At 40.6% G+C, this 288,358-nt stretch overlaps 4 protein-coding genes across 7 annotated transcripts in view; all 4 read left to right on the top strand.

Moving 5' to 3' along the window:
* Positions 1-40,313, top strand: part of NCKIPSD (NCK interacting protein with SH3 domain) — a 129,336-nt gene extending 89,023 nt beyond the window's left edge. The window contains exons 6-13 of one of the 2 annotated variants that reach the window (XM_070738413.1): positions 11,996-12,166; positions 12,836-12,922; positions 14,796-14,934; positions 24,596-24,676; positions 26,878-27,006; positions 31,985-32,077; positions 35,970-36,142; positions 38,587-40,313. In XM_070738413.1, the coding sequence (XP_070594514.1) occupies positions 11,996-12,166; positions 12,836-12,922; positions 14,796-14,934; positions 24,596-24,676; positions 26,878-27,006; positions 31,985-32,077; positions 35,970-36,142; positions 38,587-38,790 (1,077 nt within the window). In that variant the 3' untranslated portion in view covers positions 38,791-40,313. Of the gene's footprint in view, positions 1-11,995; positions 12,167-12,835; positions 12,923-14,795; positions 14,935-24,595; positions 24,677-26,877; positions 27,007-31,984; positions 32,078-33,195; positions 33,685-35,969; positions 36,143-38,586 lie in introns of those variants that run through there. The other variant, XM_070738415.1, reaches the window with a different exon arrangement.
* A 29,031-nt stretch (positions 40,314-69,344) lies between these two features.
* Positions 69,345-191,211, top strand: CELSR3 (cadherin EGF LAG seven-pass G-type receptor 3). The gene is made up of 36 exons (XM_070738412.1): positions 69,345-73,374; positions 104,208-104,840; positions 125,819-126,041; positions 126,593-126,708; positions 129,530-129,618; positions 132,135-132,292; positions 133,751-133,914; positions 135,586-135,711; positions 137,403-137,572; positions 137,926-138,111; positions 138,910-139,020; positions 139,483-139,651; positions 140,798-140,939; positions 144,159-144,279; positions 145,013-145,196; positions 147,850-147,951; positions 149,706-149,720; positions 154,650-154,744; positions 156,945-157,154; positions 159,234-159,417; positions 162,685-162,834; positions 163,800-163,980; positions 164,186-164,353; positions 165,951-166,077; positions 167,764-167,970; positions 168,970-169,144; positions 170,205-170,317; positions 170,859-170,938; positions 171,381-171,507; positions 172,734-172,841; positions 173,889-174,025; positions 175,800-175,906; positions 177,398-177,571; positions 180,467-180,667; positions 184,670-185,753; positions 190,711-191,211. Exons 1-36 carry the CDS (start codon positions 69,375-69,377, stop codon positions 190,736-190,738), a joined length of 10,365 nt encoding a protein of 3,454 aa, XP_070594513.1. The 5' UTR covers positions 69,345-69,374; the 3' UTR covers positions 190,739-191,211.
* Positions 191,212-199,207: 7,996 nt separating this feature from the next.
* On the top strand, positions 199,208-253,433 carry SLC26A6 (solute carrier family 26 member 6). 3 transcript variants are annotated; one of them, XM_070738410.1, is made up of 21 exons: positions 199,208-199,329; positions 210,538-210,718; positions 213,105-213,244; positions 213,425-213,535; positions 214,802-214,977; positions 217,334-217,498; positions 217,594-217,746; positions 220,096-220,178; positions 220,413-220,560; positions 221,874-221,987; positions 225,088-225,165; positions 225,418-225,513; positions 233,851-233,957; positions 235,412-235,481; positions 237,956-238,048; positions 240,227-240,310; positions 241,522-241,596; positions 243,322-243,519; positions 248,167-248,221; positions 249,619-249,755; positions 251,098-253,433. In XM_070738410.1, exons 2-21 carry the CDS (start codon positions 210,582-210,584, stop codon positions 251,104-251,106), a joined length of 2,229 nt encoding a protein of 742 aa, XP_070594511.1. In that variant the 5' UTR covers positions 199,208-199,329; positions 210,538-210,581; the 3' UTR covers positions 251,107-253,433. The 3 variants fall into 3 exon arrangements, with proteins under 3 accessions (XP_070594511.1, XP_070594510.1, XP_070594512.1); XM_070738409.1 differs by having other exon boundaries at positions 199,208-199,339; XM_070738411.1 differs by lacking the exon at positions 199,208-199,329 and adding an exon at positions 201,141-201,261.
* Positions 253,434-258,760: 5,327 nt separating this feature from the next.
* UQCRC1 (ubiquinol-cytochrome c reductase core protein 1) lies at positions 258,761-279,072 on the top strand. Its single transcript, XM_070738408.1, has 13 exons — positions 258,761-259,149; positions 261,023-261,163; positions 261,855-261,941; positions 267,182-267,311; positions 267,703-267,901; positions 268,519-268,598; positions 269,941-270,056; positions 271,756-271,899; positions 272,623-272,783; positions 273,474-273,559; positions 276,408-276,496; positions 278,068-278,143; positions 278,844-279,072. The coding sequence occupies exons 1-13, from the start codon at positions 259,075-259,077 to the stop codon at positions 278,906-278,908; spliced, it is 1,449 nt and encodes a 482-aa protein (XP_070594509.1). The 5' UTR covers positions 258,761-259,074; the 3' UTR covers positions 278,909-279,072.
* Positions 279,073-288,358: the final 9,286 nt, after the last annotated feature.

Here is a 288,358-nt window from a genome sequence, read left to right as displayed (position 1 = left end):
TGAAGTCACTTTTTCTTACTTTAATCATACACATTGGTGATGTGGGTGTCAGCAGAGAGGGAGAAAGATGGACATCCTATGCTGCCCATTCTTAATTCTTCTTGTTGGAAGTGACTCCAGTTATTTATTTATTTATTTATTTGATTTGATTTGATTTGATTTGATTTGATTTGATTTGATTTGATTTGATTTGATTTGATTTGATTTGATTTGTATGCCGCCCCTCTCCGTACACTCGGAGCGGCTCACAACAATAACAAGAACAATGTAAGAACAAATCTAATAATTTAAAAAACACTAAAATCCCCATTATTAAAAGCAAACACACACACAAACATTCCATGTATAAACTGTATAGGCCCGGGGGAGATGTGTCAGTTCCCCCATGCCTGACGGCAGAGATGGGTCTTAAGAACTTTACGAAAGGCAAGGAGGGTGGGGGCAGTTCTAATCTCCGGGGGGAGCTGGTTCCAGAGGGTCGGGGCCGCCACAGAGAAGGCTCTTCTCCTGGGTCCCACCAAATGACATTGTTTAGTCGACGGGACCCGGAGAAGGCCAACTCTATGGGACCTAACCGGTCACTGGGATTCGTGCGGGAGAAGGCGGTCCCGGAGGTATTCTGGTCCGATGCCATGAAGGGCTTTATAGGTCATAACCAACACTTTGAATTGTGCCCGGAAATTGGTCGGCAACCAATGCAGACTGCGGAGTGTTGGTGTGACATGGGCATATCTTGGAAAGCCCATGATTGCTCTCGCAGCTGCATTCTGCACGATCTGAAGTTTCCCAACACTTTTCAAAGGTAGCCCCATGTAGAGAGCATTACAGTAGTCGAACCTCGAGGTGATGAGGGCATGAGTGACTGTGAGCAGTGAGTCTCGATCCAGTTAGGGCCGCAACTGGTGCACCAGGCGAACCTGGGCAAACGCCCCCCTCGCCACAGCTGAAAGATGTTTCTCTAATGTGAGCTGTAGATCAAGGAGGACGCCCAAGTTGCGGACCCTCTCTGAGGGGGTCAATAATTCCCCCCCAAGGGTTATGGACGGACAGATGGAATTGTCCCTGGGAGGCAGGACCCACAGCCACTCCGTCTTATCCGGGTTGAGTTTGAGTCTGTTGACACCCATCCAGACCCCAACAGCCTCCAGGCACCGGCACATCACTTCCACTGCTTCATTGACTGGACATGGGGTGGAGACGTACAACTGGGTATCATCCGCATACTGATGATACCTCACCCCATGCCCTTGGATGATCTCACCCAGCGGTTTCATGTAGATATTAAATAGCAGGATGGAGAGGACCGACCCCTGAGGCACCCCACAAGGGAGAGACCTAGAGGTCGACCTCTGACCCCCCCACTAACACCGACTGCGACCGACCAGAGAGGTAGGAGAAGAACCACTGGAGAACAGTGCCTCCCACTCCCAACCCCTCCAGCTGGCGCAGAAGGATACCATGGTCAATGGTATCGAAAGCCCCTGAGAGGTCAAGAAGCACCAGGACAGAGTCCCGGGCCCGCCAGAGATCATCTGTAGCCGGGCCTGAAACCAGACTGCTGGGGACCTAAATAATCGGCTTCTTCCAAGTTGTTATATGCTGCTCAAAAAAATAAAGGGAGCATTCAAATAACACATCCTAAATCTGAATGAATGAAATACAGTGATCCCTCAAGTATCGCGAGGGTTACGTTCCAAGACCCCTCGCGATACTCGATTTTTCACGATATAGTGGTGCGGAAGTAAAAACACCATCTGCGCATGCGCGCCCTTTTTCCATGGCCGCGCATGCGCAGATGGTGGAGTTTGCGTGGGCGGCGAGGAAGACCCAGGGAAGGTTTCTTCGGGCGCCCAGCAGCTGATCTGCTCGGCAGCGCCGCAGCAGCGAGGAGCCGAAGATCGGGGTTTCCCCTTTGCGGGGGGCGGCGGGGAAGACCCAGGGAAGGTTTCTTCGGCCGCCCAGCAGCTGATCTGCTCGGCAGTGCCGCAGCAGCGAGGAGCCGAAGATCAGGGTTTCCCCGCCGCCCACGCAAAGGGGAAACCCCGATCTTCAGCTCCTCGCTGCTGCTCGCCCGCTGCCCGCCGCTCGAGAGCAAGAGGGGGAGAGATAGAGAAAGAGAGAGAAGGAAAGAAAGAGATGAGAGAGGGAGGAAGAGAGTGTGAGAGAGGAAGAAGCAAGATAGAGAAAGAGAGAGAGAAAGAAAGATGAGAAAGGAAGAGAGTGACGTCATCGGGTGGGAAAAATCGCGATATAGCGTTTCACGAAGATCGAGATCGCGAAAATCGAGGGATCACTGTATTCTCATTGAATACTTTGTTCTATACAAAGTTGAATATGCACAACAGCATGTGAAATTGATTGTCAATCAGTGTTGCTTCCTAAGTGGAGAGTTTGATTTCACAGAAGTTTGACTGACTTGGAGTTATATTGTGTTGTTTAAGTGTTCCCTTTATTATTATTTTTTGTGCAGTGTATGTACCTTCCTAAAGAGTTGTAAAAGGATGTTCATGTTTAAAATGGTCCTTAACCTTATGAGAAAAAAGATCAAGAATAACACGCAGAACAACTTCTGCAGGAATATAGCCAACTTGGCACAATGGAAGAAGCATTCCATCTGTTAGTACTGAAAATGAAAAGAGGGAACGTTCCCTAAATAATCATATTTTCAAGTGTGGGGGGATAAGATGGATGGTTTCCAGCATATTGTTTTCCATTCCAAATGAAAAATGTCATACCCAAAATTGCAAAAGACAGATCTTGGTTTTACCTGTTATTATGTTTTCACACAGCCAGATGTTCACACTGTGCATTTTGTCCACCTATTGAGACCTTCCCAAGCAGGTTAGGAGACATGATTTTTTTCAGCTCCGTAGAATAAATGTTAAGGCGGATGTGAATGTTTGATGGTGTTAGAGGTATTTTCACAGACAGGGTGGAAAAAATTGATGATTTATAAATAAATACATCAGATTTTTAAATTTTAAATTTGATTTTTTTTAAAATTTAAATTTGATTTTTTTTAAATCAAATTTATTTGAATAAAATGCTTTTGGAGTAAAAAATTATCTAAATATAGTTTTCCATTTAAGATACACTAATAATTTAGTTTATTCAGCATGAAATGGAGCTTACTTATGTAGTGTGAGGCTGTATATTCTGCAATTTTGACAGCAGCTCAGAGAAAGAGCCGCTGAGACAATTGGTCTTTAAAAGTTATGTTAAAGTTGAATCCATTTTACTAGTAATTTAAATCATGATTTAAATCAAATCCACCCTGGTCACAGAATGTAAACTGTTTTCAGTTAAGCTGCCTTTTTAAAATAGACTGATAGTGAATTTGTCAATGCCAATGGTGCTCAAGTTGTTTTGAGATTACACCCACAGTAATCTACCTATTACTATTGGTCCTACCTTCACTTTCATTTGCCACAAGTTGTTCTATTTTTATTTGCAGGTTGTTGTATTTTGTTATCTTCTCCAACCCACTATCCAGACTTGTCTTTCTTTTAGACAGTTGTTAAGTCTTGTGTGGCAAGTGTGTGTCTGTTGGAAGTCTAAAGTTGCAGAGCAATTTAGCTTTTCAGTTTCTGTTTTATCTGTTGTGTGGTCCCACCAGTTCTTGTTTGCATGCAAATGGTGTTTCTTGCAGATCTTCAAATGTACTACATTTCTTACTTTTCCCTGCTGTTGATTGTAGGTAAATCTGTGTAATCTTGCCATCAGTTATTGGCTTCTCAATTCTGGTTTGTATGCAGAATTTTGTATTCTAGTTCTTATGGCTAGGACTCAGAATTATCCCTTCTGTCTCTTTCGTCAATCTTCCTGCTATTGGCCATATAATGGTTTGTCTTCCCGTGCTTTCTGGTCTTTGTTGTAGTCATATTCTCCATTATTATTATTCTTCCAATGCCCTTTTTTCTTCTTCACCCATCTGATATACTTGGAACTTTCCATGTACACCCATTTTCCATGGTAAGTAGAGTCTGTCAACATTGTTACAAGGGCATGATTCATTGTCATTATTTTTCTGGTCTTCCTACCTATGGCCTTTAGTTCAGCTTGAATCTAGCCTGCTATTCCAGCTGTGTATTGAATGACTGGAATTACCCAGGTATTGATTCTGACTCCATATCTACTTACTCCTGTTATTTCTAGGAACTTGATTATACAATCGTGTCAGAGGGTCAAATGCCTTCCTGTAATCAATCCATGCTACATTCAAGTTGTTGTTAAAATATTTTCTCTAAGTAACTCTTTTTTACAAAAGAATCCAAATCACATCTTTCAGATGTTGTGGAGTCTATTTTAATTTGCTTGTTTGTTTGCTTGAATCCTTTATTATTTTTACAAATAACTCAAGGAGGCAAACATATGCAGTGTACCTCCCTCCTTCTTAACAACAATCGCAGGCCCAAAGCCATCCAGCTGACTTGCATAGCTAAGGTGGGACTTGAATTCACACCTCCTCCTTTCTAGCCCGGTGCTAGATACCTTAAATATACAGTGGTACATGGAATCTAGGAAGTGATCAGCTTGGCGTCCTTAGCAACCTGCCGGTATACGTGACGTCAAAGCTCCGCCCCCGGAATCTTTTCGTGGGATTCCCCAGCTCCTTCAAAGGGAGGACTTTTCATGTAATTTTTTATTTTTATTTTTACGAAAAAGGACGCTGCAGCAACACCGCAAGCAAAGGGAGGTCTTTTCACGTAAAAATAAAAATGTTTATTTTTACCTGAAAGGACCTCCCTTTGCTTGCGGCGCCACTGTAGCGTCCTTTATCGTAAAAATAAAAAATCTGTTAAAATAAAAAACGATGGGATTCTGGGGGTGGAGCTTTGGCGCCATGGGGCATTCGGGTCCGGGTTCAGTCGAACTTTGTGTGAAGTTCATCTGAACTTTATGAACCCGAACACCGTTGGGTTCGCCCATCACTATTCTTAAGTAGAGGTATTCTTAGGTAGAGGTACCACTGTACTTCCAAAGCCATATTATGATTCCTGGGATCCTCCATATCAGGTGGTTCTCCAACTGCAAATAGCTGCCAGCTGCTTGATCTGACCCCAACTACTTAGGAAATTCTGAGAGTCAAAGTCCAGAGATCTTAAAGTTTCCAGCAAACCTCTAACAAGCAAAGCCCTAAGGAAAGCCCTTTCCTTCACTATGGACTCCTTTAAATATATTTATGGCCATGGAGCATAGCCACAAACTCCCAAGTCTTAAATCATAACATTTTTTCAAGCCTTCACAGCCCCCCTGTGATGACATCATGCCCCCCCAGGGGTCCACAGTCCGCAGATTGAGAACAACTGCTCTAAGGCATAATATGCCAGCAGTTAAACAGAAAATAAAGCATACTAATACAATAGTCATCCCAAAACTAGCAAAGCAATAAACCTTACTTATAATGTTATTCCAGGTTTTGTTTTATTTTATTAATTAATTAATTATAAATGCAGTTATTATTACATTCAAATTCATCTTTAATTCTCTCTAAATAATCATCATCAGAACCGTACACTAACTAATTTGTTTCTGAATGTTTAATGACCACTTAAGGGTCATACATATTAATAAAAGATTTAAGGTTCATTTTAAAAGCCCAACATATTTCTTTTAAAATATCCTAGTTTTCCTACATTTTAAACATTGCTGCTGACAGGCAGTTTTCAAATATCCTTTCTTAGATTCCTAAAATTATTTGCAGGGATGTGTAAGATTGTCCTTTCTGCCATACTCCTGGAGAATATTGGCTTTTGCAATCCCTTGGGCTTCATATAGATATGAAGCATTTTCAGTGCATCATTAAACCATATTTTATGTTTTTCCTGTTCTGAGATATGTATTCTGTTACCCAGGAATTCCAGCAATGTAGAAGTGGCACAGAAAGATACTATAATTTTTTGCCCTAGAGAGGTCATCAAAGGAAACTAAGAAATTAGTGAGAAATTTAAACATTCCAATTACATAATCTACCATGTGAGTCCACAACTGACTCTTTTCATTTTTATTATTAGGGTTTAAAAGTGGTAGATATTTGCTTAATTTAAAATTAGAGTAATATCTGCAAACACAACACAAAGTTCTTATATTAAATACCATAGGATGTCTTGAAAAGCTAAAAGGTATGTGAAAAATAATGGTTGTGCCCCTTTTGGGAGAGGTCCAGGGGTCGAAGCTCGGAAATATTGTTTCTCTTTGGTCAGGCAGACTCTCTGCAATTGCCCCCTCTGGGAAGCACTTTGGGCTCCAATTTTAATCTCCTTACGGAGGGAGATAAAATTGGATCTTTTCTGGAGGACATTTTGGGATCTGATGCTAAATGCTACCTGAGGTGGGTTCCTCCGGTTTGGACAGGTTCTATAGAACTGTTAGTAACTTGGCGGGTGGGGCGCTGGAACCAGCAGTGACCTATGCCTGCCACGCCCCAAGCCGGTTCTCTCAGCAGCACCATAGGCACCGCTATCTTGGGGGGGGGGGGGGGGTTTCAGTATTGCGCATGTGCAGGGGGTCATTTCCCGGAAGTGATACATGTGCAAAACATGCACTTCTATCACGATGCAAACCGGTGGGGAAGGTAAGTAGAACCCACCCCTGCCTAGGATATCAGATTTTGTGTTTGATTGGAAGTTTCTGTACTTTTGATTGTTGCTATTTTATCACATGATTAGATCACTGGGAATCTGCTTACCTTGTAGCAGGATATAAGTTAAATTAAAGATTTGTATGGATGACCCATTATATAAAATAACCTAAGCATAAACTCATAATACCAACAGACAAAAATGCTCCCCAAAAACCAACCAATCTATTGCAAGGCTCCTACTCCTAATACAGGTGGGCATGTCTCAATTCTCATCCTGACCCAATGTCTGAGGGAAGAGCCCTCCAGATCTTGTGGGAAGCTATTAATGTATAAAGCCAAAGAACCCCTTTGGTAATATATAAAACTCTTCTATAAAGAGAACTCCTGAAAATCTTTTTTTAAAAACACCAAAACAACTCTGGGACGATGATTTGGAATTGAATCAGATATGTTTCATGTGGCACGCAATTATTTTGAAAACTTGTCACAGCAAATAATCAGAAATTGGCCATGAAGATAATTCTGAGCACTCTTCCACAAAACCTCCCTTATATGAAATCAAAACTTTTTGTGACAGTGCTAGTGGGGTTATAAGCAAATTGGCATGTTGTTATTATTTGGTGGCAGCACCCAAATAATCATGCTTTTTGGAACAAACATTTGAACAAATTGAGAAGCAGACTCATCTAGCAATCCTTCACAATGAATCCTGCGGTTAGCTTATCATTCATTTTTTCAAATACATATAAATTGATGGAGCTGCTGGAGAAATAAATTCAATTCCTGTAGCAAATATGTCAGCGATCGGCTGTTATTTAAAAGTATGGTAAATTGCTTTGACTGAAAAATTGCTACATGGCAATTTGTAAAACTAACATCTGGCCATCATCCCTTAACTATATGTAAGTGTTTTATATAGATGAATGTATAAATAAAGCATTCATCCTAGGTTAAAAAAATAAACATGGATACTTTAAATGCTATCAGATTGAATCTTCATGTTGTAAAATTCTATTTGTGTCTTTCAGCAAGCCATGAAGGTTGATTGTAAAAACCAAGGTTTGACAAAGTATTTGGCATATGCTTTTATTTATAAATCAGGCTTAATTTAATATACTTGGAATAATTGCAAATGAGGAAGGCGATGTTAAAGGAAATAGGCCAATGTGATTATTAAGACTGAAAGCATCTAGTAAATCAAAAGTAGATTGATTTTAAGTTTGCAGGATATCTTGTATTTTGGAATCTGTTATTCAAAATACAGTGCCACAATTGGCAGAAAATTCTGATTTTTAGAAAAGAGTTATTCGGGCACAATTATTTGAGGATCGGAATCAAACGGAACTCACTGCCCTTCTATGCAAAAACATCCCTAAATTGGTTATATGCTGAATACCAAGGGTTGTTTTTTTTTTTTCATTTCAGCAATATAATTTAGGATAATGGGCTGGCTCCTTCCATCGCTGCTGTCTGAATACTGTAATATTAACAGATGCTTGAAAACTAACCAGGCTTGAACTTAATAGGATGGCAAAACTAACAGGAAATTGCAGAACAACAGCAAATCCCAGATCTGTGTGCTAGATTGGAAAACCCTTCAGAAGGTGACAACCTCCGTGTTATTTTCAAGAAAGTTACCAGAATACTTCATGAAATCACCAGAGGTCAAACTCACCTTTATTATTCTGATTCTCAAAAAAAGAGAAGCAATAAGGCCAGCTGGATTGACTACAAGTCTGCCCATGGTAAACAGAGCCATTAAGAACCATAACCTATGACTTGTTCCTTATTAGAGTACAGGGTTCATTCTTCGGGTGATGGTTTCCAAGACATTTATGGAAAACAACGAGAATGTGTTGCTCTTTCTATTAAAAGATCTTATTTTTATTAGGACAGGGTTAAAACGTGTAGTAGATAGCTGTTTATCTGTTGTTATCCCAGATTTTTATTAGGAACTCAAGATGGCATGCACAGTGATTCCTTCCCCCTGTCCCCCCCCCCCTAAAACAGGAGGCATTATTTGTCATCAAGAAGCAAAACTATTATCTTCTCTTAAGTAATTCCAGTGCTGTTCCAGTTCAGCATATCAAGTGTAATGTCTCTTTCCTAACAAATGGAGGAGGTAGGAAGAAATATAGAGATAACAGTATCTTGTTTATTTTGCATATTAAAATGTGCAGAATGCAGCTGCGAGAGCAATCATGGGCTTCCCTAGGTATGCCCATGTTACACAAACACTCCGCAGTCTGCATTAGTTGCCAATCAGTTTCCGGTCACAATTCAAAGTGTTGGTTATGACCTATAAAGCCCTTCATGGCATCGGGCCAGAATACCATCTTCTGCCGGACGAATCCCAGCGACCGGTTAGGTCCCACAGAGTCAGCCTTCTCCGGGTCCCATCGACTAAACAATGTCGTCTGGCGGGACCCAGGGGAAGAGCCTTCTCTGTGGCGGCCCCAACCCTCTGGAACCAGCTCCCCCCAGAGATTAGAATTGCCCCCACCCTCCTTGCCTTTCACAAGCTCCTTAAAACCCACCTCTGTCGTCAGGCATGGGGGAATTGCGATACTCCTTTCCCCCCAGGCCTATACAAGTTATGCATGGTATGTTTGTGTGTATGTTTTGTTTTTTTAATAAGGTTTTTTTTAATGATTTTTAATTATTGGATTTGTAATATATTGTTTCTATTGTTGCTGTGAGCTGCCCCGAGTCTGCGGAGAGGGGCGGCATACAAATCTAATTAATAATAATAATAATAATAATAATAATAATAATAATAATAATATGACTAAAATGATAGGAGGAAAAGGTTCTTATTATCTTTAAACCTAAAAAAAAACCCCACCCAGCATAATGTTTGCACCTTTTTCTAGTTAGATTTTCAGGCACTTTGATGTCACATTGTGCAAGCTGAGAAAAACTAGTCTGGTGTTTCAAGCTTTATGGGAAAACAGGGAGTACCCAAACTTGGGAAAAAGCTACTCCAGGTTAACCTCATCACAAGAATTTAATAATGGGCTCACAATTCTTTTGTTATTGTGAATTCATTCCATCAGTCATGTTATAAATATAGCTGTTAGTGCAAAACCCTACCAGTTTTAAGGTTTTTGAATTACTCTCTTTCTCACTGTGGAATTACTGTGCAAAAAGGTATTTTATGCTGATATTTTCACTACCTTGGGTAGCTTTTGTATATGTTGTTGTTATTATTATTATTATTATTATTATTATTATTATTATTATTTATTGGATTTGTATGCCGCCCCTCTCCATAGACTCGGGGCGGCTAACAACAATGATAAAAACAGCATGTGACAATCCAATAATAAGACAACTAAAAACCCTTATTATAAAACCAAACATAGACACAAACATACCATGCATAACTTGTAATGGCCTAGGGGGAAGGAATATCTCAACTCCCCCATGCCTGGCAGTATAAATGAGTCTTGAGTAGTTTACAAAAGACAGGGAGGGTGGAGGCAATTCTAATCTCCGGGGGGAGTTGATTCCAGAGGGCCGGGGCCGCCACAGAGAAGGCTCTTCCCCTGGGGCCCGCCAAACGACATTGTTTAGTCGACGGGACCCGGAAAAGGCCAACTCTGTGAGACCTTATCGGTCGCTGGGATTCGTGCGGTAGCAGGTGGTTCCGGAGGTCATCTGGTCCAATGCCATATAATAACTCATGGGTGTCAAATTAAATTTCATTGAGGGCTGCACTAGGATTGTGTTTGACCTTGGTGGGAGGAGGGTGTGTGTGGCAAGGGTAGGCGTGGCCAGCTTGACCTCACTCGTATCGGGGGCGCCTGTGGTGCCCCGAGCGCTTTACAGTGAAAACGGGGCCTCAAGCTCCGATTTTGACTGAGACATTGTCCTGCAACCCTCTCCCAGTGAAAACAGAGCTCAAGAAAGCTGCGGGCGGCCCTCACAAGCTCTGTTTTTTCTGGCAGCGGCACTGCGGGCTGGTCCTTTGCTATTTCTAGAGCAGCCCTTCAGGCTGGATCTGGTCTCAGGGTCTTGAGTTTGACACCCCTGCCCTAAACATTTAATCAGAAATCTTGTCTATGTTAGTCTGCTTCAGTCTTTTTCTCTCAGAGGCAATGTGTATGGCAAAAGCTTTTCAGTGGAACAATTGATGCTAACAAATGTGATATAGAATTGTCTTCCCCCCACCCACCCTCCGACTCTAGGAATCACATGCAGTTCAGAAGGAATTTATAATCTGTTGAATTCCTAATTGTTGCTTTGTTGAATTTCTAGGGAATAATAAATCAGATGATTCTGGTTATCTTTTTAAAAAATATATCTTCCTTTGTTTAAGGAGCTAGCAAACTTCTGTTGGATGAAAGGTCTCATTGGTGATTAGGACCATAAGAAAAAAAAGCAGTGCCTTGCTACATTGAACCCCTGGCCCTTTAGGTCCCGCAGTTTCTTCTCACAATTTTCATAGATTATCCTATATTCTAACAAATGTCATTTAGAAGCATGTGAACAGGAAGGCTGGGGAAAGAATGCAGGGTGCACGAATACAAGCTTGGGGAGGCCAGGGAAAGAGAATGAGTCTGGGAAAGAGGGCATGGTATGGCCAAGAAAAGAAGGTGTGGGGTGTGTACATATGATCACACAGAGGCCCTGTTGGTTGAGAGTGAGCAAAGGGTGGTGGTGGGGAGGTGCTGTAAAGGCCAGAACTTCAAAGACCAGTCTTAAGTCCATTCAATACCATTATAACTTTAAATAGTTACTGAACAAATAGTCATAACTCAAAGACTACCTGTATTGAAGTGATAGAAGTTCATAAACTGTTGTTTCTCCTAGCAACCGTAGCTAGCAATGGGTCATATTTCAAAGAGGCAAATTTAGGGTTTTCCATATAAAGTTATTCACCTAAGTGTTTTAGAAAACCTGCAAGTCTAGAAATCTACACATTGTTTGAAAGAAATTTCCTTCCATAAAGAAAGAAAATGATGCACCTTACTGCTAAATAGTATAGTTTGACGGGGTGGTGAAACCAGAGGTGGGCTACTGCCGGGATGGGGGAGAACGCAGTGGGATAGCAAAAATGAAGCTTCACCCCAGAGCACCCAATTTGCACTGAAAGATGGTGAAAGAAAATGCAGGGCGTCCTGCATCAGCCACACCCACAGTATGGTAGTAAACATTTTGGTAGCCCTTCACTGTGTGAAACCCACGTTGTCACAGTAGTGTCATGTGACATATCGGGACTCTTTTCTCCTTCCCTATACTGGGTGTGGCCAGCACATGATGCATCTGGCCTGCGGGCCAGGAATTTGACAACCCTGGTATAGAAAGTATGTCAGATATTAGCAACTATTTGAAAAGGATTTGAAAACTGGAGCGTCTGCAGCAGTACTTCCTGTTAACATGGGTTAAGATTATTTCCTTTCCTTGCAGGATCTCTGTTCAGGTTTGCCTTCTGGCCATATTTGCCATGATGAAGAAAGACTGAAGGTGATATTTACAGATCTGGCTCGGCACAAAGATGATGCCCAACAGCGCAGTTGGGCCCTCTATGAAGATGAAAATGTCATTTGCTGTTATTTGGAAGAACTACTTCAGATTCTGGTAATTCGTTGCCTTGGCAGAGACAGGCTCTTTATAAAGTTTACTGCTCAGCACTTTGATTATTACAAATGGAAAGTGAATGATAAGATAATACCTGGATGGGCGGTTCACAAAACAAAGGTCTTGGAATCGAGAGAAGCTCAATTTTTTTGGTGCCAACCAAGTGATTAAAATTCTCAAATGGAACAATAAATGTTACCTTCTCTCTAAAATAATAATAACATTCCTAATACTATAGTCAAGTTAGATGACATCCTAAATATTATGTTGTTGCTTCTTGAGCTAACTCATCTCAGGTGTAGTCAGAATAAATGTTCCAGTAATTGTCAAGCTCATTAAACAATATGTAATCCTCTCCAAGTGAATAAATAACATTCATCTTTCATCTAGGTTTGGCTCTTTTTCAAGTAAGATATTTATGAGTTTGTTCCAAAGGCTCTTAGATATTTCTTCCTATAAGAATGTGTATAACATAGAACGTACAAGTGTTACCCAAGAGACAGAGGCAGGAAGAGAAAGAAACATTCTTGTGAGCAAAATCTGTTTAAATGTACAGTACATACAGTTTTAGTACTATCAACATTGGAAATAGACTAGAATTTGGAGTAACTCTTCCTTTGGGTCTCTATTCTGAACACTGATCCCCCCCCCCCCAATTCATTTTTACAGACAGATGCAGATCCAGAAGTATGCAAGAAGATGTGCAGGTGGAATGATTTTGAATCAGTATTATCTCTTGTGACATATTACCAAATGGTATGACATTGCACTTAAGACATATAAGTTTGACCGAATCTTGAATAGTTTAATTCTTCCTTGCATATTCATAAATTTGAACATAGAAGTAAGTAAGATCAGTGGCTAAATTAGAATGTCTGCTGTCAGCACACTAAAACAATAGACTATTCCCAAAAGTTTGCTTTGGATTTTCTATATTGGGGGGAAAGTAGATAGAAATAACAATAGCATTTGGGGTAATATGCATTTTGTAGGCTGAGCCTGAGGGAGGGGTCAAACACATCATCAGACTTAAGTCCCTTCATGCCCACAAGAGATCTAAATCTTGAATTCCTTTGATTCTTATCTACCAATTTGCTTTGACCAGATTCTTGTAGAGACCATGAGCTTGCAATAAACAACTAGCAGTTAGATGAAGTAGCCTAACCACTGAGCCACCCCAGCCTTAGAGCAATACTAGAAAATGTATGAAAACCAGTGTAAGGCAGGTTAACTGTGACATGATTCTTGGAAGCACTTCATCTTTAACTAGGGCAGGGGTGTCAAACTGGATTTCTTCGAGGGCCAGATCAGCATTGTAGTTCTCCGTGGGCCGGGGGGGGGGAGGAGGGGAGGAGGGGAGACAGGATGGATGCCTTCTGCAGCATTTACCGGCCAAAATGGGGTATGGGAGGGCCACACACGTCCACCCTGCACCTTGCTTCCACCCTCCATGGCCTCCTGCAGCACTGTCAGCCAAAAACAGGCCACCCAAGGCCCCCGCATAGCCCATTTTCGACTGGAAGAATGCTGCTGGAGACAGTGGAGACCGAAAACAGTTAATCTGCCTTACACTCGTTTTAGGCCCATTTTCAGTGGTAGAGGCACCGCAGGCCAATCCTTTGATATTCCCAGGCTGGCCCTACAAGCCGGATTTAAGCACTCTACAGGTTGCATCCGGCCTGCGGGCCTTGAGTTTCACACCTATGATCTGGAGAGCAATAAATAAATAAAAAAATAGGATAAAACATGTAGTGATAAAATATTAGCATCTTTACAATTTCTGATGTTCTGAATAGCCATTCTATGTGGATTTATTATTTGTTTGTTTGTTAGATTTGTATGCCGCCCTTCTCCGAAAACTCGGGGCGACTCACAGAAAAAATATAAAAACAAAGCGTACAAGACAAATCTAATACATTAGATTTGTGCATATTTGTCTGGTTTGCCAATTGCACCCTTTCCTGGACTGGGAGACCTGACTCAGGGTCACTCGTGGCTTGATCATCTCCCATTTGGATTACTGCAGAGGGTTCTATTTGGGGCTGCCTTTGAAGACCACCCAGAATCTTCATCCGGTCCAGAATATGGCAAACAGGCCTTTTCTGGTGGCAGCCTACAGAACATTATTCCTGGCAGGCTTCTCTCTTTCTGGACTTCTGGAAAGTACTGAAGATCTGACTTTACTCCCCCAAAGCACTGGGATAGCATCAGGGGACTGCATGTCAAGAGCCTGACTTAATGCCAGATGTTATTTTAATGTTTGCTGTTTTAACCATCCGAGTCTGCGGAGAGGGGCTGCATACAAATCCAATTTAAAATAATAATAATAATAATAATAATAATAATAATAATAATAATAATAATAATAATAATAATAATAATATGATTTTTATGTTTTTTAATTGTTGTTTGGGAGTCATTTGGAGTTTGGTATAAGATGAGCAGCCATACTGTATGAATGTTTTAAATAAATAAAATAATTTGCTTACTGAAATGATTGCGGTCAGCATGGAATAATTATTTTCTGAGCTGCACCTGGAATATTTCACTTCCTGAATAGCAATAGCAAAGGAACATGCATTATTTATAGTTGGGTGTTTTGTTAATTAAAAATAATTTTCTTCTTAAGGAGCACAGAGTTCCATTACGCCTGATGCTTCTGAAATGTTTTGGAGCAATGTGCAATTTGGATGCTGCTATTATTTCTGCTCTGGTTAATTCTGTCCTGCCAATGGAGCTAGCCCGAGACATGCAAACCCATACCCAAGGTGAGGCATATTTTATACAGTAAATCTTCCTATGGCTCAGATCAAATACAATTTTTTCTTCTCCTGATGATACATCACTACATTGCTGTATTGAAGTAATTGAAGTGATGATCTGTGCTGTGGAAAATCTGGATATAGATTTAAGTAATACGTAGTCACAAAGTTACAGATAATAACCTCTTCCTTTTCATTGAGAGTTCCTGATACAGGTAGTAGGGAAGGAAAATTACATTTAAAGACTATAACGGTACTTATTTAATAGAATATAGAAATGCCGTAGACAATATATATCTTGTAGTATTTGACAATGTACCCCATAACAATTTATTCAATGATTTTTCATCAGTTTGGAGAGAAGTATTGACTGGGCAGTCCTAAGGGTCAGTTCTGAGTCTTCTTTCTTCAAGGTTTTGTTTTTGAATTGGTAAAGAAGTGGGTGGAATACATATGGGAATTGTTGATTACATTTAGAATTTAGAATTTTTTAGATTTTATATTATTATTGGCCAACTGTGATTGGACACACAAGAAATTTGTCTTGGTGCAAATGCTCTCAGTTTTTGGAATAATAAACTGAATACCAGCCATTGGTTTAATATGGCTGCAAAAATGAAAATGCTAATTTTGACTGCACCAACACAAGTACAATTATAAGAAGTAATGTTTTAAATTTATTCTGCTTTGGTCAGATCCTGCCTTGAAGAACATGTCTCATTTTGGGTACCATGATACAGAAATATTTGCATAGATTTGGGAAAAAAGCAAACAAAGACTGTTTATATTTCATATTTCTAAGCTGCCTGTCTCCCTCAAAAAGAAGCTCTGCTGGTGATATGTTTAATATTTAAAAGATTGGGGGGGGGGTGTTCTGTCTGGGTCCTTCCAGAAGCAAACACCAACCCAAAAAGAGAATCCAGACACACTGGTAAAAAGCAAAGGCAGTTTATAGAATTCAAAGCAAACACAGGTAACAGAAAATGTCCTTACAAACAGGAACACCCTGAAACTTCAAAGATGTTTCATGAAGGCCATGAAGTAAAACAGGATTCTTTCTGTCAAAAACAACATTGGAGATAACAAACATATGCCTCCCCCAAGTCTTCCAGTCTTCTAGGCCACAAGCCAAGATCAGAGACGCCAAGAAGCAAAGCAGGGTCACAGAACATCCAGTTGATAACGCTCCACATGGCTGAAAGGGCTTGCCTGCCTTTTAAACCCTGCTGAGGAGAACCACACCCAAACCCAGCTGTTGCCAATTCAGTGATGCCAATACCTTTCTAATTGGTCCCGTCTCTGAGCTGCACGTCGCTGTCTCATGTCAATTATAGCCTGTGCTTCCTCATCCAATGAGGCCAGGCTACTGGCTGGGGAGAGAGCCCCCCCCCCCCCAGGGCTCTCAGGCTGCTCCCCCTCATCCTCTTCCTAACTTTCCTCTCCCCCGTCTGCCTGGTCCTACCCCTCCTGTTCACTGTCCTCCTCCTCCGGGCCTGGATCCAGCAGAGACGCAGCCGGTCCCTGAGGAGCCTCAGGCTGAATCACAACAGGGGGGAGGAAATGAAACCATTGTCCAAATATCTGGAAAGATACCTCATAGAAGATCAAGATCTATTATCTAACATTTGTGAGTGCAGGAGACTGAATTAAGTTATGTTAAAAGAAGATAGATTCTGGTAAAATGTTAGGCGGGGGGGGGAACCTTAAGAGACCTTGACAATGAAACCAGTTACCCAGAGTTGTTGAATTGATTGGAAATGCTTTGCTTTGGATTCCATAACTGGACAGCAGGTTTGACTTCATGCCCTCAGTGGCCTTTTCCAACTCTATGCTTTTTTGAATTTTTAAAATTGTAATCAGTTTTAGCAGCAAATTTCAAAGGGATTTTTTATTTTTGTCGTGGTGCCTGACAGTTATGTACCATGTTATATAGAAGTGAAGATGGAGGCATGGATCTGGCTAGAACATAACCTTTTTCTCTCTCTCATGAGGGGAGAGGGTTTAAAAAGAATCATGGATTGGCAAAGCTGTCTGTCCAGCTCCCAAAGCTCTAAAACAAGCTGGAGATTGCTGTTTTGCAGTCCTTCATGGCAACATCTGTAAGGACAATGTGGGTGGTCCCAAGTCCTCTCCTTCTTAGAGAGAGAGGAATTCAGGGAGCCAGTTCCTTCATCATCTTCATTTTCCACTATGTTCCATTAAAAGTCTAATCATCTTAGTCTGCCATTGTTTCTCTGGAAATCTGTCATAAAAGTTGTTTTAAGATGGGATTCTGATACTCTTGAATAACTTTTATGTTGGACTTCAGCTTTGAAAGCAAGAACCATCATTGGCACTTGATAGAAAGATCATAGCTGTTGACCATCACTTGGAGAAACATTCATATAATATTGCTGAACATTTATTGGCTGTTAACAAAAAACATGGAAAATGTGCCGTAATTGTTTTGTTAATCCATTGGCTCCAGCATCAGCAGGTAGCAGCAGAAATTAAGCATGCTCGGTTCTGCATAGTACTTAAATAGGAAAGCCCTTGGAACTCAAGGCTTGGTGGATAAATGCAGAGGTTGGAAGAAAACAGGGACAAGCCACTTCATAGCATTGCCAAGAAAACTTTATGCATGGAGTTGCCAACATTGCCTTATTGGCAGGACAAAGCATTCAATCTTATAATTAGATATATTAACTTTATTTTAAATGACGTATCACTAAAAATAATCTGATTTGTTGGGAATTACACTTTTATCTAGGATTTAAATAGACCACATTAATAAACATGATCAACTGCTTTGGTATATTTTTCTTTTAAGAAAAAGTTTTAAGATGAAAAACTTCTAAGAGAATATGTTGGAGTGCATTTGCCCTAAATATCAATGACAGCTGATAAGACACTAGAATGGTCGTTCTTCATTGCGAATAGACAAAATATGATAGAAGCAGAGGCTGAGCTAGGAAACAATTTTTCATTTGATCAAAGCCTTGCTCCATCTGGGTCTGAATCTGCCCATCAAGACTCTTCTTCTTCCCTGCAACTGGTGGGCAACTTTACCAAAATGAAACAGGAAATCCTGAATAAGTCATGTTGGAAATTATTAGTAGGGATATGCAGGGCTTTCTTTTCAAAGACACACAGGTGCTTTGGGGTGCAGGTATGAATGAAGCGCCTATGCACAATTGTTTGAAATAGCCATACCTTTCTCTGTGAGTAGATTTGTTGGATTGTAGAATTCTCAGCCATCATGAAGCATCCTTTGAATATGCAGCTGTAATAACCACCTTTACACATAACTATGCAATTGCTCTAGGAAAGATTCTGATCCAAGTACTGGATTATGATTTTTTTTTTTTATGCTTGTCCTTTTGAGATTTGGCTGTGTACACATACTCGCTCACTAGTTTTCTTTTTATCACAGGAGTTTATTGGTTGCCTGCCATATCAGAAGGCCAAATATTTCTACTTTTGTTTGCAGAAATTTGGGGGTGTTATTTCTCTCTGCAGCTTGATAGTGGAGATTAAAAATGATGCCGACACATTATGTTAGCAGGGTGTTTGCCTCTGCTTCAAGAGGGGTGCTGGCTTGTCACCATCTAAACAGCTGGATTCAGTTCTGTCCATCACTAATGCCAGTCTGTTACATGCTGCTATATTCAGTCATTTCCTCTTAAGAAATTCCTGCTATCATTCATTCAATGTTTATATTCTTTTACCATTGTGTTAGTTGGCAGCCAGATGATTAGGGAGTCTTATTGTGTCTTTATCTTCATCCTTTTTTCTCTTTTTCCAAGTCCTCCTGCATATCCTGTTAAACTCACACAAAATATGCATGTTGTGTTAGGTTTTTTGCCTTTGTGTTGTCTCTTGATACTTTCTTGTAAGTAGGACATTCCATCTATTTGGTGTTAGACTCTGGCTTTGTGGTTGGGTTTTGTTTTTTTCTAAATGGCATAAAATTAGCAGCAGCACTAAAAGCACCTCCACCTTCTTATTATTGCTACTACTCTTACATTTAATTCCACTTTTCTATGTCCAATAAGTTGAGTCTACCAGCAGAGGAGCATGTGAGGTTAGAATAGGAACCCCAAACATGTCCAGCTACTGGGGTATCAGTTTCAGTCCTATCTGTTTGCTCCTTGCCATGTTTTCTAGCCCAAGCTTGTGTTTTTCATGGCTATGATTTACATCTATATTTCGTGCATGTCACTGCTAATGTATAAGTGACTCTTCATTGATTGACATGTACTCTTCGTTGGCAAAAACTATCATGCCTTTTTCACTGATGATCAAATGGTGGTTTATTTAAAATAACAATTGGCAAAGGGGAATGCTATAGTAACGAATAAGCGGCAAAAGATGCCGAGCACTTTGCATTGCTTTCATTCCTTTCTGAGAGCTCTTTTGTAGCTCGCTGCTTGGATGGTATTTTTTCCCCTGTTGCTATCAAAGAACTGTAAACAGGATTCCTCATGAAAAATGACTTTGTATGGTATAGTGATGGAAGCTTATTTTGGTGCTAGAAACTTGGGAATTGAGGCTGATCCATCTTCTGATAGATTGCAGAGTGTCTAATACTTTTTTTGTGGCTGGCAGAGATCAGGGTAATCCTTGCTGACTCTCAAGCAACTCAGATTGGTGCCAAGCCTGCAGTAGCTTTGCCATAGCGGCCCAATTTTAGCTCCCCAGTTTTAAAGAGAAACATGGGATGCTAAAAACATTAGATTCTAAACGAGTTTGATGGAACCATACCACACCTCCTCTGACACTAGCGTTATGGCTGCTGCCCGGTTTTCCTTTGTGAGTTAGTTTGCACCACAATGTTTCTTTGCTGTCACACATCTGGCTGTAGTGTTTTAAAGCAGCAGTCACCAACTGGTGGTCCTTGGACCACTGGTGGTCTGCGAGAAAATTTTGGTGATCTGCAGAAAAATTATTTGCATTTTTTATATTGCACTAAATCAGGGGTGCTCAAACTAGGGCCCTGGGCCAGATATGTGCAATGAACTGTTGTGTTGCTGCAGAAAGTCCCTTTAGAGTCTTTTTGTGCGGGGCAGATGGGGGCAAAAATTCCAACTTGGGGTCTGCTTCAGCCTCCTGGTTTTGGGCAAAGGCTGGAGGAAAACACTACTGGTGGCAAAGAGCCGGAGAGCCTTGTTCCAATGGGACTGCATCATGGCCTGAAACTGGATGACCATCTCAGCCCGCTGACCCTCCAGGCACTTGTACCTTGCCTTGCACTCCTGCAAGTCTTCCCTCTGCTTGGAAAGTCTATCTCCATAATCCTTAGTGAGGTGTTCCTGTTGAGCCTCCTTCTCGGTCAGATCCAATTTGAACTGGGCCAGCTGTTTTGCCAACTCTTTCTCATAGTGGCTGCTTAGCTCCAACAACTGCTTCCTGTTGGGGCCCTAAGGAGCCCAGGTGGGCAGGCGAAGAGTGGCTGTGAGGGGAGGGGTGAGTAGAGGCCAGCGAGTTGCCCCTTGAGTGTCATAAAGTTGGCCACACCCAGTGAAGGGCTACCAAACCTTTTACTACCACACTGTGGGCGTGGCTTATACAGGATGCCCTGCATTTTCTTTCAACTTCTTTTAGTGCAAATTGGGTGCTCTGGGGTGGAGCTCCATTTTCGCTACCCCACTGCGTTCCACCAACCCAGTCACATGACCACATAGCCACACCCACCCATCCGGTCATTAGGCAAATCATATTAGTGGTCCGTGGGATTTAAAATTATGAATTTAGTGATCCCTGAGGTTTGAAAGGTTGGGGACCCCTGCTTTAAAGTATCCTTCTGGAAAGTTTTCTCTAGGATACAGTAAGGCCCAATGAACTAGAACAGTTGTAAGGTGGTCTCTACATCAACAGGCCCAAGTTACACGCACAGCTTTAATGTTAATCCTGCTTTGTTGAGCATCACCTCCCTCCTCCTTGCTGCTTTCTTTTGCAGCATTTAAAGAAAAATAAAATGTACTTTAATGTCAAGTTCAGAAAATGCTGATGTAGATCCGAAATTGTAAGAGAAGCATTTTTTTCAGGCACATCTCAAAACTGGCTTACTATGTGTGTGTTGCCATTGGCTGCAGAGTGTCCTGGTGATTTGCAGTATTATATCTTCAGAAGGGAATACAGTTGATTGTTGCTTTCTCCATAAAATTGTTTGTTATATGCTGTTTTTATCACTGTTGTTAGCCGCCCTGAGTCCACAGAGAGGGGCAGCATACAAATCAAATCAAAATAAATAAATACATACATACATACATACATACATACATACATACATACATACATACATACATACATAAATAAATAAATCCACTCTTTTTTAAAAAGAAACACAATACACCTGTGGTACAACAATGGCCTTTTTTGTAGAATGGTTTGTTTGGGACACTATTTCAGGGGAGTCAAACTCATGTTGTCATAGAAGCGGTCACGTGACTTTTTGGGACTTTTTCACCTTTGCTAAACCAGGCATGGGCTTGGCCAGCGCATGATACAATCCGGCCTGCAGGCTGCAAGTTTGACAGCCCTGTTCTGTTTCCTTTAGTTGAAGTAACTAAAACAAGTCTTGCAATTTCATGTCTGTTTGATGTATCAGCTGTCTTTATCTTTTGAGGTTCTAGTGATTTGATGTAATTCTTGCAGATCTTTAATTATTCCTGTTCTTTCCCTCTTTAGCAAGTAACAGCTACTCACCTTTGTGCCATAGTAGCAAAATATAATGATATATTTTATACTAGAGTTGCCTTATGCTGGAAGCAGTAAGCTTGAAGCTCTACATTGGAGAAGATTAGCTTTTTTGCAGCATGAAATATTTTGTTCATAGAGGCCTGGCTTGTTGCAAACAAAGCATGAACTCCATAGGTTAAAATTTCTGGCAATGTTTTGTTAACTGCCCAAAGGCACTCTACATTCATTCCTCTGCCAGGAGAGTAAATGAGAGGAATTCAAAGTTACTCCTGGTTTTTCATCTCTACGTGTAATTTGCCTGTAGAGATGAACATAAGGTAAAGGACTCAGAGAAGATGTCAAGGAGAACCAGATGTGGTCTGTCAGCTGCCAGTTGCCATCCATTCCCATTTGAAAAACAGTTACAGCTGCTACAGTGATACATCTGTAGGTCTAAAGCTGGAAAACAAATTCAGCACAAACAGAGGGGGGAGAGTGATGCAGTCTTCCAGAAAGATAGTAACCACTTTGGTCTCATGGTTAAGGCACCAGGCTAGAAACCAAGAGGCAGTGACTTTTAGTGGGTGACTTTTTGCTGATGTGGAGGGTAGAGCATTTGTTGGTTGAATTTGCTGGTTGGGGGAAAGATCAGAAGCAATGTGAGAAAATATTATTTTACTGAAAGAGTAGTAGATGCTTGGAACAAACTTCCAGCAGACGTGGTTGGTCAATCCACAGTAATTGAATTTAAACATGCCTGCGATGAACACATATCCATCCTAAGATAAAATACAGGAAATAGTATTAAGGGCAGGCTAGATGGACCATGAGGTCTTTTTCTGCCCTCAACCTTCTTGTTTCTATGTTTCTAGTCATCTTGCAAGATGGATAACCTAAGCATCAGTCCTTATTTAAACACCTTTCATTGGATTATTCATTATTGCATGTAATACCACAACTTCATACATTTCTGCATGATCTATTATAAATAGGACAAAGTGTGTTTCGTGGTAGCCATGTGCCTCTTAGGCAGCATTTCTCACGTAAACCCCTGTTGGAACATGCCAACTAATTAAGATTCAGGAAAGACAGCGGCTGTGATTCTGTGGAGCATTCATGTATAGACGCTGCAAGTGAAAATTATGCTGCAGTAGGAGACTCTGGGACAGGTTGATGCATGAGGTCTGTATGTGTTTTGGAAGGGAAGCAAAACTGCACACCTGGAATGTTACTGAGTCTCCTAAGGTTTCCACTCACATTTGCTTAGACTGATCTTTTCTAGAGAAAATATTTCTCTTGTTTTAGGGAAGGTGCTTAAGTTATAGCTAGAGAATATATTATATTAAATGTACCTTATATGGAGATCTATTTTAAACTTTTATTTATTTTTAAATATTGTGCTTCTCTTCCTCTTGGAGGTTAAATTTGAAAATAGGCAACAATCGTCAACTCCGGGTCCCGTCAACTAAACAATGTCGTTTGGCGGGACCCAGGGGAAGAGCCTTCTCTGTGGCGGCCCCGGCCTTCTGGAACCAACTCCCCCCAGAGATTAGAATAGCCCCCACCCTTCTTGCCTTTCCTACGCTTCTTAAAACCCACCTCTGTCGTCAGGCATGGGGAAACTGAGATATTCTTTCCCCCTAGGCTTCTACAATTTATGTATGGTATGTTTGTATGTATGATTGGTTTTAAAATAAGGGTTTTTAGCTGTTTTAGTATTGGATTGTCGCATGTTGTTTTTACCACTGTTGTTAGCCTCCCCGAGTCTACGGAGAGGGGCGGCATACAAATCCAATAAATAAATAAATAAACTGCTGCAACAATAGTCCATGTTAGTGGACACTAACGGCCAGCAGCAAGGAATGTGGTTCTTGTCAGCAGGAGTGAAATAAAACCCCAGAATCTATGCCCAGAATCGCCTCTCAAATAGCAATAGCATTTAGACTTATATACCGCTTCACAGTGCTTTTACAGCCCTCTCTAAGCAGTTTACGGAGAGTCAGCATATTTGGGTCCTCATTTTACCAACCTTGGAAGGATGGAAGGCTGAGTCAACCTTGAGCTAACTGAGATTTGATCTGCCAAACTGCTGGCAGCTGGCGATCAGCAGAAGTAGCCTGCAGTACTCCATTCTAACCACCGCACCACCGGGGACTTTAGGACCAAGCCTTCAACTAGTGCCATAAAATATATTGTCCCTAGGAATGCAGTCCAGAGCATTAACTTCCACCAACTTTCCTACCTTATTTTATAAAGGGATTGTGCAGAAATTTACAAGGGTTTAAGCTTTAAGATACATCTGGAAACAAGCAACCTTCCAACTGGCATAATTTCTGCTCAGCGAACAAGTCGCTAAGAAGTTAATTATTCTGTATTTGCAGAATATGACCTAGTTGCTTAGCCATGGCATAAATATGTCTACTTATCCTACAGATTAGCCAGCCTTGTCAGTTTTGGGGTTTCAGATTTTCTGAAGGGCAGTTCAAAACAGAAATATGCCATTGAATGCTTAAGGAAAGAGTGTCAGAAAAAGGCACACAATAACTGGTTTTATTATCGCATAAGCTAGTGTCAACCACTCTGAGACATTGTTAGTTCCTAGAATGAGTTTCCTAATATATCAGAAGGGAGCTACCCCTGTGGTTCAACCAGCAGAGTAAATGTAAATGAAGCTGTAACCAAATTAGGAGAAGATGATGATGAACACCAATTTTAAAATGATACTTATTGTAGAACATTGACACTCAAGGCTTCTTTGTGGTTGTTGTGGGCTAGTATACACTATCTCCTCATACTGAGATATGTACTAATTTAAAGTGTCCATATGTGGTTTGGTTGGTTTTTTTTAATGCATTTGTTACATATACTTTTCAGTTGTGGATATATAGATGTCCAGCAGGGAAAATATATTCTGTACTGAATAATATGGTAAATTCTGAGAACGTGAATGCATGATACTCTGCCATGGTGATATTGTTAGAGCTAATTATTTGTTTTCCCCCCCTAGATCATCAGAAGATGTGTTACTCTGCATTGGTGCTGGCAATGATATTTTGTATGGGAGAACCTCTGCCATACCATCACTATGGTAAGAATGATTTACAACATAGGGAGAAATATTTGGCAAATAGCCATTTAATAGGACTCATGTACTTCTAGATCTCTCTTAACTCTTTTGCATTTCCAGATCTCTTACTAAATGGGAAAGTGCCTGAAGTATAATAAAAATATTTAAGTCCTAAACAGAAACTATGCAAAGTTGTGACAGCAATTGGTTAATCAGTAGGCTTCAGGAATTCTAGAACAAGCCATAGACTAGATCCCAATGTTCTTTACACTTTTTGCATTGTATGTCAAATATATGTGTAATTTTTAATATATCAATGTTATATATCAATTCTGATACATAACATCAAGAGAATCTAGGCTATCAACCAGTGCAGAAGAACTTTAAATAAAATAAATGTCTAATGTTGTATTAGAATTAAAAGTTATTTTTACTGCATTGAAGGGTTATAATTAGACCCTGGTAGATTTGGGGAATACTTTAGAAAGAATAAAGGGTGGCTTATAGTGTATTTCTTGCTAAACAGAAATAAGAGGAGTGAGGAGTTTAAGACCGAACTACAAACTGATGCAGTATCTGGAGTACATTTTTTTTCATCACCAACAAGTAGAAAGCAATAAATCACCAATTTATCTTCCAAGGATGATCCAGATAACCCTGCTTCTTCAAACTATTGTTTGTCTAACAGAATAGATAGCAGCTTTAGGGCAGCAGGAAAGCATTAAAGAAGATGTCAGTTCCCTTGGAATTTTGGGAGCAATATGTGCCAAGTTGGACAACATAAGAGAACAAGCAAAGACCTCTACTGGCTTTGCTGCTTCATCTTGGTTTTCTAAGATCAGCTTATTCTCCCATAAGCTGTAGAGCTTTCATAATAAATGCACCAAACAAAGATGGATGGCTAATGTTTAAGCCTAATTCTAACTAGACAAATTGTTGTGGAACAGGTAATTAAGTCCATATGTGTTTTGTGATGCTGTTGGTAAAGAGAGTTATCTCTGGCATAGAGAGAGCTTTCAAGAAGTCTGTTCCTTGGTGGTGAAGGGTTCAATTTTGAAGTGGGAGTCTTTGCGGAACCTTCAGTAACGAGGTTAGAATGTAACCTTTAGGCAGGCAGTGGGAAAACTCACTTAGCCTTCAATCTCCCCAAACCCTTTTCCTCTCCAATTGAAAAACAATCTTTGTTAATATTTTATTTCTGTAAGCCGCCCTGAGTCCGCTAGGAGAAGGGCAGCCTATAAATTCAATAAATAAAAACAAATCCTGGGAGGACCCGGATTGTGGGGGCAATAGGCTGGCTCTGTTAAAAAGTGCTATTGCTAACATGTTGTAAGCAGCCCTGAATCTAAGGAGAAGGGCGGCATAAAAATTGAATGAATGAATGAATGAATGAATACAACGGTGCATGGAGATTAGTGAACACGATGTTTATTTAGACTTCCCTCTAGAGCAGAGTTTCTAGGGGTGGGCTACTGCCCCGACAGGGGGGGTGGAAACGCAGTGAGGGTAGCGAAAATGGAGCTCCACCCCAGAGCACCCAATTTATTTATTTATTAGATTTGTGTGCCGCCCCTCTCCGTAGACTCTTTTGCACTGAAAGATGTTGAAAGAAAATACATAAGCCACGCCCACAGTGTGATAGTAAAATTTTTGGTAGCCCTTCACTGAGCATTCCCCAATCTTTCTGGGTTGGTGACCTGGTGATGGGGGGGGGGGAGAGGGGATGGTTTTGTGCGAGGGACAGGCACATGCATGCACAGCTTCATTTGCATGAGCAGTGGGACACCCGCTGCTTGTGCAAGTGGGTCTGCAATTGCCAGCGCTTGCCACTGGTGTGACTCTGCGCGCATGTTAGCCTACTGCTCATACGAGTAGGATTGTGCCCACAAGTCAGCCTGCCAGCTACTTGGCCCAGTTGCAAATAAGCTACGGCCTGCCAGTAGCCGTGGCCCACAGGTTGGAGATCCCTGCTCTAGGCCATATCATTCTCCCCTCCAAACTATGCTCTCCCCACCCGCTACTTTAGAAATCTTCCACGGGAGGTCTGAGTTTATCATCTAGGTCTACAAGTAAACTGGAATCTCTCTCCTACGTATCTCACCAACTTAACCAAGTGCCAACTAGCTAAGGTTGGCTTCAGTAAGGCTAATACCCATCTCATATTAGAGTTATTCCTTTCCATGTAAAAATTCAATGTCTCTGTCCTTTATTTCCTTCCACAGAGCATCTCAATTCCCAATTTATTCAGTTCCTGCTGCATGTGATTGAAGATGGATTGCCTTCAGATAGCACAGACCAGCTGCCTGATCTGTTCGTTAATGTTCTTCTGGCTTTTAATATTCACATTCCAGGTCAGTGGCAGAAAGTTTTTTTTCCCAACTGAGATTATATTGGGGTTTCAATTCATGGGGAACTTTTTTTTATTGTCATATGCTAACTTGAAAACAGCCTCAATTTGCACCCATGTTGGAGAACAGGGGTGTCAAGCTCGCATCATCATGGCAGCGTCACCTGACATATTGGGACTTTTCCTCTCTCCCCCCCCCCCTTCGCTAAACCTTGTGTGTGGCCAGTATGTGACCCATCCAGCCCATGGCCAGGAGTTTGACAGCACTATTGTAGAATAAGATATACTCAAACTTCAAACAAACAAACTTCCAGCAGGCGTGGTAGATAAATCCACAGTAACTGAATTTAAACATGTCTGGGATAAACATATATCCATCCTAAGATAAAATACAGAAAATAGTATAAGGGCAGACTAGATGGACCATGAGGTCTTTTTCTGCCGTCAGTCTTCTATGTTTCTATGTTTCTATGTTATTCTGTGATTCAGAATTCTGAAAATAAGAGGGCAGATATTCTTAAGGAATGCTAAACTTGTTCCTGAACTTACCAGTTAATCCTTAAGCAGCTAACCTTGGTATGGCAGCACAGTGCCCCAGAACATGTGATAAATTGTCCCAATGTTGAGCAAGGTTTTGATTTGTTTCCCAAAAGACCATCTCCCATGTAATCCTATTTCTACAAAGGTAAAACTGCACCTTTGTAATGCTACTGAAGCAATAGTGATGACTTCAGGAAGACCTTCAAGTTGCATGCTAGTCCCCATCCAAGACAAAAACTGAAAAAATCCCAGATCCAAGGGGTCCAAACAACCAGTGCACTCAGTCTTGACAGGATTGATCCTGAGTCTGTTTCTCGCCACTCAGACCTGAACAAAGTCCAGGCACTGTATTGTTGCCATCTTCTCCTAGTCCTAAATATCTCTTTTCTCCCAAAGATAAAATCTTTTTATCCACAGATATAAAATTGCTTCTTAAGGGAATTTCTCATTAAAACTTTCTCCTCGTGCAAAGGATACACATGGATAGCTACCTCAGGCTTCAATGTATCGAGTAAAAGGAAGCCAAGAAGCCCACTGCCTTTAATCCTGGCATTTGATTAACTATCAAAACTAGGTAGCTGCATTCTTCATGACTTCACCTGCATCCCTTAAAGTCTATGGCGGCCACCACATTTTACAGTTAACTGTATTGTAAATTAAGAACGATATCTTCAGTCTGAATCTCTCCAACACTCAGGAAATAAATTTATATTCTAATATTTTGAGGGCAGGGTGAAGAAGCATTTTCTATTTTAATTGCACACATGATTATTTATAAGCCTCATGTCGCCTCTTAATTAGCCTTTTGACAGGCTATCTTGTACTATTGTAGCTTCATTAATGTATTACAGTGCATTCATTTCATTCCCAAACTCCTAGGAGTGATTCATCCTGAATCAGATATCTCCTTGCTTCTGCTGCTTTCCCCTGTGACTAAAGTGTGGGTCCCATAATCCTTCATTTTGCAACTAGGAATTCAAGAGTTGCAACAGTGGGATAAGATTTCTGCTTTGCTTATAGCGGGACCGCCTTCCATTTTGCAATACCACTTCACAGTCCTGCTGGTGTGTAAAAAGCCTGGGTTGCATGGGTTAAAACTTCAGTAACCCTCCGCTTTAAAGGAGAGAGCACTTCACAGGACTCTTATCAGTGTAATTCTGCAGTTAACCAGGCATCTTCCTCCTTTTAGTGAGTGGCAGATTTTCTGCTTATCCCTTGCTGTGCCCTGTGAATCTCATTAACTGTAGAAGCATTGGCGTCTCTTTTACAAAGATACTCTATTGGGTACTTTCTTCTGGAATGCCTGCTCTTTCATATTCTGGCCAAGCTGAAAACCTTTTGGGAGGCAGCTTAACTTATTCTGGCTGGTAGTGATTGCAAGCTTTAAAAAATAAAAAATAAAGCAAGATACACAATACGCTGTGATGTGCTCTTGCCTCTTAATCCCAAGAAAATTGGCAAATTCTTAACACTGTCACGTGGTAACTGTCACATCTTAATTGCTTAATGCGTTTGTAAATGATGCCATCCCACATTGCATCATTTTGATGGAGGAAGAAATTTAAAAAACTCCACTTATTATAATCAGCAGCTTGTTATGTAGATAAGGAAAAACATCATTAGTATTTGGGTGGGGATGTAGGATTTTTTTTTTCTTGAGACACAGAATTAATCATGAGACCTGATCAAGTTTGCTTTCTTTGCTTTTTTATTCATTGTTTTCCTTCCTTCATTATGTGGCTTAATTAGAAATTAGCCAAAAACATCTGCAGGACTATCCAGCTTTGGGAAATATTCTTTTTTGTTTGGGATACAGTGGAAAACCACGGAGAGGGGCGGCATACAAATCCAATAAATAAATGTATGACATAATAACATAGATTCCAAAGGGAGAAGCAATACCAATGGGTCACCACTATGGGGCATTGGTTGAGCTCTTACTAGATATTTCTTACCAGCTGCAAAGAGTAGGTGAGCTCAGTTTTTTTAAATTTGTGGGAATAACTTTGACTCTAATTAATTAGATGCTTGCTGATTGGAAAGTCAGCTTGTTTGTCATAACGTAAGTCTTCAAGTACAATTCCATAACATAAGCCAATCTCTGCCAAAATAGCATTTATTAGGATATAATAGGATATATTAGTGCAGAATTAACATAATTTCCAAATAGTCTGGCTGGAGCATATTCAGATTGCAGAAGTCTGGGGTAAGTTCTGACGAACATTGTACAACCACCCTATTCTGAAATTAAAGTAAAGAAACCCAAGTATTTTACATTAATTTATCAAAGTTTCTGTAGTTTCTATTCAATTTCCATTCAATTTCCATTTTCTCTGACTCTTAAAATGAGACCTAGGGTTGGTTGGTTGTTTATTTGTTTGTTTGTTTATTTATAAATGTATTTTATAATATTTTATTTCATCTCATTTCCAACTTACAATAACCTACTGTTTTTTGAGGATGAATAATACTCAGGTTCTGTATATCAATTAAATCCTTCAATAGACAAAATCAATATGGAATAAAGGCAAAATGCACCTTTTAAAAATAGTGCTGTTGATTGTAGAGTTGTACAAATATAGACTAGGTGCAGTTATGTGTTCCAGGCTCATAAAAGATTCAGGAGGTAGTTCCATAAAGAGATATCTACTAACATAGTCATAATTATATTGGTTGGTTTTTAAAGAATCATATACAGTAAATATGCACTTGGGAGGTAACAAACGCATGAACAACCCAACTGACACAAGAATGAGTACACAACACAAAGGACCCCTGGCCATGGCTGCCATTTGCTCTTCAAACACAAATCAAGAAGGATCTCCAAATTGTATAGCAGTTCTGTTTGGAGTAATGCGACCTCACCCAGAACTAAAGATGCAAAATCATTGATCCAGAAGACCCTAACCCTCAAAGCACTTCTTCCAGCTAGGGTTGGACCCCCCCAACTTCTAGGCACTTCTAGGCATTCAGACCCCCCCCCCCCCAACTTCTAGGCACTGAGAAAGAAACTCAGCAGCATATCTTGGCTGGTCAGGGATGGACATACATACATAGCTGAGTATTATTGGCCTATTGGTGATCTCACTCTGTGTTGTTGAATGACCTCACTTGGTGACTTCATGTAGATAGAGCCGGGATGGCGCAGCAGGTAGAGTGCTGTACTGCAGGCCACTAAAGCTGACTGTAGATCTGCAGGTCAGCGGTTCAAATCTCATTACTGGCTCAAGGTTGACTCAGCCTTCCATCCTTCCCAGGTGGGTAAAATGAGGACCCGGATTGTGGGGGCAATATGCTGGCTTTGTTAAAAAGTGCCATTGCTAACGTGTTGTAAGCCGCCCTGAGTCTAAAAGGGCGGCATAAAAATCGAATAAATAAATAAATATTAAATAAGAATGAGGAGAACATCAAGCCATGAAGCATTCCAGAAAAGATGAATCATGGGGCAAATTTTGGAGGAAAGAGGAGAACTAGCATAATTCCGTGTTCCCAACTCCTACCCCACACCTACCCTGAGTCAGTCCACAATTATACCATGGTTCATGATGGGAAATCATGATAGGAGATCAAAGAGAGCAAGAATGAATGTGTCAGCCCTGAAGCTAACCTGACTGAGGCCACTACTCCCATTCTATTCCCTTCAGATGTCCTCTACAAGTCCAAATAATGCACTTTCAGTTCTACCTTCCTGGAAAGGGTCTGGATAATTTGAACAAGAGCCTTCTGAAGCTACAAGGCAATCACTTTTTTCTAAAAAGTAATGGCTATAAACAGGGTGAAAATTGTCCAAAATGATTGACTGTAGCTATAGCTTCTTGAGGACAGAGCAGACTGCTGACTCCTTAAGGCAGTGGTTTTCAACCTGGGGGTCGGGACCCCTCTGGGGGTCGAACGACCATTTCACAGGGGTTGCCTAATACCACGGGAAAAGACAAAATTCCCACAGTGTTAAAAACTAAAAGCTTCTATTCTGGCGCCTCAGAACCTATTTTTACAATCTGACCAATCAGGTTTTACAGTGGGGGGGCCCCTCCGACCTTCCTGCCAATCAGCTTCAAGCTCCGTTGGGAGAATTGGCGCTAGACTTATCATTGGAGGGGGGTCACCACCACATTAGGAACTGTATTAAGGGGACGCGGCATTAGAAAGGTTGAGAACCCCTGCCTTAAGGGATAGCAAAACTGATCCTTCTCAAAGATCAGAGGGCAGACCACAAAGACTGCCAACTAGACCAAATTGCCGGTCTCACCAAGCACCAGACAACCTTGACTAGCCTGGAATGATAAGGCTCTGACAGTGACATGGCCAAAGAAACCTGCCCATTTCTTGAGAATAACAACCTCAGCATCAAACTCAGGTCAGAATGGGCTTCAGTCAACTGACGGGATCAGAAGCAATGAAGCAGGCAGAGATCTCTAATAAACCCTCTTCTTGTTTCTTAGTTCCGGAGCATAATGTGATCATGGCTACTGTGAAGAAGCACTCGAACATCAAAATATTTACAGAGAAGCTGCTGCTGCTTCTGAATCGTGGAGGTGAGGTCTCTTGATGTTGAATTACTTATCCAGTTTGAGTCAGAACTAATGGGAGAGTGGATCTAGGAAACTATAGGCAGAGAAAGATTGGTAAACAGCCTTTCAATTCCAGGAGGCTTCTGCTTTTTAAAAGGTCTGGGTTAGGAAAACGTGTCTAGCATCTGCATTCAAGGCACTGGCCTGCTGGAATTCTGGCTTGGTTACCATTCAAATGGCATGCTATTAAATGGCTTCCTAAATTGTTTGTCTGTATAGAGTTCAACCCAGCAACACTGGGATCATGGTTCCTAATACAGTGATACCTTGTCTTACAAACTTAATTGGTTCCGGGACGAGGTTCTTAAGGTGAAAAGTTTGTAAGACGAAACAATGTTTCCCATAGGAATCAATGGAAAAACGATTAATGCGTGCAAGGCCAAAATTCACCCCTTTTGCCAGCTGAAGCGCCCATTTTTGCGCTGCTGGGATTCCCCTGAGGCTCACCTCCATGGGAAACCCCACCTCCGGACTTCTGTGCTTTTGCTATGCTGCAGGGGAATCCCAGCATCGCAAAAACGAGCACTTCGCTGGCAACGGAAGTCCGGAGGTGGGGTTTCCCAACGAAGGGAGCATCAGTGAAATTGCAGCATCGTAAAAACACCGAAGTCCTCGAAACCCCACCCCCAGACCTCTGTGTTTTTGTGATGCTGCGATTTCATTGAGGCTCCCCTTGCTGGGAAACCCCACCTCCGGACTTCCATTGCCAGCGAAGCGCTCGTTTTTGCAATGCTGGGATTCCCCTGCAGCATCACAAAAACACGGAAGTCCAGAGGTGGAGTTTCCCATGGAGAGGAGCCTCAGGCGAATCCCAGCAGCACAAAAACGGACGCTTCGCTGGCAACGGAAGTCTGGAGGTGAGGCATCCCAGTGGTGGCGGTGGGTTTGTAAGGTGAAAATAGTTTGTAAGAAGAGGTAAAAAAATCTTAAACCCCGGGTTTGTATCTCGAAAAGTTTGTATGACGAGGCGTTTGTAAGACGAGGTATCACTGTATAACCAAAAAGAGGATGATCTTGTCTTCATTAACGTCCACCCCTAATTGTTGTGAAAATCACCTGCATTCTGCTTTGTTCCTTCATAGGTTTTGTCAGGGACATTTGGTCATTGACTTTCAATGAAGATAATGCTCCACCCCTAGAGAAACCTTCCAGTCCAGGATATAAGCAACATGATAGCTTAATTTATTTCCCTACATATGTGTTGTGTATCACAAGAAAGCAACATCTGGCTTCTTAGGGTATCCCCCCCCCCTCACCGCTAGCCACCAAAAAAATCCTCTCCTTCCATCTTTGAATTAATTTAGCCACGGATTACTTTTTTCCAGCAGTGAGCCCTGTGTTAAATCTCCTGAATCTACAGAGCCTATAGAAAAGCACTTCATTTAAAATCTGGAAAGCCTTATTTCTAGACAGCCTAATACCATTGTATCCATGCTTTCCTCACAAAGCTTTGTGCAGTTTAATGCCTTTAGGAGCAGAAAAGCTATATTTGTTTGTGTGTGAAGAGATAAGTGTGTGTTCATTTTTGAAACAAAGGAAAAAAATTAAATCAAATTATTTTGTTTGAAGATTAATAGGTTCTTTTATTCCTGGTTTAAGGGTTTTTTTCCATATGAAAATAGTGTTCTTTTCATATTGCCAGCCAAGAGCTGGTTTTAGTTTTATATTACTCAACAGAGCTTTAACTTATCCCATTGCCAAAATGTCCATTCTTTGAAGAAGTCACTGAATATTGAGTAGCAAATTAAAAATTTCTATAGAAGCCTCTTTAGAGATATGTTCTGCTTCCCCAGTAGAAACAAATTTGTGTTTTTTAACATCATGGAATATATATACTGGTTTCATATTTCTTCATATAGAAAGAAAAAAACCCCTATTTTTGAAAAACAATTATTGGTCAAATAAAATGTTATAGCTTTTCATATATTAAAACATGCAATGGTTTACTGCAGTGAAGGGCTGGGTGACCACTTTTTGCCCATTTACACATTTAGTAGCCTACTTGCACCAATATTGTTCAATAAAAAAGAGAATTTTGACATTAGATTTCAATGGCCCGAATTACATCAACCAGTACTGTGAATTCCCATCATTTTAGGCAGGAAAAAGAAAGATATCACAGTTCTAAAATAGGTTCTGTGAAATATCCAAGCACCCTAACTGATGTTGAAAACTCAGGGCATCTTCAGTTTATACTTCAAATAGAAAAGGAACCTGAGGAAAAAAGTGTTTCAGAAGTCTGAATTGAAGGACAGGTTTGAGGGGAAACTCAGGGCTCTGGCTGTAGAAAATTATATATCAGAGAGAGAGATTAATGAATATAGTCTTATTAAGAGGAAAAGCAAAGATTGACAGCCTATAAATACATTGTATGACTATAAATTTGAATTAAGGGATCCTATGACCTGTTTAAAATTATTTAAAAGAAATTATTTCAAGGTGTATAGTTTAGAATCAGGGTTGATTACTGGTGAATGTTATTTCAAGGTGTATAGTTTAGAATCAGGGTTGATTACTGGTGAATCCCTGGCCAAAGCCTTGGCAAGATTTCAAAGTTGATTTGCCATTGCCATCTTCTTAGGGCTGAGAGAGTGTGACTGGTCCAAGATCACACAGCTGACTTTATGCCCATCATGGGTCTATAACTCACAGTCTCCCAGTTTTCTAGCCTGATGCCTTAAGCACTACACCAAACTGGCTCTTCAATTCTTTGCCTAAGTGTATAGAAAGCAATCGTGCTGTTCTGTACCTTCTCCACATTTCACCAAAGTGAAATGTTACCAAAGACCTATATAAAGAAACAGGGAAGAAAGCCAAATAATTTTCAAATCAAGAAGGATTTTGGTAGTGTTAAGAAGCCAGTTCCTTTAGAGAGAATTTTAAATTAATTGTATTATGGTTTAATTTGGAAGAAAAAGAAAATGCAAATTATAAAGGTACCTTGTGAGCCGCCCTGAGTCTTCATAGAAGAGCGGCATACAAATCTAATTAATAATAACAATAATAATAATCATCATCATCATCTCCATGTCTGCAAGGGAACACAAAAGCCTATGAAAACAAAATCAGGAAAAACGAAAACTCTGTGCTTGCCTGTAACTCTTGTATTCTCACTGCACTTGTATACTGCATGTGCTAGAAAGAATGGGAAGCAAAGGCAGGTTTCACAGCCCAAAGTTTGACTCTCCAACCACATAAATGATAGTTTATTTATTTTATTTATTAAATATGTATTACATTTATTTATTGTTCACATCGTAGCTTAATACAAGCAGCAAAGACAACACCAAATACATTTTCTCGGGCTGCTCCAAAACTTAGCCCTACAAACAACAAAATCCTCCCATTTCATCCCAGCATCTGGCTATCAGTAAAGACTCTAGAAATTGTCAAAGATCTTAAGGAGATTCTGATTGAAAAAGGAGATGTTGCAGAAGAAGAAACTTGAGTAAACGTAACTTCTTCCACCAGAATATTTTAATATCCAAAGAGTTTCATGAGCCGAAATATTTTCTCTTTCAGGCAATTAACCTGGATAATTAAAAAGCACACAAAATTTTATGCTTTATTGATACATCTGCTGTCATTGTAGCTGGAGTCAGTTCACTCTATCTAATGTTTCCTCTCTGGGATAATTTTCTTTAATAAAGGAATGTAAGCTGTGGCTTGGAAGTATTCGATCTTCCTGCGTTGCTCATTCATGCACACACTTCCTTCCCAAACCCTGGCTGGATTGGTCTGAACAAAAGCTACCGTAATGCCTGCACCGTGTTATAGGGAGTAAATGACTGCCTCTTACCCAAATGAGAAATGGCCTTGCACGACAGAATATCCCACTTTCTGTCTTTTTCACCAGATGATCCTGTGTGCATCTTTAAACACCAGCCCCAGCCTCCCCATTCTGTGTTGAAATTTCTTCAAGACATCTTTGCTTCCAATGACACTGCAAGCATCTTTTACCACACAGACATGATGGTAATGATTGACATAATTGTGCGACAGATTTCGGATCTCTCCCCTGGAGAAAAGGTAAAGCCTACAAGAGGAAACGTAGCCCTAGATTTTTCTCCCCAAGAGCAAAAACATTACGAGATGAATATTTGGGGCATGTGTGAACTAGAATGGTAGAAGGAGTGCTTCTCTTTCTCTTCTCTGGTCTTATTGCTATAGAAGCATGGTGGTGACCCTATGGCATTTGTGCCACAGGTAGCATACGGAGCTATATCTGTGGGCACACGAGCCATTGCCCTAGCTCACCTCCAGTGCTCATAACCCGTTGGCCAACTGGTTTTAGGCTGGCCCCTCCCAGGAGTCTCCACACAACCTGTTTTGGATGACACATAAGTACAGGGCTCGCACAGAGGCTCTGGGAGGACATTTTCGGCCTTCAAAGGGCCTCCAGGAGACCAGGGGGAGCATTTTTGCCCTCCCCAGACTTCAAGAAAGCCTCTGGAGCCTGGGGAAGGCAAAAAAATGGGCCTACCGGGCCCACTGGAAGTCAGGAAATGGGCCATTTCTAGCCTCCAGTTGTGTTCTGGGTGGGCGGGGAGGCCATTTTCGCCTTTCCCAGGCTGGGGAGGGTGAAAATTGGCCCACTGGAAGTCTGGAAAGGGCTGTTTTCAGTATCCAGAGGCTTCAGGACAGTCTGCTAGGCTCAAAACGAGGCGCAGGGGGTTGCACACACCTATGAGAGAGTGGAGCAGCATGTGGGGATCTTGCGCACATGCACTGGGGACATTGAATTATGGGTGTGGGCACGCACTATTGTGCACACATGCTTTCAGCACCCAAGGAAAAAAAGGTTCGCCATCATTGCTATAGAATGAAGAAAGGAATCAATGTTCTGCCTTATCACTAAACAACAACTCCAGCTGCCCTAGTCAACACAATCAGTGATGAAGGGGAGGGGGGTAGAATTGTGGGTTAGGAACATCTGGAGAGCCAGAGGCTCTTCTAAAGTATGTACAGTAGTCTCATATCTACAGAGTTGAATAGATTAATAAGATCTCATTTAGATTTAAATTAAATTAGATGTCTATGGTTGGTAATAGTCAAGCTACAAATTGCATTAATTATGTGCCTAATTACCTAAAGTGACATGCACAGGATTCTGATTCAAATTAAGACCACTTTGCACATGGAGAGGAAGTTTAAAATTGCTTGCTTCCGTTCTTGAACTTTTCCCGGGCAGCCGAGATAGAGGAATTAAAAAGAACAAGGAGAGAAGACTCTCCCTTCAGTGCCAATAGAAGATTTTCCTTTTCTCAATGGAGGCATTGTTGGCATACAAGTCGTAACATTTCTTGCTGAATTTATAAGGAAACTGTTCTTCCTTATTTTCTTCCCTTTTCAAAATACTGTATTATTTAAAGAAAATGCAAATTCATGTAATAAAGCAACTTTAAGGGCCTTTAACCAATGCTTATACATTGTACTCTGTTCTCACTTCAGAGTAAAAATCAAGGGCGGTTGCAATGACATGTTATTACATGAAATTACGTGAAATAGCCAGTAACATTTTTTAAAATTTGTATCATGGAATTGCTGCCTGCAAACAATTTTACTCTAAGGTGATACTTTCTGGGTATCAGAGATACCTTTTCTAGTAGTAATGGCCTGTAGAAGCACATTATGTTAATGCTATAGATTCTGCATTGCCTCCAAAAGCCAATTCAAGATGTCACCACTGAAATATGAAGTCATAACGGATTTGAAGATTTAAAGTGGATTAAAGCTCAGCATTTGAAATCACCTAAATTTTTCATAGCACATGCAAAACAAATCTTGAATGGGTTCAGAACTCTTTCAAGACAATTCTAATGGCTTCTGAGGGAATTCCTGCACTTCACAAGGATTAACTTTTTCCAAAGTACAATGGTACTTCTACTTACGAACTTAATTCATTCCGTGACCAGATTCTTAAGTAGAAAAGTTTGTAAGAAGAAGCAATTTTCCCATAGGAATCAATGTAAAAGCAAATAATGTGTGCAATTGGGGAAACCACAGGGAGGGTGGAGGCCCTGTTTCCTCCTAGGAGATTCCTAGACAGGCCCCACAGAGGCTTCTCTCCTCCTTTTCCGGCCCTATTTCCTCCCAGGAGATTCTAGAGAGGCCCCACAGAGGCTTCTCTCCGCCTTTTCCGGCCCTGTTTCCTCCTAGGAGATTCCTAAAGAGGCCCTACAGAGGCTTCTCCCTGCCTTTTCCAGCCCTGTTTCCTCCCAGGAGATTCCTAAAGAGGCCCCATGGAGGCTTCTCCCTGCCTTTTCCGGTTACAGTTTCGGAGGCTCGGGGTTGTAAGTGGAAAATGGTTCTTGAGAAGGGGCAAAAAAGTCTTGAACACCCGGTTCTTATCTTGAAAAGTTCGTAAGTAGAGGCATTTGTAGGTAGAGGTGCCACTGCATTTCCAGAAGGCTGCCCCCACCTTGATTTCTCCTCTTTCTCATTTTTCCCCCCACTGTCTTCTGCTCTTACAGCTGCGGATGGAGTACCTGTCTCTGATGCACGCCATCATGCGCACTACCCCATACCTACAACATAAACACCGTATAACTGACCTGCAGGGGACCTTGCAACGCATCATGGCGGAAGCAGAGGACAGTCAGCAGTGCCAGATGGACAAAATGATAATCCAAGAGATTTATAAAGAGTTTCCAGAGATAGCGCCCGGAGCCAGCTAATTGATCAAAGGGAAAGAAATAGCGTGGAATAAAAAAATACCTCTTGTGGCTATGTCTTTCCCATCCTTCCCATTAGAGCTCCTGCCTTATTAGACCTGCAGGTGAGCCCCGGAGTTTCAAGGGAGTATTGAAAGGCCCAACAAAGGAAGTTTCCGCATAGATGCCCACCAGTGTGAAGTGCATTTTTTTAAAAAATAGCCTTTCTGGGTCTGCGGCTGGGGCTGGGGGTGACCTTACAGATTAGAGGGGGATTTGGCTTTTTAGCGCCATCGGCATGATTTGACTGAAGGCAGGAGAATATTATTATTAGTATCTCCTTGGTGATCTTTGCACTAAAAAAATTAAAAGGACAAGGGTGATCTAAATAACTTTATGCTGTCCTTAGGATCGCAAAGCAAGAAGCCTCCGTCATAATTATCTGTCTCTCCGCACATTTGTTGTCTTGCCGCTAGCTACGAAATGGAGCAGGCCAATAATCTGAGCGACATGCTTTGGTAATTTTGTGTCCGCAACATCTAGTGCAAAGTTGCTACAGTGCTAGTGAGGAAGAATCGACTTGCTTCTCCTAACAAAGCCCAGTGAGTTTTCTGATCCATGTATACCTATGTGGGCTCAACATGCCGAGCGCTATCCGTGACTCTGATCGGAGAAAGCGCCCGCTTGTCTTAAATGCTTAATGCAGTAGTGTTTACGTTTCAGTCTCTTGCACGCCAAACAAGGACGAGAATACTGATTGTCCAGGCACTGCAGCAAGAGATCCTCCAAACAGCCTGCTACTTAGACTCACCGTTAAGGCGTACCCGCTTTGAAAATCATTGCTTCTTTCCTGGTATGTGCTAGTATTTTTGCCTCTGGCATTGCACGTATGAGCACTGTGTGTCTGTAAGTGGAAACGCACAGTGCGCGATCTGCCTGCGGGGTGTCTTTTGCCTTGCCTAGCAATTGGTTCTGCCTAGCTTTACCGTTTTTTATGTTCAAAAAGCTACCTGAGCCTGATGCGTGCTACTGCTGCTCCTTAATATGCACAAGTTGGGAGAAGTCCTCTTTATCTAATTCCTCCAGATCTTCTGCAGAGTGGAGTTGCCCCCTTTCCTACTGAGAGCCTTTGATGGACTGAGGCTGTAATATCTCAATAAACATGCATGCTGCCATAGCTCTTCGCAGTGGGTAAATAAGAGCTTTACAACCGTTGCTGTAGCAGTAGCCTGAATTTAAACTGGAAACATTTGGATAACCTCTATGAATCTAATTGGATGCAGAAATAATTGGAAACAGTTCCTTAGGCTAGAGCATCTATTTGACAACAATGTCCATCTAGGGAGCTTCTGCCATCTTCTGTCTTTCAAGTAGAGAATCAATACATGTGCCATCCAAAATAAACAAACAGCCTATATATATATATATGTATATCCCTTGTGAATGTTGAAAGGGACTTGTATTTTCATAGAATCAAATTCCTTGTGAATGTTGACAGGGAATTGTATTTTCATAGAATCAAATAAATGTAGTCCATAGAGAAAAAACATTTTCTCCTTCTTGTCTCATTCGAGAGTGTTTCTGTGTTGCAGAGTCTTGTGGGTTTGCATTATAAATGGCTACATTCCACTACAGTACTGCCCTCTGGCCAGCCTAATGCATCACCATTGTGGATTTAGGCTTTTATTGGACCTTTCAGGTAGCAAGAAGAAAACAGAAGTGCTCCTTATTTAGATGCATGCCATCCCCTTAGCCTCCCTTCCATGTCCATCCTATTTAAAAGTATGTTAGGCCATATAGTTTTATTAAGCCTCCTGAAACCACAGAATGGGAATTCATGGTGTTCCTTTTTTAAACAGCAATGTGGGATGGCAAAATTTAGGAGCAGCCAGCCTTGTAACAAGTGTCACACAAGCACTGTTTATTTGGGGGGTCAGCTCTCTTTGTGAACTGAGACTGAAGCTTTATTTCATCTTAGGAAAAGAAAAACTCTGTGTTAATTCCCCTCTTTGTTCTCTTCTCCCCATCCCTAGCAATGTTTGTACAAGGAGGAGCAAAATAGTGAAGGGCCAGTTTGTCATTCAGTTAGAATTCTTGTTCAAGAATAACAATATGAAGATTCATTCAGCATAGCCTGGGCAAAAATGGGAATCCAGACAATCCAACCTGATTAGAAAACTGAATGCAAAAACTCATGGAAATGTTGTGGGGTTTTTTTTTAAAAAAAAACATTGCATATCCAGGCAAAAATGTGATGTGTTTTGAACTTGTACTTCAAAACATATTATCAGTGCAGAAGGTGAAATAGATTTGCCCCATGTTGTGTGGCTATGTAATTGGCGATAGCAAAGCAATAATTTTTGAGTCTGGAAGATAAGGCTGATTTCCATGTGGTTTTCCATCTTTCTAAATTTACTCTTGAAAACACCGATCAGTTTGGCAAGTATAAAATGTGTGAATGCAGCAAGAAAACCACCCACTCTTCGAAATGGATGAGTTCTATTCCATGTGTCATATATAGCTAAAGCTTATTTATTTATATAATGGATTTCTTGTGCCATCCAGCACAAACTGATTTTGGATAGTGTATAATAATCAACTCAGAAAAGATGTGGGTTTGTGTGTCATTGAGTCAGTTGTTGACTCCTGGCAACAGTCCTTGCAATTTCATAGCAATATTTTTGTAAGTGGTTTACCATTGCTTGCTTCCTTGAGCTGAAAGAGAGTAACTGACCTAAAGCCACCCAGATGGCTTTGTGCAATTTCCTAGTGTCTATCCTAATGCCTTCTTAAGTGGTTGTTCAAGTGAACAAGTGAGCAAATTTGTTCACTTTTACATTTTTAGGACAGTATAATACCAATACTGTATGACTAGCATAATGTATCTTGAATACTGTTTTGTTCCAGTCCAAATAATTCCTCATTTCCTTTACACAGATTCGATTTGTGCAAGGAAGAAGTGGCAATGAATCAAACTAATGACCTATCCAGTGTTTTGCCTGGCAGAAATTATAATATCTAATAATAATAACAGAGTTGGAAGGGACCTTGGAGGTCTTCTAGTCCAACCCCCTGCTTGGGCAGGAGACTCTACACTGGTTATCCAACATCTTCTTTAAAACTTCCAGTGTTGGAGGGGGGCATTTGCCCAGGTTCGCCTGGTGCACCAGTTGCGGCCCTATTTGGACCGGGGGTCACTGCTCACAGTCACTCATGCCCTCATCACCTTGAGACTCAACTACTGTAATGCTCTCTACATGGGGCTACCTTTGAAAAGTGTTCGGAAACTTCAGATCATGCAGAATGCAGCTGCGAGAGCAATCATGGGCTTTCCCCAAAATGCCCATGTAACACCAACACTCCGCTGTCTGCATTGGTTGCCGATCAGTTTCCGGTCACAATTCAAAGTGTTAGTCATCACCTATAAAGGCCTTCATGGCACCGGGCCAGGTTATCTACGAGACCGCCTTCTGCCGCACGAATCCCAGCGACCGGTTAGGTCCCACAGAGTGGGCCTTCTCTGGGTCCCGTCAACAAAACAATGTCGTTTGGCGGGCCCCAGGGGAAGAGCCTTCTCTGTGGCGGCCCCGGCCCTCTGGAACCAACTCCCCCCAGAGATTAGAATTGCCTCCACCCTCCTCACCTTTCGTAAGCTCCTTAAAACTCACCTCTGCTGTCAGGCATGGGAGAACTGAGATATTCTTTCCCCCTAGGCCTTTACAATTTATGCATGGTATGTTTGTTTGTATGTATGTTTGGTTTCACAAATAAGGTTTTTTTTAATTGTTTTAGTATTAGTTTTAGTATTGGATTTACATGATGTTTTATATTATTGTTGTTGGCCGCCCCGAGTCTACGGAGAGGGGCGGCATACAAATACAATAAATAAATAAATAAATTCACAATTTTTGGAAGCAAGCTTTTCCACTGATCAATTGTTCTGTCAGGAATTTTCTCTTTAGTTCTAAGTTGCTTCTCTCCTTGTTTAGTTTCCACCCATTGCTTCTTGTTCTTCCCCAGGTGCTTGGAGAATAGCTTCCCTCCCTCTTCTTTGTGGCAACCCCTGAGATATTAGAACACTGCTATCAAATCTCCCCTGGTTCTTCTTTTCATTAAACTAGCCATGCCCAGTTCCTGCAGCCATTCCTCTTCATATGTTTTAGCCTCTAAGTCCCCTAATCATTTTTGTTGCTCTTCTCTAGAACCTTGTGGAGCTGCTTAGATCTGCAAGAGGTAACTGTGCTAATGAAGTACCCCATTCCTTGCCTTTCTTCCCAAACTTATTTAGACAGACGGCAATCAATCTCAACATGCTGAAATAAAGTTATCAGTACCCCTGTTGCCTTTGAATTTTGGTTGCTCAAAATATAGTACAGTATTTCAATCCTTTGCCTTCCAGGCCAATTATTCCAAGGCTCTTGTGCCAATTCTTCCCTTTAAGAAATTGGTTCACAATATCAACAGCTACTACTGCTACCATGCTACTATGATGGTCTCTGGTGGGAGTTAGATGGGGGCAGTGCATCCATCCTTGGTCTATTTGACTTCTCACCGGCTTTTGATACTGTCAACCATGGTATTTTTCTGGAACAGCTTCCACTTCAGAGCACAGTCTTGTCCCAGTTTAGTTCCTTCCTCCAAGGTTGTTTCCAGTGGTTGTTGATCAAAAGCAAAAGACTCACAGGATCAGCGTTTCCTCTACTCCTGCATGAAGCCGCTGGTTGAGATCATCCATCATCCTGGAGTGAGACATATCATTTGTACAAGGACAACACTCAGTTGTACATCTCTATCCATGGTGAGTTAAGTGATACTACAGTCGCCCTTTCTCTGTGCCTGAAGGCTGTTCAGGTATGGATGGGGCACAAAGGCTAAAACTGAACCTAGCAATGTCAGAGGGTCTTTGGCTCATCAGGAATTACCATCTTCAGTCTTGGATGGGTTTGCACTGCTTCAGGCAGATGTGGTGCATAATCTGGGTGTTCTTCCTGGACTCCAACTCTTGTTCAAGGAGCTTGTGGCATTCATGGCCAAGAGGGCTTTTGCCATGGTAGTTAGCACATTCCTTCTCACCCACACTGTGGCTACATGGGGCTGTCTTTGAAGAGTATCCAGATGGCTAAAATGTTGTGTTCAAATGCAGTGACTCGCAAAGTATTGCCAAAGCCCAAATTTGTACATGCGTTGCCTCTTGCAGGCACTGCACTGATTGCCTTTCTGCTTCTGGGTGCAATTCAAGCTGCTGGTTATCATATTTAAAGCCCTGCATGTCTTGGAGCTGGATTATTTGAAGGACAGCCTTTCCCCAGCTGCATCTGCCCGGCCCATCAGAGTACAGTGGTATCTCTACCTAAGAATGCCTCTACCTATGAACTTTTCTAGATAAGAACCAGGTGTTCGAGATTTTTTTTGCCTCTTCTCAAGAACCATTTTCCACTTACAAACCTGAGCCTCTGCAACTGTAACTGGTAAAGGCAGGGAGAAGCCTCCAGAGGGCCTCTCTAGGAATCTCCTGGGAGGAAACAGGGCCAGATAAGGCGGGGAGAAGCCTCTGTGGGGCCACTAGGAATCTCCTGGGAGGAAACAGGGCCAGATAAGGCGGGGAGAAGTCTCTGTGGGGCCACTAGGAATCTCCTGGGAGGAAACAGGGCTGGAAAAGGTGGGGAGAAGCCTCCGTGGGGCCTCTCTAGGAATCTTCTGGGAGGAAAGAGGGGTGGATAAGGCAGGGAGAAGCCTCCGTGGGGTCTGGCCAATCCGGTCTGAACTGACAGAAACCTACTACTGCTCAGAATGCTATGTTTCAGGGCAGCCTTGGCTAAAACTGACATGGGGCAACTGAAATGGGGCTTTGCACCACACTGCTGGGTCAGGCCTGCTGTCTTTGGCGCCACTGATGCGCCCTCCGAGGCCATTGCAAGCACGCATGCACCCGTCAGCATGAAATTTGGCTTCTGCGCATGCACAGCAAGTGAAATCTTGTTTGAAGACACTTGTGCGAGTGAGATTTCAGAGATTTTTGGTGTTATTTTTGCTTCCACGCAGAAGCAAAAAAATCAGTGAAAATTGCTGAAATCTCGCTCGTGTGAGAATCTTCACACAAGATTTCAGTTGCTGTGCATGTGCAGAAGCCAAATCTCACATGTGGCACAGCTGCGCATGCCTCCCGAAAATCACTGCCGGAACGTAGCACCTTACCATTCCGGTAGCAGGCCATCCCTGGTCAGGCTGCATTTTTGCACTGCAAAGGGCTTTGTGCTGCAACTTGGTTGCCCAGAGCCATGGTGTTTCCAATGTTTTTAACATAGTGTGTTTACATTTCCAACTTTGTAGCGGCTTATCTTTTTTAAAAGGCGAAAGACTTATACGATCTGAGGAGAAACCAGCAGCTTATCTTTTTAATGTAATATATCAAATCTGATTTTTTTAAAATAAAAACACTTGTTTTCAAGAACTATTTCTGCTAGAAGATCTTCTACTATAGATCCACCTTCCCTTTGTACAATGTTTCTGGGCCAGCTGAGGCTTCTAAAAGGGCATCCATCGATTTGTGCTGTGGTTTAGGAGCTACTTCTCCTGGAGATTCGCACTGTGCCCACCCTACTTGCCTTCCGAAAGAGTCTAAAAACACATCTTTGCCATCAGGCTTGGGGACATTAGACCTTCCCCTGTCCAACAAATGTCGTTAGCGTGATTATTGTGTGAATGTGAATGAATGTTTTAACATTAGAATTTTAAGAATCCTTTTTTAGCATATTAATTGGACAAACTATTGTTATGTATTTTGGTATAAGTTGTGAGCCACCCCAAGTCCATGAAGAGGGGCGGCATACAAGTCCAATTAAATAGATAGATAGATTAGATAGATAGATGGATGGATGGATGGATGGATGGATGGATGGATGGATGGATGGATGGATGGATGATGGATGATGGATGATGGATAGACGGACAGATAAATAAATATTTATAGCATTGAGCTGGGGTGCACCAAATACCTTGTGAGCTATAAAGCCCTTCATGGCATCGGACCAGAATATTTCCGAGACCGCCTTCTGCCGCACGAATCCCAGCAATCAGTTAGGTCCCACAGAGTTGGCCTTCTTCGTGTCCCATTGATGAAACAATGTCGTCTGGTGGGACCCAGGGGAAGAGCCTTCTCTGTGGTGGCCCCAACCCTCTGGAATCAACTTCCCCCGGAGATTAGGACTGCCCCCACCCTCCTTGCCTTTCGCAAACTCCTTAAAACCCACCTCTGTCGTCAGGCATGGGGGAAATTGATTTCCCCTGGACCGTTTTTGTTTTTTGCATGGTTTGTGTGAGATGTATGATTGATTTTTATATCAAGGGCTTTAAATTCTTTTAAATATTGGATTTGTACTGTTTTTATTGTTCTGAGCCACCCCGAGTCTTCAGAGAGAGGCAGCATACAAATCTAATAAATAACAATAATAACAATAATAACAATAATAGTAATAATAATAATAATAATAATAATAATAATAATAATAATATGGCAAGCAGCCACAGAGCTCCCCCACTTCCCAAGTGTGAAACTACTTGCCCTCCCACAAGTCATGGTCCTGGGTGGCCAAAAGGGCAGAGGTGGGGGAGGAAAAATAGGAAGTTGCAAAGAATTGAAGGGGGGTAGTTCCTTACCTTGGAGGAATTGAAGCTCAGGGCTTGGGAGGAAACAAGTAGAGAGTGGCCTGGATAGAGCTACATCAGTGATGGCAAACCTTTTTCAGTTTGCATGTCAGAAGGGTGCGTCTGGGTGTGCTAGCATGTGTGCAAGTGCCCACACCCCTTCCCTCCCCATACATGTGCACCCTCTTGTTCTGCCCCTGCGCATGTGCACAATCACCCCACATCCCTGCGCATGCACACAGCCCACACTGAAGCCTGGAATGGTGAAAAACAGCCAAACTGGCAGTGAAGGGCTGCAGAAACATTTACTTATTGTGTGGGTGGGGCTTGATGGTCATGTGACCAGCTAGGAGTGGTTTGCCAGCCATGTGACCAGGTGGGAGTGGTGTGACAATCATGTGACCAGGAGGTGTCTTAAGGATCATGTGTCTGGGTGGGAGTGGCTTACCGACCAAGATAAATTTTTAAATAGGTGCTTGGACTCTTTTTCAGTTGATTAAGTCACGTTATTTGAATAGCCACAAAAGGGATAAATGATAGACAGCACAGTAATATTTTATGGTTTTATGGTTTTGTACTGAACCCACAAGGTTCAGTATGATAACAGATTAGGCAAGTAGCTCAATTTAATTGCTATAAAATTGCTCCTGGGGGGAGAAACATTGACCCCCTCAGAGAGGGTTCGCAACTTGGGCGTCCTCCTCGATCCACAGCTCACATTAGAGAAACATCTTTCAGCTGTGGCGAGGGGGGCGTTTGCCCAGGTTCGCCTGGTGCATCAGTTGCGACCCTATTTGGACCGGGAGTCACTGCTCACAGTCACTCATGCCCTTATCACCTCGAGGCTCGACTACTGTAACGCTCTCTACATGGGGCTACCTTTGAAAAGTGTTCGGAAACTTCAGATCGTGCAGAATGCAGCTGCGAGAGCAATCATGGGCTTTCCCAAATATGCCCATGTTACACCAACACTCCGCAGTCTGCATTGGTTGCCGATCAGTTTCCGGTCAGAATTCAAAGTGTTGGTTATGACCTATAAAGCCCTTCATGGCACCGGACCAGATTATCTCAGGAACCGCCTTCTGCCGCACGAATCCCAGCGGCCAGTTAGGTCCCACAGAGTGGGTCTTCTCCGGGTCCCGTCAACGAAACAATGCCACTTGGCGGGACCCAGGAGAAGAGCCTTCTCTGTGGCGGCCCCGGCCCTCTGGAACCAACTCCCCCCAGAGATTAGAATTGCCCCTACCCTCCTTGCCTTTCGTAAGCTACTCAAAACCCACCTCTGCCGCCAGGCATGGGGGAATTAAGACCTCTTCTCCCCCTAGGCTGATACAACTGTATGTATGGTATGTTTGTACGTATGTTGGTTTTATACATTAGGGGGTTTTAAGTTAGTTTTTAGTATTGGATTTTTACTGTATATTGTTTATGACTGTTGTTAGCCGCCCCGAGTTTTCGGAGAGGGGCGGCATATAAATCCAATAAATGAAATGAAATGAAATGAAATGATTAAAATGCTTCAAGCGTTTATGGGTAAAAACATACTATTTAATTATTTCCTATTTTAAAAGTAACTAGGGATCATGCTAAAGTACTAGAGAAGGAAGGACAATTTAAAAAGACTATTAAGTATTCAATAAATAGTGCATAAACTTACTACCTCCACTGAGTCTGTTCGCAGCAGCCCATTACTGCAAACTGGAAGTTCGGAAAAACAGACTTCCAGTTTGCCCATTGTGGTGTTTTTTGCACTCCGGGGCTTCAGGGAGGTGAAACAGCCTTTCCCAAGGCCGAAAATTAGCTGGCCAGTGTGCCTATGTGTGCTGGAGCTGACATTACGGCAACATCTTGCCCTCCGATATGGCTCCGCATGACACCTGTGGCACGCATGCCAGAAGTTCGTCATCATGAGGCTAGGTCCTTGGGTAACAACTGTATCACTTAATGACGGGAATTCTGATCTCAATTGCTGAAATACCATCACCTGTGGTCCTGGTTCCAGTGTAAATCATTGGTTTGTATTTTCCCTCCCCAAATTGTATAGTGGCCTTTAAAAAAAAAAAAAAGCAATTATCAGAATCCAAATTGCTTCTGAGGTAGAATTAGTAACTAAACGCTGCATTTTCTCCGTTACATTTGTAAAACCTCTTCGTTGCTGAACTGTGCTCAGATTCATTAATATTCTTTCATGAAGGGGCTTTGATTTCTACGAAGATACATGACAGAATTTTAAATAATTGTTCCTAACGTATTTACATTTTCATCTTTTCTAGCAACTTATCTTTTTAGTGTACTATATCAAATCTGATTTTTTTTAAAGGCCCTTGTTTTCAAGAACTAGTATTTCTGCTAGAAGATCTTCTCCTATATATCCATCTACCCTCTGAGTCTGAAAATCGTTAAACTAATTAATAGACCATAAGATACAATCAGCCTCTGGAAGGAAAAAAAAAAGTTGGTCACAATCCCTTGGTTCTTCTTCTTTTCCCCCCCTTCCCCTCACTGAAATTGCTGCCTATTTTGGAGGTAGTGGGGTGTTTTTGCTGAGACTCACCCATCACCCAGCATTTCAGACAAAGGCAAAGCTTGCCTGTTATTAGGAAAAGGCGAGTGCTGAATGTAAAAAGATGGGAATAGAAGGGGCAATCAGAGCTATCGCTATTATCCCAGCTGGCAGTTCCAAATGTCCTGCCTGCCTTTTAGAAAGGAAAGCAAGAAGCAACCACGAACTTAGACTCCCATCCACTTACAAGCCTCACACCAGCTTGGTTACTTTCCTCTAAAATGCCTTTGTTTCACACTGCCACAACGACAAAATGCTTTCTTTTGTAATACCTTCCCGTTCCTACACAGTTAGCTTTCCTCCATGTTTCTCACCTCATAGCTTTTCCTAGATTTTCTAACAATATTCTCTCTCCCTTGGCTCTACATATTAGCCAATTGTCCTGTTGTGGACTATTTTACTTTGTTTTTTTTTTATTATTAAGGACTTTGACAGCATACTGTCTTCTGATACCTAATACTGAATCTTAATAAGGCTCCTGTTTTTCTTAACCCTATTATAGAAAGATACTAGCTTTAAGTCGTGAGAACATTGTCATTCACTTCAGCTACTGAAAAATATCACTGTATCCTTTCCAACCCCCAAATCAAGAATTGGAAACATTTGTGCAATTTCACTCTTCCAGAACAGAATACAATAGAATAGAATAGAATAGAATAGAATAGAATAGAATAGAATAGGAATGGAATGGAGTAGAGTAGGGTAGGGTAGAGTAGAGTATAATAGAATAGAATAGGAATGGAATGGAGTAGGATAGGGTAGGGTAGAGTAGAATAGAATAGAATAGGAATAGAATGGAGTAGGGTAGGGTAGGGTATGGTAGGGTAGAATAGAATAGAATAGGAATGGAATGGAATGGAGTAGGATAGGGTAGAATAGAATAGGAATAGAATAGAATGGAATGGAGTGGAATGGAATAGAATTCTTTATTGGCCAAGTGTGATTGGGCACACAAGGAATTTCTCTTGGTGCATATGCTCCGAGTCCAAGACAAAGAGGATAGTTGGAAGATACTGTTGTAATATACAGTATGTGTTTTATTTTCCCTGGAGAGGATAAATAAAAATCAAAATCAAGGCTCTGCATTCATATAAGCCAAACCATGCATGGCAAGGACCCCAAGAGTTTGTATTAACATTCCTCTTCTTCAGTTAATCTAGTTTTGGATTTATCACAGAAGAACTTTTATAGCCGCGTTTCTTCACGTGGAAATATTCTGAATGCTCCTGGGTGTAGAGGTGAAAGCCTAAGGGCCAATGTATCCTTTTAAAAAAAGAAGTACTGTATTCTCCCAAGACTCGGCTGCTAAACTTCCACTTCACGACAAGTGGAAGAAGAGAGATTGCACAGTTTCTGCCCAGCCCCAGCTCCTGATGGCAATAAACATCAGCTTCAAGGTAGCAGATATGATGTATAGACTCTGAGCTGCTGGAAGTAAACACTCCTGCTTCTTTCTAGGACATATCCATCTTAATCCTAAAATAGAATTAACCTGCAACAACAATAGTGGAAAGTTATTGATCTGTCCAGAACTTGGGGGGAGGTGGAGGGAAATACAGAGAAGAAGAAGTAAATTGGAATAGGCCAGTAGAGAGTATTGCCAAACATGTTGGTTTCAATTAAAAAAAAAAGTTTTACCCACGCTTGTCCCTAAGGATGCAACACAACCAAACACATAATCATTTTCCATCCCTCTTCCTGTATGTATACTGTATTCATAATCTATGAGTTTCTGTATCTGGTCCCAACAGCTTAAAGGCTTGTAGAAGCCATGCATTTGCCTTTCAAAACTACAGCCAGGAGACGGGTTTATAGAAAATATCCCCAAATCCATAGTTTTATAGAATCTATACACCTTTCAAACAGAGTAGATCTGCGATTTCTCCCTAGTCTCTCAGCCAACATGCCCTGACACTGCAGGGACCCCAATGCAGAGATGGACATTGATCTGAATCCAAGTGGAGAGTTTTCTTGAGGGTCATATGAATGTAAGGGAAACGTAAAGATTTTGCACTAGCGCCCCATTCAACTTCAGTGAGGCTGAATACAGCTGTAACCTCCCCCTTAGAATAGAAATTTGGACCCAGTGTGCTAACCCGAGTGTTTTACCTTGACGAAATGCTGTCTGTTTACATGAACAGCAAGGCCCCCTTTCCCATTTTCACTGGGTAATGTTGAAGTGGTCAAGGATATAGATCAGCCCCCCCCCCAGCTTTTGGGGCATCGGGGACCATTTCCATGGAGAGAGTTTTTTCTGTGGACCAGAGGGAGCATGGTTTCATGTGCTGCCTGCATCCTGTGAATGGGGCTTTGCTTGTTTGTGCAGACCGGTTTCTGACCTACTATGGGCCCCTGCCAGTCCACTGACCAAAGGTTGGGACCTCAGGTAGAGATGAACGAGATTTTTTTGCTTCTTCTTTAAGAACCATTTTCTACTTAAGAACCTGAGCCCAAAAAAATTTCCCAGGAAATGTGAAAACGGCACGAAGGCCTGGCCAGTTTCCTGCCATTCCCCTTGAGTTTCTCTCTCTGGCACAGTGTGTGGGAGGCAGCCTCGCGCCAGGTGTATGGGAGGCGCGTGCTCCTCCTCGCCGCCTCAGAGTCCCTCTTTTTTTTTTAAGCCTTTTTGCATTTTTTTAAATTCACCTCACCTCACCTTCTTCCTTCAGCAGCAACTCTCCTCCTCCTCTTCTTCTTCCTCCTCCTCCTCCCACCCAAATTCCGAGCTTTTATTTCTTTCCTAATGGGTTTGCACGCATTATTTGCTTTTACATTGATTCCTATGAGAAAAATTGCTTCTGCTTAAGAACTTTTCTTCTTAAGAAGCTGGTCACAAAACAAATTAAGTTCTTAAGTAGAGGTACCACTGTATTACATTAATTCAATTATTGCTATTTTTGTTTGTTTGGGCCCATCACATCTAAGTAAGCAGGTGATTTACAATAGCAACATTTTGTCATTGATAAGACTAGTGAGGGTACTGATTGGGATGGGGAAGCTGTAAACTTCTGCTATTGGATTACAATCTGCATGTTTTTGTAAGTGCCCAATATTTCTCACTGTTGCGTGCATGGACTAAAAGTAATGAAAGTTGAAGTTCTGGAAAGTCACATCCTCTCACCCCTCTTGTCCACTCCACAAACCCATCACAGATGATTTTGATCTTCATTTCCTACATTCATCAATTATGATTATGATTTACTAGATTTGTATACCGCCCTTCTCCAAAGACTCAGGGTGGCTCACAGGATACAATGTAAACAATACAGCAACAAGTCTAATCAATTAAAATTACAAACTAAAAACCCAATACAGTAAAATCAATCAGCCAATTCATTCACAACCACACTTTTCATTTATTAAAGGGGGGGCTTGATCTAATTGCCCCATGCCTGGTGACATAAATGAGTCTTAAGATTCTTGCTAAAGGCAAAGAGGGTGGGGGCAGTGCAAATCTCTGGAGGGAGCTGATTCCAGAGGGCCGGGGCCAGCACAGAGAAGGCTCTTCCCCAAGGCCCCGCCAGATGACATTGTCTGACCGACAGGACCCGAAGAAGGCCAACTCTGTGGGACCTAACTAGTCGCTGGGATTCATGCCGCAGAAGGCAGTCTCCTTGTCTTTCGTAAATTACTCAAGACTCACTTATACCACCAGGCATGGGGGAGTTGAGATACCTTTCCCCCAGGCTTTTTAATACTTTGTTTATGTTTGGTATGAATGTGCTGTTTGGTTTTTTAAAATAATGATAGGGTTTTATATGTTTTTTAATATTAGATTTCTTCCACTACTATATTGTTTTTATTACTGTTGTGAGCCGCCCCAAGTCTTCGGAGAGGGGTGGCATACAAATCTAATAAATAATAATAATAATAATAATAATAATAATAATAATAATAATAATAATAATATATGAGCACCAGTCTGCCTTCTCTTTTTAGCAGCAGCCTATGGTATTATTTCCGAATTCCCATTTCAGGTTTTTCTTAGATAATTCTTCCCAACTCCTAATTATCTATTCTGTCCTGCTTTTCTGATCATCACTTAGCAGTAAGGTCTGTTCTTTGTCTGTCGTCAGGTAATTGCTTCACTTCTGCGAGCAGCTAGCCGTAAGCAAGGCACAAGGCACTGCAAGCTAAATAAACTCTAGTTAACATTTTTTTTATTATCAGCTGCTGAGGTTGGGGGGTAATTTTTGGACGTCTTTAACCTTATTTCCATTCAGTCAGACTGTGCCAAAACTTATTTCCATCACATTCTACTTGGGAAGTTGCTTCTGCGGATTAGTGTTTTTTTTTCTCTCCTCTTGTTTGAAATAATGAAAGCAGCTCCTGTCCCTCATTTGAAAAGTTCCAGTAGACTTCTGCTCTCCTGAATGACCTGCTGTTTAAACAGGTGCTAAACTTTGTGTGGCGTTAATTGGCTGGCCTTTGGCAGAACAATCTCTATCGGGGTCCTATAATTGGATTTTTGTTAAGTTGGCAAGATCACCCCATTATTCAAACATGGAAATCTAAATGCAAAGTAATAGTGACAACTAGGATTAAATAGGCTCGAGACCTGTTAAATATTATCTCACTTGAGCAAATAATTAGATTTTACTGCCACTGCGGCAAAGTTGAAAGCTTGCCTGATTTTGTAGGATTCACATGCCACTCAGAAAAAAGACTTGTTTTCTCCCACGTCTGTGACCATGATAGAGAATTAACTTGCAAGCCTTTTTTTACATGATTGGGTGTCTGCAATAATAGCCAGCCTTAAAGTGAACAATCCCGGTTTTTCAGACAATGAGCATCTGAGAGTAGCCCTTCCACAGTCGTAATGGGGACAATAAACCTTTGCTTGGAATTCTCTTATAAGCTCAGCTTCTATTAAATCATTGTAGCAGCATCTGATTAGCCAGCTGAGCACTGGCTCATGCCATCCACATGCCATAACCAGGGGTGGTCACAGGGCTGTACCACTGGAAGCCATCATTGGGACTGGCAATGGGATATTAACCCTCTCGTGCACAGCAGAATCCAATTTCATCAGCTGCCTTAGCCAGGGAGAGGCAGGAATGCGGAGCTTATGAAAAGATCTAGGAATCAGCGGCTAAGACTTAGCTCGTCTGAACTCTCGTCTGGTTTTCTGTTATTCAGCTGCAGGTGTAATGTTTCTCATTCTGGTGCCCTTTAAATAGTTGTAGCTTCCATCATCGTCAACAGGAAAAAGGAACAGATTTGTAATTTAGCACATCCAAAGGGGCCAAACAGGAAAGGAAAATGTTGGCTAGTTTTGTTCAAACGACGGAGACTTCATAGCCAGAAGGAAGAAATCACCTTTTGCTCTACAGTTTGACGTTCTTCTAAGCCTTAGATTCCTTACTGTATATAAGATGGTGATTCTGTGACCATCTACACCAGCTTCCATTGAATAATGATGTTCGACCATCATGTTCGAAGAGGACCTTGATATCTAATGGGTTGTGGGCAGTGAAGGGCTACCAAAAATTTTATTATCATACTGTGGGCGTGGCTTATGCAGGACACCCTGCATTTTCTTTTAATATCTTTCCGTGCAAATTGGGTGCTCTGGGGTGGAGCTTCATTTTTGCTACCCCACTGTATTGCCCCCCCTCGTCCAGGCAGTAACCACCCCCCCCCCCCCCGTTGTGGATGGTACGCAATTTGTCTGTAGGTGGTTGGTAAGGCCTATACAGGGATGAAATGTTCTGCCACGTGTTGGGCACACCTGTGTCCATTGACTACAGACTTGGAGGAGTTCAGTGTTTGAAACCTATAGGCAAATACAGTATGTTTAAAATATACAGTAGTCCCTCGCTATACCGCGCTTCACCTACTGCGGCTTCACTTCATCGCGGGTTTTCAAAAAATATTAATGAGAAAAATCATTCGCGAATCTTCGCTGGTTCGCGGGTTTCTGAGGAAGTCGATCGGCAGATTTAAACAGCCCGCGGAACTCGATCGACAGGTTTTTTTTTAAAAATATATCTAAAATTTTGTAAGAGTGTGGGAAGGGTTTATAAACACTTAAAACAATGAAAACTTACCAAATAATTACAATATAAATACTTAAATAAGTACTATCAGTCGATAAATCCCCCATCACGGATTTCACCTATCGCGGCCGGGTCTGGAACGTAACACCAGCGATAGGTGAGGGACTACTGTACAGTGAATTATTTAAGGAAAACTAGTGTGGCCTGGTGTTTAAGGCACTGGACTAGAAACTAGGAAAGTGTAAGTTTTAGTCCCTCCTTAGACATGAAAGCTGATTGGGTGACTTTGGGCCAATTAATTTTTCTCTCTCTCAGCCCACAACATTCACCAACAAGCTGGTCAATCAATTCCTACTTCAACCAATGGATCAACACTCTGAACACCTATTCCTAATATATTTTGAAATAGTCTAATTGAATGATTGAAAATTTGTTCTGCTAAGCCAGAAGTGAAAAAGTCTCTTGACTTCTATGATCACTTTTTTCCTCTTAATTAAATTGATTAAAATTCCAAGTTATGTAATTCTGCAATTCAACTGCAGGTTGTAGGCATTTAAAGCACTACTATACATTGTTTCTATCCATTGGTTTTGTCATTCCCCACACCACCAGGAATGTTTTTGAAGAGGTATCTTCAAAACCTGTTTTATGTTCAGTAGATATTTGAGGATTCCTGAGTAAGTCCCACTGTGACCTGCCCTTAAATTTGAAGTACCCAACTATCTTCAAACAGAATCCCCACTGGTAATTTTAAAATGCTGCACAGGTCCCATAAAACCAGAATCACTGTTCAGAAGTGAAACATTTCATAAACGAAAGAGATTTCCCAAACACTTGATTCATTTAACAATGGCTCAGGAAATATAGTGTCTTTCATTCAATTGATTTTTTTTTCAATGCTTTTTTTGGTTGTAGTTTTATTGCTGGCGCCTAGCAAATGAGGTGTTAGCGCTGTTGCAAAAGAGCAGTGAAATTCGGTGTTAGGAAAAAGAATGAAAGAAAAGAGGCGTGTTCATACTGCAATTTGTCTGACAGGCCTTTTCCAAGAAATATCTGATGTCACTGAATCCTGAGCTCAGAATAATACATAAATTAGCCCCCTTGTACAGGAGTCAGCAGATGTGGTGATTAACCAAGTTCAGCTCCAGCTCAGAGCAAGGGGACAAGATGGGTGAAAATAAATGAAACTGGTTCTGCTGACCTTGAGGGAGTTGGCAATTCTTCCCGAACAAGCTCCTGTATTTTTAAAGTTGAAATTTAATTCTTGTAAAAAGCAAATATTGCTCCTTGACAATTAAAAGGAAGAAGACTCTTCATAATGCCATGAAAGAACCTTGGTTCGTGTGGCAACTGATAAGATATAGGTATGATTCCAGCTTTTATTTATTTGTTTGTCTCTTTATTAAACTTGCATGTCACCCATCTCCCCTAGATCTTCAAATTAAAAAAATTAAAACAACATTTTCTAACCAATGCATGCATTTATGGCTGAATTTTGTATGCCTAACAAAAACGCACATGAGAATGAGAGCAATGCTATCGTGGCTGTACAAGAACTTTATCTGAATTAAACAGCAGTTACCAGAGATGTTCATAGTCTGTGTGTGTCTGTGAGTGTGTGTGTATGTGAGAGAGAGAAAGACAAAGAGAGAAAAAGAAAGAAAGAGAGAGAGAGAGAGAGAGAGAGATGGATTTGACCATTTCACTTAACAACCAAGTCATTGGAATAGAACTTAGTTGCCTAAATGAAGAGAAGGTGTACTGGTTCCAAGTATATTCTACAGAGAGAGAGAGAGAGAGAGAGAGAGAGAGAGATGGATGGATTTGACCATTTCACTTAACAACCAAGTCATTGGAATAGAACTTAGTTGCCTAAATGAAGAGAAGGTGTACTGGTTCCAAGTATATTCTACAGAGAGAGAGAGAGAGAGAGAGAGAGAGAGAGAGAGAGAGAGAGAGAGAGAGAGAGAGATGGATGGATTTGACCATTTCACTTAACAACCAAGTCATTGGAATAGAACTTAGTTGCCTAAATGAAGAGAAGGTGTACTGGTTCCAAGTATATTCTACACAGAGAGAGAGAGAGAGAGTCAAAAGTAGCTAGAGATTTATTTGTACTGATATTCCAAACAGTTGACTTCACTACGTCTTCACGGAAATGGTGGTCCCCCATAATTGTTATAGACATTTTAAAAGAATTATCCTATGTTTTAGCCAGGGAGGTATCAGATGCAGTGAAACAGAAAGAGGTGATCTTTGCTAAGGACAAAAAAGAAGTTCCAAAATTCATCTATTTTTTCAAGAAACATCTATTTTCCCTCTTGTTTCTTTGGTTATCTGATGCATAGCAAAGTAATGAAGGAAGAGTCAGTATGAGTAGGAGGGATCCTAGACCAATATAATTCCTTTCCTGTTTAGCTGATTGGGTCAGGCAGTTTAGGTTGTGTGCTCCAGCCATGCTGAGGAGTCTCCTTGCTCTTGTTTCAATATGAAAAATGCCATAGGGAGTCCAGTTCTCAAACAAAAAAAGAAGGAAGCATTTGTCTTTTGAAATGACCCCATTAAAAAAAAGAGTATACAGTGGTACCTCGGTACTCGAACGCTTTGGTTCTCGTACATTTCGGATACCGAACAAAATTGCTTCGGTATCTGAACAAAAATTTGGATACCGAACAGCCACAGAAAATTTTGTTTATTATCCGAAATGCTACAAGATCTGAGGGGACGGGGTGAGACAGAATGGGAGTTGGAATCCGACACGCCCATCCTGGCCGCCCACTAAACAGCCTCCCAGTCTCTAGTCTAAGCTCTCCAAGCTGTAGGAAGGGTGGGGGCGGCTGCAATACCGGCAGTTTCGGGGGCCTTCTTTCCTCAGTGGTTTGTCTTGTTCCCTTTAAGCAGCTACACCAACTTTCTCCTTCCCGATGGCGGCAGAGGCTTTCCTTCGAGCAGCAGCAGCGCCGGGAATGTCAGCGGCTTCCCTTTCTCATGTGACGTTCCAGGCGCTGCTGCTGCTTGAAGGAAAGCCGCTGCCGCCGTCGCCGGGAAGGAGAATGTTGGTGTAGCTGCTTAAAGGGAAGAAGACGAACCACTGAGGAAAGGAGCCCCCCCCCGAAACTGCCGCTTTGCAGCTGCCCCCACCCTTACTACAGCTTGGAGTGCTTAGACCTCAGATCTTTATCCCATAGGAAATAAAGGAAATAGGGGCTGGAAACCAATTAAACCCATTTCCATTATTTACTATGGGATAAATTAGTTCGGTACTCGACCAAATCGGTTCTCGACCACACTTCTGGAACGAATTGTGGTTGAGAACCGAGGTACCACTGTATGTCCAAATATGTTGGGTAAGCTAAATAAAAGATGCCTTTGAAAATAGCTTGAGGATGGAATATTAAATATGCAGAAAAAACAGGATAACTTCTACCATCATCCATATCACCATGGTCGAAGATGCTAACCAATACATCTGGAAAGCACAAAACTGTCTGATGTCATTCTAGATCTAGATCTTTACTGAGCAACGTTTATTAATGATGTGCAAAAAGAATTTACATGCAACAAAAATTTATGTAAAGCCCCTTTATTATATTTTACCTCCAGCATCCATGGGTTCACTTCATATATCCTGCTACACAACCACAATCATACATCCAAACTATAGGTTGGGCATTTTAAGATAGGTCTGTGTTCCCACAGCATGTTAAACCAAAAAATGATCAACTATTTTAACCAAGAGTGCTATTTAAAATCAGAGCCTGTGCTTAATATCTGATTTGGTCTATGTTGTGTAAACTCAGGGAATTGGTTAATCGAGCAAACTTTGGTTCAGTAAACCGTGACTAATCACAGCATGTGAACACAGCCTTGGTGAGCATCACAGGAGGTGACGGAGTTGAATCTGAGTTTTGTTGTGATTCACAATCTCATTCTGGCTGAGACAGCTAACCTGGTGTCTATAACCAAGACCTGGTGGAACCAGAAGAAGGACTTCCCTCTCTATGAAATATGCCCACTAAAGTTTTAAGCATGGTATCAGCTGCAACCATAAGGAAGGGAGGATAGGGCAGCAGTTGTTGACCAGGAAGTTTTAGCATCTTTCAGTGGCACAGAGTTGTCCCCAAAATAACTAGATGTGAATCTCTGTGATTGAAGTTCAGTTTTAAAGAGCAGATGGGGTTGTTGTTGTTGTTAAACCAATCTCCCTGCTGTGAGGAAATGTTTCTGCCTGTCCTGCTAATAATCCATCATGCGGCTAATTCTGGAAGACTTCCATTTGCCCTCATGTGATGGTCTAGAGTTCGAAGCCACTATGGTCAGTTAAAGTTTGTTGCAAAAATCAAAACCAGAAGCACACACAGATGACTGATTCAGCTGGATTCATAAACTTCTTTATAAACATAGTAATAAAATTATTTTCAATGCCACAAATAGAAGTCTTATTCAATCAATTACAGGCAGCAGAGAACAGTTAGTTTCATTTCAGCAAAGAGTGCAGACTGTGGACCTGAAGTTATGCCCAGCCTTAAGCTTAAGTAGTCAGCTTTGATTATCTGCACAGACTCAGAAGAAGTTAGCTCCTATTGGCTGACTCAGTTGCTATGCCTATTCATTGCCTGACCTTGTTACCATTGGCTCTCCCAGTTCATGAATATCTCAACATGGTCCTGTCACAGATTATTGGTGGCTGATTCCTACAAATCATCGGAATTTTATATTGAGTCATCTATGTGGAAATTGAATGGCCATATACTGTACATTTATGTAATACATAAAATACAATAAAATAACTTTGACATGATCTGAAAGTGAAGAACACAATCCTCAGTCCTATATCACAATCACATTATGCTCTGATTGCTTGTTATCTCATCAGTACTACAACCCCATCCACTACAGCAAACTTGGCAACTTTAAGACTTGTGGACTTCAACTCCAAGAATTCCTCAGAAGAATTCTGGGAGTTGAAGTCCACAAGTCTTAAGATTGCCAAGTTTGGGGACGCCTGCTCTAGAAGGAGAAAGAGGAGAGAAAGGTTTCTCTCCAAAGAATTCTCCAAAGCTGGCTGGAGGATTCTGTGAGTTGAAGTCAACAAGTCTTAAAATTGCCAAGGTTGGGGACCTCTGCTCTATAGAAAGATGAGACTTGTTATATCATCTGCTACAGGTGACTAAATGGACTCAGAAGGTTTTCAGTGGGATTTTGTGTCCAACTCCCAAGAGAATCCATTGGAGAGTTTAATTGAGGTCTTAACGAATGGTTACACATACCTTAGATCACAATTCTTTTCTGTAACCTTACTCCGAGTCTGCGGAGAGGGGCGGCATACAAATCTAAATAATAGATAAATAAATAAAAATAAATTATATATAGATCCTAGGTAGCTTCTTGGTTTTCTGAGGTGTTTCAGCAGATGAAAATAGAATAGAATAGAATGAAATGGAACGGAATGGAACGGAACGGAACAGAACAAGTGTGATTGGACACACAAGGAATTTGTCTTTGGTATATATGTTGTCAGTGTACATAAAAGAAAAGATGCATTTGTCAAGAATCATGAGGTACAATACTTAATGATTCTCACAGGATATAAATAAGCAACAAGGAAACAATCAATATTAATATAAACCAATATTAATATATATAAGAAAGATTGTTTGAAATGAGACAAAGACTTGTTCATTGGAAGTAAGTTTATCTTCAACTCTGAAAAAAAGAAAAAATAATTACAAGCTTAAGAACTTGTATGCTAGAAGAGACTAAAGATTTTAAACAGAAGAAGAAAACACAATGTTGATATCAGTTAATACTTAAAATGACACAAAATGTTATATTAAAATATTTAAAAAGCATTTGAAGAATGGAGCCAGAGATTGTTCTGCAATATCAGTCAGTACTCCGGAATCAGTTATTATTGTCAGTAGTGATAGCTACTTCTGTGAATAGATTATGTTTAAAAGATGTTAAAAGAAGGAATGATAGATGTGAAACAAATTTTATATGACAAGATAGAGAAACTACGGAATATGGAACTATAAATGATAAGACAAGAGAATGATTTGGAAAAGGACAATTCACTGGATATACAAAAGAAACTTATTGATGATTTAAAAATTAAAAGGGAAATACCTATGATAAACCAAGAGAATAGAAAATATTTTCTTATTGGATTTACAACAGAGTCTTGAAAAGTATGCAGTGGGTTGAAGAAACATTGAGGAGAAATCAACCACATATCAATATTTGATTGAATTAAAGATTAAAACTTTAGAAGTAAAAGGGGTACATTTTTGCAACTTTTTGGCAACCCTTTATGGACCTTTTGCTGACACTGGGATTAAAAAAATAATGTTTTATGGATTTGCTTATAGATAAGCTATGGAATATGGGATGAAGAGTATCTATTTGTAACTTTACAGGGGATTAAGTTATTACATTTATTTATATTTCTGGAAATTACTTCTTTATATATTTCTTTTCTTTTTTAATTATATTTTTTCTTTCTATTTTTTCCTGAACTTTTATTCTTTCTTTCCATTCTATTTTCTCTGAGGTTAGTTTGTATTAGTTTTTACTACTATAATTAAATTTTTTAGCATTTGTTAACCAAGGTCAGCAATTATCAATGTGCTGATGATGCTCTCTTGGATATTTGGATCAGAAGTGGGTTCCTCCCAGTTCGGACAAGTTCTATGGAACTGGTAATAACTTGGCGGCCTGGATCGCTAGAACCGACAGCGACCCAGGATTGCCACACTCCCAAACCATCTCTCTCTCTGTGGCTGCATAGGTGCTGCCATCTTGTTTTTTCCTTCTGCATATGGACAGAAGTTGGATTTTTAGCACCCATGCAGGACATAAAGGAGCGAACCGGCAGCAAAGAAAACCAGAACCCACCCCTGATCTGGATTCTTGGTCAACCAAGCAATGTTGCCAAAGTCTTCTCCCAGTATCTAGAAACTGTGAAGTTCTAGATGAAGAAAAAGTGCCTTTAGGTAATGACTTCCTGCTTCTGGGGATCCTCCAAACGCCCTGGGGGGGGGGGGGCTTTGCCCAGGTTCACCTGGTGCACCAGTTGCAGCCCTACCTGGACCGGGACTCACTGCTCACAGTCACTCATGCCCTCATCACCTCGAGGCTTGACTACTGTAACACTCTTTACATGGGGCTACCTTTGAAGAGTGTTAGGAAACTTCAGATTATGCAGAATGCAGCTGTGAGAGCAATCATGGGCTTCCCCAGGTATGCCCATGTCTCACCAACACTCTGCAGTCTGCATTGGTTACCGATCAGTTTCCAGTCACAATTAAAAGTACAGTATTGGATATGACCTATAAAGCCCTTGATGGCATCAGACCAGAATATCTCCAAGACCGCCTTCTGCTGCACCAATCCCAGTGACCGGTTAGGTCCCACAGAGTTGACCTTCTCCGGGTCCCGTTGACTAAACAATGTCGTCTGGGGGGACCCAGGGGAAGAGCCTTCTCTGTGGTGGCCCCAAACCTCTGGAACCAGCTCCCCCCCCCCCCGGAGATTAGAACTGCCCCCACCTTCCTTGCCTTTCGCAAACTTCTTAAAACCCACCTCTGCCATCAGGCATGGGGGAATTGAGACATCTCCCCCAGGCTTATATAGTTTTATGTATGGTATGCTTGTGTTGTATGTTTTTAAAATAATGGGTTTTTAGATATTTTTTAAATATTAAATTTGTCCATTGCACACTGTTTTATTGTTGTTGTTCTGATCCGTCCCGAGTCTGTGGAGGGGGGCGGCAAACAAATCTAATAAATAAATAAAAATAAATAAATAAAAATTTACGGAATTGCACTTTTCCAGACAGAATTGATGCACAATTTGGAGACCATCCCAAACTCATAGCAACTCTTAAGGAGCGTGTGGAGGCTGTGTGGCCAGGAAGGTTTTTACAGAAATCTGCGTGATTTATCATCCGTTTGTCTGCTGTCTGCTCTCTCTCCCCCTCCCCCTATCTCCCTCTCTCTACTACATAGTGATGACCCTGAAGACGACTTGGAAGCTTTATCTCATTGAGAATACAATGGCACAAGCAGTTTTAGGCATGTTGTGGTATGCCCGTAGAATACCTGTGCTGTGTGAGTTACAGTATGGTATGAGGCCATGATGGTGAACCTGTGGCATGTGTGCCATAGGTGGCACATGGAGCCATATCTGCCGGCACTCAAGCCATTGCCCTAGCTCATGTTCAGCACATGTGTGCACCAGCCACCTCTTTTTCAGCTGACATGGAGGCTCTGGGAGGGTGTTTTTGGTCTCCAGAGGGCCTCTGGGGGCAGGGGAGGATGTTTTACATAGAAACATAGAAACATAGAAGACTGATGGCAGAAAAAGACCTCATGGCCCATCTAGTCTGCCCTTATACTATTTCCTGTATTTTTATTTATTTATTATTTAGATTTGTATGCCGCCCCTCTCCGAAGACTCGGGGATGGATATATGTTTATCCCTTAGGATGGATATATGTTTATCCCAGGCATGTTTAAATTCAGTTACTCTGGATTTACCAACCACGTCTGCTGGAAGTTTGTTCCAAGGATCTACTACTCTTTCAGTAAAATAATATTTTCTCATGTTGCTTTTGATCTTTCCCCCAACTAACTTCAGATTGTGTCCCCTTGTTCTTGTGTTCACTTTCTTATTAAAAACACTTCCCTCCTGAACCTTATTTAACCCTTTGACATATTTAAATGTTTCGATCATGTCCCCCCCCCTTCCCTTCTGTCCTCCAGACTATACAGATCGAGTTCATTAAGTCTGTCCTGATGAACTCAATCTGTATCGTCTGGAGGACAGAAGGAAAAGGGGGGACATGATCGAAACGTTTAAATATGTCAAAGGGTTTTCACTCACTCCAGACTCCAGGGAAGCCTCTGGAGCTTGGGGAGGGCGAAAAACGGATCTACTGGGCACAACAGAAGTTAGGAAACAAGGGGGGAGTTGTGCGTGAATGCGAGGGGGTGGGGCAGCATGGGGTGATCACATGCGCATGTGAGAGGGTGGGGCATGAGGGCATTGAATTATGGGTGTGAACATGCACACATGCATGATAGGGCACTTCCACTTTAGGCCCCTGAGAAAAAAAAGGTTCACCATCACTGGTATAGAGCCATTGTGGGTTGATTTTGCAGTTTGTGGCTATTATTGTTTGATTGTATCTGTAGTCTTTTTCTATGAGCATCTTTTCCTTTTTGCGGTTTTAGTTTGCGGACTGATTATTTATGATTTTAATATGACTGCTGCCCAGAGTCATTCTGAGTGGTCTACAAATGTGATAGATTGATTTTAATTAGTCTGCTTTAAATCTGGCGAAATTATGCTCATATCTGCAGGACTATTTCCATATAGAACAGGCATCATTTTATACTTCAAAAAAAATTATATAAACTCCTTCCTCCTCATTGTTCCTTTTCCTAATTTTCAGCTCCTGATGCAAAAACGATTTAAAGAGGAATTGTACTTTAATTCTTTAACATTATTTGCCACTTTAACCCAAAATATTGGTACACCCATAGCCTCTAGCTCATGACCACGAAGCATCCATTTTCAGTTTGCTCTACTGAACATTTCCTTGGAGGTTTATTCTCTACCATTATCTTATGTCCATCTTTCTACACACTTCTTCCTCTGCCTTAACATCACCCTTGTTATCTGCTCTAGGCTAATTTGAATACCCTAGACATCTTTCAGATGTCTCTTAATACTAGATTCCTCCCCTCCCAACACACACAAAAAGCCTTGACAAATAAAAACTTCCATGTTTAGGATCCCCTTTATCTCTGAATTTACAGGGGTGAGATTCTTTTCATTCTCCTTGATGAATAGGGGATGCAGTTACAAATGGACCAGACATGGGAGGAATTTCTACATGTGCTGGACCTTTAATATTTTCCACAGTTCCTGTCTTTTTCCCAGCCTCAGGAAAAAAAAATAATTAAAGGAATATTACTTGGAAAAGTAATATTTGCAAAAATGCAGACAATTCGGAAGAAATATAAAACTTTATTTTATTTTATTTATTTTATTTATTCATTTGTCCAATACACAAATACATAGGAAGAAAAATAGACATATATATAAGGGTAAAGTGAACTTAGAGGAGAGGATATATGAAAGGAAGAGAATATATATGATAAGCGAGAGAAAGGAAAGACAATTGGACAGGGGACGAAAGGCACACCAGTGCACTTATGTACGCCCCTTACTGGCCTCTTAGGAACTTGGAGAGGTCAATCGTGGAGAGTCTAAGGATGAAATGCTGGGGATTAGGGGTTGACACAATTGAGTCCGGCAATAAGTTCCATGCTTCGATAACTCAATTGTTGAAATCATATTTTTCTTTCCTATCTTGTGGTAGTCATAAGACTTTTTCAACCTGCAACAGGTATTGAAAACAAACAAGAAAGGAGGAAAAAACCCAATTCAACTAAAACTCAAAGCAGAAGCAAAGGCATTCATGTCGGCCTTCTATGTGTTGCTTGCACGCTTGCTATTGCTTATTATACATATACTGTACAATCATAAAGAAGTTAAATGTATTTTGCAGGGACAAACCTAATTTTGTTAGAAGAGTTGAAGCCTGACTCTGTCTTCCTTTGAAGCAGGTGTCACAATATTTCCAAGGATGTTAAGTGGTAGCAGCTCCTGCAGAATGCTGGTAGCAAATTGTGAATGAACTTAGTATCTAGCGTTCTGGGGAAAAACGTTAAGAGTGTTTTGCAGAAGAGAGACAGCTTAACAACTACAGAACTTGTCAAAGAGACTTCTCTGCTGTTTGAGGTTTCTAACCATCAAAGTCATATTAAGTTGCCCATAAGAACATAAGAAGAGCCATGCTGAATCAGGCCAAAGCCCATTGAGTCCAGCATTCTGGGTCACACAGTGGCCCACCAATTGTCCATGGGGATCTTGAGCAGAAAGAGAAGGCAAGACCCTCCCTTTCCCTTGACCCCCAACAAATGGTACCCAAGGGAATCCTGCCTGCCTCAACCAACATAGAGGCGGCACATGGATACTTGCCCATTCTGTTCTTTCCACGGTTTATACTATCTTAATGATTTTGGTTCATTTAATCAACATAATTAATAATGAATCATATCAATTGCACTTTGCTTCCAAGATGCTGATTCCCTGATCAAATCCTGGAATCTGTCTTAACTATTGCAAGTAGAATGCACAATAAAACAGATTAATTTAGAAATTAGTGGAAATAAGGGATTATAGCTTAGCTGTCAATATAGGTAGCATTTGTGTTTTTTCATATGTGTGATGTTAGTTGTATTGTTTATAAAGTTGGTGTTTTATTTTCTTTTTCTATGTTGTTTTTAAATGTAAATGAATCTAATAAAATTTTATTTAAAAAGCAAAACAAAACAGGACAAAATGAAGTACTTGCTGTCTTTGCAAGATTTACCATTCAAAAGTATGGTTGTTGAAGTGCTTTGTCTCTCGTCAGGATATTAGCACCTTTAGAACATGGGTGTCAAACTTGCCACATCATGTTGCCATCACATGATGTTTCACAAAGGTTTTCCCATTCACAGAGCTGGGGTGGGCATGGCCTAGTGTGATGCATTTGGCCCATGGGCCACCAGTTTGACACCCCTGCCTTGGAACATATTAGATTACACAAAGCATTGAAAGTTATTTAGACTCTGCCCAAATGTGGATGTTGCACCTTTCCTCTCACATTAGCCTGTCATTTTTCAGACTTTTGTGTAAAGCAGAGAGAAAATATTTGTTTTTATGAAACAAAAAATTTAAACTTCAGTGCAACCTCTAAAATCATCATCTTCTTCTACATGGTCCCTTTTTTAAGGCTCATGTGGAAACTGAAAAAAGATGTAGGTATTTGAATAAATAATAAACATATTATTGTTTTCTAACAAGTAATTAGCACTATACCACCTACAGAAGGTAAAGATTGTATGTTCTACTACAGGAATAAGAACTTCTCAGTTGAAGCCTTACAGGAGCATTGATGTTACCTAGTTGGGTAATAAAAACATCTGCAAGAAAACAACCAAGCTCAGAGAGCACCAAGGACCTCATAATTCAACTCTTGTCTTGTAAAAATCCTTACACTTACTAATTTAATTTACTACATAATGTTCGGTTCCTTTGCCCATATGTAAAGGAAAGGGGACTCTCTTTAATCTGGCAAGATGTGCAAAATAGGTGTGCTTTTCAAGGGTAGCCATGGCGCTATCCTTGAAAAGCGTTTGGAGGCTTCAGCAGGTTCAAAATGCAGCTGCACGAGCTATAATGGGGGTACCGAGGTACAATCACATTACTCCAGCTCTCAGAGAGCTGCATTGGCTACCAGTTGGTTTCCGGATGCAATTCAAGGTGTTGGTTATTACCTTTAAAGCTCTACATGGCTTAAGAGCAGATTACTTACAGGATCGCCTTCTACCGCATACCACCCAGCGGCCAATAAGGACTCACAGAGTTGGCCTTCTCCAGGTCCCATCCACCAAACAATGTCAGCGGGGAAGGGCCTTCTCTGTGGTGGCTCCGATGCTTTGGATTGAACTGCCTCCGGAGATCCACACTATCCCCACCCTACCGGTCTTCCGGAAAGCTGTTAAGACCTTGCTTTCCCGGTGGGCCTGGGACCATGAATGATTGAAAGTATGTATGGTTTTTAAGGGTTATTAATGCATTTTATAGTGGTTTTTTTGTTGTTGTTATTGTCGTCAATCTTTTACACTGTCTCTTTTATTGTTATCACTGTGAGCCACCCAGAGTCCAATTGGAGTTGGGCAGCATATCAATTGCACAAATAAAATAAAATAAAATAAGATAAGATAAGATTGAAACATTTAAATATGTTAAAGGGTTAAATAGGGTTCAGGAGGGAAGTGTTTTTAATAGGAAAGTGAACACAAGAACAAGGGGACACAATCTGAAGTTAGTTGGGGGAAAGATCAAAGGCAACATGAGAAAATATTATTTTACTGAAAGAGTAGTAGATCCTTGGAACAAACTTCCAGCAGACGTGGTTGGTAAATCCACAGTAAACGGATTTAAACATGCCTGGGATAAACATATATCCATTGTAAGATAAAATACAGGAAATAGTATAAGGGCAGACTAGATGGCCCATGGGGTCTTTTTCTGCCAACAGTCTTCTATGTTTCTATGTTTCTATAAGATATGATATGATATGATATGATATGATATGAAATGAAATAAAATAAAATAAAATAAAATAAAATAAAATAAAATAAAATAAGGAATAAATAGCCCTAAAGCAGCTATTCTCCATTAGGTTTCCTCCAGAGGAGTAAATATTCTACTGAAAGAGTAGTAGATGCTTGGAACAAACTTCCAGCAGACGTTTGGTAAATCTACAGTAATTGAATTTAAACATGCCTGGGATAAACATATATCCACTAAAAGATAAAACACAGGAAATAGTATAAGGGCAGACTAGATTGACTAGGAGGTCTTTTCCTGCCGTCAATCTTCTGTTTCTATGTCAACCATGATTAGCTCGGATTCTGGTACCTGTGCTACCACCACAGCTGGAAGGGGGCGTGCCCAGGGTGCCTGGGCAGAAGAGGCTCCCTAGGACACGCCCATGCGACCAAAAAACCCTCCTGGATGATTGCAGAGCCTTCTTTTTACCGGTTCGCCCCTCAACCCCTTTGGCATCCCATTAATTCTAAATCAACACGTTGGACAGCTCCGTCCACGGTCGAACTCCCCTATTGCAGTGTTTCCCAACCATGGCAACTTGAAGATATCTGCACTTCAACTCCCAGAATTCCCCAGCCAGCTTTCGCTGGCTGGGGAATTCTGGGAGTTGAAGTCCAAATATATTCACGATACCAAGGTTGGGAAACACTGCCCTATTGAATCCAGGCACAAGACCCTCTCGTCATCTCCTCCGGATCTCGGAGAGGCTTCCCCACCCACATCCCTTCGCCGATCTTTAGCGAGACGATCGCGACCCTTCTCCCTCCCAGCCTCTTCCCCCGCCCGCCTCCCTGCTGCCCACAGTGAAGATGGCGGAGAGGCTGGCTTCACCCGTCTACGCTATACGGGCGGGCGCTACCACGGCCGGGCGAAGAGGGGGGGGCAGGTTTAGCAGGGAGGGCGGAACGGATCATCGGGGCAGCCGGGAGCCATGTTGAGGCTGCGGGAGGAGGCGACGCCGTTGCCTCCGCCGTCGCCACGGAGCGGTGAGAAGAGCCCCGGGAGAAGCAGCGCCGCCGCTTCCAGATAGATGGTGGTGGTGGTGGTGGCGGCGGCGGCAGCCGAACCTGGCAAGGCGGCCGAGCCTGGAGCGAGGCGGGGCCGGCGGGGGAGCGGCGCCAGGCCGAGGCAGCCGGGCAAGGAGGCGGGGAAAGGGCCGAGGGACCATGGCTGAACCGCCGCCGCCTCCTCAACCTCCGCGACCGAACCAGCGCCGTCCTCGCCCGGATCGCCTCCCGGAGCTGCTACTGCTGCTGCTACTACTTCTCCCTTTGTTTCGCTTCGGCTTGGGAAAGCCGGCGGGCAGAGGGGGCTTGGGCTGCATCCACCACCGGGCGCAACCGGAGAAGCCGGGCTGCGCTCTCTTCGGGAAACTCAAAGCAACCTCGCCGTCAGCCAGGCTCCGGGTGGCCGAGCGGGGTTGCGCGGACTCCCTCCCGCAAGGGAAGAAGAAGCTGAAGCACAGCAGCGTCGCTCGGGGTGGATCTCACCCGACCCCGCCTTGGGGAAAGAGGACCATCCGCTGCCCGGTTGGCACCCTGGTAGAGCCGGTGGAGAACGCTTCCTCTCGCTTGTGGATTACAAACGCCTCCTCGCTTCTTCCGGATCGCCCGAGCCCGGCGAGGCTGGGAGAGAGCCGTGCGCGGACTACCCGGGGATGCCTCGCCAGGATCGCCGGGCTCGGGGTGGATTCCGCGCAGATGGGCGTCTACTCGATCCCTTCCGATCCACGCCCTAGACAGCCGGACAATGCGGGGCCCGATGGGATGAAGGCTCCCTCTCCAACCTGGATCCCCCTGCGTGCGAAGCCCCCTCGGAACTGCACCGGCCGCTCCTCGCTGGAGAGCCCCGAGCGCTTGGCCACCCGAGCTAGCAGGAACCAAAGCGGCGGGCCTCCGTGGGTCCCTATGCTGCGCCTGGCTTCCTTTGCCCGCCCGGCAGCCCGCTCGCCTTTCCGCAGGTGGTTCACCCTGTTGACCTGCCTTCAGCTCTGCCTGGGGCAACCGGGGCCCCGGGGGATTCCCCGTGCCGGCGAGCGCTGTGGGAGCAGCCCGGAGCGATGCTGCTTTTGTACGTGGGCTCTGGCGGCAGTTTCAGCACCTCGGACAGCTCCCTGTGCTTTCCCGGGAGCCAATCCGAGCGGCAGCTGGAGAAGGCGCGAGCTCCCCTTGGCTTTCCCGCCCTTCGACTCTACTACCAAAGGCTGTTTACAAACTCTTTGTTTTGAGGTGAATTTTAGGAGCCCCTCCGTCCCGGGTTTTTCCCCGTCTCGGCCGTTAAAAGCCCCTCATCCGGCTCTGCGGAGCGCAAGGACCTATTCCACGTGTGCCAAGAAAAGGAGGCGAAGAAGGGAGCCTCTGCCCTTGCTGAGGGCTCGGAGGGCAGCCAACCGTCACCCGCTTTTCCCTCAGTATAATTACCAAGTCCAGGTGGCTGAAAACCAGCCTTCAGGCACACCGGTGATAACGGTGGCTGCTCAAGACTCCGATTCCGGGGAAGCTGGGCGGCTGGTTTATTCCATGGATGCTCTGATGAACAGGAGATCTCTGGAACTCTTCAGCATCGATTCCCAAAATGGCCTCATCAGCACCATTGAAGTTCTGGATAGGGAAAATATGGACCTGCACTACTTCCGAGTGACTGCTATCGATCACGGGGTTCCCCGTCTCTCTGCCACCACCATGGTTGCGATTACGGTGGCCGACAGAAACGACCATAATCCGGTCTTTGAGCAGAGCGAGTACAGAGAGACGATCCGGGAGAATGTGGAAGAAGGCTATCCCATTTTGCAGCTGAGGGCCACTGACGGGGACTCTCCACCCAATGCCCATATCCGATATCGATTTGTCAATGAACAGGCTGCTCACTCGGTCTTTGAGATAGATTCACGGTCAGGGTTGATCACTACCAGTGGGCAAGTAGATAGGGAGAAAATGGAGAAGTATTCTTTGGTGGTGGAGTCAAACGATCAAGGTAAGGAGCCTGGCCCTCTATCTTCCACAGTTAGAGTCTATATAACAGTGCTTGATGAAAATGACAATGTCCCACAATTTAGTGAGAAGCGGTATATAGTCCAGGTAAGAGAAGATATAAGGCCCCATTCAGAAATTTTAAGAGTCACCGCCACTGATTTAGACAAAGACAACAATGCTTTAGTTCATTATAACATCATCAGTGGTAATAGTAGGGGGCAGTTTTCAATTGACAGTGTGACTGGGGAAATACAAGTGGTAGCTTCTTTGGATTTTGAAGTTGAGCGAGAATACGCCTTGAGGATCCGTGCCCAGGATGCAGGACGTCCTCCTTTGTCCAATAACACTGGCATGGTTAGCATCCAAGTAGTGGACATTAATGATCATGCTCCTATCTTTGTCAGCACCCCTTTTCAAATCTCTGTCTTGGAAAATGCTCCTTTGGGCCATTCAGTGATCCACATCCAAGCTGTGGATGCAGATTATGGAGAGAACTCGCGCATTGAGTACAAGCTCACTGGCATTGCTTCTGATACCCCCTTTGTAGTGAACAGTGCCACGGGCTGGATTACTGTGAGTGGCCCTTTGGATCGAGAGACTGTCCAGCACTACTTTTTTGGGGTAGAAGCCCGGGATCATGGCTCTCCCTCTCTATCTGCTTCTGCTAGTGTCACCATTACTGTCATGGATGTAAATGATAACCGGCCTGAATTTACTCAGAAAGAATACCTCATTCGCCTCAATGAAGATGCTACAGTGGGGACTAGTGTCCTTAGTGTGACAGCAATTGACCGGGATGTGAATAGTGCCATTAGCTATCAGATAACAGGTGGCAACACGCGGAACCGTTTTGCTATCAGTACTCAAGGAGGGGTGGGATTAATTACTCTCTCTTTGCCCCTGGATTACAAACAAGAGAGGCGGTTTGTGCTAACCGTGACAGCCTCTGACCGGACCCTGCATGACAACTGCCACGTTCACATCAACATTACAGATGCCAACACTCACAGGCCGGTGTTCCAGAGTGCCCATTATTCAGTAAGCGTTAACGAGGACCGTCCAATTGGTAGCACGGTGGTAGTGATCAGTGCCACAGATGATGATGTTGGAGAAAATGCCAGGATCACCTACTACTTGGAAGACAATATCCCACAGTTTCGGATTGATGCACACACAGGTGCCATCACCCTGCAGGCAGAGCTGGATTATGAGGACCAGGTCACCTACACCCTGGCCATTACGGCGAAAGATAATGGGATCCCCCAGAAAGCAGACACCACCTACGTGGAAATCATGGTGAATGATGTCAACGATAATGCCCCTCAGTTTGTGAGTGCTCACTACCAAGGTGTCATCTCCGAGGACAGCCCTCCCTTCACAAGTGTGCTTCAGATCTCTGCCACTGACAGGGATGCCCACGCCAATGGACGGGTGCAGTACACGTTCCAGAACGGAGAGGATGGGGATGGGGATTTCATTATCGAGCCCACCTCTGGGATCATTCGAACCATCCGCAGATTGGACCGGGAAGGCATTCCTGTTTATGAACTTACTGCCTATGCTGTGGACAGGGGAATGCCTCCCCAAAGAACCCCTGTCCATATTCAAGTGTCGGTGCAAGATGTTAATGACAACGCTCCGGTCTTTCCGGCTGAGGAGTTTGAAATCTTTGTGAAGGAAAATAGCATTGTGGGTTCTGTTGTGGCTCAGATCACAGCCCTGGATCCAGATGAAGGGCCCAACGCCCAGATTATGTACCAGATTGTAGAAGGCAATATCCCTGAAATCTTCCAGATGGACATATTTTCGGGTGAGCTCACTGCCCTCATTGATTTGGATTATGAGACCAAGCCTGAGTATGTCATTGTGGTTCAAGCCACTTCTGCCCCCCTTGTCAGCAGAGCTACTGTCCACATCAAACTCATCGACCAGAATGATAACAGTCCCATCCTCAAAAATTTCCAAATCCTCTTTAACAATTATATCTCCAACAAATCCAACACTTTCCCTTCCGGTGTGATAGGAAAGATCCCTGCCTATGACCCAGATGTGTCTGACAGACTGTTTTACACCTTTGAACGGGGAAATGAACTACACTTGTTAATTGTCAACCAGACTAGCGGGGAACTCAGACTCAGCCGTAAACTGGACAACAACCGTCCCTTAGTGGCCTCCATGTTGGTGACTGTCACAGGTAAGGATGATTTTCATTTATTTTTCAATATATTGCATCAAAGTTGGGTTTCCTTGAATTGTTAAAAAAATATTAAACAGCTTGTTTGCTTTTGCTAAATCTACGGAAGCCAGCAATAGGAGAAAGCAAGCGAGTAAAGAGACTTCGATATTTAATTATATTAGCAGATCTTTTATTTATTTTTTTCCTAGTTTCCATTAGGGTGTAATAGCTTAGTGGGCACCAAAAAGCAAGATTTGATTGCTTCCTGTTATCTCATGGCAGACTCATTTCATAATATATTAGATGGAGCCAAGTTCCTGCCCTGAAGAGTTTACAGTCTAAATTAGATTAAAGTGCACACAAAGGAAGGGAGAAAGGATGTAAATTGATAAACCTGCCTGCTGCACAGAAATGGAGATGCTGCCTGCTTCGTTTCTCTGTTTCTTTTCTTGCTATAGCATTAGGACAGTCTAACCAAATATGGAACCTTGAAAATCCTCTGTGGCTTTTCAGTTAGAGGAAGCATAAGTTAGCAACAAGTGATGAAACTGGGGATTTGTCTGACTGCAGCTTTCTCTGCCTACCAGTTAATTGGGACTCAGGAAAAGGCAAAAATAATTAATGGGGGAAGGGGAATATCAACAAGTACAGTGTTGCCATTAAAAAAATGCTATTTTGGATGTTTCCCTATTTTGCCTCTGGACTAGCCAATAACATGAAAGTGATAAGAGTTTTCATATGGATAGCAGGCAGATTGATGTACTTTGCCTGGAAATTAAACATTCTTTGTCTGGATGGGAAGAAGCCTTGATAGATTTGAAAACTTGCAATATATTTTTAGACATGTTATATTCCCCCACCCTCTCTCTCTCTCTCTCTCTCTCTCTCTCACACACACACACACAGAGAGAGAGAGAGAGAGAGAGAGAGAGAGAGAGAGAGAGAGAGAGAGAGAGCTTGGAGTATTTTGGTGGCATGAAAAGATTTATCAATTTAAAACCATTTACAACTCTTGCCTTTTCTCTTCAAGGAAATTAATGCAATGTATTCCCAAGATCATATTCTACACATTTATTGCTTCTTATTCAATGTGGGGGGGAGGGTTGGGGGGGTGCCTCAACAGTTTTGAGGGTCTTAGGTTCAGATGAACCCCTAAACACATTGCTTAAGTGACAATAAATGTGCAGGACATCATTAGGAGAATGAATTACATTGAATTCCTTAAAGAGAAAGGCTCAGCCCCAAAACATAAATTCATAATGAAGATAACGTCTCATCTTAGACAGCTTCTTTCTCCTAATAAACAGCAGGAGTCATAGATCTGACTTAAGGAGCAAAGATTCTTGGGACATAGGACATAACTTCTAGGCACATTTATAGCTCCAGTGCATTTCCTTTTAAGAATGAAGTGCTGGATATATCTGCTAAAGGCATCTAAAGCTTCTTTATCAGGTGCGTTTTTTCAAAAGCCATTGTCTTTCATTTTATTTATCTCATCTTCCAAAAAAGCAAGATAATTTGATTCCCCCCCCCTTTCCCCCCCCCCATGACTGATTGGATATTGCTTTGGCTATCTCATGGATTCAGCTAGTGAGCCAAATGCTTCAATGATCACTCTTCTACACTGCAAGAAGGAAACCATTTCCACCATTAAGTATCTTAGCACAGTGTTTCCCAATCTTAGCAACTTGAAGATATTTGGACTTCAACTCCCAGAATTCCCCAGCCAGCGAATGCTGGCTGGGGAATTCTGGGAGTTGAAGTCCAGATATCTTCAAGTTGCCAAGGTTGGGAAACACTGTCTTAGCAGATTTAGCCCAGGCTTCAGCTATCTCATAAGCAAGGTTTGGCTTCTTGCTTGAATTTAATTAAAGTAGCCCCTTTTCATTAAATAATGTCATTGATCTGATTACTATGTTATGTCAATATTTATGTCTTGGCCATAATCATTTTTTGACCTCTCTGCTCAGTCTCACTATTCATCTGTTTCTATTTCACATTACGTGCAAAATAATCTTTTTTTTGTTGGTAGTTTGTCTTGTCTGATCCCCCCCCCCAAAAAAAATCTATTTAGCAAATAGATTTACATACCACTCCTTATGAATATCAACAAATTATTGGGTTTTGTGGGGATATATGCTGATAGAAACTCGTATTATCTTTACAATACATGAGCTCTGCATTTATGCAAATATGTACATCTCTGTAACATCCCCCTACCTAGGAAATAGCTTTTACAATCATTTCTTACATTAAAGCAGAAGTGTTTACCCCAGTAGACAAATACAGTCAAGCAAAATGTATACAAGGCCAAGAATAGGATTCTAAATAGCCTGAAATCTTCCAGTTCTAGGCTCTTCCCATAAAGACCACCGCTCCATTACAGGCATAGGCAGAAGTGGGATTCAGCTGGTTTGGACCAGCTCAGATGAACCAGTAGTGGCCACTCACCTGGGCACAACGCCATCCTATATCGCTGTGATTTCGACGCTGCACAGATGTGCGGACAGTGAGAGCGAGCGAATTGTCATATTGTTTGACATCGCATGTGCGCACTCACATTTCTGGTGCTGGGCAAACTGGTTGTTACAGTATGTGAAGACCACCTCTTGATGTACGGAACTTCTATTTGTCTTCTGGAAGGCTATTAAAACCCAGCCTTCTCTTTAAGCATTGGGCTGGGATGGAGGACTAGCCCAGCCTTTGCGTTCTTCAGGTAGTGCTGTGGTGCCTCGTGGTATGTAAAAGTTTAAATGTTGTTGGATTTTTAATTTGCACAGCTGATTGTTAGCCACTTAGAAATGTTTTATAAAATGTGGGTGGAGATGTCACTTTAGCAGTAAATAAGTGGCATGTTTTGCAATTGATCCCTAACGATGTTTTTTTTTAGAAAAAACAAGATCCTTGGGTGATTTGTAGAAAGCATGTATATGAATTCCTCTGAGGAATTCTGGGAGTTGAAGTCCACAAGTCTTAAAGTTGCCCAGGTTGGAGGGAGACCCCTGCTCTGGAGGGGGAAAGAGAAGCTTGCATCTGTATCTCACAGCCTTAGTTACTCAGCTGTATCTAGGGAGGCTTGCATTATTCATGGCCTTCTCCACATCCTAGTTAACCACCTTCTTTTTCTTGCTGAGATTAATTGGGAGAAAAAATTGGTTGGGGAAAGGCAACCCCTGCTTCCTTGCGAAGATAGGGACAGGACAGGCAAACATGTTCAGGGCAGTCAACTCAGGCTCAATGCTCGACTGGGGTTCCTCAGGGGTTAATTGTAACTGCAGGGTAGTGCAATATTATATTCATGTCCCCAGAGGGAGGGGGAGGAGGGAGAGGCAGGCAGGCTGATGATTGGAGAGTCACGTTGACCTTTCCAGGAGCCTGCCAGGGTGCACTCAAGTAAACTCAACCTCTGGATGCACTTAAGCCTTGCACACAAAGGCGGGAAGAAATCACATTTTCAGGCTTTGCATTAAATTCACTCAGAACAACACAGCTCTTGGAAGGCGGACGTTATCATTTTTCCAGTGTGAAAATGAGGAAAGAAAAGCTTGGGGACAGTGTTTGTGTGTGATGGAAAGAGAATTAGGCAACCCCTCAGGCTATGAAGAAGGGAAGGGCAGGGAGGGGAGGGGCAGCCCCATGCCTCTGATTGGATTTGGTAGTTATTGGGGGTGTTTTGGTTCTTCCGTTGGAGAACAACTGATTTCTTGCAGATTTTATATCTTATTATTGCTAGGTTTTCAATTCAGCTTCTGCTCCAATGTGATACAGTGGAGACGAGGATCAACCTGATGGTTGAAATCAATGAACAATTAGTCGGGTCTTAGAGAGAAAGGAAAGGGATAGTTTGTGCGATGGATCTTAATGGATAGAAATCCTAGCTTTGCTGTATGACTCAATTCCGCACGACAAGTCTTAGACTGTAACAGAAATACATTCCTTTGCTTGCAAAACAGGATGCAGTCAATTTTTTTTTGTTTTAAAAGGCAATACTGTACTGATATTAGAATATGAGTAGGTTTCATTCCAGTGAAGGTGTTTTTTTTTTTTTTTTAATGCCTTCATTAATTCTAGCCTCTGGGCAGGCTTTGGACATGTAGCATCAATTTCACCCTGGTGCCCAGCTAGAATTATCGTGGTTAGCAACTAATGTGGATATTGATCTATTTTGCAAGAGTGGTATCAATTAAGCTCCATTCTGCTACTGATGTCACCTATCTAGCTGGGTCAAGTAAAGCTGGAAGGCTAGTTCCGATTCTCGGGCCAAATCTGGTTCCTGTTTACGGTAACTGTTACAGCTACTATGGCAGATGTGAAGAAACTCTGTTTTCTTTGCATCCACCTGGCTTTGGCAGATAACTCCAGTGATTTAAAAAATTGCTGGAGGAGCCTATGGCCTAAGGCTCAAACTTGTAGTCCCAGATAAATCCTCCCAGCAGGGATTTTTGGTATCTTAAAAACTATTGAATATTCTGCTATACAAAATTTATGTTCACATATATGAATATAATTCATAATTCAATTCAAAGTGTTGGTAATGACCTTTAAAGCCCTACATGGCATTGGACCAGAATACCTCCGGAACTGTCTTCTGCCACACGAATCCCAGCAGCCGATAAGGTCCCACAGGGTTGGCCTTCTCCGGGTCCTGTCGACTAAACAATGTCGTTTGGTGGGCGACATGGGAAGAGCCTTCTCTGTGGTGGCCCCGGCCGTCTGTAATCAACTCCCCCCACCCTCCTTGTCTTTTGAAAATTACTTAAGACCCACCTGTATCGCCAGGCATAGGGGAATTGAGACATCTCCCCCAGGCTTTTATATTTTTATGTATGGTATGCATGTGTTGCATGGTTTTTAAATGATGGGTTTTTTAGATGTTTTTTAATATTAGATTTGTTTACATTGTAACACTGTTATTATTATTGTTGTGAGCCGCCCCGAGTCTTCAGAGGGGGGACAGGTTACAAATCTAATAAATTATTATTATTATTATTATTATTATTATTATTATTATTATTATTATATATACATAGAATACAAATTCCCTTCTATGTAAAGGGAAGATGCATGTAAGGGTTAAAAGTGAAGAGAAACAACTATAATGGAGAAAACATAAAGAAAAATAAAAGTAAATATACGTTTTAAATCATGTTGATCATTCAACACTAATAAATTTCCAGGCACTGCTAATTAATATATGTGATGGAATTAAAAATAATTTTTATTCTATGGAAATGATGGAATGGAACCTTTTAGTAAGTATAAATTCAGGAGGCTTTTGCTAGATTTGCCTTCAAAATTCCTTTGAAAGGGATAGACACTTTAAGTTCATTGATCGAATGCCCTAAATGATGTGATTTCTGATGTCAGAATTGTGTACAATTATTGTTTTCTATTGAGAATGCTATTCTCAAGAGAGATCCAAGTTCAAATTTACTCTCAGCCAAGGAAATTATCAAGTGATTTTGGGGCTGTTTCTCTCTCTCTCTCAGCCCAATCTATTCCCAAGGGAAAAAAATGAAAGAGGGAATGTTGTGTGTACCTACCTTGATCTGAATCTACTTTGTTTCAATTCTGAGCAGCATCTTCAGATTAGGGAGCTGCCTAAAAGATAGAACAGGCAGCCCAACCAAGGCTCGTGACAGGAAAACAACTCTTACTAAGATCATGGATGACATGTAGGAATGTATTATTTCCCCTGGGGATTTTAGATGACAAGAAGTGGTGTTTTGTCCCTTTTTCCTATAATCGTTCTATAAAACATTACTCATGTTTTACATCTTGTTGCTCCATCCTTGGACACTGTAGATCTTGGATGTGAAATCCTTCATTTTTAGGTCTCTGATGAGTCAAAAGAAATGCAATTGTATCACAGGCTCTAACTAAGCAGACAGTGATATATTATGGTATACATGTATTCTGAATAGAAACCAGAAGTGAAAAGTTGTAGGCTTCTGGTTACTGGTGGTACTTATACTGGTTCCTGATAGCACAACAGTTACAATGCTTACCAGCTAGATAACTGGTCTAAAGTGGCTAGAAATATATGTCTCAACAATACTTATAATCCAAAAATAAAAATACCTAAACTGCATGCCAAATATAGCATATATATTTGGGCAAAGTTAATATATGTTAATATGAATGCATATTTTCCTTGTTCAGATATTGCGTCCAGCAGGCAAATCATTTATATAGTCCTTCATGCAAAGGCTAGAAACTAGATGATCAACTCTAAGTGGCTGTGTGCACTGAACATGTCTGGTGGATCCCTTGAATAATTGCGAGCAATTCCAGCATGCCCTCAGCATTCTTTTGCACCTAGAATTCTCCATTATAGTAGAAAAATATCTCAGAGAGGGGCGATAATTTGTCATTTGAATTTCCATTTATTACAAAGCAGCTGACGTTCTCTAAACATCATTAGGTATTTAGATGTACCAGCATGTGTTTGCTGTCGTGCCATCAAAAACCCCATATGCATTATTCCATTGAAATCAATCAAAATATTTTAGGTCTGAATTCAACTTCTGCCAGGTATTTTTATAAAGAGGTCTCATCTTTCAGATTTGATGATCATAGCTCCAGGATGGTTATTTTCAAGGAGCTCTAAAAATTAAATTTATTTAGGCTAACTGTTTGTTTGTTTATTTATATCTCACCTTCAATATTTTTACAAATAAGGCAGCAAACATATCCAACATACCTTCCTCCTCCTATTTTCTCCAAAACAACAACAACCCTTGTTAATAGAGTTGGCGTTTGGTCCTGTTCCCAGATTGAATGTTTTAATCTCTGCATTTAAGGTTTCAAGGGAGGAAGCACTTTAATTAATTAAATGAATACAACACATTGTGAATGTATCTATCCTCTCGAGTGCTTCCATTCTAGAAGGTCCATATTAGGAGACAATTAGGTGTTTGAGTTTGCTAAAAATTCATGGTAATAGCACTGCTTTATCAAGAATTGAGTCTTGGGATGAATGAAGTCCTGGGGGAACTATAATTTACCAGATTCAATATATGGAAATTTTGGTGGCCCAAAACCAGAATCTCCCAAAATGGCTTTTGCAAAATCCATGGGGGCACAGTTGTTAGAATGCAGCATTGAATGCAACATTGCCAGCAGTTCCCGTCTCACCAGGTTCAAGGTTGACTCAGCCTTCCATTTATTTGCTTGCTTGCTTGCTTGCTTATTTATTTGGTTTGGTTTGGTTTGGTTTGATGATTTGATTTGATTTGATTTGATTTGATTTCCGCCCTTCTCCATGGACTCGGGGTGGCTAACAACAGTGATAAAAACAGCATGTAACAATCCAATACTAAAACAACTAAAAAACCCTTATTTATAAAACCAAACATACAAACATACCATGCATAAATTGTAGAGGTCTAGGGTGAAAGAATATCTCAGTTCCCCCATGCCTGATGGCAGAGGTGGGTTTTAAGGAGCTTACAAAAGGCAAGGAGGGTGGGGGCAATTCTAATCTCTGGGGGGAGTTGGTTCCAGAGGGCCGGAGCCGCCACAGAGAAGGCTCTTCCCCTGAGTCCCGCCAAACGACATTGTTTAGTCAACGGGACCCGGAGAAGGCCAACTCTGTGGGACCTAACTGGTCACTGGGATTCGTGCGGCAGAAGGCAGTCCCGGAGATAATCTGGTCCGGTGCCATGAAGGGCTTTATAGGTCATAACCAACACTTTGAATTGTGACCAGAAACTGATCGGCAACCAAGTTCTGAAGTGGGTAAAATGAGGATCCAGATTGTTGGGGGCAATATGCTGACTCTGTAGACTGCTTAGAGAGGACTGTAAAAGCACAATGAAGTGGTATATAAGTCTAAGTGCTATTGCTATTGAATGTGAACTACAGAGACAGGAACTCTTTAGTACAAATATTTGTACAGGATTAAATCCAGTCAACTTTTCCCTGTAACCATTTCTGAATGGGTTAGGAAAGTTTGACACGTGACTGAACTTGTGCTGCATATCTACAATACAGGTATAAATGTAACCAGGTTTCATCAGTAGTGGAGGACATATTAGTGGAGAGAGAAATGAAATGACAACATCAGCATCTTTGTAACTAGTCTCGATTGTAAGTGCCAGTGGACTCAGGTCTAGTTAAGGAGTGGGGATTGGAAAAGAAGGTGGGGGGTGTGTGAAAGTAGCAGATACCAGAGCACAAAGACAAACCTGTAGAGAAAACACTGGAAATTCCCTTATCACGCCCTGTATAAACATATTCCCCGCTTGTCTATGCTAGCTGGTTGGGACCCAGCTCATTTGACATGCATTAACTACTGCACAATATTGTAAATTAAACTTGTACTAGCAGACTAGATGGACCATGAGGTCTTTTTCTGCCGTCAGACTTCTATGTTTCTATGATTCCTTATGTGAGGAAAGACATTGGCCAGAGTTTCAACAAGAAGGCAAGAGAGAAACAGCCCCCAAATCGCTTGATAATTTCCTTGGCTGAGAGTAAATTTGACCCCTATGACAATCATTAAGTGTTGTACCACATGATTCTTGACAAATGTATCTTTTTCTTTTATGTACACTGAGAGCATCTGCACCAAGACAAATTCCTTGTGTGTCCAATCACACTTGGCCATTAAAAATTCTATTCTATTCTATTCTATTCTTGGTTTTGCTGAGGCTGGGATGACGATTCAACCTAGAATGATAAGACTAGAGCAGAAGTGGGTTCCTCCTGGTTGAGACCAGTTTGCCCGAACCAGTAGCAAAACGCTGCTGATGTCATAAAGATGTCATGGAACCAGTTCAGTCAGTGCTGGTCCATAAACGGCATCATTTTTTAAAAAAATCAGATTTTCCCCCCCCCCCAATTTGCAGGTGGTGGTGTGTTTCTGATTTTCCCCCCCTTCTGCGCATGAACAGAAGTTGACTTTCCATCATTGTGCATGCATCACCATCTTGTTTTTGGCTTTAAAAAAAATAGGTTTTTTTTTTTTGCCCTGCGCAGGCACATCCACACCCACGAGGCATGGTCACGCAGTGTAGGAGGAAGCGAACCGACAGCTAGTTAAATTAGAACCCAGCCCTGGGCTGGAAAGAATCTCTGAGGTCTTCTAGTCCAGCCCTGTGCTCAAGGCAGGATACGTTATACCATCCTGATCAAATCTTTGTCTATTTTTGAAAACGCCCAGTGATGAAGCACACATAATTCCACAGTAGGCAAGCTATTCCATTCATCAATTGTTCTGTCAGAATTGAACTGAGTCTACTGGTGTGAAGAAGGATATCAAGCCTCAAATTACACTGCCTGTTCTATTTTAGGTTTAAAACTTGGCTTGGATTACTGGCACCGTTTTGTTTTTAACCTCTGACACTGAGTCTTAAGCATATGGGAAGAATAAACTTCAGCTGCTTTTGTATATCTTTAGTGTCAGGTATGTTTGTGTTATTCATGAGTTAGCTCCTCTCCTCTCTGACTACAAGGGATTGTGCAACAGAGGGGTGAGATCACTGTACAATACTAACATCTACTCAGAAGCATGCGTTATATGCAGTCTTGCTCCCATCCTGATAAGTAACATCCTGAGCCGAGGTGGCGCAGTGGGTAGAGTGCTGTACTGCAGGCCACTAAAGCTGACTGTAGATCTATAGGTCAGCAGTTCAAATCTCATCACCAGCTCAAGGTTGAGTCAGCCTTCCATGCTTTGGAGGTGGATAAAATGAGGACCCGGATTGTGGGGGCAATATGCTGGTTCTGCAAAAAAAGTGCTATTGCTAACATGTTGTAAACCACCCTGAGTCTAAGGAGAAGGGTGGCATTAAAAAAAATCAAATAAATAAATGAATGGATGAATGGATGGATGAATGAATGAATGAATGAATGAATAAATAAATAAATAAATAAATAAATAAACAAACTATGTTTCTTATTTTTTAATGTGTGCATATTTTGAGAAAGAAACTAGATGAGCCTTCCAGAAATATGCCTATCCCAAGCGTTTCTTTCTAAGACTGTTGGTCAAGATGTTGAACAGCAATCAATTTCCAACTTGAGCATCATTCTTTGCTAAAGCAAAATGAAAAAAGCACCCAAAAGACCTCTGTAGATTTGCATTAAAGAAGTAGGTGCCAGGTGGCCCATTCTAATCAATGACCAGAGGTTCATCTCGATGATTGGATTGGAGTTTTTTTAAATAAGCAACTGTACAGAGACACCATAAAAATAACTAAAATATTATTGGATACACACCTGATCCTACCCAGTTAATGAAATTGTTTTTTCAACCCGTACTGCAAGAGTTGATTAGAGATATCAGAGTGGAGAATAAGCTAGTTATATGCGCTATATGAATTATGTGATAAAAATGTTAGAGACTCCTTCCTGGGAGAAATACAGTCAAAGAGCAACAAAATAGACATTCCCCCAGCTCTCTAAACCCAATAGTCCAGAAGCCTCAGAATCAAGGCTGAAATCCAGCAGGTTCTGACACATTCTGGAGAACCAATAGCGGAAATTTTGAGTACTTCAGAGAACTAGCAAATACCACTTCTGGCTGGCCCCAGAGTGGGGTGGGAATGGGGATTTTGCAGTATCCTTCCCCCAGGAATGAGGAGGGAATGGGGATTTTGCAGTATCCTTCCCCCAGGAATGAGGAGGGAATGGGGATTTTGCAGTATTCTTCCCCTGTAGTAGGGTGGGAATGGAGATTTTGCAATATCCTTCCCCTGCCACACACACCAAGCCACACAATGCCCACCAAGCCTTGCCCCATAGAACCAGTAGTTAAAAAATGGATTTCACCACTGATCAGAATTCTTGTCACTCTAATATTCAAGAATGGAAGACTGATAAGCTATTTGCATACTGAGCATTGTGTGCCAAACCAACTGCTGCTATCACTTGAAAGCTACATATGACGAAATCTCCAGACTACCAGAAAGTGTGAATATTCACCAGCTCTACCTCTTCATCAATTGCCAGGCACTGTACTTATTCAGAGTAGCTGATTAAAATTACTGGGGGAGAAGGTTTTTTATGTTTCTATACAACTTTGGGCTTTTGCATGTAGGTTGAAAGGTGGGGAGGGAGAAAGGGTCATTCCCGTAACCATCTGCTGCCCTTTAACAAAACAGATTGAGAGTTACTTAAAAGGCTTGAGCTATTACTAGGATTGCATTGCAAGTATTTAGAAGATAGCATACATATTAAGACATCTTCAAAGAAAGGCTCGCTCCCCCCCCCCACTCTCTCTCCCTCTCTCCCTCTCTCTTTTTCATAGGTCTGTTATACAAAACAATTATTCAGGTGGTAGAGCTGTAGTTCATGGCATATTAGTTTTCAGACTTAAGGAAGATGTTCCAGTCCCCGAATTCCAAATAAATGTGTTCAAGTATAAAAGTATGGCAAATTTATCCTCATTTCATAAAGAGTATTTACAGCCAAGGTCAAATAGGTGGTTTCACATTAGTCCTTTCCCCCTTATTGGATATCATTTGTTCACTTCATGAATTTATTGTCATTTCTTCACTTTGTTTATATATTGCCTTAGGGAAGAAATGGGGGTTTACTCTAGGTGGAGAAAAGGTAACTGTGAATATAGTAGCCAATACTAAATGAAAGAGAGATTTTGCTAAATAAAACACTTCTAGATAAAGATTAACTTTTGTGTTGCGATACTGTTTAGAATAATAGGATAGGATAGGATGGAATGGAATGGAATGGAATGGAATAGAATAGAATAGAATTCTTTATTGGCCAAGTGTGATTGGACACACAAGGAATTTGTCTTTGGTGCATATGCTCTCAGTGTACATAAAAGAAAATATAGATTTGTCAAGAATCATGTGGTACAACGAGGATACAAGTTCTTAAAGTAAAAATATACGAATAAAGCCATGCTAATTCAACATAAAAATGTAACTTCACTAGGCTTCTTTGGACAATGAATGTTAATTTCCCCTGTTGATGGGCCCTTGTCACAGGAAGGAATAGTCCATTGGTGGTACAATCTGAGGCTTCTCTTACTCTAACCTATTCTTCCCTTTACCATTTTAATTCTTCATTAAATTTAGAAAGAACTATAGCACTATAGCATTGCAACTCCAGCACATAATGACTCTTGAACACAACTGGTGTATTTCAGTGGGAGATCTTTTTGATGGATTGCACCCCATGAACCAAATCTTTTTCTCATTTTACTAACCCTAGTTGCAGCCAAATATCACTGTTAGTCACTTGATATTTTTAATAGGATAGTTTATTTGACATGATTGTTATTACGAACGTCTAAGAGAAAATGCATTTTGCATGGCGATCAACTTAAGGAACCACAGCTGCTGCAGCATTCTTTCCAATGTTCTTCAGTCAATAATAACAACAAGGTCCATAAACCTTGCTTTAAAAAGAACCTCTACTATATGTAGGTCTCAGCAAGGCCAATGCTGATTGGTAGACGCCCAAAATATTCAGAACTATACACCACATTGTAATACTTTAAAATATTACCTCCAAACAAATCATCTGCTGTAAAGTTCTTCCATCTGAACCAGCGGTGAAATGCACCCAGTTCGCTTGTGCCTGTTGGTCGTTGGAGAGCTGGTCATGAAGGCAGCATGAAGCTCTGCCCATATGCCTAGACGCCGCCCTTTGAGTTCTTTTACCATCTGCACATGTTCTCACTGTTGCTGACATGTCTCAGTCTCTCTCTCTCCATCTCTCCCTTAGACACACACATCCTGACCTCTTCAACACATAAATGCTTCTAGTATACCATGACTTTCAACAGTCTCTGCACTGAGTTTAAGACTTTCTAGGTTTCTTCTCTACCTTTTCTGTTTAATACAGTGTTCAGGCTGGCCCACACAATAATAAAAATACACATTACAAACTGGACCAAATGTAACACAGATTAAAATAAAGCCAAAGTCTATTGTTAAAATTAAAAAAATAAATTTAAAACATTGCTGAAGGATAAGTACTTTTTTACCATATTGTTAGAAGAGCCAACATATTTCTTAGGGAGTGCATTTTATAGCCTGGGAGCCACACAAGAGAAGACCATGTTGTTCTGTATAAAAGAGATTTGAGCTTCTGGCAATAGAAGCATTGCTTCGACTGACAGGTAGGTAACTAACAAGTTTATAGCACGAAGCATGATCCTAGAGATAATCAAGCCAAAGGTCAACAATACTTGAAATTGAGGCCAGAAATCAACTGGTAATCAATATAGACCATCTGTGATACCATAATATCCACAGTCAGCAGCCTGGCCATCTTATTTAGCGACTGCTATTATTTCCAGACATATTTCAAGCCCCATATAATGCATGCTATAGTAGTTTGGATGTGTGTTGTAGCCAACACATAGATAACCAATCTAACTCATACAGGAAGGCTCACAGTTCTTGCAGTAGCTACAAATAAGTTGTTTGCCATATCAGCCACATGCAGTATGGCTAGCTCTGGACCAGGAAACACCCCAAATCTGGACAGATGTTCTTTCTGAGGAAGTACAGGCTACACTGTGAGCTTTAACCACACTTCCAAAATCCAGCTTTTCTTTCAGCTCCATCTTGCCTGAATTTAATTTCATCTTGCTCTTTCTCATCTAGCACATTATTAAGTTAGGCAATATCCAAGAGTACTGATTGCTTCCTTGGAGTTAGAAGATAGAGAGTAATAGAAACAACTGTCATCAGCATACTGATAGGGCACCATTCAGAAATTCCAAATGACTATACTCAACAGTTTCATTTAGATGCTAAGCAGCAAAGAGGATGACAAGGCAGATGCCATAAGTAGGTCAACAACCTAAATGTAGAACAGTAGATGGCTTGGACACCTTTTGAGCACATCCAAACAGGAAGTAGCAATTTTATTTCTTAATTTACTTATATAGCCACCCATCTGAATTTATTTTGGTTCAGCAGAATGCTTTTTCAGTAGCTACCTTTTAACTAACTTTAGATATGCAGGGACACATCCTGCATTGAAGAAGTGATCAATCACCTTCCTTAATGTAGCAGAAATTAGCTCGGGTGCGTAAAGCCTGAGCAAGCAAACGATGGCCCCTCATTCTCTCCCTGTACCCCGTCTCCATCTGTAAGATCTACGAGCTGAAAAGAATTAAGATGAACCTGACAGGCAGCTGCCAAGGTTATTTTCCTGTGACCTGACCCAATGCTGGAGTCTAGATTAAACTGAATCTGATTGATTGATATAAATTGTTCACAGTGAGCTTCCAACTGTTCTGGCTCCCTCCTCCAGTATCTTGATGGAAGAGATACTGCACACTAATAGAAAAGTATTAGCAGCCCGTCCTGTGCTGACACAGTGAAGGCAGAGAAGTATCCCTTACCTCCACAGCCACCATGACAGTATAGGATGCCAAGAGGAGCCTATCCAGGGGTGGGCTATTCCCGGGACGGTGGGGGGAGGCAGTGGGGTAGCGAAAATGGAGCTCCATCACAGAGCACCCAATTTGCAATGAAAAATGTTGAAAGAAAATGCAGGGCGTCCTGCATAAGCCAGGCCCACAGTACGGTAGTAAAAATTTCTGTAGCCCTTCACTGGGCCTATTCCATGTTCAACCCATCACAAGAGCCTCCTCCCTTTCTCTACGCTTGCCCTTGGCTTTATCTCTCATAGCTCCTTGATAAACCAGTGTGCAATTGAGGAAGGAGGAAAGGAGGCACTGAGGACCAATAATGTCAACTGCTCAGGCCTTCTCCACAGATCAGCCAGTAGTAATATTGTCAGGTGATAAGATAGACAATTCCCCAAGTGCATTTAGAAAACTGGATACATTAGACACCATTGGATCATTGAGATGGATCCTTTTAACCATTCCTTTACCCCTGCAGGGGTTTATAGCAGTCTACAACAGACTAGGACAATGATGGCAAACATTTTTGGGTGCCAAAAGTGTACACTATCATGCACAAAACTTGCCCACATGCATAATTCAATGCCCTCACACAGAATAGAATAGAATTTTATTGGACAAGTGTGATTGGACACACAAGGAATTTGTCTTGGTGCAGATGCTCTCAGCGTACATAAAAGAAAAAAGATACATTTGTCAAGAATCATGTGGTACAACACTTAATGATTGTCATAGGGGTCAAATAAGCAATGAAGATACAATCAATATTAATAAAAATCTTAGGATTACAAGCAACAAGTTATAATCACACAGTCCTAAGTGGGGGGGACAGGGTGATAGGAATAATGAGAAAAACTAGTAGAAATAGAAGTGCAGATTTAGTAAAATGTCTGACAGTGTTGAGGGAAATATTTGTTTAGTAGAGTGATGGCCTTTTGTGAAAAAACTGTTCTTGCGTCTAGTTGTCTTGGTGTGCAGTGCTCTGTAGCGACGTTTTGAGGGTAGGAGTTGAAACAGTTTGTGTCCAGGATGCGAGAGATTAGTAAATATTTTCCCCGCCCTCTTTTTGACTCATGCAATATACAGGTCCTCCATGGAAGGCAGGTTGGCAGCAATTGTTTTTTCTGCAGTTCTGATTATCCTCTGAAGTCTGTGTCGGTCCTGTTGGGTTGCAGCACCAAACCAGACAGTTATAGAGGTGCAGATGACAGACTCAATGATTCCTCTGTAGAACTGTATCAGCAGCTCCTTGGGCAGTTTGAGCTTCCTGAGCTGGCGCAGAAAGAACATTCTTTGTTGTGCTTTTTTGATGATTTTTTGATGTTAGGTGACCATTTTAGGTCTTGAGATATGATAGAACCTAGAAATTTGAAGGTCTCTACTGTTCATACTGTGTTGTCTGGTATTGTGAGAGGTGAAAGGGTGGAAGGGTTTCTCCTAAAGACTGCCACCATTTCTACGGTTTTAAGTGTGTTCAGTCCTAGATTGTTCCAGTCCATACCACAAGGATAGTTGTTCAACCTCCCGTCTGTATGCAGTTTCATCATTGTCTCGAATGAGTCCGATCACTGTTGTATCGTCTGCAGACTTCAGTAGTTTAACAGATGGATCGTTTGAGATGCAGTCATTAGTGTATAGAGAGAAGTGGTGAGAGTACACAGCCTTGGGGGGCACCTGTGCTAATAGTACATGTATCTGATGTGATTTTTCCTAGCTTCACCTGCTGCTTCCTGTCTGTTAGGAAGCTTGTGATTGGCAGATGGCGGATACCCCCCTTTGTGTATGCATGCATGCTGCCCGCACCCCACATATGTGTGCAAAAGAACCCTGCTCTGGTGGGCCTGGCTGGCCCATTTTTTGCCCTCCCCAGACTCCAAAGTCTTCCCTGGAACCTGGGGAGAGCAAAAATACCCTCCCCTGCCCCACCAGAGGCCCCATGAAGGCTGAAAGTTCATCTCAGATCCTCCACATGGCCCCCAAATCAGCTGGCTGGTGTGCACATACACACTGGAGCTAAGCTATGGCAATATGAGCCAAGGTGGTGCAGTGGGTAGAGTGCGGTACTGCAGACCACTAAAGCTGACTGCTAGATCTGCAGGTCAGCGGTTCAAATCTCATAACCGTCTCAAGGTTGATTCAGCCTTCCATCCTTTGGAGGTGGGTAAAACGAGGACCTGGATTGTGTGTGGGGGGCAATAGGCTGGCTCTTTTAAAAAGTGCTATTGCTAACATGTTGTAAGTCGCCCTGAGTCTAAGGGGAAGGGCGGCATTAAAAAAATCAAATCAATAAATAATAAATAAAATAAATGGCTCACATGCCGGCATATATGGTTCAGCGTACCACCTGTAATACGTGTACCAGAGATTTGCCATCACAGAACTAGGAACAACAGACTTACCGAATTCCTCCAATTTCAGCTCATGGCTAGCAGATCAGTGGTAGGATTCAGAAATTTTTACTACCAGTTCTGTGGGCGTGCCTTGGTGGGCATGGCTTGGTGGGTGTAGCAGGAGAAGGATACTTTAAAATCCCCATTTTCTCCTGATCAGCTGGGACTCGGGAGGCAGAGAATAGATGGGGGCGGGGCCAGTCAGAGGTGGTATTTACCGGTTCTCCGAACTACTCAAAATTTCCGCTACCAGTCTTCCAATACAGATGAACAGGGAATTGCAATTCTATACTGCCAACAATGATCTACCAGATTTTAAAATATACTAGAGTTAATATCAATTGAAACAACTCTCTTAAAAAGGAAAATGCACTCCATGTATGCTCAAAATTTCTTCAATCTGTTTTTCAAATGCTCTGCCATAGGGCCTTTGGTTGGACATTGTTCTTTTTGGAATCAAATTCCGGCAAATCGCAGCAACAGAACAGGGAAGAATAATGGCTGACTCCATTTCTGTACTCAAACATATACGTACTCCCTACATGGCCAGATTACCTCCGAGACCGCCTTCTGCCGCATGAATCCCAGTGCCCAGTCAGGTCCCACAGAGTCGGCCTCCTCAGAGTCCCGTCAACCAGAAAATGTCATTTGGCGGGGCCTAGGGGAAGAGCCTTCTCTGTGGGGGCCCCGGCACTCTGGAATCAGCTCCCCCCAGAGATTCACACTGCCTCCTCCCTCCTTGCCTTCCATAAAAGTTTAAAGACCTATTTATGCCTCCACTAGCTCCTAGCCCCCTGACCAATGAGTGTTTTAGTATGTTTTGTTGAACGAATGATGATGAATGCTTTTAAACTATATTGGAGTTTTTAAAGTCTTTTTAATAATATTAATTGGATTTTTAGATGTATTTGCTATGTTGTGAGCTGCTCCGAGTCCTCAGAGAGGGACGGCATACAAATCAAACAAACAATCAATGAATCAAATAAACAAACAAACACACACACACACACACACAAATAAACAAACAAACAAACAAACAAACAAACAAACAAACACTCCAGCTTTGTCCCCACACCCAATCTTTTGCATGAAACTAAAAGAGAAGGATGGAAAAGAGCAAAGCACACCAGCTTACAGAAGAGAATATCTGTAGCTCAAGGTTGAAAGATGGAGTCCTTGATGCTTTCTGAGTTTCCGCACATCAACCCAGCCTGCTACTAAAGAGATTAGCTCTTGTTTCATTGCATTGATGCCTCCGATTTCTCTCTGATTCTCCTCCCTCCCCAGCCTTATCTCTTGAGTTCCAGGGTCCCTGGTGTCAGCACCGGAGAATTCTTTTGGATATTTGCAGGGTTGAAATATCAGACTTTAAAGGACAAACAAAAATCAAACAGCAACAGCAGGGGGCAAAAAACCCAAACAAAACACAACCCCAACCCACCAACAGCGATCATTAAATCTGTGTGTTCTGTAACCTGCAAACTCACTAGAGAAATTCAAAGAGCTGGTGTCTGGCCCAACAGTTGCAAAGAGAAAAGGAGACAATCAGATATAAAATCAGACACAGAAGGAAGTTCTGTAGCAAGACTTGGTTGCTATTGGGTCAGGGTTTCTTTTCTTTCCTCTCTCTCTCCCTCTTTCCCTGAGAATGAGCTTTCTTTTACTTAAGAGACCATTTCCAGTCAGAGCTTGAAAGGGAAGCAATCTTGTTTATTAGGCTTGCCTTGCCCCAAATAATCATTAAGGGCTGTTTCTGTCTGCACTAGATATCCTCAAATATAGTAGAGAGTAGTTTATAGTGTATCTTGTACCTAATTTGTTACAGCAGTTCTCACAACTTCCATTGATTGGAAGGCCATCCCGGACTACATCAGAACCGCAGAATCTTGATCTTGAAAGCCGTCTTCTTTCATGGGAGAGTCTTTGGAGAGTCCCTATTGCCACCCGTAATCTTCAGACGGTATAGCTACCATGTTAACTGAGGGATTGTGAGAACTAATGTAACCCATCTCCAGTTCAAAGAAAGTGCTTTAAAAACACAATCAGAACATAGCTAAGACACATTACACTATTATGATTTCCTAAACAAATATTACTTTACAGAGAGAGAGAGACAGGGAGAGGGAGAGAGAGAGACAGGGAGAGAGAGAGAGAGAGAAGGAGAGAGAGAGAGAGAGAGAGAGAGAGAGAGAGAGAGAGAGAGAGAGAGAGAGAGAGAGAGAGGAGTTGAGATTAAAAGTCCTAAACTAGAAGCAGAGAGACCATAATTTCTAGTGCCACCTTCAGCATGAAGCCATCTGGGTGATTCTCTTTGAGCCTTAAGAAGAAAATATTCTGAAATTATCCCACTTTATTACAATCCACAATCAGGATGTCTGGTGTGATGCTTCAGAATTCGGTCAGTCAGAAGTCGGAAGTCCCACAGTAGTTTTGCTTGCTCATTTTCAACCATTATTAATTTATTATTATTATTATTATTATTATTATTATTATTATTATTATTGATTTTTCAATTCTGGCTTTGACAGCATTTGTTCTAATGGCCTGTTCTTGTATATTCTTGTATTTTATCTTGTATGTTGTTGTTGTTGTTGTTGTTATTATTATTATTATTATTATTATTATTATTATTATTATTATGTCAATACAACACAGCAAACGAGATCACTATGCTGGATTTCGTATTTCATCACCAGTCGGGCGCTTCCCAAGCACCTAGGACTGCGTGATGTAGCGGAGAATTATGTTTGCTGATCCCAGTAAAGTGGCCTTTTGCAATTGACAGATGGAGATTTTGTCAATTCCATTGGTTTTCAAATGTCCGCTGAGATCCTTTGGTATTGCGCCCAGCATGCCAAGTACCACTGGGACCACTTTCACTGGCTTATGCCAGAGTCGTTGCAGCTCGATTTTTAGATCTTCGTATTTCACTAATTTCTCTAGCTGCTTCTCCTCAATTCTGCTGTCCCCGGGATTGCGATGTCAATGATCCATACTTTCTTTTTCTCCATGATCACAATGTCTGGTGTGTTATGCTTCAGAATTCGGTCAGTCTGAAGTCAGAAGTCCCACAGTAGTTTTGCTTGCTACTACTACTACTACTACTACTACTATTATTATTATTATTAATTAGATTTGTATGCCGCCCTTCTCCGAAATCTCGGGCCGGCTCACAGAATAAATATAGAAACAAAGCGTACAAAACAATTAAATCTACATCTATATAAATTTCTAAATACTATTTTATTTTTGAATTTTCTGATATCATCCAGTTGGGGACCGCTGCTTTTAGAAGGATTGAGATGTTTTTTTAAATTCACTCTTAGATACGCTAATTTCTGCATAAATGTTTATTAAACTTACAAATTTCCTTTGGGCCTTTTCCAGCTGTGTAGTGCAGAGAATGTTCTGCTTGATATTCAGAGACTGCTAGAATAGAGAGAAGAGGGCCAGATGCAAAACTTTTAGATTCTGTTGTTCCTGTCCATTCATTTGTTCAAATGATTTTCTCAGATGGCCATATATTCTTCACCAAAACATAGGAAACCCATTACTAAACAATGAAACAATGTCCATATGATTGTTAGTTATGCCTTGCTCAGAATAAGAACCAGGATTATGCTGACTTGTGCAATTGAGATTTTTCAGGAATTAGAGAAATGCTTTAAAATGTCGTGCTGCTTTTTTGCAGTTTATCAATCACAGTTTAAGGAGATGCAAGTTTGTTTGTTATTCTGATTCTTCATTTGCTACAATTATTGAGAACCTCATTTGATTCAGGAATGTGTGCATAAAAATTACATTTGTCTTGTAGGTAATTTTCCCCAGTTGCCTGCCTTGAATTTATTTTCATCGTTGCCTTAATTCCTTACTTTTATGAAATTCTAACGATGTGCTTTATTTTCAGTCTACCCTTATTGCGAGAGATTAGGATTCACAATTTGGACAGACTCTATAAAATACTTGGCTTTATATCTTTCCTGAAATATATATCACAATATGTTGAATTAAATGGGTTAAGTGTGTAGATGCAATTTCAGTAGAAATAACTCGATGATTGAAAATTCTATTAAGTCTCTGGGGTAAGATTAATGTTATTAAAATGAATATTACAGGAAGATTAATGTATATTTTAAGAGGGATTCCACTGTTAATCCCCATTAGATATTTTACTCAGATAGATAAGTTAATGAGAATTTTTTTATGGCTGCCTAACACCCCTTAAATATCATTAGCTAAACTGAGATTACCTTATACTGCAGGTGGTGTACACCTACCCAGGTGATTCTTGACCAGTAGTGTCTTCTAAACCAGTTGGTTCCAGCAGGTTCTGAACCAGTAGTGTGTTCTAAACCATTGAAATCCAGTAAGTTCTGACAGGTTCTGGAGAACCAGTAGCAGAAATTTTGAGTAGTTCAGAGAACTGGCAAATACCACCTCTGGCTGGTCCCAGAGTGAAGTAGGAATGGAGACTTTGCAATATCCTTCCCCTGCCATGCCTACAAAGCCACACCTACAGAACCAGTAGTAAGAAAACTGGATTTCACCACTGGTTCTAAATGATTTTGCTACTGGTTCACATGTGTGCTCATTTGCACAACACTTCTTAATGAACTCAATCTGTATAGTCTGGAGGACAGAAGGGAAAGGGGGGGGGGGACATGATTGAAACATTTAAATATGTTAAAGGGTTAAATAAAGTTCAGGAGGGAAGTGATTTTAATAGGAAAGTGAACACAAGAACAAGGGGACACAATCTGAAGTTAGTTGGGGGAAAGATCAAAGGCAACATGAGAAGATATTATTTTACTGAAAGAGTAGTAGATGCTTAGAATAAACTTCCAGCAGACGTGGTTGGTAAATCCACAGTAACTGAATTTAAACATGCCTGGGAGAAAGATATATCCATCCTAAGATAAAATACAGGAAACAGTATAAGGGCAGACTAGATGGACCATGAGGCCTTTTTTCTGCCTCTCAATCTTCTATGTTTCTGCACATGCACAGAAGCATCCTGGGCGGGTGGGCAGAGTCTCCCTCTGCCAGCACCAGTTCTAAGAACTGGTACAAACTGGGAGCAACGCACCACTGTCCTTGACCTAGGACCAGTCACTTAGCGAACATTCGAAGTTACAACCAAGATCTAATACTGTAGATTAGATCTTCAATGAACTTCTCTGTCTGCTTTTAGACTTCCTTCCTTCCTTCCTTCCTTCCTTCCTTCCTTCCTCCCTTCCCTCCCTCCATCCCTCCCTCCTTCCTTCCTCCTTTCTTCGCTCCCTCTTCTTTCCCTTCCTCCCTTTTGTATTCTCTTAATCCTGTAGAAGTCTCCCTCTTGTGAATGTGCACCAGCATTTTACTACATTAAGATCACAACTCAAGAAATTCGCCAGACCCATCCTAGAATACAGCTCATCTGTTTGGAACGCATACCACGTTTCTGACATTAACACCCTCAAAAATGTCCAAAGATACTTCACCAGAAGAGCCCTTCACTCCTCTACCTGTAACAGAATGCCCTACGAAACTAGACTTACAATCCAATTAGAACTACAACACCTTAAACATGATCTAAGTATTGCCCACAAGATCATATGCTGCAATGTCCTGCCTGTCAAAGACTACTTCAGCTTCAACCACAACAACACAAGAGCAGACAACAGATTCAAGCTTAATATTAATCGCTCCAAACTTGACTGTAAAAAATACGACTTTAGTAATCGATTTGTCGAAGCGTGGAACTCATTACCGGACTCTATACTATCATCCCCTAACCCCCAACATTTTACCCTTAGACTATCCACAGTTGACCTCTCCAGATTCCTAAGAGGTCAATAAGGGGCGTACATAAGCGTACTAGAGTGCCTTCTGTCCCCTGTCCTATAGTCTCTCCTATATCTTCTCTACTATATCTCTATAAACTTCATTGTATATTATTGTGTATTGGACAAAATAAATAAATAAATAAATAAAAATGTTTGTTGTTAGTATATAGGATTGCAGAGCCCTGATAGTACAGTGCTTGAGCCCAGTTAAGTACTCCATATTGTTGAAAGGAACCCATATTTCTATTATAAATAGCTAAAAGTCTATCCTTCTATTTCTCAGCTGGAGGGGGAAAACAAAGAACTATTTCTAAATAACAGTATAAAGAAGGTAAATATATGTGGCCTAGAGCACTGGACACTTTCTCTTGCGAGACCTCTCTTCCAAAGAGGAACTGTTCTCTCACAAGCATGTCATCCTGGGGCTGGGTTCCTATCCCCAACCTATTTCCCCCCCACAATGATTGATGTCAAGTATTGTTATGGGCATAAAGAGAAAATTATCAGAGAAGGGCCCAGCAAAGGAAGAGTCCCGCGCTCTCAAAGGAACAGGATGCTACTGTGCACATAGCCACTCAAAAAGCAGAACATCAGAATGGCATTTCAGACAAAGTAAAACCAATGTTCTGGTTATACTTGTACTACTAGCCTTCCGTCTGGTCTAAGGCTGCCTCAGGAACTAGCCTTATCTTTTCCCCCAAGGTGTTTTTTCAAGAGGCAACTGGACTTTCTGGTTTTTCTTTGAAGACATTTCGCTTCTCATCCAATAAGCTTCTTCAGCTCAGAGCTACCTAATTCTTCAGAACTGAAGAGGTTTCTTGAATGAGAAGTGAGGAAGGGAGGGAGGGAGGGAGGGAGGAAGGAAGGAAGGAAGTCTAAAAGCAGACAGAGAAGTTCATTGAAGACCTAATCTATTAGATCTTGGTGAAATGTCTTCAAAGAAAGGCCAGTTGCCTCTTGAAAAAGCACCTTTGGGACAACCAAGACCTGGATGACTAAAAATCTCTCTAGCAGTGATGGCAAACCTTTTTCGGTTTGTGCATGCTCACATACATGCCCATGCGCACAGTCCTGGTGCTGCCCTCTGTACATGCATACAACCCCCCTGCGCTGCCCTCAGTGCATGTTCATAGGGCTCACTGAAGCCTGTGGACTCCTGAAGCCTGGAGATGGCGAAATATGGCCAAATGGGCTAACCAGATGTTTGTTTCTGAACTTCCTGTTGGCCCGTTGGGCCATTTTTGCTGTCCCCAGGGAGAGTGAAAATGGATGAAAGGAGGCTGAAAATCAGGTGGCCAGCATGCACATGTGCACCGGAGCTGGCATAGGGCAACGTCTCACGTGCCCTCAGATATGGCTCCATGTGCCACCTGTGGAACGCGTGCAGCGGTGGGCTATGAGCCAGAACACTAAATTGCAATCGCTGCCGCGGATCTTAAGTTCTTGCACGACCAGCGTGATTTTGCTGCTGCACCTGTGGAGGTAGCAAAATCGCGCAGGGAGCCACAGGTAAAACCTCGCTGAAACACGGGCGCAATTTTGCTAACTCCACAGGTGCAGCAGCAAAATCCCGCTGGTCCCGCAAGAACTTACGACCCATGGCAGAGAGCACAATTTAGCGTTCCAGCTTGTAGCCCACCGCTGAACGCGTGCCATAGGTTCGTCATCACTGCTGTATAGACATTAACCTTATATTTATACTCGCCGTACTTCAGCAGTAGATGCAGGTAGAGAGAAGCAAGGTATGCATGAAGACAGCTGAGAATTCCATCTGACCTGATTAGCATTGTTTACCTAGCCCAGGTGTAGGCAAAGTTGGCTCTTCTATGACATGTTCCGACAGCCGCTCAGAGTCCTCGGAGAGGGGCAGCATGCAAATCTAATAAATTATTATTATTATTATTATTATTGTTGTTGTTGTTGTTGTTGTTGTTGTTGTTATGACTTCAATTCCCAGAATTCCTGAGTTAGCATGATTGGCTCAGGAATTCTGGGAGCTGAAGTCCACAAGTCATAGAAGAGCCAACTTTGCCTACCCCTGACCTAGCCTATCAGAGAAGTGAAAGCTGTGGTCCCATCACCAGCATTGAAAAAAGTGCCTCCATTGTCAAAAGTTAAGGGAGGGATCCAGCATGTTTCTTCATCTCAAGCAATGACGTGTTTGGAGGCCAGCACTAAGCTCTGCAGACATTTTAAGAAGGGAGGTTTTTCCTGCTCTATCCAATGGCACTCCCCAGAAAGTGGTCCAGGACTCACACCTTAGGAGAGCTCCTAAATAATTTTGTTGATAGCCCTGTTGTATATATTGCTGCACAGGCTAGTTGGCAGAGCTTTGGAAAGACTTGGTCCATAGTCTTCCTTGCACAAAGTAGCCCTGGAGATGCAGAGCTAAGTTAAGGCCTCAGAAGGGCAAAGAAGCAATCTACAGTGCACACATTCGCTACGCATTCACAGCTTGCTATTCTTATTCCTTTTCATTTGTTTATTTGCTGAACAAACAAAATTTGACGTGAAGCTTATGTACAACAATATATTCATTTCAAAATAAATACCAATATGAATATGTGTGTGTATGTGCACCTGCACACCCAGATGCCTACACACAGGTGTATGTTTGTTGAAAACCTGTATATGTTTTGAACACCTTTATTAAATATTTCTATCCAAAGTTAATCTGGCAGAAAATATATTTAGATAAACATATTGAGATATTTAGAAAACATATTTAAATAAAACAATATTTAATTAAACGTTTAAGCTCTTGCTGTTTTGTTTATTTTTTGGCCAAAGCAATTTTCTACATCTTTAAGTACTTTTGATTCAAAAGAATAACATACTTTAGTTTTTCCATTTTTTATTTTGACAACAAACCTAGTGGTTAACAATGAGAATCAATTTACATCAATGTACATTTAGAAAAATAATAAAACTAAAGACAAATTGTCAAAAACGGTTGGGTTAGATTCATGAATTTTTCAAAACATACATCTCAAAGGAATGACTAATTGGGCATGGTTAATTACCTACCATGACTGATTAATCAGAGATAATATTATCTACTGGTTATGGAAAATGCATTCCTTTGATCCTAATTTAATACATTAGCTATCTTTGCTACTATATCGCATTGGCTCTTAATTTGGAGATTGCTGAACTAAACCATCTGGCTGATTATTTCCATTTTATATTAGTCTGAAATGTAGTCAATATATGACTTTTAAATTAGTTTATCCAAAGTTCATATTAATTTACAAATCTAGGAATGTCTAAATAGTGTGACTTTCTATGCTTCTCCTATCCTGGCACATTCTATGTCCCCTCTCTAAATTTAATTTCCAACCAGCAATCCTTAGGCAAGAAAATGTGATTAGGAGAAGAACCATTCTCTATACAAGACAAGTGACAAACTGCATAGAAATTACTATGTCTGAAGATGGAGCACTCAGTTCAGTAGCGAATGGCAAATTCTTGTAGGGGGTTGCTGTAAAACACGTCTGTAGTGCTGTAAATTTCCCCAGCCCTTTGCTGAGAATCAATAAAATATACCCTGGCCATGAAAAATGTACAGTTGAAAAATGTCTTTTGATTTAAATTACTTGAAGAATCAAAAACTTTCATAACTGAACTTTTGTAGAATTTGCCCTTAGTTACTGATCAGCAAGCCAGGGTCAGTTTATTTTGAGTTGACAGTTTGGGTAACCACAAAATTAATTGCTAATATTTTACACTCATTTCTCTTGTGTATCCTCCATTCCAATAGTCTTTGCTTCTATATGAGAGAAGAACCTTCAGTCTATGTCTGGGAATTTCTGTTCTATTCTCGTATATGCTAGATTGTCATTGAGTTGTATTTTGGAAGAAAAGTAGACCCTTGGAACCAATGTTCCTGTCCATAGGTGGGCAGGAAAAATCAATGGAAATAGCGTATCTTACATAAAGTGAACAATTCATTGGTTTCGTAATTGTAGATTTCGATGTCAGGGGCACGTCCTAAGAAACAGCTCCCCATTTGATGATAGGGTTGCAAAGTCAGCACCATAAAAGGGTTATAACACTAACATAGAAACATAGAAACATAGAAGTCTGACGGCAGAAAAAGACCTCATGGTCCATCTAGTCTGCCCTTATACTATTTTCTGTATTTTATCTTAGGATGGATATATGTTTATCCCAGGCATGTTTAAATTCAGTTACTGTGGATTTATCTACCACATCTGCTGGAAGTTTGTTCCAAGGATCTACTACTCTTTCAGTAAAATAATATTTTCTCATGTTGCTTTTGATCTTTCCCCCAACTAACTTCAGATTGTGTCCCCTTGTTCTTGTGTTCACTTTCCTATTAAAAACACTTCCCTCCTGGACCTTATTTAACCCTTTAATATATTTAAATGTTTCGATCATGTCCCCCCTTTTCCTTCTGTCCTCCAGACTATACAGATTGAGTTCATTAAGTCTTTCCTGATAGGTTTTATGCTTAAGACCTTCCACCATTCTTGTAGCCCGTCTTTGGACCCGTTCAATTTTGTCAATATCTTTTTGTAGGTGAGGTCTCCAGAACTGAACACAGTATTCCAAATGTGGTCTCACCAGCATTCTATATAGTGGGATCATAATCTCCCTCTTCCTGCTTGTTATACCTCTAGCTATGCAGCCAAGCATCCTACTTGCTTTCCCTACCGCCTGACTGCACTGTTCACCCATTTTGAGACTGTCAGAAATCACTACCCCTAAATCCTTTTCTTTTGAAGTATTTGCCAACACTGAACTGCCAATACAATACTCAGATTGAGGATTCCTTTTCCCCAAGTGCATTATTTTACATTTGGAAACATTAAACTGCAGTTTCCATTGCTTAGACCATTTATCTAGTAAAGCTAAATCATTTACCATATTACAGACGCCTCCAGGAATATCAACCCTATTGCACACTTTAGAGTCATCGGCAAATAGGCAAACCTTCCCTACCAAACCTTCCCCTATGTCACTCACAAATATATTAAAAAGAATAGGACCCAGAACAGATCCTTGTGGCACACCGCTTGTAACCTGACTCTGCTCAGAATACTCGCCATTAACAATAACTCTCTGATGTCTACGCTTCAGCCAGCTGCAAATCCATTGAACTATCCAGGGATTAAGTCCAATCTTCACTAATTTATCTATCAGCTCTTTATGTGGAACCGTATCAAAGGCTTTGCTGAAGTCCAGGTAGGCAATATCCACGGCACCACCTTCATCCAACACCTTTGTGACATAGTCAAAGAAATCAATGAGATTAGTCTGACATGATTTGCCTTCAGTAAAGCCATGCTGATTTGGGTCTAATAAGTTATTGTTTTTTAGGTGCTGATTTATCCTCTTTTTGAGTAGAGTCTCCATCATTTTAACTAACAATTTATAGTGGACATAATACTGGGCTCTGAAAGTTACAAGAGCCAATCCACACAAAATGTCATGTAGAAAAATGCATTCTTTTTTTGTCCTTTGAGCAGATGAAGCATTTTATCTGATTTATTTCCTCTGTGATCCTTCTAATCAGAGAACTTAAGATATAATGATATTTTACAGATACGCAAAAAATCAGCGAGATCTCATGCACACAAGTGTCTCCTTATGAGATTTTGCTTCTGCGCATGCAGAGGAAGCAAAAATTACCAAAAATTAAAGAGAAAAGATGGTAGCGCCCAAAGGACTGGCACCAGAGCAAATTGCGCAATCTGGCAGCCACTACTGGTGTGCAGTTGCCTACAGCAGTGTTTCCCAACCTTGGCCACTTGAAGATATTTGGACTTCAACTCCCAGAATTCCCCAGCCAGCGAAAGCTGGCTGGGGAATTCTGGGAGTTGAAGTCCAGATATCTTCAAGTGGCCAAGGTTGGAAAACCCTGGCCTACAGCACCAGTAGCAACCCATCACTGATACATATAAATATAAATAATTCTTTTTCTCTTGAGTCACATGGTATACCCAAATACGAGAGGGAGTAAAAGCACTGCCTAACAAGGCAAGCAGCCAAACTTCAAATCCTAGAAGGGAATGGTTAGCTGATGAGAGCTAAATAGCTTGAAATAGGTCTGTACTAGTCTCCCTTGATTTCTTTATCAGTTCTGGGTAAGTTTGAATATACTGTATATTTATATAGTTATTTATTTTAGCTGTTTGTTTTCTCCCACCCGTGTCTCTTTCACCAGTTTTTCTATACATAGGCCATTTCTCCATTAGTTTTTTTTTTTTTTTTTTAAATCACCCAACCATTATTGTGATATAAAACCCATCTTCATTATTGCTGTATTAGCACAATGGCTAATGACTTTAGAAGGTCATTAATGGGGATCATATTTTTTTAAAAAATGTATATAACAATTTCAGCTCAGTTTGATGTGGACAATTCAACCTATACATATCTCTCTCTCTCTCCATAGTCTGCCAGTCTTTAAAGCAGTGTTTGTTCAAAGACTTTGAAATAGTGTAGTGTGGTAATCATAATCCTAGGGCACATTTAAAGAGAATTCAATTCAATTCAATTTATTAGATTTGTATGCCGCCCCTCTCCAAAGACTCGGGGCGGCTCACAACAATAATAAAAACAATATTCCAGCGAAAACAAATCTAATATTAAAAAGCACGTAAAACCCTATCATATTTAAAAAAGCAAACAACATACAGTATACATACCCAAACATAAATATAAAAAAAAGCCTGGGGGAAAGGTGTCTCAACTCCCCCATGCCTGGCGGTGTAGATGGATCTTGAGTAATTTACGAAAGACAAGGAGTGTGGGGGCAGTTTTAATCTCCGGGGGGAGTTGATTCCAGAGGGCTGGGGCTGCCACAGAGAAGGCTCTTCCCCTGGGGCCCGCCAAACAACATTGTTTGGTCGACAGGACCCGGAGAAGGCGAATTATCATAGGGCTGCAACTTTGCAAACACTATAAAGCCTGACCATTTTATCCATGAAATCCATGTCATCACATGCATTAGCTGGACTTGTCTAGGCAAACACATGTCAAGGATTAGCTCAATCCTAGGTGATATTCCATTACAGTATGTTACCATATATAAGATAAAAGAAGGATGTAAGCATGTTAAACAGTAATGAATGCTGAGTTATAGGGTGTAAACTGCAACCTGATTGGGCCAGAAAATTATAAAATGCAAAGCAACTTTGCAATGATTGTTAGCTGTTGGCTGTGGCTGTTGTTGGTAGTAATATTTTTAGTTGGCTGGCTGGAGCAGTTTTGAGCGTGAGTTAATTACTGAGTTAGATCTGTAGTGTTGATAGGGAGAAACCTGGATTGGTTTAGTATCTACATGTAAGTAAGCTTTACTGCATATAGTTAAAGCAAAGTTTGTTCCTGTAAATAGAAGACTAAGACAGAAGATATTTTGATTAAAACTGTTTACTACTGTTTTCTACAAAAGTGTCTCTGTTATTTCTCTGCACTGATTCCTAAATTGCCACACTATAAATTCTGATGTGAAGTCCTGCCGCATAGCTCTGTATATCCAGACAGCACATGCCAGCCTTCTCCAACCTGGTAGATGCCCTGATGAGTCATCTACAATTCCAATAATCAGAAAACTACCAAAAATTGAACTGGTTGAGTTTGAATAACATTCCACTCTTGGCAGGGTGCTAGCTTGGGGCTAACGTAATATATTTTCCCATCATGTGATTGGTCTCACCATATGAAAAATTAATACAAAAGTTTCAGTTGGTTGTACGACAAATGACAGCTTCATGTTTTTGTGTACTAAATTGTACTACAGGTAAGTCCTCAACTTACAACCACAACTGAGTCCCACATTAGTTGCTAAGTGAGAAGTTTGTTAAGTGAGCTTTACCCCATTCTACGACTTTTCTTGCCACATGTGTTAAGTGAATCCCTGCAGTTGTTAAGGGAATTTGGTTTCCCCATTGACTTTGCTTGTCAGAAGGTTGTAAAACCTGATTACATGGCCCCAGGACATGGTTGTTATAATGGTCGTAATTGTGGGAAAATAGTCATTTCAATGCCATTGTCAGTGGATGGTATACAAGAAAGAGAAAGATGGGGGATGAACAGGATAGCCATGTTTTATATTCACATTTTGCTTTTTCCATTGCATTGTGGGGTTTTTTTGGGGGGGCTGTTGTTCTAAGTAAAAAGTCAAGTTGGATTCCTTAAAAAAAGAAAAGAAATTTCAAGTAGTCGCTAAGTGAACTGTTGTAAGTTGAGGACTGCCTGTATAGGAACATTTTTGGGAACACTATTTTTAATCCCCTCTCCATTTTGCAGATGGGATCCACAGCGTGACGGCCCAGTGTGTCCTGCGTGTCATTGTCATCACCGAAGACATGTTGGCCAACAGTATCACAGTGCGCCTAGAGAACATGTGGGAGGAGCGATTCTTGTCACCTCTTCTCGCCAGCTTTCTGGAGGGCGTGGCTACTGTGCTGGCCACACCCAAGGAGGATGTCTTCATCTTCAACATCCAGAATGACACAGACGTCGGAGGACAAGTGCTGAACGTCAGTTTCTCAGCAATGTCGCCCCGGAGTGGCCACTTTTTCAGTTCAGAAGAGCTTCAGGAACAGCTGTACATGAAACGCATGACCCTCACCTCGGTCTCCATGCTGGAAGTCTTGCCCTTCGATGACAACGTTTGCCTCCGTGAGCCCTGCCAAAACTACATGAAGTGCATCTCGGTGCTCAGATTCGACAGCTCGTCTCCTTTCATCGCCTCCCTGTCCACCCTCTTCCGGCCCATCCACCCTATCACAGGCTTGCGCTGCCGCTGCCCTCAAGGCTTCACTGGCGACTACTGTGAAATGGAGATTAACCTCTGCTATTCCAACCCCTGCCTCAACAGTGGAATCTGCACCCGCAAGGAAGGAGGCTACACCTGCATCTGTCGCCAGCACTTCACAGGTTAGGCCTTAATTTGGAGGGGGATTTGGAGTTGGGGCTATTGGTTACAAGTTTTCAAAAATGCTTCCCTGTTTAGTGGCTCTATTTGTGTGTGAGAGGCTTCGCACCCACCGTTAAGGAGAGCCTCTGCTCACTTTGGGTAGTTCCCCCAGCAATGCTAGTTCTACAGCAACTAGTTTAAAAATTAGCTAGTTCTACCACTCTTTGGTAGAAAGAGAGGATCAGAAATCAATTAGCAAGTGAAGGTTTTTGATGTGTATCTGATACCTATAAGTCAGAGGTGGGTTCGTCTTACCTTCATACCAGTGCACTGCCTGCGCATCGCAGTGTTTCGTGAGTGCTCACATTGGCTACACTTGTGCGCATACATTCCCTCACATGATTTTCCACAGAAGCAAAACGTCACCAGAAATCATGCGTAGGTGAGTGGCCCCTCCTGCGATTTTGCTTCCATGCATGCACAGAAGCAAAAAATCCCAAAAATTGTGGGGGGGGGGGATTGGCAGCCCAGTAAAAACAGCACTAGAGTGGTCGTGCGTAAATTGCGCGATCGGTGGGCCATTACTGGACCACTGCACCAGGGTGCACCAGTAGGAACCCACCTCTGCTATAAGCAGAAGCTAATTAAGTTATGTATTAATGAAGAGGAAGATGCAGCCATGGTAAGAAGCACAGTTGTCTTTCTTCATGTTCAAGAATTTGTTCAACATTCATGATAGAATTGTAACTGAATTTTTTGTTACACGATTTTTCAGGTACTGGTTGTTGTAGGGAGGACTGTTTTGTTTTTCTTTGATGGTTTGTTTCTGTGTACAGAAAGTCTTATTGAGTATTTCTAGCTGAGTAAACTCTGCATCCTTTTCATGTGACTTCCTAGCCAGTCTGGCTACAGGGGAACACCGTTATACCAAATTGTGCCAGATAACATTGCTCTTATTGTAAAATCAGGAGCTATGGTGACCACTGGAGATTTCTGCTTTTTAAAAAAAAATGAATATAAGGGCTTCTATAATTGGTTCAGGCAATTTGATGGTTTTTATGCCATGTTGATAAACAAAGGGATCAATGTACTGGGCTGGGCTGGCTTCTGCTGGGTATTTTGGGGTGGAGAAGTGAGTGATTGAAATGTCTTTAAGGACACTTCTAAAACCATCAAGTTACAGAACCATAATATACTCTATTGTATTGTGGATGGAGTTATCGCAAGCCATCCCAACCAATCCTTGTTCCCCATTGGAGTCTCTTATAGACCTAATCATTGTGCAAATCATGGTTCCAACACAACTGTTTGTTTGTTTGTTTGTTCGTTCGTCCGTCCATTCATGCAATTTTTATGCCACCCTTCTCCTTAGACTCAGGGCAGCTTGCAACATGTTAGCAATAACACTTCTTAACAGAGCCAGCATATTTGCACTATGCAAAGCAAATCTTGCACCCTGATTAAAGCAATCCCACAAAAGCCAAGGGTTGTAATATGACTTTCTGCAGATTTAAACATTGGAACAGAAAGATATAAGTAAAATATTTCTTTTTGTTAATTTTTATTTTGGTTTAACTTGTGCTCCTTACCCAGCCAACAATAAAGAAGCAATAATATCTGCCCTCATAAGTTAATTTCATCTCCAATCATTACAGTGAGCAGGACGGGTTGGCTGGTACTTAAGTTACACAAGGACTTAATTGTGAACTGGAAAAGTAACAAGCTTTACTCTTGGGGGGGGGAGGACAAAATTGTCTTTACTCAAAATCTTAGCAAAAATGTTTTTCTTGGGTAATTCATTATTATAAGGGTGAAGGTAAAGTACTAGGGGAATAGAAACACTCATGCTATCGTTAGCAGGATAAGATTCATACTTCTAAGTCTCCCTTGAAAGCGTCTTCAGCAGTTTGCAATCTGTCTCATGTTTCACAGCAAAAGTACCTGCCAGTTGCCAATTTTAAATTCCAACTGCCACCCATAATTAGTTTCTGTTTGCTGAGTTAATCCTTTACATGGTATTGCCTGGGGGCAGGGGAGGGAGAATCCTCGGTTGAGTGATTTTTTTTTCAGGAGTACAACTAGAAATAAGGAATGAAAAGAACAAGAAGTTTCAGTATCAGCAAAACTGAAGCAAGTTGATATAAGATTATTATTATTATTATTATTATTACTTAGATTTGTATGCCGCACCTCTCCGAAGACTCGGGGCGGCTCACAACATGTAAAAACAAATCATAAGCAATCAGGCAAATTTAAAATATTTAAATATTTAAAAAACCCCATATGCTAACAGTCACACACACAGACATACCATGCATAAATTAAACGTGCCCAGGGGGAGATGTTTCAGTTCCCCCATGCCTGATGGCAAAGGTGGGTTTTAAGGAGTTTACGGAAGGCAGGAAGAGTAGGGGCAGTTCTAATCTCCGGGGGGAGTTGGTTCCAGAGGGCCGGGGCCGCCACAGAGAAGGCTCTTCCCCTGGGGCCCGCCAACCGACATTGTTTAGTTGACGGGACCCGGAGAAGGCCCACTCTGTGGGACCTAATCGGTCGCTGGGATTCGTGCGGCAGGAGGCGGTCTCGGAGATATTCTGGTCCGATGCCATGAAGGGCTTTAAAGGTCATAACCAACACTTTGAATTGTGACCGGAAATTGATCGGCAACCAATGCAGACTGCGGAGTGATGGTGAAACATGGGCATACCTAGGTAGGCCCATGACTGCTCTCGCAGCTGCATTTTGCACGATCTGAAGTTTCCGAACAGACCTTAAATAACATATTTTTCGGAGTATAAAACGCTCCGGAGTATAAGATACACCTTAGTTTGGGGGCAGGAAAATAACGAAAAAATCTACCTACCAGGTATTCATCTGGCTAGCGTCCTTAGTCTGGCCAGATTCAGCACATCATTTTATCCCCTGGTTAGGACTGGGAAAAAAACTTTTTCAGAGGGAATAACAATGAAAACAAGCCTGAAAAGACTTAGGGCTGGAAAAAAACCTTCAGAATAGCAATGAAAAAATCCTACAAACTGGGAAGATCTTTAACACTTTGTTAGGGCTGGGGAAAAAAGCTTCAGAAAAGCTACATTCAGAGTATAAGACACGCCCAATTTTCAGCCTGTTTGTGGGGAGGGGATGTGTGTCTTATACTCTGAAAAATATGGTATCAGCTGCTGGGGAGGAAGATAGCCACCTTCCTCCCTCTGCCTGGGACTTCCCAGGTGTACCAGGTTGGTCACTACTAGGTCAATGAACATTGATTATCAGTTGATTATAGTTCTGGAGACCTCATCTACAAAAAGGTATAGATAAAATTGAATGGGTCCAAAGACGGGCTACAAGAATGGTGGAAGGTCTTAAGCATAAAACGTATCAGGAAAGACTTAATGAACTCAATCTGTATAGTCTGGAGGACAGAAGGAAAAGGGGGGACATGATCGAAACATTTAAATATATTAAAGGGTTAAATAAGGTTCAGGAGAGAAGTGTTTTTAATAGGAAAGTGAACACAAGAACAAGGGGGCACAATCTGAGGTTAGTTGGGGGAAAGATCAGAAGCAACATGAGAAAATATTATTTTACTGAAAGAGTAGTAGATGCTTGGAACAAACTTCCAGCAGATGTGGTAGATAAATCCACAGTAACTGAATTTAAACATGCCTGGGATAAACATATATCCATCCTAAGATAAAATACAGAAAATAGTATAAGGGCAGACTAGATGGACCATGAGGTCTTTTTCTGCCGTCAATCTTCTATGTTTCTATGGTAGTCCTTGACTTACATCCATTCATTTAATGAACATTCCAATTTATGAGCATGCTTTTTAAAAAAGTGACTCATGGCCATTTCTAATACTTATAACCAATCATGTCACTGCAGCATTCCTGTAGTGGCATGATTGCCATTTGCAATCTTCTCAAGGAGCGCGCAACAAGCAAAGTGGGGTGGGGGGGAGCTTGAGTCATGTAATAATCACAGTGATTCATTTAATGATTTTGGCATTAAAAAAAAACAAATGGTTGGGTCACTTAAGTAAATTGGAATGCAATTTACTTAGTGACTGCAATGCTTAGCAAGAGAAGTTCTCGCCTCATTTACTGTCTGTAAACCGCTTAGAGAGGGCTGTAAAGCACTGTGAAGCAGCATATAAATCTAAATGCTATTGCTATTGCTATTTGTGGTCATACATTGAGGACTGATACTTAGTTGGGCTAATACAGCCAAGCTCTTTTTAGCAATATTGTTGGTTTTCAAGCCTTCTGGCATAAACTTGTTTATTTTTTACCTACTTGTTCACTGTATACTTATTTCTTATGAAAGAGGAAAAATGCCATTATCGGCATTCATAACCAATTTACTCTGAATTTGACTTTTCTGTAGCCTATTCTGCTAATTAACATGTTCCCCTGCACAAAAGGACAAGTAGAAAAATCTTGGCCATCTTTCCATTTTTTCTTGTCTACCAGTGCAAGAGGAACAAAAACAGGGCCAATATGCTGTTTGACAACTTTTTTAAAAAAAGGATGTGGTGGGGAAGAGTCCATTTAAAATGTGACAAGCTTTCTCTAGACTTGCCCAAAGAAGCTGGGGTTTATCAAATAGCCAGTGCTGGTAGAAGAGCAAAAGGGCAGCAGAGCACAACTTTTAAGAAAGCAACAAGGTAAGCTGTAATGGGGATAAAGTAGGATCTATAAGCCATAATGGCTGTCCAACCACCTTGATGAGATGACTGTACTTCTGGTTTTCCACAGGGTGCATACCTCTTTTTGTGGTACTTTGACCTTTGTTTGTAGAGGACATCTATTTATTTATTTATTTATTACAGTTGGAAGGAACCTTGTAGGTCATGTAGTCCAACCCCCTGCTTCATTAGGAGACCCTACACCAGCCCAGACAAATGGCAGTCCAATCTCTTTTTGAAAGTATCGAGTGTTGGGACATTCACAACCTCCACTGGCAAGCCGTTCCACTGGTTGATCGCTCTCACCATCAGAAAGTTCCTCCTTATTTCCAGGTTGAATCTCTCCTTGGACAGCTTCCATCTGTTGAACCTTGTCTGGCCCTCTGATGCTTTGGAAAACAGTGTGATCCACTCCTCTGTATGGCAGCCCCTCAAGTATTGGAAGACTGCTATCATGTCCCTTCTGTACCTTCTCTTCACTAGATTATTCATGCCAATTCCTGCAACCATTCCTCATATATTTTGGTTTCCAGTCCTTTTATCATTCTGGTTGTTCTCTTCTGTACTTTCTCTAGAGTTTTAATGTCTTTTGTAGTATGTTGACCAAAACTGAATGCAGTACTCTAGGTGGGGTCTAACTAGGGCATTATAGAGTGCCCTAACATAACAACTAATGCAGCAGCAAAGGAAAGTACAAGATACAGTATATGTTTAATTTACTACAAGACTGCAAACTTGAAGCCCGCAGGCAAGATGGCTCACCTGCTGCCCACGCCCAGGTCCAGTTTAGTAGAAAGGAAAAAAGTTGTGATACAACACATGACGATGACATAATGACGCAAGTTTGTCGCCCCTGATGATCTACTTGTTTGCCTATTAAAGCAAACATCTGATGGTTCTGGAGATCAGTCTCCAAGTGCCATTTTCTCTTCCCCAATTGTCTGCTTTAATTAGTAAAAACATTTTACATGTAGCCATTTTTACCTCTCATCCTGTGAACTCTCTCTCTCTCTCTCTCTCTCTCTCTCTCTCTGTGTGTGTGTGTGTGTGTGTGTGTGTGTGTGTGTGTGTGTGTGTGAAGGACATTACTATCTGTGAAATTTGACACAGAACCTGACCTATGTATTTTCCTTTGGCAATGTATTCTGCAATACAAAGCAGGCTACCCAATTCTGCTTTGAATTGGGTAGCCTGCTTTGTTTGCAAGATATGATACAGCTGTTCTGGGTTTAGTAAACTGTCTCCCATAACCATCTGCAAACTAACTTTTTTGCAGTTGATTTAAAGCAAATCTAGTTTCCAGATGGAGGGAGAGAGGGCTCTAGGGGGCAATTTGTCTCTCTCAACCTTTGCAAACCTAATAAGAAAAAAAGAAAACAAAACAAGTCTCTAATTAGGAACTTCCCTGTTTGCATTTATTTATTTAAAGCATTTGTATAGCTGCCTGTCTAAAGCCAAGTAGAAAACAATCAAGGTGCAGATATATAATAGGTTGCATAGCCCAGGCAGGTAAAGAACTAAACAACATTAAGCTATTGACCTATTGAATTCATTGAGTCTTACCAAACTGAGAAACTAGCAGCCTTTTCCCTTCCCCACATGTGTGTCTCTTCCCCCTCCCCATAAGACTGAGCAGTCTCTTTAAAAGGACAGTCATCGGGCTGCTACATCTGTCATTCCATTGATCGACAGGCTTAATTCAGCCGAGCAGGCTGGCTAGACCAGTGGCCCCTTCCTCCTCCACTGCTCCATAAACTGTGCACTTAATGGAAGAGGATGGACCATCCTAGACAGGAGAAAGAGCTGCATTAGTCCACAGAGGCTAAAAACAAGAGGGAGTCTGGTAATGCCTTGTCCAACTAACAAATTTGATGAGAAGGCATCAGCTGTCGTGAGCTGCATTTCATACTACACGGAGTGGCTGCCCTGTAGCAATATGGGAAAGGTGGAGATGACTAGGAAGGCGAAATAAATTGGCCCTGCAGATTACTTATGAGGCAGGCTGCTAGTATCTTATCAATTAACAGTTGATAAAGTCCATTGTTGCTTGTTGAGACCTTCTCAGATTGCTTGGAACTTTTTAAAATGTAGGTCAATTCCGCAATTTCACACTCCGTGGTCAGCGGTGGGCTGCTAGCCGGAATGCTAAATTGCGCTTGCTACTGTGGCTCGTAAGTGCTTGCGGGGCCAGCGCGATTTTGCTTCTGCACCTGTGGAAGTAGCAAAATCATGCACGGAGCCACAGGTGTTTTGGTGAGGGTTTTTTTGCTGCTGCACATGCTGAAACATGGGCACACCTGCGCGATTTTGCTACCTCCACAAGTGCAGAAGCAAAATCGTGCTGGTCGCGCAAGCCCTCCCGAGCCATGGCAGCGAGCTCAATTTAGCGTTCTGGCTAGTAGTCCACCGCTGTCCATGGTCCTTTCCAAAGTCCCCTGTTTCCCAAAAAAGCCACTTTGAGGTTTGCCACAGTGTCCTGGGAGGGGATTGAAATGCTCTTCAGTCAAAAGTAGACACTAGCTGTGCTCCCTTGTTAGAACCTTCAAGATGTGAAAGGCTCAATCCAAGTTGTAATCAAATTAAATCTCCTGCCCAGGAGTAATGTAAACGAATCCCAGCGACCGGTTAGGTCCCACAGAGTTGGCCTTCTCCGGGTCCCGTCGACTAAACAGTGTCGTTTGGCGGGACCCAGGAGAAGAGCCGTCTCTGTGGCAGCCCTGACCCTCTGAAACCAGCTCCCCCGGAGATCAGAACTGCCCCCACCCTCCTTGCCTTTCGTAAAGTTCTTAAGACCCATCTCTGCCATCAGGCATAGGGGAACTGAGACATCTCCCCCGGACCTATACAATTTATACATGGCATGTTTGTGTGCATGCTTGCTTTTAATAATGGGGTTTTTAGTGTTTTTTTAAAATTATTAGATTTGTTCTTATATTGTCTTTGTTATTGTTGTGAGCCACCCCGAGTCTACGGACAGGGGTGGCATAAAAATCTAATCAATAATATGTTGTAGCAGTGGCTTAAGGGATCTTTGCTTCTGTATTCAGACTTCTTTATTCTGGCCCATCTCATCCAGTCAAGCTTCATTCTTCCCCCAATCAAGTTATTGGGCAATTTCCTTACAGGTGAAAACAATAGCAATAGCATTTAGACTTATATACCACTTCATAGTGCTTTTATAGCCCCCTCTAAGTAGTTTGCAGAATCAGCCTATTGCCCCCAACAATCTGGGTCCTCATTTTACCCACCTCGGAAGGATGGAAGGCTGAGTCAACCTTGAGCCGGTAGTGAGATTTGAACTTGCTGAACTACAGCTAGCAGTCAGCTGAAATAGCCTGCAGTGTGCACTCTAACCACTGTGCCACCGCTGCTAGCCTCTCTTTCTCACTCCATTGGCCAAGCGATGGAGCATAATGACACAAGCCTCACCCTTAGGGGCAGGACATGTATTACAACACACTGTTCATCAAGTGGTTATTTATTTTATTTATTGGATTTCTGACAAGCCTGACAATCCCATCCCCTGCAGACATAGCTGCAGTGGGTGGGATGGCTTCTGTTCCATTCTGCCCCTTCCAAGGCATTTCAGGCATTCAACTCCACAGCTCCTTATTTTTATGTCTTTATTATCTCCTGGATTTTGTTTCATCCTCCTTGATCCTTAGGGGAAACATCATTTGAGCGGAGGTTCATTCTTTCAATTTCCCTACATGCTCTAAACCAGTGTTTCCCAACCTTGGCAATTTGAAGATATTTGGACTTCAGCTCCCAGAATTTCCCAGCAAAAGCTGGCTGGGGAATTCTGGGAGTTGAAGTCCAGATATCTTCAAGTTGCCAAGGTTGGGAAACACTGCTCTAAACTGCCAAACAGCTATCACTGATACTTAATTTCTTTGCAGATTCTTTCCTTATTGGAATTGCATCTAGCATTAGCATTTAGACTTATATACTGCTTCACAGTGCTTTTCAGCGCTCTCTAAGCAGTTTACAGAGAGTCAGCTTATTGCCCCCAACAATCTGGGTCCTTATTTTACCGACCTTGGAAGGATGGAAGGCTGAGTCAACCTTGAGCCTAACTGAGATCCGATCTGCCAAACTGCTGGAAGCCGGTGATCAGCAGAAGTAGCTTTGCAGTACTGCAGCCTATCCACTGCACCACTGAAGCCCAATATTTTTCAATATCTTCATCAATAATTTAGATGAGGGGATCGATCATCAAATTTATCAAATTTGCAGGACTAGCCAATATTCCAGAAGATAGGCTCAAGATTCAGAAGGATCTTGACAGGCTTGAACACTGGGCCCTATCTAACAAAATGAAATTCAGTGGTGAGAAAAGTAAAGGTCTACATTTAGGCAAGAAAAACAAAATGCATAGGTATAGAATAGATAGGACCTGGATCAATAATAATATGGGAGAAGGATCTTGGAGCCTGGTGGACAATCACTTAAATATGAGCAGCAATGTGCTGTAGTTTCCAAAAAGCCAACACTGTCCTAGGATGAATGAACAGAGGTGTAGAATCAAGATTACGTGAAGTGTTAATACCACTTTATAATGCCTTAGTAAGACCACACTTGAATATTGCATCTAGTTTTGTTTGCCATGATATGAGAAAGATGTTAAGCCTCTAGAAAGAGTGCAAAGAACAACAAACATTAGAGGCCTGGAAGCTAAAGCATATGAAGAATGGTTGCTGGAATCGGTTATGTCTAGTTTAATGAAAAAAAGAACTAGATATCTAAGAGGTTGAGATAAAAAAGAGAGGCTCAACCTATTTTCCAAAGCCCCTGAAGGTAGGACAAGAACCAATAGATGGAGACTAGTCAAGGAGAGGAGCAACAGAGAACTAAGGAGAAATTTCCTGATAGAAACAGTGGGATGAATTGCCTCCAGAAGGCACGTACTCCAACACTGGAGGTTTTTAAGAAGAGATTGGGCAACAATTTGTCTGAAATGTTATTGGGTCTCCTCCTTAAGCAGGGGATTGGATTAGAATTCCTCCAAGGTCCCTTCCAATTTTGTTATTCTTCTCTTAGTTTTGTATCCCTTGAGATCCTCTAGGTACAGATGTCTGCAAGCTAAAGTTTCTCTATCATACATCTTTCCTACCCAATTTCTACCAACTAGCAGCAAACTTCTAATTCCATTTATTATTCCTTAACTCTAATGCAATCCAAAGGATTGCAGTTTAAATACCAAAACTGCCAATTCTTCATCCTATTATTAGTACTTATTTCTCGTGTTTTGGTTGCAGTCATTCCTCTAAATTTTGACAAGATCCAGTATTTCAATTCAACGTTGAAAATGAAATGTTGGGTAGTGCTATAAAGTTTCCGCTGAATTTCAACTGCTAGCCTTTCTCAATGACGCTGATCTTCTTGTCTTCCCATAACAATAAGCATAATGAGAGGATTTAAGCAACTAATGTACAGTGATACCTTGTCTTACAAACTTAATTGGTTCCGGGACGAGGTTCTTAAGGTGAAAAGTTTGTAAGACGAAACAATGTTTCCCATAGGAATCAATGGAAAAGCGATTAATGCGTGCAAGCCCAAAATTCACCCCTTTTGCCAACCGAAGCGCCCATTTTTGCGCTGCTGGGGTTTCCCTGAGGCTCCCCTCCATGGGAAACCCCACTTCCGGACTTCTGTGTTTTTGTGATGCTGCAGGGGAATCCCAACAGGGGAATCCCAACAGGGGAATCCCAGTATCGCAAAAACGGGCGCTTTGCTGGCAACGGAAGTCCGGAGGTGGGGTTTCCCAGCGAGGGGAGCCTCAGTGAAATCACAGCATCGCAAAAGCACAGAAGTCCTTGAAACCCCACCTCTGGACTTCTGTGTTTTTGTGATGCTGTGATTTCACTGAGGCTCCCCTCGTTGGGAAACCCTACCTCCCGACTTCCGTTGCCAGCAAAGCACCCATTTTTGCGCTGTTGGGATTCCCCTGCTGGGATTCCCCTGCAGCATCACAAAAACACGGAAGTCTGGAGGCAGGGTTTCCCCTGAAGGGGAGCCTCAGGGGAACCCCAGCAGCGCAAAAACGGGTGCCTCGCTGGCAACAGAAGTCTGGAGGCGGGGCATCCCAACGGCAGCAGTGGGTTTGTAAGGTGAAAATAGTTTGTAAGATGAGGCAAAAAAATCTTAAACCCCGGGTTTGTATCTCGAAAAGTTTGTATGACAAGGCGTTTGTAAGACGAGGTATCACTGTATATATTTCCAGAAATTTATCTATATAAATGGCATTTTATGTTATAATTTGTATCAAGGCAAAATATATCTTTTTTTCTTTGAGACATATATACTGCTGATATGGCTATTTGCTTTTTTTTAGCAAGAAAGGAAAATCGATTTGGTTTGCCTGTTAAAACACACTCGTACAATTTTTACTTTTTGAAGTAGCATATATATTGCTTTTGAACTTTTGAACTAATATATATATATTGTACAGTACAGTACAATTCATTTCACCCTTCTGTAAATTGTATTTTATAATGTAGTTCCCCATCATAACAAAAGTGCAAAAACATATACACAAGAGAAAATTGCATAGTAAAAGAAATACATTAAGGGAAATTGTTTACAAAGAGGCATATATCAAAGGAAATGCCTGCAACACTACAAGTTTTCAAGTATATGATATGAAAATAGACACAGGTTTTGATGGAGTCATTCTTTTAAAAAAGAATATTCAAGGGCAAACCTAAGAAAGTCTTTACAAAAATGCATATTCTAATTTTAAAAAATCTAAAATCAAATACGTATGTAAATGTATTTTTAAAAGGCAATTCAGTTTCCGTATTTTTTCACATGAATGGGAAAGACTGTGCATTAAATGTAAATGTAAAGTTAAACGACCAAAATAAAAACACAGGTGAGTTATATATATAATATAAACCTAATGTAACAAGAACTATATAGTGAGTGGGAAAAGGAAAGCAAAAAAATCCTGTATTAAATGACCCACAGAAATAAAATATTTTTCAAGAGACATACAGTGCAACTTGTTTTCAAAAAAACATTTAAAGCAAAGTAGACTAATTTAAAAATGCAAATTAAATTCTAAACTACCTTGTATTTAATTCTAAATATATACCATATTTTTTGTTCCATAAGATGCTTTGGACCGTAAGATGCGCCTAGCTTTTGGGGAGGAAAACAAGGAAAAAATCTGCCTCTGCTTCCCAGCCCCAGCACGTGGTTCGTCAGGGCTCAGCTGTGTTGCACCCATCTCTGGTCAACTGAGTGACAGCTGGATTCTGGCCACCCATAGCCCTGCCAATCAGTGGGCTGGCCAAGCAGAAATGGCGCTATTGCTGCCTCTTCTATGTGCACTGCCTCTGCCGGGGAATGCTGGAGTCTTCACCAGCATTCCCCGGCTATCACCACCGCCACTCCTTGCTGCTGCCACTCATAGCAAATGGCGGTGGCAGCAACAGGCAGCAGCAATAGGTGGCAGTGATCCCCACTGCCTGGAGCAGCTAATCGGCTGCATTCCGGGAGGCCAATCCAAACGCTAATAGGTAGCAGCACTGAGCGGCGGTAGTGAGCGGCAGTGATATGCAGTGGTGGTAATAGGCATGTTGCCATAGCAACTCCGTCCCCCAGCTGGCACAGCCTGATCTGTGATGCAATATTCACTCCATAAGATGCACAGACATTTCCACCAACTTTTGGGTGCAAAATATAGGGTATTTTAAAAATGCTCAAGGAAGAGAAAAATAACACAAAAAAGTACAGTGGTACCTTGGTTCCCGACCACAATTCATTCCGGAATTATGGTCTAGAACCGATTTGGTCGAGAACTGAAACACGTGTTCCTGCTACTGTCACTGCAGATCTCATGGCTGCCAGGCCTCTCAGCTGTTTGGTGGCCCAGGCGACCCCTGCAACCACTGCCACCGCAGATCTCGCCATCGCCGGGCCTCTCATGGTGGCGGCAGTTGCAAGGCTCGCTTGGGCTGCCAAACAGCTGAGTGGCCTGGTGGCCACGAGATCTGCGGTGGCGGCGGTTGCAGGGGTTGTCTGGGCCGCCAAACAGGTAAGAGGCCCGACGGAGTTGAGATCTGTGGCGGCGGCGGTTGCAGGGTTTGCCTGGACCGCCAAACAGGTAAGAGGCCCGACGGAGTTGAGATCTGTGGCGGCGGTGGTTGCAGGGGTTGCCTGGGCCGCCAAACAGGTAAGAGGCCCGACGGAGTTGAGATCTGTGGCGGCGGCAGTTGCAGGGGTTGCCTGGGCCGCCAAACAGGTAAGAGGCCCGGCAGAGTTGAGACCTGTGGCGGCAGCTGTTGCAAGGGCCGCCTGGGCTGCCAAAGAGCTGAGAGGCCCAGCAGCCGCGAGATGTGCGGCGGCGGCGGTTGCAGGGGTAGCCTGGGCCACCAAACAGGTGAGAGACCCAGTGCAGGCGAGATCTGTCTGGCAGCCCAGGTGTCTGGTGTTCGAGTTCCAAATCTTTGTTTGGATTTCAGGGCAAAAGTTTTTCTAATTTCCTGGTCGAGTACCGATTTGTTCAAACTACGAAGCGTTCAAAAACAGAGGTGCCACTGTATTTAAAAGATAGAATCTATTCCATTTTAGCATTTTGAAAGAACGTAGGTATGTTGAACATTAGAGAAAGTGAAGCAAACACATTTCAATGATGTTTGTTGCACAAACAGCTACTGAGATATCATTGAACAGATTAAGCATCATTTGGGATTTTATTTCCTCTATTTACTGTGCAGACAAGGAAAAATTATGGACTTTCTGGAGAGGAACAGCAAACAAGGGATCAATTTCTCAAACTATACCTCCCCTTGTCAAAAGGAGTTTGAGATTGCCACTAACAGGAACAAAAGGCTTGCCCCTGTATTGGCCTTATGAAGAGATAACTAAATCAGCCATAATGAACCCTTAAGAGGCTTTTAGGTCATACATTTTAGAGAAGGGGTCAAGGGTTCACATGTTTCCTTCCCTGTCATTTCCTGAAATCCCCCCTGCCCCCCCCCCCATGGATCTAACTTGAGACATTAAGAACAAAATGGAGAAAGCTGAATTCCTGGCTGTGAATTCAGACTGAAATGAATCTGCTTTTTCCATCATCATCTCTTCACTTATTTCCTTTGCTGGAACTCCTTGATAAACCCAGGTTGCCCCTCAGAGTCAGTCATCCAAGAGAGAAACAGTCACATCCAGTGCCCTAGTAACCTTCTTGTTCCAGATGCAGAGTACTGAGAAAATCTCTGAGCATTTTCAAAAGCCATCTGGATCTGTCAAGCAGCTGGGGCTGACTGTTCTAATAGGGCCAAAAATCATCCTGGCAAAGATCAGAATTTTTTGTAATGAGCATTGTAATTAGAAAATGATCTGAACACAGTTAGAAATTAGTGGCAATGCCTCCCGTGTCTAGATCATGTGCCCTCTGCTCTAAAGTAAACATTAGATCTAACAAGTGGCCATCTCTAGTAGACATAACTGAGATAACCTGGAACAAATTCAGAATTGTTTAGTATCGTATTGGATAGGATAGGATAGGATTATTATTATTATTATTATTATTATTATTATTATTATTATTATTATTATTATTATTAATTAGATTTGTATGCCGCCCCTCTCCGTAGACTCGGGGCGGCTCACAACAGTGATAAAGAACAATATGTATTGACAAATCTAATAATTTAAAATCTAAAATAGCAATTGTACATTTAAAAAATCTAAAAACAGGAACCCCAATATAAAAAATATACATACAGTCATATCATGCACTAACACTACATAGGCAGGGGGAGATGTCTCAGTTCCCCCACGCTTGACGACAGAAGATAGGATAGGATAGGATAGGATAGGATAGATTAGAATAGAATAGAATAGAATAGAATAGAATGCTTTATTGGCCAAGTGTAATTGGACACACAAGGAATTGGTGCATATGCTCTCAGTGTACATAAAAGAAAAAGATGAGGCACAACACATAATGATTGTCACAGGGGTCAAATAAGCAATGAAGAAACAATCAATATTAATAAAAATCTTAGGAAACAAGCAACAAGTTACAGTCATACAGTCCTGCGTGGGAGGAAAAGGATGATAGGAACGATGAGATCCTGTATCACTGTAAACCTGGGAGAACCGGCAACCCAGCAATAAGACCTAGTGGCACTTCAGGAAGGATTGCTGTTGGGCAGTGGGGAATCATTCCACTTTTGCTAGGGTGCAAACTTAGAAATGTTACTACATCTTTGATGCACTGAGCTGTGGGAGACTATGCAATCATAGTATATAAATTCCTGTTCCTTTCTGGATCATATCACCTGTTCTTTTCTATTACTCTCAGTGGGATCATGCTGAGTAAGGCAAGCGGCTGTAGGCGAGAAAAGCACAAGACAGGAATGAAAGCGATTACTCCCAATGTTCCACCTTTCATAAAGGTATTAAAAAGAGCTGGGAGCCTGTGCTGCTTTATATGGTTGCTAGTGTTGGGCAGGTTGCTGAGAAATGATCTAATGTAAGGGCATGAGAAAAATAGTCTTCATGATTTGATTAAAGGCCCATCTAGTCCATCACATTTCCTCAGCTAAGTGCTTCTGAAAAGCTAATCAACAGGACACTAACTGGCCCCATTACCCTTGCTGCTGTTCTTTGGAAATTGATATTAACATAATTACTCCTAGGCTCCGCCACGCCAAAGTTGATTCTGCCTGTCCTGTCTGAACATCTCAAGGAGAATTTTCACAGAATATTATCTCAATTGGAAATAGGTGGGCCTTTTTTACCGTGGCCTCTATGCTCTGAAAGACACCTTAAAACCACATAAAATCTCATGTCTTCTTGAGTGGCCACTTCAGTAATGGGCAGCTGCCCGCACGAGGCGGGGGATGCCATCCAGGTAGTAGAAATGGAGCTGTGCGCACAGGTCCAGCTGACCAGCGGTGGGGCGCTCCTCCATCTATTCTTTCTTCTCCTTCTCTTCCTCCTCCTTTTGTCTAGATCAAACTTTAGACTTAAAATGAATCCACCTTGATTTTTCCCATTGGCCCAAAACAAGTCATTGTCACTGAAATTTATCACTTGCAGAGCGAAAACTCCTTTCCATCACTCTTTATTCCTATTGAAAGGAAATATGGCAAGGTTACCTGACATACTCTGTACCTTATACTGGTGAAGATTGTGATGAGTTCGGCTTATCAAACTGATGATGCACCTTGAATGCTGATAGTTTGGTTGCAAATTTCACATATGCTAAATGGTAAATAGTGCCATCACATGGCTGTTCAGACAAATGACAATATAGGCAAGGCTATAGAAGAATCTTTCCTAATTTGATACCCTCCAGATATATTGGAGTTGCCTTTAGCCAGCATGACAAGGAATTCTGGGAGTTTTAGCTGCACCATATACAGCCTCACTTCATATGATACAGTTGCCCAGAAACTATCACTTTAACTTTTAATGAGTGTTTCACAGTTAATGGTCAATGCCAGACCCAAATCATACCATTAATACAGTCATAAGCTTGATTGTCATATTGCATATTGTCTTTGAAAAGGATATCTTCTAGGACTACCCAACAATTTAAAACTATCTCATGGTTCTCTCCATCACTTTTTCACAATTACATTTATGGAGAAGAGTAGTGATGATGACAAAAGCACTGTAAGTAGAATTTGGTATTAGCATGCTACGCCTTTCCATGTAGTATAATCAGCATGCTACACCTTGATGCCACGGTATCAAAAGCCACTAATTCAAGAAAGATTGAAAAAGAAACAGCTTCTCCATTAGTATAAGAAGCCTGAAACTGGTGAAATAGGAATCCAACCAGAAAATATTTTTTTTGTAAGCAAGGGGCTGATGACCCAAATATGTTAGAATAGTCACAGGTAGGTATATCATTTTTGATTTAAAATAATAGAAGGAAGAAGCCCAAGATTTAAAACTCAAGATTAATTTATACAGAAATCACGATTCCATTTTCTGGTGCTGTTAACTGGATAATTTCTTTACATATGAGTACCTAATTTTCTACACTAAATATATCACTACTGTATATATTACTTTTTTAAAACAGTATATCTACTTTAAAATGTAGAGCAAGGAGAAATTTTTGACAGCCTTATCTGGTGTCAAGCTCTGGTACCCAATCCTCAAACAAAAATATCCATGACATCCATTATGAGAGCAGCCAATTCTGAAACTTGGCCATTCAATCAGGAGAAATCCCACTTGAATTGCAATGTTTGCTCCATGATAACCATCACATTTTCAAATGTTTTACCAGTTGTGGATGTTTGACTATTGACCTCTAATTACTTTTTACAAAAGATCCACTACAAGCTTTTTCAAAGTACTTAACTCCCTTGAGTCAAGCATCTATGCTGGTAATCCCATGTGTACTTACATGTAACATCCATGTTGCCACATGGACAATAATATGGACATAATATGACATTGACTTTTTCTGTATATTTTTTCTGTACAGTCTAGACTGCCACTATGGAAGATCCCAATGGCTCTCTATCCAATCCTAACAGTACCTGATCATAATAAGCTTTCATCACAAGTCAAAGTCAACTTGGTGCTGCAAGGTGTTGTGACACAAGCTTTTTTGGAAGTCGAATCTGATTTTTCTTTAGATAAAGAGATATCCTGCTTTTGCTCAGAGTGGTCTTTTTGATATTCACTAAGGGATTTTCTAACAAGTTCTGTCTAGAAATTATAAGTTACATTGTGCAATGATGTTAAAATAGACAACAACTTGGCCATGTACATGGCTGTCAAAAATTCCCATTGATCCAGTGTAACTAAGGAATAGAATAGAATAGAATAGAATAGAATAGAATAGAATTTTATTGGCCAAGTGTGATTGGACACCCAAGGAATTTGTCTTGGTGCATATGTTCTCAGGGTACATAAAAGAAAAGATACATTCATCAAGAATCATAAGGTACAACACAATGATAGTCCAGGTAACAAATAAGCCATCAAATCATATTAGGAACCAGTCAGTGTAAATTGTAAGTATACAAACAACAAAGTTACAGCCATTCAGTCATTAGTGGGAGGAGATGGGTGATAGGAATGATGAGAAGATTAATAGTAGTGCAGAGTTAGTAAATAGTTTGAAAGTGTTTAGGGAATTATTTGTTTAGCAGAGTGATGGCATTTGGTGAAAAAAATGTTCTTGTGTCTAGTTGTTTTGGTGTGCAGTGCTCTATAGCGTCATTTTGAGGGTGGGGGGTTGAAACAGTTTGTGTCTGGGATGTGAGGTGTCTGTAAATATTTTCACCACCCTCTTTTTGACTCGTGCAGTATACAGGTCCTCAATGGAAGGCAGATTAGTAGCAATTGTTTTTTCTCGCAGTTCTGATTATCCTCTGAAGTCTGTGTCGGTCTTGTTGGGTTGCAGAACCAAACCAGACAGTTATAGAGGTGCAAAATGACAGTTATAGAGGTGCAGATGACAGGTGCAGACAGAAGTTGCCAGACAGTCCCATAATTCATTTTTCTTCACTAGCAGCAACCAGGACAGTCTGACCAGAACAGACTTCATGCCAACAAACACACTTGCACAAAAATATATCACAACTAACTTATTCATGGGATCAATTTCTGGAGTGTGAACCAACTCTCTCCCAACTTGAAATGATTCAACAGGCTGCAAACAGGCAATAAGCACAGAGAAATAATAGGGGTTTTTTTTGCTGTAGATCTTATCAAAGTTTATTATTTCAAATAGGCTCCATGCTGCCTTATCAAATTTGAACCACATTGTCATCCTTACACTCCTGTCTTATCACTTCAATTTCCTCAAGTCCTCTAAAACAGACTGCAGAGGACCCTGGTAGTGATAATATCAATTACTTCCGTCCCCTGTCCTATTGCTCTCCTATATCTCCTATACCTTTCTTCTATTCCTATATCTCTTCTTTCATTCTTTCATTGATATGTTCTATTCCTATAACTTCTCTTCTTTCTTAGATATATTTTACTATGAGTATATTCTCTATAACCTTTATCATGTATTTTACTATGTGTATACCCACTAAAACCCTCATTGTGTATTGGACAAAATCAATCAATCAATCAATCAATCAAATACCCTATTCTAGTGATGGTGAACCTTTTCCAGCTTGCTGACCCCCTCCCTGCATATGCACATAGGCCTCATTGAAGCTTCTTGACTTCCACTAGGCCTGTTGGGCTGTTTTCGCTCTCCCCAGAGTTCAGGAAAGCCTGGATCAATCTGGAGCTCTGTTATTGGCTCTGCTATTGGTTTAGGAAAGGCCTCTGCAGCTGATAACAGAGCTCCAGATTGATCCATAGCTCTGTTATCAGCTACATAAGCCTTCAGAAAAGCCTTCCCAGCAGCAAAAGAAATGGGCCGAGGCGTGAGAGGCTTGGCTGCAACTGTGCAAAGCCCAAGAAATTCCTGAAGACCTCTGACAGCAAAAAGAAAGCTGAGCACACAGGTGAACTTCTTGTTGGCCCATTGGCCTGTTTTCGCCATGGGGAGAGCGAAAACAGCCGAAAAGAAGGCTGAAAATCAGCTGGCAAGAGCATGGATGAGCACTGGAGCTGACAAAGGGCAATGCCTTACATGCCCTCAGATATGGCCCTGCATACCACCTGTGACACAGGTGCCACAGGCTTGCCATCACTGCTCTATTCCATGTAACAATGAGAATATTGATAGAAAGCTTGGTAGGATTAATCACAAAACCTCAGAGGCCATCTGGAATCCATATAGATCTAATAGCCTTTTCAGACAACTGCCCTAGTAGGCCCAGTAGTTTTACAGAGATGAGATGTAGCCTTTTAACTAAATGATGGGCCATTTATGAGATCCCACCAGAAATGCAAATATGGCAAGGCATGGTTTTAATATTAACATAATGTAATCAGGGGTGAATTCTAACTTGCCTTCTTGCTGGTTCGCTTCCTCTTGTGCCACATGGCACGCGCAGTACCCAAAAAATTTGAATTTTTTTAAAAGCCAAAAGCAAGATGGTGACGCATGCATAGTGCTGGAAACTTGCTTTTGCACCTGCTCAGAAGGGGGAAAAAAATTGTTTTTTAAAAATTCCAAATATATTTTTTTAAAAAATGGCAGTACTCACAGACCAGCACAGACTGAAATGGTTCCATTATGTCATCATGACATCATCAGCAGGTCATTATTGATTGATTGATTGATTGATTGATTGATTGATTGATTATTATTTTATTTATTTATTAGTTGGACTTGTATGCCGCCCCTCTCCGGAGACTCGGGGCTGCTTGATTGATTGATTGATTGATTGGATTTGTATGCCGCCCCTCTCCGCAGACTCGGGGTGGCTAACAACAGTGATAAAAAACAGCATGTAACAATCCAATACTAAACAACTGAAAAAACCCTTATTATAAAACCAAACATACATACAAACATACCATGCGTAAATTTTAAGGCCTAGGGGGAAAGAATATCTCAGTTCCCCCATGCCTGACAGCAGAGGTGGGTTTTAAGAAGCTTACAAAAGGCAAGGAGGGCGGGAGCAATTCTAATCTCTGGGGGGAATTGGTTCCAAAGGGCCGGGGCCGCCACAGATAAGGCTCTTCCCCTGGGTCCCACCAAACAACATTGTTTAGTTGATGGGACCCGGAGAAGGCCCACTCTGTGGGACCTAACTGGTCGCTGGGATTCGTGCAGCAGAAAGCGGTCCCTAAGATAATCTGGTCCGGTGCCATGAAGGGCTTTATAGGTCATAACCAACACTTTGAATTGTGACCGGAAACTGATCGGCAACCAAAGCAGACTGCGGAGTGTTGGTGTAACATGGGCATATTTGGGAAAGCCCATGATTGCTCTCGCAGCTGCATTCTGCACGATCTGGTTTGGGTGAACCAATCTGAACCGGGAGGAACCCACCTCTGAATGTAACGCAACACAGCAGAATATAATGTAGTAATTGTGTGATGTTTGTATGTTCTTATAGGATAGGAATCCCAGTTCTTTCTTTTACTGTAGTTTTTGCCTTATTCTAGGAGTGTCAAACTCAAGGCCTGGGGCCCGAATCCAGCAGGGTGCTTAAATCTGGCCCATGGGGCTATGCTGGAAACAGCAAAGGATTGCCTTGTGGTGCCTCTGCCAGGAAATTTTCACTGGCAGAGGATTGCAGGAAGCCGTCTCGGCCAAAAACGGAGTTCGGGAGCCGATTTTTGCTGGCAGAACGCTCAGGCCACCACAGGCACCGCAGACATGAAAAATGTTGAGCAGGCCTCACCCACCAAGGCCTTATTCTGTCTCCGAGGCCCTCTGGTCATTTCATTTCTTCTCTTCTTTCCCAATAGGTGATAATTGTGAAGTGGATAGTCGGGCAGGACGTTGTGTTCCTGGAGTGTGTAGGAATGGAGGCACTTGCACCAACTCTGCAGACGGGGGCTTCCAATGTCAATGTCCACCTGGGGGCTTTGAAAAACCATTCTGCGAAGTATCTGTACGCTCTTTTCCTCCCAAATCTTTTGTCATGTTTCGAGGTTTGCGCCAGAGGTTCCACCTGAGCCTTTCTCTTTCGTAAGTTCTCCTAGGAGGCAGCTTTGTAAGAACTGCCTTTCTCTGAAATGGATGATGTTGAATTTTGTCTTGTTGAACTCCATTATATGGCTTTCAAGCTAGATTTCTCTTTCATATTGGAAAGGGGAAAATTCCCAAGATATTAGTTCTATCGAATCATCTCCACATGTGATTAGGAGAATGATTATAATTGTTAGCAACTTTCACTTTTCTTAAACAAATGCTGAAATATAAACAGCAGAAATTTAACAAGTGCTGGCTGGCATCTTTAAAATGTGGTACAATGATTAGCTAGGTTCTATCTTGTCAGTTCTTGGTGGGGGGGAGATGACAAATCTTCTCTTTATTGATGATTTGATGGTAATGTAATTCTTTCTGCAGTCATAATACCAACTGGCAATGACACCAGCTGACTTGAGTACGGTACCAGGAAAAAATTGTATAAAAAATTCAGAAGATTTATCATTTATCGTCATTCAACTTTGTGCAAGATTTATCTAGTTTGCTTAATGTATGTGTGAAAATTCTAACTCTTTATATTTCATCACTAGATTTGCCACTGTAGAACGTGGTGGTCTCTTAATTTACAATGGACGTCTGAATGAGAAGCATGACTTTCTGGCTGTAGAGATTGTTGATGGGCAGGTCCAGCTGAAGTACTCCACAGGTGGGTGTGGGTCCATCCTTTCCTCACTGATGTCCTCAAGAAGCTGCCATTGTAATAATGAAAGCATGGTACTTACTATAAAATAAATTAGTAACTGATAATGAATTATCTGAAAAATCTTTTAATGCATCAAATGAAGACACTTGGGGCTCTTGAAAGTCCTTTGCCAAATAGAATAGTTCTTTATTACAAAGTGGTAGTCACTTTTCCAGCCACAGAAATATTTAGCAACAATAGCCAGGCAAATGCAAAAAAACCCCAAACAAAATACCGTATTTTACACTAGACAGTATTTCAACATTTCTGGGTTTTTTGAAATAGTCATTTGCTGTGGACAATGGGCAGTCAGTGTTCTAATTTTAGAGCTTCAGAGGTTGGTGAACCTTCAGGTATTTCATTTTATGAAAAGCACTTCAGCCTGCAGCTTCTAATGTGGTCCATAATTCAACTTGCGGAAAACGTCTCTATGCAAATTTGTAGTTGGCAGATTTTGCTAATCTTTGTATGAATGTTTGCTTTAATCAATCACAAGGGCTGCAGAGAATTTGTCTGTAGGCTAATATAACAGATTCTGTGTTCGCACATATTAAATTTGAATGGATAAAAATTGCTAGTTTGTACTTTAGTTGGCTGTCTCACTGATTCTGGGATAACAACCCTTAACAATATAAAGCTGCAGTAGTTTTTGGACTATAAGATACACCTAAATTTTGAAGAGGGGAAAAAATTGCCCTCTGCGCGCTCCTTTTTTGGACCTTTTTTGGGGGTCTTTTCCAGTGTTTTTTCTGTTTGTTTTTGAGGATTTTTTCCTGCCCATTTTCAAGGCCTTTTTTGGCCCATTTTGGAGGCTTTTTCAGGTCGTTTTTGATGTGGTTTTTTTCAAGCCATTTTGAAGGCTTTTTTCTGCCCATTTTTGAGGTTTTCCTTGGCCCGATTTTGAGGCTTTTTCTTGCCTGAAATGGCCTGAAAAAAGACTTTAAACATCCTGAAAAAAGACTCAAAAATGGGCCAAAAAGCCCCCAAAATGGGTTGATTAAAGTACTGAAAAAGGCTGAGAAAATGCCCAAAAATGGGGCATGCAGGGGCCAAAAAGAGCCGGCAGGTGGGCAGGGCTTTGAAAATATTCAGTCTATAAGATGCACAGACATTTTCACTCCCTTTTGGGAGACAAAACTGTGTGTCTTAAAGTCCGAAAAATGCAGTATATTTATATCAACATAGATATATATACCTGTATGTCCGAATGACATGATAAGGGGAGAACATAGAAGGTGACAAAACAGTGTATCTATATATGCAGCTCTGAATTCACCTACTTACATGTCCACATATCATATCAGGTCTAAAGGTTATAAAGATTCGAGCGCTGTCAGAACAAATGTTAATGCTAGAAGCCATGTTCTGTTTTAAGCTGCGGTTTGAAACCTTTACTGTCTTGCAACATAGCAATACTCCAAACCACATCCTTTATTCACAAGATTCTGTTTGATTATGTAGAAAAATATGACGGGCTATTCAACTTTAAAGATAAAGTCCAAAACGGAAACCACCTAAATATTAGTTACTGTATTACAGAAAATGGCTTTCATTTTCAGGGAGTTAAAAACGTCAGTAAGGCAGACTGCAGTCTTATTACTGCAGCATTCTTCTTTGCTTAGCTGCAGAAAATAAAAATCAGATTTGTTGTGTCTTCACCTTTTCAGATTAGAAAAGAATAGGTTAAGAAGTCAAGATCTACTGTTATCCTTATAAAAATTCATCTAGCGAAAAAAAATACATTGATGTTTATTTACCAAACATGAAAAGCAGTTAACTGCAAAAAAGAGGGAGGAACAGCAGGCAAAAATTTATATTATCTCTATATCTCATTCAAAGGGTGCAGAGGCTTTAGGAACTGTACTGTACATAACTAGCACAATCTGAAAGAAGGTAGCCCTTGGTTATTCCATACATAACTCAATTATGTATACAAAAGTAGCTGATATAGAGCTGAAAAGTAGGACAGCAGGTGTTCTTCCTCTGGTTTGGACTATAAAGGAGACAATTTGGTGGACAGGCCAACACTGATAAGGAAGGGATTTTTGTTCCTTTCCCTGATGAATCCAGATGGAGTGATGCTCATAAATATTGATATTAAGTGTAAAATCAATATGCTTTCTTTCACAACTTTCTAGGGTTATTTTTAATGCAGAAAACATTAAAGGAGTGTTATATATCCAAACGAACTTTCTCCCCCCCTATCTGTATGTCTGTGTATGTGTGCAGAGCATTTCCATAAGTTTGGCTTATGCTAGTATTGATGATGACATACATATTTATATAACCCAACTTTGACAGATGATGTTCCTGCCAAACAGTAATGTAGCTCCCTTGGATTAAGCAAAAAGCCAAATGAATGGGATGTATACAAGAATTCACGGGATTTAGCACCTTCTTTCTTTCTTTTTTTTAAAAATCCCTCTTAAAAAATTCTTCGCGATCGTCATCAGGATTGCCCTTCATAGGAAAGAATGCTATTTTTTAACAGTTTATGGGCCTCAATTCTGATCTTGGTTCTTCCCCCATGAGTGGAGAATGAAGAACACACAAATGTCATGTCCCAAAGGTGCTTTTTCAAGAGGCAACTGGACTTTCTGGATTTTCTGAAATAGCTTCTTGGATCAGAATGAAACATCTTCAAACTCTCCACCCCCTGAAAGTCCAGTTGCTTCTTGAAAAAACACCTTTGGGACAACCATGACCTGGATGACTGAGAATCTCCATAGACACAAATGTCATCCCAATCTACTTGCTGTGGGTCTAATATCCCTCTGCCTTGCAGGGGAATCAAGCACTGTTGTTTCTCCATCTGTACCAGGAGGGGTTAGTGACGGTCAATGGCATACGGTGCAACTTCATTATTACAACAAGGTAGGCGCAAACATGTTTGTGTTGTGGTTTCTTCACCCTGGTTGCATTTGGAGCACAAGTTGTCTTCCATGTGCTCAGTCTTCTTTCTTTTCTTTTTAAATATTTTTTATTAATTTTTCACTTTTAAAAAAGAAAACACAATAGTAAGTAGAGAAGAAAATCAAAGAAAACTAAATTAAATAGTATATACAGATATAAGTGTTTTATTATCATTAAAATCAGCATATTTATATTATATTAATTATAAACCAGACTATAATTTGTCTCATGTATATAAATTAGTACATGCTTTTTTCCATTAACAAATTAATTTCATATATACTTCAATGATTTATCATGCAGGGTATATTGCCCCCCCCAATTATAAAGTCTAGATTTTATTTATTACATACTTCAAAATATTTTAAAAAGTAAAGGACATCTCTCAAATTCTCTTGTCACATAGAAAGTAACTTGCCTTCAACATTGTATTAAACTATATTTTCTCAGACAAACCATTGACACATAAAGGGAAGACTTCATATGAGGACTTCACACAACACACAAAAGCAAAATGATGTAAACCTGGTTATGATTTAGCAGATGGGTGAACCTAAATCGGGTTAATAAGGGCTGCTTTCTCAAGCATAGTCTGAGTATTCAATGTAAAAACTTTGATAAAAAATAAGTCAGATTGGTTTGAGCCAATGCTAGCATGGAAAAAATGCTTTCATGTCCTTTTGGTACTATGATTTCCACAGGAGGCAGTGAGATGTAAACAAGATAAGTAAATAGAGTTAATAGTTGGGAAACATACAAATTACAAATGGCACAATGCTACGAAGAAAACAATAGCATCAATCCATCAAATTCTTCCCACTAGCACTTTATGCATTTTAATCAGAAAATGCCCAACTTGACTCTGCTAGCTTGTCTCTCTCTCTCTCTCTCTCTCTCTCTCTCTCTCTCTCTCTCTCTCTCTCTCTCTCTCTCACACACACACACACACACACACAAGCAGAATTGTCTTTGTTTCCTCTGGTCTATCCAAATAATGGAACTTGACAGCAGCTCCAAGGCAGGGCATGGAGTAGAGGCCCAGCAGCACTAGAACCTCAACTTTAGCCCTAGTTCTACTGCTGACACCCCAAAAGTCTGCCTTGCATCATTCCCCAAGGCAGGTGAACCTTGGAGAAAGACACAATTCCCCTTGCAGCCCAGCATTCCTCAGGATCTGTCATATGGCACTTACTTTCAGGCAACATTCTCTTTCTGCTGAAGGCTGCTCCAGATCATACAAGGCCTTCCTTCTTGAAGCTGCTTTGGAGGATGCTCCATTTTGACCTCTGCAGCCTCTGAAAACTATATATGAAAGTACACCCTGCTCTTGTGTGATTTTTGGAGAAACTGGAAGCCTGTGAGAGCACAGTCTCTCACATAATTTCCACTGGGCTCAGAAGCCGACTGAGAGTATACCCCATTCTTGGATGGCTTCTGTAGCCCATGAAAACTATGTGAGAATGGGACATGCTTTCAATAACAGTTCGGTGTTGGGGAACACTGATGTGCTATACAAAATGTTGTTGTGTGTCACCTTTGACATGTGTGTCATTGCCTCGCCTTCATTGCTCCAGGTTCTGCTAACACTTCCAATTGGACCCTAAGGCTGGGAGGGAGAAAAAGTACATTGTAGTGAATTTACACTATTAAATGGTTTCACCTTGGGTTTGTCCTCATGTTGCAATATATTTAAGCCTGTTAGTATGGCATTCCAAAGATCCACAAAATTTAAACATGTAAATGCATTTTTCAATTATATACTTACATTTATATAGCTATCTGGGGGGAAATAAATTTTCAAGAAGAGGCTGGGGAACAACAAAGAAGGTACATTCAGCATTAGAAAAATAGTACAATCCAAATTCACAGATATAGATAAAACCCAGGTGTTGGTTTTTTTTAAAAAAAAAATATATCAATGGATTCTTTGCTAATAAAATAGAAATACTAATTAATTTTTATGTAATCAAGATTTAATTATTTATTTTGTTTATTAATTGTTTTGAATAAGCTGAATGAGTTCCTGAATGTTTTTATTGTTTCTGTTTTCTTTTTGTGTTTTTTTCCTTTTTTGTGTATTACAGCAAGAAAGAGAGAATAAAGACTTTTCATTCCCATGAGAATGAAAACCATGTAATAATAATTAATAATAATAATAATTTATTAGATTTGTATGCCACCCCTCTCTGAGAGAGCTTTCTCTCTTTTTTTGGCAAACTTGACTCCACACTGAATATCTATTGAATGATTAAACAAATATGGTGACATGTCTTCCTAATGGAGTATCAAGAAACACCAGTGTGTGCTTGTATGCTGATTCTCTAAGTGTAGAGTTATTATTATTATTGTTTAAGTAGAAAGGTATAATCTATCTGAATTCTGAATTAGAATAGTGCTAGTGGAGCATACCTTAATCCAGATGAAACTTAATTTTGGCATTAAGGCAATACTTATTCCACCTTGCTTTATCATTTCAGCCCAAAATAAACTCCCTGGGTACAGTGCAAGGACCTTCCACAGACAAAGTGGCCATTCTAACAGTGGACAAATGTGACACATCTCTGGCACTACAGTTTGGCAATGAGATTGGGAACTATTCCTGTGCAGCAGAGGGAGTACAGTCCAGTTCCAAAAAGTGAGTCTTTTGTATTTTCAGCTAAAGTAAAAAAGCGCTGAGTCTATTTCCCTGTCCTGTGCTGTCTTTTTTTTCCTTTACAACTTTTTCTTCACAGCTTCCCTCTAATTCATGCTCAAGTGAGCCCTGGAAAAGGGAAAGAGGAAGCTCCATAATATGTAACCTCTGCAGGGTGAGCCATGTTTTCACCTTTATATATATAATTCCTGCCAAGGGAAAATATATATACTTTTTCTCCAACAGCTTAAGTGTTCATGCCTAAGCATGTCCATTGAGCCACCAGGCAGGAAGTTTCAAGATTATCTGCCTGGCGGAATAGCATATATATATGCAGTTAAGTTTTGGTGATCTTGAACTGCTTTTCCATTCCTGTATATATATTTTCCCTTGGCAGGAATGGAAAAACAGTTCAAGATCACCAAAACGTAACTGCATATATATATATGCTATTCCACCAGGCAGGTAATCTTGAAACTTCCTGCCTGGTGGCTCAATGGACATGCTTAGGCTTGAACACTTAAGCTGTTGGAGAAAAAGTTATCTTACAATAAAATGCACTGCTCAAAAAAATAAATGGAACACTTAAACAACAGAATATAACTCCAAGTAAATCAAATTTCTGTGAAATCAAACTGTCCACTTAGGAAGCAACACTGATTGACAATCAATTTCACATGCTGTTGTGCACATTCAACTTTGTATAGAACAAAGTATTCAATGAGAATATTTCATTCATTCAGATCTAGGATGTGTTCTTTGAGTGTTCCCTTTATTTTTTTTGAGCAGTGTACTTTCACCCCAACATTACCAATTTGCCAGTATTGAGCCAAATATTAGTGAGTCTTCCTCTCTCAGAAGGCCAAGGCTAGGAGATGTCCAGTGAAGTTTTTTGACAGAAAACTTCATTTCTTCACACACTGCTTAATTGGTTTGTGGAATTTGTTGTCAGAAGACATTATAGTAACCACTAATGTGGATAATTTGACAAGGGGAATCAGATAAAAGAAGAGATCTGTCGGGGGTTATCTATCCTGAGGATTTCAGCATTATCACTGTGTCAGAATTAACACACTCCAAATGGAAGTTGGAACTTATTTATCAAATTTTTAGGTCACCCAATTGTCAACAATTGTTAGTGGCAGAAGAGGAATACATCTCCATCTCAGACTTATAAGCACTCCAGAAGCAGCTGGCTGGTTGCTGTATACTCAATAAAGATGGACAGTAGCCACTTCATATATCTCAGTTTTTGGCTATGTGAATTCTGTCTTTCAATAAGCATTAGCAAACAAAACAAAACAAAAATTGCTGATTGACCACATTTTTCCATAATGAACTTAAGTGCAACATTGCAAAAACAGATTTATGGTGTCTTTGTAGCATCGGTGTAGCGTTGTAGTGTTTCTGTGTATAGAGCAACTGTTACAAATACTATTTTTGAGTCTTTTTTTCCTCCAGATCTCTGGACCTTACAGGGCCTTTACTGCTTGGAGGGGTCCCCAATCTGCCTGAAAATTTTCCAGTGGAGCACAGAGAGTTTGTAGGCTGTATGAGAGATTTGTACATTGATAGTAAACACATTGACTTGGCTTCCTATATTGCAAACAATGGAACTTCCATAGGTAAGGTCAACTGTTTAGTCATCCTTGATAAATGATATTTCCTCTTCTATATCTTCCCTTTTTTCCATTCCAGTATCACAAATACTTAAGATTAAAATTCTTGGAACAAAGAAATAACAATTGTGATTTCCCAAGTTATCATCTTAGACCAAAGCAGTGTTAGCTGACTCCTTTCACTAAGAATTCTGGCACAAGAAAATTTGACCAAATGGCAAAAGACACTATATCTTATCCGGACAGCTAGTGTGAATTATATCTTTTCCTGTATGATGCCTCGAGACTCCAGGCATGGATATCACTCTTGTCCTATAGCTCTGTCTAAACTGAAGACTCTGTATAAACATGAAAATCATTTTTGCAGTTAATAAGGGAGAGATTTGGAAAGATTGAAAGGAAATGCAATGTGAAGACCCCTAATCTCAAGCCCCTTCTCCATCTCAATTATGAATGTCTTAGAAATCACATACTTCATATGCCAAGTCAGGAATGTATTGCAACATGTGCAGAGATGGATAAATTAACGCTGGAAATAAAAAACAAGGAAGAATTCTATAAATGCTGGGATATGTTTTATTGTTGGCTAGAAAAAAAGGTTAAAGTGATTAATGTACATGCAATTAACAACTATAAAGAGCTATTCTTGGTGACAAATTGTATAATGGAAAAATATATATATAAGATTACTTATATAAATTATGATTATTGTTTCTTTTTTTAAAAAAACTAGTTAATAACAAGTATTTTAAAAGGGGTATGTAATAGAATATGAGTACAGTCAGAACCGTTATATAGATTTGCTACACATTTCTCCAATTTTCTTTTTAAATGTTTTTGTTTTGTTTTATATGCTGTGTGTATATGCAGGGTGTCCCAAAAAATGTATACACATTTTAAATAATTGTAAACTTGGTATTTATTATAATTTTATTATTTCAAAAATGTAAAAATATTTACAAGTATCATTTTATTGTTTTTTTCACTGCATTTTAACTAATTTAATTCTGAGTCTTCAGAGAGGGGCGGCATAGAAATCTAAATAATAATAATAATAATAATAATAATAATAATAATAATAATTTTTAATAATTTTAAATAGCCAATAATTAAACAGTGTTTATTTTGCAGATTCAATCCCTGAATGCAATAATGACAGCCAGACTAACCTTCGGAAACAAATAAAAACAATAAAATGATACTTGTAAATATTTTTACATTTTTAAAATAATAAATTTATAATAAATACCAAGTTTAAAATTATTAAAAATGTGTATACATTTTTGGGGGACACCCTGTATGTATTTAAATAAAATTTATTTTTAATTTTAAAAAAGGAATGTATTACTAGCTTAATCCTTAGGTTTCTGCCTTAGAGGTCTCTGCTACTTATTTGCAGTATGTCTACCCAAAGTATAACTAAGGATTAAACTAGTAATCTAGATTCTTCCAATTGGAGAGAAAGGTAATATTTCACATATTATCATCTATTTTTATTTTATTATACTATTATTTCTATTTCTGATAACGAGTTATGTCTGCCTATCCTCAAGAGGAAGATTCCAAAGTATATTTTCATAGTCTAGAAAAGTTTTGAATGAAGGCTAAAAAGAGAAATTATTCCATGCTGTTTGGTCCTTTGGATCCACCTGTGCTGTTCCTTTGTCATGCCTGCAGGTTGTCATGCCAAGCACTCCTTCTGTGATTCAAATCCATGCAAGAACAGTGGCTCCTGCATTGTGGGTTGGTCTTCCTTTATATGTGAGTGTCCCATTGGCTTTGGAGGCAAGGACTGCAGACATGGTGAGTATAATACAGAGCAAGCTGAATGGACAATTGAGCATAGGAGAAGATGGTTTGACATTGTAATGGACCAAGATAAATTCCTTGTGTGTCCAATCACACTTGTCCATTAAAGAATTCTATTCTAAAGTATAAAATAGAATCTCAACAAAGGAAGGAAGTGACCGGATGATCAATAGCTTAGTTTTCAGAGAAAAATAGTTAATAGTGTTCTTGAAATTGGCCAAAAAGAAACATAAATGGAAATGGCTTTGTTGAATATTTTCTGAAGTTCCAAGGAATATTTCATGATCACAGTTGGTCCTATAAATTGCTGGAAGTTTCATCAATAGAATATATCTACATAGAAAACCTTATCTATTAAACTCCCAGTTAATTTTGTGAACACTGGAATTCCTACTCTATCTGGATTCAATCTTTGAACTCCTGGTGCAAACTTTGGATAGAAAAGAATTCTAGCTTCCCATCACTTCAGTCCATTAATGAAGGCTTACAATTGGTAGTTTGATATAACATTAGACACTCATAAAGGTTTTCATTTTGAAGCTGGAAGAAAGCACAATGCAACCCATTTATGTGCTCTTTCCTGTAGACCAAATAGGCACGTGGTAATTTACTTAGATATTCATAACATTCGAAACATTTAAATATGTTAAAGGGTTAAATAAGGTTCAGGAGGGAACTGTTTTTAATAGGGAAGTGAACACAAGAACAAGAGGGCACAATCTGAGGTTAGTTGGGGGAAAGATCAGAAGCAACGTGAGGAAATATTATTTTACTGAAAGAGTAGTAGATACTTGGAACAAACTTCCAGCACATGTGGTTGGTAAATCCACAGTAACTGAATTTAAACATGCCTGGGATAAACATATATCCATCCTAAGATAAAACACAGGAAATAGTATAAGGGCAAACTAGATGGACCATGAGGTCTTTTTCTGCCGTCAATCTTCTATGTCTCTATAAGCATATACAAAATATAGAACAAAAAATAACTAAGTCATTCGAAACTGTATGGTCTGAAGTTCTAAAAGCTTTTTTTGTAGGTTTTCAAATACAATCCCTATGACTCTGCCTCTCTACAAGATCAGTTTATTTCTTACCTGTTTCATACACCTGTTTTTATTTATTTATTCATATATGGCTTCATATCTATAATTCTAAACATTATATAATTCTATCATTTTTACAGTAATTTGCCATTTTAAAAATACTATTTAAACACATACATTTTTTTAAAAAAAGTATTTTCTCCCAAAAGGCATCGTCTGAATATATTTTCTTTCAAGATTTCTGAACATATTTCATCTTAAAATATGCATTTTTATATGCAATTTGGTATATATTTTCAGCTAAGAACTACAACGCAAAATGGAAAGGTGTGAAATCTGAGGGGTTAACAGTGTTCCAATCTGTTTGCATGTTAATTGGAAATGTGCCAGTCTGTTGGTTGTTTTAAATTGCAAACTGAACAAAACCTTGGGCATCTGTATTTCATACTCCTCAGTATGATCCTGAGCATTTTAAGTGAGATTATGTTTCCAACCCCATGCAGATTATTATGATATAAATGTCTTTGAAGCGAAGGCAAAGAGATGCTAGCAGTAAAAGTAAAAACTTCAAGCTTCCCCCACCTTGAGCGTCTTTCTGCTTCACTGAATTCTAGCATCTTCTATCGTCTTATTCTCCAGCTATGCATCATCCTCACCATTTCCATGGCAACAGCATCCTTTTCTGGGACTTCAGGAATGAAGTTAAGATTTCCACACCTTGGTATATGGGCCTAGCATTCCGGACACGCCAGGCAAATGGAGTGTTGCTTCAAGCAAATGCTGGCCAGTACACCACCATACTCTGTCAGGTACCTCACTGTAGCTGCCCTGGATCTGTGCTGCTATAAAACCTTGCATCAGATGTTCCGCGAAGCAATCCTCTCTGTTTGTTTTTAAACTGAGCTCTTTTGATGTATCGTATTTGGAACAAGCATAGCAGCAATACTTCTCTTTTGTAATAGAATACCAGCACCCAGATTTGTAATATCCTATTTAATGGCACTGCTCTATTTAGTGTTAGAGTAGAAAGACTTAATCTTAACTAGAAGAACTCACCATATGTTTATAGAACATTTGTGAAGAATTATGTGAAGTGCCTGAACTGTCATAGCGTTACTCGTAAAACAGAATTTGCTCCGTGCTGACTATATTATATCTTTAGCTGGATTCTGGCCTGCTCTCCTTCATGGTGAATAGGGGACCTGGGCGTACGGCCAAGATTCTTCTGGATCAAATGCAACTGAATGATGGAGTATGGCATGACCTCCAATTTCATCTACAAGATGCTCGAAGTGGCCATGAGGCACGTTACATTATCACCCTCAGTCTGGATTTTGGATTCTACCAGGTAATAATAATAATAATAATAATAATAATAATAATAATAATAATAATAATAATAAAGCAGCTTTGAGGCTGAAGGGGAAAGTATCCACACTGGGAGAAAATGTATCTAGATTAGAACTTGAATTCTTCCCTGTAGTTCTACATTTTCCATCCTCCAGCAGCGTTTTTGATAGATTTAATTTGACAATTAAATCTATCAGTTTGACAATTAACTCTCTTTCGATCTATGTACAGTGGTGCCTCTACCTAAGTACGCCTCTACTTATGAACTTTTCTAGATAAGAACTGGGTGTTCAAGATGTTTTTGCCTCTTTTCAAGAACCATTTTGTAATTACAAACCCGAGCCTCTGAAACTGTAACCGGAAAAGGCAGGGAGAAGCCTCCATGGGGCCTCTCTAAGAATCTCCTGGGAGGAAACAGGGCCAGAAAAGGTGGAGAGAAGCCTCCATGGGGCCTCTCTAGGAATCTCCTGGGAGGAAATAGGGCCTCCACTCTCCCTATGGTTTCCCCGATATTTGCTTTTACATTGATTCCTATGGATAAAATTGCTTCTTCTTACAAACTTTTCTACTTAAGAACCTGGTCATGGAACGAATTAAGTTCATAAAGAGAGGTACCACTGTATTTGGAATCAAAGCTGATGTCTTAGTATGCATTTTTATCTTGGTGGCATTTGGGGAAATTTTATTTCCAGTTTCACAGAGTATGGAAGTTAGGGAATTAAAAGGTCAACTCATAGATCCAGGTTAACAGCAGTGAGCACATAACATTCCCATTCCTTGTATTTATTTTCTAAAGGATACCGTCATCATTGGCAATGAGCTTCAAGGCCTGAAGGTGAAACATCTCCATGTTGGGGGAATCCTAGAGTCTGGTAAAGTGCATCATGGTTTCAAAGGCTGCATCCAGGTAAGTTCCAGCAAACTTCCAAATGTCAAGGTTTCTCAATTTTTCTATCCTATTATTCCGAGATGAGCAAGCATTCACTTAAGGAAATTAAAGCCCTTTCAGAAGGCAAAGACAACAATTGTCATTGATTTCTTTTTCTTTCCTTCCTTCCTTCCTTCCTTCCTTCCTTTCAAAATAGCAATGAGTCTCAGTAGACTTTTTCTGCTTTATGATAATTAACATCTCTGAATAATCAAAAAACCATGAGAACATTTTACAAAACTAACTCATTAGTTTTTCCACCTTATTGCCCCCACTTGTTGACTAAATCAGCCTTTAAATGGAGCTAAAAGTCAGTAGAAAGTGTTCTTGCTAGGTTATGCTAGCCTAAATAATCCAATGTTCTGGAATCCTTTCCATTAGAATCCAAACCTTTTGCTGCAAACCTGAGCTTCAGTTTTCTTTTTTTCATTTGGGTTTCAGGGAATTCATCTAGGTGACACAGCCACAGGAAATGCATTGCCCAAGCCCGGAAGCACTGTGAACGTAGAGGCAGGATGTACAGTGCCCAACCCTTGTGAATCCAACCCTTGTCCTGCCAACAGTATATGTCAGGATCAGTGGCAAAGCTTCTCCTGTGTATGCAAGCCAGGTAGGAAATGAATAAACAGCCCAGACTACAAATTTTGTTTTGGTCTTTATTACCCCATTTTTCCTTGTTCCATTTTGTTTCGTGTTGTGGTCCTTTTCTGTATATTTGGTATCATGTATTTTTGTACCCTCCACATTGTCTTTCCTTTTATTGCTCTTCCCTAACATTCTCCCTGTACCACCCATCTCTAAGGAACCTATTCCACAATGGTGTTTTCGCCTAAATGTGAATACACAGTACAGTAGTTTCAGAATGTTGGCTTTTGACAAAACTCTACCAGAGAATGAGGGATGAGGACTGGGGTAGGCAACACAAGGGAAATTGCTTAATTTTGAATGTATAGTCATGCCCCTCCTTTTCGTCATATGCTGTTTACTACTGTTGTTAGCCGAGTCTACGGAGAAGGGCGGCCTACAAATCCAATAAAATCAAAAATCAAATCAAATTTTATTTCCCCAAGATTTTTACATGACACCTAGCCATTCTGAAATTAGAATGAATATCCAGTTCAGCAATCAAATAAGCCAATATATATGTATGTATGTATGTATGTATGTATGTATGTATGTATGTATGTTTGTTAGTTTATTTATTTATTTATTTATTTATTCATTCATTCATTCATTCATTCATTCATTCATTCATTCATTCATTTATTTATTTATTCGATTTTTATGCCACCCTTCTCCTTAGACTCAGGGCGGCTTACAACATGTTAGCAATAGCACTTTTTAACAGAGCCAGCATATTGCCCCCACAATCCGGGTCCTCAAATATGCAAAATAAATATGTCTGGATAACATACCTATTGTGCCTTTGGCTTTTTTTTATAGATATAAGTGTAATTTGAGGCTGGGAAAAGAAAAGAGAAATTAGCTTCTCAATGCCCTTTAATGACCTTTTAATGCCTATTATTATTATTATTATTATTATTATTATTATTATTATTATTATTATTATAGTGATGGTCTTTGACTGTAATAAAGGTCCATTATTATTATTATTATTGTTGTTGTTGTTGTTGTTGTTGTTGACCCAGTTTCATTTTTTTAAAAAAATCAGGCTTTGTTCATATCTCCCCTCTTTAACAACCTTTTATGATGGGGATGTGAGACATTAGATGTGACTGTCTGTATTTTATTCTAGGATATTATGGTGGGAGTTGTCTGGATGCCTGTCAGTTGAACCCCTGCAAGAACAAAGCAATGTGTAAGCTAAAGCCAGGTGCTCCCCACGGTTATATCTGTGAGTGCGGAGAAAATCACTTTGGACAGTACTGTGAGCACAGGTGAGATCAAGGACAGTTTGTGGATTTTAGCCTCTTGTGGATCTAAGAAATGCTATTTTCATGTTGAGAATGAATTTTCTACTCGGGGGACCCTGTGTCACTAGCAGTTAGGGGAAGAATGATGGGGAAATTAGCCTCTGATCATAAATTTTTCTCTCTGGGTATCTTTTTGTTTCTCATCTAACACCTGACTTAGATAACATTTGACATGATAAATTTGCACGTTGAAGGCTTTGGTGTAGCTGTGTCCCGAAAAAAGCAAAAACAAGCTATTCATAGTCAGGGGCCTGTGTTCAGCGTAATAGGTCCTGTGGTAGAGTAAAGATTGGACATTATGACATGATATCAAAGTCGCATAAAAGTGAGATGGGCAGCTATATAAATCAAGCAAATAAATAACTAAATAAAGGAAGGAAGATGTTAGAAATTGTTATGTAAAAAGAAGACTTTAAACATCTATAAACTTTTGGTTAAAAAAAAATGTTTACTGCATACCCTCTAGCCAGTATTTTCAATGTGCATAATTGTTAAATAAAAGACATGATGACAGGCTATAAGGAAGGCAACGGGCAAACAGGTCTCTGCGTTTTATCATCCTTCATTGCCTTCTTGCCCAGATGTCACAAGCAAAATTAAGTGATTGTTTTGAGAATACTTGTCTTTCCTGGGTGATTGTTTCATCTGATGGAAGGATGGGGAGAAAGTAGGGAATACTAATGAAAAAACCAATGACATAGGTCTTTATTCATGCGGATTATACTCAGTTATCTGAATAAGAAATTTTGGGGAGCCATCTCCTGGAGTTGCCCTCCATGCCATTTCCAGTCACTGAATAGACCCTATCCCCAACTTCTGTTGACCCAGAGACAGAGCAAGGAGTACATGGTTGCTGTTATTTGCTGCTTTGTCAAATGTCTGCATTTTGTGTTGGGAACAAAAACAATGCTTTGAGCAAGACTGAAGCATTTTCCCTAAGAATGCTTGCTTAGTGCTATTATTTGTCCAGTGTTCTGTTGCTTCTGCACCATTCAAAAACAAAACAAATTAATTAATTAATCAAGAATAGTTACATCCGTCGATTGTGGATTCCACAGTGATCCTATCAGTACTGAGAAACATGCAAACAATAGGAATTAATTTCATTAATTAATCATCACAAAGGTAGAAATGAAGCTAATTAATTCTGGATTGGGCAGATATATTTGTTCTGTTAACATAAACACTTAAAAATGCCTAAGGCAGGGGTTCTCAAACTGTAGTTTGCAACCAGGGGTGGGTTCTGACTTACCTTATTTATTATTTATTGGATTTGTATGCCGCCCCTCTCCGTAGACTCGGGCGGCTAACAACAATAATAAAAAACAGCATGTAAATCCAATACTAAAACAACTAAAAAACCCTTATTGTAAAACCAAACATACATACAAACAAACATACCATGCATAAATTGTAAAGGCCTAGGGGGAAAGAATATATCAGTTCCCCCATGCCTGACGGCAGAGGGGGGTTTTAAGGAGCTTACGAAAGGCGAGGAGGGTGGGGGCAATTCTAATCTCCGGGGGGAGTTGGTTCCAGAGGGCCGGGGCTGCCACAGAGAAGGCTCTTTCCCTGGGCCCCACCAAACAATATTGTTTAGTTGACGGGACCTGGAGAAGGCCCACTCTGTGGGACCTAACTGGTCGCTGGGATTCGTGCGGCAGAAGGCGGTCCCTGAGATAATCTGGTCCGGTGCCATGAAGGACTTTATAGGTCATAACCAACACTTTGAATTGTGACCGGAAACTGATCGGCAACCAATGCAGACTGCGGAGTGTTGGTGTAACATGGGCATACTTAGGGAAGCCCATGATTGCTCTCGCAGCTGCATTCTGCACGATCTGAAGTTTCTGAACAGTTTTCAAAGGTAGCCCCATGTAGAGAGCATTACAGTAGTTGAGCCTCGAGGTGATGAGGGCATGAGTGACTGTGAGCAGTGAGTCCCGGTCCAAATAGGGCCGCAACTGGTGCACCAGGCGAACCTGGGCAAACACCCCCCTCGCCACAGCCGAAAGATGTTTCTCTAATGTGTACCTTGCTGCTGCACCATGTGGGTGCTCAAGCATGCATGCGCAGTGCTAAAACTCCAGCTTCTGCACATGTGCAGAAGTGAAAGACAAGATGGCAGTGCCTATGGTGCCGTTGAGAGAGCCAATTCGGGGGCATGTCCAGCTGGCCATCACTGCCTGTTCTATAGAACTGGTCTGAACCAGCAGGAACCCACCTCTGGTTGCAACCCATAGAGGCCATGATAAAGCATGAGTAAAAGTTGCACAAATTTTTGTGCTTGCACATGATGTGCTGAATTGTTTTCAGCAGTTGCTCCCAGTTTTCCTGGAAAACCCCACAGTAAAATCACAATTTTACTAAAATAGTTGCTTCTATAAAAAGCAAATATCAGTCCAAAATAAATATGGAATGGGCACAGGAGCGTCTCAAAAATCCATATTTTAGGAATTATGAAAAACTAAGCAAGCTCACTCTTCAGATATTAACTTTGCTAATTTTTAATGAAATAATATTTTATAAAATTGTGAATGCTTGGTTTATCAGCTTCAGTTATTAGAAGAGTATACAGGTAATCCTTGTTTAGCTGGGATTGGTTTAGTGACCTTTCACAGTTTTACAACGGTGGTGAAAAATTAATCTGTGAGACGAGTCCTCACATTTATAACCTTCTCAGGTCCATAAAAAGCAAACAGAAGCTGTAAATAAGACCATAAACACAGTTGCAGTTGCACTTGGCCACTCCTTCATTTAACAACCAAGTTTCTGATGCCAACTGTAGTTGCTAAATGAGGACTACCTGCATTCCTGTCTTGGCCAATCTTAGCCCCCTCCCATCACTGGTTATATTCATGTGGTCGGGGGTGTCACTCCAATGTTACATGATCATAGAACTGCATTGTTTGAGAACCCCTGGCTTCAAAAGAGCATTTTTTGTGTGTAATTGTTTCCCTTCATTCAGACAAGCACAGAAAGGGATGGTTTTTCCATACATCCTTGCATTCCAGAAGCTTGCCAAAGTACAGTGCCCATAACAGTTTTTAAAAGTTGAAATTTATCAAATTTATCACCGTCACAAACATATCACAGTACGGTATATTTCCACTTGCTGCAAGAGCAACAGTGAACTCGTGGCCTGGATGTGAACATCCATCCACCTGACTTTTTTCCCTGCAGGATGGATCAACAGTGTCCCAAGGGCTGGTGGGGGAATCCAACATGTGGGCCCTGCAACTGCGATGCGGCCAAGGGATTTGACCCGGACTGTAATAAAACCAACGGGCAATGTCATTGTAAGGTGAGGGGAGAGATATGCCTGTTTTGGAACTCTCTGCCATCCATAGATTCTGATGCAACATACAATTCACTTGCCCATCACCTGCAGTATTGCCTTTCATCTCCATTCTTGGCTCTTCGTTCACCTTCCATCCATACCTGGCTTTGGGGTCTACATCTTTCCCTGATGTCTACTCTCTGTCTCTTCTCGGTTCTCTTTTTGGAACCCGTGTGGGCTCTGCTCACTGGGTTCCCGTCCACCTTCCTTTCTTCCTTCTCCTCCCAGCCTGTCTTTCTGCCATGTCAGCACATTACTCCTTGTCCTCAGTCCAATGTCGCAGGACTCAGAAAAGAGGTCTAAAGTGGTGGAGTGTCCCGTGGGAAGGAATCCTTAGGGAAATGGCTTGTCATTCTGATTCCTCAAAATGGGGATGGGTGATATCTGAATGCACGGTGGGAACTCCAAAGGGTCTGACTTCTGTTGTTTTTTTTCCTGTAATGTCAGAAGAATCTGTCTGTGCTGCTTTTTATATCTTCCTAATCTTACTGGTTGGATTGGCTATCATAACTTTCCTAATAATGGCCCTCTTTTTATCCCACCAGGCCTCCCCATTTCTCCTGCTGTTTCACTAGGCTCCTTGTTTTGGCCCTTTCCCCCCTGCCTGCAGTCTTGTCAATCCTTCCCCCCTACTGCTCCTCCTCCTGTGACCCAGCTCTCTAACCACCTTCCCCGCCCCTCTCCCTTCTTCCAATAGGAATTCCATTACCACCCTAAAGGGAGCGACACCTGCCTGCCTTGTGACTGCTATCCCATTGGCTCTTCCTCACGGTCCTGTGATCAGGAAATGGGCCAGTGTCACTGTCGGCCAGGTGTCATCGGCCGGCAATGCAACAGTTGTGATAATCCTTTTGCAGAGGTGACTCCCAGTGGCTGCCGGGGTGAGTGTGTGCTGAAGATGGATAGATAGATGATAGGTAGGTAGGTAGGTAGGTAGGTAGATGGATGGATAGAGAGAGAGAGACAGACAGACAGACAGACAAACAATGATAGATGATAGATAGATAGATAGATAGATAGGTAGATAGATAGATAGATAGATAGATACGTACATACATGCATACATAGACAGACAGACAATGATAGATGATAGATAGATAGATAGATAGATAGATAGATAGATAGATAGATAGATAGATACGTACATACATGCATATATAGACAGACAGACAATGATAGATGATACATAGATAGATAGATAGATAGATAGATAGATAGATAGATAGATAGATAGATAGATAGATACGTACATACATACATGCATATATAGACAGACAGACAATGATAGACAGACAGACAGACAGACAGATGATATACAGACACACAAACAATAATAGATACACAGATGATAGACAGACAGACAGAGAGATGGTGGACAGGCGGACTATTGCAGTGAGGTAATTGGTGAGAAGCATTCTTTCTCCCTATCAAACAGGAGAGTTTACCAAATAAGCAGTTTTGCCTTTCTCATTCCTATATTTTTTCTGCAGCAAGAAATTCCAGAACATCTAACATTATGATCCAAAGGAAGAAATATATATCAGTGGGGGGAAAGCCCCTAGCAGTTGATAGAGGTCTCTAGAAGAAACAGTGTGTGGTTCATTTCCTTTCATGAGCCAATGGCTCTGGCACATATAAATAGTAGAGCCACACAGTTATCTTAGAATGGTTCTTCACAAGAACAGCTTTGGTCAATCAGCTTAAAATTAAAAACATAGAATGAAAGGGTTGGAAGCCATCTTAGAGATCATTTTAAGTCTAAAATATCTGATGTACTGTCTTTAGTATTTCATTTTATGGGGAAACCAGGCCCAATAATTAACATAGGTGAAGACTATTTTCACATAGTGAGAAAAAAGAAACACATTACCCAAAAGAAGGCTTGTAAGATGCCCAGAATTATTGCTGCGGAGTCAGGTGGCTTCAAATTTGAAAAACCAAATTTGAAAAAATACATGCATGGACATACATATGGCACACTGTAATTGGTATAACTGATATTAAAATACAATGTATTTTATTTTAATGAGAAATAATGTAATAAGGTACTTGCTTAGATATGCAAGTACTGTGTGTGTGTTGATGAAGGGCTTTGACACCCCTCTTATTCTCCATTCCTTGGGAATCTTTAAAATACAGAATAACAGAATTGAAAGGAACCTTAGAGGTCTTCTTGTCAAATCCACTTCTCAAGCAGGAAACCCTATACCATTTCAGACAAATCTCCACTTCTGGAGGCAAACCATTCCACTAATATCCCACTAATCTCTCTTTGCTAAGCTTACATACATTGCTTCTTGTCTTACCCTCAGGTACTTTGCAAATAGGTTGAGTCCTCCTCTCTAAGGACAGCTCCTCAAATATGGGAAGATTGCTAACATGTCATACACTTGTCCTTCTTTTCTTCATTAGACTAGTAGACTGACTAATAATGTGCACTGGCTAGCCCTTCAGCTGGGACAAAGGTTGGAAACACTCTACATGTAGCTCAGTTATAACTCCACATAGTCTGAGCCAGCATAGACAAGATAAGGGAGTTCAGCAACATTTAGAAGCTACAAGTGCCACACTTCTAAAATGGGAATGTTTTCAAATAGGAGGGTGGCTTTTCTAAAACAGAGATAGCTACTCTAGCTATGTATTTTCAATACAGATAACATAGAACACCAGGCCGAATCAGTATATTTGTTTCCCGAGGACAAATTACAGAAAATTCAGTCTTTTGGTAATTTATATCTCTCTTTAAAAATAACTACTTTTAACCATTTCCCCAAGACTCTTATTTTTGAAAAACTCATTTGTATTAAAGATTTTTTTTCATCCTTCAGTTCACTTACAATACATATTCTAGCTGCAAGAAATATACACAAACAAAATGTATGTTTCTAATTCCAGAAAGTAGAACATCAGGGTTTGATTGTTTGTTTTGCATCCTAATTATTAGAATTAGAATTATTTTATTGGCCAAGTGTGATTGGACACACAAGGAATTTGTCTTTTGTGCATATGCTCTCAGCGTACATAAAGAAAAATATAGATTTGTCAAGAATCATGAGGTACAAGACTTAATGATTGTCACAGGGGTCAAATAAGCAATGAAGAAACAATCAATATTAATAAAAATCTTAAGAATACAAGCAATAAGTTACAGTTATCCGGTCATAAGTGGGAGGAAATGGGTGATAGGAATGATGAGAAAAAAACCTAATAGTAATAGTAGTGCAAATGTAGTAAATGGTTTGACAGTGTTGAGGGAATTATTTGTTTAGCAGAGTGATGGCATTCAGAAAAAAACTGTTCTTGTGTCTAGTTGTCTCGGTGTGCAGTGCTCTTTAGCGACGTATTGAGGGTAGGAGGTTTATTCAATTTATTCTAAATATTTCCCAAATAAATTTTGGATTTAATCTTAATGTCTCCATACTTTTTTCAAAATAACATAAGTTGGTTTTTGAAGAGGTTTCTCCCTGTCCCTGCCTTGTGAGAATGCTGTTCTAGGGATGACCACTTATTTGCTTTCTCTGTTTCATTCCACAGTACTCTATGATGCTTGTCCTAAATCTCTGAAAGCTGAAGTATGGTGGCCTCAAACCAAGTTTGGTCTGCCAGCTATACTGCCTTGCCCAAAAGGTTCACTAGGTAAGTGCTTTCCTGTGGTAATAAAGTTTATGGACAGAAGAGCTGCATCCCACTGGATTTCAGCTTTATTAAGGAACTACACTACACCTTCCTTTTTCACTAAGGCAGTACATGTCTTTCTTCCCTTCTTCTTTCAGCAATGCCCTAATTGTCAGCCATTATTATTATTATTAATATACTGTAGGTTTGAAGGAATTGGAGTTTGTGAAATAAAACCCAAGCTGTCTTCCTGCCAGTGAACAGCAGGAAACAGAGAACTGTGTTAGTGAGGCAGAAATAGCTTAGAATAAGTTCATCTAGAATACTAACTTCTCCTTTATTTATTTGATTGATTGCTATGGTCAATGGTACCATATTGTTGATTATGAACTCATCCTAAATCTCACAAGGATTAAATTTAGCTAATATCTCAATAAGCTCTCAGTAGCAGAGGTACGTCTATCCTAACTAAACTACCTTCTTCTCTTATCTTACTACTCTCAGAAGCAGGGAGTAAGATGGCAATAGCCATTCAAGCCCCTATTAAAGCCACTGCACCAGTCATGGTTGCCATTAGCAAGGAAGCCTGGTGGTAAAAGGATTTATTAGTGTGAGGCCTCTAAGCTTTTTTTATATTTGTGCTGTTATTGTTGGCAACATGATGCCATCTTGGTCTCTACATGGGTCAAATTTTCACATTTTTTCACTTCCTGTGCCACCTCCTTTTTGTTCTTAGCCATGATGTGAGGGAATAGCAATAGTACTTAGTAGTACTTAATAGCTATTAGCACTTAGACATATAGCTTCATAGGGCTTTATAGCACTCTCTACAGAGTCCAACAATCTAGGCCCTCATTTTACTGACCTCCGAAGTATGGAAAGCTGAGTCAACTTTAAGCCAGCCAGGATCGAACTCCCGACAGTGAGCTGAGTTAGCCTGTAATATTGCATTCTAACCACCATGGCTCCTGGACTGCACTAAATTGGACAATTAGACAAAACACTATATGCATTCCCAAATCTGGGTTGCATTGATACTTCCTTAGGATAGCTTGGTCTGTTAGGCTCAGGAACAAGATATTTCATCCCCTGCTCCCAAAACACACTCTCTTCAGAATGTTTACCAATAATAATAATAATAATAAGACTCCTCAGGGCTGCTCACAACAATAATAAATATTACAATGGAACAAATCTAATATTAAAAAAAGAAAAAACATATAAAACCCCATCATTTAAAACCATACATACCAAACATAAAATATAAAATCCTGGGGGAGGTGTCTCAGTTCCCCCATGCCTGGCGATATAGGTGGGTCTTAAGTAATTTGCGAAAGACAAGGAGGGTAGGGGAAGTTCTAATCTCCGGGGGGAGTGGATTCCAGAGGGCCGGGGCCACCACAGAGAAGCTCTTCCGCTGGGGCCCGCCAAACGACATTGTTTAGTCGACGGGACCCAGAGTAGGCCCACTCGGTGGGACCTAATTGGCTGCTGGGATCCGTGTGGTAGAAGGCGGTTCCAGAGGTATAAACCAATAGGTAGTATACCAACTACCAATAGGTAGTATAATCATCCCATTTAACCCATTGCTTGCTTAAATCAAGAAATATTTGGGAGCTGGAATCCCGTGTTGGTTCACGCCACTAAATGTTACCCAGAAGTCGGAATTTCCCACAGTACTAAAACCCATTCCAGGGAAGGTCATTCTCCATCAAATATATTGTTTGAAAAGCGTTTAATGTTGTCCCTTCTCTCCACATTTTTCTTTTGTGCAGGTTTGCGAGGTACAGGTAAGGCCTATGGTTCTCTCCTTTTTCCCCTACTGCTTTGTCAGCACTGCTCTGTGTGGCTTTTCCATTCCCTGCTCCTGCCTAAGGCACCCTCAGATCCACATTTCCCTCAAATCAAATGTTCCACGGGCTGCCAGCTCTGCTTTGATTGCCTTGCCTGGCTCTGGCTTCTTTGTAATCCTGCCTGACCTTCAGCTTCTTTACCTTGTCACATAACACTAATCTGCGGAAAATCCCTTGTAGTCATCTGCAACCTGCTCACGCTTGTTTGTAATGCCTTGATGCTTTTTATGGATTGAGAGAAATTTTAATTGGGTGGGAAAGTCTGGAGTTTTCACCGATGGATGTCATATTTTGGTGGTGGATGCATTTGGTTTCCCTGCTTGCTTATGGCTCTGGTTAAGAGAAAAGTGACATTTCGCGCTCAAATGTTATTGAAAACTTGATGAAGTTACTAAGCAAGGCTTTCATGAGGAAGTGAGCAGCTTCCTATAGTACTGGCTGTCTTAATTTCAACTGGTTAGGAAAAGTAGAGAAATTGCTGTTTTGTAAACTCAGTTTTGGACACCATTATCTCCTTCATATTTTAACAATAAGGATATTTTCTTTAGGCTAGATTAAGGATGGTTGTTGCTTTTCTGCTGAAAGCCTTTTTCTTCTCGACCATTTAAAGTTTCTTTTAAAATTGTTGGGAGTTGTTTTGTGACCAAATTGTGCAGTACAAGTTTTGAGTCTGTAAAATCCCAGAATAAGTCTTTTATCGGTTTTATGAAGGTGGTTCTGCATCTCATTAAAATGTGGCAAATACAGTATCTTTCTACAGTGGTCTTGCTGCTGAAACTAATTGCATCCTAGGCACAATTAAATAAATTAAGTATAACGGTCTGCTGTATCCTGATATTACGTAAACATAATATCCTATGTTCTCTTCAAGTATGTGGAATCCAGTACTTTCTTCCAATAGCATGGTAGCTGAGGATGATCATTTATTTATTTACTTACTTACTTACTTACTTACTTACTTACTTACTTACTTACTTACTTACTTACTTACTTACTTACTTACTTACTTACTTATTAGATTTGTATGCCGCCCCTCTCCGTAGACTCGGGGCGGCTCACAACAACAATAAAACAATTCAAGACAAATCTAATAATTTAAAAACATTTAAAAAAAACCCATTGGGAATTGTCCTTGGGAGGCAGAACCCACAGCCACTCCGTCTTATCCGGGTTGAGTTTGAATCTGTTGACACCCATCCAGACCCCAACAGCCTCCAGGCACCAGCACATCACTTCCACTGCTTCGGTGACTGGATCATGTTAGATTTCTACATCAATTTAGAAGCCAGACTGGAGAAATCTGGTTCTTATAGTATTGGCATATTTCATTCACTGCTGCATGTTAAAAAAACCAACTCTTAGAGGGAAAACATATTTCCAATTCAGGGGTGTCAAACTCAAGCCCCATGGGCCGAATCCAGCCGGCAATGTGGTTGGACGCAGTTCACGGGGCCATCCTGGAATATATAACGGGCTGGCCCGTATCGCTTCAGCCCGGTCTACCCATGTTGCTTCAGCCTGGTCTACCTGCATCGCTTCAGCCCACTCTACCCATATCACTTCAGCCGGCCTACTTGCATCGCTTTGGCCCAGTCTACCCAATGCAAAGAGAAAACATGCCAGCAGTTTGGGGCGTGGCATCAAGCTCGCCACGCCCACCCAGTTGCCCACACCCAGTGAGTGGCATCAAGCAAAAATTGCAAAATTAGCTGGCTGCCACATGGAAATTTTGAGGGCTCCTGAATAGTAGCAATAAATCAGTGTGGCTGCTTTGGTTTGCGATTAGCCTGCTGAATAGTTTTCTGAACAGAGTTTAAATGTGAGAGCAGAAATCCATCATTTTATTTATTAATTCAATTTTATTTAATTATTTAATTTATATGCTGACCAACTCCCAAAGGACTCTGGGCAGCTTTAAGTATGTGCTTGGATCCATCATGCTTGACCCTAGCACAACGTACATATTTCAACTTGTAAAGCAGCAAAGTGACCTGCCATGTTTCGAATTAACAAGGACTCAACTGTTCTTGTATAAATATCTTTCCCATCTACATCATTGCTCAATACACTTCCAGCACCCCTGATGGGATAGCAGATGGTGCAGCCCATGCACAAAATGTTGCTGTTTCTGATACTGTTTTAGGAATGCCACAGTGCTCCCATTAGGCACCTATGCTGCTTTTATAGATAGATATAGAAGGGGTGCATGTTCTATTTTTGTGATGCTGGCGATGTTTAAATATTCTAGAAAGCTGCATGGCCTATGTCACAGATTTGGACAATTGCACCCTTGCATCCAATGTTGTTGGGTAAAAATCAATTTCTAGGGATCGTGATTTGGCAAGAGTAACTGTGTTTAACATCTTATGCTTCAAATTGTCGAGTTCTATTGCATCATTAATACTTATGGATGGAAATGTGAGGCTGCACTCCCAGTATGGATGCTAACATGTCATGTGCACCTGTCGTATCTGTTCAATCATTGGACTTGCTACATTGAGTGGCAAAGTCTAGAACCTAGAGTCGTTTTCTCTTTTTTCTAGAATTCTAGTGATGTTGGTACTTGTAGCAGGCACCTTATTCATGTTAAAGTGAATATTTTATTTTATTTATTCTATTTATTAGATTTGTATGCCGCCCCTCTCCGTAGACACGGGGCGGCTCACAACAGTGATAAAAACAATACATAATGACAAATCTAATAATTAGAATCTAAAATAGCAATTATACATATAAAATCTAAAAAAGAAACCCCAGTAAATAAAAGCATACATACAGTCATATTGGGCACAGAAACTACATAGGCAAGGGGAAGTGTCTCAGTTCCACCAAGCTTGACGACAGAGATGGGTTTTGAGGAGTTTACAAAAGGCAAGGAGGGTGGGGGCAGTCCTAATCTCTGGGGGGAGCTGATTCCAGAGGGTCGGAGCCGCCACAGAGAAGGCTCTTCCCCTGGGTCCCGCCAGACGGCATTGTTTAGTCGATGGGACCCGGAGAAGGCCAACTCTGTGGGACCTAACCGGTCGCTGGGATTTGTGCAGCAGAAGGCAGTCTCGCAGATAATCTTGTCCAGTGCCATGAAGGGCTTTATAGGTCATAACCAACACTTTGAATTGTGACTGGAAACTGATCGGCTACCAATGCAGACTGCGGAGTGTTGGAGTAACATGGGCATATTTGCTCTCGCACCTGGTACAACATGCCATGACAGCAATAGTAGGATAGAGGGATACGGGCACAAGGAAGCGATGTTTTGAGTTTGTCTAGAATGCATGAAAACACTTCCCTCTTTTTAAAAAAATCCCATAGCTATGTACATCTAGAGACAGATTTCTAGCACTCTCTTCAGTGGTGGGTTGCTACCAGCTTAGACTGGTGGCAGAAATTTGGCCCCATTTGCCAAACTGGTAGTGATGGCCGGCTTGCCATACCCTCGAACCGGTTCCCTGGTCACCGCTGCTTGAACAGCGGCTGGCAATGAACCCTCTGCACATGCACAAAGGCTTCTGAGCATGCGCAGAGAGTCAGCACCCGGATGTAACGCAACGCACGTACTTCCGAATCGGTAGGGAAGGTAAGAGAAACCCACTCCTGACTCTCCTGCATAGTTCCTTTTGAACATACTACATAATCTCTCCCCTGATTTACTCAGTCTGAGACAAAGATTAAGTTTCAATCAAGAGAGTGTTCACTATTAGTGATGGGCGAACCAAACCCACACAATTCGGGTCCGTACCAAATTTTGCAGTGTTCAGTATGCCGAATACGAACCCAAATTTTTTTCAAACTTCAGGCAAAGTTCGGGGTCGTGTTTGGCGTTCGGAGCTTTGACATCACCGGCAGGTTGCTAAGGACGCCAAGGTGATCACTTCCTGGATTCCATGGAATCCAGGAAGTGATCACCTTGGTGTCCTTAGCAACCTGCCGGTGACCTCAAAGCTCCACCCCTGGAATCTCTTCATGGGAGGGATTCCCCGTTCGGGTTCGAGTTCGGTTCGGGTTCAGCCGAATTTTGCATAAAGTTCATCCAAACTTGCCGAACCCGAACACCGTCGGGTTCGCCGATCACTATTCACTATATTTAAAATGAGCTACATCAGCAATAAAATATTACTAACACTACTTTAACTAAACATACCAATCAAAGATTTTTGCTATGGAATATGTGGAATATGTATTTTTGAATTTCAGTAGCATTTGACCTTGATCTAAATGTAGGGAATGCAGGTTTTCTTTTGGCAAATCCGATTTCAGTAAGATACAGTTTATTCTCAAGCATACACAAATTGGGGGGGGGGGAGGTAGCATTCATAGACTGATTTTTAAAAATAGCAAGTAAATATATGTGTATTCAGTAAAGCTTCCAACAGTTTTGAAAGAAATTATTGGAAATAGCAGGTTCACATATCAAATGATATTTGTTCTTTATTTTTCATTTTATTTCTTGCCACTAAATACTTAGAAGGTATTGTGCGATATTGTATCTTAGACACAGTATTGGTAACATGATGAATAAGTTCATTTCTCAGTCATTCTCCTAGCATGATAATTAAACCCAGCATTTGGGACAGTCTCATAAAACCTAAATTAGTGGAAATGAAATCAAAGCTGCCATCATAGCAAGCAACATACAGCTGCTGCTGAAGTATGTGGTCCTTCAATCCTCCTCTGGATCTGTTCCCTTCATTAGTTGGCTTTTAGGATAAGTGAAATTGCCAAAATGCCTTTGCCAAAACCACACTCTTGGTCTGGTGTTGTTGTTTGAGCCCTGACTATCGTTTCCTGTGCAGCAACCGCAGGAAAAGAGCCTTTCCAATTAGCACTTGTGAGGTTCCACTTTTAAGTTGAGGTTTTGTCTTGACTCAGGTGCAGCAATTCGATATTGTGACCAGGAAAGAGGCTGGCTGGAACCGGATCTGTTCAATTGCACTTCACCTGCTTTCAAGGAGCTCTCAACATTGGTATCTGTCTCTCTCTCTCTCTCTCTCTCTCTCTCTCTCTCCCTCTCTCTCTCCCCCCTGTCTCCCTCCCTCCCTCTTTGCTCCTTTCTCCTTCCTTCTCTCCGTTCATCTGTTTTCCCCCATACTGTGCTTTTCCAGATATATGGTATTTATATGAGACACCCTAATTTAGTTGGGAAACATGAAAATTATTTCTGTAAAACCAAGGTTGTGGGAACTGGGCAAATCGGTTCTATTAGCAGTCCAAGCGGTGGTTGTTAGTACAAAGAAAGCATTCAAAGCACAAAGCTTGTCTTTGAGGTTGAAACGGATGAGGCTATAAACTGTGCCTTCTTGGGAAAACAAATTCACCACTCAGTTGAGTCCCAAAAGGCAGTTAATCTGAAATTGGGAGAGCAGAAAACTGTCTCCCTGCATAGAGCCTCTTCTATTTCTTTTGTATAATTAGCCAGATATTTATGTTGGATGAGGGCATTTGAGTAATACGGGGGAATTTAGCTCCCACAATGAGATGATTGTCTGAGGACACCCCTTGAAAGTCCAATATTTATATTAACCAGCATATGTCTCATTTGTCAGCTTATCAATGCTTACTGTATTAGTAAGAGGAAGGGCAAGGGTAACAAAAATAAATATATTTAATAGCAACAGAAGTAGTCCTCAACTTTCTACCACAATTGAGCCAAAAGTTTCTGTTGATATATGAGACATCTGCTAAGTGAATTTTACAAGCTTTCTTGCCACAGTTGTTAAGTGAATCCCTGCAGTTGCTCGGTTATTAACCCAGTTGTTAATTAAACCTGGCTTCCCCATTGGCTTGGCTTTTCAGAAGGTTGCAAACGGGGATCACATCACCCCGGGATACTCCAACTATCATAAATATGAGTGAGTTGCCAAGTATCTGAATTTTGATCATATTGACTGTGAAGATGCCGGAACTCCTTCTAAATTCTAAAATGAAGAATTATTTTTTATGGGCTTTTCAAAAAGGTAGCAGGAAGGCACGTCCCCTCTATCTAAAGTTAAGATGGCTCCAACCGAGATGGCTATTACCAAAGAAGGTTTAACCACAGAGTCCTTGTTGGTTCGATTCCTTGGCATTGGGACCATCATCAAACTATCTCTCCCAAAACTTAATGGGCAAGGAAGTTCAGCTCAGATAATGAGATCTCAAAAATATTCAGGCCTTGAATGATACATTTTATTTATTTATTTATTTATTTATTTATTTATTTATTTATTTGGAATACTGTGTTCAGTTCTGGAGACCTCACCTACAAAAAGATATTGACAAAATTGAACGGGCCCAAAGACGGGCTACAAGAATGGTGGAAGGTCGTAAGCATAAAACATATCAGGAAAGACTTCATGAACTCAATCTGTATAGTCTGGAGGACAGAAGTAAAAGGGGGGACATGATCGAAACATTTAAATATGTTAAAGGGTTAAATAAGGTCCAGGAGGGGAGTGTTTTTAATAGGAAAGTGAACACAAGAACAAGGGGACAAAATCTGAAGTTGGGGGAAAGATCAAAAGCAACATGAGAAAATATTATTTTACTGAAAGAGTAGTAGATCCTTGGAACAAACTTCCAGCAGACGTGGTTGGTAAATCCACAGTAACTGAATTTAAACATGCCTGGGATAAACATACAGTATATCCATCCTAAGATAAAATACAGAAAATAGTATAAGGGCAGACTAGATGGACCATGAGGTCTTTTTCTGCCGTCAGACTTCTATGTTTCTACTGATGGCAGAAAAAGACCTCATGGTCCATCTAGTCTGCCCTTACACTATTTCCTGTATTTTATCTTAGGATGGGTATATGTTTGTCACAGGCATGTTTAAATTCAGTTACTGTGGATTTACCAACCACGTCTGCTGGAAGTTTGTTCCAAGCATCTTTCAGTAAAATCTTGGCCAGATTCAGGGTGTAATTCCTTGCTCAATGACAATACATGGCTTGAAAAGTGATGACCGGCGTCTCAGAAGCCAACTGATAATAAGTGCAGTTCCCGTGGTATTTTCTGCCCACAATATATATCAGAATCCAGATTTCAGATTTCCATCAGTAGCTTGAGAAGTTTCTTTTATCTCTGTTTAATGTTCCCCTGTGTAACGGAGGACATGGAGATAAAAATTCACTTCTGAGAGGTAAAGAGAGAATAATACCTTCTTCTTATTTTCTGTTCCAATAGCTGGAAAGCCTGGAGAAGAATGAAACAGAACTGAACACCATAGAAGCAAAAAAGCTGGCTCATCAACTACGGGCAGTGACGGAGCAGATGGAGTCCTACTTTGGGAATGATGTTCATATTACCTACCACCTGCTCTCCCACTTGATGGCCTTTGAGAGCAGACAACATGGTTTTGGGCTGACTGCTACCCAGGATGCTCACTTCAACGAGGTAGGAACGCCCTTTCAGTTGTGATATTGTAAAAGTGGCATGGAATCCCATTAAGTAGGCTTTTCCATTGAAGAACAGTGTGGATATTCATGTAGAATTTGAGCCCAGAATATGCTACTGATAGCAGACCTCTAGGAATTCAAAATAATGTGTCCTATCAGCTGTGCTATATAGTTATTTCTAATGCCTTAAGAATCCTTGAGCCGGGGGAATTTTTTGGTTTGTATTGAAATGCTTATGATAACATTTATTTATATTGGTATATAAATCTACAGACGAATCCTTTATGTCAGGCATGCCAAACTTGTGGCCCGTGGGCTGGATGCATCATCTGCTGGCCATCCCCACCTCTGTTTTTAGCAAAGGTTGGGGGAAGTTTGCGATATGTCACATAATGACAATATGACGGTGAAAGTTTGACACCCATGCTGATATTAAACTAGTGGCCGTTAACTACAGCAATTGCTGTCCTACAATTCCCCAGAATTCTGCTTTTTCTCCTGTAAACAATATTTCTGTGCTGCTAAATATAGTTTTTATAGTTTTGGAGTTTAGTTTACAATATAGTACAAGTCGTCATATAAAGATACAAAATGCAATTAAAATCCAGACACTCTAAAACCAAGGGAAAATGGAAATAGCAAAATCCATATAGGTGATCTAAAAAGAACAGAATTTCCCTCCTAGGAATACCTGGGAAAAATCATTTTTTGTCGCCCCATTCCAAGCACATTGTAGGTGCCGCAAATTAACTTGGAAAAGGCATGTCACAGTCTTTACCTAGTAGCTTCATTCTACTAAGAAAATGTTGATTAGACTTGGCACCCTGACCTCAAGTTTAAATCCTTTTAAGAATAGTTTTATTTTTCATTACTTATTTGCTTTCATCTAGCAGACCAGATCTGGTTGCTTTAGGTTTCCATAATTTTCAAAGACTCCAAATAAATACCATGTTTCCCCAAAAATAAAGTATCTCATATTTTTTTAACTCTGAAATAAGTGTTTGGCCTTATTGTCATGTATTCAAAAGCCCAAATGGCTTATTATCAGGCAATGTCTTATTTTGGGGGAAACAGGGTATCTATAGGTGTGGAGAAGACTGGCTAGGCAATTAGAAATTGTTATATAAAAACACTATAACCTGGTAGCTTGCGTTGTTGGTTTGCTTATCTGTGAGATCTTTTTTTAAGCAATTGGCCTCTTTTTTCTAATTGAGATACTATTTTTCTTTTTCATACAAAATGATTACATGCTAAGACCAAAAGGAATCTGTTGGGAACAACATTTTTCTTTTGTTTGGACAAGATGTTTAGAAGGCCAAAACTTTCAAAAAGTTTTGTTTTGTGTCATCAAACTTGTTAAGGATGGGGGTTATTTTTAGCTTAGCAAAATGTCCAGGAGTTTCTAGTGAAATGCATAGAAAGCTCTGAGATGCAATGCTATCCATCACCACCACCGCACACAAAAAAAGCCATGTTGTCTTGAAGGTAAAAGGTGACTTAATAGAAAAGAACAAGCATTTCTGACCGGGATTCTTATAAAGTCTCAGAGTAGTAGGATTAAATTTCATTTTAAAAAGCTCACCAGTTATTATTCTTCCAAAAGAGTAACTTCTAGGGATCCCATTTTACAAATTAACTGAAGAGAGAAATGTATACATGCAATCCTATGATATTCATCCAGACGCAAGTTCCACGAGTCAAATTAAATTTATTTCAGTTATGTACTACCGAAGAGCAGTGGAATGTTCAAAATTTAGAAACTTTTCATAGCAGAGTCTGGTTGTGGGACTAGGGCAAAAGACATATTGAATCTGGTCAATATGAATCTGTGAAGCCTTCCTGAGCACCCTCACAAAAGAAAGACATTATAATTGATTAATTTTTTTAGATGATCTGTCAATGTTTAAGATGTGTGGCATTCTTAAGGACGGCTGGGGGATTCTGGAAGTTGAAATTCACACATCTTAACATTGCCAAGGTTGAGGAAACTCTGGTCTGTATTGTCTCTGTGATTGAAAGTGGTGGAGAGTGTGGTTATATTGATTGAAATCCACATAAACGTTGGTCTTCTCTTTAGAACCTCCTCCAAGCTGGCAGCTCAGTGCTTGCACTGGAAAACCAGAAGCACTGGGACACGTTGTTGCAGAATAACCAGGGAACTGCAGCTCTGATGGAACAATTGAAGAACTATTCGGGCACTTTGGCCAGCAACATGAAGCTCACCTACCTCAATCCTGTTGGCGTGGTGACCCCCAATATCAGTAAGTAGAAGCCAGGAAGAAATCTTCACCTCGTAGCTTTTAAATAATACCTCCTGGATGCCTCTTGAGGTCAGTAATGAACTGATTGGGCTTCTCTAGCAATCTATGACTGTGGACCTCTTGGCTGTCATGCATCTATGGATTTGTTGAACTGTTCAATGCTAGGATACAACATGACTTTTAAAAGTATTGTTGAGGATTCCCTTGCATTTTTATCAAAAGCGAGCACACAGGATGATTATTTGAATGGAACTGGAAAAGCGAAACATCTCAACCTGTTTCTAGAACATGGAATGAAGGGTCCATTAGATGTTTATTTATTTATTAATTTATTTATTAATCAAATTTATATGCCGCCCCTCTCCGCAGACTCAGGGTGGCTAACAACAGTAATAAAACAATATAAACAAATCTAATATTTAAGTTAATTTAAAAAGAAACCCCAATTTAAGAGACCAATCATACATACAGACATACCATGCATAAATTTTTTATAAGCCTAGGGAAAGGGAATATCTCAATTCCCCCATCCCTGACAACAGAGGTGGGTTTTAAGGAGCTTACGAAAGGCAAGGAGGGTGGGGGCAACTCTGATATCTGGGGGGAGTTGGTTCCAGAGGGCCGGGGCCGCCACAGAGAAGGCTCTTCCCCTGGGTCCCGCCAAACGGCAATGTTTAGTCGACGGGACCCGGAGAAGACCCACTCTGTGGGACCTAACCGGTCGCTGGGATTCGTGTGGCAGAAGGTGGTCCCGGAGGTATTCTGGTACGATGCCATGAAGATCAAGAAGAAGTGGGAAAGGAACAGTGACAGCCACTCTTTCTATACAATAGCCAGCAAAAATGGTGATAGTTCCAGTCAGCTGGCCCAGATCAAAGAAACTAATTTACAATTTGTTGCTTTGTCCACATGAGACTGCCAGCCTGATATTTGCAAAGTGATGCTGTATAGATTCCATAGGGCATTGCTTTCCCTTTGCTTTAGGGAATTGCTCTCCACGCTTGTATTGTAGCCATAAGAATGCTTGATTTGTGGAACTGCAAGGCAGATGCATCATTTAGAACAGATGGATGAATTCATGGCAGGATAGAAATAGCAATAGCACTTAGAGACTGCTTCACAGTGCTTTTACAGCCCTCTCCAAGTGGCTTATAGAGTCACCATAATATTGTCCCCAGTAATCTGGATCTTCAGGATCCTGAGGAATCAACTGTGTAGGAGGGAAGGAAGCCGAATCACAAATGCAGCACTGCACCATTGTAATGCAAACTCCACTCCTTTCATGTTGGCATTGAGGTATTGCACACATGTATGAAAGGGGCAGATATTGCTTGAGAGTGATGCAAGGTTTTGATGAATGCTTCCAATCCTATACAGTAATCCCTCGCTACTTCGTGGTTCAACTTTTGCAGATTCGCTACTACACGGGTTTTCAAAGGGGGCTTAAATCCATTAAATCCATTGAAAATTTTAAATCCATTAAAAATTCATAAAATTCTTCTACAGTACTACAGTACTCTATTAAAGAAACTGGTAGGATATCACATGTAGTTCCAGCTGAGAAACATTATAGAATGACTGTTTAATGCAAAGGGTGGGTTTTAAAGGTCCAAATACTCATTAAATACATAAAAAATTATCTTTCCTCTCTACTTCACGGAAATTCATTTTTCACGGGTGGTCTTGGAACGCATCCCCCATGAAAAACGAGGGATCACTGTAGACGCTTCTGTCGTAGCATATAAAGCTCAGTCAGTGGAGATCAGACTTGGACAAGCTTCACAAGTACATATTTATTCTTAGTGTTGTGGGCAAACTTCTACAAAGTGAAAGTCGCTTCCAGAATTATTTTTAAATGTAGACGTGTACATATTCATACCCCACAGGGGTAACTTCAGTACAGTGATACCTCGTCTTACAAACGCCTCGTCATACAAACTTTTCGAGATACAAACCCGAGGTTTAAGATTTTTTTGCCTCTTCTTACAAACTATTTTCACCTTACAAACCCACCGATGCCACTGGGATGCCCCACCTCCAGACTTCTGTTGCCAGCAAAGCACCCGTTTTTGCACTACTGGGATTCCCCTGAGGCTACCCTCCATGGGAAACCCCACCTCCAGACTTCTGTGTTTTTGTGATGCTGCAGGGGAATCCCAGCAGGGGAATCCCAGGAATGCAAAAACGGGCGCTTCGCTGGCAACGGAAGTCTGGAGGTGGGGTTTCCCAGTGAGGGGAGGCTCAGGGGAATCCCAGCAGCGCAAAAACGGGCGCTTCGGCTGGCAAAAGGGGTGAATTTTGGGCTTGCACGCATTAATCACTTTTCCATTGATTCCTATGAGAAACATTGTTTCGTCTTACAAACTTTTCACCTTAAGAACCTCATCCCGGAACCAATTAAATTTGTAAGACAAGGTATCACTGTACTCAAATGTAAAGTGTTCCTAAGCAAACTACAGTCTCACACATTTCTCACATCTTATGCAATCATGTCATCCTTGTCCCTGACTATCCCTGGCCTTGTGTAAATGTGCAATTTGTATGAATCCAAATACCTCCACTATGCTCTGCAATCTGAGCAGAAAGCTGTCCTCGGGATCAAGAAATACAAATGCTGTTATCCATTAGACTTCTGGCCGAACATATGGAGATTGAGATTATTAGAGTACACAGGCTTGGTGCTTGGCCCTGCTCTCTCAACACACACTTGGACGAATGCCTAAGGAGGGTTAGACAGACTGGAAATTATTTCATTTCTATTTTTATCAAAATACATATTTGAGTGCAGGACTTCTATTTGGCTGATTTAACAAATTAAAAGAGTTGGAAGGGACCTTATAGGTCATCTAGTCCAACCCCCTGTTCAAGCAGGAGATCCTACACCATGTCTGACAATCTCTTCTTGAGAGTCTCAAGTGATAAAGATCCCACAACTTCCGAGGGCAAACTTTTCCATTGGTTGATTGTTCTCACTGTCAGAAAGTTCCTCCTTATTTCTGAGTTGAATCTCTCCTTGATCAGTTTCCATCCATTATTCCTTGTCTTTTAAAAACATCAACACAACATCATCAAGTTAAAAACATCAATACAAATATCCATACAGATGCCAATGTAAATTTCTGAAATATAAATATTTTCGTGCAGTTTTTTCAAGTCTGCACACTTCTTGTTCTAGTTCTAGGCACTTACCTGTGTTTAAATCAGAAGATGGCATTGTCTCTCAGACTTAATGCCTAAGGCCTTTTTTTCCCCTTTCCCCCCTCACAGTGCTCAGCATTGATCGCATGGAGAATCACACTCATCTCAGAAGACGCTATCCACATTATCACAGTACCCTCTTCCGTGGCCAGGCCATGTGGGATCCCCATACCCACATAGTCCTCCCCCACTCCATCCTTACTCCCCACAAAATAGAAGGTAAGTGACAGTTTTTTCTGAACTCTACCAGGCATGATTTTTTTTAAAAAAAAAAACCTGAAAGAAAAGCCTCATTTTCAGCATCCTTCCCAAAATTTGCGTTAGAAGCTCTTCTTTCTTGTTTTGTTGTTCTATATGCCATGGAGTTCTCAGCAGTGGGGGTCCTGACCCCTTTGGGGGTCAAATGACCATTTCACAGGGGTCATATAAGACCATGGCAAAAGACAACTTTCCCATGGTGTTAGGAACTAAAGTTTCTATTCTGGCTTCTTGGAACATATTTTTAAAATCTGACCAGGTGTTTACAGTGGGGGTGTCCCTCTGACCTTCCTGCCAATCAGCTTACAGATCTGTTGGGAGAATTGGCGCTAGACTTATGGTTGGGGGGTCACCACAGCATGAGGAACTGTATTAAGGGGTCGCAGTATTAGAGAGTTTGTGAACTACTGCCATAGAGGAAAGGAAATAAAAAGTTGATGATTTTCATGTCTCTTTTGGACACTAAGAATGAGCTGCGATTTCTTGCATAGGTGATTAATAGCTCATGAGCCAGAGGCTATGTCAGCCATTAAAGAAGGTCCTAATTGAAATGCTGGTCCCTGATTGGGAAGTACCACCTACTCAGCCGTATAGCATTTATTTGGCAAAAAGGCTTTGCAGAGTTTTGAAAAATCATTTTATTTCAGAATAGCTGAATCTGGCCTCTTATGCCTCCACAGAATACATCTGAGATCTGAATATACAACCAACTTATCCCATCTGGAACTACCTTCCAGATGTGTTAGACTAGATCTCCCATCTTCCCCAGTCCAACACATCAGGAGCAGGCAGGTTGGGAAGGTTGATTTTAAGATTCTTGGGAGATAACCCACCGACAGTCTCAGGTCTTTCCTTCCTTAGCCTTTGTCTTTCTTCAAAGGCAACTGTGCTATTGATTCCTTCTTGTTTTGCTGTCTTGATTCCAGTGCCCACCATGACTATAGCTGCATCAATTAATACGGAGGCCAATGTCACAATGGAAAGTCCTCCCCCCAAGCATTCTCTGCGAGAACCTGAGCCTGCTGTAACCATCCTCATTCTCATAATTTATCGCACTCTTGGTGGACTTTTGCCTGCCCGCTACCAGGTGGATCGGCGCAACCTTAGGTATGAGTCTTCCTTCTCTACTGAGCTCTTTGCATGTTCCTACCAACTTTAAATGCTTGTGACTTGTTTTATGGATAAAGGCAACTTGTTTGTGATCACCAATATCCCAATTAGATTGTTGTGACGCTGGATATCAGTATCGCTGTCTGAAACAATCCAGCCTTCATGGTGTTGCCAAGTAACAAGGCTTCTTGGTTCCATACAGGTTGCCCAAAAACCCTGTGATGAACTCCCCCATTGTGACTGTATCTCTGTTCAGCAACCACACTTTTCTGCAGAACAATTTGGAGGAGCCACTCATGCTAGAATTCCGCCTGCTTGAGACAGCCAACCGCAGCAAGCCCCTCTGCGTTCAATGGAATCACTCTAGCCAGTAAGTTGACTGTGTCCCTCTTTAATAGAGCCATGTACCCATGTTTCTTCAGGCTTCTGGAAAGATTTATGAAAGCCATGGTTCCAGATTATTGTCCTTCAAGAAAGAAAACATAGATTCTACTCTGTTGTTCCCCCTGCTAGTCTTTTCCAGATAAATTGGACTACAAATCCCATTGCTTGCATGTAACGCATTAATTGCTATATTGAATGGGTATTGCTATACTGAATTGGTATGATGTCTGTGGAAAATGCTTATTACTGAGTTCTCCTCTAGTGCAATGATCTCAGATTATTGGAGTTGGAAAAACATTAAATTTGAATAATCTCCAGAGAATGAGAACTGCTATGTATTGGGACTCACAGCAGTACAAACAGTATCATTTCTGATTTCCAGAGTTTAAACATTTTACTGATAAGGGAAATCCCAACATGTAGAATTTTTTTTGGACATATAGATATCTCGAGAAATTTGACGGGAATTATGATACTCCTTAGAATTGTAAGGATATAAGGAGGTGGGATGGCATCGTAGGCCAAGATATATGTGAAAAAATACAGGTCACTAAATATTGAAATCCTGTTGAATGCACCTGGATAAAAGCAAAAGGAATTAAAGTAAAATACCAATGAGGTAATTTACTACACAAGTTTACTACAGACAGAAGATGGAGCAATTCCATGAGGAACAGTTGGAATATTTTCCAAAAGTATTAAACAGAAATAGTAGGAAAACAAGAAAACTATTTTGGTTCACTTATAGTCGTAAGTGATTAACTAACTATACATAAAATAGAAAGAGACATTAATAATGAAAGATTACAAATTGCCAGGTCAAATATGCAGGGACAAAATTAACAAGGCTAAAGCACAAATTGAGAAATTATAACCACCTTATGTATTTTATCCATTTCCAGATTGAAATAGGTCTTGATTTATTTAGAGTTTCTAAAATGATTTGGATTGCACTGAATGTGGAAACAATATCGGAAAAAGGGAAGAGGATTCTAAAAAGTTATTGGCTTCTAGATTTAAACCAGATTTAAAAGATTATACCACTCATTTGGAATGCAGATGGAAATGTCTATACAGATTTCAAACTCATTAATTAATATCGTGAATTAAATTGAAAATTGAGTTTAATTTCGGTCTGCATAATAACAATTACTTATCAACAGAAAGGGAGATAGATTTGCCTTCTTTTGTATTTTTTTAAAGTGTGCTTTGGGTTTTTGTCTCCTGTAGACTATAGGTGTAGAGTGAATTAAGATAGCACAGTGGCAAGATTATTGGTTCTCTTTGGTCTCACCTGTGGAATCCACTCTGTTTAATCAATCAAATTAATCAAATCCAGGCATTTGACTGCTAGAAGCCTCAACTCAACTTCTAGTATTTTCCAGCTAATTGAGGTCTACCCAGTTGCTAAGGTTCAGAAACACTGACTTAACCTGTGATAAGTGAAGCCATATCCGACATAAATTACGGTCATTGTCTTACATTCATCACTGTATTTGTACTGTGATGTATGCCTGTCTCTAAAAAAAAAAAGAATCTTTCCTTTGAATTGTATCATTTTACGGATTTCTTTGTAACTGTAGGATTGACCCCGCTGGCTTCTGGACAGCACGAGATTGTGAACTTGTGCACCGCAACACCACTCATGTCCGCTGCCATTGCTCCCAGTTTGGTACTTTTGGGGTGCTGATGGACAGCTCCCACCGAGAGGTAACTGGGCTTCTTCAAGCAAAGAGCACCTGCTCTTTAACAACACATGAAAAGTGTTTTTATCAGGGACGAAGAATTTGCCCCAGTAGAGTACATGTTCACTTCAATTTATAACCATTCATTGAGCAACCATTCAAAGTTACAATGGTACTGAAAAAAGTTACTACAACCAGTAACTTACAACTGTTGCAACATCCCACTGTTGCGTGATCAAAATGGCACTTGGCTTGTATTTATGATGGCTGCAGTCATATGATTACAGTTGTGATCCCTCCAACCAGCTAACAACAAGCAGCCAATGGGAGAAGTTTGATTCTCTTAATGACTGCGTGATTCATTTAACCATTTCAATGATTCACTTAACAACCCTGGCAAAAAAATGGTCACAACCTACTTAACAGCTGCCTTGCTTAAAAACAACAATTCATGTCTCAATTGTGGTTGTAAATCAAGGTGTACCTGTAAACATAGAATATATTTGGTCCCTCATGTACTTACTGGTTTGATGTTGAACTAAATTTACTACATAGGATGAGAGAATGTTCAACGTCTTCCTTTCACCATGTAATATTGAACCATTTTTTCACCCCACAACCTTGTTACATTTATTATTAGTAGTATTATTGCAGGAGGGGGAGGGGGGGAAACCCCTTTAACAACATTTGTTGTTTAAGGTCATTGGGCAAAACACAATTCACTTCCATTCACAATTTTCACTTTTGGTTATAAAATCAGAACTTTGTGTATCCACTGTATTTAAGTGTTATGTTGCATCTCACTTGGTTCTAAAATAACAGAGCTGAAAAAAGGACATACTGGAAGTTAGGTTGATGACAGTTAAAAAATTAATAATTTTAAGGATGATGGATGTAAGTGTGAAAAAAACCCAGTAAGCAACATCACCTTATCATTATGAAGAGAAAGACGAGATGTATTAACACACTTGTTCAATTGGTTTTATCAAAACTTAAATTTAGAATTAGACTTTCTCCTGAGTTGTCTCCTTTTGAAATTGGTGTGTTTGTGTGTATGTGTGTGTTTGTGTGTGTATGTTTCCTGATCTGTCTTAACTATATAGTTGTCATTCTTGAATAGGACATGTATCTGAATATAAAATGCATATTCTGTCATGTCTTGTTCACTTAAAAAATTATAACTGACACTTTTGTTCTACTTGCTGCATCCATCACCATTTATCATTCTTTGTGACGCATATGTATTTTTCATTTGCAAAGTTGTTACCAGACAATTTATTATTAGAGATCGAAATATTTTAAACAAAATATAGATGGAGTTATACCTCAGCAGGTGGCAGCACCTGCCTGGCCTTTCCCAGGTCTTTCCCCTGAACTGGTTTAAGCCTAGTTAGCCCTTGAGTGGGAAGCTAGCAGAAAACATCAAGATCAAAAGCTAGCCTGAGAAATCAAAGAGACACCCCTGTGAGAAGATAGCGGCAAACCACTGCTACATCATTGCTAAGAAAACAACATGGAAGTGTCCACAAACTTGCCAGTAGTCAAATTTGACTTGAAAGAAGCATTGCATTTTAATACGAAGCTTTATTTTAATGGGTTTAATGGACTGTTTTCTTCATTGTTGTGAAATAATGATTTTAAGATGTTGGTGTAATAGACATCTATGTCTAGCTGACTTGTCCTCTTGTGTTTGGGTTTTTTTTTCTTATAGCAACTGGAAGGTGACTTGGAGACGCTGGCCATTGTGACGTATTCCTTGACATCTCTTTCTCTTCTATGTCTGCTGCTGACCTTCTTCTTTCTGATATGCCTGAAAGGTCTCAAGTCCAATACTCGGGGAATCCATTGCAACATTTCTGTCACTCTCTTCTTCTCTGAGTTACTGTTCCTCTTCGGTATCAATCGTACTGAAAATCAGGTGAGGTAGAACAAAGATGAGAAGCAAAAGTCCTGGTGGGTAACATATTAGGAATCAAATGGGAGCTTCATTGGATGAAAAACAGTTGGCCAAACAGTGATTCTCAACCTTTCTAATGCTGTGACTCCTTAATACAGTTCCTGATGTTGTCCCAACCATATCTCTAGTGCCAATTCTCCCAACAGAGCTTTAAGCTGATTGGCATGGAAGTCAGAGGGACACCCCAATGCCTGGTTGGTCAGATTGTAAACATATGTTCCAAGGGCCAGAATAGAAGCTTTATTTCCTAACACCGTGGGAAATTTGTCTTTTCCCATGGTCTTAGGTGATCCTGTGAAACAATTGTTTGACCCCCAAAGGAGTCCCGACTCCCAGATTGAGAACCACTGGCCTAAGAAGACCTCATTTCCCAGAACTTGAAAAGTAGGAAATTGGGGTTATGAAATTAGTGAGTTAGACTGACACTTGTGCTAATTAAACAAATTGCTCATATATTGAAATGTCTACATAAATCTGTCAACACATTCCCAGATTGTGCATTTAAATTTATTAGACATTCAATTTTATCTAATATTTTGAAATCCTCATTCAGTATCTAGCAGTCTCTGCAGCTAGCTATGATTATGCCCAAAAGATGATGTCCATGGTGATATCATGCATAAATGTTGTGATTACATACTTGGAGTTTGATGTTTGACACAAGGATGTGAAATCATGATACACATCTGATCATTTTAGTTAAATATTTTAGCAAACTTATGCTCACCAGAAATGACTCTTGCTCCTGATTCTCCTTCGTAGCTGTCAGTACCAAACATCACACTCTGTGCAAATAATGTCAATGAAACAATTAAAATGAGAGGGAGTTCAGGCCTCCCCTGAACTCAAAGAAGAATTTAAGAAAAGTGTTTTGCAATATTAATTCCAGAACAATTTAGTTAGCTAGAAGCATAATGTTTAGAGGACTTTATTTGGATGATGTTGATTTTACCTTTTCAGTTCTTCTGCACTGTGATTGCGATCTTGCTGCACTACTACTTCCTCTCTACATTTGCTTGGCTCTTTGTGCAAGGCCTTCATATTTACCGCATGCAGACCGAAGCTCGCAACATTAACTATGGAGCTATGAGGTTCTATTATGCCATTGGCTGGGGGGTCCCTGCCATAATCACTGGTTAGTACAGATGTGCTTAAAACAAAACAGTTTGGCAAATTTTATAAAATGTTTTATGACGTAATATTATGGTAAAGCATCTTATGACTTAATACAAAATGACATTAAATACTTCCTGTTTTGTGGTCAATGACCGTGCTATACAGTTTGATATGGACTTACTTTCAACTGAATTTTTAAAGAACTTTTCAAGTGCATTGGAAGCTCTGCCATTGTTGAGGTTATTGAGAAATCTGGTAAGGAAATATTTCTGAAACAATGAGCCGTGGGCCACGCCTCATCTAGCAACCCACAAAATTTTATTTTGGAAAATTGGTAGCTACAGCCCCAACACTGGAGTGGAAAAGGTTGATTCAGAAAGGCAATATAGATCCTGCAGCAGATATTTTAACCTGCATAGTGTGTAAAGCAGTGGTCTCCCATCCCACTTCTGCTGTCAAGATATATTGGGCTGCCCTCCTAATTATGCTGCTAGCCAGGATAATTTGTTTATTTATTTTATTTATTTGTTTTGTCACGTACATATTGGTGATATAATAGTTATATACATGATACTAGTAAAAAAGAAACATTAGGACAGGGGACGGAAGGCACTCTGGTGCAGTTATGCATATAGTTGGTTAAAGTCGACACCAGTTGTGTGTATGAGAGAGAGTGAGTGAGGGGAGGGAGGGAGAGAGAGAGAGAAATTGCAGCTGGAAAACTGTCCAAATTTAGAGGAAACTGCATATAAACCTTAATTCCCAAATTACATTTTATTGATTGTCAATCCTTAAAATATGTCAAAACTCATTCTCAACTTTCACAGTTCAAGATCCAGTTTACTTTTATGAGGTGATTAGCAACAATGTCACAGATAAGGATTCTCAATAACTATGCAGATAAATGAAATCTTAAGTAACACTTGTAGATAGCTTTGCTTGCAACATTCCAGCTTTTTCTTGATTAGAACCAAGAAACTCCGTGGAGGGAGGGGGAGCATTTCCAGAGCCACATACCTTGATCAGGGGCATGGAAATTGCAGCATAGAATTTATCTTTTCTTTCTTTTTTTTAATCAGGATTATCAGTTGGTTTGGATCCAGAAGGCTACGGGAACCCCGATTTCTGCTGGATTTCCATCCATGACAAACTGATTTGGAGTTTTGCAGGACCCATAGCTCTTGTCATTCTGGTAAGCACTTCTCATGATTGATTTACATTAATCTGGTCTGCAAAACTCCTGAATAATTGGACCCAGTTCCAAGTGTCCAGTTGCTTAGCCAGGATGCTAGGTTGAAGCCCATAGGTCTTTCCATTCTCAGCATATCTGCTTCCTGATTTGCTATCCCCATGCTTCCTTTCTTTGTCATGACTATGTGGGCTTTTTACGCCATGCTCTTTTTTCTACTTTCTACCATTTTGTCTTTATTTTCCTTTTAGCATCTCTCCCATACTACTCCTGGAGACTAGCATTAATGAATCTTTTCGAAGGGGTGAGGGACTCCTCTGTTGTTCTTTCTGCCCTTCTTTTTGCAGTCTATCACAATTCTTGAAAGGAATTAGTGCATGGAAGGCTTGCATTTGGGATCTGATCTTGTTAGCTATACCAGATAGTTATACTTCCAGGGAAGATGTGCCTGGAGGGGAATGGCATAGGGAGGATAAAGTTGGTGAGCGATCTGTTTTGCTTAGTGCCAAAGCTACTGTTACTATCCAGTGAGTTTTGTTTCCAGATGAATGGGGTTATGTTTCTTCTGGTGGCAAAGATGCTGTGCTCCCCAGGACAAAAGGAAGCCAAGAAGAAAGCTGTGCTGTGAGTATTAACTACAGCAATTACAATGATCCTCTAAAGGCAAAAAACTTGCTCTGCAGCTTAACCTTTGTTGCAAACCTTTGTTCGTCCAAGTTCACCTTCCCCTTAAGTGTTTTTCCTCTTCTAATTAAAAATATAAAAACACTTCGCCTACTGTCAGTCTTGAGAAATTCTGCTTTCCAAGCATCCAGATGTCCTCTGCCTCTCCCAAAATGATGTTTGGCTGGAGGCAGGAACTGTGAGTCTTAACCCTGCTCGCTTATTACTTGAGCCATGTATGTTGGAGCCATTTCCTGGTGTGCTTTGTGGGTCCCGTGTCTGAACTAGGATGAGTGGGCTAACGCTACTGACCTTACCTACTGTCTCAACCCGTAGCTTAACCACGTGCTCTAACGTCCATGTCTGCCTCTCTGGGGGGTTCTTTCTCTCTGTCTGTCTCCAGCATGACGATGCGAAGCTCCTTCGTTCTGCTTCTAGTTATTAGCACTGCTTGGCTCTTTGGTCTCTTGGCTATCAACAACAGTGTCCTGGCTTTCCACTACCTCTACACTATCCTCTGCAGTCTTCAGGTAACTCTCTGAACTAGGTGGATGGTTGGGGTGAAAACGTCAAGAGAGGAAGGTGTTTCTGTTCTGCTGGCGACTATCCTGCGGAGCTCACTAATCCTCAGCACTTCTCTTGACAACTTTGAAGCTGCTGAGAAACATTTCTCCTTCACTTATGACAGAGGTCTTCAAACTTGGCAACTTTAAGACTTGTGGACTTTAACTCCCAGAATTCTCCAGCCAACTATGCCAGAATTCTGGGAGTTAAAGTCCACAAGTCTTAATGTTGCCAAGTTTGGGGACCCCTGACTTGTGCTAAAGATATTGAAATATTCCTGAATCCAAGGCACTATATCTACAAACCTCCCTGCATGTTTTCATGGGTAACCTTCTGTGCTGAGCTAGGCTGATTGATCCATTTTTGTGTGTGTGCTAATGGTGTACAGTGTAACCAATTTGCAAACTGAGCTGGCTATTTACAGAAGACAGCAAGGAGTACAATTATTATTATTTTTTAGTTTTGTAAGACAACAAGCACCAGTCACATAGCAAATGGAGTGATGAAGGATGACAGCCGTATCAATTGGGAACAAAAAAGCAGGATATACAGTATTTAATTATCATTAGAAAACATAATTAAGGATTAAATGAAGAGGAAGGAAAGACTCAAATCTATGTATCATTTTTAAAAACTAACAGCCGTAATGGGATATCTCTAAGAGATGAAATAGCAGAAACCAGAGTAAATTTGACTGAATATGGGTATGAATTCATGCTTGAACTGACAATAGGAAAGGTAAAATGCAGATGCTTCTCCATTTTTTATTGCATCATCAGTGGATTGCATCTAGTGGCCTTGTTTAGGGTTGCCCATTCCCAGTCTGATCTGGATGATTTATTTTAATGGTTTGGGGTGACCCCTATTTTATTTACTAAACAAAATCATGTTTTCTTCTCCCATGCATTTCCTGAATCTTTTCCTATCTACATAAATCTATTTAGAAGTAGGGAGAAGTATACTTGCCCCAAAAGTGGTTTTTCAAGAGGCAACCGAGCTTTCTGGTTTTTCTTTGAACACATTTTACTTCTCATCCAAGAAGGCTCTTTAAAAAGCACCTTTGGGACAACCCTGACCTGGAGGATTGAGAAACTCCATAGACAAGAAGCATATTTGATTACTAATCCAGTGGAGGGTACTGTCTGGATATACCCCCCATGAACTGAGTGGGTCTCTCTCTTTTTCTCTGCAGGGTTTGGCAACACTGATTCTATTCTGTGCACTGAACAAGGAGTTTCTAGAAGTGTGGAAAGGGGCCTGCCTGGCCAAAAAAGGCGAAGAAACCCCTAGAAGTGGCCAGGTGTGCACTGGGTGGAGAAGGTTCATTTGTTCTAAGTCTCCCTGTTCAAATAGACATTTCCCCTTAGAATAGAATAGAATAGAAAATAGAATAGAATAGAATAGAAAATAGAATAGGCTTATAAAATTTATGCATGGTATGTCAGTATGTATGATTGGTTTCTTAAATTGGGGTTTTTTAAATTAACTTAAATATTAGATTTGTTTACATTGTATTATTATTGCTGTTAGCCGCCCTGAGTCTACGGAGAGGGGCGGCATACAAATTTGATTAATAAATAAAATAAATAAATAGAATAGAATAAATAGAATAAAATAGAAAATAGAATAGAATAGAGAATAGAACAGAATAGTACTGAACAGAACAGAATAGAATAGAATTCTTTAAGAATTTTAGAATTCTTTAAGAATGCACTTAAGCAGTGACTTATTTTTACACCTGATTACTATTTATTCTTTGCACTTTATTCTACAGGGTGCTTTCCAAAAGTAATGCAATTTTTTTAAAAAAAGTAATTTATTGAACAGATTTACACACTTAAAATTCTTCAAAGTACTATCCTTGGGACTCTACACATTTTTTCCAGCGACTCTGCCATGACCGGTACGGGCCCTGGAAGGCGTCTTCGGGGACCTCTCGCAAAGTCTAGCGCGTTGTGGCAAGGCACGTTTTTCATCCATAGAAGAGATCCAATCAGCCGTGACGAAGACCTTGTGAGATGTCCCCGAAGATGCCTTCCAGGCCTTCCGGGGCACGTACTGGTCATGGCAGAGACATTGGAAAAAATGTGTAGAGGCCCAAGGACAGTACTTTGAAGAATTTTAAGTGTTTGTGCAAATCTGTTCAATAAATTACTTAAAAAAATAATTGCATTACTTTTGGAACGCACCCTGTATGTATTCACTTCATTATTATAGGCCAGTACTTTTATATACCTGAGTGACTGAAGCCTTCTTCCTAGTACTGAAGCTGGTCTACAAGACAGGTTGTCATCTTAATACCACAGACACTCGAATAGATCCAACTTATGCTCTTCTTCCATATCAGGGCCACAATGCCTACAACAACACAGCACTGTTTGAAGAGAGCGGGCTTATTCGTATCACCCTGGGAGCCTCCACAATCTCATCTGTTAGCAGTGTGCGCTCAGGACGTACTCATTCTAGCCAGCGAGGCTACCTCAGGTAGGAAGCTTCTCCACCGAATGTCTGAATGCATGCTTTGGCACATGGTTTGTTTGTTTTTTCCCATACGGAAAGGTGGGAAGAGTTTTAATAAGTAAATAAATAAAATTTATCTAAGGAGAATTGACTGTGGCTTAATAAGGGCCTTAAATGTTGTATTCTCCTTGCCTTTCGAAAGCTGCTTAAAACCCACCTCTGCCACCAGGCATGGGGGAACTGAGATACACTTCCCCCTAGGCCTTTACAATTTTATGCATGGTATGTCTGTATGTATGATTGGTTTTTATATAATGGGTTTTTAACTGTTTTTAGTATTGGATTTTGTTATATAATGTTTTATTGCTGTTGTTAGCCGCCCCGAGTCTGCGGAGAGGGGCGGCATACAAATCCAATAAATAAAAAAATAAAAAATAAAAAAATAAAATTCTGCATGTCAGCAGGGGCTTGGAAGCCACTTAGGTAATAATGCACTAATATCATCATTATGAGATCCATTGATTATTCTTCCTTCCATTCCCCAATATATGCTCAGCTAGAGGTTCAAGAGGCCTACCAAATGGATGTTCACAGAATGGCTTTTAAAAAGTTCTTCCCCACCCCATTCACATATATTGTTCACTCTTTAAAAGTTAATAAATGTGAACTTGTCTGTATCATCTCATTTCCCTGCACTAACTAGTCAGATGGCTTTGGAAACTAATAAGCAAGTAGGAACCTTTTCCTGCTGTTGTTTCTCATTAATGCATACAAAATGTCAGGTAGGCCCTGAAGATAGCAAGCCAATGTACTCTTCTGTAACCATAGGTAGCTTTATGGCCATGATTATGTCAAATCCCCTTTTAAATCAATCACCACATTTATAATCCATTTTTACAAATATGTCACATTTACATATTTGACATTTACTTATGAATCCCTAAACAATTTAGGATTGGAATGCAAGAGAATGCCTTACAATCCCCTATATAGATCTTTCTAACCACTAACCTGGAGAAGTTGGCTCTCCAAATTATGTCACGTGCTCTACATCTTTTGACTTTGACTTGGTTTCAATTAAGAAAAGAGCTCTCTCTTTCTTTGGAATGCCCTCTCTCCAAGCAACTTTGGGACAACCAGGACAAGCACATGAATATTCCTTAAAATTGAACCATATACTGAATTTTTTTTTTACTCATGGTCATTTGAAAACTGACACGGATACGATTGTTCTATTGATGGGATATGAGTGTGTTGAATTATGATATGCCCTGTGTTTTTATAATGTAAGATGATACCTATGTACTTCAAATATGGCTTAATTGTCTGTCTACCTTCACCTTCTCCAAGAGGGGCAGAATGAAAGTTCAGGAGGAGGAAGGGAGCAAGTCACCAACTGGTGGCACATTGCAGTGCCTATTCATGGAGAATAATAGAATCATTGGTAGTGGTTTGCAACACATCAGCTTCCTTTGCTGTTATGCAGCAGAGGTAAGATTACTGTTGCTTCTTCACAGCAGCCTTATTTATTTATTTATTTATTTATTTATTTATTTATTTATTTATTTATTTATTTATTTATTTATTTATTACTTAGATTTGTATGCCGCCCCTCTCCGAAGACTTATCTGTTCTCAAGGATTGGTAGCTGCTGCCTTTGAACAGTATTTATCTAGAGCACAGCAATTTTTCAGGGCCCAGGATAGATTCTGACTCTGAAACTACTCAGAAGTGCCTTGGACTTTTGTTTTTGCCAGCTCTCAATGGATCTATGTATGTTCTGTGTTTTGAGTTTCAGAGAGAACATGATAGCACATCAAGGCTCGGCTCTGGATCACAATTTGCTTAACCATGCTGGCCCCACTGACCTTGACGTAGCCATGTTCCATCGTGATGCAGGTCCAGGTAAGGGCAGCTTCTAGTGGGTATAAAAGAGAGGACTCTCTTTTACTCCTGGATCTAAAGCAGAGGCCCCAACTTGACAAGAAATATCACTGATGCTGTCTATCAAATACTTCTGGTACCAAAGACTATGAGTATCTGCAAGTTTTCCTAAGGAGGGACAGGTTTATGCCTAACCAGGTCTTTCTTACTGTTAGAATGTCTAGGTAATAAACCTTCAACAAACGTTAAGTAGAGTTAATGTAGCGATGTGGGTTAGACAGTCAATAAATCAGACTTTGTACAAAATATTATTATTTACAGATAGGCAAATAAGCAATAGTAGTTACACAGTCCAAATATCATACACATATAATCCTAATAATGGTTTACAAACCAGGTTAACACGCACAGCAAAATATGCACACAGCAAATACAAATATCTCTAGTATAAACTCCCCCCAGGAGGACAAAATGGTATTTATGGACTAAAAAAAGGAACTCAAAACAAACGCTGGAATAAAGCATCAAGATATATAAAGATAGAGACAGTATAGATAAAAATGTACATACAAGATGCTGATACACCTGTAAATGAGATTATGTATTGTTTTTAAAATTGGAAAAAATTTAATAAACATATTTTTTTAAAAATCTCCCCCCAGGAGGAACTCATTGGCTCCCTCTTATGACCAACCAGCAAATGTTTCTTAAAGTCTTTACATTGTACAAACTTACATTGTTAGCTTCTGTATTGCAACACCCAACATAGTTATATACAGTATACTAATAGAAACATCTTGTTGGCACACTGACTTGACTTGGCCTCATTGTGACTGATGGCATGCTTTGTGATTTTGAATGTTGATTATAGTGTAGATTATAAGGTCAACCCACCCTTTCTTTTTAAAAAAAATATGTTTATTGAATATATACATTAAAAACGGGGTACAGAAAAGTAAAAGGAATATATATAATGTACATTCTAGCAATTATAGTTTACTTATATAGTACACGTAAGTGGGGAAGGAGAAAAGAAGAAAGGGAAGGGGATTGGGGAAGAAGGGAAAGAGATACAAGAGGAGGAAGGATAGAAATTTAGAGCAAAAAGGAGTAGTAAGAGAAGTGTAGAGGGCCAGCTTTAGAGCTGGGGCTTCCACGCTTCATCAAGAAAAATGTCCAACAAAAACAACGTGTAAAACCAGCAAACTATGACACGAATCATAATATCAAATTGAAACGACAAACTGTAAACATCGATCAACACAAATTTTGAACCACAAAGAAACTGAATGAACAAACCCTTAAACCACTGATACGTGTTGGCACTAGCAACTACGTCAAACACATATGGATAAAACTTCAGGGAAATCTACACCACCTATATGTTTAAACCACAGGTCAACCCACCCTTTCAAATTTGCAAGCTGTTTAACTTTTGGGTGATTCAAATCTTAGGAAGCTGTTCCTCCTTATTCTTCTCCCCACTCTTCAAATACCCCCTATCTTATCCAGATCAAGATTCTGATTCCGACAGTGACCTCTCCCTGGATGAAGAACGCAGCCTCTCAATTCCCTCTTCAGAGAGTGAGGAGAATGTGCATCTCCGGGGCAGATTCCAGCGGCCGTTCAAAAGGGCAGCCCACAGTGAGAGGCTCCTCACCAACCCTAGCGACACTGCACCCAAAGGCAAGTCCCAGGTCTCTTGAGAACATACTGAGTCATGGGGGATTGAGTGGTGGTGGAAGGGAACAGGGTCAGGATGGGCAGAGGCTGGGTTGACACAATGTGCTAGCATAGCTAACACAAGAGTAGAAAGGTCAACGTTCACTTGATTGTGGGAATTCACCTCTTGCCTTAACTTCTTGTCGCAATCAAACCGATCAGGCTATAGCATGGTGGATAGAAACATAGAAACATAGAAGATTGACTGCAGAAAAAGACCTCATGGTCTATCTAGTCTGCCCTTATACTATTTCCTGTATTTTATCTTAGGATGGATATATGTTTATCCCAGGCATGTTTAAATTCAGTTACTGTGGATTTACCAACCACGTCTGCTGGAAGTTTGTTCTAAGGATCTATTACTGTTTCAGTAAAATAATATTTTCTCACGTTGCTTTTGATCTTTCCCCCAATTAACTTCAGATTGTGTCCCCTTGTTCTTGTGTTCACTTTCCTATTAAAAATACTTCCCTCCTGAACCTTAAATGTTTCGATCATGTTCCCCCTTTTCCTTCTGTCCTCCAGACTATACAGATTGAGTTCATTAAGTCTTCATTAAGTCTTCATTCATTTAGTCAACAATATGGATGACTTCAGGAGCTGCGTTTTGTTCATCTGGATTTCACTTCATTATGTTGTAGGAGGCTTTTTTACATTTTAATGTCTATATTTTACAATAATAACAAGACACACAAACATACATACTGTATATGTGTAATTATATGTTTACATGTTTTTCATCTATTAAGAAAAGGAAAGCAGTAACACAGTATATTTATGATAAATCAGAAAACAAAAATGCAGAGCAAAAAGCAAAGGAACAAACATAAAAATTAAAAACTAGACATTTCTTCCTTTCTTACCCAAACATAATGAAAATATAGAAACACTGCACCATAAATCGATGGAACATAAAACCCCTAAAAATGAACTTGTACCTTCTTCAGAAATATCCAAAATGAATACAAATATAGTATACAGAACTAAAGAAAATAAACACACAATTCCACATACTGGACACAAATACCTAATATCAGGTCGCTTGATAGTAATAGTCAACAATATGGTTGACAAATTATATCTTTTATATGTGAATATATCGAACACCATTGAAACTGAATGTTTTATATATTCTAAGTTGATTTGTCTGTCTCTTTTCTCATTTCTCTTTCTTTTTTTCTTTGTATGCTTTGTTTGTTTTGACTGTTTTTATATGTAGAAATTTAATAAAGATTATTTTAAAAGAATATTAAATGAAAAGTGTGTTAGAACTATTAAGTAAATAGTACACAATAGCATCAAGTCTTAAACAGCCAATTAAATCTCAGCCAAGTGGAATCTGATTGATCCTATTTTCCAGAGCATTGATAGGAAGCAAGCTCAAACATCTTTTTTAGCTGCTGCTGCACAAGTACAATAAATGCAAAATTCTTCATACTTTGATAGGTTCCAAAATTTTGGAATTCATCATTCAAAATCACATTTACTTCTTTGTCTTTTTAAAATCACTCTGTTTACAGTTCTGTTAATATTAATTTAATTTATTAGACTTGTATGCCACCCCTCTGCAGACTCGGGGCGGCTCACAACAAAATAGTGACAGTGTAGCAAATCTAATATTAAAAACATTCTAAAACCAACATTGAAACCCATACGATGTCAGCCTAGAGCAGGGGTGTCAAACTCAACGCCCGGGGACTGCATCCGACCCGCAGGGTGCTAAGACCTGGCCTGGAAACAGTGGAGGACTGGTCCATGGTGCCTCTTGCAGCAAAAACGGAGATCAGGAGGGTTATGCTCGGCTGTACTGTCTCTGCCGGCGAAAACAGAGCTCGTTTTTGGGGAGAATGCTCGGGCCACCACAGAGGTCTCTGACAGGAGTGACATTGAGCTGGCCATGCTCCCTGGCCACACACCCCTCCTTGAGGTGAAACACAGCCTGATACAGCCCACAATGAAATCAAGTTTGACACCCCTGCCCTAGAGCAACACTAGAATATAACAGAGACACTCCTGATATTTACAATGAAGTAAAGCCCTTCATTTGATGCTCCTTTTAGCATTGTGAGGGTCATTTTGCAAAACATCACATGAGAATCAGAAAGAATGATAACTTTCTCAACTGATTGGCTAAGAGTATATGTATTAAAATATATAATATCTATATTGGAAATGAGTTAAAAATAAATAAGTATTTTTCACAAGTGGATCTTTTTGAACTCCATTTTATTGTAAAGTAAAATACACTGCTCAAAAAAATAAAGGGAACAACAACACAATATAATTAAACAACACAATATAATTCCAAGTAAATCAAACGTCTCTGAAATCAAACTGTCCACTTAGGAAGCAACAGTGATTAACAATCAATTTCATATGCTATTGCACATATTCAACTTTGTACAGAACAAAGTATTCAATGAGAATATTTCATTCATTTAGATCTAGGATGTGTTATTTGAGTGTTCCCTTTATTTTTTTAGCAGTATATAAATACGTATTCAAATAAATTTGATTAATTTATGACTCCTCTGCACATAGAATTCATAAAAACTTTATAGATATTTGCCAAAAAAAGAGAGGTTTTATCTTCTCAAGGAGATGTCCAGTATATTATTTAGATTTATTGGATTTATTTGTAGTATAAGTGTGAAATATACAGTTGGGCAAGTAGTGATTCTGATGCATAATGTGCTAGCATGCTATAGTCCAGCCATTGAATAGTATAGTAATTTCAGTCCACCCATTGAAAACAAGTTGATCAACTCAAGAACAAAAATATACTGTATTGTGGCAAACTGTTAATTTATGAGATGTCATTGTGCTCTCCCTCTGTACATCTGCAATGTTCTTCCCTAGATGTTGATGGCAATGATCTGATGTCCTATTGGCCAGCACTGGGAGAATGTGAGGTACACCCCTGTTCTCTCCAGAAGTGGGGCTCAGAGAGGAAGCTTGGATTTGATGTTAATAAGGATACGGCCAACAATAACCAGCCAGACACGGCTTTAACCAGTGGAGATGAGAACTCTCTCACTCAGACCCAGCGGCAGAGAAAAGGTGAGATGACTTAAAGCACAATCAGCCTACAATTAATTTGGGGTTACTCTCTCTTAGGCTAACCTATTTTACATGGCTGTTTGCAGGATAATTTTAAGATAGGCAATCCCTTTCAGGTAAAAAAGGAGTGGCCACTCAGTCACCTGATCATACCTATCGTTTTTAAGCAGTGACTATCACTACAGGTGCGCTGGCTGTAAATGTGTGGGCAAGGAACCTGTCTACACAATGCAGCTCAATAACAACCATCAGTCATCTGTCAACAGAGTAACAAGTTACTTGGAATGTAGAACCCCCATCAATTTCTCTAGACAAGTGCATGATATCTCATGAACCATTGGATCAGGTAAACACTGACAAGGTTTAGAATAGAATAGAATAGAATAGAATAGAATTTTTATTGGCCAAGTGTGATTGGACACACAAGGAATTTGTCTTGGTGCATATGTTCTCGGCGTACATAAAATAAAATATACATTTGTCAAGAATCATGTGGTACAACACTTAATGATTGTCATAGGGGTCAAATAAGCAATGAAGAAGCAATATTAATAAAAATCTTAGGATATAAGCAACAAGTTACAGTCATACAGTCAACATGGGAGGAAATGGGTGAAAGGAATGATGAGAAAAACTAGTAGAATAGAAGTGCAGATTTAGTAGAAAGTCTGACAGTATTGAGGGAATTATTTGTTTAGTGACATCAGCAGCCTTTTCCTTCATTTGTGGAGCAGGCAGCAATGAGGGCATAGAGAGGAAAGAGAGGAAAGGATAAATGGTCAGGAATCCAAGTCACGATTTGCATTCAAATTTACAAGCTTCTCTCTTGAGGTGCTTCTCCCTTCTTGCCTGCCTTCGGCCAATCTTCCATTTCCCACAAGTTGTACACTCGTCATCTTCATTGATGACTACCTTAGCCTCAGTATCTGGCTCAGCATGGCTATACAGAGCCATTCCCTTCAGGCTAATAACCCTCTTACCAATCTCCCTGCCAAGAAGGTCCTTGAGAAGATTGGTTGGTTGGTTGGTTGGTTGGTTGGTTGGTTGGTTGGTTGGTTTGATTGATTGATTGATTGATTGATTGATTGATTTTTATGCTGCCTTTCTCCTTAGACTCAGGGCGGCTTACAACATGTTATCAATAGCACTTTTTAACAGAGCCAGCCTATTGCCCCCACAATCCGGGTCCTCATTTTACCCACCTCAGAAGGATGGAAGGCTGAGTCAACCTTGAGCCGGTGATGAGATTTGAACCGCTGACCTACAGATCTATAGTCAGCTTTAGTGGCCTGCAGTACATCACTCTACCCGCTGCACCACTCCGGCTCTTAAGTATCCTTCAGAAGCAAATGAAGGAAGAAAAGCAACAACATAGAAGACCAATGCCCCTCTCACAGCAAATACCATAGGTGGCATAAGACAACTGAGGTGGAACCTGAGGGGAACATTACTTCCGGCTCTTCCCTGACATCCAAGAAACACTTCCAGGTCTAGGAAAACAAGACAGCAGACACAGGATCTCTTCTCCCCCAACACACACACACACACACACACACACCATGGACGTGGTGCTTCCAAAACAATTCTTTGGAACACCATTGTTTATTTACATTTGGTAGCATATAACAATGTTCAGAACTCTGGCACCAGAGGTTCTAAGAGTGTTATTTCATTTCTCCACATAGAAACATATAAACATAAAAGACTGACGGCAGAAAAATACCTCATGGTCCATCTAGTCTGCCCTTATACTATTTTCTGTATTTTATCTTAGGATGGATATATGTTTATCCCAAGCATGTTTAAATTCAGTTACTGTGGATTTATCTACCACGTCTGCTGGAAGTTTGTTCCAAGGATCTACTACTCTTTCAGTAAAATAATATTTTCTCATGTTGCTTTTGATCTTTCCCCCAACTAACTTCAGATTGTGTCCCCTTGTTCTTGTGTTCACTTTCCTATTAAAAACACTTCCCTCCTGGACCTTATTTAACCCTTTAACATATTTAAATGTTTCGATCATGTCCTCCCTTTTCCTTCTGTCCTCCAGACTATACAGATTGAGTTCATTAAGTCTTTCCTGATACGTTTTATGCTTAAGATCTTCCACCATTCTTGTAGCCCGTCTTTGGCGTCATTGCTTCACCTGTGTGAAGGAGTGGAGTCATATGCAGAAGGAGTGGCTGAAAACAGCATATATGCCACAAATAAATTTCCATGCTATAGTAGTCCTCATTTAGTGATCACAGTCGGGATCGACAGTTCAGTCATTAACCAAGATTGCTGCTAAGTAAAATCATGGCTATATTTATAATCTATGTTTATAATCTCATTTCATTTCAAAGAACTGTGAAGAAATATGAGGATTGGTTGAAAATTTACTTTTTCATCACTGTCATAACTGGTCAATAAACAAAGCGGTCACTAAACAAGGACTATCTGTAGTCACTTGGGGCCTTGTCGAACAATGCTCAGATGTTCTCCTTTTCAAAGGCCCATAGATGCAGAATACCTGTCCTTCAGGTCCACTGGCACATTAGTTTACTTGTATGGAAGGGAAAGTATATGCTAGTACCTCCCCAGAAATGGATAAAGTTACCAGTTACTGTATGAGCTTCAATTCTGAACGGCATCATTGTGAAAAACACTCTCCCTTATAGCTTGAAGCTCCAAAACAACATTTTATCAGATATGGAAATGGGCACCAAGATTTTTTCCTTTGTATTGCTTCCTTAAATTTCTTATGTCAATTGATGGGATCTAGAATCTGAATCATCATGTTACTGCTCCTTCCTTCCTTCCTTCCTTCCTTCCTTCCTTCTTTCTTTCCCTTCCTTCCTTCTTTCCTTCCTTCCTTCCTTCTTTCCTTCCTTCCTTCTTTCCTTCCTTCCTTCTTTCCCTTCCTTCCTTCTTTCCTTCCTTCCTTCCTTCCTTCCTTCCTTCTTTCCTTTCTTCCTTCTTTCCCTTCCTTCCTTCCTTCCTTCTTTCCTTCCTTCATTCCTTCTTTCCTTCTTTCTTTCCTTCTTTCCTTCCTTCCTTCTTTCCTTCCTTCCTTCTTTCCCTTCCTTCCTTCTTTCCTTCCTTCCTTCTTTCCCTCCCTTCCTTCCTTCCTTCCGTCCTCCTTTCCTTCCTAAATGTTTGCTCTGGTTTTTTTTAATTATATTTTTGCATATAAAATGGCTGAATGAATAGTTTTATGTTTATTGAGATATTAAAGCAAAAGAGCAATAGTCATTTGTTGATCAAGTAGCAGGAAGTAGCAGGGTGGGTTTATCGTTTTTTCCCTTTTCACCTTCAGTGCCACTCCCTACAGTCAGCAATGACCAGTGAAGTAAAATCCTTTCCTTTCCTTTTCTTTCCCTTTCTTCCTCCTCACCTTTTTTTTTTAAGGAAGAGGAGCAAAGGAATAGATATTAGTTTGAATCATCTTTTAAAAATGCTGTTGAAGCAGGAGGTCTTAAAAAGGGTTTGAATAGATGAGAGAAACAGACTGTTTGGGAAAAGGCAACTATAAGCCACTGTGGTGCCGTGGTTTAGAGTGCAGTACTGCAAGCTATTTCTGCTGCCTGCCAGTTGCCTGCAATTTGGCAATAAGAATCTCACCAGGCTCAAGGTTGACTCAGCCTTCTGAAGTGAGTAAAATTGTTGGGGAAAGTATGCTGACTCTGTAAAGGGCTGGAAAGCACTGGAAAGCAGTATATAAGTCTAAGAGCTTGTGCTGTTCCAAACAAGGTAAGAGTCTGATAACAAGAGTCAGAAAAAGTGATTGGGACTGACAGTGATGTCAAGGATTGGGCAAAGAAAGGGAGAGGGAAGAGGAGGAGGAGGAAGACTAAATCGGTGAAAAACATGTGTGCATTTCAGACTAAAGTTGATAGGAGGAAGAGTGCTGTTACAGAAATGGGAGAGAAAGAATTGTTGCAGGGATGTGTATCACATCAATACAAAAAAAACCCTTAGTTTTGCCTTAGACTTCTCACTTGCTTCTACTCTGTTGCGCAGGGATCTTGAAGAATCGCCTCCAGTACCCTCCGGCTTTGCAAGGTCTGTCATCCGTGGGCAGAATGACCAACGATCTTTCCTGGTATAAAACCTCCACCTTGGGCCACAGGGCGGTCCCGGCTGCTTCTTATGGCAGAATGTATTCGGGAACAGGCAGCCTCTCACAGCCGGCGAGTCGCTACTCGTCCCGGGAGCAGCTTGACCTGCTGATGAGAAGGCAGATGTCCAGGGATCAACTGAGGCGAAACACCTCTGGGGAATTCCTAGGAAGCATGGCAAGCAGGCACCGGTCCCAGGAGCATCTGGACGCCCTCATGAGCAGGCCTGGGTCAAGGGAGCACCTGGACACCATCCTCGATCAACACGGATCTAGAGAGCACCTTGCAAGCATACCCAGCAGGCATGGGTCTCGAGAGAACGTAGGGGAAATAGCTACTGAGCGTGATCCAAGAGACCACAGGAACACTCTCCCCAGAAGGCAGACCTCTAGAGACCATCTGGATTCTTTGCCCTGTAGATTTGGGTCACGGGAACAGCTAGACTGCGGTGGGGCAGTAAGAGAGATCTCTAGAGAATGGCTTAATACCATGCCTCTTAGGCAGGCCTCTAGGGATCAGGTGGACCCCTTGCCAGCCCGAGAGACTTCTCGAGAACAGTTGGATCTGCTTTTCAGAGGGCAACCTTCAAGGGACCAGCTAACATCAGCTAGGCATACTTCAAGAGAGCATCTGGACACAGCGCCTGGCAGGCAGCCTCCCTGGGAAAATACCGAGCCTCTTTCTAGACAGCAACCGTCTAGAGAAAATCTCGAACTTCTCTCCAGAAGAGCGACTTCTAGAGAAAATCTAGAAGCCATCCCTAGCCGTCACCCTTCCACAGAGCAATTAGACATCCTTTCTTCTATCCTAGCCTCTTTTAACTCTTCGGCTTTGTCGTCAGTGCAGTCCTCCAGCACCCCCTCAGGCCCACAGACCACCCCCACCCCTTCTGCGGCACAGGCGTCTTCTACATCCTCCATGCCATGCGCGTCACCACCTCGGTCTGCGACATCCCACAGTATTTCCGAGCTGTCACCAGATTCCGAGTAAGTGTTTCCCCTCTACTGACTACCCAAGTATAAAATGAGTGTGTTTAGAAACTTAAATCCTCCTGTTGAAGAACGGACATATTGAATTAGAAGAAGCTTAATTTTCTGGTTGAAGGACTTGCAAAGGTAATTGCATTTCAAGAGGTCTTTGGTTTTATCATAAGTCTCTCTCTCTCTCTCTCTCTCTCTCTCTCTCACTCTCTCCCCCTCCCTCTCTCCCTCCCTCCCTTTCTCTCTCTTCCTCCCTCTCTCTCTCTCCCTCTCTCTCTCTCCCTCCCTCCCTTTCTCTCTCTCTCCCTTCCTCTCTCTCTCTCTCCCTCTCTCTCTTTCTCTCCCTCCCTCCCCTCTCTCTCTCCCTCCCTCCCTCTCCCTCCCTCTCTCTCCCTCCCTCTCTCTCCCTCCCTCCCTCTCTCTCTCTCTCTCCCTCCTATATTCAGTATGCCAATAATAATTGGAGGTCATCATGATCTAAAGCAGTCTGAGGCACATACCAGGATTGATTGAAAGTTCTTGCTGGGAAGCTTTCAGCACAAGCTCTAATAAGTTTATTTATGTATTTATTACATTTATACACTGCCCATGTCCCCAGATAAGGGAACTCTGGGGCAGCTTACAGATTATGAAAAGATAAATAGAAAAGCAATTTAGAATGTTAAAGCTATGCAAAAAATCGGAACCAAGAAGACAGTACAGGGATAAGGTCTTCTTACCCCCCAAATCCCCTTCAGCAGCAAAGCACTGCCGTTGGGGGCCCAACTGAACCACCTAAATCAAGTATAAATACCCTTCCAGAAGGCCAAAAGCATGGGAGCAATTATCGTCTCCACTGATATAGTGTTCCACAAGGTCGCGGTCACCACCACGGCAAAGTCTGTTTTCCACGTTCCTGTCCAATGGAATTCCACAGTAGAAGAGATCCATAGCAGGCTTCCTTCACTAGTGAGGTAAACTATTCCCATTGGAGTGAGATGGCTCCTTCTCAGATGTTTGCTGCCATTACTTCTTAAGTATTCCACTTTATGGATGCAATCTAATTACTCCCTCCAGAACATGCTAGAATAATGCTACTGCCTCATAATGTAATGTCATTTAAAGATCATCCTGAGGAGAGATGAGAAAAGAATGGCATGGCACTGCCAAGTTTCCCATTGGGGTCCTTTGGAAAATGATATAATTTTGTGGCCAATGTCTATAAAATGACAAAAACCAGAAGAAAAACCAAGAAACAAAAAATTAGTTGCTGGTGATAATTTTCAATCTGCAGTTACCAGCAAACTGTACAGCATAAATGTCAACTGTTTATAAATTACTATATCGGTCATAGCTTCTTCCAAAGAATACAGCAAAGTATAATTAGTGAAACCACTAACTGCAGCTCCTAGAGAACCCTTCAGGGGATTCATAGTTGGGCCATTACTAGATGTTCCTTCATCTCTATGTGGATCCCTAATTCCCAATCTTGTTATCTTGTTGCTGAGCGCTTTCTATCATGTCAGCTCCTGGTTCCTTCTTGCTTTGACTGCAAGGCGTTGTGACCTGACACAATGGAAGATGCTCAATAACGCTACTGATTGATCCATAAAACTTCAATTCACTTCCCTTGTAGATCTATAGCCACGTTTTTAAAATGCCCTCAAACTAATGTAGATATGCCAAAAGTAGTTCCAGAAGGGCTTTTTTCAAGAGACAAAAACTTCCGAAGAGAAGGATTTAGGGGGTAGTGATTTCTGACAGTCTCAAAATGGGTGAGCAGTGTGGTCGGGCAGTAGGAAAACCAAGTAGGATGCTTGGCTGCATAGCTAGAGGTATAACAAGCAGGAAGAGGGAGATTATGATCCCGCTATATAGAGCGCTGCTGAGACCACATTTGGAATACTGTGTTCAGTTCTGGAGACCTCACCTACAAAAAGATATTGACAAAATTGAACGGGTCCAAAGACGGGCTACAAGAATGGTGGAAGCTCTTAAGCATAAAACTTATCAGGAAAGACTTAATGAACTCAATCTGTATAGTCTGGAGGACAGAAGGAAAAGGGGGGACATGATCGAAACATTTAAATATATTAAAGGGTTAAATAAGGTTCAGGAGGGAAGTGTTTTTAATAGGAAAGTGAACACAAGAACAAGGGGACACAATCTGAAGTTAGTTGGGGGAAAGATCAGAAGCAACATGAGAAAATATTATTTTACTGAAAGAGTAGTAGATCCTTGGAACAAACTTCCAGCATATGTGGTAGATAAATCCACAGTGACTAAATTTAAACATGCCTGGGATAAACATATATCCATTGTAAGATAAAATACAGGAAATAGTATAAGGGCAGATTAGATGGACCATGAGGTCTTTTTCTGCCGTCAGACTTCTATGTTTCTATGTTTCTTTCTGGTTTTTCTTTGAAGACGTTTCGTTTCTCATCCAGGAAGTTTCTCCAGCTCTGGCTGGATGGTGGAGAATGGAAGGATTCAATCAGAGGTGAATATGCTTCTTGGATAGAAGCGAAACGTCTTAAAAAAAAAAAAAGTCCCATTGCCTTTTGAAAAAAAAGCACCTTTGGGACAACCATGACCTGGATGGCTGAGAATCGCCATAGACATATGCCAAAAGTAGTTGGCATCAAACACTAGAAAGGAATCCAGCATACACATTGATAGTAAATCTCGCTGATAAATTAAATGGATCATTCATCCTTAGAATACTAAAATGCCCTGGGAGAATTCTGAGACCTACCTGTTTATGTTTATGAATGCAAATTAAATAAAAGCAACTCGAATACTCATTTATTTATTTGTTTATTTGTTTATTCATTCATTCATTCATTCATTCAGTTTACAGGTAGTCCTGTACTTACAAACATTCATTCAGCAGCCTACGTTATGACAATCCTAAATGAGGGGAATTACATAACCTGTGCCAGAAGTGTGACTTCCGTCCCCTGTCCAATTGCCCCTCCTATATTTTATATATCTTTTCTTCCATTCATATATCTTTTCCTCTATTCTTCATTGACGTATTTTATTCTCATATCTTTTCTTTTGTCCTTTCCCTGATACTTACTACTACATGTTTTTATTCTCTTTAACTTTCAATTTGTATTGGAGTAAGTAAGTAAGTAAGTAAGTAAGTAAGTAAGTAAGTAAGTAAGTAAGTAAGTAAATACATAAATAAAATTAAAATAAAATAAAATAAATAAAAAATAAAATAAAATAAAATAAAAGTTACAGCCATTGTAGTGCCCATATGTCCAAATAATCAAAATGTGGGCACTTGGCAACCTGCCCACTCTTATGTCCACAGGGGTGCTGCAACTCCGCCCCATCACCACCACCACCACCAGCCACCTATCTCTCTCCCCATCAATGCCCTTTTAACCCTTTGTCACTCTGTGTCCTGCTGCCCAGTTCACCTTTGCCATCTTGTTGCCCCTGGCAAGGAATACCCAGCCTGGAAGGTGTCTATGACAATTTACCATGGACAACTTACCATGGGACAACTTGTCACGGTCAACTCACTATAGGACACTTTTCTGCAGGACAAGAGTTACACTAATACAGTGTTTCCCAACCTTGGCAACTTGAAGATATTTGGACTTCAACTCCCAGAATTCTGGCAATTGAAGTCCAGATATCTTCAAGTTGCCAAGGTTGGGAAACACTGCACTAATATCAAAGAAACTGTGGAATAAAATAATTAAAGAAAGGATGCAAAAGCAGGGACAGGATAAAATACGGATGAAAAACATCAAAATATTTTTTTTGTCTTGTGGCGAGTTAGCCATGGGGAGTTGTCCCACAGTGATGCGTTGGCTGTGGCAAGTTGCCTGCAGTGAATTGGCTCTCCCCCACACACAATTTTTCAGAATGCAAGGTTGCAATGGTGGCTGGGACTGGGCAAGACAGGATTCAGGGCAGCCAAAAAGGCCCATTGGTGTTCTGGTTTCTGGTAGAAGTTTAGTAATTACAAATAACTCTTACTAAATGCAGCGTTTCATAAACAAAGAAACTCCATTTTATTCTTTTTCACTGCGTATCCAAATACATTTCATGCTAGCACTTTTCTCTCAGCCCGTTATCTTTCTTAATTGCATTTCTCGCATTCCTTCTAGCCTTCTCCAGTTAGCAAGATTCATGTCCTCCCCGCATGATACTAAGACAGCAGAACTGACTGTTAATCAACACAGAATACTTTTGCTTACTTGGGAACCGAACAAAAACCCTCCATATTTCTCTTTGCAATGTTGAAACGCCACCCTTCTTCCCCACTGACCCACTGACATACCAAATACATCACTACAGTATTTAACCCATTCCTCCCCTTAATTCCTCCTGCACATGCATAGAACCAAAAAATCCCCGAAATCTCTTGTGTGCGTCCCGTCACAAGATTTTGCATGCACCCTCTAGGCAAGATAACTGAATCTGCATGCAGCATAGCAATTGCTACCAGCACACCATGCTTTAATGTACCAGTAGTAACCCACTACTGGTGCAGAAGCATCACACATGTACTCGGGTCGGTGTGCACACGCACACGAGCCAACCGGTAGTGACGGGGTTTGGAACCTACTACTGCTGTCCTTCCATTGGACCCCGAGATAAGAAAAATCTCTGGCCATTCTTGGCTGTTCAGTTTTGTGTTCCCCACACTATGAGGCTATTGTGCATTTCAGCCCATCGGACTGTAGCTCAAGCCACACTGACAATGCACAATGTAATTCTTTTGTCTTATTTTGACAAGGTGACTTGGAGAAGAATTAGTGGCCCGGGTTACGTTCCCACAACATGCTTATTTAATTCTTACCGCCATGTTTGTCACCACATTAATTTTGTGGGACACCCTCACTAATCACTGTAGCTGACTCTGAATGCAGTGTTTTGTTTTGTTTTGTTTTTACTTCCTGTCTCAGTGGCTGTCTCAGTTATGCCTTTTGTTTTTTCTCCCCCACCCCCTGAGAAGATTAACAAGAAGTGAGGGTCATTCCTGAGGGGCCCAGCTGTTGTCAGAAGAACCAAGAGGCCCTGCAGGACCAGGTACTTCCAGCAGAGGACCAGGATCCCTCAGAGGGCCTACAAGAAGGGAAGAAAGAAAGAAGGGAGGCTTTGTTCTTCTCCAGCATTCGGTGGTGGAGAATTTGGTGGGATAAGAATCAGCACGATGGACTCACCGGAACTGTGGAAGAAAGGTGTCTGGGTGCTACAGGGCCCCCTCTCTCCCCATTCAAAGAGAAACTCTAACGGGAAGGAGGGGAGCGACCACACCATGGGCGAAACTCACCGTTAATAGCATCTCCAAACTGGACCAGCCGAAATCTTCCTTTCCAAAACCATTTTTTCTGTACTCTGTGCAAACACAACAGGGTGGGGCGGCTGCAAGATGTGGGTGTGGGAAGGGTTTTATACATTTTTGTATCTTTGTAATCAGAGAGAAGAGAAAATTTCTATGGTTATTTTTACGGTTCTTCTGTTGCCATTGCTGTGATGCTGATCTTATTTTCTAGCTGTCCATGATGCATTTGGATTGTGGCATGAGGCGATGTTATGCAGCCTTTCGCGGCAAGGCTCCAAGGCAGGAACAAAAAACGGAGGGACTTTTTCTTGCAGACTTTTTTTTCAGGTTGTGTGTTGGGTTGGTCTTGTTGAATGTCTATATCTTATCTCCTCATGAGCCAGCAGTAAGTGGCAAGTATTGTGCTGGGACAAGGGTACTCTCACTACTAAATTAAGTCAGCGCATTTGTAATTGGGCTCTAAGATCTCGTTTGCTTTGTCATACATCCTCGGTTTTACAAGCCTGGGACCCGAAACAGCTTTGTATACTTTCTAATGCAGAAACAATTACACATTTTAGGAACCTCATGTATTTATATATTCTAACAGAGTTGTACTGATGCTCTTCTCGGAGTGTCCATTGTATTAGCAGGGTGGAATCTGGCATATTTCTGAACTTGGCCTTAGTTGAGATTTGCTTTGGCACTGAGTGCTGCTCTGTGAAACACACACGAAAGTAAGTTTTTAAAAAATATTTATTTTTATTTTCTATTTCCCTCCTGCTCTCTAGCACACTTTTAACCCACAAAACAAACGCCTGCATCTGGTAATCATTTGTGTGTGTGTGTGTGTTTGTGTGTATGTGTGCGTGTGTGTTTGTGTGTGCGTGTGTTGCGTAGAACTCGTCTCTGAAGCCACAGTCATTGAGGTTTTTTCCCCCCTTGCTGGTGCATTCTTATAGCACCATATAACAAGGAAGGAGCTGTAAGACTGGGATTTTTCTCTCAATGTATAAGCAAAATGGCCTTCATTAAATACAGGCCACTTTGCTGCTTTAAATGGGGATCTTTTATTATTTATTAGACTTGTATGCCGCCCATCTCTGAAGACTCGGAGCAGCTCACAACAAGTAATACATGAGATACAAATCCAAAATTAAAAACAATTTTAAAAGCCCTTATAAAAAACCAGTCATACAATCCAAACAAACCATACATAAAATGGAACAGCTGGGGGATCTTGCTGAAGTCATTTTATTTTTTATTTTATTTATTTATTAGATTTGTATGCGGCCCCTCTCCGCAAACTCGGGGCGGCTCACAACAATAATAACAACAATATACAATGTAACAAATCTAATATTAAAAGAAAGTATCTAAAAACCCGTCATTTAAAAAAGCATACAACACAAGCATATCATAAATAAACTCTATAAGCCTGGGGGAGATGTCTCAATTCCCCCATGCCTGGCGATATAGGTGGGTCTGAAGCAATTTACGAAAGGCAAGGAGGGTGGGGGCAGTTCTGATCTCTGGGGGGAGTTGATTCCAGAGGGCCGGGGCCACCACAAAGAAGGCTCTTCTCCTGGGGCCCGCCAGACGACATTGTTTAGTCGACGGGACCCGTAGAAGGCCAACTCTGTGGGACCTTAACAGCCGCTGGGATTCGTGCGGCAGAAGACGGTCCCGGAGATATTCTGGTCATAGTCAAGGTGTCAAAATTCCACACAGATATTCCTCAACCTGTGATCCCAATTGGGATCAGGATTTCTGTTGCCAAGCAAAGCAGATGGGAAGTGAAGTTTTGCCTGGATTTTACAACCTTTCTTGTTGGAACCGTTAAGCCAATCGCTGCAGTTACGTGAATCACGAAGTCGTTAAGCGAATCAGATTTCCCCTATTTGGCTTTGCTTGTCGTAAGCTGACTGGGAAGGAAGCCAGTGGCAATCACCTGACCCCCGGGGATGTTGCAGCTGCCGTCAATGCATGCCAGTTGCCAAGTGCCTGAATTGTGAACCATGGGGATGTTGTGGCCGTCGCAAGTGCGAGGACTGGTTGTCAGTCAGTTTTTTCAGTGCCATTGTAACTTAGAACAGTCACTAAATTGGTGGCTGTTATGTTGAGAAGTACCTGTACAAAGGACCTCAGTTCACCTGACTCTTCCAGGATACTGTTATGCCCCGTCTCACCAATGAAGAAAGAAGAAATGTCTATGAGTTTCCAAATCTCCCTTTTAAAGGAGTCCTTAAATAATGTCCCCTTTATCCCCCCAGGTCCTTGACACATTGCAGTGGTGTAAATTGTCGATATAACCCACATCCACTGAGATTCTTACTATTTAAATAGGGATCACTAGAATGTTTGCTTCAAAAAGAGGCCTTGGGGGGGATAAACTTCCCTGTGCTTTTCCACAATTTTATTTTTGTTGATTTTTTGGACTGAAAGAACTTCCTGTGTGAAACAAACTAAACATTTAAATCATTATATCCCTACCCATTACAGAAGGATAAATACATTCTGCTCTAAACCAAATTCCAGGTGCTCCAGCAAATTACATTTCTTTCAAGAACCTGTTTTCATTTGTCTTTATAATTATTTAAAAAAACACACACACAAGGAGAAAATGAGATTTGTAGCCAAAGTCAACTTTGATGGTTAGCTCCTTATATTACTGTCACAGAAGATATTGGTGTTGCACTCTTAGGATATTACAACTCAAATCAAAATGAAAGAGGTGCAAAAGGAAAGAAATAAATTAAAACTGGTATTCTGCATTTTGTTTCTCAGCACTGCTACTTTCAATGGCCATGAATTTATTTCTTTTTTTATCAAGAGAGTGCTACAGTCTTAACCACCTCTGAATGGGCCAAGATAATGAAGTTTACTTATGTTGGGAAGGTGAATACACCCATCACAAAGTTGAATACAGTGATGAAAGCTACTGTGCGGTGTGAAAGGGCATACTTGTGTTGTGGAGAATGAAGGTGTTACACTCTAGGCAATAAAAGCTTAATACTATGTACCCATTCAGATACTCCTGAATTATTATCTCCTTCAGCTCTTGGAAAGTTGCCAGAACCACAAACTTAGATTATCATAACAACATGCCACTGAGGTAAATTGATCACATCTAATTAGGTCCTTCGGTTTCTATCATGGACACATAATTTGACCAGTAAGTCAACAATACATTTGTTCTTTTCCATTGCACAAATTATATAATATGCAATGTGTGACCTTTTCTTGAGAAGAATTGCAGTTTGGTTCTGAAATTAATTCCCGTTTTCCTCTTTCAGAGAGGAGATAACAATACTCATACAAAGAGGTTTTTTCATGGCTGTTTATGAAATAATAACCAGTCATAAATGTTTGATTAAAAGATTTGGGGAGGGGGGTTGAGGGGGGACTATGTGTTTATCAACCTCGGTGACTTTTTAAGGATTATTGACTTTTAAGAAGTATTACTGACTCCCCAAATTCTCCGGCATACTGACTCGAGAATTCTGGGAATTATAGGAGTTTTGTCCTTACATCTTAAAAGTTGCTGAGGTTGATAACCACTGCCTTGAAGTGTTTTATTTCCAAATGCTTCACAGGAGTATTTAGCTTTTTGATTTAGCCACCTGAGGAAGTCCAGTCTTGCACAGAAGCTGTATCAACATGTCTACCAGAATGGTTGTCTAGACCAGTGTTTCCCAACCTTGGCAACTTGAAGATATTTGGACTTCAACTCCCAGAATTCCCCAGCCAGCATTCGCTGGCTGGGGAATTCTGGGAGTTGAAGTCCAAATATCTTCAAGTTGCCAAGGTTGGGAAACACTGGTCTAGAATGCTAGCTCCGAGAGAATCCAAATTACAGTAGAACTGTAAGTATAATTATAATGATTCGACTATAAGCTTCCTCGACTTTCAGTCTTCCTTGGCTGTGTGCTCTTGTTCATTTGCAGCAGTAATACTACTCCATTTACTGTCGAAATGTAACCATAGAATCCTGCAGTTTAATCGTTAAACAAAGTAGACTTAATGTTTATACTGGGGACTATCAATGTTTGCACTTTGTAATTGTCAGAGGTGGGTGGTATCTATTCCTACCATCCCTGATTTTTTTTAAAAAAGGAGAAAAGGGAAATATTTTATTTATTGTCCAATGCAATTCTGTATTAGCAGTTCTGTGTTAGCAAAAACTTCAGAAGAAAAGGATTTAGGGGTAGTGATTTCTGACAGTCTCAAAATGTGGTTTGGCAGTAGGAAAAGCAAGTAGGATGCTTGGCTGCATAGCTAGAGGTATAACAAGCAGGAAGAGGGAGATTATGATCCCGCTTTATAGAGTGCTGGTGAGACCCCATTTGGAATACTGTGTTCAGTTCTGGAGACCTCATCTACAAAAAGATATTGACAAAATTGAACGGGTCCAAGGACGGGCTACAAGAATGGTGGAAGGTCTTAAGCATAAAACGTATCAGGAAAGACTTAATGAACTCAATCTGTATAGTCTGGAGGACAGAAGGAAAAGGAGGGACATGATCGAAACATTTAAATATGTTAAAGGCTTAAATAAGGTCCAGGAGGGAAGTGTTTTTAATAGGAAAGTGAACACAAGAACAAGGGGACACAATCTGAAGTTAGTTGGGGGAAAGATCAAAAGCAACATGAGAAAATATTATTTTACTGAAAGAGTAGTAGATCCTTGGAACAAACTTCCAGCAGACGTGGTAGATAAATGTACAGTAACTGAATTTAAACATGCCTGGGATAAGCATATATCCACCCTAGGATAAAATACAGAAAATAGTATAAGGGCAGACTAGATGGACCATGAGGTCTTTTTCTGCTGTCAGACTTCTATGTTTCTATGCACAGTCTGTAGTTTCGGGAGGGAAAGGGCTCCATTTCAGTCTTCCATTCAATCTCTGAGTAAAGGCAGGTCACTTTAGCCTTTGGTCAGAGTTGTCTTTGTTCTGAACACTCCTTCCAGAATGGAGAAAAACAATCACCATTCACCAAGCCCTTAAAAAGGTGGGTGTCTCACAGGGGTGATCTTCAATTTTTTCCCTTCCCACAGGAATAGGTTCTAACTTACCACGTTGCCAGTTCACTTCCTCCCATGCTGCATGGCTGCACCGCATGGCTGCATGCACACTTTGTGCATATGCGCATGTGCAGTGCCAAAAAAATACCCCCCCCCCAAAAAGGCAAAAACAAGATTGCAACACATGCACAATGCCAGAAACTTGGCTTCTGCTCAGAAGAGAAAAAAAATGATTTTTTTAAAAATTAAATTATTCAAAAAAAACCCCAAGATGGCGGTGTCCATGGACCAGCACCAACTGAACCATTTCCATGACATCATCATGACATGACCAGTGGGTTGCTACCAGTTTGGGTGAATTGGTCCGAACGAGGAGGAAACACCCCCCCTGCATTACCAGTTCTGCAGGCCTGGGTTGGTGGACGTGTCTTGGTGGTGGGGTCATGTGGCTGAGTGGGCATGGCCAAATTGATGTCACTCACAGCAAGGTGGGGTGGCACCATCCCACCAAGCCATGACCACAGAACCAACAGGTTCAGCCAAGTCTTCTAACGTTCAGTCTGGCTGCTTCTTGCCTCCTTCTCGTGTTTGCTCTGTGTGTATATGAGTCCGAGAAGGAGTGAGAGAGACGGGCATGGCAGGGGTAGTCAGTGATGTGATTTACCAGTTCTCAAAACTGAACACAATTGCTGCCACCGGTTCTATAGAACCTGTCCGAACCTGCTGAATTTCACCCCGGTGTCTCATTTTGATAGCCATTGTATTTGTGTCCTACATGGGAAAGGGTAGAAATCTGGACCAAATAATATGTGGACAGTTAAGCCCATTCCTTTTTTTGTTGAAATGCACATGTGCTGAGTGTAAAAGTCCTATTGTGTGTCCATCAAGCCTTGCTAAAGAAACTGTATACCTATACCTCATTTTCCCCCCAATCTATATACAGTGGTACCTCTACTTACGAACTTAATTTGTTCCGTGACCAGGTTCTTAAGTAGAAAAGTTTGTAAGAAGAAGCAATTTTTCCCATAGGAATCAATGTAAAAGCAAATAATGTGTGTGACTGGGGAAACCACAGGGAGGGTGGAGGCCCACGGAGGCTTCTCCCTGCCTTTTCTGTTACAGTTTTCGGAGGCTTGGGTTTGTAAGTGGAAAATGGTTCTTGAGAAGAGACAAAAAAATCTTGAACACCCGGTTCTCATCTAGAAAAGTTCGTAAGTAGAGGCATTTGTAGGCACTGTATATGCATATATAGTTAAATCAGAGTCCATATTTTTTTATTTATTACACAGAGTTCAAAAATATTGTCTACAATTATTTTGGGGGGGGGGTCACTTTACATTTTCCATTCCTCCGTGATTCAGTATATCTTTGATCTTAGTTATTAAAGCTGCAGCTGCAAGCACTTGAGATTCAAAGGGAAAAGGGCATTTTGGAGCCCTTTGTTGGCAACTCCTTAAACCAAGCACTCCCCTTAGATTGTGCTGCAATTACAAAGAAAAGCTACATTGGGATCCCCAACCATCAGGCCACACCACGGCAGAAACCAGGCCATGCAAACAAACAGTTTTCATCGAGAGACGTAACAAATTATTTTAGTATTTATCAATCCATTATGAGGAATATTGAATACTCCTATTTGCTTGAAACATTGAATGGAAAGCTGAAATACTGTATTCTACATCATAGATCGTCCAATGGGCAGAGGGGGTAGATGATCTCTAGGATTCCTAGGTGTTGTGGTTAGCTCTGGCCCAGCTCCTGCCCCAAGGAATGTGCAGGTGGATGTGGGGGAGACATCCACATGCCGCAGGCCTGTTTTGCTCCCAATGGAATCTGCCGCTGAAGCCTCCTCTTACCAAGGAAGCATGAGTGACAGGGAAGAGGGGAGTTTGGCAGACAGCTCAGGAGGAGATCAATCATCTGTATCATCCTTGGATTCTGAACAAGAATTGATGACACATCCACGCATAGGGTGATGCATAGGAGACAACAACTGAAGGATTATTACAAGAGAAAATGAGGCTGCCTGTGGTTGGGTGGGGCTCCAGTAATTAGGGCTGCTGCTATAAATAGCAGTGTGTGGGTTTGGCCGTTGTGAAAGAGTATCTGATCACAGTTCTTCAGGAATCGTGTGTTGTTGTTTTCTGGACTTTATTGATTTGTCACCCCTTTGAAACCACAGCAGAGCAGCATGTGTGTGTGTGTGTGTGTCTCACTTCATTGGAAGAAGAAGGGGTGTGAAGGTTCTTCACAGCTGCTAGCTAAGTACTTAATGACTGCTTAAGGGAAATTGTACAGACTACCCGGTTGTTTTGGGACGAGTGCTCTTTGCAATACAAAAAGAGTGCTTAGTTTGTTTTGAATTTTGTGATAAAGAACATTGTTTTGAATTTTCAAATGTGTGTGCGTCTGCAATTTATACCCTTGAATTTTCAGAAGGCTCCTACCAGAGAGCCCGACAGAACACCTAGGATAGGGATCTAGGATAGTTATTCAGAGGCAACCATGATCATTCACTCCATTTGTTCCAGTGCAGTGGTTCTCAACCTGGGGTTGAATGACCGTTTCACAGGGGTCACCTAACACCATAGGAAAAGACAAATTTCCCATGGTGTTAGGAGCTAAAGCTTCTACTTTGGTGTCTTGGAACATATTTTTATCATTTGACCAATCGGGTGTTTACAGTGAGGGTGTCCCTCTGACCTTCCTCCCAATCATCTTAAAGCTCTTGGGAGAATTGGCGCTAGACTTATGATTGGGAGTCACCACAACATGAGAAACTGTATTAAGGGGTCGCAACATTAGAAAGGTTGAGAACCACTGCAGTACAATTTTCTCTTTAGCAAGCATAATTAGAAATGCAACTTTAAATGTTTATAAAAGCAGCTGGTTGCTAATATCTTATCAATGTAAAATATGTTATGTGTATAAACTTTGTAACCCCTTTTTAAAAGATAACTCAAACAATAACGGCTACAAAATTGTGAAAAAAATGTTCTTTAGGGTTCAATTACCAGCCTGGGGTTTTGCTTCCCTTAATCGCTATTAAATATTTATTACCGGCCAGCAATTCACCCTCCACTACCCTGTAAATCATTTTAAACTATCCTTTACTCATCTACTCTAAAGTGAATTTCTTTCAGATTGAAACAGATTACAAGAACTTTTATTTATCTCTGTCCCATTTCCAACAAAAAACAGCCAAATATCTCAATGTCCTTACAGAGGAGCTTCAAGAGGAAAAAAAGGAAATCTCATCCCATTTTCCTTCTTTATCACTAGTAAGTCAAGGTGAGTAAATTTTATTGTGCTTCAGTCTACCTGCCTTTCCTCGTGGATAAATGTAGTATAGAGTCACTTTGGATAGTGAGATGGGTAGCATATAAATTTAATAAATAACTCTTGTTGAGATAGTACTCCACCACCATGATTAGCAAATGCATTGCCCTGATTGACATACATGGAAATATTTGAGAATTCTGGTTAAGGAACTCTCATAGAAATATGCCAAAGACTGATCAACACTGGATTGTCTATCCCACGAATCCCACTTGGCCTTCTCCGGGTCCCGTCGACTAAACAATGTCGTTTGGCAGGTCCCAGGGGAAGAGACTTCTCTGTGGCGGCCCTGACTCTCTGGAACCAGCTCCCCCTGGAGATTAGAACTGCCCCCACCCTCCTTGCCTTCCGTAAACTCCTTAAAACCCACCTTTGCCGCCAGGCATGGGGGAATTGAGATATCTCCCCTGGGCCTATACAATTTATGTATGGTATGTTTGTATGTATGTCTGATTAATAATGGGGTTTTAAAAATGTTTTTAAACTATTAGATTTGTTATGAATTGTTCTGTCGCTGTTGTGAGTCGCCCCGTATGTATGTCTTAGGTTTTTCTTACCTAAGTGTAGGATTTTACTTTTCTCTGCATTGAACTTCATTTTATTTGTTTGGGCCCACTGTACAAGTCTGTCAAGATCCATCTGTACCTTGAGCCAGTCCTCTGGGGTATTGGCTACTCCGGCCAGCTTGAGATCATCTGCAAATTTAATTAGTTTCCCCTTCTAATTTGGCCACCCTCATTTATTTATTCTATTTATTTATTTATTTTGTCCAATACACAATGAAGGTTATAGAGCAGTGGTTCTCAACCTGGGGGTCGGGACCCCTTTGGGGGTCGAACAACTATTTCACAGGGGTCACCTAAGACCATGGGAAAAGACAAATTTCCCATGGCGTTAGGAACCAAAGCTTCTATTCTGGCGCCTCGCAACATATTTCTACAATCTGACCAATCAGGCGTTTACAGAAGGGTGTCCCTTTGACTTTCCTGCCAATCAACTTAAAGCTCTGTTGGAAGAATTGATGCTAGACTTATGGTTGGGAGTCACCACAACATGAGAAACTGTATTAAGAGGTCGCGGCATTGGAAAGGTTGAGAACCACTTTTATGGAGGATATACTCGTAGTAAAATATATCAAAGAAAGAACAGAAGAGAAGACATAGGAATAAAATATATCAATGAAAGAATAGAAGAAAACATATAGGAATAGAAGAAAATATATATGAGATATAGGAGAGACAATAGGACAGGGGACGGAAGGTATGCTGATGTGCATCAGTTGTTTAGCAATCTCTTAGAAATCTGGAGAGGTCAACCGTGGATAGTCTAATGATAAAATGTTGGGGGTTAGGGGATGACACTATGGAGTCCGGTAATGAGTTCCACACTTCGACAACTTGATTACTAAAGTCATATTTTTTACAGTCAAGTTGGAGCGGTTAATATTAAGCTTGAATCTGTTGTGTGCTCTTGTGTTGTTGTGGTTGAAGCTGAAGTAGTCGTTGACAGGCAGGACATTGCAGCATATGATCTTGTGGGCAATACTTAGATCATGTTTAAGGCATCATAGTTCTAAGCTTTCAAGACCCAGGATTGTATGTCTAGTTTTGCCTTGACTCTGATAAAGTCCCAAAGTCCTGGGCCAAATCGTCAGCTAAGCCAGGGCTCCGATCCAAGAAGCACAACTCTGGAACTTCAACCGAGCAGAGAAGCAGCCAGACCAGTGTAGTGACGTGAAGGCAAGAAGGGAGGGCAGTCTCAAAGATCACTCTCAGGGATTAATTCTGAGCCAAGCAGAGCCCAAGGTTATAAAGCTGGCTGGCTGGCAGGCAACATGTGTCATCAATTCAGCAGTTGTGTGTGACATCTATCAGGTAAGAGAGGGCAATCCACACCTTTCCTTACAAATGCCGCTGAGAAAAGACAGAGCTTTAATTCATAGATAAATAAGCAGAAAATTGAAATAGTTCTGTTGGGGTAGTTGGGATAGTCGTAAAGAGCTGAAATGGAAATCAGAATTTAGCAACTCTTTCAGGGTTAAAAATTATCTCCCTTTGAGTTTAGTAACAGAAATGTTAAAAAAAATTAAGGCTATAAATCAGACCTTTTGGCCACCAATCCTGGAATTGACTCTAAAGCTTACTGTGATGCATACTTATGTTGTATGAATGGGACAGCGATGGGTTGCTCCCTGTTTGGCCTGGTTCTAAGAATCGGTAGCGCCAGTGGTGGGAGGCTCCCCCCACCCACCCAAGATGCTTCTGCGTATGCAGAGAAGCGTCACGTGCATACACAAACCAGTAGTAAGGGGTTTTAGAACCCACCACTGGAATGGGATTCACAAAATATTGCAATCCAGGTTATATTTGTAGCATGCCATAATCCCAGATGCCGCATCATTCCTGCTCCTGTTCCCATTTTATTTCCATGATTCCCTTGTAAGTTTTAATCATCATAGGCTACTTTTCCTAAATATCAGTTTGTCCTTTTGCAAATACTATATTGCTTAATTTATTCCTGAATGGGGAGTGGGGAGCAAGATAGAATCTCCTTTAATTGTTGTTTAGCAATCTCAGTGAACTATAGGGGAGAGAATGCATGTTGGGGATACATTTCTTCCTTGGTAGCTGAGACATAAACCAAGTTTTCATCACAGAATTGAAACAAATCTAGTTCTGACCTTGTTGGATAAGCAACAATCTGGTATAAAAGTAATACAATGTTTCTTGACGACTTTAAAATAGCATGAGATCTTCAGGAAAAAGCAAAAACAATTGTTGACCATGAGAAAGAAAATGTTACAACATTCAGATTAAGGGAAGCCTGACAAAACTAAAGCGTGTTTAAGACATAGGAAGGATTACAAAACAATGAACAAGTTGCCAAATCCTTTTTTTAGTCAATTGATTAAGAATAATCTTTAAAACAATGTTTTAAAAAGATAACATGTGGTTGGTATGCAAGACTATCAGACTATGGCTTTAAAGGAAGCTCTTCAAATATGAACATTCAATCTGCTCAAGTACAAGAGTGATAGGAGTATTCGCAGATGGGCGGCCTACAAATCTAATAAATTATTATCATCATTATTATCATTATTATCATTATTATCATTATTATCATTATTATCATTATTATCATCATTATCATCATTATTATCATTATTATCATTATTAATTATTATTATTATTTTAGCTTCTGGGATGAAAGTGAGAAAATAACTGTTGGCTTCCATTTTTCAAGACATAAATCCAGCTTTTAAAGTGAACGTTGTTTTCCAGTCAAAATCCAATGTTTTATTTTGATGACAAGATCAATGGGCAATCTTATACTGTATTAAGAAAACTGGCAACAATTCCATCTCTTTGTATTAGGTTAAAAAACCTCAATAGAAAGCAAAACAGGGACAATGACCAAAGGTCTGAACAGTATATAACAGTGATGGTGAACCTGTGGCACAGGTGCCACAGGTGGCACGAGGAACCATATCTTCTGGTACACAAGGTGCATGTGTGTGCCAGCCAGCTGATTTTTGGCTCGCATAGAGACTCTGGGAGGGCATTTTTGGCTTCCAGAGAGCCTCCAGGGGGATGGAGGAGGGCAGTTTTACCCTCCCCTAGCTCCAGGGAAACCTTTGGAACCTGGGGAGGGCAAAACACGAGCCTACTGGGCCCACCAGAAGTTGGGGAACAGGCCATTTCTGGCCTCCAGAGACCTCCAGGTGGGCAGGGGGAAGCTGTTTTTGCCCTTTCCGGGCATTGAATCATGGGTGTGGGCACTCACGCATGTACGATAGTGCGCACCCATGCTCTTTCGGCACCCGAGGGGAAAAGGTTTGCCATCACTGGTATATAACCTCCAATAATGTAGCCCCGGCATGTAAAACCACCTTCCTCCTGTGAACGGTCCTGGAGCAGAACATCTATATTTCATAATTTCTATATGATGTAAAAATCAAACAAAGAATTGTTGACAATGAGAGAGACAAATGCAGGATGGGAACAGCCTTATCGAGTCAACTATTGGACTCAACAAAGCGGCAAGCGATAACGCATTTCCCACTTTTTGTAATAAGGATACCTTCTATAAAGCCTGAAGAGCAACCTGATAAAGAGTAGTTGGAGCGTGATGGGTGCTTCTGGACAATATGCAAACATTTGCATTTTTATGAATGCAGCTACATAGGTTTTAAGGAAAGGAGTTTGTTGATTCTCACTTATATTCAAGAGAATTAAAACCCCTCCATGGTAAAACCTCAACTGATTTTAGTGAGAAAGGATAACATCTTTTTCTCTCTCTCTCAACTCTGGGGGAAAAAAAGAACAAAAACTGGCAGCAGATTGATTGATCATTATGGGAAAAAGGAAAATGCAAAGAAGAAAACCCCTTCATCAAACCATCTTCTATTTCCATGATGGTGAACTTATGGCATGTGTGCCAGAAGTGGCATGCAGAACCCCCTCTGCTGGCACTTGCACCGTCGCCCCAGGTCAGATCTCTGTGGCATTTCTTTTGTGAGCTTCTGTTTCCCTGAAAACGATGAAACAGAAGCTCACGAAAGAAAAAGATCTTACCTCTTGTTGCGCTACCAGTATAGTAGTACCTCTACCTAAGAACGCCTCTACATACGAACTTTTCTAGATAAGAACTGGGTGTTCAAGATTTTTTTTACCTCTTCTCAAGAACCATTTTCCACTTATAAACCTGAGCTTCCGAAACTGTAACCGGAAAAGGCAGGGAGAAGCTTCTGTGGGGTCTCTCTAGGAATCTCCTGGGAGGAAACAGGCCCTCCGCTCTCCCTGTGGTTTCCTCAATCGCACACATTATTTGCTTTTACATTGATTCCTATGGGAAAAATTGCTTCTTCTTACAAACTTTTCTACTTAAGAACCTGGTCATGGAAAGAATTAAGTTCGTAAGTAGAGGTACCACTGTATTGGGATCTTGCTGGCCAGCTGGTCTTTGGGTCTCTGCTGTGCATGCACACATGTCTGTACATGCATACACTTGCATGTGCCTTTCAGTTTGGGTATGCGCGCATGTGCAGTTTGGGCACTTGGTGTCTAAAAGGTTTGCCATCACTGTTCTATACATTTTGACATTTTTACGGATGCCTACTATCATGCTGCCCTTGAAGATAACAGAGATTGGGCTACAAAGAGTCTGAAAACATGAACCACTCATCTCCCAAATGCCCTTCGTTGTGTTCTACAACCTCCTGGTTGCCAAGAGAGGACTGAGCTGGGAAGTTTAAACTTGCCATGATGTAAGTCTGAAACTCTCATCTCCTGATACCATCCAGGATATGGCGACTTCTCCACCCCACACCACAGAAGCTAATTAGAATGACTGTGAAAACGTACTTCAAGACTGGCCCTGGTGTAAGGCAGCATCTGAATACAGGAAACTCCTTAGGGGTACTGAAGAAATTAGCTGGCAGAAATAAAGGGAACAAGACCCAGATGCTGTGACTTCTGCTTCCTCATAGTCACAGTGAAATGGATCTGTGAAATGACTCTCTATTTATTTATTTATTATTTATTAATTAATTTATTTATTGAATTTGTATGCCGCCCCTCTCCGTAGACAATGATAAAAAAACAACACGTAACAATCCAGTTAATAAAACAACTAAAAACCCTTATTATAAACCAGACATACACACAAACATACCATGCATAACTTGTAATGGCCTAGGGGAAAGGAATATCTTAACTCCCCCATGCCTGGTGGCATAAGTGAGTCTTGAGTAGTTTATGAAAGACAGGGAGGGTGGGGGCAGTTCTAATCTCCAGGGGGAGTTGATTCCAGAGGGCCGGGACCACCACAGAGAAGGCTCTTCCCCTGGGGCCTGCCAAATGACATTGTTTGGTCGACGGGACCCGGAGAAGGCCAACTCTGTAGGACCTTATCGGTCGCTGGGATTCGTGCGGTAGCAGGTGGTTCCGGAGGTGATCTGGTCCAATGCCATGCTCTCTATATAGGATGGCTTCCTCAGTTAGGTTTTGACATGTTTGCAAAGCATAATTAATATGTTTACAAGAAAGTTGACCAGAGGGGATACAATAAAGCTCCTGTGCACTAGTAGAATTACAGCAAGGATGTACTTTGGGGGAGAGTTTTTCCTTATGGCTGCATTTTCAAAGGGAAACATTTTGCCTCTTTTAATGTTCAAAATGATTTTTCTCCCCTGAGTTCTAATGGTGTTTAATCATATGGATTGTCCCCTTCTAGTTCCTGGTTCTGGTCAAACTTCACGTACAGTATTTGCAGGGAGGCAAATATAATGCATCTCAGCTTGAGAGGCAATGAGAACAAACACAATATAAATTGAGACCCTACTTAGAATCTGATGGTGTATTCTTTCCTTGATTTTGGATCTGTCTTCCAAAGTTGATATTTGCTTCCAGTAGAATTCTGTACATTTTCTGTTAAGTGAAAAATATCTCCTCAAACCAAATTCTTATTTCAAAAGAGAGCTGTTCCCTCAGGTCTTCAGCAGAGCAGGAAAAAACCCCAAATGTCTTCCCTTGCCTACTCTGACCTTATTCGCTATCAGGTTCCATCACCACCACCAGCACCACCCAGGCATCTAATCAGGCCTGAAGAAGCTTCTTGGATGAGAAGCAAAATGTCTTCAAAGAAAACCCAAAATGTCCAGTTGCCTCTTGGGGGCAAAAAAAAGCACCTTTGGGACAACCATGACTTGGATGATGGATAATCACCACCATAGACAACTCTTTCTCTCTTGAAATTCCATTTGCCTTGGTCCTGAAATTTTCCTATGGGAAATTTTGAAAACCAAAATGCCTTGGAGACCAGAGTCCATGCATTGAGTCATTTGTCCTTTCTGCAATGTCTTAATCTTCCTTTGGATGACATTTACATTTACTTTCCAGAAACAATTGCTTCCCAAGGGAGGGAGGGAGGGAGAGGAAGGGAGGGGGAGAGGGGGAGAGCAGTATTTCAGTGCAAAATAACAGGTCTTCAGTTCAACCAGGTTCATTAATAAGACATCCTGGTGCAAAATGATTGCTAAGTAAATTACAACCTGTAACATCTTTTATTTAACCCAAAACATCTTCAACTAGCGAGTTTAACCATAGTAAATCAGAATATCTAGACCTAGCCCACATGCTACCAGATAAATGCATGAGTGTTCTCCTGCAATCGTCCATTGTAAAATACACCTGAGAATTATTTCTGCTACCAGTATAAACAGCAGTGATTGAAAGCAACACTTTTATTTATTTATTTTTTAAAATGGTATGCTCCTAACTGTGGCATAACATAGTATTCAAAGTTATTTGTTACAGGAAAGAATGTCTGTATTCTATTATTCACTGAAGATGAAATCTTATATGCATTTATTTATTTATTTTATTTATTCATTAGATTTGTATGCCACCCCTTTCCATAGACTCAGGGCGGCTCAGAACACAATAAAAACAGTTTATAACAAATCTAATAATTTACAATTTAAAATATTTTTAAAAAACCTTATTAAACAGACATACACACAAGCATACCATACATAAATTGTATAGGCCCGGGGGAGATATCTCAGTTCCCCCATGCCTGACGACAAAGGTGGGTTTTAAGGAGTTTGCGAAAGGCGAGGAGGGTAGGGGCAGTTCTAATCTCTGGGGGGAGCTGGTTCCAGAGAATCGGGGCCACCACAGAGAAGGCTCTTCCCCTGGAGCCGCCAACTGACATTGTTTAGTTGACGGGACCCGGATCGGTCGCTGGGATTCGTGTGGCAGAAGGCGGTCTTGGAGATATTCTGGTCCGATGCCATGAAGAGCTTTAAAGGTCATAACCAACACTTTGAATTGTGACCGGAAATTGATCGGCAGCCAATGCAGACTGTGGAGTGTTGGAGTGATATGGGCATACCTGGGGAAGCCCATGACTGCTCTCACAGCTGCATTCTGCACGATCTGAAGTTTCTGAACACTTTTCAAAGGTAGCCCCATGTAGAGAGCATTACAGTAGTCAGTATGCATGCCAGTTGCTGTGATGTATGTGTGTTTGTTTTGAATAATTCTTGTTGTCTTGTTCTTCTTTTCTTGTTGTTGTTGCTGCTGCTGCTGCTGTTGTTCTCCCCCTTCTTGTTTTTTTCTTCTTCTTCTTCTTCTCGTTTTTCTTCTTCTTCTTCTTCTTCTTCTTCTTCTTCTTCTTCTTCTTCTTCTTCCTCCTCCTCCTCCTGACTTTAAATATAAAGCAACAGGAAGAGAGTGGCTCAAAGTGACTACTCTGGCAAATTCTACATTGCAAGATAAGCTGCTTGCTTCCCTTGTTACTTCCAATGGTTTCTTAGGTCTACTTCAGACCTTCCAATCTGGGTTTCAATGAGCTGGGCCAAACTGACCTCAGTCTAGATCATAGCTATTGCAAAACCTGATTGATCATTTCTCATCCCTGTAGGGCAGTGGTTCTCTAGCTTTCTAATGCTGCAACCCCTTAATACAGTTCCTCATGTTGTGGTGACCCTCAACCATAAGTCTAGCACCAATTCTCCCAACAGAGCTTTAATCTAATTGGCAGAGAGGTCAGAGGGACACCCCCACTGTAAATGCCTGATTGGTCAGATTGTAAAAATATGTTTCAAGGGCCAGAATAGAAGCTTTATTTCCTAACAACATGGGAAATTTGTCTTTTCCCACGGTCTTAGGCAACCACTGTGAAATGATCATTTGACCACCAAAGGAATCCAGGCCCCCAGGTTGAGAACCACTGGTGTAGGGGAAGGCAAGCCACACTGGTTGACTTCTGTATGGACTGGCCTAAAGGGCCCTTATTATTAGTCTGTGCACCTTTCCTTTGCTTTCCCAGATGTTTGCACACAAAGATGTTATTTTATTATTATTATTTATTAGATTTGTATGCCGCCCCTCTCTGGAGACTTGGAGCGGCTCACAACAGCAAAAACAGCACAAATCTAATAGTTAAAAACAATTTAAAACCCTTAATATAAAAACAATCATACATCTCAAACAAACCATACCTAAAACAGAAATAACCCAGGGGAATCAATTTCCCCATGCCTGACAGCAGAGGTGGGTTTTAAGGAGTTTGCAAAAGGCAAGGAGGGTGGGGGCAATCCTAATCTCTGGGGGGAGTTGATTCCAGAGGGTCGGGGCCGCCACAGAGAAGGCTCTTCCCCTGGGTCCAACCAGATGACATTGTTTCATCGACGGGACCCGGAGAAGGCCAACTCTGTGGGACCTAACTGGTCGCTGGGATTCATGCGGCAGAAGGCGGTCCCGGAGATATCATAGACAGCCCCTTCCTATATTATCTGACAATAAAACCGACCCTCACGTTTTGCGTTTCCCCTTTATTACAGCATTATTGTCCTGATGCTACAACAACCAAAGCAACAGAATACTAGGGTTGTTGTGGATAAAATAGGAAGAAGAAAGAACAATCCATAATCTTTGCTGTTTTGAGATATTTATAAAAATAATAAATGTGAGATATATGCAATCAAATAAAAATAAGATATTATTGGCACACAATAATTGATAGTTAAGCTTTAAAGGAACAAAAGTCCATAAATTGCAATTTACAGACCAGAGTTTTGCAAAATATATATATATATTTTTTAAAGGACAGGGAAGGACAGGGGGTGGGAAAGCAAGGAGAAGATTCCTCACCCAAGCTGGGCAAAGTGCCCATTGGGTGAGGAAAAGGTCACAGTGCCTTTTCAGAGAACAGAAGGGGGTGTGCCAAGCACTGCAGCCAGTTGGAGGTGAGGCTGCCACTAGAATGGAACAAAGACTGTTTTTCTTCTGAAGGGTTTGAGACAGCTGGGGTCAACCGAGGGCAGTTTTGAATCAGAGCTGGAAAACACAAGGCAGGGGCATTTGCCCTGAGCTGGAGATGGGAGAATGGTGACACCCTCCTTTCTTGGACTTAGGGAGCTATAGAGGTGGTTTTTATTGGCAAAGGGCCAAGCAGCAAGCAGGGCTCGGCCCTCCCTCCGTCTTCTTTCCTTTTAAAAACCTTTCTCCTCAGGAGCCATTTCATTTATATAACGGCTTAATTTAATTTATATGCCGCCGAATCCCATGGGCCTGGATATCTACCAGTCGCTTTAAAATGTATGCCAGGATTTTAAAATGCCGGGTTCTATTTTTTTAATGACCTCCTTTATTTAAAAAAAAAAATCAAGATAGAGCTCCAGGATCCTGGTTTCAATCCCCCCCCCCAAATTAAGAGATTGTGTTCGTTATGCATTTTATTCCTGTACTTAATTTATATGGCAATGTAAACTCTGGATAGCTAGATTAAAATTTAAGAACTCAGAATAGAAAATGACCATCTAAAAAAAAATCACATTTGTATTCTGTGTTAAAAACACGTGGCTTTGTTAAACACATGGTTTTGTTAAAACATATGGCTATGTAAAAATAAACACCTATACTAACTCCAATAGTCATAGCTAAATTAATGTCAACCACATAGGCTCCACTAACTTTGAATCCTAGCGACCGGTGAGGTCTAACAGAGTTGGTCTTCTCAGGGTCCCGTCAACCAGACAATGTCGGCGGGCGGGACCTAGGGGAAGAGCCTTCTCTGTGGGGTCCCCGGCCCTCTGGAACCAGCTCCCTCCAGAGATTCGCACTGCCCCCACCCTCCTTGCTTTTTGAAAAAGTTTGAAGACTCATCTTTGCCGCAGGCCTGGGGCCATTAGATCTCTCCCCCCCCCCCCCAACCATGAAAGTGTTTTGAATAATCTTTGGATTGCGTGAATGAGAATTGAATGTTTTTAAGCTTTTAGGATGTTTTTTAAGTCTTTTAACTATTATAATTAATAATAATAAATAATAATAATTTATTGGATTTGTATGCGGCCCCTCTCCATAGACCCAATTATTAATTGGATCAAATTGTTTTATTGTGTATTCTATGTCTGTTGTGAGCCGCCCCAAATCCACGGAGACGGGCCGCATACAAATCCAATGAATGAATGAATGAGTGAATGAATGAACGAATGAATGAATGAACGAATGAATAAACAAACAAACTTCAACTTCCAGGTTTTTAAGGTTTTATGAGAAGCCAGCAGGATTAGGGCCAACCAAATCTTGGTAGTTCCACCTCTGGAACATTAGTATTGATGGTGCTTCTTCTTCTCTTCCCAGCCCCAAAGCTGAACCACAAAACAGGTGGGACCGCTGAGGTTGGCATGGAGGCAAACGGAGAGCCAGGTCACTCCAAGGCAGAAAGTGCAGGTGAAGTACTGAATGAGTCCGAGCTTGAGAAGATCGGCCTGAGAAAACAGGTATCACGAGAGTCGCTTTCCACCCAGATCAGGAAAATAAGGTAAAGTATTGCTAATCCATAACTCATGGCATGAAAAATCAGGGAAGCAGGTTTTAGATTATGAAAGGATGACTGAGAAAGGGCCTTGGGAAACATGAGGAAAGCAAATAAGCTGTTGCTTCTGAATAGCAGATGTTTGGAAGGAAATGATGACAGAATACAGGTGATCCTTGACTCACGACAGTTCATTTAATCAACAGCCAACTTTGACTGTTCAAAATTATAATGACAAAGTGACATGGTCATTTTTCACACTCACGGCCACTATAGCATCTCCATGGTCATGTGATCAAAATTTGGACACTTGCAACTGACTCATATTTATGATGGTCACAGTATCCTGGGATCACGTGATCACCATTCGCAACCAAAGTCAATGGGGAAGCCAGATTCATTTAACAACTGTGTTATTAACTTAACAACTGGAGTAAGTCACTTAACAACTCTGGCAAGAAAAGTTATAAAAGTGGGGGAAATTCACTTAACAAATGTTTCACTTAGCCACAGAAATGTTGGGCTCAATTATGGTCATAAATCAAGGACTATCTGTATGGTCGTAAGTCAAAGACAAAGCAACACATTGTCCTCAAATCTTAGAGAAGAAAAGAGGAATATACCAATGCTATAGCAGTGTTGGTGAAACCTTTTGGCACTGAGTGCCGAAATGGGAGTGCCCGCGTGCGCCCATGTGCTGGAAACCAGAAGAGCAGCCCCCTGGAGCACATGCACACCAGAAAGATGATCTTCCAGTTTCCAGCATGACATTTGGTCTTCTGCTGCATGTGAAGACAGCTGAGAGACTGTCTGCTGGGATCTCCTCTCCATGTTTTCGGCATGCAAGCCATAACCCGTTGCTCTTCCGGGTTCCGGCATGCCAGCCTGCTGGTCTTCATGTGCATGGGAGGGAGGGAGGGAGAGAGGGAGGAAGGGAGGAAGAGAGGAAGGGAGGAAGGGAGGAAGGGAGGAAGGTGTTGAAAACAATAGGAAGCAAAAAAGAAAAAGTAAAAATACATAAAGAAGCGACTTCAATCTTCTTTCTTGTAGTTATAGACAGATTTGAAACCCTTCCCACCTTTCTAAATTTGATAACATAGTTCCCTTGTCCCCACATTCAACTCTTATTAATCAGTAAATGATGGGTATGTGTTATCTGCTCTCTCTCAATATACATTAAATAGACTAGTTGTTTGGTGTGTTCTGCCTCAACAAAGATTGCAGTTTTGTGCATCCCCCAAAGGAAGCTTCCAGTGTTACACAAAAGACAAAAGAAAATAACTTTAAAAGGACTTGAGATAGACATTCATGTACAATTTTCTTCATGTACTTTTTTACATTTTATTGGTTAATAATAATAATAATAATAATAATAATAATAATAATAATAATATATTAGATTTGTATATTTGTAATATTTCCTTGCTTCTCATAATTGTTGTATTCCTCTAACTAACTAAGTAGCCTAAAAGATCTGGAAAAGTATGTTGGATTTTACATGAAGAGGTGAGGCTGCCATGGGTAGAAATGTCCATACAAGCCAGCGCCTGAAAATTAACACTGTTCAGCTCCTCCCCACCCTTTAAAAAAGCCCCATGATTCATTCGATTGCGCTTAATTATTTTTGCCAAGGACTGGAGAAAAACCTTGTCTAACAGCTGCATGTTCTGTTGCACTTTTAGAATAATTTAAAAAAAAAACAAGGTGGAAAGGTTGTGGCATTTGTTGCACACAATTAGTTAGGAGTAGGTGGAGCAGCTCCACCTCTGCTTTTAGCCATCAAAATGTCCAGAATTCCAATATTGCAACTCTGGAATTTGATCTTTTTATGGCAGAATAATGTGGCATGGCCATTGTGGTTTCCCCCCCCCCCTCTTGATAGATTCTGGGAGTGATTCACAAATTTACCTCATGGAATGGAACAGATTCCCAGTTCTTTCATTGCCCCACATCCTTCAAATTCTATTTAATTTAATTTAATTTAATTTAATTTAATTTAATTTAATTTAATTTAATTTAATTTAATTTAATTTAATTTAATTTAATTTAATTTAATTTAATTTAATTTAATTTAATTTAATTTAATTTAATTTAATTTAATTTAATTTAATTTAATTTAATTTAATTTAATTTAATTTAATTTAATTTAATTTAATTTAATTTAATTTAATTTAATTTAATAATTTAATTTAATTAATAATTTAATTAATAATTTAATTAATAATTTAATTTTTAATTTAATAATTTAATTTAATTTATAATTTAATAATTTAATTTAATTTAATTTAATAATTTAATTTATAATTTAATAATTTAATTTAATTTATAATTTAATTTAATTTAAACCCTGCTTTCCTCTTGCAAAGGTCTTTGTCCACCTCTTTTTTTCCAGATGCTCAGGATCAACTGCAAAGAACTTGCTATTTCGATTCCTGCCCATCCTTAGCTGGTTGCCACACTACCCAGTCAAAGAATGGTTACTAGGGGACATCATGTCAGGATTCAGTGTGGGGATTATGCATCTCCCACAGGGTATGTTATCTGAAATCTTATTTTGGAATCCTGGGATCTTGAGGAAAAAATACCCTCTGACCAACTATTGGCCCTCTTGTGTTGATCTCGCCAGTGGGAATTCTCTGACAGACACTTTCAGTCAGAGAATTTCTGATGCTAAAGCTATAGCAAGGTAACTTCCCCTTATATTTTTTCAAGGTTTGGCATATGCACTCCTAGCAGGGTTGCCTCCAGTCCATGGTTTGTATTCGTCCTTCTATCCAGTTCTGATATATTTCTTATTTGGGACATCCAGACACATCTCGGTTGGTAAGCAAAGAATGCTACTTTAGATGCTTGATGGGGTCACATTTACTAGAGTAGAACACCAATGGCATCACTAGCAATGAACTATAGGTCTAATTTGGGAAGCCCTCAAAAGACTTACAGAAAGAGTATTAAAGAAAGGCCTTATCTGGACAATTGGAAGCCATAGCTGCACAGATAACTTTTTCAGACTCCATTTTAAAAATGTGCTGCATTTTCCAATTGGCTAGCACAATATTTTTTCCATGTTAAGCAGAAAACCTTTTTCAAGGAGAAGAGCAGTAGAGGGGAAGTGAGAAGGGCTAGAACAGAAGGAAGAAGTGAGGGAGGGGAGGTTGAGACAAATTTTATTTATTTTTATTTATTTATTTTATCAGGCATGTATTAGATCAGTGATTTTCAACCTTTCTTGAGCCGCAGCACATTTTTTACATTTACGAAACCCTGGGGCACATTGAGCGGGGGGGGGGGGGAAATGTTTGGATAAAAAAATTCTCTCTCTCTCTCTCTTCCTTCCTTTCACTCTATTTCTCTCTCCCTCCCTCCCTCTTTCTCTCCCTTCATCTTTCTTTCTCTCTCTCTCCATCCCTCTTTCTTTCTCTTCCTTCCTTCCTCTCTTTTTTGCTCCCTTTCTCTCTCCCTCCCTCCCTTTATGTTTCTCTCTCTCCCTCCCTCCCTCCCTCCCTCTCTTTCTTTCTCTCTTGCTTTCTTTTTCTTGTTCTCTTTCTCTCTCTCTTCCTTTCTTTCTCTCTTGTTCTCTTGCTTTCTTTCTCTCTCTCTCTCTTGCTTTCTTTCTCTCTCTCTCTCTTGCTTTCTTTCTCTCTCTCTCTCTTGCTTTCTTTCTCTCTTTCTCTCTCTCTTCCTTTCTTTCTCTCTCTGAGCTTCGCAGCACACCTGACCATCTCTCGCGGCACACTAGTGTGCCACGGCACACTGGTTGAAAAACACTGTATTAGATAACAGATATAAAACATAATTATAAATATACAATAGCACAGAAGGAAGATGTGACAGTAGGATCTTCAAAGTACCTATTTGCCCCCCCCCCCTCTTAAATTTGGCAGTACCTAAACATAATACTAGCTAATAGTTAATCTCTATTAACACATTTGCTGCAAATATTTATTTATTGGCCCAATTGATATATGCTTGTTGTATCATATTATGTTTATTAACTCGGTCTAAGAAAGTAGATATTATTTCCAAAATCTTTTGAATCAGAAGAAGAGATTTAAAAGGTTCACCCTAACCGTGGATTTCTTCCCACAGGTCCATTTGCTGTCATTTCTGTGATGTTAGGAAGTATGACAGAGTCACTAGAACCAAATGGAAAATATTTGGAAGTGATTGTTGGCAGCAATAAAACATTTGTCAATGAGAGCCGGAGGGATGCAGCCCGAATAGAGCTGGTCACTGCAGTCACCTGCTTAATGGGCCTCTTCCAGGTAAGGTGGTGATAAACATTAGGTAAATACCTGTTGTGTAAACCCAATTGATGGCTAAAATCTGAAAATAAGAAATATGGAATCTGCTTTGGTCGCCAGGGTGAAAGTGTTGGTCTTACTGTTATTAGGCAGGGTGGAAGTAGCTGTAGTTAATGTGGACAGTGACACTGGTATGTTTGAAGGCAGTTATTTGCAGAGCAAATTAATGGGAAATGAGGGAGTCCACAGGAAGAAAAGAGAAGAATGAACAAGCAAGATGTGTGGTGCATATACAGAGAATTGTGAGGAGTGAAGCATGACATCTCCTAAATCATGTCTGCTGGCACCCAAGCCGTTGCCCTAGCTCAGCTCCAACATAGAAACATAGAAGATTGACGGCAGAAAAAGACCTCATGGTCCATCTACTCTGCCCTTATACTATTTTCTGTATATTATCTTAGGATGGATATATGTTTATCCCAGGCATGTTTAAATTCAGTTACTGTGGATTTATCTACTACGTCTGCTGGAAGTTTGTTCCAAGGATCTACTACTCTTTCAGTAAAATCATATTTTCTCATGTTGCTTTTGATCTTTCCCCCAACTAACTTCAGATTGTGTCCCCTTGTTCTTGTGTTCACTTTCCTATTAAAAACACTTCCCTCCTGGACCTTATTTAACCCTTTAACATATTTAAATGTTTCGATCATGTCCCCCCTTTTCCTTCTGTCCTCCAGACTATACAGATTGAGTTCATTAAGTCTTTCCTGATACGTTTTATGCTTAAGACCTTCCACCGTTCTTGTAGCCCGTCTTTGGACCCGTTCAATTTTGTCAATATCTTTTTGTAGGTGAGGTCTCCAGAACTGAACACAGTATTCCAAATGTGGTCTCACCAGCACTCTATATAGCGGGATCATAATCTCCCTCTTCCTGATTGTTATAACTCTAGCTATGCAGCCAAGCATCCTACTTGCTTTCCCTACCGCCTGACTGCACTGCTCACCCATTTTGAGACTGTCAGAAATCACTACCCCTACATCCTGCCAGCTGATTTTTGGCTTGCACAGAGGATCTGGGAGGGCGTTTTTGGCTTCCAGACAGCCTCCTGGGGGCTGGGGGAGGGTGTTTTTACCCTTCCCTAGCTCTAGGGAAGCCTTTGGAGCCTTGGGAGGGCGAAACACCTACTTACTGGGCCCACCAGAAGTTGGGAAACAGGCCATTTCTGGCCTCCAGAGGGCCTCCTGCGGGGGTGGGGGAAGCTGTTTTCACCCTCCTGAGACATTGAATTATGGGTGTGGGCACTCGTGCATATACGATAGTGCGCGCACATGGTCTTCCCAAGGGAAAAAAAGGTTTGCCATCACTGTCCTAAATAGTTAATAAGTGTTTGTTCTAAGAGCTGCTGATTGCCCATTGTGGGTGACTGAGTAGTTGGTAGGTACTTCCTGCTAATTAAACAGTCTGAATTTAAAAATAGCTTGATCCCAGGGGACACACTGGCTTCCAAATTATTGAAACTTTACTTACTCGCTTAGCAATAGTTAAGCATTTGTTCTGCTTTCTGGGTCATTCGCTTTCTGAGCTAATGATGTCTTAAGAAAAATGCTCTAAAATATATAAAAACAAATATTATTTAATGGTACATATATTGACCGCAACTAGAATGGCAATAGCCCAATGCTGGAAGCAACCCAATCCTCCTGAAGATTCACTAATACTTAACAAAAATTTGGACTGTGCAGAATCTGATGCTTTAACCCTTAAATTAAAAAACAAAGAAGACTCCGATTATTATAAAACATGGAATTCTTTTTATGATTGGTTTAAAAGAAGAAATAAAAGTTTAAATTACAATATAACAATAGCAATATTTTTTTCTTTTTTTTTTTGATATAACAGATCAAATATGATATATATACAGTGCTTTGTTAAAATAAAATTTGCATGAAATTAAATTAATCAAGTAGGAGTGTAAGAAAGCGGCTAAGAAAATAGCAACAACAAAAAAGACACTGATAACCAAAAGGAATAACAGTAAATACCGATTGTTTCTTTCACCAGAAAATAATTTGATATCAGAAAAGACTGTTTATTTTTTCCTCCTCACAAGAGAATACAAACGATATACATTTTGTTGTTTGTTTATTGTCATTGTTAATATTGTTTATTGTATTTAATTAATTAATCAACTATTATTATTATTATTATTATTATTATTATTATTTTTGTCCTTATGTGTTTTGTTTTGTTTTGTATCTTTTTCCTTTTTTTTGGTTATGTTTTGTAAATGTGTAGATGTATATATTTTTAAAAAAATAAATAAAAAATTATTTTCCGTTTCGGCAGCTGTAACTTCACCAATGATCTGTTTTAGGTTGCCCTTGGCCTGCTGCAGTTTGGGTTTGTGGCCACCTATCTTTCGGAGCCCTTGGTGCGAGGCTATACCACAGCTGCTGCAATCCATGTGCTGGTTTCCCAACTAAAGTATGTCTTTGGAATCAGCCTGGAGGATAAATCTGGACCATTGTCACTGATCTATGTAAGTACAAATAGACACAGAGAAGTTGTGTTTCATCAATGTTCTTTCTTCAGTCTCCAAATTATGACTTCCTCTATTTTGCTATTTTCACACAGACCTTTGTGGAGATTTGCTCAAAATTACCTGGCACTCACACTGGTACTGTGGTCACTGCCTTGATCTCCATGGTTGTCCTTTTGCTCATCAAGCTACTCAATGACAAATTTCATAAGAAGCTTCCAGCACCTATCCCCATTGAACTTCTCACGGTAACTTCTTGGGCAACATTCTAAGATCATTGGCTTGCTTGTTTTTGGTTTTTTTCCTAAAATGACAATGGAACAAAATATGGCCAGCATTGCAGAAACTTTGTCATAATGTTAAATATATTAAAATTACAAGAAAAAACTAACTAGCATAATACTTCCCAAATACCCCCTCAAAGTCTAGTTATTAAAGCAAGATGAAAACTTCATGGAAATAAAATTGGCATTATATTCAGTGGAAGGTGAATGTTAGGTTGTTTATAAGGAAAATACACCATAGTTTAGCTACCACCAGCCCCAAAAGTATGCCTAATGTGCTTCAGAATTGAAATGTGACATATATCTAGTAATGGCATATATTCAATAGTGGAGGAATGAAGGTGGAAACAATATACTCCTTAGCCACATGTTTTCCCCCTATTGCCACATAAAAGGTATAGTTGAAAAATGACATTAAGTCTTTCAGTCAAAGCTTTCAGTAGCCATGGTTCGCATTTTCTACATGTCTGCTCTGGGCATGAATTTCTATTTTGGGATCCAGAAGCCCTCCAGATCACTTTTCAAGATCCCCTTTGGGAACAATGTTTGGGTGGAATGAGTTTTTAGTTGTTGTTTTTTTTAAAAAGAGCAATCATTGGTAGGAATTTGTTTCCATGCAATTCTTGGAAGGTATTAGAATTAGCTTCATCCCTTATATTACATAGTGGTAGAGAGAAATAAAAATGTTATTCTGTTTCCTAGGAAGAAATACACTCTCTTCATTGAAATGAAGATTTTATTTTTGAAGAAAGAAAGAAAGAAAGAAAGAAAGAAAGAAAGAAAGAAAGGCAAGAGAAATTGGAAGAGTAGGAAGCAAAGAGTTTAGACAGCTTATTCTTAAAATCTAGGTCCCAATTCCTCAGCATTCAACTATAATTGATTTTAATCAGAACGCCAAGGATTTTGATGGGGTGCCATCTTTTTGAACTGCCTGTTGCTAAAAAATAAGAGACTGATGTTAATTACTTTGATAATAGCAATAGCACTTACACTTATATACCACTTTACAATGCTTTACAGCCCTCTCTAAGTGGTTTACAGAGTCAGCATATATTGCCCCCAACAATTTGGGTCCTCATTTTACCAACCTCAGAAGGATGGAAGGCTGAGTCAACCTTAAGCCTGGTGAGATTTGAACTGTCAAATTGCAGGCAGTTGGTAGTCAGCAGAAGTAGCCTGCAGTACTGCATTCTAACCATTGGGCCTCCATGGCTCATAATGTCATTTAGTTTAGTTAATTTCCTCTTTTAAAAATATCTCTGGGAGATTTAAGTTGATGATATTTTAATTATACACACTGCTGGTTTATTGTTGCTATGGTTCATCACACCATCAGCCGGTTGTTCAGACTGCATTGGGTATTTTTCTCTACATTATTGAGTCCCTTACAAAGACAGGGGATAGGCAGATGTGTATGTTCTGAGCAAAACCTTGTTTTGCAATTGACTGATGATGGATTTGTCAATGCCAATGATGTTTTGTTGTTATTATTCCTGGATTATGTTTGGTTTTTTATTGACAACAATTTACCAATTTATACACTCTTTCAAAAAGAACCTAAAGTTAAAACAAAATGAAAAACAGACAGATTTTGCAAACTGACAGATCGCTGCAATGCCTCTGTTGTCAGCAGCCATTGGTACTGCATTTCCAGAGTCCCATTTCTGAGACCAAAAAGAAAAAAGATTAGAGTGCTGCAATGACTGAGTCTTCTCCACTTTTATTATGCATCTGAGGAACACCCAGCTCAACCTTTTATTATTTTTTATTTTATTTATTCATTTGTCCAATACACAAATACATAGGAAGAAAAATAGACATGTGATAATATAAATGAGGGTGAAAGTGAACTTAGAGGAGAGGATATATGAAAGGAAGAGAATATATAAGATAGGTGAAAGAAAGGAAAGACAATTGGACAGGGGACAAAAGGCATACCAGTGCACTTAGGTACGCCCCTTACTGGCCTCTTAGGAACCTGGAGAGGTCAATCGTGGAGAGTCTAAGGGAGAAGTGTTGGGGGTTAGGGGTTGACACAATTGAGTCCGGCAATGAGTTCCACGCTTCGAAAACTCGATTGTTGAAATCATATTTTTTACAGTCAAGTTTGGAGCGGTTCGTATTAAGTTTGAATCTGTTGCGTGCTCTTGTGTTATTATTGCTAGCTTGCATTTGGGAAATTCTGGTCCAACAAATAAGAATGAGGCCATCACATTAGTGATGTTGCAACCTATTAAATCCCTTCATCTGTGCCCTTCCTGGGCAGCATTAAATTACCAAATAATATTTTGCCTACCTGCCTCCTTTTTTCAGATTATTGTCTCTACGGCAATCTGCTATGGTGCCAGCCTAAGCCACAAATTTGGGATTAGTGTTGTGGGCGATATTCCCAAGGGGTAAGTGTTCTTGCTGCTTCCCCAAACCCATTGGTCTCAGAGCCATACTAGGCCAGATTGATTTGCTTCAAAACTTATAGGGGTCTTATTTCGACTGCACCCAATGGAGGTTCCCTTCCTATTGGCTTAATACTCCTCTTCCCACCCCAGCCCTGGGAAATCACCTGTTCCTCTCTTCTTTTGCCTTGTACTACAGCAGTGCAGCCTTGTGTCATCTATGTTTCCTTATTATAGATTGAGGTCTCCTGAAGCCCCCAATGGAAGCTATTTTGGGCAGGTGGTAGGGAATGCTTTTGCCATTGCTATTGTTAGCTATGTCCTTTGCATCTCCCTTGGGAAAATCTTCGCACTCAAGTATGGCTATAGTGTGGACAGCAACCAGGTATGACATGCGGAGAGGGGCGGCATACAAATCTAAATAATAAATAAATAAATAAATAAATTTGTTATGCTTTTCATATCTTGGCTTCCTGGTTCTCCCCCCCCCCCTTTTCTCTTTGCCTTGACTTTATCTTCTCTCTTGATTGTCTTGTCAACTATCTATCTACTCCTGTTGCAGGTAATCCTCAATGTTACAACCAGTGATGGGCTGCCAAAACTTTTAGTGCCACACTGTAGCCGTGGCTTATTTTGTGGGTGTGGCTTGATGGTCATGTGACTGGGTAGGAGTGGCTTGACAGCCATGTGGCCAGGTGGGAGTGGCTTGACAATCATGTGACCTGGGGGTGGCTTAAAGTTCATATGACTGGGTGGGGGTGGCTTACTGCCCAAGATAAGTTTTCAAATAGGTGCTTGGGCTCTTTTTCAATTGATTAAGTCACATTATTTGAATAATCACAAAAAGGACAAATGACAGACAGCATTATTTGTTGAGGAGCACAGTAACATTTAAAGGTTTCGTATGATAACAGATTAGGCAAGTAGCTCAATTTTCTTTAATTGCTATAAAAGTTCAGTTCTAGATAATGATTAAAATGATTAAAGCGTTTACGGGTAAAACATACTATTTAATTGCTTCCTATTTTAAAAGTAACTAGGGATCATACTAAGGTACTAGAGAAGGAAGGACAGTAAAAAAAACCTATTAAGAATTCAATAAATAGTGCATAAACTTACTACCCCCACTGCGTCTCTCCACCCCCGCCGTGGGGTCAGCAGTCCACTACTGGTTACAACCATTGCTTAGCAATGGTTGTAAGTTATGAAGAATCCTCCCAAGAATACTAGGAGGCTCAGCCCAGCTCTGAAATTCCATTGGCTGCTCCCACCCCATAATACCATGACAGCAGGTCAGACGCTCAGCATTTATGGTTATTTGCAGCATCCTGCATTCACAAGACCACATGCTACAATGGTTTTGTCAAAACCTGGCATTTACTTCAGGTTTTCAGCCAAATCACTCCGTAACAAACCATTGATTCATTTAGCAATTGGGATGCCTGTTTAACACATGCAATGAACGGTTTGGTCAATTAAAAACCATCACCAAAATAAAAGTTGTAAAATCAGATTAGAAACATGGGTGACCTATGTTATAACTGTTATGACTTACGACTTTAAAGGGCTGGCTCCATAATAGTCCTAAGTTGAGAACTTGCCTGTACTGTACTTCCGAACTCTCCTCTTCCGAACTATTTCCCCCCACCCTACCCAAATAAAGAAACATACATTGAGCTCTTCTCAACTCTCTTGCAGGAACTGATAGCCTTGGGGCTCAGTAACATCGCTGGTAGCTTTTTCCACTGCTACAGCATCAGCTGCTCCATGTCCCGTTCCCTAGTTCAAGAAAGCACAGGAGGACACAGCCAGGTAAAGCCCGGATAAGCCCGTAGCCTTTTTCTGATAGGACGAAGGAATTGTGCAGAAGTTGGGATCAATCAGATAGATGGATAGCAGAACAGAGCTGCAGAGAACTCAGTGAGAACTAATTTAAAGGCATGCTGGGATAGATGAGATCACTCTGATAAATGCAGTGGTACAGTTAGCTTTTAGAAATTACATCAATTACTCTTGCTGTGGACTGAGGGTGGGCTTGTTTAACCTTGGGTGATGATGACGACGACGACAACAACAACAACAATAATAATAATTAATAGTAATAGTAATACCAACAACAGAGTTGGAAGGGCCCTTGGCGGTCCTTTAGTCCACTACTTCAGACAAATGATTATCCAACATCTTTTTTAAAACTTTCAGGATTGGAGCATTCACAACTTCTGGAGGCAAGCAGTTCCACTGATTAACTGTTCTAATTGTCAGGAAATTTCTCCTTAGTTCTAACTTACTTCTTTCCTTTCTATCCATTGCTTCTTGTTCTACCCTCAGGTGCTTTGGAGAATAGCCTGACTCCTTCTTCTTTGTGGCAAACCCTAAGATATTGGAACACTGCTATCATGTCTCCCTGGTCCTTCTTTTCATTAAACTAGACATACTCAGTTCCTGCAACCGTTTTTCATTTGTTTTAGCCTCCAGTCCCCTAATCATCATTATTGCTCTTCTTTGCACTCTTCCTAGAGTCTCAATATCCTTTTTACATCATGGCAAACAAAACCGAATGCAGTATTCCAAGTGTGGCCTTATCAAGGCATCTTATTTATACTAAGATAATTTTGTTTATATTATGAAATATAATAAAAATACATTTAGGCTATTTTTTAAGTGTTTAGTGTTTGAGTGGGCTATGAATCTGTTCACAAATATTAAGTAGCCTTGAAGATGCTACTAGAATTAACATGAAGTTCAAAACTTTGTTTCATCTCTATTCTCGTTGAATGTAGGAGACAAACAATTTATTGAGGGCTGTTTGGCTTCCTGCTTTAAAAAAATCACCAGTGTATCCACCATGATCACAAAAGTGGGCAGTTTTCTACAGCTAATGTTGCCACATCTGTTTGCACTATGACTCCCTCTATCTTCAGACTGCTCGGGCAACTGGAGTGACAGGAAATAGAGCTCAAGGCTAAGTAAACAGTAAAAGTAAATATGTCCTGAACTGAGACAGACGTCCATTGACATCCATTGTGGAGAAGTATATGCAGTTTTCTCAAAATGTTATGGAAAGAGTTGCCATTTGCTTTCTTTTTACTTTCCAATTGTAGTATCATAAATTGTGAGATTTAGAAAGTACTTTTGTAGATTATCTTGTCCAATATCCTGCCTAATGCAGGAATCAATTATCTGAGCGTCCCCTATTTTAGCCAACACACCCCTTTTAAAATCCCTATCAAAAGAGAGTCTACTACCTCCCACTGTTGGCTCTTACTGTTAGGAACTTCCCCTGATGTCAAACTAAATCGCATATTAAACTTTTCTCTTTCTTCTCCTGTCTTAAGAAACATCTCAGAACAATTCTGCCCTGTATTCTACACACACACACACATACACACACATAGTAAAATACATGATGAAGGTTATAGAGGAGATACTCATAGTAAAATATATCTATGAAAGAATAGAAAAGAAGATATAGTAACAGAACATATCAATGAAAGAATAGAAGATATAGGAATAGAAGAAAGGAATAGGAGATATGTTTGCAGTTACATCACACTATTTGCTTATGTTCAAATTGTGATGCATTCAGATAATCTCTCACGTAGCACTGCGAAGTGTGGGCCTGCTATCCTATGTTTATCCCCAAGACATTTTCTAACAGAATGTAAGACTTCATTATCGGCTACGCCGATAGTCATGTTTCTGCCGAACTTGTCAAGGATCGCCCACATAATCTCCTAAAGGATTTGTTATTCTCTCTATTTTTTGTATCTCCTGCAAGTTTTACCATCTGTTTTTAATCTTTTTTATTTTTAAATATATGGGTCAGCACTAGGCCTAAAATGAAGCCTGCAGTACACTACTTGACACTTGCATGTATCTAGTTTGATTTTTTAAAAATATTTTATTAATTATTAATTATGCTTATATGCCACCCAACTTCCAAAGGACTTTTATCATTAACAAATGCTTATTAACTACAATTTTTCAGTCATTTTTATGTTCCTCTAATAGTTGTATAGTCCAGTGTTTCCCAACCTTGGCAACTTGAAGATATCTGGACTTCAACTCCCAGAGTTCCTTAGCCAGCATTTGCTGGCTGGGGAATTCTGGGAGCTGAAGTCCAAATATCTTCAAGTTGCCAAGGTTGGGAAACACTGGTATAGTCCAACCAGATTTACTAGAATCTAATGGGTTCCAAATACTTTGCTGGCATCAAAATACTCTGTTTCATGGCAATCTCCTAAACTGGTCTCTCGGTGAAAAGGGGAAATCACATTTTATTTATTTTTATTTATTTATTTTGTCCAATACACAATGAAGGTTTTAGTGGGTATATATCTATATACACATAGTAAAATACATGATGAAGGTTATAGAGGAGATACTCATAGTAAATATATATCTAAGAAATAATAGAAAAGAAGGTATAGTAATAGAACATATCAATGAAAGAATAGAAGAAGAGATATAGGAATAGAAGAAAGGTATAGGAGATATAGGAGAGCAATAGAACAGGGGACGGAAGGCACTCTAGTGCACTTATATTGACTTGTTCTTGATAAACCTGCACTGCCAAGGAAAACATTGTCTTCTGAATCTTCAAACTGCCTAGCAATCTGTTCCAAAGTTTGGCTCAGAATCAGCATCATACTGACCCATCAGTCGTTACTCAGGATCTTTTTTTCTCTTTTCACTGTTCTAAAACTTTTTGTGGTCTCCCATCCATGTAATAACATGGCCTGACCCTTCTTAGTTTTGGCGCCTAAAGTCAGCCAAGTGCTACCATCTGCTGCTATCTTTAAAACCTGATGACAAGCTGGTGGAAACTGGTGGGAAATGAAATTTGGGGTTATTTTCTTGCTTTGTGCGGCCTGCTTTGTATCAGTTGTTCCCTGTTTTCTAATTTTTGCAGATGGCCTCAGTCCTTTCCTCTCTCATCATCCTGGCAACCATTTTGAAGATTGGAGAGCTTTTCCGTGAACTACCCAAAGTATGTTCCAAAATTAGACTGTTGTTTTTTTAAAAAAATAATGATTAAATATCATTGGGGTACAGTGAATATTGAAGAAAACATTCTCCAAATCAGTGAAAATATCAATATCTCTCTTTGTGAAATTTATATTACTCCAGAAAGGTTTATATTTACTGTATATGAAGGTTCTTCCACTCTTACCCATTACTTGAATTGAAACTTTCTACTCTAGATATGATAAAAATAAGCATCTTTGCCATTTTCTTTTAGGTTGTCTTAGCTTCCATTGTTATCGTCAACTTGAAAGGCATGTTCAAACAGTTCAAAGATATTCCTGCACTTTGGAGATCTAATTTTACTGACCTGGTAAGTAGAAGACGACTTCAAGGGGAACCAAGCAGGAGATAATTTTGATTATTCATGCAATAGTTTTCGCAGTCGGAAACAGCAAAGAATAACAGCGTTATGTAAGAGACACCTGGGTGGGTGGGGGAAATAAAAATAGCAAACAAAAAACCTTACATGCAAAAGTACCCTTACATGCAAAAGTAAGAATATAGTAGAGGCCTTTACAGGAGCAGCTCTGGCACAGCTGGTTAAGACACCAACTAGAGGGGAGAATATTCTAGATTTAGTTTTTACGAATGGGAATTGGGTTTCAGATGTCAAGGTGGGAGAAAATTTAGGTTGCAGTGACCATCTATGTTTGTGGTTTGATGTAAAAACTCATTGTGAGCAATCCTATAATGCAACCAAAGTATTGGATTTCAGAAAAACAAATTGTAATGCAATGGGAGAATATTTAGATAATGAATTAAAGGGGAGGGATAAAATGGCAGGAGCGAGCATCCAGTGGACTGTATTAAAAAAGGCCATCTTAAAAGCCACTGGACTGTATGTAAGACAAATAACTAAGGGTAAAAGGAAGAAGAAACCGCTATGGTTTAGCAATGATGTAAGGGCTATAGTCAATGAAAAAAAGGCTGCCTATAGGAGGTATAAAGAGTCTGGAAGTATAGCTGATAGGGAGGTATATAAAATGAGACAGAAGGAGGCGAAACAGATAATATATGCTGCTAAAGCCTCAAAAGAGGAAGAAATTGCCAAATCTATAAAGAAGGGGGATAAAACCTTCTTCAGATATATTAATGATAAGAAGAAGAAAAACTGCGGCATCACGAAGCTTAGTACCGGGAATAATACATGCATTAATGGGAATAAGGAGATCGCTGACCATTTCAATAGCTACTTCTGTTCAGTTTTCTCAAAAGACACCTTACAAAATAATACTATAGAGGGATATAGCATTGCTTCCAGCTGTACGGATTCAGCTCCAGTGATCTTAGAAGCCGATGTCTTAGAAGAACTTGAACAATTAAAGATAAATAAGGCAATGGGTCCAGATGGCATCCACCCCAGAGTTCTTAAAGAACTCAGATCTGTCATTGCTACCCCCCTGACTGATTTGTTTAACCAATCCTTGTTAACAGGAGAAGTTCCTGAGGATTGGAGAATGGCCAGTGTTGTGCCTATTCACAAGAAGGGCAGTAGAGAAGAAGCTGGTAACTACAGGCCAGTTAGCTTGACATCAGTTGTAGTTAAAATGATGGAGACTCTACTCAAAAAGAGGATAAATCAGAACCTAAAAAACAATAACTTATTAGACCCAAATCAGCATGGCTTTACTGAAGGCAAATCATGTCAGACTAATCTCATTGATTTCTTTGACTATGTCACAAAGGTGTTGGATGAGGGTGGTGCAGTGGATATTGCCTACCTGGACTTCAGCAAAGCCTTTGATACGGTTCCACATAAAGAGCTGATAGATAAATTGGTGAAGGTTGGACTTAATCCCTGGATAGTTCAATGGATTTGCAGCTGGCTGAAGCGTAGACATCAGAGAGTTATTGTTAATGGCGAGTATTCCGAGCAGAGTCAGGTTACAAGTGGTGTGCCACAAGGATCTGTTCTGGGTCCTATTCCTTTTAATATATTTGTGAGTGACATAGGGGAAGGTTTGGTAGGGAAGGTTTGCCTATTTGCCGATGACTCTAAAGTGTGCAATAGGGTTGATATTCCTGGAGGTGTCTGTAATATGGTAAATGATTTAGCTTTACTAGATAAATGGTCTAAGCAATGGAAACTGCAGTTTAATGTTTCCAAATGTAAAATAATGCACTTGGGGAAAAGGAATCCTCAATCTGAGTATTGTATTGGCAGTTCAGTGTTGGCAAATACTTCAAAAGAAAAGGATTTAGGGGTAGTGATTTCTGACAGTCTCAAAATGGGTGAACAGTGCAGTCAGGTGGTAGGGAAAGCAAGTAGGATGCTTGGCTGCATAGCTAGAGGTATAACAAGCAGGAAGAGGGAGATTATGATCCCACTATATAGAATGCTGGTGAGACCACATTTGGAATACTGTGTTCAGTTCTGGAGACCTCACCTACAAAAAGATATTGACAAAATTGAACGGGTCCAAAGATGGGCTACAAGAATGGTGGAAGGTCTTAAGCATAAAACGTATCAGGAAAGACTTAATGAACTCAATCTGTATAGTCTGGAGGACAGAAGGAAAAGGGGGGGACATGATCGAAACATTTAAATATATTAAAGGGTTAAATAAGGTCCAGGAGGGAAGTGTTTTTAATAGGAAAGTGAACACAAGAACAAGGGGACACAATCTGAAGTTAGTTGGGGGAAAGATCAAAAGCAACATGAGAAAATATTATTTTACTGAAAGAGTAGTAGATCCTTGGAACAAACTTCCAGCAGATGTGGTAGATAAATCCACAGTAACTGAATTTAAACATGCCTGGGATAAACATATATCCATCCTAAGATAAAATACAGAAAATAGTATAAGGGCAGACTAGATGGACCATGAGGTCTTTTTCTGCCGTCAGACTTCTATGTTTCTATGTTTCTAACTGATTTCTCTCAACCATTACCCACCATTGCTATAAATGATAAGTGCCTTGCACTATATTTAAGAGAAATATCACTGTTTCTAGAGTGCAGCAAAATATGCATTGGGCACATATAATTTTATCCTATGGTTTGGGTGGTCACTTACCTGTAATGACAATGCAGACCTTGGACAAAGAAATCTGAACATACTTAGAAAAATGATATTCTAGAGTTAGTTTCCAAGACATGCCAGCTTTTTTTCTCTCTGGCAAGATTAAAAAGATGTCATAATTAAAGGACGTTCAGATATAAGAGTCTCCATATCTTGATTGACATTTAGCAATTACTTTATTTAACGCATACATTATAGGTCATCTACTTCCATAGATTTGAGGTTGTTACACATAGATTCCAAAAGGCAAGGAAACAGGATGTGTTTCATACTTTGGAAGGTATGATGATGGTGGTGGTGATGATGATTTATTAAATGTGTATACTGTACTACACAAATCTCAACAACTCTGGGCAACTCACAACATGATGATGATTTATTAAATTTGTATACTACATAAATCTCAACAATTCTACACAGTCACAACATTCAAATAAATTACAATGAAACATTTTTTTAAAAAAAGTAAAAGATGGGAAGTGCAATGAAGATAGCCCTAAGCAAGTTTTTTTCCCCCAAGCTCCCACCACACCTACCTCACATGGTCTTTTCAACAAGAATGCACACTTCAGTTGAAATCAAGTTGAGATCATCTGGCAGAAACCCAGAATCCATTTAGATAGAGCTTTAACATTAATAACTCTGAATGGGTTCTGGGAGTAAATCAATAGCCATGTGGTTACTGCAATATTGGCTGGATCTGTTTCCTTTGGTTGGCAAATTACATGAAACCAATTTCTACCAAATTGGCATCCAACACGGGGAAAAACCTCATTTATTTATTTATGTTTGCTTCTTTGTTTGTTTATTCATTCATTCATTCAATTTATATGCCGCACAACTCCCTAGGGCAGTGATGGCAAACCTATGGCACAGGTGCCACAGGTGGCACGCAGAGCCATATCTGCTGATATGCGAGCCGTTGCCCTAGCTCAACTCCAATGTGCACATGTGTGTCAGCCAGCTGATTTTTGGCTTGCACAGATGCTCTGGGGTAGTATTTTTTACTTCCAAAGAGCCTCCAGGGGGTGGGGAAAGCTGTTTTCATCCTCCCCAGGCATTGAATTATGGGTGTGGGCACTCGCATATGCATGATAGCGCATGCCCACGCTTTTTCAGCACCCAAGGAAAAAAAGGTTCACCATCACTGCCCTAGGGATTCTAGGTGGCTCACACCAGGAATATAAAACAACAATAGTACTCATGACGAGGGTGTTGCCGGAATCTCATTTCATAGTAATTTGTTTTTTCACATCATTGTTTTGCTGCCTCCAACAAAGAAGATGGTATGCTAGTATGTATGATTGGTTTCTAAATTGGGTTTTTAAAATTAACTTAAATATTAGATTTGTTTACATTGTATTATTATTGCTGTGAGCCGCCCCGAGTCTGCGGAGAGGGGCGGCATACAAATCTGATTAATAAATAATAAATAAATAATTAAACAAATAAACAAACAAACAAATAAATAAATAAATTTCAGGATTCTTCATGCCATTTTAAATTTTTTTGCTGAAGTGGTTGTACCACCATGTTATTGTTTAATGCTGTAGGCTTTATAATAGCATGTTTTTTCCTTGTTTATGTATTCCATAGTTAATAGAATTATAATAGAATAAAAACAATGTCCTATAGGGTTATTAAAAAACATCTCTGCTCCATCAGTAGCCTACCTGATATAAAACCAATTGTTTTCAACTTTTCAGATAACTCAACAAGGTTAGTTATCTATGGAGATTCTCAATCATCCAGGTCAGTGTTTCCCAACCTTGGCAACTTGAAGACATTTGGACTTCAACTCCCAGAATTCCCCAGCCAGCATTTGCTGGCTGGGGAATTCTGGGAGTTGAAGTCCAAATGTCTTCAAGTTGCCAAGGTTGGGAAACACTGATCCAGGTCATGGTTGTCCCAAAGGTGCTTTTTCAAGAGCCAACTGGACTTTCCAGAAAGTCCCGTTGCCTCTTGAAAAAGTACCTTTGGATCAACGAGGTTAGGCATGCCCACTGGTCAGCTGCAAAGAGATGCCATTCTGCACCTATTCACATTTGCTAAAATAACTCAAAAATAATAAATACTGAAATGTCTCCCTCTTCTCAAACTGAATGGCAATCCCAGTGCTGCCTTCCAGGGCCACCATCAGGAATTTTGGGGGCCCATACAGCCTAAGTGTCTGCCCCCCCCGCCATTTTAAAACTACTTTTTTAAAGTTTTTAAGAAGATGTTAGATAATCATCTGAAAATAACTGTAAATAAAACCCGATGTTCCCAGAATTAACTTTATTCATAAGATTATGATAGCAACAACTTGACCTTAGTTTTACTGGAACTATAGAATAATCATATAATAACCGCTGATGTTACAGGCCATATAACTATATAAAGAAGGAACTGTGAGGATAACAGTTCAAAAGGGATGGGGGTGGTGTTTGTTATGTTGTGTTGTTTTGTTGCTTGTCTTATAAAATGCAAATACAAAATTTAAACAAACAAATAAGTATATTGTAAAATGATAGATTATGTACTATCTTATTTTTTAATGTTTACATAATAACTACTTTTTTTAAAAAAATCATCTGTCTGAAGTAGTGTAGGATTCCTGTCTAAGCAGGGGGTTGGACTAGAAGACCTCCAAGGTGCCTTCCCACTGTTATTCTATTCTAATTATCCAGGGGGTTGTGTAGTTATCAGTGGTATTAAAATAGGAGCTGTTAAAAAAAAACCAAATACAATTTCATATTGCTTCACATCTCAATATCCTTTTCGATCTAGTTTTTACGCCCATCGGTGAACGCAGGTCTGAACGAGCCCGTGGTATCCAAGTTAATTTCAAAGTACACTGCTCAAAAAAAAGTGAAGGGAACACTTAAACAACACAATATAAACTCCAAGTTGTCAATTAGCGTTGCTTCCTAAGTGGACAGTTTGATTTCACAGAAGTTTGATTTACTTGGAGTTATATTGTGTTGTTTAAATGTTTCCTTTATTTTTTTGAACAGTGTAGATCAGGGGTCCCCAAACTTTTTACACAGGGGGCCAGTTCACTGTCCCTCAGACTGTTGGAGGGCCGGACTATTAAAAAAACGTGTGAACAAATCCCTATGCACACTGCACATACCTTATTTAAAGTAAAAAACAAAATGGGAACAAATACAATATTTAATATTTATTCTTCCTCTTTCTCTCTCTCTCCCTTTCTCTCTGTCCTTCTGTCTTTCTAATTCTCTCTCTCTTTCTCTCTGTCCTCTCTTTCTCTTTCTTTCTCTCTTTCTTTCTTTCTTTCTCTCTCTTCTCTCTTTCTCTCACTCACTCTCTTTGTATCTCTCCCTTTCTCTCTCCCTCTCTCTGTCTCCTCCTTTCTCTCTCTCTCTCCCTTTCTATCTCTCTTCTTCCTTTCTCTCTCCCTCTCTATCTTTCCCTCTTTCTCTCCCCCCTCTCTCTTTCTTTCTCTCTCTCTTCTCTTTCTCTCACTCTCTTTCTAACTCTCCCTCTTTCTCTCTACCTTTCTTTCTTTCTCTCTCTCCCTTTCTCTGTCCCTCTCTTTCTTTCTCTCTGTTCTTCTCTTTCTTTCTCTCTGTCCCTCTTTCTTTCTCTCTGTCCCTCTCTTTCTTTCTCTCTGTCCCTCTCTTTCTTTCTCTCTGTCCCTCTTTCTTTCTCTCTGTCCCTCTCTTTCTTTCTCTCTGTCCCTCTCTTTCTTTCTCTCTGTCCCTCTCTTTCTTTCTCTCTGTCCCTCTTTCTTTCTCTCTGTCCCTCTTTCTTTCTCTCTGTCCCTCTCTTTCTTTCTCTCTGTCCCTCTCTTTCTTTCTCTCTGTCCCTCTTTCTTTCTCTCTGTCCATTTCTTTCTTTCTCTCTGTCCCTCTCTTTCTCTCTGTCCCTCTTTCTTTCTCTCTGTCCCTCTCTTTCTTTCTCTCTGTCCCTCTTTCTTTCTCTCTGCCCCTCTCTTTCTTTCTCTCTCTTATCTCTCCTTCTCTCACTCTCTTTGTATCTCTCTCTTTCTCTCTCTCCTTCTCTATCTCTCCCTCTTTCTCTCTTCCCCTTTCTATCTCTCCTCTTCCTTTCTCTCTCTTTCTTTCTCCCTTATTTTTTCTCTCTCTCTCTTTCTCTCTCATGCACCACACCAGCAGCAGAGAGAGAAAGAGAGAGGTAGAGATCGGACGCGTTACCGGGTGGTGGAGGCGGTGTGGGGCCAGACGCTGGGGGCCGGGGACGCGGGGGGAGGGCGAAGGGGTGGACGTGGCTGCTGCTTCTCAGCTGCAGAGCTGAACGGGGGCGGAGATCAACGGCGGAGTCCGGCGCTGGGGCCATGCGGGACCGCTTATCCAGGTGGGCGTGGACCGGCAAGCCGCCCTCCGCTCTCTCTCTTTCTCTCTCATACACCACGCCAGCAACAGAGAGAGAAAGAGAGAGAGCGGAGGGCGGCTTGCCGGTCCACGCCCACCTGGATAAGCGGTCCCGCATGGCCCCAGCGCCGGACTCCGCCGTTGATCTCCGCCCCCGTTCAGCTCTGCAGCTGAGAAGCAGCAGCCACGTCCACCCCTTCACCCTCCCCCCGCGTCCCCGGCACCCAGCGTCTGGCCCCACACCGCCTCCACAACCCGGTAATGCGCGCGATCTCTACCTCTCTCTTTCTCTCTCATACACCATGCCAGCAACAGAGAGAGAAAGAGAGAGAGCGGAGGGCGGCTTGCCGGTCCACGCCCACCTGGATAAGCGGTCCCTCAAATCTCGTGAGCTGCGGCGGGCCGGTTAAAAGATCTCGTTGGGCAGATTACACTGTAGATAGAGCAGGAGGTCTCCAATCTTGGCGACTTTAAGACTTGCGGACTTCAACTCCTAGAGTTCCTCAGCCAGCGAAGCTGCCTGGGGAACTCTGGGAGTTGAAGTCCGCAAGTCTTAAAGTCGCCAAGGTTGGAGACCCTCTGATAATACAGGGATTCTATCGTTGTATAAGTTACAACCGGGTTCTGAAGACCAGCCCCACACGACAACAAGCCTCCCTTCTTTTGCTTTGGGAAGGCGCCTCGAGTTTCCCTCACGTCCATTCATCCGGGTTATTTTTCTTTTACCGAAGGGAAGCTCTGATTGACGGCATTACCTCAACCCACCTGTTCCCAGAAGTTCTCCCTTCCCGGCCGGCCATGGGTCGAACGTCCGGGCGTAGCGCACATGGCCCCAAAAAAGGCGCCCAGCTGCAATAGCGCCCATGTGTACTCCAAGCGGCGGCGGTGGAGGGGGTGGGAGGGGGCGGGGTGGGAGAAAGCCGAGAAGAGGGGGCGGGATTGTCTATCAAGGTGGAGGAAGGCGGAGCTTGGCAAGTCGGAGCGACGGAAGCGCCAGCCAATTAGGGGGCCCTGCCCCAAATGTGTCAACTTCGGAGAGCGGTTCTGCTAGGCGAAGTTGCCACTTGCGGCGGCAGGGATTTCAGTGGCAGCGATGGAAGCCGGTGAGTGGGGTAAAGGCAGGCAGCCGGCAAAAGAGGGAGGGTACAGACTGGGCATGTGCAAGGAGCCGCTGACTGCGGGCCCCAATTTGCCCGGGCCCGGTACGGCACTCCCAGTAGTACCCGTCTATCGGCGGCCCTGGCTGCCTTCAGTACTGTTGTTATTCTCTCATTTTCATACTTCCAGCTTATCTGGCTTGTAACTTTTGTCGCTACGCTACTCTTGAATCTCGACTTGGGACTGGCAGCAGCTGTGACATTTTCACTCTTCACTGTCATCGTCCGGACTCAGATGTGAGTATTACACTAGCTAGCAACATAAAGGGAGAAATAGATTTGGGAATTGCTTTCTGCTAGACTTTTATAATACAGCAGTATAAGGTATTTATATTCTGCCCCATTTCAAAAGATTCAGGTTGATTTGTTTGAAGATAAGGTAATATTAAGAAACTGAGAGGCAGAACTGTGCTAAGTAAGGAGATGTATGTACTGTATGTATCCATGTATGTATATGCATGTATGTATGTATGTAACATATTTTTGCTGATAATGAAAAGGAAGGGAGACTAGTATAGATCTATTTCAAGCTTATTGTGCTCTCATCAGATAACCATACTCTCACCAGGATTTGAACCTGCAGAGTCTGCCTTGTAAGGCAGTAGTTTTAACTTCTAAACCACCGGCTCTCCTCATCGCAGCTTGCATCAGGGAAGAATTATGTGTTTTTTTCTGCTGAACCAGAACCTGGTATACCCAAATAAGGGAGGGAGTATACCTTTCAGCAAAAAGGGTATGGCTAGCTGATTATCATTATCGGCAAAAATATGTTACACATACTGAATGTATATAGTCTGTCATCTATACAAATTTAACTGCCTTGGATAGAGGCAAAAAGGAAGCATAGACATACACATAGACATAGACATATGCAAAAAGGCAAAAAGGAAGCATAGACATACACATAGACATAGACATACAGATACATAAAAGTGTGTTAGCCAAAGGTTAAAATGGGAAGTGTGGTCCCTTAGAGCTACTGAGCTACACTTCCCAGATCTATCATCACTGGCCATTCTGCCTGGAGGTGCTGAAAGATGAATTTCAACAGTATCTAGCAGAAGACTCACTATTGGTGGAACTGGTAATTTTAATACATATATATAATTAAATCAAAACCCTGTTATTTCAATGAACTAAGAAAAACACCTTATATTTATATTTGGAACCAAAGTATTATAATTTAGCTATCTAATGGTAACTATATGATTAGTCTATATATTTAATCTAATCTGTGCTATCCGAACAAATTTAAGGTGTATAAACCATTCTTTTTGCATAATCAGAGTATAAATATTCAAAGAGTTATGTTACATCTCCTTTCATCATTGCAATCTATAATATCATGGGTAACATTCAAAAGAGTCATCACATTTGACTGACATGTTCACTTACAAGAAGCTTTATCTAAAATTACTTATATAAACAATTAATACAAAATCCAGTAAAGAAACTTTAACATATAACTATAAAGCAAGCAGCTTCTTTTTCCATGAGGAATCCAGATTATTATTATTATTATTATTATTATTATTATTATTATTATTATTATTATTATTTATTAGATTTGTATGCCGCCCCTCTCCATAGACTAGGAGATGTCTATATAGATATAGATGTCACAAAGGACCTATAATAAGAGTAGCTCAACCCCTTCGCTAATCCTTTTTCTCTTTTATTCCTTTCCTAAGGCCTTATTATTCAATTTTGGGGCAAGTGTCCACCACAGGAATTTACAAAGACATTGCTGAGTATCATAAAGTAAGTATATCATGAAAATGATTAAAGGAGATAGTGGTTGGGGGGAAAAATATTTATTTACTACTAAATTCTTTTCAGACTGGCTCTGAGCAACTCAGCTTCCCCAGAGATTCACATTGCCCCCACCCTCCTCGCCTTCTTTAAGAGTCTTAAGACTCATTTATGCCACCAGGCTTGGAGTGATTAGATCTTACGTCCTGGCCGATGATTGTTTGTATGGCTGTTGTCTGAATGTGCATGATTGATTTTAACGTATCTGGGGATTTAGATTGATTGTTTGGTGTAAATAATTGGATTTCTGTTGTTTTTATATGTTGTAAGCCATAAACAAACAAACAAACAAGGCAATGCATTAAAGAGAATATTTTAAAAAACAGGCAACACAGCACATAATATTTTGGAGTACATGGTACTCTCTGAGCTTGGTTGTTTGCTTGCAGACATTTCATTACCTATGTAAGCAATATCTTCAGAGTCAGTGACTGTGGGGTTTACTCCCCATTTATATACGTGCCCTGCCAGTTTTGGTGGGAATGTGGTTTTCTCCTTGGTAGCTCCTTGACTAGGGTATTATTTTCTGCTTCATTGTTCCTCTGGAGCTAATCCCTACTTATCTTATTGCAGTGTTTCTCAATTATTTTCTATTGCCCCCCCAACCACCCACCCCCAGGAAGAAGTAAACATTTCATGCCCCACAACTGGGATGATTGTTTGCAATATTAGGCACATTTTCACTGAAAAAACTCAAGCGGCTTATCAGCGTGATTGGGTGTAATGTGTTTAAGTAATTTATTTGGCTTCATGCTGCCCATTGCCAATATTTTTAGAAAACATAAATATACCGGTCTTTCCCCGTCTCCCACCGTAATCACAGTGAAGCCAAGCACTACATACCATATTTTTTGGAGTATAAGACACACTGGCATATAAGACGCACCTTAGTTTTGGGGGAGGAAAATAGGGAAAAGAATCTGCTTACCAGGTATTCATCTGGCTAGTGGCCTTAGTCTGGTCAGCTTCAGCACATTATTAATCCCCGTAGTTAAGGGCTTAATGAAAGAGCTTGCAAACCAATAAGAGCTGGGAACATCATTAGCACCAGGAATGAAACAGTCTGAGCAAGTAGAGGAAGTAGAGGAAAACTTCCTCTAGCCAAGCTTTCATCAGCCAAAGCCATATCCTTCTAGGATTCGGTTTCTGATTTCTTTATCAGTTCTTTGCAAGTTTGGAAAGTATGATTTGGTGTCTGGATGGCCCCTGGATTGGGGCTAAAAAGGCAAAAGGGAGCAGTGAGCTCCCTCCCATATTTGGGTATGCTGGGTGACAGAAAAATACACACACACACACACATATATGATTTTTTTTGTCAAATCTTTTTTGGCAGACTCTGCAGGTTCAAATCCTGGTGAGGGTATGGTTAGCACAATAAGCTTGAAATAGATCTATACTAGTCTCCCTTCCTTTTCATTATCAGCAAAAATGTTACACACACACATACACACACACACACACATATTCATAATATAAATTATAATGGCCTAATCAGGATGAAACCATCATTTCTGGATTGGAGCAGACTCCCACCATCTTTAGATCCTATTTTACACATATTCTGATGTTCCTGATTTTTCTTTCAAAATAAATAGATGGAGTTCCTGATCAAGCTCTATTTATTCTGGTCTTTGAATATTAGCCACATAGTGTTGTGGTTAGCTCTGGCCCAGCTCCTGTCCCAAGGACTGTGGATGTGGGGGAGACATCCACATGCTACAGGCCTGTTTTGCCCCCCCCCCCCGGTGAAATCTGCTCATGAAGGATCCTCTGACCAAGAAGACATGAGTGACAGGGAGGAGGAGAGTGTGGCAGACAGCTCAGAAGGAGATCAATTATCTAGCTACTCCTTGGATTCAGAACAAGAGTTAATGATACAGCCAGGCATGCAGAGAGCGATGCATAGGCAGAAACAACTGAGAGATTATTATCAAAGAAAATGAGGCCACCTGTGGTTGGGTGGGGCTGTGGTAATTAGTGAGGCTGCTATAAATAGCAGCCTGTGGGTTTGGCCATTGTGGAAGATTATCTGATCATTGTGTTTCGTGACTGCTTTACTGACTTTGACCTTTTGTGTGCTGATTTCCCCCCCCCCCCCCCGCTTGGAAACTAAACCAGGGCAAAGTGCGTTTCACTTTGTGAAAGAAGGACTTTGAATTGCCTCACAGCTGCAAACTAAGTATCACAGAACTGATAAGGGACTTGTACAAATTACCAGTTTGTTTGGAGAGGAGTGCTCTTTGCTATACCAAAAGAGGACTTGGTTTAAGTGAATCTTCATTATAAAGAACATTGTTTTGATTTTTCAAACGTGTGTGTGTCTGAAATTTGTACCTGTGAATTTTTGGGAGGAGTCTACCAGAGAGCCCGACAGAACACATAGTAACCCTCTTTTCCTAACATTTGGGTTCCTTTTTCCACAGGCTAAGGAAATACCAGGCGTGAAAATTTTCCACTCCTCTGCTACTATCTATTTTGCTAATGCTGAACTGTATGCAGAGGCCCTTAAAAAAAAGGTGAGAAAACTTAAGAGTTTGCCCTTGTATTTGCTTGGTTGCTCATTCATGTCAATCTATGACCTATAAAATAGTTCTGGGCTGTATTCCACTGACAAGGGATCCAGAGACAGATGCTCTTTCAACCCTTGCGTGGGAGTGCCTTTGTGGTACATTTGACTCACTGACCTGAAATCAGCAGGATCAAATGCTTCACTTCGTGCATTTTTATTCCGAATTTAAAGCTGTTGCGAAATGATGAAAAGCTCTGAATTAAAGCAGCAACATTAAAAGCAGGGCACAGGTCAAATTGTATTTCTTATTGAAATCCATATTCAGGCATGTCAACATTGCTACCAATTTTCCCAAGAGTGTGTGTGTGTGTGTGCCAATTAATAGCTCCTATCTTCTGCTTTGAAATAAATTATGTTTCTAGCCTTTCCTCATAGCAGACCCTTATAATAGTACAGTGATACCTCATCTTACAAACGCCTCGTCATACAAACTTTTCGAGATACAAACCCGGGGTTTAAGATTTTTTTGCCTCTTCTTACAAACTATTTTCACCTTACAAACCCACCGCCGCCACTAGGATTCCCCCCCTCCGGACTTCCGTTGCCAGCGAAGCACCTGTTTTTGTGCTGCTGGGATTCCCCTGAGGCTCCCCTCCATGGGAAACCCCACCTCCGTACTTCCGTTGCCAGCAAAACGCTTGTTTTTGCAATGCTGGGATTCCCCTGCTGGGATTCCCCTACACAGAAGTCTGGAGGTGGGGTTTCCCATGGAAGGGAACCTCAGGGGAATCCCAGCAGAGCAGAAACGGGCGCTTCGGCTGGCAAAAGGGGTGAATTTTGGGCTTGCACGCATTAATTGCTTTTCCATTGATTCCTATGGGAAACATTGTTTCGTCTTACAAACTTTTCACCTTAAGAACCTTGTCCCAGAACCAATTAAGTTTGTAAGACAAGGTATCACTGTATAATCTAATCATGAACTCACCTGACATGTATAGCTTTATCTCTCCAAAAAGGCTATAGGTTCTGGATAAGGAAAATAATCAATGACCATTGAATAAATAAACAATTAGTAAAATAAATAATGTGTTAGTGCAAGTCCTTTTGGTACTTTGTAACAATATTTTCCCCCACCATTTTATCCATTGAAGTTAGTGAAGTTAGTGGCCCAATAAAGTGAAGTGTAAGGAAAAGTGCAAAACAAATATTTTTATTTTAGTGAAACTATTCTTACCAGATATCCATCAAATTATTTCAAATACCAACTTATAAGAGATGGTGATCCCCTTATACAGAGCGCTGGTGAGACCACGTTTGGAATACTGTGTTCAGTTCTGGAGACCTCACCTACAAAACGATATTGACAAAATTGAACGGGTCCAAAGACGGGCTACAAGAATGGTGGAAGGTCTTAAGCATAAAACGTATCAGGAAAGACTTGATGAACTCAATCTGTATAGTCTGGAGGACAGAAGGAAAAGGGGGGGCATGATCGAAACATTTAAATATGTTAAAGGGTTAAATAAGGTTCAGGAGGGAAGTGTTTTTAATAGGAAAGTGAACACAAGAACAAGGGGACACAATCTGAAGTTAGTTGGGGGAAAGATCAAAAGCAACATAAGAAAATATTATTTTACTGAAAGAGTAGTAGATCCTTGGAACAAACTTCCAGCAGACGTGGTTGGTAAATCCACAGTAACTGAATTTAAACATGCCTGGGATAAACATATATCCATTGTAAGATAAAATACAGGAAATAGTATAAGGGCAGACTAGATGGACCATGAGGTCTTTTTCTGCCGTCAGTCTTCTATGCTTCTATGTTTCTACCCTAAATAGGGCCTTCTCAGTGTGTACACCCCCACCATCCAAAGCTTCTGTTAAGAAGCCTGGTGAAGTGAAAATGAATGAAATGGATCTTGGTGTCTTCTAAGAATATCTACAGGGTATGATACATGAAAAAGTCAAGATGAGAAACATAACAATGCAATCAAAGCCTGCCTGGTTTTGATATGCATCGATATACATCAATATTGATGATATGCGAGGCATATCAAAAATAGGCAGAGCTTCAATCACATTGTGTCTGCCATCTTGACTTTATTCTCCATATAGCCCATCATTCTCCAGAACACTGGCAGCTGTCCATTACTTCCTGAGATGTAAGAACTTGTCTCTTTTATAGTGTGGCATTGATGTGTGTCATCTCATTGAAAAGAAGATGAAAGCTCTGAAGAGCAAGCAAACAAAAGACAAAAAAGAAGCCAAGGTACATTTTCCGACTAGTATTTTTTCTTCTTTTTCTAAATTCCAAGCAGAATATTTTCCACAAAGATACCTGGTTCTGGTTTATCTATAAATAATCAAAAAAGGAAAATGAGGATCAAACTAACCTTCACTAACCTGGAGCTCTTCAGATATTTCATATACTGCATCCTCATTATTTACAAATAGACATGGATAAAGATGTCTGGCTGGCTGACTATACTGTACTGCTATATTACTATATTTTCATACATGATATTGAAAACTCTTATGCTCAGAACACTGCAGGACTACAACTCTGCTTTAATGATGCAAAACAGAACAAAAATCCTAAGAGGTTTAGCCAAAATCAATATCGCTATCATTTCCACATCAATGTCAAATATGCTGGCTCTGTTAAAAAGTGCTATTGCTAACATGTTGTAAGCTGCCCTGAGTCTAAGGAGAAGGGTGGCATAAAAATTGGATAAATACATAAAATAAATAAATAAACAGTTTATGGGCAGAAAAACAAAGTCTTTAATTTGATTTGATTTGTTTGATTTTATTGGATTTGTATGCTGCCCCTCTCGGTAGACTCAGGACGGCTAACAACAGTAGCAAAACAGCATATGACAATCCAATATTAAAACAGTTAAAAACCCTTATTATAAAACCAAAAATACGTACAGACATACCATGCATAAAATTGTAAAGGCCTAGGGGGAAAGAGTATCTCAGTTCCCCCATGCCTGGTGGCAGAGGTGGGTTTTAAGAAGCTTACGAAAGGCAAGGAGGGTGGGGGCAATTCTAATCTCTGGGGGGAGTTGGTTCCAGAGGGCCGGGGCCGCCACAGAGAAGGCTCTTCCCCTGGGTCCCGCCAAGCGACATTGTTTAGTTGACGGGACCCGGAGAAAACCCACTCTGTGGGACCTAACTGGTCGCTGGGATTCGTGCAGCACAAGGTGGTCCCTGAGATAGTCTGGTTCGGTGCCATGAAGGGCTTTATAGGTCATAACCCACACTTTGAATTGTGACCGGTGTCAGCTTTGGGTATCATGTCACTATTTATTCACACACTGTACTGAACTCTGATTTAGTTTAACAATGGCTTGTCCAATAAGCTACCATGGCATGGCACCAACATACCGTGAAATTTATTCTGTGTTTCTTAAAATGTCACAAGAAGAAAGAGTTTTGTAATCATTATCATATATGTTTTCCTCTTGTTTTTAGTTGCAGAAAACTGCTAAAAAATTTGGAGAAAACAACCCTGGATTTGAGGATGTAGAGACGAATGCAAAATCACAAGTACTGTACCATTCCCAATCACTTTAAAAAGAAAAAGGGCAAACAACATTCCCTAGGCATTTAGAACATTACCATAACTGAGTAAATTCATTTGTATGCTGTATGTATGTATTTCTGTGTAAATAAGCGCCTTTGGTTACAAAACCCAGCAAAATAGAGATTAAATGTTCAATAACCATGCAACAAAAGAGAAGTCTTTGCTGAGCTTCCTATGTCAATATGGATTTACAAGTAATATTTTCTCCAGCCAAAGTTTTCAAAGATCTGAGATTTCAGATCAGACTTGGAGTTGAGAGGGATGTCTTTAGGTAGAGGCTAAAGAGATACACCTCAGTAGTGGGTTCTAAAACCTTTACTGTTGGCTTGTCTCGGTTAGCTAGGCTTGAAACCTTCGACAACACCGAGCAGAGAATTTTAACAGAGCATGGATGTGTGATAAAGCCAAGACACAGACTTAGTTAAAAAAGTATTATTTACATATAAACAAAATATAAACAATCCAGAATAAGCACGTAGCAAATACAGAATAATAAGCACTGAGCAATCACGAGATAGAAGCACAAAGCAAAATACAATATAGATAATAAGCACAAAGCTTATACAAGCACGAAGCTTAAACACAACTCCCCCTTCTCAGGCAAAAGTAAAAGGAAGCGACCGAGCAGAATAATGAGCTTTTATAGCGTCAATGAGGAAGTGACGAAACAGCCTTGAATATTAACTCCTCAAGTACAAGTTAACTCTTTAAGTGCACATTAACTCTTTAAGTACAAGTTTGGTACAAGTGTACAATATGCAGTTTACAATGGTAATCCCTAACAACCATGTACCCTGTACTAACATTTACCACCAGTTTGCATGCATATAACGCTTCTACAGATGTGCAGAAGCTTCTGCACATGCTCAGAAGTGTCCCAGCAGGGTGGGCAGAGTCTCCCACCACGGGCGCTATTGGTTCTTAGAATCAGGCCAAACTGGGAGCAACCCACTGCTGGTACACCTATTCTACTCAATTCGAAGAGGTGCACCTGATTAAATCATACTTATGTTTACTAATAAAGGCAACATTTTACATATATGGTCAATATTCAGCTGATCTACACAATCTCTTCCCACAAATGGATTTCTCACTGATTTGTATAGACCTAATTTTCATTATTCTAAGGCAGTGCCTGATCATATGCAGTATTATTTGTGCAGTTAGCTATGTAATAATTATAGCTATATAATCTATTCACAATAGGTTTCAATAAATATATCTTTTGGACATTTGACAGATTCATTCTGACAAACAAAAATGCAATTCTGAGATGTTGTACAATGCACACATAGAGATTTTATTACTCTCAAGTACTAAGAAGTAGTGAGATGTTTTTAACTAGGTTAGTAAATTGTCATGACAGTACTTTCAATGTGATACAACCACTACTAAGTTAAATACAAGGAGACCCAGTTTGTTCCTATTTTTTCCCCTAAGGAAATTTGCGTATCCCCTATAACTTTGTTCATTACCTCAAAAAGACAAAATCTGAACCCTGTAGTGTCTGAAATATTTTTCTGTATTCTAAATTAAGGTGTGAGAAATCAACATGTGATTATGATCTGTCCACAGAAAAGGATTTCCTGTTTTCAGCAGAACTCAATCCCCACCTCTCACACTCCACACTTAGGCTTAAGAGCAAAGACAACCCTCAAGTAATCAACTCTGCTTCTCCTTTCTTGCAGGAATTTGGAGGCACAGAAGATACTAAGAGCTATGGAACTGTGATGGCTTTGGATCCCCCAAGTCACCACCAGCCACAATCTTGTGGCAAACCCAGTTTAAATGGCCTGGGGCTGGAAAAGCCTTCCATCCACTCAGTCATTCTGGACTTCAGTTCTATCACCTTTGTAGACACTGTCTCCATAAAGATCTTAAAAAATGTAAGAACAAGGAGAGCTTTCAGATGTCTGTCTGCGCCCCATTTGGGAAGAAAGACCAACAGACCCAGTAGGAGGGAAGTGCAAAGAATAAATGCCACTGCCCACATGTTTGTTTGTTTGTTTGTTTATCAAACATGTACAAGATAGTAGGGTTAGGAATGTGCTGAGGTCGATTGTAAATAATCCAATGTTAAAGTTTTTTGGGAGGAAACCCAAAAAAGGGTAGTCAGGTAGTACATTCCAGGCTCTGATCATTCTCTTATATCAGATATATCTATATCTATATCTATATCTATATCTATATCTATATCTATATCTATATCTATATCTATATCTATATCTATATATATACATATACATATACATATACATATACATATACATATACATATACATATACATATACATATACATATACATATATATATATATATATATATATATATATATATATATATTCGTAAATTTTCACGGGTATATGTATGTAGATTGTTCTGAGTTCGGGTTTTGCCCTGTGTAATATTTTGCATGTTTATGCGACGTTTCGGTGAAATCACATTCACCATCATCAGGCTGAAGTTTCCAAGCTTCGTGCTGTTGTAAAATGGAATGTTTGCAACTGTCATTTCTTCCTAGTATATAGTGTGGGGGTGGAGATTTGGTTTGAATGTAGCAAATAGATTGGGTGATTATGTTTCAGTGATCTGATTGGTTGGTGTAATCATAATTATTAGAAGGATTGACATGGTGATTTTTATGAAGTGTTTTTTGTTTAAGGCTGGTTTCCAAATTTCAAAATTCCAAATTCATAATTATTAGAAGGATTGACATGGTGATTTTTATGAAGTGTTTTTTTTGTTTAAGGCTGGTTTCCAAATTTCTGGTAGGCGGGACATGTCATCTCTTTTATTTATGCAAAGGGGGCTCCTCTCAATTTCTATGGCTTCTAGAGCAATTCTTCTATATAAATTCTCTGTTTTGTGAAGTAATTTAGTTTTTTCAAAGTCAATTTCGTGCCCTGTTTTGTTAATATGCTGGACAAGGGAGGAAGTCTTTTCTTCTTTTTTAACTGCATTCACATGTTCGGCAAGGTGTGCACTTACTCTTCGGTTGGTTTGTCCAATGTATGTGGCTGCACATGTTTTGCAAAGGATTTCATAGATTCCTTGGTATTCCAATTGGATTTTATCTTTGGGGCTCCTTAGGATATTAGATTTTTTTGGTTGGTGCAAAATGAAGTTTTGATGTTATGTTTGTGCAGAATTTTACTAATTTTGTCTGTGGTGCCCTTGATGTAAGGGAGGATGGTGGTACCATTGTCCTGTTCTTGATCTTGTTTTTTGGGGGGTATCTCTTTTTTGATTAGGTTTGTGATTGTTTTCTCTTCGAATCCATTAGAAATTAATACATCTTTGAGTTTGTTCAATTCAGTTTTTAAGTGCTCATGGTCAGCTAAGCGTTTGGTTCTGGTGATGAGAGTTTTGGCCACTGAGATGATTTGTGCGGGGTGGTGGTGTGAGTGTGCATTTAGATAACGGTTGGTATGCGTTTTCTTTTGGTAGATAGTGTGTCCTAGGCTGCCATTGGGTTTTTTATAGACCAGTACATCTAGAAAGGGAAGTTGATCATTGATTTCTGTTTCCATAGTAAACTGTATTTTGGGGTGTAGGCTGTTAAGATGTGTGAGGAAATTGTCTAGTTTTTCCTTACCATGTGGCCAAATTACAAAGGTATCATCAACATATCTCAGCCAAAGTTTAGGTTTGTATTTGGATTGCTCTAATGCATTATTTTCGAAATATTCCATATAGAGGTTGGCGATGACCGGTGAGAGAGGTGATCCCATGGGGGCTCCCTCTATCTGTTTATATCTTTGTTCATTATAGATGAAGTATGTATTGGTCAGGCAGTGGTTGGTAAGGTCTAGGATATATTTGGGGGGTTTGTGTTTGTCCTGGATAGCTGTCAAGGCTTCTTTAATAGGTATTTGTGTGAAAAGGGACACGACATCAAAATTCACAAGTAGGTCATCGGGTTGTAGGTTTTGTTTTTTGATTATTTGTATAAAGTGGAATGAATTTTGAACATATGAGGTAATAGTTTCTGTATATGATTGAAGGTATTTGGCTAAAAATTTGGCAAGGTTTTGTAGAGGGGAGCCTATAGAACTGACTATTGGTCTGAGAGGTATTCCTTCCTTGTGTATTTTTGGAAGGCCATAGAGTTTTGGACATATGGAAGATTTTTCTCTGGGGATGATTTTTTGCTGGATTTCTTCGCTGATGGGAGAGGCCTTGATTTTGCATTTGGTAGTTTTTTCTAGGTAGGTGGTAGGATCTGTGCTTAGGAGTTTGTAGGCTGGGTTTTGTAGTAGAGTTGTCATTTTTTTTCTTTGTAGTCTGCTGTATTCATCACTATTGTGGAGTTTCCTTTGTCGGCTGGGAGGATGATTATATGATTGTCTTTCTTCAAATTGATAAGTGCATCTCTTTCCTCCTTTTGTATGTTGAATTTGGAATTTGGAAATTTGGAAACCAGCCTTAAACAAAAAACACTTCATAAAAATCACCATGTCAATCCTTCTAATAATTATGATTACACCAACCAATCAGATCACTGAAACATAATCACCCAATCTATTTGCTACATTCAAACCAAATCTCCACCCCCACACTATATACTAGGAAGAAATGACAGTTGCAAACATTCCATTTTACAACAGCACGAAGCTTGGAAACTTCAGCCTGATGATGGTGAATGTGATTTCACCGAAACGTCGCATAAACATGCAAAATATTACACAGGGCAAAACCCGAACTCAGAACAATCTACATATATATATATATATATATATATATATATATATATATATATATATATATATATATATATATCTTATCAGCTAGCCATACCCTTACTGGGATTTGAACCTGGGGAGTCTGCCTGTGACGCAGTAGCTTTAAACTCTGGCCCATGGGTTCTCCTTCTCTAAGCTTGTACCAGGAAAGGGTTATATGGGGGGGGGGGGTTCTGTTGAATCACCCTGGTATACCCAAATATAGGAGGGGCCATACTGTTTCCTTTTATATACAGTGATACCTTGTCTTACAAACTTAATTGGTTCCGGGATGAGGTTTTTAAGGTGAAAAGTTTGTAAGACGAAACAATGTTTCCCATAGGAATCAATGGAAAAGCAATTAATGCGTGCAAGCCCAAAAATCACCCCTTTTGCCAGCTGAAGCGCCCGTTTTTGTGCTGCTGGATCGCAAAAACACCGAAGTCCTCGAAACCCCACCTCCGGACCTCTGTGTTTTTGCGATGCTACAATTTCACTGAGGCTCCCCTCGCTGGGAAACCCCACCTCCGGACTTCCGTTGCCAGCGAAGCGCCCATTTTTGCACTGCTGGGATTCCCCTGCCGCATCACAAAAACACGGAAGTCCAGAGGTGGGGTTTCCCATGGAGGGGAGCCTCAGGGGAATCCCAGCAGCGCAAAAACGGATGCTTCACTGGCAACGGAAGTCCGGAGGCGGGGCATCCGAGCGGCAGTGGTGAAAATAGTTTGTAAGAAGAGGCAAAAAAAATCTTAAACCCCGGGTTTGTATCTCGAAAAGTTTGTATGACGAGGTGTTTGTAAGACGAGGTATCACTGTATATGTATATATCAGAGTTATATATATGTTAAGTCAGACATGGATCACACATGAAGTGTGATCTTACCTACTTTCTTTTCTTGCTCAGATTCTGACTAAACATACCCCACATTTGTTCCAAGTTCCTGTTTGTTGGAGGGAAGAAACTGTAAAAGTAGTGCTTTATTTCTGAATCAAGAATGTCTGAAAATATGGATATGTTATTCCCTTGTGCTTTTCTCCAAGAAAAATCATGTGGCTCCTTGCTTCAAAGTCACCATACTGATGAAAGCGTTTTTAATCTTCAGCACCTTCTGTCTTTCCCTATAAATTGCCAATCTGAAAAAAATATGACTCTCTAGTCTAGCCCTTAAAAATCATAGAGACCTTGAGATTCCATGAACGTACCATCTACTCGTTTATGTATTTGTCATATGTACAAAATGCTACAATTGATCAGGTTCTCCAGTTGAGTTCTGGACTGAAGAGGTTTTTGCATTCACTATAATTTCTGACCTCTTAAAAATGACTCTCCAACATCTTCCTGACTGCTTAAATCAATTTGTCTCATTTGGTCGCTTCTCCCCAGCATGCATATGTGCACGCTGTAATTGATATGGTTGGAAGGAACTCAAAAAGCTAAGACAGAATTTATTTCCCCAGCTTTTCAGAAACAAGGTTCTTTCCTGTAGCCGATTGCTCATGGCCACTGCTGCTTCACTAAACTTAAAAGGATTGAAAGAACAAATGGAGGGGAGGGTCTGACTTTGTTGAAATAACTTTCTAGTAAATCCTTTTCAATTGTGAGCCTTCCCATTGCGATGGACTCTAACTCCCTTTAGCATCCTCTCGGGGGATAATGGGAGTCCAACTGCAAAACATCTGGATCGTACTACCTTAAAATAAAACTCCATTAGCAGTTTCCTTACCTAGCCTAAATTGCCCAGTTGGGAAAACACACATATTTATATACCAGTATTTCAACTCTGCTGTTTCTGCTTTGTTGCCTTCTGCAGATATTTAAAGATTTCCAGGAGATTGAAGTGGATGTGTTTCTTGCTGGTTGCCATGGTAAGAAAGACCCAGGAAGTGTACCTTGAATCAAAAGTCCTCTTTTGGCTTCAGGCTCTCGCTCTTGTGTGTCAGTCCAAGTCTGACTCCTGGGACTTTATGAGTTTCAGCATTATAGGTAGTCCTTGAGTTTCGAATGGTCATTTAGTGACTGAAGTTACCATGGACACCCCCTCCTCCCAAGCTATTTACAACAGACACAATTCAAAGTGTTGGCTATGACCTACAAATCCCTTCATGCCATTGGGTCAGATAACCTCCGAGACCACCTTCTGCCGCACAAATCGCAGCGCCCGGTCGGTCCCACAGAGTCGGCCTTCTCAGAGTCCTGTCAACCGGACAATGTCATTTGGCAGGGCCTAGGGGAAGAGCCTTCTCTGTGGGGGGGCCGGCCCTCTTGAATCAGCTCTCCCCGGAGATTTGCACTGCCCCCACCCTCCTTGATTTCCATAAAAGTTTAAAGACCCATTTATGCCACCAGGCTTGGTGGCCATTAGACCCTAGCCCCCTGGCTGACGGGTGTAGTATGTCCTGATGTGTGAATGGGAATGAATGTTTTTTTTAAAAATTATATTAGAGTTTTAAAGTCTTTTTAGCTATATTAGTTGGATTTTTAGATGTATTGTTTTGTTGTTCTGATATGTTGTGAGCAGCCCTGAGTCCTCGGAGAGGGGCGACATACAAATCCAATAAATAAACTAATAAACAAATAAACAAACCTGATTTCAGAGTTCCCATATCAGCTCCCTCCCTGTGGTCACCCGATCACATTTTGGGTACTCAGCAACTTATGGTCTTTTGCAGTACCCCATAGTCACATGACCATGATTTATGATGGTCTTGCCAGTGTTTGCTTCCGGTTTCCAGCAAAACTTGGCCAATGGCATACAATGGCTTCAGTTAGCAGCTGTGACATTAACTTAACAACCTTCACATTTGCTTCATGACCACTACAAATAAGGTTGTAAAGTTGAGTCCAGTCATGCAATGATCTACTTTACAACTATCAAAACTTGCAACCATAATTGTCTGGCTCAATTAGAGTCTTAAATCAAGGACTACCTGAATGAGTTTCAGCAAAAAGACCAAACTAGCAGGGGCAGAGCTGCAAATACTGTACACAGAAAGCCAATAAGCGTCAGCAAAGAGACCAAAGCATTCTTTGTTGCCTTTAAGTATTAATCTATACTTTTACAAGCAGGAAATTAGCCAAATAAATGTTCTCGCCTGGCCTTATTAAAATGGACATATAGCTGCCCCAATCTTGTTGTAGTCCAGATTTATTGGACTAAATGAGATGTGGCACTGACTGGATTCATCGCTAATATTCCCGCCAGAGATACTAGATTTGCCCCTGTACAATTCTGTCAAGCAATTTACTGCTTTTCTCTCCACAGGTACTGTCATTACCCAGCTGGAAAGAGGCCATTTTTTCAATGAAACCATAACCAAGAACCACCTTTTTGCATCAGTACATGATGCAATTACCTATATCGCCTGGAACCGAGAACAGAACATGCCACACATTGACACTGTAAGCAATCTTTTTTTTCTTAACTTAAGAGAAAAAAACGACTCCTCACAGGGATCATGCAAGTTTGGTAGACTGCCTTGGTAGTATTTTGCCAGCAGGCATATATCTCGTGAAACAGCAGGGCTGAACTATTCACTTTCCTTGATGATCTCATTGTGTTTCCCTGACAGATCAGCCCTCTTTTTCTTCTTCTTCTCTAACCGCACGAATCCCAGCGGCCAATAAGGCCCCACAGAGTTGGCCTTCTCCGGGTCCCGTCGACCAAACAATGTTGTTTGGCAGGAACCAGAGGAAGAGCCTTCTCTGTGGCAGCCCCGGCCCTCTGGAATCAACTCCCCCCGGAGATTAGAACGGCCCACACCCTCCTTGTCTTTCGCAAGTTACTGAAGACCCACCTATATTGCAAGGCATGGGGGGGCTAAGACATCTCCCCCAGTCATGTTTGGTGTGTATGTGCTGTATGGTTTTTAATTATTGGGGGTTTTATATATTTTTATTATTAGATTTGTCCCATTGTTATACTGTTTTTATTACTGTAGTGAGCCACCCTGAGTCTTCAGAGAGGGGCGGCATACAAATCTAATAAATTATTATTATTATTATTATTATTATTATTATTATTATTATTATTATTATATACAGCCCTCTAAAGGAAAATCTGTGATTCATGTGCTAAGAAGATTCTCCCTCCACATGCCAAATCATAATTTATCTTCCCCATTTAATACAGCTTAAAATAATGTTTGAAAACCTATTGCATCGAGGTAGGCCTAATTGTGTGAATGCATTACACATGCCTTTGAGTTAGTGGCAACTGCCTAGCAACTGCCTGAATCAGATCCCACAGGTTTTTTGGCAAGATTTTCAGAAGTTAATTTTTTTCTATTTTCTTCTTCTTGGAGCTGAGACTGAGTGAGTGATTTTAAGCCACCCAGCTGGCTTTGACTGGAACTCAATTCTGGTGCCTTAACCATTTATTATTTCATTTTATTATTTATGTTATTATTGTTTTGTTTTATTTTATCTTATTTCTTATTATTTTATTCTTATTTTATTTATTTATTGTTTGTTTGTTTAAACTTATTGAATGCTCCACTCCAGTGGACTCTGGGCAGAATAATAATAATAATAATAATAATAATAATAATAATAATAATAGTAATAATTTATTAGATTTGTATGCCGCCCCTCTCTGCACTACTGGCTAATATATAGATCAGGTTAAATGACTCTTGTCACAAACCCACTAGATTGGATGAGATAAACCTTTATTTTTCAGACTACAAATTAAAGCAGGACTACAAATTGAGCTCTTTTAAAAAGTGTCTTGATTTCTCTTTAGGTATTGTGAGGATTACTCTACGTGTGTGCATCTCTACAGCAATTCAATTAAAACGTATGTCAAGGTATTGTGTGTTTAGAATTGGAAATGCGATCTTCTACGGAAAGGAGGATATAAACAGAGACGATTTCTATCTTGGATTGTTTTTCCTTGGTGTTTTGTCTCATGAACATATACAGACATGGCTCTTGCATACAGCACAGCTAATATGAGAAGCTCAATCTCCATCTTTGTAGTTGACTACAACACTAATATGTAATTGGCGAGCAGAAAACAGGCTTACGTCTTCAAGATGATGTTCTAAATTGTGTTGCTAATGAGATATGACACCATTACAAATCCAGAGAAGAAGTGAACTGGAAGTTGGAAATGCCTTTTCCTGGAGACTTAATTTTGGAGGGACTGAGAACTGATTGTGGCTGAGAAGCTTTTGTTCTGGATTTTTGAGCACTGTCAGTTTTAGTTCTCCAGAGAAAATATTTCATGCATTAAAAAAGAATACCTCCTCTCAGGTACTGGAACATGTTGCATCTTGGGATAAGAATTTTCCATTTGGTGAGAAAATTGGGCATTTACAGCATGTTTTTGCCTTTGTGATGCTTCTGATCAACAAGGAAAGACAAAACATGTCTCTTATGGAAGCATCTACCCTCCATCTTTCTTCCTATCTTCTTATACTGGAGTTTTAATAGCAGGTCTTAGAAAGTAAGTTTTTCATACTTTGATGCCTGGATACCTCAGTTCAGACAAAGGAGTTTTAGTCCACATGCTTTGCATTAAGTATTCCTAATATTTCCAGTTAGAAATATCAGATAGCAAACAATACGAAAGTTGAAGGCCTGTAATTAAGATCCCAGATGATCAGCATAAATCAAGATCAGTGATACTGGTAAACAAGGTAATCAAGACCTCTGGTTGAGGACTGTCTGGTTTTTCTTTGAAGATGGTTTGCTTCTCACCCAAGAAGCTTCTTCAGAACATCTTGGATGAGAAGCGAAACAGCTTCAAAGAAAAACCAGAAAGTCCTGTTTCCCCTTGAAAAAGCACCTTTGGGAAGACCTCTGCTCCTTCTTTCAGTAAAATTGCTCGATTTCAGTAGATTTGATTACTGAGAGAATGCACAGGAAATAGGAAGTGGGACTTTTTTTTTGCAAATTGTAAGAAACAAAGTATGTATGAATTCTGAAGTCATTATTATTTCTGGGAGGAAAAAGCAGGGGTTGAATTCAAAATATAAATAAAGGTCTGGTCTGAGAAAGGTTTTGGGGACATACATACATACGTACGTACGTACATACGTACGTACTTTATTGTTGTCATGGTACGTATATTTATTTATTGATTGATTGATTGATTGATTGATGTTGCCCCTCTCCGGGGACTCGAGGCAGCTTAAAACATACACAGTAGGGCAGAAGAGCAGCTTAGAAGCCTAATAAATAAATAACAATGCCCATACAACGAAATTCACATACGTCTAAAGACCAAACCCTGAACTACCCAAGCATCCACACAACAGACCAAGTAATATTGCCCAACAGCTCACTGATGGTGACCCTTTAGTTAACATAGAAACATAGAAGACTGACGGCATAAAAAGACCTCATGATCCATCTAGTCTGCTCTTATACTATTTTTGTATTTTATCTTAGGATGGATATATGTTTATCCCAGGCATGTTTAAATTCAGTTACTATGGATTTTCCAACCACGTCTGCTGGAAGTTTGTTCCAAGGATCTACTACTCTTTCAGTAAAATAATATTTTCTCATGTTGCTTTTGATCTTTCCCCCAACTAACTTCAGATTGTGCCCCCTTGTTCTTGTGTTCACTTTCCTATTAAAAACACTTCCCTCCTGAACCTTATTTAACCCTTTGACATATTTAAATGTTTCGATCATGTCCCCCCTTTTCCTTCTGTCCTCCATTGTTCATTGTTAAGTGGAATTATAGTTAAGTGCAATAGGCATCCTATTAACATGAATTAAATGTGTGTAGAGGTCAGCTCTGTGAATATCAAAATGAGGCAACTGTCTCCAGAAGCAGATGTTGTGGGGCTGCAAAGTATTAGAGAATTCTGAGTTACATAACCTGCCCTGAAACATTATGCTAATATTCAATATTCAGGCCAATAATCAGACCAGAATCCACAATGTTCAGATATATCCTTAATGACCTAACCTTTTTTCAGCATTTTTGCATTTATTTGACTCTTACATGTCATGTACTATTGTTTCTCTTGCTTTAAATAGATATCCCTCTTTTCTTTGTTTGTTTGCAATGTAACAATGAAACATATCTTGTGGTCTGTCTACACTCAAAATAAATATATTTTTACTGGAAATGTTGTATTTTAATAATTTTGTCAAGGTTGCTTCTTAGTTTCTTGCTCCTATAGTCTCCTCCTTTGACACTGGATAGTATATGTCAGTGATGCGAATGATTTTTTTGCTTGGCGTCTGGGGGGTTGGCGTCTGGGGGGACCCAGACAGAACAGTTACCAATAAGAATGCACATGCATGCAATAGCGCATGCATGCATGCCCATACCCATAATGCAATGCCCTCCCTGGGTGCATACACGCATACCACCACCACCCATTGCCCCCCATGCATGCACACTGGCCTCACTGAAGCCTGAAGGTAGTTAGGGTTAGGTTTCCTGAAGTCTGTGGATGGCAAAAAATAGGCCAACAGGCCTACTGGAAGTTAAATATGCGCTGAGGTAAATGTAAATAGTTGAAATGGTTGGTGCGTTCTGATTGGCTAAGAGTTTGACAGTAGGATTTTAGCGGGAAAAATAAAGTATAAAAGGAACGCACTGGCACTGTTTATTCCAGTCGCGTTCTTACTTGAAGTCACTTACAAAAAGAGCTGTCCTGTCTTTACAAATAAAAAGAGCTTTAAGAACCAACTGTCTCAGTATTTTTCAGTTTCTGGCCTGTTGGGTCCGGTTTTTTGCCACCCACAGGCTTTAGAGCCTTTCCTGAAGGCCGGGGAGGGCCAAAATGGCCTCCCACACCCTCTGGAAGGCCAAAAATCAGCTGGCCAGCACACACATGCACGCTGGAGCTGCCTCACATGCCCTCAGGTATGGTTCCATCTGCCACCAGTGGCAGGCGTGCCATAGGTTCACCATCATGGATATATACATACAAGAGATATACATAAACTATTTTTTTAAGTTTTAAAGTTGAAGTGGGGCTGAGCACAGCAGGCAGGACAAGTGTGAGGCCCTGGCCTACTACTGGCATGGTCCTGGCCCAGCTACCCCAGCTGAGACTACCAGAACTGCCATCACTAAATGATGAGGTCACATGACATTTTACCTAATGATTCTTTCACTTAGGAACAGAAATCTTTGTGCCAGTTATGATAATTAAGCACAGACTACCTGCACTGAATACATATTAAGGAAAGATGAATGGAAAGATGTTTCTGGTTTTAAAATTGGAGGAAGGAACATCAATAAACTGCACCATGCTGATTACACTGTCCTGAGAGCCAGAAAGGTAAAGGATCTGCAAGCCCCAGAACTAAAATTAAATATAAAAAAAGAATCTAATCAATGACAACAGGTAGACTAACCACCCTTAAAACTGGCAATGTAGCTTCTGCCTTTTAGGATCAACCACCAACTATAAAGGACAAACTGTCAACAAATATGCTGCAAACTAATATTTTAGCAATAACATTAGCAATAGAATTTACATTTATATAAGGGGCGTACATAAGTGCACTGGTGTGCCTTTCGTCCCCTGTCTAATTGTCTTTCCTTTCTCTCACTTATCATATATATTTTCTTTCTTTCATATATCCTCTCCTCTAAGTTCACTTTACCCTTATATATATTACTACATGTCAATTTTTCTTCCTATGTATTTGTGTATTGGACAAATGAATAAATAAATAAAAATAAATAAATAAACCACTTCACACTACTTTACAGCCCTCTCTAAGCTGTTTACAGAGAGTAAGCATATTGCCCCCAACAATCTGGATCCTCATTTTACCAACCTTGGAAGGATGGAAGGCTGAATCAACCTTGAGCCTACTGAGATTCGATCTGCCAAACTGCTGGCAGCCAGTGATCAGCAGCAGTACTTTGCAGTACTGCACTCTAACCACTGCGCCACTGAGGTTTTGATATTGTACAGCAGCCATGAAGGCTTTAGAAAGGTATTCAAATATGACGTCTCTATACCTACAACAATAAGAATAGTACTACTCCTGATAGCCCCCGAGTCATTCTGTGGAAGCAAAAGTCCCACGGAATTGAAGTAGCAAGATAGGAAAAGTATTGATACCTTTGAACGTTGATATTGGAGAAGACTTCTGAGAATACCCCAGACAGCACCCCCACCCCCAAAAAAAACCCCACCCAAACAAATGGCTCTTCAGTCAAATCATTCCAGGGTTCTCACTCAAAGCATAAATAACCAGGCTCAATTATTCTATTTTGTGGCATATTATGTGAAGGTCCAGATATCTGGAAAAGGCTCTGATGCTGGGAAAAGTGGAAGGGAAGAAGAGGATGGACAGCAGCAAGATGGATGGACTCAGTTACAGTGGCAATGGGTGCAATGTTAGAAGACCTGAAAAGATAGATCTTTGTGGAGAAAATCTATGTGGTTTGCTAGGATCAAAAACTACTTGATGACAATCAGTCCCAACACAACTGTTTCCTAAAACTGAGACTTAAGAATATTCAGTCTTACAAGAGTCTTATTTCTGATCATAACATAAAAGCCACAACTCATATAAAATATGAATAGGTTAGGAATTGGCAGAAGAAAACCACCACCCTCTAGTGTACAACTGCAGAAAGGACAGATATTTTCAGGAAAAAAAATCTATTCTAGGAATGGATGCATACTGTAACAGAATTGGAAGGGACGTTGAAGGTCTTCTAACCCAGTGTTTTCAACCAGTGTGCCCATGGTCAGGTGTGCCGCAAAGAAGGAAGCTCAGCTTCTGGTCTCGCAACTTTTTGCTGAGGGCGCAAAGAGCTAAAAGTTGCGAGACCGGAAGCTGAGCTTCCTTCGCGCCTTCCAAGTTTTCTGGCAGCTGCAGTGCCCTGCCCGGCTGGTGCTTCCCTGGCGCCAGTGGCAGGTGAGCTTTGGGGCCCGGTGGGAGGGCGCCGGCGATGGGAGCAGGAGGGCGCCAGCAGCTGCGGCCCCGGGCATTAGCCGCAGGGCGGTGGCTGCGAGCGGGAATCCAGGGCGGAGGCACCGATGGCGGCAGCTGGACGGGTTGCTGGATGCCGTACATGCTGGTGCTGTGCTGCGTGGGCATGGGCACAGGGTTGGCACTGACCCGCTGGCTGGGCCGGGACAGAGGTGCAGCCCCGTGCCCATGCCCAGCGCAGTGCCAGCATGTACAGCGTCCAGCAACACGTCCAGTCACCGCTGTCAGTGCCTCCGCCCTGGAGTTCCCGCTCACAGCCGATTGCCCTGCTGCCGCCCTGCAGCTACTGCCCGATGCCGCTGTTGCCAGTGTGGTGTACGAGAGAGCAAGAGAGAGAGAGCAAGAGAGGGAGAGAGAAAAAGAGAGGGGGAGAGATAAAGAGAAAGAAAGCAAGAGAGAGAGAGCAAGGGAGAGAGAGAAAAACAGAGAGGGGGAGAGAGGAAGAGAGAGAGAGAGAAAGAGAGAGAAAGAAAGCAAGGGAGAGAAAGAGAGAGAAAAAGAGAAAGAAAGCAAGAGAGACAGAAAGAGAGAGGGAGAGAGAGAAAGCAAGAGAGGGAGAGATAGAAAGCAAGAGAGAGATAAAGAGAGTGAGAGAGAAAACAAGAGAGAGAGAGAGAGAAAGAAAGAGAGAGAGAGAAAGAAAGCAAGAGAGAGGGGGGAGAAAATGAGAGGAAGGGAGAGAGAGAAATGAAAGAAAAAAGGGGAGAAAAAAATAGAAATGAGAAAATGATTGAGGCAGAGAATGAGAGGAAAGAGAGAGAAAAAATAGAGAGAGAAGTGACTCTTGATTTAAAGCATATGATAAAAAGCACCCAAAGAATAAGAGAGAGAAAACCCCAGCCATCACCTGTTTTTGGAAATAGTTCAAGAGTGTGTATACACAAACACACACACACACACACACACACAAGGGGGGATAATATGTATAATATGTACTGTCTTAGAGTGTCATTTTGTGTCATTTTGGTTGGTGGTGTGCCCCAGGATTTTGTAAATGTAAAAAATGTGCCGCAGCTCAAAAAAGGTTGAAAATCACTGTTCTAACCCACCCCTGTTCAAGCAGGAGACCATGTATTATCTTAGACAAATAGCTGTCCAATCTCTTCTTTAAAATCTGCAGTGTTGGAGTATCCACAACTAATTTTGCTGATAATTGTTCTGTCAAGAAAGTTGTCTTTAGTTCTAGGTTTGCCTCTCTCCTTGATTAGTTTCCATCCATTGCTTCTTCTCCTGCCTTCAGGTGCCTTGGAGAATAGGTTAATCCCAGAGGTGGGTTCCTCCCGATTCAAACCCATTCACCTAAACTAGTAGCAACCCGCTGGTGATGTCATGATGTCTTTAGACCAGTGTTTCCCAACCTTGGCAACTTGAAGATATTTGGACTTCAACTCCCAGAATTCCCCAGCCAGCATATTTTTAAAATGTTCAGTGGCAAGAAAAGTAGGATTTCATACTTAGGCAAGAAAAACCAAATGCAAAGGTATAGAATAGGTTTAACAGTAGTACAGGAATTCAGGAGTCCTAGTGGACAACCAAATAAATAGGAGCCAGCCGTATGCTGTAAAAAAAGGAAATGCATTCTTAGGTTGCATCAACAGAGAAATACGATCAAGATCATGTGAAGTAGTAGAACAACCCAGATAATGTAACTCCTATTTCTTTAAATTAAATTAAATTAATTTTATTTGACTTCTATGCCGCCCAATTCCAATGGGACTCAGGGTGGCTTACAACAATAAATAGTACATGCAATAAACAAGTCAAATAATTAGTAATAAGAACAGAAAAACCCATAATAAACCCTAAACTCACATATATAAGGATAGTAGGATGGGAGCAGTATGGACGTGGGGCGTGGGGGTGTACATGGTCCAGGGCAGGCGCAGAGAGAAGCTTCTCCCCAGCAGGCCCGTCAACTTGCATTGTTTAGTCAATGGGACCTGGAGGAGGTTTAGTCAATGGGACCTGATCTGATTGGTATGCATATAAATAACAAGGAAGATTTTTTAAAAAAAATAATAAATAATAATCATGAAAAATATAGTCTGGGCTACCAAGAGTGAGCAATCATGTCTTTCTGACCTTGGGGGGAGTTTTTTGACGGGAATTTTATCTAATTATTGACAACATTGTCAAACTTTTTACTAAGTCTGCACTTCTATTTCTATTAGTTTTTTCTCATCATTCCCATCACCCATTTCCTCCCACTTAGGGCTGTATGACTGCAACTTATTGCTTGTATGACTGTTAACTTGTTGCTTATTTGTACCACATGATTCTTGACAAATCTATATTTTCTTTTATGTACACTGAGAGCATATGCACCAAAGAGAAATTCCTTGTGTGTCCAATCACACCCAAAAGACTCTGGGCGGCTCAATTTATCCTAGATGTTATCAACAGTCATGATTTAACACGGAATCCACTTTGCTTTTCTCATTCAAAATGTCAACTATCTCATTGGATCAGGAGGAGCTATAGAACGATAGAATTATAACCATTCACAGACTTGCGCCTCTACAGTATATATACTGTATACTTAAAATTCTTAGGGGGTTTGATCTCGGTAGTGCCTTGGTAGAATTGCTATCTAGTGTAGATGGAAAAGAAACACAGAGAAATCCAGCTCGAGGAAAACGGGAATCCATCCTCGCAGTCCTTCTTAACACGACAGGCTTCTTCCTCCTCTAAGGGACCGCCTTCCCCCCGCCCCACTTTGGAACTCGCGCTTGCGCCTCCCTGTCATTCAAGCTGGACGCAGGCGCATTTGGTGGCCTTCCTGTAGGGCAAGATGGCGGCGGGGTCGGTGTACCGGGCTCTGGGCTCTGCTGCAAGCCGGTCTCTCCTTCGGGGCTCCTGCGCACCGGTGAGTCCGGTGCCCGGTTGGATCCCTGGCAAAGGGGTGGAGGGGAGGAGGAAGCGAATCAATCGGGGGAGACGGCGGAGTCCGCCCAAGGCTCTGCGTCGCCTCCTTTCACCGTCCGCGAAGGTCACAGCAAGGAAAGGGCGATCCGTGGAAACGCTTCCTCGCGTCCGGTCCGAATAACGGGCGTTCTCGGGGCAAAAGCGAAATAAAATATTGGCAGATATTTACGCCCTTTGAGCCTCGTCCAGATCCATCTTTATCCTTTGGGGCTAGGGGTCTCCAACCTTGGTCACTGGAAGACTTGTGGACTTCAACTCCCAGAATTCCTCAGCCAGCTTTGCTTTGCTGGCTGAGGAATTCTGGGAGTTGAAGTCTACAAGTCTTCCAGTGGCCAAGGTTGGAAAGCCCTGCTTTGGCTGGTAATGCAGCGAGCCTTTTCTTAACGTCTATGGAGACGTTCAGTCATCTCAACTATTCAGGCCGTGGTTGTCCCAAAAATGCATTTGGGACGAGCCTTTCATGCCACGTTTTAAGGTTTTCGTAGACGGAGGAAATCGCGGTAAATATCAATTGCCCCCACCTCCCCTCCGTCCCCCTGTCTAAGGATGAAACATGCCGCCTTCCCTCGCCAGCACGATGGTGGCTTGTTTTGGCAGCTGAAGAGTAGTGGCAGTGCTCAGAGAACATGGCCAAAACCTTGTTTACAAATGTGGAAAGGCTGCTGTTTTCGGCCCACACACCATCTCTTCACCCTTATTGTTCATTTATATTGTAGCATGGGATAGTAATCTGATTGTAAGTTTTTTCACCAATGCCATCACTCTGTTAAACAAGTACTTCGCTCACCACTGTCAAATTATTCACTAAGGCAGCATTACTATTACTCTTAGTTTTTCTCATAAATAAATAAATTAATTAAATCGGTCCCATCATCCATCTCCTCCCACTTGACTGTATTAATTTAATTTAATTAGGTAATTGTATTTCTATGCCACCCAACTCCTGAAGGACTCTGGGAGGCTTACAACAGGACTGTAGGGCTGTAACTTATTGCTTGTATCCTTGTGATTTATGTTAACATTGATTATTTCCTGATTGCTTATTTGTACCTTTTGACAATCATTAAATGTTGTATCTTGTAATTCTTGACAGTCTTTTATATACACTTGAGAGCATATGCATCAATGACAAATTCCTTGTGTGTCCAGTCACACTTGGCCAATAAAGACTCAATTGCTTTGTGATTATTTTATTTGGAAAGTATCAGAGCAATTATATGAAAAATCTGAAATGTAAAAAAATTGTTTTTGTTTATTGGTTATTGACTGTTCGTGTTTTTTGTGACATATTTTTGTTTCACTTTGAAATATATATCTTTGTTTTGAAAGCATTACTTTTAGCAAATATTCTTGTATTAACTTGAATGATTATGTAAATTATTCTGCATTGTAAAGTGAATTTCATTTTGGTTTGCTTCAGGAGGATATGTACTACTTCAGAAGGTTATTTTTCAATTGTTCCTTGTTCATCAGAGATAAATATAAGATTATATTCAAATATTCATTAATTTTCTTTTTGTAGTCATTCTAAATAATTATAACTTTTTAGTATAATTGCAGTTTGTTGGCTAGCTTCTGAAGTCTCATTTTTGCACTATTAATGTTAATGTATTTCTTTTCCATAGACTATGATGCCTAAATTTTTTTAAACCCTTTTTTAGTCTTTATTTGTGTTACATCTTACACATAAGATACTGTAACTGAAAGTATATAATCCCAGAATAAACTATAATTTGTTATAGGTATTCTATAATTTTAATGCACATGTTTGTTCTTTCATATTGTATTGTATTAATTAATACACATTTTTTTAGATATCCTTGCAGGGCTTGGTGAAGAGAGGAAGTACTGCAACTTATGCTCAGGTGCTATCCAATCTTCCTGAAACAGAAGTTACTACTTTAGAGAATGGCATACGAATAGCATCAGAAAAGTCAAATCACCCTACGTGTACAGTAAGTTTTATTTTTTTTAAAAAAAAATGTTGGAATTCCTGTTTTTTCATTGTGTCTATACTCAATTCAAGCTTGATATTTTTAAGGGAAGGAATCTAACAAAATATTTTATTAAAAGGCAGAAGTTTTCTTAAGCTGCAGCTCACTTCATCAGATGCATAGAATGGCTAGACTGATTACATATTCATATTTCCAATAGAAAGTAACTTTTCCTAAAAACTGAAAGTCCTGAAACCAACTTAATGAATAGCAGAGTCCCAAGTCAGTCTTTTATTGCTTCCAAGCTATTGAGATAATAGATATACATCTTATTCCAGAGAGCTCAGATTCCATAGCAGAAAAGCCAAGATAGCAGACAGCAGACCATTTTTAAAATATAGTCACTATTTTAGATTTTTAGTGTTCTCTAAGCTTGGTTATTAATCTGAAGATGGCTATCATTCCTGCTTTTACTTTCTTAATGTCTAACAAGTGAGCATATTCTAGAATTAACACTCAATTCAGATAGAGCAGTTACAGCTGGACTTGCAATTCCATTCAATTTGTATACTTGCCCATCTCGGGGTGTCAAACAAAATAAAAACGAGCAATGGTGCAAAAATTAAAATACATATACAATATCAGATTACTTCCTATAAAGCTGCTCTGATATTTAATATATTTAATCAATTCTTTTTTTAAAAAAAATCAGGTTGGAGTATGGCTTAACCTTGGAAGTCGTTATGAAACTGAGAAGAATAATGGAGTTGGGAACTTTATGGAACACCTGGCATTCAAGGTGAGCTGCAATATGATTGAGTTGTACTGCTTCCCAATTTATTATTTATTTCTTTATTTCTTTATTGGATTTGTATGCTGCCCCTCTCCAAGGACTTGGGGCGGCATACAAATACATGTGTGTGATGTACTACTCTGAATCTAGAGAAACTTTATTTTTTTTAAAAAAAAATGGTTTTTATTAATTATATAAAGTTTTTTTTAAAAGGAGACAAACAGAATAAATGACACATAACAAAACATTAAATGGACATTTCCATAATGTGAATTATATGTGGTACACATCATAAAGGTGCAAAATTAGTATTGTGACTATGAGAGGTTATTTTTATAATACATCAAATTTGTTTATAGTAACGTATAAGTATGTGTTAGTATAATTTACATTTTCACTCTTATTTTTCTTATGTTTAGGTTTCGTACAGTCAAATTTAAACTCCATAGATTTATGATGATACCATCCGAACTTCTTATCAGTACTACCTATATGTCAACTATGTTGTTGACCGCTAATTTGCAGCTTTTAAGATTTGATTCAGGTTATTTCAAGCAGTTTTGGTTTTATTTCTTCTTTGTAACTTTTGGGTAGCCATATGTCGATAGGTTTGCAGTTTCTTTTATCTGTAATATTCAGATTTGTCTTTTTTGGAATATTTCTGAAGAAAAAAAGGAGAGGAAAAAAATTCCAATTTTAGTTAATTTTTATTTGGGATATTTGTAATGACTCAACCATTTATACCATTTATCCCAGGCTGAGTAGAAGTCCAATGTGTCTCTGTCTTGCAATACATAGGTCATTTTGGTTAGTTCTGCACATTCGTGAATTTTATTGATGAGATGTAAGATGGTCGGGGTTATATTTTCCTTCCATTATTGAGCATATAGTATTCTAGCTGCTGTCAAAATGTGCAAAATCAAGTATCTATCTTCTTTTTTAATTTTTTGTTTATATATTGCTAGTAGGAACATTTCAGGTTTTAAATGAATGCTTTGTTTTGTGATTTGTTCTAAGTATAGTTTAATTTTCCTCCAGTATTTGATTGGGCATGTCCACCAACAATGGTGGTACATTCCTTTTTTTTTTTTTACATTTTCAGCAGCTAGGTGAAAAATTGGGGAACATCTTTGCTATACGTGATGGAGGAAGGTGCCAATGATAAAACATCTTATAAAGATTTTCTTTGTATCGGGTTGCCAATGTTAGTCTATAATTTGAGTACCAGAGTTTCTTCCACTCATTTACATTTATGGAGTAACCATAATTAAAAAAACTTTAAAAGGCTTTCCATATTTCAGCAACAGACTTTTAGTCATCATTGTGTCACTTGCCAGTCTAATTTAAATTTATTTAGGGCATTTTTATTCCTAAGAATTTTTGTTGTATGGAGTCTTGGTTCTGTCTGAACTTGGTGGTTTTGTTGTTGACATTTCAATACCAAATTAGGTAACATTGGCTCACTTTTATGCCGTGATACTGTGAAATTTAAATGTATGTCTCTCTAACATGTTGAATTACATTTAAATGAAAAAGATTAAGGAACAAATACCACTACAGGTAAAAGTAAAGATTCCCCTGCACATGTGTGCTAGTCATTTCTGGCTCTAGGGCAGTGCTCATGTCCATTTATAAGCCAAAGAGTATATGGCCGGCATAGAAACATAGAAACATAGAAACATAGAAGTCTGACGGCAGAAAAAGACCCCATGGTCCATCTAGTCTGCCCTTATACTATTTTCTGTATTTTATCTTAGGATGGATATATGTTTATCCCAGGCATGTTTAAATTCAGTTACTGTGGATTTATCTACAACGTCTGCTGGAAGTTTGTTCCAAGGATCTACTACTCTTTCAGTAAAATAATATTTTCTCATGTTGCTTTTGATCTTTCCCCCAACTAACCTCAGATTGTGTCCCCTTGTTCTTGTGTTCACTTTCCTATTAAAAACACTTCCCTCCTGGACCTTATTTAACCCTTTAATATATTTAAATGTTTCGATCATGTCCCCCCTTTTCCTTCTGTCCTCCAGACTATACAGATTGAGTTCATTAAGTCTTTCCTGATACGTTTTATACTTAAGACCTTCCACCATTCTTGTAGCCCGTCTTTGGACCCGTTCAATTTTGTCAATATCTTTTTGTAGGTGAGGTCTCCAGAACTGAACACAGTATTCCAAATGTGGTCTCACCAGCATTCTATATAGCGGGATCATAATCTCCCTCTTCCTGCTTGTTATACCTCTAGCTATGCAGCCCAGCATCCTACTTGCTTTCCCTACTGCCTGACTGCACTGTTCACCCATTTTGAGACTGTCAGAAATCACTACGCCTAAATCCTTTTCTTTTGAAGTATTTCCTAACACAGAACTGCCAATACAATAGTCAGATTGAGGATTCCTTTTCCCCAAGTGCATTATTTTACATTTGGAAACATTAAACTGCAGTTTCCATTGCTTTGACCATTTATCTAGTAAAGCTAAATCATTTACCATATTGCCGACGCCTCCAGGAATATCAACCCTATTGCACACTTTAGAGTCATCGGCAAATAGGCAAACCTTCCCTACCAGACCTTCCCCTATGTCACTCACAAACATATTAAAAAGAATAGGACCCAGAACAGACCCTTGTGGCACACCGCTTGTAACCTGACTCTGCTCAGAATACTCGCCATTCACAACAACCCTCTGGTGTCTATGCTTCAGCCAGCTGCAAATCCATTGAACTATCCAGGGATTAAGTCCAATCTTCACTAATTTATCTATCAGCTCTTTATGTGGAACCGTATCAAAGGCTTTGCTGAAGTCCAGGTAGGCAATATCCACGGCACCACCTTCATCCAACACCTTTGTGACATAGTCAAAGAAATCAATGAGATTAGTCTGACATGATTTGCCTTCAGTAAAGCCATGCTGATTTGGGTCCAATAATTTATTGTTTTTTAGGTGCTGATTTATCCTCTTTTTCAGTAGAGTCTCCATCATTTTAACGACAACTGATGTCAAGCTAACTGGCCTGTAGTTACCAGCTTCTTCTCTACTGCCCTTCTTGTGGATAGGCACAACACTTGCCATTCTCCAATCCTCAGGAACATCTCCTGTTAACAAGGATTGGTTAAACAAATCAGTCAGGGGGGTAGCAATGACAGATCTGAGTTCTTTAAGAACTCTGGGGTGGATGCCATCTGGACCCATTGCCTTATTTATCTTTAATCGTTCAAGTTCTTCTAAGACATCGGCTTCTAAGATCACTGGAGCTGAATCCGTACAGTTGGAGGCAATGCTATATCCCTCTATAGTATTATTTTGTAAGGTGTCTTTTGAGAAAACTGAACAGAAGTAGCTATTGAAATGGTCAGCGATCTCCTTATTCCCATTAATGCATGTATTTTTCCCGGTACTAAGCTTCGTGATGCCGCAGTTTTTCTTCTTCTTATCACTAATATATCTGAAGAAGGTTTTATCCCCCTTCTTTAGAGATTTGGCAATTTCTTCCTCTTTTGAGGCTTCAGCAGCATATATTATCTGTTTCGCCTCCTTCTGTCTCATTTTATACACCTCCCTATCAGCTATACTTCCAGACTCTTTATACCTCCTATAGGCAGCCTTTTTTTCATTGACTATAGTCCTTACATCATTGCTAAACCATAGCGGTTTCTTCTTCCTTTTACCTTTAGTTATTTGTCTTACATACAGTCCAGTGGCTTTTAAGATGGCCTTTTTAAATACAGTCCACTGGGTGCTTGCTCCTGCCATTTTATCCCTCCCCTTTAATTCATTATCTAAATATTCCCCCATTGCATTAAAATTTGTTTTTCTGAAATCCAATACTTTGGTTGCATTATAGGATTGCTCACAATGAGTTTTTACATCAAACCACAAACATAGATGGTCACTGCAACCTAAATTTTCTCCCACCTTGACATCTGAAACCCAATTCCCATTCGTAAAAACTAAATCTAGAATATTCTCCCCTCTAGTTGGTGTCTTAACCAGCTGTGCCAGAGCTGCTCCTGTAAAGGCCTCTACTATATTCTTACTTTTGCATGTAAGGGCACTGGGGATATTCCAGTCAACATCAGGCATGTTGAAATCACCCATAACCACAATATCTCCCTTTACTGCCATTTGGGTAATTTCATCCACCATCTTGTTGTCATATTCCTCAGATTGCCCTGGAGGCCTATAGATCACCCCAATTCTAATGACAGAACCGTCTTTATTTTGCATGCAAATCCAGAATGCTGAAGGTGCACGGAGCACTGTTACCTTCCCACCAAAGTGGTTCCTATTTTTCTACTTGCATTTTTTACGTGCTTTCAAACAGGTAAATTGGCAGAAGCTTGGACAAGTAATGGGAGTTCACCCCGTTACACAACACTAGGAATCTGAACCACTGAACTGGCGACCTTCTGATAGATAACCGGGTCCCTATAACTACTACTATATAGATATATTTATTCAGGCTACCATTTTAAAAAAATATAAAGGAATTAAAACTCTTGTTTCATTTTCAGCTAACAAAAATACATATAAATGATTTTATAGTATTCATCATATGCAAGAACTGAAAGAAAATAGAGATACTGTAAAAGACTACTTAGTACAGATAGTCTCCTGGATTCAACAACTGATTTGAATATATAAAAGATAGTTCTAGCATCCTTTGCCAAGTAGGGTTCATTTTGAGTTTTGGCCCTTCTGACTCCATCTGTGCAAGAATATAAACCTGCCATAGCAAATCAGGACCGCAGAATCATGTTCCTTCACTTCTGCTTCTTAAGAATACAGTAGATGCTTTACAAAAGTTTTCATTTCTTCTTGTTTTCTGCTCAATCTAGCTCTGCCATTTGGGGGTAATACTTATTAGGGATGTCTTCTTGAACTTCCTGGCAAACTCTGTCCACGGAGAGGGGCAGTATATAAGTCCAATTAATAAAATAAATAAACTGATATGCCTCTCCCTCTTTTCTCAGTGAGGAAGCTTATTAGCTTGCTAAGACATCTTATTGGCTGAAAACCAGAATTTTGATTATTTGAATTTGTCTATTAGTATGAACGTAAGACCATCTCACCATATGCTCCCTCAAGGTAGTCTTCATCTAAACCAGCCCTTGCATTCTTACTTAGTTGATGTGGCCATAGACCTTATAGAAAGAAAATCCTTGTGATAATATGAATTTCATGAATATTGAAATTGCAGCAAGCACTAAACACAGCATTGATTGATTGATGTTTTATTAGGGCACAAGTAAATACCCTCATGCCCAATTTGAAAAGGAAGTGGAAAGCATTGGTGCACACCTTGACAGCTACTATTCACGTGAAAAGACAGCTTTTTACATGAAAATTCTACCCAAAGATTTGCCCAAAGGTAATGTAAATTGTCTATGTGAGTTTGACAAAATTACTTTGTTTGCAAGGTTGCTTTCATTGAACAATAGTAGTGATATTATTCTCTTCCATTACTATTGTTATTCTCTTGTATCAATAGTAATAATAACTTATACTTTCTCAACAATTGGCATCTGAAGCAAAGGAGATGGGTGGTTGAAGTTAAAAATAAAAGATTTGCAGAAGAAGTAGACAATTAGTAGGCTAGGAGAGGAATTCATTTATGGGAAGAGTTACAAAAGGATTGACATTGGCTGTGTCATGCATTGCCATAAATGTTCTCTAATTTAGGTGGAGGGTTTTTTCTCAACCCGTAATGTCGTGGTTACTTTTTAATTTAATTTTACTTGATGATTCAATGCCTTTTTTAGCAATAGAGATTCTGGCTGATATAACACAGAATTGCAGCTTGGAAGATTCTCAGATTGAGAAGGAGCGGAATGTCATCCTTCAGGAGATGAAAGAATCCGATTCTTGTCTGTCTACTGTCCTCTTTGATTATCTTCATGCTTCGGCTTATCAAGGCACACCTCTGGCCCAGACAGCTGAAGGGACAACAGCAAATATAAAGTGAGTTGAGCAGAAGTGACATGATTAAGACACACAGAGTTCAGTTAGATAACTGAAATAAAGGATGAGATAAATACGAGTCTTATTTAAGTTGCAGATGTCCAAACAACAATTTGTACAGAAAAATAACAACCATTTATCTTAATTACTACAATATACATTAGGGAAACTGAGTGTTGGGAGTTATAAAGAATCTATACCAGTGATGGTGAACCTATGATACACATGCCCAAGGTGATACACCACTACTTTTTGGATGACCAGCCAACACTTACCAACAACAGAACAATGATTCTCAAAGGAACGTTCGGCTCTCACACAATTTTCTGGGAAGTTCTGGGCCATGGAGCAAATGCATCAATTTCCAAGGCTTGTACCCCTTGGAGAAAAGTGTGAGGTGGCCTTATTGAGTGGCAGCAGTGGCACTAGGAAAACTTGAGATCCAAGAATCAAAAGTTAGGCATATTCTGAATTTTTGACATGCCAGTCCTGAAAGGTTTGCCTTCACTGTTCTAGCAGTATCAACCTGGTGCAATCATTGTGAGACAGGTCTAAAATACACAGTTCTACTTGTTTACTGCTTTTTAAAGTATTAAAGTATTTTTTATTTCTTCTAGGAAATTGACTCGGGCAGATATAACAGAATACATGGGAACTCATATCAAAGCACCTCGCATGGTTCTGGTAGCTGCTGGAGGTTAGTTTAAGCTGGTTTTCTTTTAATCTCACCCCTTACAAATAGGTTCTAATTGTAAAGGTTCCAAGTAATACATCGCATTCAATAAGAACTCCGGGACAGGCATAATTCCTCAAAGAACATTTTTATTAGGATATATCAAATTGGCATGTTCTTGGTAGAAACCCGCCTCTCTTAAGTTCTGGTTTTACATCCAAATTAAAAGTAAAACTTTGTCACTCCCCCCCCCCCCTACAAAAAACTACAAAAAAAAACAACGGCCACCGTTCGGCCAACTTCAGGATTGACGCTAATGTTATAGGAGTGGAATCATGACTATATGATACAACAAAGACCAACATATTTAGGATAGTGAAGCACATCGGGTCAGATCAACCCCTTAAAAGTTTTACTAATGGGAATATACACATTTCTATTATGGCAGAAGCATAGACTAGAAAAGTTGGGGATGGCCACCTCTGCCGGATAGACTATGCTAAGGGGAGCAGCATCTTCTTTTACAAGCGATACCTTTGACTTTTTCACTGTTGTCTCTCTTCTCTGTACCCACCGCTTTGATAATTTCTATCCAAAATGTCTTCATTCTGTGCATGAATCGAAATTTCCCAAAATTTAGTGGTGGTTTGTTCTCCAAGCTTCTTGTTTAGTTTCCAAGCAACCTCGGAGAAAAAACCCACCACCAATATCCCCCACCATTTCTAATAAAACCAAGGGCCCAGTTTTGAGAGCCCAGAGTTCACCTTGAGAAACAATGCAGAAATAATTATAGAAAACATGTTAAGCCCAAGAAACAGAAGTAATGCGAAAGAAGCTCGGACTGGATGTACTGTAAGAAAATACACACTTTTAAGATTCTGCTACTACTGCCTGTAGCCATAATCTAACTTGTAGAGTCCGTTAAAGTGCTGTCATCCCGAGAGATTTCACTGGGTATTTATTTATTATTTATTTATTTATTCAATTTTCATGCCGCCCTTCTCCTTAGACTCAGGGCAGCTTACAACATGTTAGCAATGGCACTTTTTAACAGAGCCAGCTTATTGCCCCCACAATCCGGGTCCTCATTTTACCCACCTCGGAAGAATGGAAGGCTGAGTCAACCTTGAACCGGTGATGAGATTTGAACCGCTGACCTACAGATCTACAGTCAGCTTCAGTGGCCTGCAGTACTGCACTCTACCTGCTGCGCCACCCCAGCTCTTTTAGAAAAAAGTCACAAATGGGAATGTTTTAATTTTATATCAATTTGGAGAAGAGTTTTGCAGCTGTTTAGCAAAGGTTTCTCTTTTAACAGCCCCTGTTGGAAGAAACAATATTCATATCGCCTTGTTTTTTTTAATAGATGTTGGTCACAATGAACTGGTGGATCTTGCCCAGCAGCATTTTGGCAATGTTCCTTTTAATTACAAAGCTGACACCATACCTATTTTGCCCCAAAGTCGTTTCAGCGGGAGTCAGGTAAGAGTTTCCATGGCCTGTCATAAAGTAAAATGTACATGGAAATAATGCAATATTTATATCAAAGACAAATTCCTTGTGTGTCCAATCACGCTTGGCTAATAAAGAATTATATTCTATATACATTCTACTTAGATAATTTATTATTATAGTGACCTCTTGAATATGAGTATGCCGCTGATGCCCAGGTGTACATCTCCACCCTGGGCTGACCAAGCAATGCCACTGAGATGATCTCCTAGTGCCCGGAGGCTGTGAGGGTCTGAATGGGGAGAATGGTTTGCTGTGGATTTTAATGATTTCCTGCTCTGGATATTTTCTATCTTTAATTATGCCTGGATTGACAGATCTTGTATGATGAGACTGTGATAGTCACTACTGTATCCCTTGCCCATGGTGACAATTGCTTTAGTCATCACCCATTTTGATTAATGTAATGCCCTCTTTATGAGACTGCCCAGAATGCAGTGGCAAAGAAAGTAGTGATGCTTATGACCTATAGGGTTATCATCTATAACAGCCCCGGGCCATAACCCACTACCAGGCTTTGAGTCCTTTGGAACCAGGCCATGCAAGTGCTGGGTCAACGCACACGTATGCACAGCTGTGGGTGCTCCATTTGCACAGGCGGTGGGCACATGTGCCCATTGCTTGCATAGAACCACCCACTCTCTCTCCCCTCACTCTGGTCTGCAAAGCCAGAAAGTTTGGGGAAATCTGATCTATAAAGCTCTACATGGCATAGATTAGATTAGATTAGATTTATTGGATTTATATGCCGCCCCTCTCCGAAAACTCGGGGCAGCTCACAACAATAATAAAAAACAGTACACAATAACAAATCCAATGCCCACCAATCTAATTACAATTTAAAATTAGTAATTTCATAAAACAATCCCAATATATATAAAAAACAGGCACACAGTCAATCACAGTCAATGTGATAAGATATTACTGTGTGATAAGTATTGGTCCATGTATTATATTATGGTATTGTATGAAACTTGTATGAAACTGTGTGTAATATTAATGGTTAGTTGCTGTATGTTTAGAACTGTATATGATTGCTTGATTTGGATATGTATGTAGCTAACTGTCTACTGGTTAAATTATTGTATACATTGTAAATATTATTTTTTTACTGATTAGTCTGTGTTATTGGCTGAACAACCACCACTACCACATATACTCTGTTTCAAGTTCGGTATTCTAACATTGGGTACAAGCCCAGTGTGGAATGCTAAAAAATGTGTATCTGGCCTTGACTATTTTTCTCTCAAAGTATAACTATATTTAGCAACTCAGCACTTCCATGCGAAGTATCTATTTATTTTACATCTGCGGAGAGGGGCGGCATACAAACCTAATAAATAAATAAATAAATAAATTTAATGTTAAAGCAGGTTAAGGTATTAATATTGATCTTATTTTTATGTTCACTTCTTCGCATAAATTCCTTACCTATTTTTCTTGGCTATCACCGCAATAAGAAGTCTGGATGTTCACGTTTATCACAGCCACTTTTGAGTTCTGAATACAGGATTTATCTTTTTTTAAAAAAAAAATGAAATGAAAGTATTTTAAAAGTAAAACATGAATTCCCGGTTTTGCTTTGAGAGATAAAAGAGGAAATTTTATATTTTTGCAAAAAGTATGACTGGGATTTTTATTCTCTTTTCTTGCTTCACACCCTTTTTAGGTCACAGTCAGAGATGATGAATTACCTTTGGCTCATGTTGCTTTTGCAGTGGAGGGGCCTGGCTGGGATAGCCCAGACCACCTTGTCCTTATGTTAATTAATTCAATCATAGGACGCTACGACCTTACCTTTGGTGGAAGTAAGGTAAGGTACTGTGATTGGCATGTCTGTTTTGAGTAATTATCACATCAATTTGTTGATACATAGATTTTCTCCATGACAATCTGTCCCTAATCTGGTCCTTCAACTCTTCTGTAGTGCACCTATCTCCATTGTAACTAAATCCATCCATCTTGCTGTGGGTTATCCTCCACTTCTCTCATCTACCACCTTTCCCTGCATTGGAGCCTTTTCCGGGTTTTTGCCTAATGATATTTTGTGCCTTGAGTGAGAACTATGAGTTAATTTGTATGACGATCCATTTCTTGACCATGCCTGAAATTTTCAGGAATCTTTGCCAACATGGAGAATTCCTTGTTCGAATCTCCCACAAGCCAGTCTGTTCCAGAACACTTGGTTATCTACTGCTGACTTAATTTCCTTTGTGTTACAGATGAATGGGCACAGCTAATATTTTGGCTTAAGTAAAGTCCCTTTTTGCAGTCAGTTTATTTTTTTCTAGGAATTCGATTTTGTTGGACAGGTGCTGGTTTGTATTATGGTATCTAAATTCTGTGGCAAGGATTTTTTCATGTCAAGTTTAAGGAATTTTTTAATGACTTTGTTAGGCTTTGTTGTTTGTCTGGCTTAAGTGATTAATGTACTGAGTAATAGCTATTTCAAGGTTAATGACTGTGAATGAATACTTTGTTGGTAATGAGTTATGGCTGCATTTTTGCATAGTAAATTGTAACTGTCTGTTTATAGAACCTGTATAGCGAAATGGCTGCTGATTTTGCTGAGAATAACCTCTGTCAAAGTTTCCAGCCCTTCAATATTTGCTACTCTGATACGGGACTTTTTGGTTTTTATTTTGTCACTGGTCGTTTCAATATTCTACATTCAAGTGATTGGGGGAGATTCGAATGGTAAGGATGGTTTCATTTCTATTTTGTTATTTTTATTTTGTAAGAAAACAGTGCTATATGGGGCTGCACATTGATTTCAGGAAATAGCTCTCCAAGGATTAATGAAAAAAATATTTGCAAATGGGAAAATAAAATAGAAGCAAAATAATCTCAAAACCTGTTCTGAAAGTTTCTAGCGTGAGATAGTGTGTTGCAGCTTCTACATTCGAATCTAATTTTATTTATTATGCCTCTACAGAGTTTTCATTTAAATATTAGCTCAAGTGTATATACTCTTTCTGTTTCATCTGTCCATATGTTTGTACTGTGGTGATCTTCTTTCTTCAGCTTTTATGTAAAACAGGTGTCAAACTCAACTGTGGGGTGCTTAAATCTAGCCCACAGGGCCAAACAGGAAATAGCAAAGACTTACGGTGCCTCTCAGCCAAAACAGGGCATGAGGGGCTGCTGGTCAATTTTGACCAGTAGGGTGCTGCAGGATGTGTCCGTCTTATCATCCCCCCCGCCCCGAGGAGAAGTACAATGCTTTCCAACCCTCGATGAAATCCAGTTTGACACTCCTGATATAGAATAACAAACCTGATTTCCTTGCTATCAGCAAGCATGGGTTTTCTAAAATGGAAAGGAATTGTCATTTAAAGATGTATTACATTTGATTAATATCTTTCTTCAACTCTGCTGCTTGTATAGGATGCGCATTTGCACTGATTTGCACGAACATGACTTGGAGAGAGGCAAAAAAGTTCTTCGAAGGAACTTGGTGGCCCAACTAGATGGTATGTCTCCTAATGCAGTTTCAGTTTTAGCATCTCCTGAGCAGGATTTTCTTTCTTGTGAAAAGTGTAATGAATGTAACATTTTTCCTGAATTCCCCTTTTATTTGAAATGTTTGTTAGTCTTTCCTCTGTGCCATCCACTGTAAAGAATTATTATTATTTATTTTTTTAATTCAATTTCTAGGCCGCCCTTCTCCTGAGACTCAGGGCGGCTTACAACATATTAATACATAGCAGTGGAAGAAATGGAAATTAAATAAAACAACACTATAAAACATCACTATAAAAAAAATCCTCTTAACTTAAAACATCTCACAGCCATCCCATCTCATACAACTCTGTCATATCTCCAACAGTCAGACCATAATAGGGGCTGAAAACCTATCTTATTAGCTCTAAGAAATCAGGAAATTTATCCCCAAAAAAAGCCAGTACTTTATTTACTTTAAATAAAGTAGTCTATTTTTATAGGTGTCTATGCTATTGCAAATTTGTTTAGAACAATTGCTCAGTTACTTCTGGAATGGATATAACCCAATACAGTCTTCAGTTACACATAATTAAAACTAAACTTCCAAAAATCATAAGTTCTTAGCCTTCTTAAATCATTTACAGAACAGGACACTAGAAATTATTCCTGCATCAATCTATAATTCTGTAGTTGGGTAATAATTTCATAAAAGATCAACTACTATCACATAGAATAGTACAGTGATCCCTCGAGTTTCGCGATCTCGAGTTTCGCGAAACGCCATATCGCGAGTTTTCAACCCGGAAGTAAACTCCACCATCTGCGCATGCGTGATGGTGGAGTTTCCCCGCCGGGCAGAGGCTTCCCTGGGTCTTCCCCCTCTTGCCCTGGTAAGACAGCATCGGCGCGAGCAACGGCGTGGGCGGGCGGGCGGCACGCGCGCGGGAAACCCCACCTCCGCCTCCCAGCTGGGAAGCGGAGCCAGCAACAGCGTGGGCGGGCGGGCGGTGCGCGCGAGCCTGGGGACACCCTAACTCTGCTTCCCAGCGCGCGCGCGTTGCTGGGGAAAGCGCGCGCGCTTGGGGACTCCCTAGGTCCGCTCCCCAGCTGGGGAGGGAGTCCCCACCGCGCGCGCGTTGCTGGGGAATGCGCGCGCGCTTGGGGACTCCCTAGGTCCGCTCCCCAGCTGGGGAGGGAGTCCCCACCCCGCGCGCGTTGCTGCGGAATGCGCGCGCGCTTGGGGACTCCCTAGGTCCGCTCCCCAGCTGGGGAGGGAGTCCCCACCCCGCGCGCGTTGCTGCGGAATGCGCGCGCGCTTGGGGACTCCCTAGGTCCGCTCCCCAGCTGGGGAGGGAGTCCCCACCCCGCGCGCGTTGCTGGGGAATGCGCGCGCGCTTGGGGACTCCCTAGGTCCGCTCCCCAGCTGGGGAGGGAGTCCCCACCCCGCGCGCGTTGCTGCGGAATGCGCGCGCGCTTGGGGACTCCCTAGGTCCGCTCCCCAGCTGGGGAGGGAGTCCCCACCCCCGCGCGCGTTGCTGCGGAATGCGCGCGCGCTTGGGGACTCCCTAGGTCCGCTCCCCAGCTGGGGAGGGAGTCCCCACCCCGCGCGCGTTGCTGCGGAATGCGCGCGCGCTTGGGGACTCCCTAGGTCCGCTCCCCAGCTGGGGAGGGAGTCCCCACCCCGCGCGCGTTGCTGGGGAAAGCGCGCGCGCTTGGGGACTCCCTAGGTCCGCTCCCCAGCTGGGGAGCGGACCTAGGGAGTCCCCAAGCGCGCGCGCTTTCCCCAGCAACGCGCCACCCCAGGCGCGAGCAACGGGGTGGGCGGGCGAAGGGCGGCCGGCAGTGGAAGCAAAAACACCATCTGCGCACGCGCAGATGGTGTTTTTACTTCCGCACCGCTACTTCGCGAAAAATCGATCTTCGCGAGGGGTCCTGGAACGGAACCCTCGCGATGATCGAGGGATCACTGTATTAGAATTCATGAAAATGTAGGAGTACGTACACAAGCTTTGGATTGCATATTTATCAAGCAAATTGTTACAAAATTAGGAAAAAAACAAGGAAGTCTAAGATTACTATTTTAGTAATAAAATTAAATCTCCAAACGGAAAATTTAGTAACAATAATATTAACCACAACTATATTATTGTTGTTATTCTTAGCCTGAGATGCTGCCAGCAGTCTGTATTATCAGAGCCAATCAGTCATATTTGTGATACATTTTTAATTATTCAGTTGATGAGTTTCATGTTTAATGAATAAAAGTTTATAATAATTTGTTAACATCAGACATCATTGGTGCTGGATTATCTGTAGTATTTGCTGCAAGTTGAAGAAATAATTTTAAAGTTTGACCCTCTCTATTAAGCAATGCGCTGTAGACCAATTTGATTTAGTTAACTGTTTATTTACACAGTTTCTGCATTTGATACTATAGCAGAAAGTTACTATGAAAAGTGTTACATTGTTACTTCTCTCTGCATTTTGCCATGAACGCAGTGCATTTTTAGACTTGGAAGCAACCACTGTCTTTATCCTTCCATGCTAGGTGTAGCCTGATACTAATGATATCTACTACTAAAAATATCCAGTCCACAGTTTCTGTTTTGAGACTAGCTTTTAAAGACAGGTGGTTGACTCAAACATCTGGCCCAAACATCAGCTCTTCCTCATCTTCTGCTTTTTTTGGTAATATCATTGATGATGAACTTCAAAGCTTTCACACTAATAATGTCCTATATGAAAGAAATACCTGACTACAAGGATTTTTGAATGGTATTCATTAGCAATATATAATTGTTTGTGCATTGTGGAATCTGCTTCACTTCTTGAAAAGATACTGAATAACTCCATTAACAATCCACTATTATTTTTCAGGTACAACTCCAATGTGTGAGAACATTGCCACCCAGCTGCTGAGCTATGGTCGTCGGATACCTTTAGCAGAATGGGATGCCAGAATTTCTGTAAGTATTATCGTTTCGTTTGATGAAAGAGAAAGCTTAATTTCATTAATCTCGCCTTTCTGTATAGTTGAAACAGTCGTTATTTGCATTACAGTGTTCCCTCAATTTTCGCGGGGGATGCGTTCCGAGACCGCCCGCGAAAGTCGAATTTCCGCGAAGTAGAGATGCAGAAGTAAACACACTATTTTTGGATATGAACAGTATCACAAACCTTCCCTTAACACTTTAAACCCCTAAATTGCAATTTCCCATTCCCTTAGCAACCATTTAGATTATTACTCACCATGTTTATTTATTAAAGTTTATTAAAAAAATATTTATTAAAGGTGGATGAAAATTTGGCTATGACGTCATCGGGAAGGAAAAACTAGTATAGAGGAAAAAACCGCAAAGTATTTTTTAATTAATATTTTTGAAAAACCGTGGTATAGACGTTTCGCGAAGTTTGAACCCGTGAAAATCGAGGGAACACTGTACTTTGCATTAATGGCGAATATAGAAACATAGAAGACGGACGGCAGAAAAAGACCTCATGGTCCATCTAGTCTGCAGCTTGGGTGTAGGATGAGTATGAAGGTCTGTTCTCTGAGCTTGTGGGTTGGTTTCCAAATGTTTCTTAACCAGGCCAGGTAACATCTTCAGCAGAGTTTAAGGGATGCCAGTGTTCTTCTGTTTATAAGAGCTTCAGGTGTGGATATGTCAAGCGAGGGTCTTGTGATGGATCAGCTATGAGACCAGCCAGTCTTGTGATGGGTGTAATAAGGAGATTACATCAGGTCAGGGTCATTGGGGGCTGAACTCGGGGGGGGGGGGGGGGTTGTATATTTTATGTTTGGTATGTATGTGTTGTATGGTTTTTAACAGTTGGGGTTTTTTATATAATTTTTATTATTAGATTTGTTCTATTGTTATACTGTTTTTATTACTGTTGTGAGCCGCCCCGAGTCTTCGGAGAGGGGCGGCATACAAATCTAATAAATTATTATTATTATTATTATTATTATTATTATTATTATTATTATTATTATTATTTGGATTCTGAGGAGTTCATGGACTGGTTGTAGGTCAAGGCCAATTGATGGAATTGCTTGTGGAGTGCTAGACTTTGATGAATTCAGGAGCATGGTAGCATGGCTGATTATTTTTGTGTTGTTCCAGTCCAACTGGTGCTGTTTAGCATTTGCATTACTATTTGATAAATGCTAAGACATGGCATTATACTCAGTACTGCAATATCAAGCGTGGTATGTCAGTTTTCTGCAATTATAGAACCTATCTTGCAACATGCAAAAATCCTTAGGAAATTTAAGGTCTTTCTCATGAAGTTCAAGGACTTCTAATTTGTGGGGTGCTGGATACTGATTCAGGTAATCACTGAAGGAGGTAATCTATGAACGTATTGTATATTTTTGAAGAGAATATTGTATTCTCAGAGCACACTCAAGTAGATGAGAGCAATGTCAATTTGAGTTTTGCTAATGACATACAGGTTTTTTGGTAGTTAGTATATATCATTAGCAAATTATCTGATTTTCTCCTGGAAGTATATCTAATTTTTTTCTGTCTTCTAGGAAATAAATACCAAAATGGTTCAGGATGTCTGCAGTAAATACGTGTATGACACATGTCCAGTTGTTGCAGGAGTTGGTAAGTTGGTGGGCTTTGAATTGTGATTGCTAAAGGAGGAGGAAACAATCTGTTGTCTGCTTTGGTATGTTTAAAATGCTTCAGATAAACTTTGCGAAATCATGTTCTGGTTATTTATGATAAAACTGAATTGAGTATAATCTCAGATCTGCATGTCACCCTTCTTACAATCTCATTCTAAGAGAGCTATAATGAAATTGGACTCTTAAAGAATGTTTGTGAAAATGTTATTTCTGAGATCAAATTTGTCCCATGACATGAATTATTGGCTTGTAGTTGTACCTTTCAGTGTTTACTTGTAAGCTCAGAAAAGCTTTCTCTTGAAACCTGCCTGAACAGGTAGGTGACAGAACCGCTGGTGATTTCCCCCATTATCCAGTGCAATTGTTAAGGTTCTGTCTGAAGCTTTAAACCAAAGCTCTTTGAGGGCAGTTTCCAGAGAAATAGGAAATAAACTCCTCCCACCCACCCCAAAAAAGCCAACTTCTTCCAAATGTCTGACTTAAATGTTGATGTATTATTGAGTCCAATTTATATTCAGAGGGCTTAGGCTACTGGGAAATCTTGAGCAGAGACTGTGTTGTTACATCTGATCTGCAATTGTTTGTAGATAAAACTTCTATCTAGCTCTTCTTTTCAAGCTTATTAAGTGATGCAAAGGTTTCATTACAATCTCTCAAAAAAATTGGTTATTTTTCAGGACCTGTTGAGCAACTTCTAGATTACAACTACAGCCGCACTTGGACCTATTTGAACCGTTTCTAGGCAGTCCAATGCAAGATGGAAAGCCTCTGGCTCATCTGGATTCTCTTGTGGTCTTTTAGTGTCCCAGTGGCAAAATGGAGCTCCTACATTCTGTATAAAAATGCTTTATAACTATGTAAATGATATCAGAGAGAGAGAGCAAAATAAATTTAAATGAGTTGGTATCCAGTATTTATATTAATGAGGGAATAAAAGTGAATTTTGGGGGAATCAAGGAATTAATGCTTGCAACTTGTTTGTATAGCTGCTTGGCACAGATGTTGAGTTCTTCAATAGAGATCTGCATATTTAGCTTGATCTCCCACTAACCCTAATTTAAATAGAAATATAAAAGGAGTTTTACACTACTAGAGATGTCTCTCAATTTTGCATTGGTAAATAACACCTGTTTCATTGAGCCGCTTCATTCAGATTAGTCATCTTGTCTGCCTCTAGAACTCCATTGCATTAACTTTAAGACCACATAATACTAAGCTGATGTTTCTAATGGAGAATACTTTTTAAAAACATATATAATGTAATTTCTTGACTTAGAACCACAATTAAGCTTGGTAGTATGGTCATACATTGTGACGGTCCTAAAGTGAGTCAATATTTGAGTGATCCAGTTCTACTTTGGTTATGGTTAAGTTAACACCATTGTCATTAATCAAGCACGTTATTGGCTGGCTTTTGCCAGAAACTGTAAGCAAACACCAGATATTTTTTGGGGTGGGTGGGTGGGTGTCTTTATGCGACTGTAGGATGCTGCAAATGGCCATAAATATGGCCTGACTGTCAAGCACTGAAATGCAATCATGTGACCATGGGGGCGCAGCTGTTGGAATGCCAGGAAATCTATAGATAGAGACAGACAGACAGACAGACAGACAGACAGACAGACAGATAGATAAGATAGATTAGATGGATAGATGGATAGATGGATAGATAGATAGATAGATAGATAGATAGATAGATAGATAGATAGATAGATAGATAGATAGATAGATAGATAGATAGATAGATAGATAGATAGATAGATAGAGATATGGCCAGACGACCCACAGCTATATGCTCCTCTACTTTCAGACTAGCCAAAAGCAATGCCAACAAGAGCAACTACAGCAAGAACCAACAGATTGAAATTGGTTTGTTTTGCCCTTTTATTCATTGGGCAAAAGATTCCCCATCACATCACCCTGAAAGATCTGCATACTCTTTATACCTTAGCAGGTCAGTTGTGGAACAGAACTAGGTACAAGGTTCAATTATTTTTGCAAGCAGTTGCACACACGACACCTGTAAATTCCTGGAAAATTGAGAACAAACCCAATTTTTTTAATATTCTGCCCTCTAATGTAATATAATTACAAGCTTCTAAAATAATGATAATTTTTTTTAAAAAAACATTAAAAAAAAAACCTTTTTCAAAAAGCATAATAATAGGCAGAAGTACTTGTACCCAGATGGTTTTCTTAGAAATAAGCAGAAAATTCCTCTGCTATATCATGCTTTTGTTCTACATCACTATATAATTTATAGATTGATATGGCAAGTTAGAGGTAGATCATATAAATAAGGGGTGCAATGGATTAAATAACCATGTCTCTTATGAAATATGAAGTAAAATTGTCAGGAAAAAATTCACAAATCTATTTCTGGTCCATATTGATTTTCTGATTTTTTAAATTTCCAATATAAACTTTAAAAACTTTCCCAATATATCATTTAACTCTCCATTTGTTTGATCATTTTTTACCATTGCTTTATTTTAGATTAACATTGCTTGACAAAGATGTTCTTTGAAGTCCAAAATGCTATCACTTGGTAGAATAGCAATGAATACCTGGCAAACTTGTTTGGGTGCCTTGATACAACTAGAACTATAAAGATCAGAATTATGTAATCAGTGGGTTTTCCCCTGTGTTGCACTGTGGAAATAAAAGTTGGATTTTGAAGAAGCAAGGAGATAGTTTTAATGGTTTTGAACTTTGGAAGTGGAGAAGACAGTGGATAGCCAAGAATAGCTAAATAAATGGTTCATCAAACAAAGAAATAAAATGACAAAGTTCAAATTATCCTACTTGGTGGACACATTATGCAAAATCCTAACTCTCTGGAGAGGGCTCTAATACTGCAGTGAAAAGAAAGAGGGATATAGTACTCAATTACAGCAGTAAGCTGGGGACAGATCCAGAATATTCATATGGTCAGTAAGAGTTGACTTGATGGCACATAAGCATAATCAGGCTAGTTTAAACTGAACCAATTTAACTATCTTTACATGCAGAGAAATGCAAATTTGGCCACTAACTAAGTAAAAGTTTGAACAATGTACAGTAGATAATTTCATGGTAAAATTTGCATTTCCCTTTTTTGGTGGAACTCACTGATTTTTGTTTATGGTTTTTCAAATAAAGATGGAAGTCCATGCATTAAACTTTCAAATAGAAATAATAAAGGACAAAGTCCTACAATAAATTTGGAATATTTTATCACAGAAGTGTCAAATTCAAGGTCAGGGGCCAGATCTGGTCTGCAGGAGATCTGACCCGGAGGCCTACCCTAGAAACCGCAAAGGACTAGCCCACAGTGCCTCTGCCAGCGAAAGCAAATCTAGGTCCTCCTGACCTCCATTTTTGCTGGCAGAGGGTTGCAGGAGGCCATTGTAGCCAAAAACAGCTCGCGAGGGCTGCGTGCAGCACTCCCAAGCTATGTTCTTGCTGGCAGAGAGTTATAGGAGGCTGTTGCAGCAGAAACATAGCTTGGGAGCCTATTTTCACTGCCACAGGTACCCCTGGCATGAGTGATGTCGAGCTGTCCATGCGTCCACCCCAACCCTCCAAGGTCAAGCCCAACCCTGCTGTGCCCTTCAATGAAATTGAGTTCAACATCCTTGTATTATCACTTAAAAAGCTCAAGTCTGCTGCATTGTGCTTTCTAAAACCTACATTTTGAATATGGCCAAAAAACAAAATCCCCACAAGATGGCAGTAGTTTAAAGAAGATGCAAGCTATGCGACTATTCTCAAAGTTCCGTGTTTATTTGCAATGCAATTTTTATTAAAAAGGTCTTTATCAAAATAAACAATACACATTTTATAAAAAATATAAAAAGGACAAAAATAGTAGATAAGAAAGAAAACAAATGGAAGAAAACAAAAAAAGTTGTAAAGTAGCAGCTTTCAAATTTAACAGCAGATTATAACTTACTTCTTTCTTTAATTCACCCTTCTGTAGTCCATCCCTTCTAATAATCAAACCCATAAATCAGAAGTTCATTTTCTTCTTTGTTCATCAAAAGTCCATCAGGAATTTCTATTCCCTAATAAATACAATGATCCTTTCTCTAATCAAGGAAGTCAGTTTTGCCATCTCTGCCAATTCTGTCATTTTCATCAGCTATTCATCCATTCTGAGTATTTCAAAATCTATTTTTGTGTACATAAACTTTGGGTTATATATTCAAGAAACTACTTCATTTTTAGATATTGTTCTGACAACAACTTTAGAAATAATACGGTATCCATAATTCCAGGAATAAGTCAGGGGTTTTTAGATTAATCCAGTATATAAACCATTTATTCTGAATCTGAATTATTTACAGAATGTCTGAGTATACAGGATATTATACACATTTGAAACAATGAAGCTGGTTACAAGCTCTGGCTTGTTGAATCTCCATTGAACTCCAAAATATAAGTTTCTATTCTACCTGAATATTTATGGGCCAATCGACTACTGTAATGCTCTCTACATGGGGCTACGTTTGAAAAGTGTTCGGAAACTTCAGATCATGCAGAATGCAGCTGCGAGAGCAGTCATGGGCTTACCTAGGTATGCCCATGTTTCACCAACACTCCGCAGTCTGCATTGGCTGCCGATCAATTTCCGGTCACAATTCAAAGTGTTGGTTATGACCTTTAAAGCCCTTCATGGCACTGGACCAGAATATCTCCGAGACCGCCTTCTGCCGCACGAATCCCAGCGACCGATTAGGTCCCACAGAGTGGGCCTTCTCCGGGTCCCGTCAACTAAACAATGTCGGTTGGAGGGCCCCAGGGGAAGAGCCTTCTCTGGCGGCCCCGACTCTCTGGAACCAACTCCCCCCAGAGATTAGAACTGCCCCTACTCTCCCTGCCTTTTGTAAACTCCTTAAAACCCACCTTTGTCGTCAGGCATGGGGGAACTGAATCACCTCCCCCGGGCATGTACAATTTATGCATGGTATGTTTGTGTGTATGTTTGTTTAGTGTGTATGTTTGTTTAGTAAATGGGTTTTTTTAAATATTTTAAAGTATATTTAGATTTGTCATGATTTGTTGTATGCTGCTGTGAGCCGCCCCGAGTCTGCGGAGAGGGGCGGCATACAAATCTAAATAATAAATAAAATCATTTATTTCATTCAAGTTTCCATTTTGCCCTCATTCTTAGCGTCTATAACAGAAACATGCTTTAATAAATGATTTTCTTTATATCTTGATCTGTGCATACAGTAAATGATCAAAGAGATCTCACCCATCTTTGTTCTATTCCTTGCTGAGTAAGGAACCATTTAATAAGCATTCATTGATTACAAATTCTTATGTGCACTATATGCACATTTATGCTATTTAGTAAGCAACTTTGAACATATTTTACAACACACTTCACAATTCAAGCCTATTTACTTCATCATATACTTTTTCTGAATTAGCAAATCTACAGTAAACTTTCTCACATTCATATATTTTGCAGTGATTACCAAAAAAACAAAATTTTGATCTGCACCTTTCCTAGCTCACACTGCATTTGTCAGATTTTGCTACATTTTTTCCCAAACACCCATAACAACCTAAATGACACAAATTTGTACCTACTGATTTTGGCCTTATTGTTCAGAATTACACTGAAACCTTCATTTCCTGTGATTACCTTCAGCAGCTTCATTTAGTAATATCACATCATATTCATATTTCAAACGTACTGTATCCTACCCTGTTTGTAAACAAAACAAGTGAGTAAATCTGTGTTATTGACATCATAATGCTTCATTAAAGCATGTGTTTTGTAATGCCCTAAGGATGTTAATTATTATTATTAAGTATTATTAGCCTACAATCCCCTGTGGTGTCTACCCATCCTGTTAGATCTAGCAGGAGTAGCGTGCTCCGAGTCCTATACATAAGAGAGTTCCATCTGATGGGTAAAGGAACAGCCTTTTGTGTTGTGGTACCCACCTTCTGGCATTCCCCCAGAGATTAGATTTGCCTGAACCCTGCTGGCCTTTTGTAAGACATTGGAAACCCATTTTTTCCATCAAGCCTGTGGCCCTGATAGCACAAGTAAGCCCGTTTCCTGGTCATGGCTGTTAAATAAGTGTTCCCAACTGAAACATTGTTATATCTGTTGTTTTTAATTTTGGTAGCTTTTACAATGTTTCTTTTGTTTTTCTTGGCAATATAAAGTCAGGCATTTGAGAGGGGATCCATAAACAATTAGTTATACAAATATTAATTTGGCATTTAGACAGAACTTAATATTTCTGACACACTGTATAATTTTCTTTTAAGATACATACCTACTACATGGAAATTGATGGCTGGACAGTGGAAAAGAATATATCTTTCATATACAATGATGGTCAATAGATGGCACTGAATATTAATCGGCATCACCCAACATGGCTTTGGTGCAAAGTCTTTCAATTAATATTTTAGTAAGATATAGGCAAAATTCTTAGATTGCCAGCCTTAGTGCCTGCTAAAGGAAGAGAAACAAAACTAGTTCGCTCTTGGTAAATTGTGGACAATGTGCCCTAATGCAGTGACGGCGAACCCTTTTTTCATTGGGTGCCAAAAGAATGCATGCACGCTCTCATGCATTATTATTATTATTTTATTTATTAGATTTGTATGCCGCCCCTCTCCAAAGACTCGGGGCGGCTCACAACACTAATTAAAAACAGTATAATGGAACAAATCTAATAGTAAAAATTATTGCACATGCGCGAGTGCCCACACTCATAATTCAAGGCCTGGGGAGGATGAAAAAAGCTCCCTCCCCCCAGAAGCCCTCTGAAGGCTGGCAAAGACCTGTTTCCCAAGTTCTGGTGGCCCCAGTAGGTTTGTGATTCTCCCTCTCCAGGCTCCAAGGGCTTTCCTGGAGCTGGGGGAGGGTAAAAATGCCACCCCCATCCCCCCGGAGGCTCTCTGGAAGCCAAAAACACCCTCCCAGAGTTCTGTGCAAGCCAAAAATCAGCTGGCTGGCACACACATGCACATTGGAGCTAAGCTAGGGCAACGGCTCATGTGCCAGCAGAAATGGCTCTGCGTGCCACCTGTGGCACCTGTGCCATAGTTTCGCCATCACTGCCCTAATGCAACCCTATCCCATTTTTACCCCAAACTTGCTCACTCTGTTCTTTCAAACTAGGATCTCTAATTCGGATACTAATTTGAAAGCCAACATATTGTTGGCGATATTCCAATCACCTAGTAATATGTGCAATATATTGACATACTGAGATCGTATGTATGTATGTATGTATGTATGTATGTATGTATGTATGTATGTATGTATGTATGTATGTCAGGTAGATGTGACCATCAAGAGATGGTCCCTCGGGTAACCTGGTCGCAAGCCTTGAAGGGCTTTAAAGGCGACAACCAGCTCTTTGAATAGCTGGAAATAACATAGGAATTGTTCTAGAAACAGTATGCATGAACTAGAATCTGAGTTATGGCCATGGAGGAGTTGCTGAAGGTGCATAAATGGAACTGTAATGGAATTCTGCCTGGAGCTTTACAAAGAGCTTGTAGTTTGATCATATTTTAGTGGGTTGCTGAGTCACTGGGTTGCCATCTACTTGCTATGCTGGCTCAAGAACAGCCTGCCTGGAGGACATGAAAGATGAAACCAGCTGGCTCAAAGCCACTGCTAAATTAGCAGCTCAGATCAGCTCTGCCATTCATTCAGGATCAGCTTTTTATCCGAGCAAATCTTCCATCTGGAAAAAAAGACATATCCTTGCATGACTATGCAGGGACCTTGCCCACCGCTACTCAGAAAACATAAGGCCACCTGCAGTCTCTGGCCCACTTTTTATTTTGTTTCTCACCTACAGCAGTACATCAGTGGTAGAGCCATAACAGCAAATGTGCTTTACAACAGAAGGACCATTTCATTACCACAGGTTCTTTTACTAGTTTCATCATTTTGTCCTAATGTTAGTGGAGCTCTGAACTTAGAGAAATCGGCTCAAGCTAGGAAACTAGCTAAGTTCAGAGCTCCACTAACATTAGGACAAGACGATGAAACGATCGGTTCTGTTTATTAGAGAAATTAGAGAAATCAGCTCAAGCTAGGAAACTAGCTAATTTCTCTAATAAACCTAACTGATTTTCTAATTGAATTATAATTCAGACTTTCTTTTTTGATCCAATGTTTGTACGTCTCCCAACATATGATAGCGCACATCTAGCAACAGTTTTCCCACCACTCTCTACATTTGAACCCTTTGGCCTGTTATAGAATCAGGTTCCTTCTTTGTTGTTCATTACCTCCTGGGTGACTCTATGGCAGCAATTGACTCGCCTATCTCCTCTCTGCCAAGAGCAAAGGACCCGGAATAAGTCCGGAAAGGAAACCTGGCCATCTGGGCACTGTTGGAAAGCTCAAAAGAAGCTTTTGTTTCAACTTGTTTCAAAGCGAAGGGTTTTCCACTGGAACTGAATTGCTCTCTGCTTCCAGCCTACAGGTTGTCAGTCTTGTGGAGCAGGGAGTATTTTACTTTTGGAACAAGCTAACTCCTTTGATATATGAGAAGGCCTGGGTTGGAATTTGTGTCTCTTGCCAAGGGACATGCTGTAGCAGCCAATTGACTGTAATTGCTCACCTGCACTAAATTACTGCCCCCTCCCCACTCCCGGATTGTTCTCCATGCTAAGCAAGAGGTACAAAGCTCTGCTTGTCCTCAAAGAACCTTTCAACCAGGGAAGGATGTCAGTGCTCCTTCTTAATTTCTATAGGTTCACTTGGGGATGAGTCCAGGGGAGCTTCTTCGCCTGGCTCCCAGCCCTGCCTAGATCTAGGATTCCAAAAGGCTCAGGTCCCTTTCAGTTTATGCTGGCTTATTGACACGTTCACAGGCTGTAAGCACACAGGGCTGTATTTGTACCTTTGCAGGAAGCAAAGGTTTAACTCATGTTACGAAGTTTACAAGAGCAGCTGGGAAGCAGAGCTCTTGGACCGGATTCCTGTGGCACGGGGGAAGAGCTTGAAATCCAGTCTTGGGTGGGGATCCTGCGGCAGATTGCTGCTAGCTGGTAGGAAACACAGGGGAAACTCCTCACCATCACCAGTTGCCTACACATTAATATTGTTATGCTACAAAGTAATGTACTTCTCATCAAGTTTAAGCATGTGGGGCAACAGTTTCGGTTAGTAGCAGGTGCTGAGTGAACATTTTGCCTGATGGGATAGGAGAATTAATTTTATTTGCCTATGCAAAAAGATATTTGTAACAAATAAGAGGGGGAGAAAAGGAAAAGGCACATATCCCTTTTATACTCATCATTTTGATACCCAGTATTATGAATATATTTGCCTTCTGCCATATTTATTTATTTATTTATTGGACTTTTATGTCACCCCTCTCCAAGGACTCGGGGCGGTTTACAACATATAATAAAACAATGTATAACACCTTAAATCCATTTAATTAAATATAAAATGTAAAAAACAATAAAACCCAAACAATAAAAAACAGTCATTCCCATTCAATCAACTTTATCTCAACACATTCATTGACCAGGGGGCAAGAATCTAATGGTCCCAAGCTTGGCGACATAAATGAGTCTTGAGACTCTTATGGAAGGCAAGGAGGGTGGAGGCAGTACAATTCCAGAAGGCCGGGCCCACTACAGAGAAGGCTCTTCCCCAGGCCCTGTCAAATGACATTGCCTAGTTGATGGGACCTGGAGAAGGCCCACTGCAAGGGGCCTGACAGGTCACTGGGATTCGTGCGGCAGAAGGCGGTCCCGTAGGTATTCTGGCCCGATGCCATGTAGGGCTTTATAGGTCATAACCAACATTTTGAATTGCGTCCGGAAACCAATTGGCAGCCAATGCAGTCCAAGGAGTGTTGGAGAGATATGTGCCTGTCTGGGCAAGCCCATGACTGCTCACACGGTTGCGTTCTGCACAATCTGCAATTTCTGAACGCACTTCAGAGGTAGCCCCATGTAGAGAGCATTGCAGTAGTCGAACCTCGAGGTGATAAGGGCATGAGTGACTAGGGCATCAGTAACATTTTACTTAACAATAGAAAAAGCAGGAAATAAAACGCACATGAAGCATATACACCAAAGACAAATTTCTTGTGTGTCCAATCACACTTGGCCAATAAAGAATTACATTCTAAAATATAAACAATGGTTCATATTTCTAAATGGTCCTTCAATTAGGATCTCGGCAGCGAATACTGTATAT

This window comes from Erythrolamprus reginae, chromosome 2 (assembly GCF_031021105.1).
Source record: "Erythrolamprus reginae isolate rEryReg1 chromosome 2, rEryReg1.hap1, whole genome shotgun sequence".
NCBI lineage: Eukaryota > Metazoa > Chordata > Lepidosauria > Squamata > Dipsadidae > Erythrolamprus > Erythrolamprus reginae.
The sequence above is the reverse complement of the archived record's forward strand: the minus strand, read 5'-3'. Positions and strand labels throughout refer to the sequence as shown.

Bases quoted from the DNA above. Each gene is read 5' to 3' on its own strand.
- CELSR3 (XM_070738412.1), top strand. From the start codon at position 69,375: ATGGCTGAACCGCCGCCGCCTCCTCAACCTCCGCGACCGAACCAGCGC. The intron at 133,915-135,585 runs GTAAGGTCAACT...TCATGCCTGCAG, and splicing joins AAACAATGGAACTTCCATAG to GTTGTCATGCCAAGCACTCC. The intron at 172,842-173,888 runs GTGTGCACTGGG...CTTCCATATCAG, and splicing joins AAACCCCTAGAAGTGGCCAG to GGCCACAATGCCTACAACAA.
- SLC26A6 (XM_070738410.1), top strand. From the start codon at position 210,582: ATGGAGGCAAACGGAGAGCCAGGTCACTCCAAGGCAGAAAGTGCAGGT. The intron at 210,719-213,104 runs GTAAAGTATTGC...CTTTTTTTCCAG, and splicing joins ACCCAGATCAGGAAAATAAG to ATGCTCAGGATCAACTGCAA. The intron at 213,245-213,424 runs GTATGTTATCTG...TATTTTTTCAAG, and splicing joins GATTATGCATCTCCCACAGG to GTTTGGCATATGCACTCCTA.
- UQCRC1 (XM_070738408.1), top strand. From the start codon at position 259,075: ATGGCGGCGGGGTCGGTGTACCGGGCTCTGGGCTCTGCTGCAAGCCGG. The intron at 261,164-261,854 runs GTAAGTTTTATT...AAAAAAAATCAG, and splicing joins CAAATCACCCTACGTGTACA to GTTGGAGTATGGCTTAACCT. The intron at 270,057-271,755 runs GTAAGAGTTTCC...CACCCTTTTTAG, and splicing joins GTCGTTTCAGCGGGAGTCAG to GTCACAGTCAGAGATGATGA.